General features: G+C 38.7%; 2 protein-coding genes and 1 long non-coding RNA gene across 3 annotated transcripts; all 3 read right to left on the bottom strand.

Annotated features, from left to right (window-relative positions):
* Window positions 1-33,261: 33,261 nt before the first annotated feature.
* Window positions 33,262-50,016, bottom strand: LOC150080156 (uncharacterized). The gene is made up of 4 exons (XR_016547410.1): window positions 49,947-50,016; window positions 36,072-36,309; window positions 33,496-33,530; window positions 33,262-33,308 (listed from the first exon to the last, which is right to left on the bottom strand). It is a non-coding gene; the product is annotated as an uncharacterized LOC150080156 (long non-coding RNA).
* A 28,862-nt stretch (window positions 50,017-78,878) lies between these two features.
* On the bottom strand, window positions 78,879-210,129 carry ND-49 (NADH dehydrogenase (ubiquinone) 49 kDa subunit). Its single transcript, XM_090381795.1, has 12 exons — window positions 210,018-210,129; window positions 197,476-197,582; window positions 165,777-165,886; window positions 158,268-158,469; window positions 156,675-156,787; window positions 154,241-154,479; window positions 131,619-131,738; window positions 119,332-119,461; window positions 118,917-119,016; window positions 95,645-95,724; window positions 86,700-86,757; window positions 78,879-79,085 (listed from the first exon to the last, which is right to left on the bottom strand). The coding sequence occupies exons 1-12, from the start codon at window positions 210,116-210,118 to the stop codon at window positions 79,048-79,050; spliced, it is 1,398 nt and encodes a 465-aa protein (XP_090237921.1). The 5' UTR covers window positions 210,119-210,129; the 3' UTR covers window positions 78,879-79,047.
* Window positions 210,130-253,056: 42,927 nt separating this feature from the next.
* LOC150080154 (uncharacterized) lies at window positions 253,057-287,490 on the bottom strand. The gene is made up of 2 exons (XM_090381461.1): window positions 287,453-287,490; window positions 253,057-254,513 (listed from the first exon to the last, which is right to left on the bottom strand). The coding sequence occupies exon 2, from the start codon at window positions 254,510-254,512 to the stop codon at window positions 253,130-253,132; it is 1,383 nt and encodes a 460-aa protein (XP_090237587.1). The 5' UTR covers window position 254,513; window positions 287,453-287,490; the 3' UTR covers window positions 253,057-253,129.
* Window positions 287,491-288,358: the final 868 nt, after the last annotated feature.

Raw genomic sequence — 288,358 nt, 5'->3', positions numbered from 1 at the left:
GGCTATCTGCGGTAAGCAGCGCCACTCCTCTACTTCTGGGACGTTATACATGTTAACATACCCTATTGATTAACCCTTCCAAAAGGGTGTTATTCTACATTCATTAAAGTTAGGCAGATGAAACGTAACTATGAGCTACCCTTGTATTAATCAATCCGTACGATATTTCTGCACTTATCTATAGAATAAGTACTGAATTCACTACATGTATCCCAAACGAATCCCCTTTAACCATTATCTATCTTTAGCTACAGACCTTTGCATTACCTAATGGTACACAATGCCGTTAAGACTTACTTCTGGTGAGCTAAATTCCTCAGCTAATACAAGGATTGGTCTTTGACTTTCTGCTCTACATCGGGGTCCACCATCAGACTGAGATCGCTCTTCCTGAGCTCCGGAACTGCTATCATTTATCAGGGATACTATTCGCTTCGCCGATCATTCCTGGGCGTCATATCTTTCTTCGATGTGCCAGATCATTCAGTAGAAGTCTCTCCCTCTTACTTTATTTATCTCTGTAGGCTGCAGAGCGGTCCGGTGTTCTTCCATAAGCATTATCTCTCTCCGTCTTCCTCCTAAATACATCTCTCTGCGTACTTCTGTGTTTCATCTCGAGCAGGTTCCCTTTACAGTAACCTAAACTATACTTCACTTAAACTTTCAAAACTTAGTTCTCTCACTATATTTGGTTCTCCTGATGGATCACTTCCTGGGACTGTTTTCCGAGCCTACCTAAAAAAAATTTTCATCACACCCTTTCATCACGCTCGAGAGAGTAGAGCTCACGCGCTCTACTCTCTCGAGCTTGGAGTCATTGCAGCTCTAAACAAGCCAGGCGCACCGAGGTTTCTATGATAAAAGCTGACCTCACCAACTGTGACTACCCACCCCCGTGTGTTGGACAAGCACAAGAACTTCCAACTCGCCGGAGGCTCTTCTTCCCTCATGAGAGCGACACGGTATTTACAGCTTATATACCATATTCCTCGTGCGCCTCAAACCAGATTTCTAGGATCTTACGCGAGTACCGCGTGAAGTGCTTACAACTTCCTGGTAAAAGTTTGCAATCTCTGGTCTCGAGAGTAAAAACATCCATCGCCCCTCTGTTACGCAGCTGTATTGTATACCAGATCACTTGCCACGATTCTGGGAGATCTTATGTGGGGGAAAGCTCGAGACGACTCCAGGACCGCCTCGAGAAACTTGATGGATCCGTCCGCCTAGGCGACTCTGCAATCGCAAAGCATTTCTGGTCAACCCAACTTGACCTCGATCCAGCCTCGACAGTGAGGTTATCAACCAATGTCGACACGACAATCGTCGCCTATGGTTACATTCCCTAAACTTTTCTAGCTGTCACAAAGTTTTACATCGCAATAGAGGTACAAGACTACACCCAAATGTAGAGTACGTACTGTTAAACCACAACAAATGCTGGCAGTCATCCCACATACGCGCCGGGTACCAACAACAAACAACTGATCTGACAGAGTAAGTGATTGAACTCTCTCACGTTCATGTGCACGCTCTCCAGCAGTCTGAGCCCACACTGCTTATTGAGTTTAATTCATTCCTAAAATTTCATGTTATGTTTACATTTCTGTGTGTATGTACTTTGCTTAGGACGGGGTGCGCTACCCCAAAAGCTTCTTTTTACCGAATTAAAATTAATTTAGTTACCGTACCCCCTAGTTCTGCTGTATTCTTCTTTTGCTTAATTAAGTTTTATAATATCAGTTTTCAAAACTTTCCACTGTCCAGTAAAAACATTATGGCCACCCGAGTGTTTTAGCAATCGGATGTTCCTCATCTGCGGGTGATTCACGTATGGCGGACACAACTGGTAAATGTGACCCTGCCTGTTGATTGTATGCCGTCCATACGAACTATTTGATAGAATCGACTCTGACAGATTTCGAAAAATGGATGATTGTCGTGGGTAACGGTGGAATGCTGGCAATATTTCATTTATTCCATCTTTTGTGCGCTGTCTCAGGAACATCAGATGAACTCCATCTCGGTACACGGTGATGAATTCAAAACTTTGTAAAATCCGAAGAATGTTATATTTGGGCATGGTTATTTGCCATCAGGAAGACGACCACCGGAGAGATTTCCCGTGCCGGTTACACCACGAGGAGGTGTGCGATAACTAAGCGTGACTCGGTACGGACCCGAAATATCCTGTGCCGAGTACCCAAGCGACTTTCGGAAAATCAAAATAAAATTAATTGAACTTAGTGTGTAGTTACTCTATCAGATCATACCGAGAAATTTATGAAAGGCCACCAAAGACAATGACTTATTTGAAAGTTTAAACATTGGAAGCCGCGAAGCATCAAGCGACTCCTTTAGCATCATCATTGCAGTGTTGGTTTATGCTACAGACAACTTGATGATGGTACACCATTGAGGTAAATCAGTCATAATACCATATGCAACAGATTCAATTGAGGAAAGAGAATCCTTTTTACAAGCAGTGTGAGGTCATCGGCGTATACCAGTTTAAAGCAATTATGAACAGTTCTAACGAGCTACTCATCCTGTACAAAGTTCCAGACGAGTGACCCTAACACCGAACCATCTGGAGAGCTATGATCAACAGGCGTAATGATGGAGTTTGAGCCTAAGAGAACAGTAACATATCGTGTTCAAAGCAGTTTTTAGTTAGATTATATCAAGACACCTGACAATATGCATCAAGCATCTTCTCCACTGGTAATATTACAGAAAGTGCAAACCTTCTGTGTTAAAACTATTATTAGAAAACCTTTTATATTAGGACTGTGTGTGGACTATTATATTTAGGCCACCCGGATGTTTTAAATTCACATGCCGTGCTAGGTGTCTTATGTCTGTTAATTGCGTGTGTTCAATGATCGATTTGTCTGTTTCGCTGGACGAAAAACCCCACATTCTTGCTGTAAAAAACCTTGGTATCTACGCCTGTGACTGAGTAATTCGGCGATGGACAGAAAAAAGCCCATTAACAGGCCACTAGGCCTAATATTAACTGGGAAGGAAGGAAGAAGAAGAAAAAGAAAATTCTCCCAACCTCCACTGGCCGCCGAACTCATCCCATCTCATCTCAATTGAGATCGTTTGGGACCTTCTGGAAAAGGATATTCGATGCCGCGACCGTGGGAACACAGAAGACCTTTTGGAGTCCATGCAGAGATGAGTGAGGGATTTGTAATGGTGGCTGCGAGAATTATTAAGCGTGCGTTGTTAATGCAAAGAAAGCTGCGTGTGTATGTTTTTTCTTCTTGGGAATAAATGTGGAGTGATATATATTACTGGAAAGTAGAATTTAGGCAGGTTTCAATACTCCACGCATTATTAAAATTAATAATATTTACTAAAGTGAATAGGGCCAGAAATGAAGTAATGAAAATCTCGAGGATATTTCTGCGTGTAAAGTAATATTTAATAAATTGTGTTTAATATAAAAGGAACAACCCTGAATAAAATTTAAGACATTTTGTCACATGTCAATAAGTAATTCGGTATTAATTACTTTTAACATCCTTAGATGCTAATGCGCCAATAAAACCAAACCAAACCAAACCAAACTTTTAACACGATCAGCCACGTATGTTAAATGTCGACAAAAAAAAAAAAAATAAGTTGTACTTAACAAATTAATGTTCTTTATGTTATAAATAATAATAATAATAATAATTTATTTGTTTTTTTGTTACACTTTTTTCGGAGATAACAGCAAAAAGAGAGGGAGAACATATAAGCCTTTTAGGGGGTGGCTTTTTAGGGGGTGTTTCCTTAAAAAAAAACGATGATTATACAAATACACAATTGAAAATATACAGTTCTGAAATTGTACAGGAAATGTTCAACGGGAAAGTCATAAATAAATAGGAGTTTTTGTACATTTTGTACTGGATGGTTTATGCCTTCGTGGTGCCTACTGAATCTCACAGAAAACCGGACTCAAGGAAACTCCTTTTGTTATCGCAATTTGTATTATTTCAGTTTGTATAATTTAATCTTTATACTTCCGGCGAGGTTGGTCATAAGCAGCGAATAAGTCAGCGAATAAATCAGCAATGTTGACTGAAAACGAAATTATTTTTCTCTTAAAAGACCCTGTCATTATTAGGGAAAATCTCACCAAACACGGGGGGAGGGGGGTTTCCCCTGCCGAAGACTTCATCGGCAAGGCCTTCATTGGTAGAAAAAATCTTTGTCTCCGCGCTGTGCAAGATGCTGTTAACACTCCTCAGTTTAATATTCACTAAAATCTACCATTTCCACACTCCGCGGTTATGACAAGTTGTGTCTGTTCCTGCGTGTGGACCAAGGTCTTTTTCTGTTTTTTTGTGCTGACTCCTTTATTTATGGGCGAGACCTATTCAGGTTCCTCTCTGTTCGGTAGGATTAATATGCTGGAGCAATTCTTTTTAGCATTTGAAAGTACGCAATTGCAAGAACGCATTTTCTTGTCTTTTTTGTAATTTTAGACGCATCAAACGCTTATTCCATGTTACGCCAGCTTGTATTGTGTTTACATAAGTGTGTACACGCACAGATTTTTATATTGTGCGCCCTGAAAATCCTGGAATACTTGTTCTTACTTCTCCACCCGTCATCGCCTAACAACAGCCTTGACAGATGACTTAAGAAATTCCTCCAATCAGAGACAAGGAACGACGGCCTATAGAAACGAATGAATGTGACAAAACCACTGTAATGTCAGAGGGAACATTTTCTTTCTTCTCTTACCTCCCCTGTTTTCTTTGTGTTTTTCTCTTTTTAGGCGATTTTGTATATGAGCGTAAAGCGCCTGTCGCTTTCACGATGTCCGTCCGTTTGTCCGTCTGTCTGTCCACACGTAAGAATTGAACTCTAGTGGACGGAATTTCATAAAATTGTAAAATTACCGAGATTTATCGGTAATTATTGTTGTCGAGAATTATCGAAACTAGAGATCGGCCAATGCCCCTTGACATCTAAACACTGCGCGCGCTCTATTATCTCGAGCTTGGAGACATTCCAGCTCGGAGGAAGCCAGGCGCACCGAGATTTCCAGAATAAAAGCTCACCTAGTGAATTGTGGGTACCCAACCCATTTATTAGACAAGTGCTTCCTACAAGCACGACAACTTGCGACACATCTGAGGCCATCGTCCACCGTGATGGTACACCAACTGCCTATATTCCTTACTATCCGGCACATCGGATCAGATTTCTAAGATCCTACGCATGAAATGCGTGCAACTCCCTGGTAGGAACTTACGTCCTCTGCTCTCGAATGTAAAAAAATTCCCATCGCCCCTCTCTTACGTAGTGGAATAGTCTACCGCGCAACATGCCACGCTATGAAAACCCTTCAGATGTCCTGGGGACTATCGAGATAACGAAACAGGAGCTCATAGGTGCCATCAATTCCCTTCCCATAACAGCCACTGTTGGGGAGGATGGAATTCCGCAATTTATGGTCAAATGCTTGAGCACATTCATCATAGATCCTCTTCTCTCGATCTACAACAAATGCCTCACTGAACATTATTTTCCAACCAAGTGGAATAAGTACGGAGTGTACCCCATCCCTAGAAACCAATTATTTTCCAAGCACGTCAGCCAGTTTAGACCCATCTTCGTTGCATTCCTATTTGCTAAAAAAAACTCTCGATAAGGCTCTGCTACCGACAGTTACTCATCAAATCCTCAAGACGAAACCACCTGAAATTCACTACGCCATCCCAGGAAAATCATCAATCACTAACTGTCAGCCACCACAGAACGCATCCTCCCAGCATTCGAACAAAGAGCTGAGCTGGCAACCATATATCTCGACATAACAGTAGCCTTTGATGCAGTGTCCATCCCGGCCTTGCTCCTTCTACTTAAGTAGAAATTTCATATTCGAGGTGATTTGTTGTGCTCTTTGTAATCTCTGCTCTGTCCCAGAATACTTATTTTACATTGGGAACAACACACCCTATCCTGTGATATTACTGCTGGAGTACCGCTGGGCGGTGTCCTATCTGCTGGACTGTTCACGTCTATCATCGTGTCCATTGCCTCTATGAACGGTCTCTTCTGCTATGCTGATGATGTCAAACTGCTGACGCAAATTAACACTGGCGACAACCCTCAGCAATAGGATGAATTCCCAACTTAAGGATCTTGAATCGCAGCTGGCGGGCTTCAATCTAAAAATCAATCCACGGAAGTCCGCTCAGGTTATATTCTCCCTTAAATCCGTGCCAACTCTACTCAACGTGTCATTCGGAGGGGTATCAAACATACCCTCGCGCAAACACACACCTTGGTGTTCTGTTTGATCAAAAGATGTCCTTTGTCAACCAGATCGACAAAATCAACACATTTTCTCGTCTACGGTGGATATCAAAGCAGCAGCCGCGTCCGACATCCCTTCACTGTTAGAAAGCTCACCACAACTGGTTTGCACTCACTGACAGGTTTCTCCCCAAGCAGATGCTCGCCACCTTGAACTGTGTGGACGCAGATTTTGACAGGCTAATAAGTAACAAGAAGGACAGATACAACTTGACCAAAGCCCTTTAACCCTGAACTTCTAAAAGTGGATTGTGATGCACCTCTCCCCATGTTGAAATCTGTCATCACAAGAGCCTTGCTGAACCATTGTCAATTTTTTTTTTTGTAACCTGTCTTGTATTTGTAAAAACGGTATATTATTCTGTTTTTCTCAATCTACTTCATGTGAACCCCTGGTGCTCGTGGCCGTGATGAGATAATTTGCTGTTACTCTGTACTTCACAATAAACATTTATTTGATTGCGGCAGTTGCTATATAGGGGAGAACTCAAGACGCCTTCAGGACCGCATCGCAGAGCATAATAGATGGATTCGCCTAGGTGACACCAATCACTTCGCAATCGTGGAACATTTCTGGTCAAATCATCATAACCTTAACCCGATACGCGATTGTGAGGTGATCAACCAATCCCGACACTACTGTCACCGCCTTCGGATAGAACCGTTAAATATATCGAGCTGTCCAAAAGCCTCAAATCGCTCCAAGGCTGCATACAAGGTTACACCCTATCTTCGAATCAACAGTTTTGAAATTCTACAAACGCTCGCAGCAATCCCACACACGTCTGCGCACCAACAATGAGTGCCGATCACGTGAATCACGTTTGCGCAATCTCGCGGTCATGTGCGCGTTCTCGAAGTCATCTAATCACGCGCAGCTCATTTAGCATTTATTTTATTCCACTCTAACGTCTATGTTTTGTTAGTATGCGTTTATTTCACTTGCTGAAGAAGGCGTTCGTCACCCTGAAATCGACTTGTATTCATCTTAACTTACTTATTAAAATCCAACTAAAGTCTCCACTGGATGCGTCATATTATTCTCTTAAATCATGAAATCCAGTGCCACAGACCATCCTCTTTTATACGTTTAACAATATTTACGATGTTAATTTCAATTAATCATTTTCTCAATCTCTATTTAAAAAATTTGGACTGAGTAGAGTCGATATACATAAAAAGAGAAACAAGTCCATTCATTGGCTAAATTGTTCCACCGAATACCGTCCTGAATCTCACACAGGTGAACCACGTTCTACTTGGCACTAACCGAAATCTTCTGTTAAAAAACATTTTTAGGAATACACATAACAACAAAAAACCTTAAAATTAAGGTGATTTACAAATAAAAGTGGTAAATTATCTCTGTCTAGGGTACAGACCCCTCTGTCAAGGTGACTTCACAGGGGAACATAGAATGGACAGAGGACAATGATATGACTGCCAGCCTCCATCTCCGCGCAAAAGAAAAGGCCAGAAGAAACGTAGCTCAATTTAATTAGTCTAGACCTTAGGCCGCGCTCCATCCGAAAGGAAGAGGGATACAAATTGAATTGGTGCGAGGGTCTAATCCCGTAATTCACAGAAGAGACTGAGAGCGAGAATATGAACGTCTCTCTGCAATTCTCAGAGCTGTTCCAGCAAGTTTGCCATGCATTTAGAACCAAACCATACATTGTTCTCCAGTCTACTGAAGCCACTGCCTCACCGGGCCCCACCCAATCTGAGCACGACCGAACACCTAACACCAACGCAGGGTTACCCCGTGCGAGGTCACACATAAGTCCAGTACGAATGACCAACAGGTCAGCAGGTAATTTACCTGAAAAAACCTGTATTGCATTTATAGGTTCGGTGCGACAAACACGGGTTACACCCAAAACAGCGAATGTCTGGGCCGAAAGAAGATGTTTCTGTATTATTCAGTTTTAAGCCTTCATAAACCAATCTCTGGTGGCATGCGCGATTATGAGGAATAAAATACTTTTGTGGAATAGATTTAAACGACGTCCCTTAATTCCCCCTTTCGCCCTGCTAACCCTCCGAAGCTTGGCCTAAATTTACTTATGAATGGGTAATGCCCACACATCACTTCTTCTACAGCTACTAACGTAGTTTCAATGCATCGTTTAAATTATATCTCATATTGTGAATACCTTCACAACGAGTTGCCGTGGTATTGCACTATCCCGAATAAGTAATGCTTCACCTGTGGAGAAGACTAATGTGGAGTTATAATTCATAACTGTGTTTTTACTATTGCAACAGCCGGGGTATCTGCCCACCCACCGATAAGAAACCAATACGCTTCGAAACCGTTCCGCCTGGAGAGGGGTTTTGAAGGGGCCCTCGTTACCCCGATTAGGTAAAAACCGTCTACTCTAATGGGAAAGGGTTGCCGATCAAGTAGGTTTATGAGTGGTTTAGTTCAGTGAATGAGTGCGAGGAGTAACTGTCCCTTTCCTCTTTGGACTGAGTTTCTTCCTCTCCCTCTCCTACCATCACTTTGCAAAGTGGAATAGGGACAGCATGTGGATAACACAGTGATTTATCCCACACTATTTTCCAAAGGTTGCCCACTGGGTGGTGGTATCCGCCAGGAATAAGTAACAGTAGTCTTCTCCTATGGTGATGCGTTACTTATTCCAGGTGGTGCACATTACCATGGCAACTCGTTACGAAGGTAATCACAATATGAGATATAATGCATTACACACATTTCTCGCCTTTCTGCAGAGTTTTTGTAACATCACAGTGTACCACGGCGGAGTTGAACTAGCGTTTGGGGGCCTCCTTACATAAGATACTATATGTGTCTACATGTCTACATGTCTACATAGGAACTGTTTCCCCATCGATGGAGAGGTGTCCGGATATTAACTGAAGGCCAATGTATGTCTGTCTCTGAAATAATGCAGACATCTTCCGCCTTGAGGTGGGATCACGGTATCCATTTGGCGACCTCATGGACTGTGCCCATGATATTTACTCCCCTTTCTCTGGGGGGTGACTATCTCCACAGTACGCCACTATTTACACCGAGGGTAAAAGGCCCGGGTTCGAATCCCATCAATGGCGCGAGGAACTTTAATGGCCTTTTTTTTTTCAGACAGCGGTTGAGTAATGTACCAGCAGATTCGGGGAGTGGTGATGTGTTCACCTATTAGTGCAATTATAGCCAACTTAGCCATGCAAGAATTTGAAGATAGGATGTTGGGGAGCTCTAGTCCTCCCCCATTACGTGCAGGGAAGAGATATGTTGTTGACACGTTCACGGTGATACAAAGAAAACACGATATAGAAATACTCGAGTGGTTGAATAGCGATTTGTCTTATATTCAGTTTACTTCGGAGGTTGACCAGGGGGGGTCACTTCCGTTCTTAGACGTGTGTGTATACAGAGAAGGGCGTCACTTGAAAACTAAGGTTTACAGAAAACCTGTATTGAGGGCCAATACACACACTTCAAAACAGCTCACGCCAGTTGCCACAAAAGCAGTGTGGTTTAGGCCTTATTGGAAAGGGTGGGGTCCCACTGCTCCTCGTCTGAAGAGAGAGGCGACGAGATTAAGCGGGTTACAGTGGACCCGAGTGGACAGGAGTGGGAGTGCAGTAGCACACGCTCTTTGAGTAGACTGGGGTTCAAGCCCCTGAATACGGTCGATCTGCCAACCCGCACTGGACCAGCGTGGCAGATTATGGTCCATTTCCCTCACCATGAATTGTTGAGGAGGCTTCCATCCTGCAGTGGGTTGATAATGGCTGCACTTTACCTTTACCTTTTTACCGGACCTGGTTCCACCACACACATCCCCTACTATCCGGGCATTTCGGACCCCATTTCCCGTATCTTGCGCTCGTGTAACATACGCTGTGTGCAGCTGCCAGGTCGGAGATTGCACACAGTAGGGAGTCCGCAACTAAACATCCTATTGCGAGTAATGCCACCAGTGGGGTCGTATGTATATGAAATTGAGTGTCCTGATTGTGAGGGGTATTATGTGGGGGCAACAAAACGTAGACTTTCGGATCGCCTGGTGGAACACAATAGAGCCCTTAAGACTGCAAATGACATTACGGAGGTTCGGCTGTAGCGGAACATGCCTGGGAAACTGGGCATGGCATTACTGCTGAAGAAGCCGTGCTCGTGGATAAGGCACATGGCTTTTGTAACCGGAAATGGCTGCAGAGTCTAAGAATATGTTCGTCCGAGCGCTACAGTCATAATAGGGATAAGGGCTGTCGCATTCACCCACTCTTTGAAGCCCTTATCCTACGAAGAGACGAACGGTTTAGAGTGGCCCATCCATTTTCCGGTTCCAATGCAGGAGAAGTGAACCATGCGCGAACCTGCTGAGATGTGTGGTACATATAGATTGACGGTCATCCTGCAACCACTGTAGCTGACGAAAGCTCCTGTATTAGAGAGAGAGAGAGAGAGAGAGAGAGAGAGAGAGAGATAATCTTTATTACCCTTCACGGCCATAAAGCCAGGGGCTTACAGTTTCCCAAACTTCCGGGAGAATTGAACAATTATTTACAAAAAGGTAATTTTACAAAGAAAACATATTATAATACAAAGGAGAGAACTCCTTATGAGAGTTAAATCTGATTGAGCTGGCTTAACATCGAGATAAGAGCACCAGCTCAATCAGACAGGGACAGATGCAAGGTATACATCAGTCATTGCTGATTAGTCCTACTAGACATAATTTGTTTCCGGTAAGTCCGGTCAGCAGCGAATTTGTTCAGGTCGGCGGCCAGTGCCTGGGTTTGCTTGAGCATCTGCTGAGGAAGGAACCTGTCCGAGAGATGGAGTCGTGCTGAATGCGAGTAGAGCTCGGGATTGGCCCTGAGGGCAGCAGGGGGGATCCTCCAGCCACAGGTATCCCAGAATGAAGGTGTTGCCATTATGCCTGTTAACATCTTGACTGTTGCTAGGAGGCGTTGGTCGTCAACTAAGGTGGGAAGCCGTGGAATTCCGAGAGAGTTGGCAAGCTGTGTGGTACGAATCAGAGCTGGAAGGTTGTGCTTCCTGTTGGCCCACTTTAGGAGCCAGAATTCTGTGGCAAAGAGTGGTTTCTTTATTGACGGTGCCGCTGACGCCCAAATTTCAGCAGCATAGAGTAAAGGTGGAAAGATAACTGTTCTTATGTACCTCACGGTTATCTTTTTATCTGTGATATGAAGGAGATGTTGTTTTGCTATCCACCGGAGTCTTGAAGCACGTGTGAGGAGCATATCCATGTGGGCGTTGAATCGAAGTTTTGGGTCGAATACAACGCCCAGATCACGATGGCTGGACACAATTGGGATGAGGGTGTTGCCGACCGAAGGCTGGAGAGAAGAAGGAGTTTGCTTCAATGAATACACCATGAATTCGGACTTAGCAGGATTGATCTTGATTCCAAACTGGCAGAGGTAAGATGTGACTGTGGTGAGAGTGTTGTTAATTTCCACTTTTACCAGATCTAGGTCTTGACCGGGGATGATGGGAGTGAGTATCTTGATATCGTCCGCATAGCTCTGTAGATATCGAGAATGTGCAACCAGTGGGAAGATAATGGATGAAAACAGAAGGCCCGAAAGGACCCCTCCTTGTGGGACTCCTGCGGTGACGGATCTAGTAAGGGTGCGATCTCCTGTATGAAGCTTTATAACTCTGTTATTCAGAAGAGAGGAGAGAAAGCATAATATGTGGTTTTATGTATATTATATGTGTATTAGTGGTTTTAAACAACTATTATCGCTTTTAATTTTATATATTTTATTGTATTTTATCCTTTCTATACGACATTTAATTTATTTTGTTTGAATATTTTAACATATAGTTATACAATCAGTACGCATGTATTTTATTTTATCACAATATAGACGTTTTGCAGATTCCAGTCATTGTTATTTAGAAGCATTACAAGAGTGTAACATAGAGGAGTGTACACAGTGAGCAAGCAGTTGACCATAGCGGAGACCACCGATACGTTGTTCCACACGCGCCAGGGGTCCAAGTTCCTGCCAGTGAAATATGCCCCGCACCATACAACCGCCTGTACCGGCCTGCACTTTGGATACCATGCATGATGGATCAAGAGCCTGATGTACACGACCGTCTACGGTGTGCAGTAAATAACGTGACCCATCCGACCAGCACACCTTCTAACGTCCAACTGGCATGCTCTTTGCACCAGGCGAGTCTTTTACACTGATCAACCTTGGTTACGAAAGAATGCCCTAGAGGTCGTCTCCTGGTATAGCTCATACGTGAGAGCGTGCGAAGCATGGTCACTTCAACACTGCTGCGTCTGTTCGCCTGTACGAGTCGTCGTACCCGCCCTCTAACATCAACCTTTCGCTGACCTTTGTCATCGGGTCGTTATTTCACCATTTTGATGCCAGTCCTGGTACACTTTAATTATGGTGCCTCTCGAACACCCCACAGTTCAGCGGTTTGGGAAATTGTGGCACCAGCTCGTCGAGCACTCACAATCTGTCCTTTGTCAAAGTCCGATAAATCTTTTCTTTTACCCATCACGCTCGGAATTTTACTACCTACTGGGTCACTGCACTTACACCTTATCTATGCTACGTAAGTCGACGAACTCCGCACTCTCGTACCTTACGTGGTCAACGAGTCGCATTCAGTTTTCATAGGGGTGGTCATAATTCAGCGCTCACTCAGTGTAGATTACAGTCATATAGGTTCAATCGTCAATGACACATTCAGTTGAGTATGGATTACATTACAAATTATGTCAATAGAAAATTGCTAACCAGGATTTTCGAATAAACTCTATTTTGACAGAACACTGCTGGATGTTGTACCTGAACACTCCCGAGAAAGGGTACCAAATGAAATCATCTCACAACATTTTTAAATTTTACATATTTTTTCACGAGAGTGCGTTGTATTATTTTAACGACGTGTTTAATGAAACAGAACAAAAGTGTATTTGGTTTAAAACTGATAAAATGTAACTGTAACAACTGTCGTGTGTTTTAACGAAATCATCTCAATTAAATGCTCTGATATTATTATTATTATTAAATCCGTTTATTAAAAATAGCAAGTGTTTGCTTTCACCCCTTATACACAGCCGACCGGCTAGAAGGGTGTACAAAAGCAAAAATTACAATTATTTACAGTATTTACAATATAAGAAGAGTGTACAAAAATGCACGAATACAATTATTTACAATATTTACACAAGTGCGTATATTTACAATATTGTTTACAAATTCACTCATTGTCAAAATTATAGTTGAAGTAAGCTGTGCGCTTCTGAGATGCTCTTCACTCTGTACTGCTTACTTTCGGAGAATTTCACAGGGTCTATTGTCAATGAATTGAAAAGGTTCACTGCGTTGTTTGGGAAGAAATTCTTCAGAGAGCACAGGTTGGACAGTGTAGAATGCAACGGTAGGTAGGGACTGTCATTACTGCGTCCAGCACGTGGAGTAGAGATAAGTCCTCGAAGACTGGGGGCGTCAATCACGCCGGTAAGCATCTGAGAAAGAAGAAGAATATTCCTGGATGCAATGTGAACTCTCCAGGGAGTCATATTTAAGTTGATATATAAAACAGCCCTGGAGATGGTGAAAGCATTGCCCGTGACCCTGTTCATCCATCGCATTACCCAGTACTCGACTGCGAGGAATCTATTTATATACGACGTTGGGGCAGAAGACCAGATGGGTGATGCATACAGTGCGATTGGTTGTAGGCACTGCTGGACGTATCCACCGACTACATCGACGTGGAATAACCCCGTCAGCTCTAATCACCAGTCCTATTACAAAAGGTACACGTGCTAGAATAAATAAAACAGGGGAAATATTTGAAATCGGCTCGCAAAACTAGGGATTGAAAAAAGTTCCAGTTTGTGACCGGTGACATTCACCTGCTAATCTAATCCGGTACATTCTCGTTGATACACGATTAAGGGATGCAGAACACCGTCCGACCGTTGGTTGGTGCGTAAATCGTTGTAAGCTGAAGAGAGAAATTTCCTGAACAGGCCGATGAAAATAACTTCAACCCAGTTTTCTCGATCAAACTGGATGGAAGCGAACTAAAAAACAAAACCAGAAAACCGGCAAAAAAAAAATAATAAATAAATAAATAAAAAATTTGTTTTGTTGAGCAGTGATACTGAAGTCCAAATTTAATCCTGTTTATTCTTCTCGATAAATAATTAAGAGACACATAACCCATATGAGTGATGATATGACAGTAAATGAGTAACTGGTTGAGTATGAAAAGGGTAGAATTTGTAGAATCAACATTTCAAAGAACTCAACCACCGATTTCGATTCGTGGAACGAAATTCAAACAAAAGGGAGTGAAAATTCTCTGAGTGGTTGTTGAAACTGGAAAGGAGGAAGGTTAGTGTGAAGTTCCTAAAGTAAGTAGTAAGACCACAAACACAGTTATCTTTTCTTGTTTCAGGATTTATTCAATACTGAATAATACAAATATAGATATATATTATTATAATTCCTCAATAAATAAATATAATAATCATCATAAATAATAATCAATAAATAATAATAAATAATAATCATATAATCAATAATAATAATATTAATAAATAATAATAATAATAACAATTAGCAGAAATATTTTCGACAGTAGCGATCAATGACGCTCACTATCAGACTAAACTGTAGTTTAAGAGCTATTCTGCCTTCATCTGCACAATGGCAGCAACAGGACATATTCTCTACGATTTCGGATGTGAAAATTCTCCTTTGCAGGTTGAAATAAACACATCCATCTCTGATCAGTAAAGGTAGCAAAGAGCATATTCCCCCACACGTCTGTTTGCACCAGTAGCAGTTCAATTCCACATTCCTCGTCATCTGCAGCGAGTAACAGGTTCTTTAAGGCGTTCGTTGAGGTAGCAAAGGATGCCATCGTCTCCAGAGTAGCAGATTCCCACGCATATGTATTAGCAGCAGTAGCAGTTCAATTCCACTTTCTCTCATCATATGCAGCAAGTAACAGGTTTCTTGAGGTAGCAAAGGACGCCATCATCTCCAGAGTAGCAGATTCCCACGCATATGTATTAGCAGCAGTAGTAGTAGCAGTTCAATTCCACATTCTCTCACCATTGCAGCAAGTAACACGTTCGTTGAGGCTTTCGTTGAGGTAGCAAAGGATGCCATCTTCTCCAGAGTAACAGATTCCCACGCACATGTATTAGCAGCAATAGCAGTTCAATTCCACATTCTCTCACTATTGCAGCAAGTAACAGGTTCGCTGAGGTAGCAAAGGATGCTATCATCTCCAGAGTAACAGATTCTCACGCACATGTATTAGCAGCAGTAGCAGTTCAATTCCACATTCTCTCACCATTGCAGCAAGTAACAGGTTCGTTGAGGCTTTCGTTGAGGTAGCAAAGGATGCCATCTTCTCCAGAGTAACAGATTCTCACGCACATGTATTAGCAGCAGTAGCAGTTCAATTCCACATTCTCTCACCATTGCAGCAAGTAACAGGTTCGTTGAGGCTTTCGTTGAGGTAGCAAAGGATGCCCATCTCCAGAGTAACAGCCATAGATCGTTTCGACCAATGACTCTCACTATCAGACGAAACTCTAGTTTAACAGCTATTCTGTCTTCATCTGCACAATGACAGCAGCAGTATATTCTGTACGATTTCGGTTGGGAAAATTCTCCTTTTCAGGTTGAAATAAACACATCCATCCGTGATCAGTAAAGGTTGCAAACAGCAGATTCCTAGGCACATGTATTTGAAGCAGTAGCAGTTCAATTCCACATTCTCTCATCATGGGCAGCAAGTAATAGATTCATTGAGGCCTTCGTTGAGGTAGCAAAGAATTCATTGAGGTATCCGTGAAGGTAAATATAAATGATTAGCAATGAGATAATGAAAAAAATAAGAACAATAGTCCATTGAAACATACTGTATCTTGAGAATTTTGAAACAGATATATAGTTCTGCACCTTTTTGTCTGAAAAAAGTTAAGAGCACGCACGAAAGATGCTCCATTGTATAAATATAATTTGGATAAGCGTGCTCAACGCCGAAATCAGGAATGTCAAACCACACTATTTGAACATGTTCAGAATTCTCTGAGACATAAATCTTAGCCAGAATTTGGCACCACACTTTTTCTTCTTTTCCTTTATTTTAAGCTCTTCTGCGAAGCGTTCCGCAGCTTTATACAGAGTTCGTACAACCCGATGATTCTCAGCTATTTCTTCAAGGAATGTGATGTTTTCATCATCGTATCTGTAATGGAAATTAGCACGATTAAGTTCGTTTGAATTTAATAAACAAAAACAAGAAAATACATTAGGGACAGACGCTTAATAATTTATAGTGAAATGCCTCGTCATAAATAGCAAGGGTGGTGCCAACAGGTACCAACACCAATTCCATTCCTTCTTTCTTTTCATTTCTGTTATCTCCTCCCTGTATATTTAATGCCCATGTGTGCTGAGTTGTTTGATACGTCTTTGGGCACAGGCGAATCTTAATGTAATTTGCACACAGTATCTTGAATTGAGAAATATTTTTAATCTCGAATAAAAAAAATAAATGCCCAGCAGTGTTTTTTTTTTTTTTTTTTTTTTGAAAAGATTCGCCCATACTAGTTGCACGATGTGCAATATTCGTCATAATATTGTTTTGAGAATTCTTTTTTCATCTAAAGGTAGAATAATAGATGGTTCTTCGCTAATTTCCTGATACATAAGGCTTTATGACGTTATCCAACTTATTAATGCACACTATCTCTTCAGTACCATCTACGTACTACGCTAATAAAGAGAACCCCCAGTTAAAAGTTCTCTTCTGACGGTCCACCGGGTCTGAGTCATGCAGTATATTTTTTAAGGATTCATTCCTGTACGTGAGTGCAGTTGAGAGGGCAGGGAACAAAATTTATTCTGAAATCTTTAAGCAAGATCCTTAGCAATGCAAATCGCAGATGGAAAACCGCCTGATTTTAGTTGGCAGTGGAAATAAACGCAAACGTACCACGAAGTTTTGTTATTTGATTCTGCAATTCGTACAGCAGTTGCTTTCAGTGAAATACTGCAGATGTTAGAGCAGCAGCAGCTGATTACTACTGTACCTGAACACCTCTCGCTCTTATCGCCCCCCTCTAAAACCCGTACTACTCAGGTACTCAGGTGTCATGACTGCTGTTGATATCATCCGTTGCTGCGTGCAAATTTGACAATAGAGAAGACAAAGCTTGGTTACCTCAGCCGGGTGAAGTAATGTATAAAGTTTTACAAAGATTTAAAAAGCTATGGATATTTAGAAGATGTGTAATGCGCACTCCTTGCTATTTTTAATCTCTATGTAGTTGAAATAATAACTAAATAACTATGAAGTAATAACTAAAACAGATTTGAAAGAGGTGTTCCTTTTTTAGTGTTATTCTCTTTGGATTACGATTAAAATGTAACTTCTTTAAAATCTCCTTGTAATAATTTCCTGAATTTGATTTTAAAAGCTCAAAGTAAACGAATTTAGTCAATACTTACCCAATGAGATGCGACAGATCGATGTCATCTCTATTCAGCCTTATAAGTCTGAAGTCTGAATCGACAGAAAGAACTTCATCTTGTTCTAGCCCAAAGTCCCCGTTGTTAATATAAATTTCTTCAATAATGCTTGAACTTTCTGTAATTGCAGACTGAGTTTCATCCTCATCTCGGTTGTAACCAGAGGTTCCTGGGATTTCTTCCCAAGCTACATCCCCAGAAACAGCTTTATCAGATAACTGAGTCGGATCCTGTGTAATAGCGGAAACTTCCGTTTCAGACCCGTTCTTGTCCGGTGTTTTTGATGAGATTTCGCTCTCCACAGAAGGAGACGTTTCCAGTACTTCAATGTAGGATCCGTCGCTGTTGCTCAGGTCATCATCTGACAGAGTGTATGAACCTCCAATACGATGGAAATCGGCAGTAACCACGAAAGTAGTTTCAGGTTTAACTGGAACGGTAACGGAGTACTCCACTTTGTCGAATCTACATACACAGTCCTTCCCTTCGCTGTCTCCGTGTTCGTCGAACTCAAATTCTGATGATTTTTGTACATCTGCATGTAAGCAGCCACAAGCCCCTGTAAAAGACATTGAAGAAATATGTTTGGTAAAGAACAGTTTTAAGTTGGGCAGTTAAAGAACAAACATCGATTGTTAAGAAGGGTCAATCAGTAAAACTCCTCGCAATTTAACTGCTAAAAAGTATTCTTGTTAATGAAAGGAAATGCGAGTAAATAAAGTAACAAATCAATTCCGACAAACAGGATTCAATATGAATAGTTACTTTGTACCAAATACTTACTCTGAAATAATTTTCTCGTGATTCCCATTTTTCTCTTTTTTTGTTGATCCTCTTGTCTTTGACAATTTGATTCCTAATTTTGAATTGCTGAAAACTATTCCGTTTTAAACCAGTTCAAATTAAATGTATAAGATGCCCTTCCTCGCAATTTTTGAGTGACAATCTCAATTTGTCGCAGAGTAAATAAATGAAAGAATTATTATTATTTAAACCGTAAGGAACGATTCAGTTTATTTTTATTTTTTTAAAAAAGTACTTTTCGTTTCTTTATTAGAATGATCCAATCATCTTTGCGTCATAAGAAATTATTGAAGAGAAATATAAGTAAAACGAAAACCATTCAAGGAGTTTCCGCGTAACCCACCTTTTGGGGTTATTCTTTTATTGTGGCGACAGAGTGGAGGACAGTATCGAGAACCTTCATCAACTTGTATTATCTTAAGAAAGATTTTGATATGCTCGCGCTAGTCCGAGTTGCTGTAATCTCGGTGCTGCTCCTCCCACTTAAAGTTTGAACCACTTAAATAACGCTAGGAATTCGATTAGGTCTTTTTAGCATTGTAGTAGAGTTCGTTTCTCTCAGGTGATGGTAACATTGGTTTCTTTCTCGAGAAATATCGGGTCCTTCGTTCAGAAATATACATTCCACCACAGAACACACGCCATGTGCAGATACATATTATATTCGGTGCAATATGGCTCTAAATTGCTTATGCGTGTAGGCTCTTCAAAAAATAACGGACAGTAAAGTAAATTTATTTTTTAATAAATTAATTATTAAGTTCATCAATTATATCATTAATAAACTCAGCTTCGCAAAAGTTGGAGGACGACGATTACAAACTTTATATATATTCAAGGGCGTCAGGATAAAGCGTTGTGTAGTTTGAAATGGGGCGATTCCTCCACAAAAAGCGTATAATCCGACTAAAAAGATTCAAATGTAAGCTGGGAAAACCGTTTAAGGCACATTTGCAGAAATCCATTCCTAAACTGCGGGTTTAATTGGACAGCGAAAAACTAAACGCGGATTATTGTGAAGAGTGAATGTGGGAACCCTCTCGAAATTCAACTGCTAAAAAGTATTATTTTAAACGAAAGAAAGAAGATTAACTAAACCAACAATTCATTTTGGGCCACTGAATGGAATATCAATATTTATTCAGAGAAAATACTTACTTTGAAGAAATGCTTTAATTTTTCCCATTATCTCCTGTTGTTCTAAAACAGATTTTATTATTTCTGGCACCTTTCACTTCCTAATATTTGATTCTGAAAACTATTCGATCTTCTTAAGGTAGTCTTAACACGTTCAGTTGAGCTGTGAGAGTGAGAAAGAGCGATTGTTGGCAGAGATGAACAAATGAAAGGATTCAGGAATTGTTGTTACCAAACCCTAAACAACAATTCAATTCATTTGGATTGTAGTCGTAATAGTACGTTACGTCATCATTATTGGAATGGGCCAATCATGTTTGTTTCACCAGAAAAAAAAAAAATAATAATAAATAATATGAAAAAAAAAATAAGTGAGATTTAATGACATAAAAATACCTGAAAATAAAATCATTGAGTGATATTCTGCTTAAATCCCCCTGTGGCGTTGATTTCGTTTGTGGGGAAAGGGTTTCCATTGACAGCCTTGCTCTTAAATCGCCAATTCACACGATGTGCTAACAGAAACAAGAAACGTTTACTGCCCCTTCATCCACCTCGCGGTGTGTGCAGTTTTCTAAAGCTTATTTAATTTTGTATGGGGAGATCCAACGCCCTGATGTCAGCTGCATAAGCGATAATTCGGACCAAACACTTTGGGTGTGGTGTACGGCTATTTTTTAATTTCCCTCTCCGATGAATTCTGTTAAAACGACACCCGTCTTCATTTGTGCATAAAGACAGTTCTCGCTTTACGAGTTCCCGGGTTTACGAGTTTCTTTCCCCAAGTATCAAGAAAATCGAAAATATGAACGATAACTGCAAAAAATGAATGTTAAACATTCATAAATACCGCATTGCAACCCACGTGCATAGGCCCACCTTTACGATATAAATCCGTTCCAGAGACACCATCGTATCGTTAAAATGTCATTCTTAAGGTCGTCAGCGTGGTTTCTACGTTGTGTTAGTTACCAATTCAAATCATTAAGCAGTAACTCCAGAGTAAATTATCGACTGTGTGATACCACACTGACAGAGATAGAGAGTAAAAAGGACCTGGGGGTATTTGTGCAAGCAGATATGAAGTTCTCTGAGCAGTGCAGACGGGGTACAAGAGTAGCTGATGGTGTCTGTCAATGATATACAGGAATTTTTCTAGCAGGGATAAGGAGGTGATTATCCCCTTGTATAAGGCAATGGTCAGGCCACACCTAGAGTACTGTATACAGGTCTGGAGGCCTCATTTCAAGAAGGATGTAGAGCTGCTGGAACGAGTACAGAGAAGGGCAACGAGATTAGTGAATGGAACAAAGGGGTGCTCTTACGAAGAAAGGTTTAAGTTCTGCAAATTACAGTGTCTGGACAAGACACCTGCGAGGTGATCTGACTGAGTTGTATAAATCCTTGAATGGTTTGAGCATGCTCAATGCTGATGGGATTCTTCCTCTTGCTCAGAATAATCACCCGAGAGGGCATAAATTCAAATTGAGGAAAGAGTTGTAGAATAGATGTATGGAAGTTTGCCTTTAGCCAGTGGGTGGGTGATCGTTGGAACAAACTCCCATATGTCGTTGTGGAAGTTGATAGCTGAAATAGATTCAAGGCAGAACTAGACAAACATTTGGAGGGTTGGATGCGGGAAATGAGAAGGGTGTTTGTGTGTGTGTTTTTTTTTTTTTTTTCGCTGGTGCTTTGTAAGCTTGCTTTCTTGCATCAAATGCCTGTACTAATGCTAATGCTAATGTTGTCTACTGTTATCCTGAAATACGGCCGCCAGGTGGCGCCTAGCAGTATACCGTGCGTGTTTAGCGCTCTTAATCAAAAGTAACTTAAGTGAATTATATTAAATGCTCGACCATTCAAGTGATCCAGTAACCATGGATGGACGCTAGCTTGTAGTTATCCTTGTACTGTATAGCATAATTTGCAGTTAGTGGACACTAGCTTCGCTAACCAATAACATTTTTCCCTTCGCTCTCTCTCCGTTTCATGTCACCTCCCTGCCTGAAGCAATACTCTACAGCAGGAGGTCCAGTTCACAATTGGAGAAAGCTTTGTTTCGCTGCAGTGACTAACAGGCTTAGTTTTGTGCGACTACCAAACACGTAGTCTTCACGTCCAGTTATTTTGTTTATTATGGAAGAGGCGACTAGTTTTAAAAATGCAAATATCTGCAGATTTTGCAAAAAAGAAACCAACGAAGAAAACAAAGGTGCATACATCAAATGTTCCGAATGCAAATTCCAAATTTGCCAGAGCTGCTCAAGTATTTCTTATATAAGCCTGAAAAAATAATCAAGCGCAGTCCGCACAAATTTCATTGCATGCTGCTGCCGAAAAAAGCCGGCTAATGGGCAAGGGAGCTCTTCCCACTCAGCCGTGGATTCCCCTCCCAAACTGCTGCTTGACTCCCACTTGACGCCGCCTTGCCCACTGCAAAGTAATAGAAGGCGGCATGTCAGTAACAGCCAGGTGTATTCCATCGAGCTTGATAAACGAAGCTATGCTGAAGCTGTTACTAACCTAGGAGAGCATACTAATAATCCCTTGACAAGACAGAGAAACAGCAGCCCTTGTGCTACTCAACCGGACCAGTCCTTCACGGGTGAACTGGACTTTATAATGTCCACACCAGTGGCTGCTTCCATCCTGGAGTCCCTTGCTAATGCTCCACCTGCATTAACTCCAGTTTTTCACCTCCCACCCGCAACACCAGCTCACTCGACTACTACAGCTATCTCTTCTAGCTTAAACCCTGCGTGTCCAGTCCTGCGTGTGCCGTCTGCTGCAAATGAATCCTTGGACAGATATGTGCAGGCCTCCCCTGCTACTCCAGCTCGCCCTCTCCCAGCTCCCACTACAGACAAAAATACTGTGTTGGATCAGGTCTCGGTACTACGAACCAAGCTGGAAAATATAATGAAAGACAACAACAATCGGATCACTACGGCCGTCAGAGGAGACATAGTAATCCTTTGGAACAAACTATAAGCCATCGTAATGAACGAAAACCTCCAACAAGAAAAGGCGAAAGCTAAGCTTGAAGCTTTCATGGAAGGGAGAGAAAACAAATGCTACAGCGCCCTCTCTCTCTTACTCTGCTGCGATGAGGACACCCACCTTTCCCTCTCCCTCGGCAGATGTAGCACAAACAAAAAAGAAACCACCTGTCCAGAAGCCAAATTCGATCATCCTAAGACCGAAGGAGAGTGAACCAGCAACCACCAGTCAGAAAATTAAAACTAAAGTAATGGAATCAGTGAAAGACGACTTCAAGACAAAACGAATCAAGTCAATAAGGAAGATAAGAAGTACGGGAATAGCGATAGAAACTGAGACGAGAGAAGAAATACAAAGTATAATAGGGAATCCTAAAATCGCGACTTTAGGCTTAACTTCAGAGCTGCCAAAGAGAAGGGGGCCAACTGCCATTATTTTTGACGTTGGAAAGAATATTACCCCCCAACAACTAACAGAGGAGATCTATACAAGGAACCTTCGGGATCGGCTCCCCGACCAAAACCCGCAAAGGTCAGTAATTCCAAAATATGCGACCAAGCCTAAAGACAGAAACGCCAATAACTGGATTGTGGAGTTCTCCCCGGAGGCCTGGCGAGCGATAAAAACCCAAACGAGAATATACATCGAGTGGAGCTGTCACCGCTTCAGGGAACATGTGATCGTTCCCAAATGCTTTAAATGCTGCAGGTTCGGCCACACTTCCCACACCTGTGTTCAAACAACAAAATGCGGCCACTGCTCCGACAAAGGGCACAACTTTAATAGCTGCCCAAACATGTCCAAAGAACCCTTCTGTGCGAAATGCAAGGCAGCGAAAATGAATAGCAATCATTCCATAAGAGATCCTAAGTGCCCGTCGTATACAAAAGCCAAGAGTATGTACCAGAGTAGGACCGATTATGGGAACTAGGCCAAAACAGTTCAATACCACGGAAATCAAATCTTTCAGCACAATGCACAGCGGGCCAGAGCAGTGGCTGACCAGCTCAGAGTGAAGGCCGACGAGGAAAATGCCGATATAATTATTGTGCAAGAGCCATATTCCAACGCTAAACGGGTAAATGGGTACCCTTTGACTAGACCATTCAGTGTGATGAAGATACTCCCTGGGCTGCGGTGCTCATCAGGAATCCTAATATAACAGCCACCAAAAGTAACGCAGTTAGGTACGACCTGGGCGGCTTGCGCCCACTTAATCACACCCATAGGATCCTTCTATGTGGTCTCCTTATATTGTAGACCGGGGGTAGAAATCACTTTTGCCATAAACTACCTTCAACACCTCTTGGATGTCCTTCCAAACCAGAAAATCATCGTCGGAGCAGATGTCAATTGCCGCTCGCCTGCCTGACATAGTGCAACCGAAGATAGAAGAGGAACAAATAATGGCCAGCTCTTGGAAAACTTCCTTTCGGGGTCACCCCTAGCCATACTCAACCAGCCGCACCAACTCGCCACCTTTTGCAATACGCTGTGGGAGGCAACGATTGATATCTCACTTGCAATCACCAACATGGCCGCCCACGTCTCCGACTGGAGGGTGGAAAACTGGACAACCTCCGATCACCGTGTCATCACGCTGAAAATCTCTAGGACACTAACCAGAACTCCGATCCCAAGACAACTGGACAATAGATATGAAATAAACAAGGCAGACTGGAATCTGTTTGCTGAGAAGCTCCTCACAGCAGTAAATGATGGACAGCAGGACCTGTGCTGAAAGAGGATCCGGACCTCCTTCAACGAAAGATTACAGAACTCATCACCAAAATCAGCAAGAAAGATAGCAATTAAGAAGAAAATTCAATCGGGATCTGCAGTCACTGTGGAAGGAGGTCATCATACGCAGGAAAGAATTTCAAAGAACCCGGTGCTCTTGGCCAGAAGCTGAAGTAGTCATGAGACAGCGCTACAAGGCTACCAGAAACCTATGTACGGACTCGATCAGAAGAAGCAAACGAAACTCCTGGGAGCAACTCGTCTCAAACATGGGAAACACAGACCCCTGGGGGTGGTATATAAAGTTACCACCAACAAACTCCCCAGGGGGGAAATCCTTACTACTACCAGAACACCGCAGGGACTGCTTACAACATCGTGGGAGCAGTCGATTGAAAACATCTTCAACTCCATCTTCAAGGAGCAGGTTTACCCACAGTCCCAAGTACAACGCAGGCTTTGTAAAGAAGACTATGACTACGCCGCTGAGAACCAGGAACAGCCGTTCACTCAGGAAGAGCTTCAGAGCGCAGCTGCGCAGATAAAAACTAGGAAATGCCCGGGCAAGGATATGCTTGAACCGGAAATCATAAAGCGTGTTGTGGATTTAACACCAGGACTCCTACTTCGACTCTATAACTGTTGTCTGAAACAGGGGTACTTCCCCAAGGACTGGAAAATTGCCAATACTAAATTAATCCTAAAACATTCTAACAGAAACCCAACTCTTCCGACCTCTTATCGGCCCATTGCTTTGCTGTCGGTCTTGAGCAAGCTCTATGGAAGACTTTTATACAAGCGGATTCAATAGTACTACTCCACAGCAAACCTCGAAGCAGCAAACCAATATGGCTTCAGGCCGGTACTGTCAACAATCGAAGCCATCAGGAACCTTATAAATACTGCCAATGCATGCCAAAGTATATATTTTCTGGTGATCGCTGTGGATTTTGCTAGGGCGTTCGACTCCCTCTGGTGGCCAAGCGTTCTTGGCAGACTCCGCAAAGCACATGCTCCCATAAACTTTTACAATACTATCAAAGCATACCTGTCCCAATGGAGAATTGAAGTCATAGCACCCTTCCAAGGAATAACAAGAAATATCCATAGAGGATGCCCGCAGGGGTCCCTTCTTGGCCCCCTGCTTTGGAATATAGTCTTCGACGACTTCCTTGACACCAACTTGGGGGAAGTAAAGTGTCAAGCCTTCGCAGATGACCTTGCACTTATGGTGGCGGTAGACTCCAGGGCCCAACTGGAGATACAGGCAAACCATGCCCTAGAATTCTTACGCCAATGGGCAGAAGAAAACTTCCTACAAATTGAATCGACAAAAACAACGTCGATCCTTCTCAAAGGATCATTAAATATCAGAAGACCTCCGCAAATTAAAATAAAAGGAAAAACGATAAAGCTTACCACCCAAATGAAATATCTAGGTGTCACCCTTGACAACAATCTCTCCTTCCAACCTCACCTCAAGCAACTAAGAATAAAAATTAGAAACTACTCTGCACTGGTCGCCCGTGTTACAAGGCGTGACTGGGGCCTGAAAAAGCGAACACTCTCTCTCTACTATAAGGCTACATTTATACCAGCAATTTCATATGCTGCTCCAATATGGTTCCACAAGACAGCCATGGCCGTAAATAAAAGAATTATTGATTCAATCCAGAAATCAATCCTTCTAACGATAACCCGCGCCTGCAGGACTGTCAGTACGCACGCGCTCCAGGTGCCGGTGTGGGTTCTCCCGCTGGAGATTGTCAGGTGTGGCCTGTCATGCTACCTATCTAAAGGGATGCCCATCACATTCATGGGGTACACCATCGAACCTACAAATGACAGAAAGACTGAAAAGACCCGATTATTGGGGCATCTGAAGAAGAATGGCAAACCCGCTGGGCAAACAGCACCAAAGGAGAAGTTACAAGGAAATTTATTCCAGACATACACAAAGTTTATCCTAAATCACCGCCTTGGCTCCACCCAGGACTGCACTCCACTTACCTCCTGACGGGTCACGGACCTTTCAATGAAAAACTTGCAGCCTTTCGGCTTGTGGAGGACCCACATTGTACATGTGGGGAACGCGAGAGCTGGCAACATTTGATGCACCAATGCCCATTGTATGACGACCTGCGTGGAATCCTAATCACCAGATTAACTTATTTACCTCAGGACCGGGAACACCATCTCCTGGACAGCTTCGATGAATATAGTGCGCTCCCCAAATTTGCACGAGACTTATTTGCAAGAAGGAGGAGAACACAAATTGCAATCAATGATGCACGCCGTTATCCCAGGGCTCCCTGCACATGAGCATCCAAACTGAACCAGACTTTGACCGTTATGGTGAGACCTCACTCTCTCCCAGAATTGAACATCCATTGCAAATCATAGACAATCCGTCACCATCCATGCGGACTCTACAAGACAATGATCTCTCTGGATGGGACTCTTTCTCGCATGTGCGACGCAACGACTGGACATGACCACAGCAGCTCTGCTGCAGCACGCCACCTGGCGTTTTGAACTGGGCACCCTTGCCCAGTTCACTTTTAAAACCCCATCCCTAGGCAGGGAGGGGGAAGGGATGGGTCTCTGTCTCATCCCCTCCCCTGCCTCTCCCTTCTTCCCCTGGTAGGGTTTGCTCCACTGACACTCCTGGGATCGCCTTCTCTTTCGTTCCCATACTTCTACCTGTTCCCCCAATCTTCAGTCTTCCCCCACTCTACCTTTACAGACCGTGAATGTCCCAACTGCAAGCTGCTAAACTTCAATGTAAAAAATTAACCTAAGTTTCATTTAAAACCTATCTCGGCCTTATCTAAACCTCTAGCGTCTACCCCATTTTTTTTTTTTTAACATAGGCCCTAGCCACTGAAATCTCAGGAAATTAGGTGGCAGGGCCTGCCAGAGTAAATAATTGTAATACTGGTGTACCTGGTCTGCTTCCAAGGGGCCGAGTGTGGGCAACGTTGGGCCTCAGTAGGAGTCCAGCAGCTAAATGACCAGATGAACAACGGTACACGACCATACACAAGTACAATATCCATACACTTTTAAATCTCTGGCCTCAACAGTGTTCCGTTTCACATGACAGTGTATACTACGCGGAGATGGAGGAAACCCCTGGTGCCGTTTGACACGAATACACTTTACACTTTACTGTTATACTGTCTGTGTGCTTTTGCGGCTGACTTACAGCTACCTGCTCCCTGCGATTGTCTTCATGGCACTGGTGAATACCATTTTTATTTCCTTAAATTGGATTTTCCCCGTTGGAAATGAACTATTATTGTATTTTGGGTGTTATAATGTTATTTGTTTTTATATTTTGTACAATTTTTGTTTTGTTATATTTTTCTTCATTGTTATATACTTTAAGTAGGTGCTTGCCTGTTGTTTACGTTAAAATAAATAAATAAATGAATTTAAGGTACTTTCCTAGTTGTGTGAGGCTGTTGTTAATTGCATATTCTATACATTGCACTTTAACAGAAGGTTTTATTGTGGTTGAAATGTTTAAATCGTCAGCGAAAAACATCATGTCGCTACTATTGTTCTCTAGAAGGACAATGTTGGCAGTAAAGAAAAGGTCCGAAATAAAACGTCCCCTTGCGGTAGTCATGTATTGATGTTTCTTTGATAGGTCCGGCCACCCACAGTTAATGTAATAGACCTGCTGGCCAGTAGCGACGTCAGGAACTTCTGGAGTTCGCCTTTAATCTTATAGAAGGATTGAAGATATGTTGAGTCCCGAAATACTGATACTGTCGAAAGCCACTTCCAAGTCCAGGTGGATTACAACTTCTTCAGATATTTCTTCGAATGCAGTGATGATATGGTTGGTTGCCATTTGTAGGCTACTGGTCGTTGATCTGTCGTCCAGTGCGTAATGTATCTGAGCAGGTTTCTGAGGTAGAATGTGAGCAGTCAGTATTGTGAGTCTCGTTTTCTCTAGCAGTTTCAGGGGGCATGAAGACTGAGACATTGGCCTTAAATCCTTTGCTGTAGTCAGGGTATTGACCTTCACGAACACAACAAATCTTAACAAGCATTGAATTTATTCGGGTGGTAGGTTCATTTTTCCCCTGGTGAAAAAATAACCTCTGTCGATCTGTTGCGCCCAAGATTGTAGGGAAAGGTTTACATTGTTCGGCCCTCGGACGAAAATGAGCAGTTTTGTATTATCATTGTCAAATGTACACTCTTTTCTGCAAAGATTTTCAGTTACTGAATTCGGGTCTTAGGGGCCATGGTAGCGTCTACTATGGCTACGGGCTGCCGAAATAACAAAATGGCCAGCTTGGGCACAACCGCGAACCGAAGACTGCTTAAATGAATCGGGATAATCGACATTACCTTCAAATTCCACTGTAATTTCCAAGAAAGAGCTCATAAAACGAAAAAATCCAATGAGATTTCCTTTCGGCGTAAAAAAGAATCACCTAATTTTGAAAGCAAAAGAACTGTGGCTTTTCTTCTGGATTGAGATTCAAAAGAGGGACTGCCCAGTAGCAACCATAAAAATGAAAAACTTTTCTATTCGTAAAAGAAAATGTATTTATTTTCTATTCATACACAATTCATAAACTTTAATAACCGAAATCAGTTCCTATACAGTGTTTAATGTTGTTAGCAATTTTTAGGACAAATCCGCTAATGCCCTACAAGTAATTGCTGGGCATCTACCTTTGGATTATTATATTATCTACAGAGCATGATGCTACCATCTTAAGAAGGGAATTCCATTCACTTATTTAAATTTATTAAGTGATTTTGCAGATCAAAGTGTTGTTACAAAAAAAGATGTGAAAAAACTTGTATCCTTGTCGCAAGACCTTTGGAATACCAGCGAAACTCTATTTATCCCTAATGTTCAATTTATGTTTAACAGCAATAAATTGTTTAAGTTTGGATTGGTGACGAATTTCAAGTGTTCGTGTGGTGCTGGGGAAATGTCGCATCATATCTTGTACGATTGCTATTTATATTCAAAATACAATCGCAATTTAAGGCAGATCATACCAGAATTAAGTGCTGTTAATGAACATAAACTTTTAACCAATTATGTATATTTTAGTGCCCTACAGGAATTCGTTGCAAGGTTTTTAGTAAACGAAGGCATTTATATACCTTGGTAAATTATAAATGAACTATTATACTCTAAACTCTTCTTTTTTTTTTTGACTCCTGGAACTGACATGAGGTTTTTTTGTTTTGTTTTGTTTTGTTTGCATTAGCGGGTTGGGTTGATGGTGCAGAATTTGCCACTCCTGTTGGTTCGACGGATTTTTTATTATTAATATTATTATAATTATTTTATTTTTTATTATTTGTTTTTATGTGTGTATTTAGCAGCAACCTGGCAGAATAACCGCTAGCCCGACAGGTTGCAATGAATATTAATAATAAAAATAATCGAAGTGAATCAAGAATAATAAAAGTGAGTATCAACTATTAATTAGTGCAATTTATGTATAGCGAAAAGGAAAGGCTTATGCCAAAATTAAGGCGAATAAGAGGAGGAATAAGGATAGCAATGGACCTCAATCTTCCTCGAATTGCTCTAATAGATTTTGAGGTATAAAAATTTAGAGTAAGCAATCTGAAAACAAAAGCATAGAAACAGCATATTATATAGATACTTCGGATTTACCGGGAGCGTAACTGTCCAACCTTTTAGTAAGGATCCTGGTATTGTATTAAAGAATGTAGTGATATTTGAAGTAAATTAGAATTTTTTTAGAATAATCCTCTGCCAGTTTGCTGCTAAATTTAATGTATATTACCTTATTATATTAGAACATTGAAACTATATTGAAATTATATTCTCAGTATATTTGGTATATTTGAACCTAGACAAATTGGTCTAGGTTCAAATACACCAAATATACCCCCGACATTGTAATACCGTGAAGGGATATTGTATGATTTTCTCCATAATAAACATTATTTATTTCACAAATTATCATTTCTTCCCTTTTCGCACTGCTACCAACAGTCTTTCGGAGAAGATATCCACTACACATGCTCTTGTTTAACTTTTAACTGAGGTCTGTGGTCAGAGGCGGATTTAACGGCGGGCGCACCGGACGTGCGCCCTGGGACTCGACTTCTGAAGGGCCCACGCAAAACCCCAACAAATTAGTTGAACATATTAGTTCAACTAATAGTTGAACATAGTTTAACTATTAGTTCAAAACTTTGTGATTATTATTATGCTATTATTAATTATATTATACATATATTATATTCAAATTTTATTGGAAATAAAACATTAATAGTACATAATATTTTTTATTTATTTTAAAAAATGGTTAATGTGTATTTTTATTTTCCCTGTCTCTTTTTTTTAAGGGGCCCAATATTTTCTTCTGCGCCCGGGGCCTCAACCGACCTTAATCCGCTCCTGTTTGTGGTAATAGCATATGCGATTATCAACATAGTTGCTATGATGACCAACACGTCTTTGAACAATGCATCATTGGGTTGTGAACAACGGAATGGAATAATTTTATTTTCAGTTCAGAGTTTCCAAAGATAAAGTAAAGATTTCTTTTCTTGGACTTCTAATTTGGGGTAACGCAAATAAAGATCTGTTAAGTCACCTGATTTTAAAACACGTTGGATCCATTACTGTTGTGGTACCTACCAATTTAAATCCGTCTTATTTATTTGTTTTAACACCAAAAAATACTTTGTCAGTAATGTCTTCATGGGGTCCGTTGTAACCTTGAAAATGGGGACATTTGAAATACGTTACACTTTGCAACGATTGCCTCCAAAATGAAGTTCACGGGAGCCCATGAATCATTTCATTGCACTGAAATTGCGTTATAGTGAAAATTGTTAACAAGAACCGTTGATTTTTGTTCAAATAAATGTTGCCGCACTTTTCTTAGCCATAGAAAGAGCAATATATAAATAGGAGCGCGAATGCGTCACCTTACAGGTGGAGAAACATAAAATGGGGAATTCCAACTAATCTGATATGCTATTACGAGGTTGTCAAAAAAAAGACTTAAAGAATAATTTTCGCATATTACATTTAGCGTTTAGTAAATCTTTGATACAGTCCAACACAAACACCTTTTGCATAAGCTGAAACGATATTCTACAGATAGGAAGGTACCATGGTGGCTAAAAGGTTGGTTAAATCATTATAAATTAAAGAGCAGCTATAAATGGCTATTTATTAACACGATGTTCAAATACCAATCAGCTTCAAGATAGCAGTACATTATTATCATACGATAAAAAACACAAGTCAAATTTAAGTTTATAAAATATGTATTTCAATTTCGGTAAGAAAGAGAAAAATTTTAACCAAAAAAATGATTAGTCTTCACACTCTTCGTTCTCCATTATGTTACCTAGGAAGAAAGACGAACAATTAATATCAGTATGTACCGATCACAGAATGAAAACAGACAGAAAGTTTAATTAGCTTTATGATTACATTAACCCTCTTAGATTTTATTGGAGTACAATTACTAGTCAAGATTTTTAAAGCTTGGATAATTAAGTCTAAAATATGAATTTAAAATATCAGTTTAGAAACAATACACTGCCCAGTCAAAATATTATGACCACGCCCGTGTTTTAGCAACCAGCCGTTACTCCCCACCTGATGGCACGCGTGTTGCTCTGAGAACCGGTAAATGTGATACTGCACTTTTGTCGCATACAGTCCATACGAAATAATTCATCGACATGAGTAAGGGATGTCATCTGACGGACTTCGAAAAATGGATAATTGTTGGGTACCCGTTGAAGGGTGTCGGTATTACGGAAACTGCAAATCTTGTGGACTGTTCTCGGAGCGCTATTTTAACGTATTCCCAGAATGTACGAGCTTCAGTCACCATACCAATGACGGCGCCCATGCCTAATCGATGGCCGTGGTGAATGTAGGTCATCCTGCCTTGTCATGCCGTTATATGGAAAGAGGTGGAACAACTGAACGTAGAATTTACCAAGAGACCACCAGCGCTGTTTCCAAGACCACTATCCAACGAGCTCTTCTCCGTATGAGCCTGTTGAGTAGGCTCCCACAAGTCAAGTACCCATTCTTACAGCCACCGGTCGCCAACGGCTCTTAAGGTTTACATCTGAAATGGCGTCATTGGACCATGGACGACTGGAAAAAAAGTTGCCTTTTCGAATGAATCACGTTTCCTGTTACGCCATGTGGACAGTAAACGGAGGATACGGCGAAAAACTTCATAGAGGAGCCACTCCAATATCCCGCTTCAACAGAAACAGGCACGTGGTGCTAGTGTTTTTGTATGGGGGTTATTTTCCTGGGAATCTTTTGGAGTCCTCATACTCAAAGACCACACGATAAAAGCTACCTGTCCATTGTGTCAGATCAACACTTCATGGTAATTGTCTTCCTGGATGGCACAAAACTAGATGCATAACAATAATAAAGTGATAAATGTCCAATTAAGATATTTAAAACTGTGGCCACTGTCAAGAATCCCCCATTAGAAGTGGATTTGTGTCCATTTCTAATCATACGCAATCCTCAAAGGTTATAACGTTCTAAATATAAAAGCAATGTAAAGTTTTCTAAGCATTCAATTGGATCTTTTGAATTTTTATTTTAAATTTTAATTAATAATTATTTTTAATTTAAATTATTAAATATTTCTGTAATTGATGCTGAAAAGATAATTTAAGATGTGATCTAGGGAGTATGCAATTGCCTTACCGTATTTCTTTTATGGCGCAGGTGTTGTAGTTGTTTTCTAGATAAAAGTAAATAGAAAAGAAAATTATTATTAGTAAAAATCAAAATTACATAATAAAGTTGTTTTTTTAAATATAGAAATATTATTTAAATGTAGTTTGCTTTGAATTTCATAACATACGTATAATCAGTTTTATTTCTGTACTAAGAAGGATTCCTATTAATGTATTCAAGAATCACTTTACCTTAGTTCCTTGTCTTTGTTTTCCACCTCTTTTTGCTGAAAAATTGAACAAGAAATAAGGACAATAATCATAAAATTATTTTTTAAAATTACTACAAGAATTTAATGTATTCTCTAGAGTAATAAAGCGCAATAGATTCAAAGGGAATGAGCTCTTTGGAAGAGTGCTGATATGCTACTTATACATGTATTTTATAATACTATTATCAGCGTTTAGTGAAGTCTATACAGTATACTACAGAACCCGACCCTATACTATGATCACGAGCTAGTTGTGTCAGTGTTGTAATGCCGTTGCCTTGAATAACTGCTTCAGCAAGGCTACGTATGGAATCATCAAAAGTGATACGAGGAACTTTGTGCAGTTCCTGTATCTAAATTGCCCTAAGTTCCAAAATTGTGCTCACCAATACGCCATTGCAGTTCATCCTACAGATACTGAATGAGTGTTATGGTCCGGTGATTGGAATGATCAGGGCAGATGATCGAATTCTTCTTCGTATTCCTAAAAAGACTATTTCACTCATCTGGCGCAGAGGACGGTTGCAGTATCATTTTGAAAGTACCCTGGCCACAGGGGACAAACATGCAATATTGCCAGATATACTTGATACCTAATGATATCATCATGAAATCAAGAATAAAAGAAGAGGCTTTCAGCCCTAAACTCTTTTTATAATATTTTATTGAAAACATGTTAGACCCACAAAAATTTGAAGAAAACTTAAAAGCAGCAATTAATGAGATGTGTGACATTGGTGTTCTCCATAAAATATATTATGTTTTTATTTCCATGCATGGCGAACGACCAAAATATGCTTAAAGAATTTTAACCAGAAAATATCTTAAAATTAGATAAGGATATCTTTTTCATTTTCAAACCTTCTTCCCAAAAAAGCATCTCTCATAAGTTTAAAAGGTGTTAATTTAAATTATCAGCCTTTCCCTTCCCCCCCCCCCCCAAAGAGCATTGAAGATGTTTTTGTAAGAACCCATTTCTTACACTCATCCTAGGGAAATAAATATTATAACATAAGAAAAAAAAATATATATATATATTAAGTAATATTATTTATATAGGACGATTTTCAGCTTAGATTGCAATCGCCCTGTACTGTACAGTTAAGTAGGGGAAAGATTATCGTAACAACGGGGTGGAACTGGACGGAGCACAAAAGTACAATGGGAGCACCGCAAAAGGCAGCTCAAGTCACGATAAACAGAAAGTGGGCAACCCTTTGGAAGAAAAGAACAAGGGAACCGACTGCCCCTTGTGGAGAGGAAGAATTTTAAAGACTAAGAGGGAGAAGGAACACTTGATGTAGCATACACCGTGTGGAAATGGCTAGCCGCTGGATGAAACAGACCGAATCTTTGAGCACTTAATAATTTCAAGGAGCAGTAGAGAAAAAACTGAGTGGACTAAAAGGGGTAAGTGCATCGGAATGATCACATAGAGATATCTAGAAATTTCTATGCGTCCGGAAGTTCATCGAAGCTTCTAGAAATTTCGAGAAGCCGGAAGTTCCCTCAGGAAAGGAAGGGCCAAGAAAACGGAAGAAGTGGGGAAGAGCGAATGAGGAATGAATCAGATGATGAAGAACGAACTATGATCGGACCAGAATAGAAGGGGTGGCTGGCACAAAAAGGAGATGCAACACAAGGAAGGGGGAGTTTTGAAGTTTTTTGAGGGAGTTGTGGGAAAGTTTTGAAGAAGGTGGGAGTTCTTGAATACGAGAGAGTTGGGCGAATCGGTGGAATGTGGTAGTGGGAATTGAAGCAGTTTGTCGCAAAGACAATTCATTAGGCAAATCCTGGGAGAGGTCAGCCGCAACGTGGAAGTGGGAAGGAAATACCCAATGAAAGATGGAAACATATATGCTGGAGCTGAGTGAAAAGGATTAAAAGGTCTCGGTATAGAGAGATAAGGAAGAGATACCCCTGGAGAAATAGAGGTAGGGAGAGAAAGAGACTGATGAGGACCCTGTATAGTCTGGCTTCTTGATAGAGCAATAAGGAGAGACTTGATAAGGTATAAGGTATAAGGTATGTTAGTGTCTAACGGCTCCTGGGATTTCTCCCATCTCCGCGGGTGTACATTGTATCGGGGCCAGAGATTTGAAGTGTGTGGGGGTCATGTGCTGTATATTGTGTTGTGCCCTTTGTTCCTCCGGTCTATTAGCCGCCGAGCCCCTAGTGGGACCCGACGTTGATAATTCTATTATGCACCCCAGTATCGTCGAGCTGATCAGACGCCCAAAGCGGGCCGGAGCAACTGATTAATACCCCGACTAGGAATCGCAGTGCCGTTTGGAGAGATGAGTGAGTTCCTGAAGGAAGGCGAATTCCTGTAGATGAGGAGACATACACGAACTACTATTCCCCCAGAATCTGTAATCTTCTGTGCGGTACACCAGTCAGGTGCTAATGTGGAAGGGGGTGAATTGGGGGTGAAGAGGTGGGTCTGAAAGCTAAAGAGATTTATTAATTGATCAATCGCCAAGAATATATAAGATAAAAATACAAAAAACAAATAAACATAAAAATAAACCCCCCCCCACATTTTATCACTCTTACTTCCATCTTGTATCCTTCCAGTTTCACTGCCTGTCGGAACTTCTTCGGCATCAGGGTTTCCTCCTGATGGAGAGCCACCTGTACCTCTACAGTTCTTTGCTTCAAAAGGAGTACGATTTGAAAGAGACCTCTTCACGATGTCTCCCAAGGGACTGGCCGATACATCCTCTTTCATTTCCAGCGTTATCAGTAATATCATTGCAATGGTCAAGAAGCAAAATAAATGTGGCTGCATGATCTGCAAATATAAGACAAAAAAGAAACATAAAAATCGAAATTTTCTTTAAATGCACCCGTTGTTTTAATGTATTTTGGAAAAGGGAAACAAATATATACAAAAATCAGCCAGTTTATTAAACGATAAGAGTATCAGTGATTGATGATGGTAGCAATTCCTTTCTGCCTAGAAGACCGGATCTTGATGTTCAGGAATCATAATCGAATCCGCAGGACTGGAGATATTCTATTATTATTATTTTTTTTTTATATTACTGTAGTTGTGCCAGGATTCGAACCCTGTCAATGAGCGAATAACTTTTTTTCGCTATGTGACTCTTAGTCATTATTTTAAGCAAATAGATAGTTGATGCTGAGAACCAGATGACTGAAGCGTACAGCGAGGACAATCTATTTCTGTAAGGAATTATAAGTTGCGATTCAAGTAATGCTAGTAATTTCCTGATTTATTGACTGCCACGTTTTGTAAATTCTACTGTAACCCAGCACAGTAAAAATGATTGAACTGTATGAGGGTCCTGTCCTATTTATCCCTTTTAACTTTCATTGTCAGCTTGAATAGAGTGGTGTTTTTTTTGTATGGTGACCCGAAAGGTATTGGAACATATAGTACTTCAGTACTGTGTATGAACTGAAGGGCGGGAAGACAAAAATAAGGAGGCTTAAAAGTAATGACTCTTAATTCATATCTTCACCCCTAGATCGCGCACAAAATTACAACTAAGTCCTAGATGTTGCCAGATAATTTCTAGTTCATACGATCCCAGTAGCGTTTCTGTATGGTTTTTCGCTTACGATTTAAATGAAAGCATCTTTCAATATGAGGTTCAATCAACGTGCTGTTATATATTTGACCTGTGCAAATTCATCGACGATTACTAGCCGTGCACCTCTTGTGGTAATCGCGTTTCCTGACCTTTGGTCATCTACGCTATATACACTATCAGTGTCTGATTTCTTAGCTTCAGATGTCTATTTGAAAAAATGCAAGTATTAATGCTGAGTTTCCATCCCAGCCTCCGGGAGGCAGGTCTCTACTATCTATGACTCGTTTACAAGTTCTGTGCTAAAACGTGCTGTACTAAAAACCATATTGTGCATTGAACACCGTACAAATATATCCTATTTACAAATAAAGAAAGTAATAAATATATTTACAACACTCACTCTGTATATCATAAAAACAACGCAAACAATAAATCAACTTCTCATAAAAGTTTTCCTTCACACACAAACCATATATATATATATATATATGAAGAAATCCCATAAAATTTCAATAATTCTCATTCTACACACAGACTCAAACTCAAACAACTAACGTCGGCCGGATTCAAGGCCATTCATGTTATACTGCTCTTGATATGACACATAGTAATAATGAAATGCAGTTGAAAGGTTAATGATTTAAGCAGGACAATTAAATTTACAAGAATATACTTACGTATTTACAAGGAAGTATAAAAGCTGTTTCAATTATGCATATATATCATATTACACTGAATGACCACCTACCTAATATTATGTTGGGCCACCCTTCGCATGGATAGCAGCCTCTAATCGCGTAGGCATTGACCTCCACAAGATATCCGAAGACGTCCGTAGTGATCTGCAGCCACGTTGTCTGGAGGCTTTCCACATTGTCGGAATAGATCAAGGCTGTGTGTCCATAATTTATTATTATTATTATTATTATTGTTGTTGCTCTTATATTATTTCTCCCTGATTGGAGGGTTCCACTCCGTGACGGGTACTGCTACCAAGTACACAGGGTGGTTGTAATGTCTGGTATTACTGTTGGTCGAGGAAATCTCTGACTATTGTACAGGTGTTTAGGATTGCGACTTTCTGGAGTTCCTTGGAGGCGTTCTCTGAGAAACCTATTGCTGCTAGGCAGAGTCTTTGGTACCATACCGGTGGTTGACACGATGATCGGGATGGTCGATACTTTTTGCATACGCCACATCTCATTGACTTCATGTCTCAGGTTCGTATACTTCCTAATTTTTTTCTCATGGGTTTTCTGCACATTGCTAGTGTTCGGCACCGCTATGTCAATCAGGTCGGTAGTCTTTTCCATCTTGTCCACAAGGGTTATGTCCGGTCTGTTGTGCGGGATGGTCTTATCCTTTATTATGGCCCGATCCCAGTACAACTTGTGGGTTCAGGTCTCTAGTACTACTTGGGGTTCGTGCCTGTAGTATGATACACTTTCTTTCCTCAACTGGTATTTCCTCGCTAGCTTCTGATGTATTATCCTGGCTACCTGGTTGTGTCTATGAGTGTATTCAGTCTGGGTGATCACCTTGAACCCCGCGGTGATATGTTGGATCGTTTCTGACGCCAGGTGGCATCGTCGACATGTGTCATCTGACATTCCGGGCTCCTTTCCGATGTATTTTCTTTATAGTTTCTGGTGTTGATTACCTGGTCTTGGATGGCCAACATGAATCCTTCAGTCTCGCTCGGGGAAGAGCGTCCCGCTTGTGAGCCATGCATTGGAAACAATGGTGTCGATGTGATCTTGATGGAGGTCATTGTAGTGTCTGCGATGGAGTGTCTTATTTGCCCATCTTTGTAACTTCGTTTCTTGTACTGTCTGGGCGGAAGGGGTTTCCTCGCTTAGGTAGAGTGGGGTATACCACTTATCTATCTTCCTTATGGCCTGTTCTCGAAGTAATCCTTCAGGTTAACTATCGCTGTTTTCTGTTGCTCTATCGAGTCTATCACGCCCCTTCCTCCCTCTTTCCGAGCTATCCTTAGTCTCTCCACTGCTGATTTCGGGTGGTGTTGGCGACTCTTGGTCATCATTGTCCTTATCTTTCACATGATAGCTTCTAGCTCGATGTTAGTCCAATCTATGACCCTGAATGTGTATTTTAGTACCGGAGCTGCATAGATGTTTATGGCTTGAACTGTGTTCCCTCAGTTCAATTTTGCTTTCAGCAGGCTTCTGAGTCTCTGATGATATTTTTCGGTCAGGCACTTCTTGATTTCCTTCTGGTCTAACTGCTCAGCCTGCATCATCCCTAGGTATTTGTAGGTCAGCAGCTGGTAAAGAGCCAACTAATTTTCGCTGGTGCAGTGTGTGAGTCTTTCATTTTTCTAGACAAAATTCCATCAGGATGTCCTTGCTGAATTCTTCGGTGATCCAGAGTAGTTACTGGTGTTGCTTCTCGGTTGCCGCGTAGAGCTTGATGTCATCCATGTACATCAGGTGGGTGAGGGTGTACAGGTTCTATTATTATTATTATTATTATTATTATTATTATTTCCACATCGGTGGACACCATTGGAACAACCTGGTTCGTCTAGATGGGTGTACATTATGCAAATTCCAGTTGATTATATCAAAGGCGGATATTGTTGGAATATCAGAGACGTGGTGTCACACAGATATTAGGAATGCAGAGTTGGAATTTGGGGAGTACAATGTGTACAGGAAGGATACACATGATATGAAGGGAGGAGATGTTATTCTGTTAATTAAGAAAAACATAAAATCAAAAAGAAATGCATCCAGTTTATATAGATGAACAATGCAGTGTCGAGTCAGTTTGGTGTGACATAAGCGCTGGGAAAGGAAAAACGAGAGTAGGTGTGTGTTATAGGCCTAATTACTCTAATGAGTATAATGGGCAATTGTGCAGAGAAATAAAGTGGGCCAGTAAATCAGAATGTCTTATAATGGGGAATTTTAACTTCCCAGATATTGAATGGAACTTGAGGTTGGTCACTCCCACACTAGTAAGACTTTTGTGGATTTATTGGATGATTGTTTTCTGCAGGGTAATACTATTGATCTAGTTATCAGTAGTGATCATTTGCAGATAAATGAACCACTAGGTGGCAGTAATCACAGTGTACTGATGTGGGATTTACTTAAAGACATAATTACCATCAGGGGTAAAGGAAAGGGTTTTTGCTTCGGTAAAGGTGAGTACAGTGGTCTCAGACAGTTTTTAAATTCTGTACAGTGGGATCAACTAACAATGTTACCAACAACAAATTCTAAGTGGGAAGCATTCAAGGAATTAATCGTGGAAGCTACTAAAAGTTTCATACCTATTAAGAAATATTGTACAAAGTTTAGGCCTAAATGGTTGTCAAATGAACTAATGAGACTCGTAACAGAGGAGAAAAATGCATGGGATGCATATAAATTATCAAGCGACACAGAAGCCTATGGCAGATATAAGTTATATCTGTAATCAGGTCACAAAGGAGGTTAGGCAGGCGAAGGCAGATTACGAGAAATCCTTGGCAAAAGATGCTAAGAAAAACAGCAAGGATTTCTTTACTTATATAAACTCTAAAACGAAGGGGATGAATCTGATTGGTCCACTTGATATCGATGGTTCGACTGTTGATGATCCCGCTCAGATAGCACGCAAACTGAATGAGTATTTTGCATCGACATTCAAACATTCGACATTCACATCACACATTCACAAAGAGATGTTGGATGACACATTCACAAATGCCAGAAGGTTATCAAATTGTAGCAGGGTGCTTAATGATTTTGTAATAACTGAGAGTAAAGTGGAGGAGAAATAGTTGAAGTTAAACATAAGAAAGGCACCTGGGGTGGATAGGATCTATCCAGTTATATTATTAAAGGAGGCAGGAAAGGAAGTAAGCAAACCCTTAGCCATAATTATGAGAGCATCCTTGGACTCAAGGAAGGTCCTCACGGACTGGAGATGTGCAAATGTATCCCCAATTCACAAACGGGGATCGAAGGATGACACGAGTAATTACAGACCAGTTAGTTTAACTTCTGTTCCGCGTAAAATAATGGAGTCATTGGTTAAAGATGCATTGCAGGATCATCTAAACAAGACTGCAGCAATAATTCAGACACATCATGGGTTTGTTAAGGGAAAGTCTTGTCTGACAAATTTGATAGGATATTATGATGTGGTTACAAAGGAACTGGATGCAAAAAGTAATTTTGATATCATATATTTGGATTTTCAGGAAAGCTTTTGACACTGTTGCGCATGAAAGACTATTGTACAAATTAGAGCAGTGTGGCATTCGAGGCAAATTGCTGCTATCGATAAAGGGATGGTTGAGGGGGAGAAGACAGAGAGTGGTAATCAATGGACGCTGCTCTTCGTGGACTGATGTTGTTAGTGAAGTCCCACAGGGGTCGATGTTGGGTCCACTGTTGTTTTATATATATTTTCAATGATATCGGTAAAGATATATCAGGCTTAGTGTCGAATTTGCAGATGATACAAAGATTGGCAGGGTTGTTAAGGACACTACTGACAGTATGCTGCTGCAACAGGATCTAGAAAAGTTCAGCAGATGGGCTGAGAAGTGACAACTGAAGTTTAACCTTGAGAAATGCAAAGTACTGCATATGGATAGAAGTAACCCCAGAGAAACGTACCAACTGTGTGGTACTACACTTAAGGTGGTAGAAAATGAAAAAGACCTGGGAGTAATTGTGCAGTCCGATATGAAGTTTTCTGAGCAATGCAGACAGGCTGGCAGAGCAGGTCATGGGGTTTTGTCAAATATATATAGGAATTTTGCTTGCAGGGAAAATGAGGTGTTTGTCCCTCTGTATATGGCAATGGTCAGGCCACGTCTTGAGTACTGCATAGAGGTCTGGAGGCCTCATTTTAGGAAGGATGTAGATTTACTTGAGCGTGTACAGAGAAGGGCAACAAGATTGGTGAGGGGAATGAAGGGATCCTCTTACCAAGAGAGGATTAAGTTCTGCAAATTGGAGTGGCTGGAGACTAGGCACCTGCGAGGTGATCTTAGTGAAGTGTATATGGACTTGAATGGGTTGAGCTCGCTGAATTCTAACCTAGGACCACTGTTGTTTTTAATTTTCATAAACGACATTGATGAAGGGATAGAGGGCGTGATGTCTAAATTTGCAGATGATGTTAAAATTGGTAGAGTAGTTAATGATCACTGTCAAGCTGAGCTTCTTCAGAGAGACCTAGATAGACTTCAAGAATGGTCAGAAAAATGGCAGCTGTGCTTTAATCCAACAAAGTGTAAGGTATTACACCTGGGAAACAGTAATCCCAAAATAACTTATTCACTTGGTGGAGTTCAACTAAACCCAGTACTGGAGGAAAGGGACTTGGGTGTTACGATACGGTCGGACATGAAATTCTCTGAGCATTGTAAACAGGTTGCAAGGAAGGCCCATGGTGTCCTATCGATGATCTATCGAACTTTTGCAAGTAGAGATAGGGACGTGATAATCCCATTATATAAGGCCTATGTTAGACCACACTTGGAATACTGTGTTCAAGTATGGAGACCGCACCTAAAGAAAGACATCGAGCTTCTTGAAAGGGTGCAAAGAAGGGTAACTCGCCTGGTGAGATCGGCAAAAGGGCGTCCTTATGAAGAAAGACTTCGAATATGTGGGTTGCAGAGTTTGGAAACTAGACACCTTAGAGGAGATTTGATTGAGGTGTTTAAGGCTCTGAGAGGCATCAGTAAACTGAATGAGGACAAAATTTTCAAGATTATAAATGATGCTAGAACTAGGGGACATAAATTCAAGTTACGCGGGGAAATGTTTAGATTGGACTGCAGGAAGTTTTATTTTAGCCAGCGAGTTATAAATTACTGGAATAAGTACCAAATACGGAGGATGCGGAAAGGTTAAGGAATGACCACCGCATATCCTGGAGCAATATGGCCTTAGTTGCTAATGCTCCTAAAAAAAAAAAACCAAACAAACAAACTGGAATAAGTTGCCTTCATGGGTGGTAGAGGCCGACAGTTTGGGGAAATTCAAAGGTCATCTGGATAGTACTTTCGGGTAAGGGAAGCGCATAGGATGATAGGATTAATTTCCTTTTTATTTAATTTTTAATTTCATTTTATTATTTTTATTTCTTTATTAATTATTATTATTTATTTATTTAATTTTTGTTTTTATCATTGTTTTGTTCGGATTTTTTTTTTTTTTTTTTGGCTGGTGCAGCATAAGCCATAGGCTTTCTTGCACCATACGGCCGTTACTAATACTAATACTAATACTAATAAGAAGAATTCTGATGGTTTTCTTCCACTTGTTCAGATTACGAACTTAAGGAGGCATAAATTAAAATTAAGGAAAGACAGAGGTAGAATAGATGTGCGGAAATTTGCCTTTAGCCAGCGGGTGGTTAATTGCCGGAACAAACTTCCATGTGTCATTGTGGAAGTTGATAGGTTGAATAAATTTAAGGAGGAACTGGAAAAACATTTAGAGAGAATTGTTTTTTTTTTTTGACTAATGTTGCATAAGCTCATACACTTGCTTTCTTGCATCACATGTCACTACTACTACTACTACTATTGGAATTGCAAGAGATCAAAACATATTGAAAATAAAAATCAATAAATAAAATAATAATAAAATAAATAAATAACAAACAATAAAAAACACAACGGTTAATCTAGGGAAGCCTTTGTAGGGAATTCTTTTCACATAATACTTATTGTTCGTGTTTCTATAGTTCTTTCACTACGTTCTGTCTATAGCGCTTCGAGCTGCAGAAAGATGAGGCATCGATTCCCAGGGTGTTATATATTCCAAACGTATTCATTGGAAACACTGACCTAAGGTACTGCACGTTTTCTAGAGAAGATTGTAGACAAGGTGTTGAACTGCAATGTGTTCGTTCTGAGGTCCGAGGGTTTGCAGAAACATTCCAGATCTTGCGAATCCATTTGGCTGCACAGAAGTTGTGCCAAGGTGTGCAGTTTCTTCTCTTTGACGATGGTTTCCCAGGGTTTCATGCCAAGGTTTGCATAGAGCACGCTCCTAGAGATGGTGAAAGGGTAGCCCATCTCCCTGTTTAGCCATCTCAGGAGCCAATATTCTATCTCCAGAAATCTCTTTAGTTGAGTAGAGGAGACTCCTGACTAGAGTACCGAAGCGTAGAGCGGTACGGGAGTTAAATTTCTTCGGACGTATTCCAAAGGGAACTCGCGAGGGCTAAGACCGAACAACTCCTGACACATTGCCCAGAGCCCCGCAAGAGTTTTTAGCCTGGCCACCTTGAGGTGGTCTTTGAAAGTAAGCCCGTCATCCCACTTCAATCCCCAAATCCGTGTGGGAGTGAACCTTTTTAATGGCGGTCCCATTTATTGTGAGCATAATTTCATTAATAATCCTCCTTTTTTGTGAAGGCCATCTGAGCTGCTTTCTGAGGATTCAGTTTAAGTCCCGGACGTCCTAAATAATCCTGGACTTCAAACAGTATGAAAATCAGATACTATCTGATTTTCCTAGGCGACTGCCTCAGCTTATACGTCTGAGTGTGCAGCGCATCGTCATTTGGGACATCGCTCTTGCATTCCCAATATTATATTGCCATAACTATTGCATAGTGGCCTGCCGTTGAGTCCTTATAACGGGACGAATTTTTATTAGCCTTTTTCACAATATGGCTCAGTTAGTCGATCTCAGGCGAGAGTAGCATGGTTCTTTCTCCCGAAAACTCTGGTTTTTCGTCCAGCAAACAGAAAATCGACCACAGAACACTCAATTTAGAGACAACATACACGGAGCAATATGGCCTTAGTTGCTGATGCTCCTAAAAACCAATTACAACAACAACGTTGAACCCATACAACGCGATGCACCCTTCGCTGATCGAGAACATCCACCTTGCGTAATCCTTTACAGTTCTGTCGGTGGAAGGTCGTTTGACACCATTCTTTGTACACCTTAACCACAGTGGCCCATGAGCAACCCACAAGCCATGCCGCCAAATTATTTCCGATATGGAAGCACCCGTTGTAGAGCTCCCATAATCATACCCTTTTGAAACTACGCGATATCTTTACTACGTCCCACAATTGCTACTTTATCACTTTGACTTGCATGATCAGATGTAAATTATCATTGCTCTAACGTACGAAGCTGCTCAGCTTTTTATACTGCGAGCTTTGCGGCATAATGCATTACGGATGGGATCATACTTCAATGATCATGAGTGCATATATAAAAGCTATTTACGTGAATAACAGAAAACATACATTTTGCTGTGATTCGGAACAACAGAGTTTTAATTAAAACAATTAAATTAACCACACATTTTCTAGTCACCAGGGCGATATCCTGGCTTAAAGAAGTCTACGAATCGTCTGAGTGAATCCCTTAAGGTTTGCAGACAGGTCCACCTTGAGTCCATTAACACAGGATGCTGATCACAGCAGAAAACTGTACTGATGGATGTCGAGTTGGGATCTGTGAATATAGAAGGTGAGCTGCTTCTTGTGCCAGATGCTGGAATGTGAAGAGAGACTGAAGGAGGTCAGGTGCGAGATTCATCCGGCGAAATGTTTTTGTTGGAGCCTTGCCAATTTCAAGCGGCTGTAATCCAAAGTGACTGCAAAGCTGTTTGTGAAATATTCTCTGAGAAAACATTGGCCCTATTTTTGAACTTGTTCCAGTTGATGTTTTAGGTGACTATTGTACGGATTCTAGAGTGGTGACACGAATTCAGTGATAAGCAGTACAAGGATATTGATAGAAGAACCAAGAAACGCGGATCCCTATACATGTATCTCTGCGTCTTATTAAACCCGACTTGTTTCCTTGCTTGGCGAATTATATTACTGATGCGATGATCATACTTGCAGAGTTTAAAAATGAAAGCCCTAGATCTCTGACCTCTGAAAGCATTACAATATCTGAGCTCTCAATCGTACGGAGGTGATTGGAAAACTTTTAGTCCAATTCAACAAAGGCTTTCGTGAAAGACGATATTGCCAATCTTCTGTGTGAGCACAGAAATTTTCAGGTATGTAACTATACTCTTCTCCTTTACAGAGGGCGTTGAAATGCTGGATGAAGATAGCAACTGTTGAGACAATCCTGCACCGTACAGTCATCGAGTACCTTCATTTAAAGGGAATGTCACGGAAAGATATTCAAAAAACTATTTATTAGGGTTACACGAAAAGTTATTTCACATACCCATGTGTATTGTGTCGTAAATTGCGTGTGTTCTATGGTCGATTTGTCTGCTTTGTTGGACGAAAAACCCCATGTCCCGGAAAAAAACTTTGCTGTCTACGCCTAACTCAGCCACGAAATGGAAAAAGGCCATTAAAGTTCCTCGCGTCATCGACGGAATTTGAACCCGGACCTTTTCCATCCGGTGTGGGGAGGACGATGATGATACCACTGTGCTACTCGCGCAGACATACGACGAGACAGCGTTGAAGATGCACCCCGCAGTGGGAGGCCTGTTACCGTGTCGCCACCTGCAAATGTGGATTCCATTCATGACCCGATCATGCAAAACCCCAGAATAACATTGATGCATTGAGGTAACATTCAACATCTCCCATGAACGAGCTCACGACATTGTAGTGAATGTTTTAGGAATAAAGATTTCTTCAAGGTGGATCCGTAAAGCATTGATTGCAGATCAGAAGAGGTAAAGAGTGAATTGTTGTCATGAGATTGTGCAACATTTTGAAGTTCAGTTTTTGACACTCTTGAATCTGAAGATGTGCTAGAAATTGGACGAAATAGTCAACTTTCATCAAGACAATGCACCAGTGCACACAGCGTTTGTGACTCAAGCAGCACTGCATGACTATGACTTCGAACTACTACAGCATCCGTCCTATTCACGAATTTGGCTCCTCCATCGGACTATTTTCTATTTTCTCAAAAAGGAGTTGAAAAAACAGAAATTCGACAGTGACAATGGTGTGATAGATGCAGTCAACAACTGGTTTGAATAAAAATCTGAATTTTATTTGAGCGGGTTACGAAAGTTAGGGGATCATGTCAGAAATATGAATCGGCTGCAAAGTACCAAAGAATTGTTAGTAAAAGTGAAACTTTCTGCTTTAAGAACAATAATAATTTGGTATGCTGTTGACAGGAAAAATATACCTTCTCTAACAGATATGTAAGTTATATATGGAATTATTAGTGAATTGTAAATATATGATTTGTATAATGTATGTACAGAATCATTAATGTGTAAATACTGTATATATTAAACATAAAATTTGTATATAATATTTCGGGACGAGATTACGTGTTCAGTATATGCAACCCACTGCACGTAGTATCTCATATCCTGATATGTACTTAGCACCCTCCTCGCACTTTGCCGTCCCCGGGTGGTTTATGTCAACTAGGGACTATGTTGAAAAATAAATCGGTTTCCACAACTTTACAGCACTCCTCTGAGAGGCTAGAAACTTGTAAACCTCTCTTCGTATACTTGAAGGCGAAGTGGTCCTTCTTTCTAGGACCAACGAATGAGAAGATGTAGCATTTTCTGCATCTTCTCATTCGTTGCTAGCGTTTATTGTAAGACCACTGTCAATGGCCCAACAAGCAAAGGAATTAAGAGCTTTTTGAAGGTAATTAACATCAGAAATATTGTTTACAAGCCTGAAAATTTTAACAACTTCTGCGTAGATCGAAAGTTTAACTTCACTGTTGTCAGTTCGTAGCACACGCTTCTTGATTAGACTGGGGTACGAGTCCGTGACCACCAAATACGGAGGATGCGGAAAGGTCAGGGAATGACCACCGCATATCCCCTGAGCAATATGGCCTTAGTTGCTAATGCTCTTTAAAAAAACCAAAAAAAAAAACAAACAAATAGCAAATATTGTCAGTTGCGTTGGTAAGGTCGTTCATAAAGATATTATAGAGAAAGGAACCAAGGAAAGAACCTTGTAGGACCCAACTTTGAGGAGAAAAGGACTTCCTTGGACGATGACAAGTTACTCCTTTTCCTGAGGTAACTTGTGATCCATGAGTGCAGAGGCTCGCGCATTCCATAGTGTGCAAGTTTGGCATCAAACTGGCACACTATGGAATGCGCACACAAACTTGCAGGTGACGCGTAACTCGATCAAAGGCTTTGGCAAGGTCCACGTAAACAATGTCAACATGATTGTCACTCTCAACTAGTTCAATGACAAAGTTCCAGAGACAGCTGAGGGGTTTGATCCTAAATATACGTGATATGAATTCAGTGTATGTGTGTGTGTGTGAGATGTAAACGGGTACAAAAAGTTGAAAGATGTAGGTGAAAGTTAGTATCGAAAATTTAAGGTGATTATGGGACAGTAGAGCTCCAACTTTTGAGGATTATTGTTCTTGGGAATGGGATGATGTAAGCTTATTTAAAAAGATTTGAATAAGTGTTTGATTTAAGAGATAGATTAATGATGCTCGTTATAATTACAAAGTTAGGATGATGGAGTACAGTAAGTCGTTTGGTTTCTTAATTTATACAAAGTTCGACAGTTTAACGAAAACCAGATACCAGAACGAAAAAAGAAAAAATCTTCCCTGAATATTTTTAAAAGTATTCGATGACCAATAAACTTGCAGATTTTTGGAATAAAAATAAAATATACATTGAAGCCACTTTATTAGCTACATCAACCTAATTCTACAAAAGCCCTCAGAACAGCCTGCATTCGTTATGGTGTGGGCTGAAAGGTGTCGAAGGTCCCTTACAGGGATAAGGGACCATGCCTACCCCGCTTTACACAGTTCTTGAAAATCAGATGGTTATAGATTCGGAGGAGTTCGTTTCACCTTATCCCAAAGGAGCTTAACTAGACATATCTATAGATTGAGGAAGTCACCGTAGTAGTCTGAATCTGATCTCTTGTTTCATGGTACCATTTCTGTCTTTGCGACGTGGCGTACTGTCCTGTTTAATGAAACCATTCGTAGATGGATACACTGCAGGCATGAAGGGATGCACGTCGTCCGAAATAATTTACAGATAACTGGTATCAAGGTCTGCTGAACGCATAACTGGTGTGTATGGGAGAAAAAAATTCATGCTACTGTCGCTTAAGAGCGACTAATTCTGCCATGTTATGAAAAAAAAAAAAAAAAAAAAAAAATTCCTCACAGAAGAGACCCAGGCCTTTTCCACCAAGTGATGGAGGCGATGATTATAACTACTTGTTAGGCATCGACTGACTTAACTTCATTTGTGCTTTCGAAGTATATCAATGGATAATTACTACCTGCAATGTCTTCCACATGGTTTTATCAAAATATTAATTTTGAGAAAACTGCACGAACTTATGGTGACCGCGTCGCGAACTGTGGTCACCTACTAATTGCCTTTGGCAGCTATGCACTTGCCAGATCACTTACGGGTCATATTTCTTTTTTTTTTCAATGGGTTATGTTTCGTAGGGGCATATTTCTTTTTCAATGCCTTCAGTACCGTCAAATTCGGCTGTTTGTACGTTGCGTGTGCACAGTATGGTCAGTTTAGCTAAGTTTTCAGGAGGAAATAAAGAATACAGGACAGTATTTAGCAATCAAGTGGGCTCTAACCACGGCCAATTTAAAGGCATGTATTACTGTATCCTCGCGTTCGATCAATCGGTTACGGGGTCTAGTTATTGTTCGTTTTCAAGTTGTAGGTGCATTTTAAATGTCTTCGCTAGGTGCAGTAAAAGAAAAAAAAAAAATGGAAAAAGACTGGAGTGACTTTGCGAAGAGCTTCTACTCGGCAAAACAGGCAAACAAATGTTTAAAACGCAAAAATATCACATACACGGAAAGTTACTATTATCAAAAAACGATAGAGTTATACTATCAGTTATGAAATCTGTTAAAGCAAAACAGAATAAAATGTAACTTACGAAGTAACTGAATCTAATACTTCAGATCAAACGTATGTACATCTATGGGAACTTGCAAAAGTATGTAGAATATGTCAGAAAAAGATGCTGTTTTATATATATATGAAATGATGAATAGTGATTTCCTGAATAAATGAAGATGAAAAAATTTCCCAACTGATGTGTTTGTTCAGATTATGTTATGACGTAGCTCAGGTGATAGTGAAAGAGTCACGTGAATGTCTGAAAAGGTTTCTCTGTAAGTATAATCACTCTTCACTGTAAGAGGCCATCTTAATATTAATAGGCTCGTACGTGTACATTGCGCACGCATTCTCGCGTATGTATGTATATTCTCTGCGTTATACGTGCATAGCCTTGAATTTCAGAGAATATTGGAGTGAGAGTAAATTCCTTCCTGGTTAGAACAGCTTTTGTTTACTTTTTTCCTATTTAGCTTTCTATTTCTATTCTATAGATAAGAATCGGCATTTTTAAAAATTCTATCGATTTTTTTGTGCATTTGAAAGATTCGAAGAAATACCAAAATTTATTGTACGCAATGCACGCGTTTAAAACAAAAGATTTTTGTATTTGCAGCAAATTATTATTTGTTTAAAAATAATAATAATAAAAATCTACGTTTGGAAGATGGATTTCCTCCACTTGCATGAGTCGTTTAAATATTAGCATGTTACAAAAAGGGAGCTGAGGATGTAGTAATTTCTGCGAAAGGGGAGCTTCTTTGTGAACAAAGGATTCTATTCAATTGTATTCTCCTAAAGGATAAATTTTAAAGTTCTTAGAAATTCATTATTGAAGCTCTACATTTCTATTCACCAAAAGAGCATGTACAGTTTTCCTTTCCGAGCCTAGATTAATCTGACCAAAAAGTATATTATATATCTAATAGCAATGGCGGATTATGATTATTAAAGTGTTAGCCACGTCCCCAAGAGGATGGAGAAGAAATTTCGGCCATTGTTCAGGCCAATTCACACGAACAACAACAATAAAAAATTTTAAAACATATTTTTTACGTCATTCTATTTATAAAATTAGCCGGGAATCTCTTTAAATATTATTCATAAACATATCAACATTGCCAGCGGTTAATAGAAACATCTCAGTAATTATTCATACCGTATCAGTTTTTTTGTTCTTCATTTCAGAAGTACTGTAATTATATTATCGAGAAGTCAACACAGGAGGATAATGTGTTCTCAGCACACGGATTGTAACCATAATGGAGAGAAATTCTATAGGCGGTTTAAGCCAACACTTCGTTGATGAGGAGTGGAATTGGAATTGTAGTGTGCATGCGTCGCAGAATAGCTAATGAATGACCTTGATCCCCTTAGGAAATTCTCTAAACTGTAACAGTAATACCCAGTTTGTCCTTTTAAGCGCATACAATATCCTGCTGCGTGGTTCTTCTAATTGCTTCCGAACTAACCGCTCATAAAAGCCAGTGTAAGCTTATCTGAAATCTATAACAATGGCTGTGTTGGGCAGTCCTGTAATTTAAACGAGGATATAAGAAAACCATAAGAAGGAAATGTAGGTGGAAGTATGAATGGACATCCTGGATTTCTGCGAAAAATATTTCACATCAATACCAACGAGCCTGACGAAGAGAAACGGTGACGTCTAGAAACGTTACCAAACTGTTTAAGTGTTTCTGTTGAGATGCATTCAATTCAACAGCAATCTTTTCAATAAAACAACTTAAGCTCTTACGTAGTAAATGGGTGTCGCTTAAAAAATGTTGAATTATTATTTAAAAAATTACAAATTTAATAAATTTTTCAATCTATTGTTAAAAGATCATTTGAATTGTGCTTGTATTACACAATTAGCGTAATATAAGCACAATTCAAAATACTAAATACATTCTCAAAACTTAAGGTTAAAGTTCGCCTCCTGTCAGGGGAAGCAATACCACTATAGAAGCGCGCCATACTACTGCCGGGTTAAGAATTAATTTGTCTAGTCTGTCACATAGTTTTTATATAGTCTGAATTTCTTATGGGAAGGTTCAGCTGAAGTTAAATTTTCTGCTCAAGTAAGATGGCTGTTCATCCACTATATCCCCCCCCCCCCAGTTAGAAAACCAAATCATCCCCCAATTTAAAAGAAATATAGGAGATATTTCAATCACTGGACATGCGGAAGAGGATCAGAAAATTGACTCCAACAGTGCCTTCACTGGATTTACTGATCGTCTCATATTCAGGTATTCATGTTATTACCTCCGAGGTAACAGCTTGAATACCTGGTAAGCCACTTTTTTAATGCAACCTGGGAACTCTTTGATCATGCTTCATATATTTCATTCTTTTTTCAAACTATATATGTACTCAGTTGATTATGAAGTTCTGTTTGAAGTAGTTTTTGTAAAATAATAAGAGGAGTTTCCTTCAATATAGTACGTAGAACACATTTGTATGATACTCTCCAGAAATTAAAACGAAAAAATCGAAAACTTACATTAGAGTAAAAAATAAATAATTAAAAACCAATTTAACACAATTCAAATCAATTTAACACAATTAAAAACTTAACGCAATTAAAAATTAAAAAGAATCTAACGAAAATATTCAAAACGATTTTCCTTCCTGAAGCTGACAATGCTTTTCGACCGTATGTCGTGATCACAGGAATGAAAATTATCGAATAGGGTTAAATCTGAAACTTAAATAGTGATTATTTGTCTTCGCGCATGCGCGTAAAGGTCCACGCATCGGAGATCAAATATGGCCGCCGAACATTAACAGAATTCTCGTGTAATTTAATTTCTACGGTTTCTGCAATTAATAGTCGCGTATAATTACGTTGAACATGTAGTATTTTGGCCTCGTTAAATAAAAAAGTATGTTTTTCATTAATGGCATGAAAGGCTAATGCTGAAGCTGCTGAACGAGAAGCACAAACTGAGGCTTCACGTTGATTTACACGAATATTCAGAGAAAATCGCGTCGAACCTTGGTAAGACGAGTCGCAATCACTGCAAGAAATCTTGTATACCAATCATTAATTTGTGTTGCGAACGCGGAGAGAACCAAGCGATTGTTCAGTATAGTGTGTAATTTCCCTATTGGTCTGGCCACATTTTTAAATTCGGTATCTTTAAAGAATCTGTTAAGCTGTTTGTGCCACTGTTCAACATATGGGACAGAAATAAAGTATTTTTTGATATTACTATTGTTGGTTGGTGTAGTATTTTATATCTTATCCTTAGCCTGTACCCTAATTCGGTGTATTGTGGCAAGGGGTAATCCCTGTTTAAGAATCTGCTGGTTAATATTTGTATTTCTGAGTCCAAAGCAGATTCCGTCGTTGAATATTTGTAGGCATTTAGAAATTGATTAAAGATAATCGATCTTTTGTTGGTGAACTGGTGATAGCTATTATAATGTAGAAGCATGCCGGTGTTTGTAGGTTTTCGACAGATGCTAAATTGGATTTTATTCAGGTCCCGAGTAAGCGTGAAATTTAGAAAGTTTAATGACTTTGTATCCGTATCCTCCCTTTCCAATGTAAATTTCAGTCTAGAATGAATATTATTAAACTAATGTAAAATGTCTTGGATGGTACTACTATCAGTAATAACTAGACATCGTCTAAATACCTCCCATCGTATGTGATACGGAGTCGAAAAGGTGTCAAATGTATATGCTCAATCGTTGAGAGATAGATCTCTGACATTAAGCCGCACAAGCTCAAACCCATTGACATTCCAAAAATTTGTTTGTACACCGTGTCTCGAAAGGTGATATAGTGGGCCTCAACTAACAGATTAATTAAGTGAAAATTTCCTTAATAGGTAGTTTCGTATAACTAATCGGTGTCGAGTTTTTATTTAACATATCTCAAATAATATCTAATGTGTATTCAACGTTTACATTCGTATATAACGAGGTAACATCTAGAGAGAATAAATTATTATTGTCGCCAAGTCTACAGCCTTTAAGATTATTAAATAATGTATCGTAGTTCTTAATCCCAAATTGTATTACCTGTCTAAAGGGTTTTATAATGTTATATACATGTGTGGCTAAAGATGAAAATGCCGAGTTCCTGTAGGAAACAACAGGCTGAATAAGAAATCCAGTCTTGTGTAATTTTACGTGACCGAAAAGTGCAGGAATATTGTATGTTCTGGCCTTCAATTCCTTTAACTGGGCCATAGTAATGTAGTCGTTTTGTCGATACGTTTTATTGTATTGATTGACAAAATTGGTAAACAGTGCCGGGTCTACTTCAAGATAATTCGTAAACAGTGCCGGGTCTACTACCACACTTCAAGATGTGGGACCAACTGATGATGTTACTAACAGCAAATTCAAAATGGGAAGCATTCAAAGAACTTATCTTGGAAGCCACTAGGCTTTACATACCAACTAAGAAATATTGTTCAAGGTTTAGGCCTAAATGGATGTCAGATGAACTAATGAGACATATGACAGAGAAGGAAAATGCATGGGATACATACAAATTAACATGTGCCACAGAAGCCTATGATAGATATAAGTTGATCTGTAACCAAGTTACAAAAGTGGTTAGGCACGCAAAGGCACATTACGAGAAATCTTTGGCAAAGGATGCAAAGAAAAACAGCAAAGAGTTCTTTACTTATGTAAACTCTAGAAGGAAGGAAGGGGATGAATCAGATTGGTCCACTTGATATCGATGGTTCAACTGTTGATGATCCTGATCAGGTAGCTAACAAGCTAAATGAATATTTTGCATCGACATTCACACACGAGGAGATATTCAGCGAGGGGAATGCCAGAGGTGTTTTCAACTCTGGCAGTAAGTTAGATAATCTTGTAATAACTGAGAGGAAAGTGGAGGAGAAATTGTTGAAGATAAACACAAGAAAGGCACCCTGGGGTGGATGGGATTTATCCAGTTATATTAAAGGAAGCAGCAAAGGAAGTAAGCAAACACTTAGCCATAATTATGAGAGCTTCCTTGGACTCAGGGGAGGTACCCATAGACAGGATATGTGCAAATGTGACTCCAATTCACAAAGGAGGATCAAAGACTGACACAAGTAATTATAGACCTGTGAGTTTAACCTCTGTTCCAGGAAAATTAATGGAGGCACTGGTTAAAGAAGCACTGTAGAACCATCTAGACAAGACTTCATTATAGCTGAAACACGGCATGGGTTTGTTAAGGGAAAGTCTTGACTGACCAATTTGATTGGATACTATGATGCAGTCACAAAAGAACTGGATGCAGGGAATAACTTTGATATTATAAATTTGGATCTTAGAAAGGCTTTTGATACTGTTGCACATGGAAGACTGCTGCACAAATTGGAGCAGTGTGGCATTGGAGGCAAATTGCTGCTTTGGATAAAGGAGTGGTTGAGGAGGAGAAGACAGAGAGTGGTAATCAATGGACACTACTCATCGTGGACTAATGTTATTAGTGGAGTCCCTCAGGGTTCAGGGTTTGGTTCATTATTGTTTTCTGTATTTATAAATGATATTGATGATGGTATATCAAGCTTAATGTCCAAGTTTGCAGACGATACAAAGGTTGGCAGGGTTGTTAAGGACACTAATGACGCTGTGCTGCTGCAACAGGATCTGGAAAGGTTGAGCAGATGGGCTGAGAGGTGGCAAATGAAGTTTAACATTGGCAGATGTAAAGTACTACATATGGGAAACAGCAACCCCCAGAGCAACGTATCAGCTCTGTGATACTACCCTGACAGTGGTAGAGAATGAAATGGACCTGGGGGTAATTGTGCAGGCAGATATGAATTTCTCTGAGCAGTGTAGATGGGCTGCAAGAGTAGCTCATAGTGTCTTATCAATGATATACAGGAATTTTTCTAGCAGGGATAAGGAGGTGATTATTCCCTTGTATAAGGCAATGGTCAGGCCACACCTTGAGTACTGTATACAGGTCTGGAGGCCTCATTTCAAGAAGGATGTAGAGCTGCTGGAACGAGTACAGAGAAGGGCAACAAGGTTAGTGAATGGAACAAAGGGTTTCTCTTACGAAGGAAGGTTTAAGTTTTGCAAATTACAGTGTCTGGAGACTAGGCACCAGCGAGGTGATCTGATAGAGGTATATAAAGCCTTGAATGGTTTGAACATGCTCAATGCTGATGGGATTCTCCCTCTTGCTCAGAATAATCACCTGAGAGGGCATAAGTTCAAATTGAGGAAGGACTGATGTAGGATAGATGTCCGGAAGTTTGCCTTTAGCCAGCGGGTGGTTGGTTGGTGGAACAGACTTCCATCCCTTGTTGTGGAAGTTGATAGCCTAAATAAATTTAAGGCTCAGCTGGACAGGTATTTCGAACGAACGGAGGGATGAAGTGGAAGGTTATTTTATTTATTTATTTTTTTGCTGATGCTGCATAAGCTTGCTTTCTTGCATCATATGCCTCTACTAATGCTAAAGCTAAAAATCCAGTTAGCAGCTTTGAACACGTATGGCTCCCACTAGCCTCGTTACCAGATTATAACAAGCACATAAAGCAATTTACATTGGAGAGGGTAAACAAGCAGAATTTGGATATGAACCACAAAAAATCTGAACGGCAGAGATTCGATTGTACTCCATGAAATACAGCATGGTGTGAAATTTCAGCTTGTGCTATCAGACTAAATTTTCTCAATCCTAGGGCAAAAATTCGCTGTTATGTACATCTCGTTGATGAAAAATCTCTTTCATTCTTCCAAGACACGAATATCATTTTTTTTTTTTTTTTTTTTTTTTTTTCAGCACACACTTGATTTTCAAAAAGCTGAAGAACAGACATTTCTAAGCAGGAGGGTTTTTGGGCCCAAACAGAAAGCTTTATGAAAAAAAGCAAGGGCTTTCCAAAAATACAGGGGATTTCTGTAAAATCTACACTGCAATAAAAACTAAATTCCATTGGCAAAATACAGTTTATTAGCATTAGTAGAGGCATATGATGCAAGAAAACAAGCTTATACAGCATCAGCCAAAAATAAGAAAAAACCATCCCACTTCACTGATCAATTCGTCCGAAATGTTTGTCTAGTTCTGACTTGAATTTATTTAAGCTATCAACTTCCACAACAAAAGAGATAAGTTTGTTCCAGCAATCAATTACCCGCTGTCTAAAGGAAATTTTCAGCACATCTATTCTGTAACTGTCTTTCGTCGGTCTGAATCTATAACCCTCAGGGGGTATAGATTCAAACTGAGGAAAAACAGTTGAATCTGAGCAAGAGGAAGAATCCCATCAACATTAAGCCTGCTCAATCCATTCAAGGCCTTATACACTTCAATCAGATCGCCCAGCTGGTGCCTAGTCTCCAAAAGCTGCAATTTGCAGAACTTAAGCTTTCCTTCATAAGAACACACCTTTGTTCCCTTCATCAACCTTGTTGCCCTTCTCTGCACTTGATCCAGCAACTCTACATCCTTCCTCAAATGATGCTTCCAGATCTGTTCGCAGTACTCAAGGTGTGGCCTAACCATTGCCTTATACAAGGGGATAATCACCTCCTCATCCCTGCTCGCAAGATTCCTGTATATCATTGACAAGACCCCATGACCTATCTGACTGCATCACTTTTATTTCTCAAAGAGACCATACCAGGTCTCTTTCATTCACCAGTATAAGTTCAAATTAACACCACCCAGTTGGTACATTTCTCCACGGTTACTGCTATCCATATGCAGTACTTTGCATTTGTCAATGTTAAACTTCAGTTGCCACTTCTCAGCCAATCTGCCCAGCTTTTCCATATCCTGTTGCAGCAGCATACTCTCATTACCAACCCTGCCAACTTTTGTATAATCTGCAAACTTTGACGTTAAACTTCATATAGCTTCATCAACGTTAGTCCACATACAGCAGTATCCATTGATAAACATTGTCTTCTCCCACTCAACCATCTTTTTATCCATTGTAGCAACTTGCCTTCAATGCCATACTACTCCAATTCGTATATTAGTCTTTCATTTGCAACAGTATCAAAAAGATTTTCTGAAATCCGCATATACGACATCAAAATTATTTTTTGTATCCAATTCCTTTGTGACCACATCGTAGTATCCAATCAAATTGGTTATAAAAGACTTTCTCTTAACAAACCCATGCTGTGTCTGAATTATTACTGCTGTCTTGTCTAGATGATCCTGCAATGCTTCTTTAACCAGTGACTCCATTATTTTTCCTGGAACAGAAGTCAAACTAACAGGTTTGTAATTACTTGTGTCACCCCATTTGTTAACTGGAGAAACATTCGACATTTCCAGTCTGCGGGAACTTCCCTTGAGTCCAAGGATGCTCTCAAAATTATGGCTAAGGGTTTGCTTAGTTCCTTTGCCGCCGCCTTTAATAACTGGACAGATCCCATCTACCCGAGGTGCCTCTCTTACGATTAACTTCAACAATTTCTCCTCTACTTTGCTCTCAGTTATTACAAAATCATTTACCTCCCTCTCAGAGTTTGATAAACATCTGGTCCTCTCCTCCTTGAATAACTCCTCACGTGTGAATGTATATGCAAAATACCCATTTAGTTCGGCAGCTATCTGAGAATGATCATCTACAGTCAAACCATTGATATCAAGTGGACCAATCTAGTTCATTCCCTTCCTTTTAGATTTTATATAAATAAAGAAGTCTTTGCTGTTTTTTTTTTTTTTTGCATCTTTACCAAATATTTCTCATTATCTTCCTTCGCTTGCTTAACGTCCTTTGTGACTTGATTACAGACTAGCTTGTATTTACCATAGGCTTATGTGTCGCCTGACAATTTATGTGCATCCCATGCATTTTTCTTCTCTGCCATGAGTCTCATTAATTTATCTGACATCCATTTGGGTCTAAATCTGGGACAGCATTTTTTAGTTGGAACAAAAACCCTAGTCGCCTCCAAAATTATTTCCTTCTTCCCATTTAGAATTTGCTGTTGGTAACATCATCAGTTAGTCCCACTGTCTCAGACCACTGTAGTCGCCTTTGCGAAAGCAAAACCCTTCCCTTTACCCCCAATGGTAGTTACATTTTTATGTACCTCCCACGTCAGTAAACTGTGATCACTTTTGTGGATTTATTTTATGATTGTTTTCTACAGCAGCATGTTAGAGAGGTAATAAGAAGGAGTAACAGTCTTGACTGATTATCAGCAGTGATCACAGTGTGCTTACATGTTTCATGATTCTCAGCAGTTCATGTAAATACATGATCTGACTACATGAACTTGTGGGTTGATCACTCGCACACTAGCAAAGCTTTTGTGGATTTATTGGATGACTGTTTTCTACAGCAGCATGTTAGAGAGGCAACAAGAGGGAGTAACAGTCTTGATCTGATTATCAGCAGTGTTTGTTCATGCATTAAGAATTTACAGAAAAATAAACCATTAAGTGGCAGTCAGATCATGTAAATACACGATCCCATGTATTTACATGTTTCATGACTCCCGGCAGTTCCTGAACTCCCCAGCAACTTGATTTCCGGGCTCCTGCTCATTCCAATAAAAGCAGTGCAAGAATCATTTCCACCTCTGCCTGCGGCTACTGTTAATATATTAGTCTGTAAATCCCCCAAAGCTAGCAGATTTCTGACCCACTTAACATTGCCTTCATAACATCAGCAAATATTCTTGCACCCTTTCTATTTAAGTGTATTCCAATCCTGAAGAAGTAATCTCTCCTGTTAACTCGCAGAGACCACGCTAAGAAAATTTCTACCCCATGAGCCTTGCATAATCTCTCCAGGGCCCAACTGATTGACAAGGCTCTCGTTACATACTCCCTCTTATCACGTCTGGGCAGGATTGGAGACACTTTAAAATTTAACCTTAACTCGCGACTTTTTTTTCAACATTGACCTGTACTTGCTAAGTAAATCCGCAGATCTCTTACTTCCTAAGGTTATTACTGTCAACATGTATGATATCACAACTTGTGACCTTAAAAGATGATATCTGTTCTACACCATCAATTTTTGCCCATGGCAGGCATACCCTGGTCCTATTCCACCTATCCTTTTTGCACAATATCTTTTCCATTTTCCTGACAATTGAGTCACCGACAATAACTAGCTCCTGTGGTACCAGCACATTCTTCCCTGAAGATTACCGCTGTGTTGCCTGGTGCAGAAGTGTGAGCTCTGGCATTGAGTTGGGCACCTGAGAGCTTGATGGGCCCTCATTTTAATTCCTTCGAGGACATATACCCGACTCTTCAAGCTCTCATTGATGCCCATCAGGACGCTGAGTTGGTGCCTAATTTCTTTACATTCTCTGTACCTAGCACACACACACACACACACACACACACACACACAAAGACAACCTCCATGGCTAGATCATGTCCTGTTCGAGAGAGATCCACAAACGTGTCACATTTTGCATATTTTTTTAGACTGTGATGCATTCAAGAATCGTCCCCTTCGGTTCTCTCCCGAACCACAACACTTTCGCTACTTTGCAGTTCTAGTCTGGGGCATGATTTCCGTTTAAATACAATTTAATTGACAAAATTTAAAAGGATTTATAAATTTAAATGATGAACTGCCAGTACTATACTAAGCTAACATATTGCTACTAGTGCTACGTATTACGCTATATAGTTACACGGTTATACCTTACGCTATCAAGTTCGAGATAGACTTTGTTACTCAGTATCGATACTACAACACTGGCGGCAAGTTTCGAATGGTACAAGTTTTACCGATACTAAGTAATAACCTACAAAATTTCTCTAAGTTCAAAATAAACTAAGTATCATAACTAGGAATATAAATCTACATCTAGAAAATAAATTAATATGCCAATTAAGTCAATAAAATTGTAAGAATTTTAGAAAAACCTCTCTATTAGCTGGGCCTTAAAAACTTCACCCGCACGAAGCTAATCTCGTTCCCAAAAAAGTGCAACAGTATCTTTCTTGCAGCAATAAAAATCAGTTGATGTTTAATGGAATATCCAAATGTTATAAGCTTTTTTTCTATCAAACAGACATTATATCAAAATACAGCCATACGATTATTTACAAATTTGATGAGCTTGAAGTGCTAGTCAAGACATCAAAGGCAGATATTGTTGGGATATCAGACGTGGTATCACACAGATATAAGCAGTGCAGAATTGGAATTTGGGGAATGCAATGTGTACAGGAGGGATAGATAGGGCAGGAAGAGCTATGCTGTTAGTTAAGAAATACGCAAAATCTATTCAATTGATGTTGGTGGACAATGCAGTGCTGAGTCTGTTTGGTGTGAAATAAGCACTGGTATAGGAAAAATGATTAGGTGTGTGTCATATGCCTAATGAATCTGATGAGTATAATGAGCAATTGTGCAGAGAAATAAGAGTGGGCCATCATATGCCTCTACTAATGCTAAATCAGAATGTCTTATAATGGGGAATTTTAACTTTCCAGATATTGACTGGAATTTGTTGGTTGGTCACTTGCACACTAGCAAGACTTGTGGATTTATTGGATGACTGTTTTCTACAGCAACATGTTGAAGAGGTAACCAAATGGAGTAATACTCTTGATCTGATTATCAGCAGTAATTATTCATGCATTAAGAATTTGCAGATAAAGGAAACACTGGGTGACAGTGATCACAATGTACTGTTGTGGGAATTACTTAAAGATGTATCTACCATCAAAGCTAAAGGGAAGAGCTTTTGCTTTCGTAAAGGTAACTACAATGATCTCAGACAGCTTTTAAATCCTGTACAGTGGTACCAACTGATGATGTTACCAACACTGAATTCTAAATGGGAAGCCTTCAGGAACTTAATTTTAGAGGCTACTAGGCTTTTCATTTCAACTAAGAAATACTGTTCAAGGTTTAGGCCTAAATGGATATCAGATGAATTAATGAGGCTCGTGGCAGAGAAGAATGTATGGGATGCACATATAACGTATTAGGTGACACAGAAGCCTATATGTATAAACTAGTCTGTAATCAAGCCACAAAGGAGGTTAGGCAGGTTATGAGAAATCTTTGGCCAAGGATGCAAAGAAACACAGCAAAGAGTTCTTTACTTATGTAAACACTAGAAGGAAAGGGATGAAACAGATTGCACCACTGAAAATAGATGGGTTGACTATTGATGATCACGCTCAGGTAGTTGACAAACTAAATGAGTATTTCGCATCTATATTCACACATGAGGAGAGTGTCAGAAGTTTATCAAACACTAAGAAGGGGCTAAATGATTTTGTAATAACTGAGAGCAAAGTGGAGGAGAAATTGTTGAAGTTAAACATAAGCAAGGCACCTGGGGTGGACGGGATCTATCCAGTTATATTAAAGGAGACAGCAAAGGAAGTAAGCAAACCGTTCGCCATAATTATGAGTGCTTCTTTTAACTCAGGGGAGGTCCCCATGAATTGGAGTTGTGCAAATGTATCACCAATTCACAAAGGGAGTTCAAAAGGTGACAAAAGTAACTACAGATCTGTTAGTTTAACATGTGTTCCGAGGAAAATAATGGAATCACTGGTTAAAGACGCATTGCAGGATTATCCAGACAAGAGTGCAGTAATAGTTAAGACACAGAATGGGTTTGTTAAAGGGAGGTCTTCTCTGACCAATTTGATTGAATATTATGTGGTCACAAAGGAACTGAATGCCAAAAATAATTTTGATATCATATACTGGGATTTCAGGAAAGCTTTGATACTGTTGCACATGGAAGACTGCTGTACAAATTGGAGAGGTATGGCATTAAGGTTAAGTTGCTACAATGGATAAAGGGATGATTGAGTGGGAGATGACAGAGAGTGGTAATCAATGGACACTGCTCTTCGTGGACAAATACTGTTAGTGGAGTTCAGCAGGGTTCGGTGTTGGGCCCATTATTGTTTTCTATATTTATCAATGATATTGATAAAGGTATATCAGGTTTAATGTCCAAGTCTGCAGATGATACAAAGGTTGGCAGGGTTGTTAACGACAGTATGCTACTCCTACTGAATCTAGATAAGCAGGAAAAATGGGCTGAGAAGTGGCAACTGAAGTTTAACATTGACAAATGCCAAGTACTGTCTATGGGTAGCGATAACCGAAGAGAAACATACCAACTCTGTGGTACTACACTCAGGGAAGTGGAAAAGACCTGGGATAACTGTGCAGTCAAATATGAAGTTCGCTGAGCAGTGCAGACGGGATGCCAAGGCAGGTCATGGAGCCTTGTCAATGATATATAGGAATTTTGCTAGCAGTAACAGGGAGGTAATTATTTCGTTATACAAGGCAATGGTCAAGGCCACACCTAGAGTACTGTGTACAGGTCTAGAGGCCTCATTTTAGGAAGTTTTTTTTTTTTTTTTTTGTAGTTGTTGGCGCATCGGCTTCTGCGGCCGTAATGCACCTCCCAAGGTTTTTGCAGTACTTTGATCCAAGCCCAAGGCAGGATTCGAACCCGCGACCTTTGGGTTGCCAGGATTTTAGGAAGCATGTAGAGTTGCTATAACAATTACAAAGAAGAGCAACAAGATTGGTGAGTGGAACAAATTGTTGCTCTTACCAAGAAAGGCTTAAGTTCTGCACATTGCAGCATCTGGAGTAGAGACTTGCGAGGTGTATAAGGCCTTGAATGGGTTGAGCAAGCTGAATGCTGATGGGGTTCTTCCTCTTGCTCAGACTAATAACCTGATGGGGCACAGTTTCAAATTGAGAAAAAATAGTTGTAGAAAGATCTGCAGAAATTTGCCTTTAGCCTATGGGTAGTTGGAGGAACAGGCTTCCATTTATTGTGGAAGCTAATAGCCTAAATAAATTTAAAGCTGAGCTGTACAGGTATTTGGAACGAATGGAGGGTTGAAATGAGAGCTTTTTTTTTTTCTTTTTGGCTGATTCTGCATAAGCTTGCTTTCTTGCATCGTATACCTCTACTAATGCTAATAGAAAAAAGCTTATTAATAAACATTTGGATATTCCATTAAACATCAATTGATTTTGATTGCTACAAGAATGCAGTTTTTTCTTCTTCAACAATCAGTTTCTTGCTGTCTCAATATCAGGAATCATTTTGTTAACACTGCTGCTGCACGATCAGCTCAACTCATAGGAAGATGCATATAAACATTTGGCACATATGACAGCATCATCACCATAAAATGCAAAATCTATTATTGCATCTCTTTTTATGCATATATTGCTTTTTTTTTCAGATTTTACAATATATGAAAAATCTTGCAAATAGTTCTGAAATTAATTTTATGTCATATTTCTTTGGTATCTTACCAAAAGACACTGTTAATTAGCTTCTTGCTACACAAGTACTTTGAAGTTATTGCATATAACAGAGAACAATGCTATTTTTGCATGTTTCTATTTTCCAATGTAGACTACAACACACCTGATGGCCAATTCATTAATGAAAAGAAGCAGAAACTTGTAAAATTTAAAAAAAATTCCAATAATTATTTTTTTGTCAAAAAAAAAAACTGAGTTTTTGCAAAAAAGAAGTAGAAATGCTGTTACCAACTATATTATAACAGTGAGATGGGACAGTCAAATCAAATCAAGTAAAAAGGACTGATTCTCTGTTATAAATCCAAGGAGTTGACAGCTGTGAGCATAACATTTTTCAAAAGAATGAGGCTCAACTGCATACAGTGAATGCTGTGCTGGATGGATGGTATCAGTGAGCAATTTTATAAATTTATTTCTTGGATGTTTCAGGTATGAATGGTCCTGCTATTCTATTTATAAGATTTTCTTAAGGTAGCTGAAACTATCCACAATCAGTTCAAAAACGAAAAGTAAGAAATTTTAGCAGCCGTGAACAGAATCATTGAAGAAGCTCTGATTAGTGTAACTGAACATTTCCAAAGATAACTACAAAATGTTTAAGACGATAATGATGCTGTGTATACTTGGGAGGCTTTGGTTGTGTAACCAAGCCATTCCTTGTTACCTGTTTAACATGTTTGCTTCCACCTATATTTGTGAGAGAGCATTCAATGTGCTGTAATTTTCATACTATTTGAAATGACATTCCAAAATCTTCAACAACATGAAAATTCATAATGGTTAAAAAGTAAAAAAGTCTGGAATTCATAGCTAAAAATGAACACTAACTTTTGGGTTCAACTGTACATCAGAACAGAGTTCAAAATTTTATCAAAAGTATTCCATATACATAAACCAGCCTCAACACGATCAAAAAACAAATAAAAATATTGTACCAAGCTATAAACACAAAACAGAAGCACCATTGCTAATAGCTCAGCGTGTTTACAGAATCGAACAGTTAATTTTGTGTGCATTTACTTTCACACCAATCATATATTGAACACTTCAGAATGACTGCCAATATGTATTACACTACAGACTTCAGTGCTTGAATGCATATTTGCAAATTGGCACATCACTTGTAGTGCTGTTGATGCTTATATGCTTCAGCAAACATGTTAATACTATACTACAGATTGGTTCCGTGTTTTCAAAAGTTTACTGTTTCAGAATTAAAAAGTAAATGAAAAAAAATTCCTGAAGGATTCCATGAACAGTTAGCATTAGCAAAGGCATATGATCCATGAAAGCAAGCTTATACAGCATCAGCGGAAAAAGAAAATTTTCTCATTTCATCCATCCACGTGCTCCAAATATGTCTAGTTCTGCCTCAAATCTATTCAAGCTATCAACTTCTGCAACAATATGGAAGTTTGTTCCAGCAATCAACCACCCACTGTCAAAAGGCAAACTTCTGAACATCTATCCTGCAACTGTCTTTCCTCAATTGGAATTACGCAATTATTCGGAGCAATAGGGAGAATCCCATCAGCATTGAGCATGCTCAAATCATTCAAGGCCTTACACCTCAATCAGATCACTTTGCAGGTGCCTAGTCTTCAGACACTGTAATTTGCAAAACTTAAGCCTTTCTTTGTAAGAGCAACCCTTTGTTCAATTCACTAATCTTACTGCCCTTCTCGGTACTCGTTCCAGCAGCTCTACATCCTTCTTAAAATGAATCCTCCTTATCCCTGCTAGAAAAATTCCTGTATATCATTGACAATAAACCATGAGCTACTCTTGCAGACCATCTGCAATACTCAGAAAACTTCATATCTGACTGCACAATTACCCCCAGGTACTTTTCATTCTCTACCACCGTTAGTGCAGAAGCATACAATTGATATGTTACTCTGGAGTTACTGCTTCCCATATGCAGTACTTTATATTTGTCAACGTTAGACTTCAGTTGCTACCTCTCAGCCCATCTGCTCAACTTTTCTAGATCCTGTTGCAGTACAGTATTGTCAGTGTTATTACCAACCCTGCCAACCTTCGTATCATCTGCAAATTTATACATTAAGCCTGATATACCATCATCAATATCATAAATAAATACAGAAAACAGCATTGGACCCAACACTGAACACATTAATCCACAAAGAGCAGTGTCCACTGATTACCACTCTGTCTTCTCCCACTCAACCATCCCTTTAGTCATAGCAGCAATTTGCTTCCAATGCCACACCACTCCAATTCGTGCAGCAGTCTTACATATGCAACAGTATCAAAGGCCTTTCTAAGGTTCAAATATATGATATCAAAATTATTCCTTGCATCCAGTTCCTTTGAACTGGATGCAAGTTCCAGTTCCAGTTCCAAGGACTAATAGATTAACAGTAGCCACTGGCAGAGGTGAAAGTGATTCTTGCACTGCTTCTATTGGAATGAGCCGCAGCCTGGAAAATAAGATGCAGGATATTTCAGAGACTGCTGGGAATCATTGGGGTACAAGTAAACACATGGGTTGTGTTAGGGTAGCTAAGAAAAAGAACAGGTGCATGTATACTTGTGTGTACACCAATGCTAGGAGTTTAGTAAATAAATTTGATGAATTTGAGGTATTGCTCAAAACATCAAAGGCAGATATTGTGGGGATTTCAGAGACGTGGTGTCACACAGATATAAGAAATGCAGAACTGGAATTTGGGGAGTACAATGTGTACAGAAAGGATAGACAGGATAGGAAGGGAGGAGGGGTTATGCTATTAATTAAGAAACACATAAAATCCAAGGAAGTGAAGCCAGTCGACATCGCTGGACAGTGCAGTGTCGAGTCAGTTTGGTGTGACATAAGCATTGGGAGATCAAAATTGAGAGTAGGAGTGTGCTATAGGCCTAATGACTCTGATGAGTATAATAAGAAACTGTTCGGAGAAATAGAGTGGGCCAGTAAATCAGAGAGTCTTATAATGGGGGATTTTAATTTCCCAGATATTGACTGGAATTTGGGGGCTGGTCACTCACACAGTAGCAAGGCTTTTGTGGATTTATTGGATGATTGTTTTCTACATCAGCATGTTCGGGAGGCAACTAGAGGGAGTAATACTCTTGATTGATTATCAGTAGTGATTCTTCATGCATTAAGAATCTGCAGATAAATGAACCACTTGGTGGCAGTGATCACAGTGTGCTGAAGTGGGAGTTACTCAAAGAGGTAACTACCATTAGGGGTAAAGGGAAGGGGTATTGCTTTCGTAAAGGCGACTACAATGGACTGAGACAGTATTTAAATACTATACAGTGGGATCAACTGATGATATTGCCAACAGCAAATTCAAAATGGGAAGCATTCAAAGAACTTATCGTGGAAGCTACTAGGCTTTACATACCAACTAAGAAATATTGTTCAAGGTTTAGGCCTAAATGGTTGTCAGATGAACTAATGAGGCATATGGCAGAGAAGAAAAATGCATGGGATACATACAAATTAACACGTGACACGGATGCCTATGATAGATACAAGTTGATCTGTAACCAAGTTACAAAGGAGGTTAGGCAGGCGAAGGCAGATTACGAGAGATCCTTGGCAAGGGATGCGAAGAAAAACAGCAAAGAGTTCTTTACTTATGTAAACTCTAGAAGGAAGGGGATGAATCAGATTGGTCCACTTGAGATCGATGGGTCAACTGTTGATGACCCTGCTCGGGTAGCTAACAAACTAAATGAATATTTTGCATCGACATTCACACATGAGGAGTTATTCAGCGAGGGGAATGCCAGAGGTGTATTCAACTCTAGCAGTAAGCTAGAGAATCTTGTAATAACTGAGAGCAAAGTGGAGGAGAAATTGTTGAAGATAAACACAAGAAAGGCACCTGGGGTGGATGGGATCTATCCAGTTATATTAAAGGAGGCAGCAAAGGAGGTAAGCAAACCCTTAGCCATAATTATGAGAGCTTCCTTGGACTCAGGGGAGGTACCCACAGACTGCAGATGTGCAAATGTGACCCCAATTCACAAAGGGGGATCAAAGGCTGACACAAGTAATTATAGACCTGTGAGTTTAACTTCTGTTCCCGGAAAATTAATGGAGGCACTGGTGAAAGAAGCACTGCAGGATCATCTAGACAAGACTTCAGTTATAGCTAGGACACAGCATGGTTTTGTTAAGGGGAAGTCTTGCCTGACCAATTTGATTGGATACTATGATGCAGTCACAAAAGAACTGGATGCTGGGAATAACTTTGATATTATATACTTGGATCTTAGAAAGGCTTTTGATACTGTTGCACATGGAAGACTGCTGCACAAATTGGAGCAGTGTGGCATTGGAGGCAAGTTGCTGCTATGGATAAAGGGGTGGTTGAGGGGGAGAAGACAGAGAGTGGTAATCAATGACACTGGACACGCATCGTGACTAATGTTATTAGTGGAGTCCCTCAGGGTTCAGTATTGGGGCCTTTATTGTTTTCTGTATTTATAAATGATATTGATGATGGTATATCAGGCTTAATGTCCAAGTTTGCAGACGATACGAAGGTTGGCAGGGTTGTCAAGGACACTACTGACACTATGCTGCTGCAACAGGATTTGGAAAGGTTGAGCAGATGGGCTTCGAGGTGGCAAATGAAGTTTAACATTGACAAATGTAAAGTACTACATATGGGAAACAGCAACCCCAGAGCAACGTATCAACTCTGTGGTACTACACTGACAGTGGTAGAGAATGAAAGGGACCTGGGGGTGGTGGTGCAGGCAGATATGAAGTTCTCTGAGCAGTGCAGACGAGCTGCAAGAGTAGCTCATGGTGTATTGTCAATGATATATAGGAATTTTTCTAGCAGGGATAAGGAGGTGATTATTCCTTGTATAAGGCAATGGTCAGGCCACACCTAGAGTACTGTATACAGGCCTGGAGGCCTCATTTCAGGAAGGATGTAGAGCTGCTGGAACGAGTACAGAGAAGGGCAACTAGATTGGTGAATGGGACAAAGGGGTTCTCTTACGAAGAAAGGCTTAAGTTTTGCAAATTACAGTGTCTGGAAACTAGGCACCAGCGGGGTGATCTGATAGAGGTGTACAAAGCCTTGAATGGTTTGAGCATGCTCAATGCTGATGGGATTCTCCTCTAGCTCAGAAAAATCACCTGAGAGGGCATAAATTCAAATTGAGGAAAGACAGATGTAGGATAGATGTGCGGAAATTTGCCTTTAGCCAGCGGGTGGTTGGTGGGTGGAACAGACTTCCATCCCTTGTCGTGGAAGTTGACAGCCTAAATAAGTTTAAGGCTCAGCTGGACAGGTATTTCGAACGAACAGAGGGGTGAAGTGGAAGTGGTTATTTTATTTATTTATGTTACTTTTTTTTTTTTTTTTTTTTTGGTTGATGCTGCATAAGCTTGCTTTCTTGCATCAAATGCCTCTACTAATGCTAATGCTAATGCTAATGCTAATGCTTTGTGATCACAAAGTATCCAATCAAATTGGCAAGAGAAGACGTCTCATTAACAATCCGTGCTGTGTGCGAGCTATAACTGAAGTCTTGTCTAGATGATCCTGCACTGCTTCTTTAACCAATGCCTCATTAATTTCCCGGAACAGAAGTTAAACTAACAGATCTGTAATTACTTGTGTCGCCCTTTGATCCTCCTTTGTGTATTGGGGTCACATTTGCACATCTCCAGTCCATGGGAACCTCCACTGAGTCCAAGGAAGCTCTCATAATTATAGATAAGGGTTTGCTTACTTCCTTTGCTGCCTCCTTTAATATAAATCGAAAAATCCCATCCACCACAGGTGCCTTTCTTATCTTTATCTTCAACAATTTCTCGTACACTTTGCTCTCAGCTATTACAAAATTATCTAGCTCACTGCCAAGGTCTAATACGCCTCTAGCATTCCTCTCCCTGAATAACTCCTCATGTGTGAATGTAGATGCAAAATACTCATTTAGTTTGTTAGCTACCTGAGCAGACTCATCAACAGTTGAACCATCAATAGCAAGTTAACCAATATGATTCATTCCCTTGCTTCTAGAGTTTATGTAAGTAAAGAACTCTTTGCTGTTTTTCTTTGAATCCTTTGCTAAAGATTTCTCGTAACCTGCCTTTGCCTGCCTAACTTCCTTTGTGACTTGGTTACAGACCAGCTTATATATTCTGGTTTACCTGTTAATTTATATGTATCCCATGTATTTTTCTTCTCTGCAACATGTCTCATTAGTTCATCTGACATCCATTTAAGCTTAAAGCTTGAACAATATTTCTTAGTTGGTATGAAAAGCCTGTTGGCTTCCAGGATTAATTCTTCGAACTTCCATTTTGAATTTACTGTTGGTAACATCATCAGTTGGTCCTACCTTGTAGAATTTAACTGTCTCAGACCACCACATTCACCTTTACGAAAGCAAAAACAATTCTCTTTACCCCTGATGGTAGTTACGTCTGAGTAAATCCCACTTCCGCACACTGTGATCACTGCCACCTTGTAGTTCCTTTACCTGCAGATTCTTAATGCATGAAAAATCATTACTAATAATCAGATCAAGGGTATTACTCCCTCTAGTTGCCTTCCAAACATGTTGCTGTAGAAAACAATCATTCAATAAATTCACAAAAGCCTTGCTAGTTTGTGAGTGGCCAACCCACAAATTCCCGTCAATATCTGGGAAATTAAAATCCTCCATTATAAACACATATACTGGCCCACTATTTCTCTGTACAGTTGTTTATTATACTCATGAGATTCATTAGGCCTATAACACACTCCTACTTTCAATTTTGATCTCCCAATGCTTATGTCACACCAAACTGACTCAACACTGCTCTGTCCACTTATGTTTAGGGTTGAATTATTATTAGGGTTGAATTTGAAAGTGTCTGCAATTCTGCCCAGACACGATAGGAGGGAGTATATGATGAGAGCCTTGTCGATCAATTCGCCCCTGGAAAGACTGTGCAAGGCTCAAGGGGTAGAATTTTTTTCAGCCTGGACTGTACTTGTTAACAGGAGAGATTGCTTCTACAGGGATGGGATACACTTAAATAGAAAGGGTGCAAGAATATTTGCTGATGCTATCGAGGCAGTGTTAGGTGGGTCGGAAAACTGCTAGCTTGGGGGGAGACAAAGACCAATAGATTGACAGTAGCCACTGGCAGAGGTGAAAGAGATTCTTGCACTGCTTCTATTAGAATGAGCAGAAGCCTGAAAAACAAGATGCATGGTATTTCAGAGACTGCTGGGAGCCATTGCGGTACAAGTAAACACATGGGTTGTGTTAGGGTAGCTAAGAATAGAAACAGGTGCAGGTATACTTGTGTGTACACCAATGCTAGGAGTTTAGTAAATAAATTTGATGAATTTGAGGTATTGCTCAAACATCAAAGGCAGATATTGTTGGGATATCAGAGACGTTGTGTCACACAGATATAGGATGCAGAACTGCAATTTGGGGAGTACAACGTCTACAGAAAGGATAGACAGGATAGGAAGGGGGGAGGGGTTATGCTATTAGTTAAGAAACACATAAAAACCAAGGAAGTGAAGCCAGTCGACATCGCTGGACAGTGCAGTGTTGAGTCAGTTTGGTGTGGCATAAGCATTGGGAGATCAAAATTGAGAGTAGGAGTGTGCTATAGGCCTAATGACTCTGATGAGTATAATAAGGAACTGTACAGGGAAATAGAGTGGGCCAGTAAATCAGAGAGTCTTATAATGGGAGATTTTAATTTCCAGATATTGACTGGAATTTGGGGCTGGTTACTCACGCACTAGCAGGGCTTTTGTGGATTTATTGGATGATTGTTTTCTACATCAGCATGTTCGGGAGGCAACTAGAGGGAGTAATACTCTTGATTTGATTATCAGCAGTGATTCTTCTTGCATTAAGAATCTGCAGATAAATGAACCACTAGGTGGCAGTGATCACGTGCTGAAGTGGGATTTACTCAAAGAGGTAACTACCATTAGGGGTAAAGGGAAGGGTTATTGCTTCCGTAAAGGCGACTACGATGGACTGAGACAGTATTTAAATTCTATACAGTGGGACCAACTGATGATGTTACCAACAGCAAATTCAAAATGGAAGCATTCAAAGAACTTATCTTGGAAGCTACTAGGCTTTACATACCAACTAAGAAATATTTTTCAAGGTTTAGGCTAAAATGGATGTCAGATGAACTAATGAGGCATATGGCAGAGAAGAAAAATGCATGGGATACTTACAAATTAACACATGACACAGAAGCCTATGATAGATACAAGTTGATATGCAACCAAGTTACAAAGCAGGTTAGGCAGGCGAAGGCAGATTACAAGAAATCCTTGGCAAGGGATGCAAACAAAAACAGCAAAGAGTTCTTTACTTATGTAAACTCTAGAAGGAAGGGGATGAATCAGATTGGTCCACTTGATATTGATGGGTCAACTGTTGATGATCCTGCTCAGGTAGCTAACAAACTAAATGAATATTTTGCATCGACATTCACACATGAGGAGTTATTCAGCAAGGGGAATGCCAGAGGCGTATTCAACTCTAGCAGAAAGCTACAGAATCTTGAAATAGCTGGAGTAAAGTGGAGGAGAAACTGTTGAAGATAAACACAAGAAAGGCACCCGGGGTGGATGGGATCTATCCAGTTATATTAAAGGAGGCAGCAAAGGAAGTAAGCAAACCCTTAGCCATAATTATGGGAGCTTCCTTGGAATCAGGGGAGGTACCCATAGACTGGAAATGTGCAAATGGGACCCCAATTCACAAAGGAGGATCAAAGGCTGACACAAGTAATTATAGACCTGTGAGCTTAACTTCTGTTCCAGGAAAAAAAATGGAGGCACTGGTTAAAAAAGCACTGCAGGATCATTTAGACAAGACTTCAGTTATAGCTCAGACACAGCATGGTTTTGTTAAGGGGAAGTCTTGCCTGACCAACTTGATTGGATACTATGATGCAGTCACAAAAGAACTGGATGCAGGGAATAACTTTGATATTATATACTTGGATCTTAGAAAGGCTTTTGATACTGTTGCACATGGAAGACTGCTACACAAATTGGAGCAGTGTGACACTGGAGGCAAATTGCTGCTATGGATAAAGGGGTGGTTGAGGGGGAGAAGACAGAGACTGGTAATCAATGGACACTGCTCATCGTGGACTAATGTTATTAGTGGAGTCCCTCAGGGCTCAGTGTTGGGTCCATTATTGTTTTCTGTATTTATAAATGATATTGATGATGGTATATCAAGCTTAATGTCCAAGTTTGCAGACGATACAAAGGTTGGCAGGGTTGTCAAGGAGACTACTGACACTATGCTGCTTCAACAGGATCTGGAAAGGTTGAGCAGATGGGCTGAGAGGTGGCAAATGAAGTTTAACATTGACAAATGTAAAGTACTACACATGGTAAACAGCAACCCCAGAGCAACGTATCAACTCTGTGGTACTACACTGACAGTGGTAGAGAATGAAAGGGACTTGGGGGTGGTTGTGCAGGCAGATATAAAGTTCTCTGAGCAGTGCAGATGGGCTGCAAGAGTAGCTCATGGAGTATTGTCAATGATATACAGGAATTTTTCCAGCAGGGATAAGGAGGTGATTATTCCCTTGTATAAGGCAATGGTCAGGCCACACCTAGAGTACTGTATACAGGTCTGGAGGCCTCATTTCAAGAAGGATGTAGAGCTGCTGGAACGAGTACAGAGAAGGGCAACAAGATTAGTGAATGGAACAAAGGGGTGCTCTTACGAAGAAAGGCTTAAGTTTTGCAAATTACAGTGTCTGGAGACTAGGCACCAGCGAGGTGATCTGATAGAGGTGTATAAAGCCTTGAATGGTTTAAGCATGCTCAATGCTGATGGGATTCTTCCTCTAGCTCAGAAAAATCACCTGAGAGGGCATAAATTCAAATTGAGGGAAGACAGATGTAGGATAGACGTGCGGAAATTTGCCTTTAGCCAGCGGGTGGTTGGTTGGTGGAACAGACTTCCATCCCTTGTAGTGGAGGTTGATAGCCTAAATAAGTTTAAGGCTCAGCTGGACAGGTATTTTGAACGAACAGAGGGGTGAAGTGGAAGTGGGTTTTTTTTTTTTTTTTTTTTTTTGGCTGATGCTGCATAAGCTTGCTTTCTTGCATCAAATGCCTCTACTAATGCTAATGCTAATGTTGACTGGCTGTACTTCCTTGGATTTTGTTTTTTGCCTAAATAGCATAACCCCGCTCTCTTCCTATCATTCCTGTACACATTGTACACCCCAATTTCCATTTCTGCATTCCTTATATCTGTGCGACAACATGTCTCTGATATCCCAACAATATCTGCCTTTGTTTTGTCCAACACCATCAAATTTATTTACCAAACTCCCAGCATTGGTATACATGCACCTGTTCATATTCTTAGCTACCTAACACAGCCCGTGTATTTACTTGTTCTGCAATGACTTCCAGCAGTCTCTGAAATCCCCTGCACCTTGTTTGCTCATTCCAACAGAAGCAGTGCAAGAATCAGTTTTACCTCTTCTAGTGGCTACTGTTAATCTATTAATCTGTGTATCCCCCAAGCTAGCAGTTTTCCAACCCACCTAACACTGCCTCGATAGCATCAGCAAATATTCTTGCACCCTTTCTATTTAAGTGTATCCCATCCCTGTAGAAGCAGTATCTACTTTCAACAAGCACAGACCAGGCTCTCCTCTTATACTCCCTCCTATCGTGTCTGGGCCAAATTGCAGACACTGTCAAATTCAATCCTAACTCACGGCTTTTTTCCAACATTGATCCGTACTTGTTAAGTAATTCTGCTGGTCTGCTACTCTAAACATCATTAGTGACAATGTGTATAACATCACCTTTTCTGTTCTACAATGTCAACTTTTGTCCCTGGCAGACATACCCTGGTCCCATTCTACCTATCCTTTTGCACAATATATTCAGTTTCCCTGACAATCGAGTCACTGAAGACAACTAGTTCCTATGGGACAAGCACATTCTGCCTTGGGGGTTACCACTGTGTTGCGTGATGTTCAAGTGCAAGGTCTGGCACTGATGTGGGCAATGGAGAGCTTGATGGGCCCCTCAATTTAAATTCTTCAAGGTTATCTACTCTATCCTTCAAGCTCTCATATAGGCCCATAACAATGCTGAGTTGGCACCTGATTTCCTCACACACCTTACATCATGCACACACAAAGACATTCTCCTCGGCAATATCATTGCTACTTTGGTTTTGCTGCTCTCATCTGAGTCACGATTTTGATTCAATTTCAATTAAAATTTCAATACAAAAATATAACACAACTTATATCCCAATGGAGTTATAACATCATTACAAGTAACCCCTGCTTAAAGCTGATAATTCCTTCCAGAAAAACAGTGCCCTAAGTGAATCAGCGTTAAGCGAGTGCCATATCCTGTAATGTAACAAATGTATTTGAGTCGCAGTCTATACCACTGCGACTCACAAATAAATGTTAGTGAAGATGCCAAATGTCGATCAAAATATTTAATATTAAAAATCTGTACATATGAAATATTCTCCTTTTCATACTTATAAAATTACGTGGTAACTACATTACGTATCAAAATTAAACTTAAAATGCCAATTAAAATTGTGAATCTATTAATTCGATGGCCCTGGGCTGTCGAGTTCAATTGTTGATTTTGGGTTGCACGTTGGCCCTTTTCCCAGTAAACTAAAAGGGGTTTTACTTTAAAATCCCCCACAGTGTTACCACTTAATAATAAAGTCAACCGAGCCTTCGCCACTTTGAAGCCTGGCATGTTTAGATTCTTTTTTGAAATTTTCGACTAATTGATCTGTACTTATGGCTTCTCCTTGAATTTTAAATCTATTACACCAGCTCTTACTAGCTTTAAATGGTTTCACATTTTTTTTTTTTTTTTTTAGGTGAGATTTCTTCGTATCATCATATAGGTTAATTGTTTTTTATTTAATAATATTTAACTTAATGGAATTGTGCGTTAGATATTATCTTCAATAAAATCATTTAGAAGTCTCTTCATTTCAATCATAATAGCCGTCTTAGCCATAACCAATTTAGTTGCTTGCAGCAGGAAAGTCTTTCCTACTGTTAAAATTAATCCTTTATTTTTTATAATTGTTCTTACAGTTGAATCTGCCAGTCCTAAATGATTGCACACATCCACTTTCGTTGAAAGGAATCGATTTGCTTCAAAACGTATAATTTCATTTTCAAATTCAGTCTTTCTTACCTTAGTAGGCTTTGTACTGCATCCAGACATTGTTGCTTTTTAATTCTTATCCGCCATTATTCATCTTCAAAAATGTAACTGCGTTCCATTAATTATTATACAATGTTCAAGTAAACTGTCTGTTACCTAACGCTGTACTGAGTGATGACTAGACTTCGGATAAATGCATATAACGCAAATATTGCAAGCAATATATACTTGATCATTTTTTAAAATGTTGATCTCAGAACTACGTAACAAACCACCGTACCGCAATTAAATTAGCGTGGAAGAAAATTTCACTGAGCATGGGAAAACTTTGCAAGTCTGTGTGGGAAGCTTTTTAATACTGTTTTGCTATTCATTTTCAAGCTAACAACTACAGATATGTTTTCATTAAACATACCAAAAAATTAATCTGTATGCTGGTAAAAAAGTGTTATAGTGAGTTGTGACAGCGTTAGAGTGAGATATTAGTTATAATATAAGAACAGAGTTATAGCGAATCAGCAGAGAGCAAACCGCACTATAACGAAGACTGCTGTATAACAGTTTGCATCTGATGAACAAATTCTTTGTTTTAAAAGGTGGATAACAATGCTGTTGTTGTTGTTGTTATTTGGTTTTTAGGAGCATTAGCAACTAAGGCCATATTGCTCCGGGATATGCGGTGGTCATTCCCTGAATGACCTTTCCGCATCCTCCGTATTTGGTGGTGACGGGCTCGAACCCCGGTCTAATCAAGAAGCGTGTGCTACGCACTGCTGCTCCTTCCCACCTGGCTACGGAGGCGCCGATAACAATGCATATTTGTGGAAAAATATATGTATAATAAATTGTAAATACAGTCGATTCCGGTTTTTTGGGACACATCAGGACTATTGTAGCAACTTACCCTTAATACCATTCAGCTCCAATTTGTACAGTAGCCTTCCTTGGGCAACAGTGTCAAAAGCTTTCCTGAAATCCAAGTACAGTCGATTCCGGTTATTTGGGACATATCGGGACTAGTGCATTTTGGCCCGATTAAGCGGCTGCCCCAATTATCTGAAGTTTCACGTAAATAGTTAAAAATACAATGTACCCCCTCTTTACAATTAGTTCAACTGTACAATCAAATCACATTACGACGAAGTAAATAATAAAGTACCATTCATTATACGATGTGCAGTAAGTGCCGGTCATTGTGATCACGTTTGTGAATTGAATTTTAATTCTATTAAACAGCAATTCTAATTAGCGAAAATAGGAGGAATATTACCCACAGGCTATAAAAGTAAAGATATATTAAGCACAAATTTACCCTTTATTACCTTACCAATTAAAAAATTAAATGATACGTGAAATTTGGAAGAATATACGTGATAATCGGAATAATTAATATGTACATACAAACCAGTTGACATTTCTGTTCGCTGACATTTGTGGGTGGGGGTTAAAATTTAAAGCAGTAAAAAGATAAGCAATCAATAACAAAAAACATGGCGCACACAAATTGCAATAACACAATACGCGAAAGTGGGAACGGAGTAACGAGTTACAAAGCTTTAAAAATAGGAATGAAGAGAAGATTCTGAAAATTATTTTTTTTTTATATGATTGAAGATTCCATGGAAGTATAAACACATTTTACCATAATAACCCACAGAATTCCGGCTGTCAGTATTATTGCAAATTCAATAAGAATTTGCAATAATACTGACATGTACTATCTGTTTATGATAGCTTGCACTAACAGAAAAGCCCAATAAACAGGTGACTGCTAATTGTTTTTATTGTTTTAGGTTGTAACCTCCAGAAATCCGACCAAACTATGTGGTGCGGTCAGAGACAATCGTAGGGTAATCTCCAGTGCTGCAGTCTTCTGCCCCGATTAAACAGCATTTTGTCCCAATTAAGCGAAGTAAACTCTGGCTATTTTCTCGACTGGGTTCTGGTTTTTAAGATTTGTCCCAAATAAACGGCTGCCCCGATTAACCGGTGGCCCAAATAACCAGAATCCACTGTATATTGGTATTAATTTACAAATATGTCTAAATATGCTTTTAATAATTAAATTAAATATCTTTAATTAAAAGTATAATTCTTAATACCTTATTAAATAATATGCCTTAAATACTTAATTAAATATGCCTTTATCCAAGCTTAGAATTTTATACTCAGAATTCAACCTTAAAATTCTAGACAACTTTTTAGTAATTCACAGGTTGACTTATACACTAGAATATATGGTATATTACTGTTCTTTAGAAAATCAAGGTTTACAAATGTATTTTAAGGCCAAAAAAAGTTGAAAAGCACTACATTACAGTATGATAAACCTGAATTATACTTGGAAAATACAAAATGTTTTATGTATCTGTTGTAGCACACATTTGTAACTGTGATTTAATAGTTAATTTGAATTTGAATGTCACTAATTCAGTAAAAATAAACTGCAGCATTTTAATTTAGAGTTGAGTGGGAGATAAGGTAGGCAGCATGGCTAAGAAGTCTAACCCAGCACAATTAAGATTATAATAATTATAAAGCATTCAAAGAAAATTTAATTTATTTCCTAAATTTACAAATATTTGTACAAGTATTTGTGGAACTCTCTTCTGGGAACTGAACCAGTTGACCAACCACACTAATAAATAAAATTCATAATTTTTTTTGATGAAAAATCCCAGATGGCTAGATTTATACATAGTTAGCGATCAATTTCACCAAATACTACATCCAAGGTTCCTAAAGTAAAATAAAGAAATACCTTGATTACATAAATGTTACAATGAATGAAAAAGAAAAAAAACTAACAATACATGAATCACAAAATGAACATGTGTTATTCTTTGTTGAATATATACTGGTCATTTGATCAGAATTAATGTGACCATTTAAGCAGATTTACATAATACAGGCATCTTACTCTAGTAACTGTCTACATTTACTACAATTAAATTCTTCAGCACTTTTACAAAGTAACCTTAACAGTGGACACATTGTGCAGGCAGTATGATGAATACTATTTTTGCTACAAACTTAAGTAAACACAGCATGTGCATAAATAAATATAATGAACACAGCTGACTAGGACTGGATATGTTTTATTTATATTAGCCATCTTTTCCATAAGAGGAATGACTTTATGTGTGTCAACTTCAGTACTGAATGGACCACAATAAAAAAGAGAAGTAGGAATTTTCAGAAAAGCAAAATTCTCAGTCTTATCTATGTGCATCCCTACTCTTAATGAAATGGTTATGAGATATGTCTATACAAATAAGGAAAGAAAAAAAAATAATAAAATAATCCCACACCAGTTTTTAAATATTCCACCTTGTCTGTCAAACTGTTTTTATTAAAAACCAATCAATTTTTGTTTTCCTATTTTTTCACTATTGGCATTCCAATTTCATCAAGTAGTCAAAATTTAAAGAAAAAGAAATAGAAAAAAATTATGCTCAGATAATCCACAAATATAAGCAACATAGAATATACCACAAAATATAGAAATTTTGAAATTTCACATGCATAACAATTTTAAAAACTATAAAATGGAAGAGACCTCACATTTGTATGATGTATTTTTTTTAAACATTTTCACATATGTGTTAAGTACCTTGTCTTCAACATGTGCTGTCCATCTGTGTGTAACAACTCAACTCTCAGTGGGCAAATTTTCATGAAATTTTATGCTTAAACCTTTTAGAAAGATTTATCAAAATATCCCAAATCGCATTACAATTGGACAAAGAAATTCAGCATTTTTTCCCATATGCATCACAATGGCTATCAATATACTGTAAATTGCAGCTGATATTATTATTAAGCATTTGCACAGAAAATAAATGAATTTTTGAGGTGCTTTTTTTGTTATCAGTTTACTAAGTATACAAATCATGAATTATTATTATATTTTAATAGTAAAAAAAGTTGAGTATTATGTTGTGATGCATGTGCAGTAAGCAGAATAAATTTCTTTTATATTGGTTAATTATATGGTAATTAATTGGTAACAAATAGTTATTTATTTTAATCTTCTATTAATCATATAAAAATAAAAAATTCAGTTAATTTAAGAAATATAAATGGAATGCAATGCATATGTCACCTAACTTTATTTTTTCGGTAAAATAACTGTTGTTTCATAGAAAAGAACATGTAAAATGACAGTATTTTTAAATATTCAAACTTTTTTATTAAAATATTTAATTATAAAGCGTATTATTTGGTCCTTGAGGTTGTCACAGACATTCTCTCAGATATGCCAGACAAGCTGTTCTTGCTACCTGGGAGTCTAAAATGCTGATGGAACTGATATTCGGGTGACACTCAAGTCAAAGTGGACCCAATTTCGGCGAAGTCCGGACGGTCTATGACAGCCAAATCCTCTGCTTGCACCTTCACGATGGTGGGACTGTTAGTAATCCTGGGTATAACCTTCATGCACAAGTACATGGTGGGTGACCACCCAGGTGTGAACCAACGTAAGCTTGTTTGTTATTTGGTTTTTAGGAGCATTAGCAACTAAGGCCATATTGCTCCGGGGATATGCGGTGGTCATTCCCTGACCTCTCCGCATCTTCCGTATTTGGTGGTGACGGGCTCGAACCCCGGTCTAATCAAGAAGCGTGTGCTACGCACTACTGCTCCTTCCCACCTGGCTAGGGAGACGCCAACCAACGTAAGCAGGGGTCGAGGTGTGGCGCCCACACCACATGGAGGAACGCTGCCCCTCTATGTTACCAGGCAGTACTAGGTGGTAGATGACTCATCAACCGGTGAAATACCACCACTTTGCTTATTGGAGGCTTGAAGTGGTGGAACCCATGTTTAGTCTCTAGAGCTAAGTTCCGGCCAACCCTTCCCTATCTCTTCCATCATGCAGTATGATTGATGATTTTTGAGGTTATGATGAATGTCGTGGCGAGATCCAATATTCCTTACATTTCAAGGGTACAGCTCTAAAACGGTGTTCGCAGGCCGGCCGCTAGTTAGTACACCGGACTGAACCTATTGGTAACTCTCTAGGAAGCTTCTGGATCAGCTAGTGTATAATCTTGCTACCTCTACTCTGCCAGATAGTGACTGGAGGGAGTCCGAGTAGTGTGTATGCGGGGAGCATTGTCGAGGCCACGTTATGTCAAGGATCTGGGTATATTCTTACCACATGTACACCATATCCAAAAATTTCATTACTTCATACAGCATGTCCCACCCACTTTTTCTTACTATTGAATACACCATGAATTGTCAAAATAATAGAGCAAGCATATCTGCGAAAAGATCTAAACCTCCCAAGGACTTCCTAATTCATTTCACAAATATACATGGTCTCAATTCTAATCTCAACGATGTCCATTTCCACTTGCAGTCTGCCAAACCCCATGTACTTTTTCTGACTGAATCTCAGTTATCAGTTGATTCAACTACTGCTCATCTCAGATGTCCAAATTATTTGCTGTATGATTCCTTTCGCCTCAAAGGTGGTACTTGTGCATATGTCCGTTCTGATATTCCCTGTCAGAGACTTGGCAATTTGGAATCTCCTCTCTTTGATCTTCTCTGGCTTAAAATCTCTCTACCTCATTGTGTAAAATTCATCTGTTGTCTCTACCGTTCTCCCAACTCCACTAATCACTTGGAGCTCTTTGACTTCCTCTCTTTGCAACTTGACTTTCTCCAGTCCAACTTTCCTAACAGCGAGGTAATTTTCCTTGGTGATTTTAACGTTCACAACTCCAGCTGGCTTCCGTTTTCTAGTCACACCGACCCAGCAGGTCGAGATGCTGAGGCTTTTGCAATTACTAATGACCTAGCACAGATTGTTCATTTACCTACAAGAATACTGGACAATCCTAATCATACAGCCAATACGCTTGATCTTTTTCTCACAAACAACCCTTCTAAGTACAAGGTTGAAGTGAGAGGTCCTTTAGGCACTTCAGATCACAACTTGGTGATTGCCTCCTCTCCAATGGAACCTTTATCTCAAGGCTATTCCCAACCTCGTATTGTTTGGCATTACAAGAATGCAAAATGGGATGACCTGCGAAACTTCTTTTCTTCTTTACCTTGGTCTGATTACTGCTTCAAAGCTTCTGATGTCAACGTTTGCTCAGATCGTGTCAGTGAAATTATTCTTGCAGGAATGGAATCCTTTATCCCACACTCCATTTTAAAATCTCGTCCATTATCTAAACCTTGGTTTTCCAATAAATGTGCTAAGGCTGTCCAAGAGAAGAACGTCGCATATCGTAATTGGATCGTTTCCAATTCTTCAGTTTCATTTTCTGCCTACACCAAAGCTCGCAACAATTGTAAAGCAGTTATTAATCAGTCCAAACTAGAGTTTGAACAGGCTAAGAGTAGAAAACTTGCTTCTTGCCCTAATGGTAGCCGAGCATTCTGGTCTCTTGCCAAAGCTATTGGCCGCAACTTTTGCCCATCTCTGCTCCCACCTCTGTCCAAACCAGATGGTTCTGTTGTCACTTCAGCCAAGGATAAAGCTGACCTGCTAGCATCCCATTTTTCTTTGAGCTCATGTATTAATGATCTTGGTAAAACACCTCCCACCATTCCTAACACGCTCCATTCAATGCCTCCTGTGGTCTACCGTCAAAAGGATATCAGAAGGATTTTGATGAACCTTGATGCTAAGAAAGCTCCAGGTCCTGATGGTATTTCTCCACTTGTTCTCAAAACCTGTGCTCCTGAACTTACTCCTATTCTTTGCTGCCTTTTTTCACTTTCTTATTCCAAAGGTGTTTTTCCTTCTGCTTGGAAATTTGCTCATATCCAGCCAGTTCCTAAAAAGGGTGACAAATCCCTCCCATCCAATTACCGTCCCATTGCAATTACTTCTACTCTTTCTAAAGTAATGGAGAAATCAATTAACCGCCAACTCTTAAACTACCTAGAAACCTTCCGTCTGATCAACGATCGCCAGTATGGATTCCGTCAGTGTCGATCCACTAGTGATATTCTGGCTTATGTTACCCATTTATGGACTAATTCAATGGAAAGGTTCGGTGAAACACAAGTAGTTGCTCTTGACATCTCAAAGGCTTTTGATCGTGTTTGGCATAAAGGTCTTCTAAACAAGCTTCCATCTTATGGTTTGCCAACTGTTTTTAGTAATTGGTTATCCAGTTTTCTCTGATCGCTCACTGAGGGTGATGGTAGATGGCTCTCTGTCTTCTAACTTCTCCACTAATGCTGGTGTCCCCCAAGGTTCAGTTCTTTCCCCCACTCTTTTCCTCTTGTATATCAATGACCTTCTTCCATTGACTGGAAATCCTATCCATAGTTTTGCCGATGATAGCACATTGCATTCAACTTTCCATTTTGAGAAACCTTGTCCAGCTCAATCAGCTTCAAGTTCTTGAAAATCTGCTGCCAATTCCTTAAATGCCGATCTTCAGGTAATTCTCCAGTGGGGCAAAGACAACTTAGTTGATTTCAACCGTTCTAAAACTCAATCTTGTCTTATATCTCGCAAAAAGGATTCTTCTGCTCCTATGCTTATCTTTAGTGACACTCCGATTTCTAGGCAAAATGATATATCTCTTTTGGGGATTACCCTGACTTCTAATCTCTCTTGGCACAAGCACATTACAAATATTGCTTCCTCTGCATCTAAAAAACTTGGTTTTCTCTTTCGCTCTCGGCGTTACTTTTCTCCCAAACAGCTGCTCACTCTGTATAAATCGCAAATCCGCCCTGCCATGGAATATTGTTCCCACATCTGGGGTGGGGCCCCCAAAACCTCTCTCAGGCTTCTTGATTCCATTCAGAAGAGGGCAGTTAGGTTAATTAATGATTCATCTCTAACAGAGTCTCTCCACTCGCTTTCTCATAGACACACTGTTTCTGCTGCATGCCTCTTCTACAGATACTTCCATGGGCACTGTTCTTCTGAATTGGCTTCTATAATTCCCGCTCTCTCTTTCAAAACAGTCCAAACACGTGCCGCTACCAGCCAACATCCATTTACTGTCCAACTTCAAACTCACAGAACCAACTTTTCATGTTCCTCATTTATTCATTCAACTGCTGTTTTCTGGAACAACCTTCCTTCATACGTATTTCCTGAAAATTACAATCTACAGAAGTTCAAGTCCAATATCAACAATATCTTCTTTCGTCTTCTCAACCTCCAACCCAAGCACGGTACTAAGTACTACAGGTTATAATACCTCTCATGTTTGGGGTTCTCATAAAAAAAAAAAAAAAAAAAATCCACTGGTACACTCAAGCAAAAATTTTTTTTTCCAAAAATAAAAAAGAAAAGTTGAGCACTTGTCAGGTGCAGGGTTACAACGGGGGCACAAGCGCTGACAAGTTAACTGTATTATTGTTATTTATTGTTTTTTATAAAATTATGTAATTATTATAATAACACCGCTGTGCATGATTTTCAATGTGTATAAACTAATAGCTGCTTTTAACTGTTTTTTAAGCTGATTTCAGAAATGTTCTTTTTTTTTTTTTTCTCTATCATGTACTGTTTTTGCACAAATCACTTAAGTTGATGTCAACGGTTTGAGCATGCTCAATGCTGATGGGATTCTTCCTCTTGCTGAGAATAATCACCTAAGAGGGCATAAATTCAAATTGAGGAAAGACAGTTGCAGAATAGATGTGTGGAAGTTTGCCTTTAGCCAGTGGGTGGTTGATTGCTGGAACAAATTTCCATAAGTCACTGTAGAAGTCGACAGCTTAAATAGATTCAAGGCAGAACTAGACAAACATTTGGAGCGAGTGGATGGGTGAAATGAGAAGGGTATGCATGTGTGTGTGTGTGTGTGTGTTTTTTTTTTGGCTGATGCTATATAAGCTTACTTTCTTGCATCATGTGCCTTGCTAATGCTAAAAATGCTAATGCTAATATCTCAAAGGTGTGTTGCTCCACAATGGAAATAAATGGGTTAATTCCAGTAGCTCACTCTGTGCATAGAAGCTTATGAGAACTTGAAGTTGTTGACAAATATTAAGTATGAAGAACATGGTTCGTTGTTCTGTGCTGACTCAAAAGTGACAGGCATGTTCCTTGGATAGCAATCTAGCTACACAAAAATGCCTTGCTTTTTGTGTGAATGGGGCAGTCGTGCAAAGAGTAAGCAATGGGATGTCAACGTCTAGCGAAAGAGGTCAGTTTGTTACCTGGATCAAAGAACATAGTTCATAAACCACTATTAGACTCCAAAACTGTCCTCTTTCCACCTTTGCACATCAAACTGGGTTTGATGAAACAGTTTGTAAAAGCTTTACCACAGGAAGTTCCCTGCTTCAACTGCCTTTATACTAAATTCCCATTGATCACCCATGAGAACATAAACAAGATATATTTTGTTGGACCTCAAATTTGCAAAGAGATGAGGGACTGAGATTTTGACAGCACTATGAATAAAAGAGAAAAAACAGGCATGAATTAGCTTCAGGTCTGTTGCTGAGAACTTATTAGGGAACAACAAGGATCCAGACTACAAAAAAATATGTTGGAAAACTTCAAGGTCGGTTGCAACATGTTTGTCAAGGTACACTTTTAGACTCCCACAGACTACATCCCTGAAAATCTAGGCAGTGTTAGTGAAGAACAGGGCGAGAGGTTTCACCAAGTCATTAAAGACATGGAGATGAAGCATTAGGGGATGTGGAATGTCAACACGATGGCCGACTATTGCTGGATACTGAAGAGGAACTATAAAATAGAAGGATCTGCAAGAAAATCAAAAGAAACAAAAATTTAACCCATTGTAGATCAGTTTTTAAAATGAGAGGCGAGTGTTTAGGAAACTTTTTACCACACTGCTTTTTTAATAGTGTTTTCAACATTTATTTAAATATAAAAGTCTGGTAAAAGTAGCATTTTGATATAATTTCAGTGCACAAATTTTGCCAAAATTAATAAAAATTTGTGAAAAATCAATTTCTTTTTCGTGATTTTGGAAGAAACATGACATGGCAGAAACAAAGTCATTTTTGAAATCTGCATTAGAATATGATTCAGAAAAAATATTTTCTCAGAAAACAGTGATTTTTTTAAAATGTAGAGTAGTATAATTATATGATTAATTATATTCATCTAGTGACATTTAAGTATTCCTAAATGTCATTAGATGAATATAATTGTTATCGTTAAGCAAAACTTTTCTATCATTTGCTAGGATTATAATTAATAATACAGAAGCATGCTTTTTATCATATAAAGTTTAAGATATGTTAGAAAATGGCAGATATCTTATGAAAAGATACACAGAACAAAAAATAAAATTTCCTATGAAATCTTCACATAAAATGTTTAAAAATACATTAAAATCATTAATACATATACACTATATAAAGAACTGGGCTTACCAATAATGGCTACTATATCAGCCAGCATATGTTTTCTTCCTATATGATCTAGACCAGCCTATAAAATAGTATGAAAGAATCAATTTTTTTTTTTTTTGTACCCTAAACAAAGAAGATTATAATTCTGTTTTTAAATGGACAGAAATTTATATTTAGGAAAAATTTAATTTATTATATATTTAACTAAATAATTGGTTTCTCGTTTGCTTTTTATAGGGTTTTATAGATGCATCGGCAACTTAGGTCATATAGTGCCAAATACAATGTGTCTGTAAATTGAATGTGTTCTTGGTTGATCTGCTGTTTGCTGGATGAAAAACAAGTTTCTGGGAAAAAAAAAAATGTTCTTGCCTGAGACAATCTAATTAGCCATGTTGTAAAAAAGACCCATAAAAATTAAATAAAAGGATATTAATACCAAAAATGCATTGCAATCTGACTGTGACAGCAAAAATTCATTTCTGTACTAACTTAGTCTTTATGATTTTAGCTACCTTGGTACATAAGGGTGATAAACACAGTGAAAGAAAGCTAGGATTCTGCTGCACCAGTCCAAAAAAAAAAAAAAACACAAAAAAAAAGAAGTCTGCTTCTCACAGATACCAATCCAGTAACAACACTAAGAGGAAACACAAAACACTACATCTACAAGTCAACACTATTTTTGTCTCAGTATTTTGATTTGGTAAGTTGTCAAAGATTTGATTTATTTAGATAGTTACTCCAATAACAGAATTTTGAAGTGCAAGACAATGGTAAATATACAAAATAGTAATGCTCATTTTTTTATTTTTTATAAAAACCCCAACGCAAAAGGCATTAGAACTTAGGTATTTAGTACACGGAGAAGGCTGAAGGTTGACAAAATGAAAGAAGATACTTGTTGAATTTCTATAAATTGTAACTTTCAGAAAATATGCATATGAAGGGAGATTGTTCGAGAAAATGGAGGTTGAAGGAATAAATGAGGAAGAAGAAAAGTTGGTTCTGTGAGTTTGAAGTTAGACAGCAGTAAGATGCAAACTGGTTGCAACATGTGTGTGAATACTGGTTCAGAAGAGATAGGAGAAATTACAGAACCTAATTCTGAAGAACAGTGCACATGGAAGTATCTATAGAAGAGGCATGCAGCAGAAACAGAACATCTATGACACAGAGAGCGAAGAGACTTTCTAAGAGATTGGTCATTAATTAACCTAACTGCCCTGTTTTGAATGCAGTCTAGAAGCCTAAGAGAGGTTATGGGGGACAATGCCCCAAATGTGGCAACAATGAGGATTTGAAATTTTTATAGAGTGAGCAGCTGTTTAGAAGAAAAATAACATTGACAGCAAAAGTGAAAACCAGATTTTTATATGCAGAGGAAGCTATATTTGTGATTTGCTTAGGCCAAGAGGGATTAGAAGTCAGGATAATAAAGATCTGTGATAAAGATCTATGATAAACCATAATAAAGATATGTGACCTTGTCTAGAAATCTGAGTGTCACTGATAAGCATAAGAGCAGAGGGAGCCTTTTTGTGAAATATAAAACAGAAAGTTCAAGAAGGATTAAAAATAACTAAGTTATCTTTGCCTCAATGGAGAATTACTTGGAGATAGGCATTTAAGGAACTGGCAGAGTGTATTTGAGAAGTTGAAGATGTTTGTGCAGAACAAGGTTTCTCAAACTAGAATGTGGTGTGCAATGTGCTTTGATCAGCAAAACTATGGATAGGATTTTCAGTCAAGAGAAAAAGGTCAATATACAAGAGGAAAAGAGTGGGAAAAAGAACTGAACCTTGCAGAACATCAGCATTGGTGGAGAAGTTAGAAGACAGAGCACCATCTACTATCACCCACAGTGAGTGGTCAGACAGAAAACTGGATACCCAATAACAAAAGCAATTGGCAAACTATAAAATGGAAGTTTATTTAGAAGGCCTTTATATACCAAGCATGTCAAGAGGAATTTGAGTTTCACCAAACTTTTCCATTGAATTTGTCCATAGATGGGTAACATAAGCCAGTATATCACCAGTGATGAAATCCACACTGGTGATCATTGATCAAATGGTAGATATCTAGATAGTTTAGGAGTTGGCAGTTAATGGATTTCTCCACTACTTTAGAAAGAGTAGAAGTGCAATGGGATGTTAATTGGATGGGAAGTATTAGTCATCCTTTTTAGAAACTAGCTGGATTTGAGAAAATTTCCAAGCAGATGGAAAAACACCAGTGGAATAAGACAGTGTCAAAAGGCAACACACAACAGGATTAAGCTTAGAAGCACAGATTTTGAGAACAAGTGGAGAAATACCATCAGGATCTTGTGCTTTTTTGGCATCAAGATTGTTCAAAATTCTTCTGACATCCTTTTGACAGAAGACCACAGGAAGCACTAAATGGAGTGTACTAGGAATTGTAGGAGGCAGTTTACCAAGATCATTAATTCAAGAGTTAGAAGAAAAGAAGGATTCTAGCAGGTTGGCTTTATGTTTAGCTGAGGTGGCAATAGAATCATGAAGTTTTAACAGAACTGGGAACAAACATTGGCAAAAGTTTGGTCAATATCTCCGGCAAGAGAGCAGAATGCTTGACTACTGTTTGGACAAGCAAGTTTTCTACTCTTAGCTTGTTCAAAATCTAGTTTGGACTGATTAATAACTGCTTTACAATTGTTGTGAGCTTTGGTGTAGGAAGAAAAACCAGGATTGATTTTTTGATTTGGTAGTTGTTGGCGCATAGGCTTCTGTGGCCATATTGCACCTCCCAAGGTTTTTGCAGTACTTTGATCCAAGCCCGAGGCGGGAATCGAACCCACGACCTTTGGGTTGCCGGGCAGGTACTTTACCCACTCGGCTAACCCGGTCGGCGAAAAACCAGGAGATTCGGATGCAAGCCAACTGCAATATGCAACATTCTTATCTTGAAGAGCCAACAAATTTTAAGGTGGAGTGTGGAATAAAGGATTTCATCCATACAAGAATAATTTCACTGACACAATTTGAGAAAACAATGACATCATAAGATTTAAAACAGTCATCAAACCAAAGAAAAGAAGAACAGAAATATAGTTAGGGAAGGATGCTACGTGGCTGTTTTCCATTAAGGTGGTTATTATATTAATACCACTCTTATACCATGTGAAATTAATAATATAGTTTCTTAGGCTGTTTGCCTAAATTACTATACATCAAAGTGATGTTTCAGGTATCTTACCATAACCATCAGCAGCCATGCTGTTGGGGGGGGGGGGGACAGAAAATAGAAAGAGTTTTACAAATTTGAATATTTTGGAATATTACAGTTACAATTACCAGTAGTAACTGCAATATTGGTGATTATAATTGTAAAATTGGTAATTATAATTGTAAATTTAAAAATTGTAACGGAAATATTCTAAAATATTCAAATTTTTAACCCTTTCTATTTTCTGTTCCCCTAACAGCATGGTTTGATGATGGGTATCAGTAAAATACCTGAAACGTCACCTTAATGTACAGTAATTTAAGCAAACAGCCTAATAAACTATAATATTAACCTTAAATTTCAAAATATATAAGAGCAATAAAGCTCAACCCTTCCTATTTAAATACTATTTGTAAAATATAGAGATCAACTCATACCTTTTTATAGGAAGTTCTTCAGTCCGACGCTCACATCAAATTTATTCAATTAATACATTATGTAAAAGGACTAAATTTATAACACACTATTATGGTTTAAAATTGTTAATATATAGGGGTTTCTTAAAAATAATCCTGTATTCATTTTCCATTATCTACTCACTGCCAAAAGGAAGAGCAAAGCAAAGCCAATGCACATCAACCCAACCAAAACTAAACCAACCAGCAATAATGGACTGGAAACTGAAGATAATTGTCAACTTTACTAAAATATTTTGGACTAATTTTCTTTATAAGGGAGACTAAGTTATTTCGGTAAGGTCCATACTCACAAGAAGTAAAGTGACAAGAAGTAAAGGTCACTTTACTTCTTGTGAGCACGGACCATACGGAAATAACTTAGTCACTTAGTCCCTTATAAAGAAGTTTAGTCTAAAATATTTTAGTAAATTTGACAATTTTCTTCAGTTTCCAGTCTGTCATTGCTGGTTGGTTTAGTTTTAGGTGGGTTGATGTGCATCAGCTTTGCTTTGCTCTTCCTTTTGGCAGTAAAAGTAGACAATGAAAATTGAATACAGGATTATTTTTAAGAAACCCCTATATATTAACAGTTTTAAACCATAATATCGTGTTATAAATTTAGTCCTTTTACATAATGTATTAATTGGATCAATTTGATGTGAGCTTCAGGCTGAAGAGCTTCCTATAAAAAGGTATGAGTCGATCTCTATATTTTACTAATAACCTTAAAGAATATAACTGTTACATTATCATACTGTTTTGCATTTTTGTAATGCCAAAGAACACAAAGTTGAGAATGGCAAGGAGAGAAAGGCTTCACTGGAGAAGAGACCATCACCAAGTTGTCATGTGAGGTGCCTAAAGGACCACTCACCTTAACTGCCTAATTGGAAGGGTTGCTCATGAGAAAAAGATCAAGAGTGTAGGCTGTTTGTTTGTTATTTGGTTTTTAGGAGCATTAGCAACTAAGGTCATTCCCTGACCTTTCCGCATCCTCCGTATTTGGTGGTCACGGGCTCGAACCCCGGTCTAATCAAGAAGAATGTGCTACGCACTGCTGCTCCTGCCCACGGAGGCGCCAGTGTGGGCTGTGTGGTTGGGATTGTCTGGTATTCTGGTAGGTATTTGGTGATTAGTAATTAGTCACAGTAAATTAGTAGTTTCAAAAGCTTCAGCATCTTGACTAGCTAGGTCCATATGACTAGAATTAGAGAATTTGTGGCATTGTGAACATTCAAATCAACAAAGAAAATTATCTCACTGTTAGGAAAATTCAATTGTAGAAATTTGAGTTTCAAAGAAAGGAAGTCAGTGTTCCAAGTGATTAGTGGAGTTGGGAGAATGATAGAGGCAACAGATGATTGACGGAATGGAGTAGAGAAATAATTTTAAGCCAGAGAAAATTAAAAAGAGGAAATTCGAAATTACTACACCTCCAACATGGAATACATAGCAGACACATGCACGAGTACCACCCTTGAAGTGAAAGCATTTGTACAGCGAATAATTAGGACAACTGAAATGATATGTGGTTGAATCAATGATTAAATTGGGATTCTCTTTGAAAAAGTAAGTGAGGCTTGGCAGACTGTAAGTGGAAATGGAAATTGGAACAGAGACCATGTACATTTTTGAAATGAGCACAGAACTATTTGGAAGGATTAGATCTTTTCGCATATAAGTTTGTTCTATTAATTTGACTATTCATGATGTACCAGTAGCAAAGAATAGGAGGGGAGAGACATGTATGAAGTAATGAAATTTTTGGATATGGCATATCAACAACAAGAATATACCCAGCTCTTGAAATAATGTGGCCTCAACAATGCCCTTGTATGCACACTACTTGGACTCCCTCAGTTCACTATCAGGAAGATTGTGCACCAGCTAATGTGGATGCCCCTAGGAAGCATCCACATCAGGTTCAGTGATGTACTATGTTCTTATCTTGAACGGCCTTAACACATTTACTGAAAAATCAAAATTAGGATAATGGATAAGATTTTAGGGTGGAATGCAGAATATAAGATTTTATCCATAAAAGAATAATTTCAGTGACACTTACATTGGGGTCAGAAAATTTAAAACAGTAGTCCAACCATGCAGATCATCCATTTCGCATATTTGTAATGACGAATAACACAAGGGTGAGAATGGACATGAGAGAGAGGGAGAGGATCCATTGGTTGTGAGCTGAAGTGCCTTGATGACCACTAACATTTTACCGTATACTTAGAATGGTTGAATAAACAGACTGAAAGTGTTAGGTGTGTGTTTAGGAGATTGTCTGGTATTATAATAGGTAAGTAAACAAGTTGTGCCAAGTCCTCAATAACTGAAAAATCCTCAGCATCTTGATCAGCTAGGTCCATATAACTAAAAACCTGAAGCTAACTGGAGTTGTGAACATTAAATTCATCAAAAAAATGATGTTGCTGTTAGAAAAGTTGGACAGGAGAAAGGTGGGTTTCAAAGAAAGCAGAGTTCTGGGTAGTAGCTGAGTTGGGAAAATGACAGAGGCAACAGATGAATTTGACAGAATATGGTTGAGAGACTTAAGCCAGAGGAGATCCAAAAAAAGAATATTCCAACTATGAAGAGTCCAAAAAGGAATAAAAATTGAAGAAATTAATCATATCAACTTAATTTAGCAAAAATTTTATTTTTCACTTTTTAGGTACAAACTGCAAATGTTCAAACTGATTTACAGTAACTCTTGCTTAGTAAAGTTACTGTAGAGTAGGTAGGATTAGTCTGTCCAGTTTCAAAGTATTTATAATCTAGGCAGAAAACTATACACATCTGTGTCATTGTCCTATCTAATGCCCTGGCTATACTCATTGCATGGCATCAGCACCCATTGTTTTGTGATACATTTTGAGTTGAAAACTATTGGTTTAGATGATGAAAAGAACCAAGAGAGAAATTAAAGTGAGCAGCTGTTATACAAGTCGACCTCATATCTAAAGGACTAAGCCTGAAAAACTAGCAAAACAAAATTTAATCCATAAAAATCATCAAAGCAACTTAAGATAAACTTCTCAAAGGTTGTATAAATATTATTTTAAATGAGGGTTATAACATATATTCTCAATTCAGTAACACAGTTAGGGAGCTCTTAAAAAAACAACTAAGCGAGCAACATCACAAATGATTGACTTCTGCTAATCCCATAGCGTTCATCAATGGCAAAATGGTGCCATTTTTAGAATGAAGGGCAAAATACTATCTGAACAAATATATTTAGTTCCAGTAGAGTGACCGAATAATACCCTAAGTCCCATTAGGGAGAAGGGGATAGTTTCGGCTAACTGTGGTTGGCACTTATAATAAACACATATGAACATTTTTGTTTCAGGGTTCATATGCATATGAAAAATGTTCATATGCATATGAACATTTTTGTTTCAGGGTGAAGTTTAGAGAATAAAGTAAAAGTAGTAGTAATAGTGGCATGTGATGCAAGAAAGCAAGCATATGAGCTTATACAGCATCAGCCACAAAAAAAAAAAAAAAAAAAAAATTACATAACAATTCCCTCTAAATGTTTGTCCAGTTCCTCCATAAATTTATTTAACCTATCAACTTCCACAACAGATGGAAGTTTGTTCCAGCAATTAATCACTCGCTGGCTAAAGGCAAATTTCTGCACATCTATTCTATATCTGTCTTTCCTCAATTTGAATTTATGCCCCCTTAGGTTCATAATCTGAACAAGTGGAAGAATCCCATCAAAATTCAGCATGCTCAACCCATTCATCCAGCCTTATACACCTCAATAAGATCACCAAACAGGTGCCTGGTTTCTAACTGCTGCAATTTGCAGAACTTAAGCCTCTCTTGGTAAGAGGATCCCTTCATTCCCCTCACCAATCTTGTTGCCCTTCACTGTACACGCTCAAGCAAATCTACATCCTTCCTAAAATGAGGCCTCCTGACCTGTACGCAGTACTCAAGGTGTGGCCTGATTATTGCCTTATACAGAGGGACAATCACCTCCTTTCCCATGCTAGCAAAATTCCTGTATATCGTTGACAAAACCCCATGACCTGGCCTGGCAGCCTGTCTGCATTGCTCAGAAAACTTCATATCTGACTGCACAATTACTCCCAGGTCTTTTTCATTTTCTACCCACCTAAGTGTAGTACCACACAGTTGGTACATTCCTCTGGGATTACTTCTACCCAAATGCAGTACTTTGAATTTAATGTTAAACTTCAGTTGCCACTTCTCAGCCCATCTTCTCAAATTTTCTAGATCCTGTTGCAGTAGCACACTGCCATTACTGTCATTAACAACCCCACAAACCTTTGTATCATCTGCAAAATTCGACACTAAGACTGATATACCTTCATCAATATCATTGATAAATATACAAAACAACAGTGGACCCAACACCTAACCCTGTGGGACTCCACTAATAACATTAGTCCAAGAAGAGCAGCACCGATTGATTACCACCCTCTGTCTTCTCGCACTTAACCATCCTTTTATCCATTGTAGCAACTTACCCTTAATACCATTCTACTCCAATTTGTACAGTAGTCTTCCATGCGCAACAGTGTCAAAAGTAATCAACATATTAGCAATTAAACTATCATAAAATGAACAGGGAAAATAATTAATTGAAAATTTTTTTATAGTTTTACTTAATACATATATTTTATTACACTTATTCAGTTTATTTGAAGCTGTTTTCTGAGCATGCTCAGAAAAGCATGCTTTTTTTTTCCTGTTTCTTTCTTTTGCATTACAGGAATTTTAACTTATAAATGGATTGTGTTTCAAAAGTTTATTCATAAGTTGGTTATTCTAAAACTTTGGAAGATTACATCCCATATAAACAATAAATGCCAGTTAGGTTCCCAGGCTTTAAATTACAGTCTGTTCACACCATATTAAATCTTAGTATTTTAGTATTTCAAAAGTTTGTTCATAAGTTGGTTATTAGTATTAGCATTAGTAGAGGCATACGATACAAGAAAGCAAGCTTATGCAGCATCAGCCAAAAAAAATAAAAAAAAAAACCCGCTCCCATTTCAACCCTCCGTTCATTCCAAATACCTGTCCAGCTCAGCCTTAAATTTATTTAGGCTATCAACTTCCAACAACAAAATATTCTAACCTTTTAGAATAAAAGGTTATTCTAAACCTTTGGAAGATCACATCCCATATAAAAACAATAAATGCCAGTTAGTTAGGTTCCCAGGCTTTAAATTAGTCTGTTCAACACCATACTAAATCTTAGTATGGTGTAAGTCACAAAATAAAGAAATAAAAGTCCATATCAACAAAGAGAAAATACAATAAACTTACCAAATGAGCAAACCCTGGAGCTTTAATTTTGCATCGATAAGGCCTAGTGCTTCCATCGGACACTAAATAAACCCCAAATTCTCCCTATTAAAAAATAATAATAATAAAAATTTTAGATGAATTAGATTATAAAATTTATCTCAATGCATCCTATGTTTTATCACTCATTTAATGAGACTTAAAATTACACTTAAAATGACTAGAGTGATTTTAAAAAACCAAACAAAGAATTTTCACAATACAATACACTATTTTTGATTTACTGTCTTAAGTTACAATCAACAACAGAAGCTTAAACAGCAAAGAAGTGTAATTAGGAGAACCAGGTTGACATGACATCATAATAGCAGTTATCACAGACACTAAGACAGAATATAATAGGTATTCTATTATAATATTATAATTAACCAGCAGAGTTCTGAGTGAAAAATTTAAGATGAAAGTTGGGTGATGAAATTTCTCTGTACATACAGTTCACTAAAGGTTAAAAAAAAGAGGGAGTTAAATAATATCTCAGAAAGTGCAGCAGAAACTAATGACAAAGAAAGAATAATCTTGGTGTGAGATTTAAATAGCAAGGTAGGAAGTAAAAATTACCTTTATAGAGATAACTTAGATAAAGTTAGAAAAAAAAAAAAAAAAAGGTTAATCTAACAATAATGGTAAAAGGCTACTAGAAAATCTGTGTAAACTATAAACTCAAATTAGAAGCACAGTATTTCAGCTTACATAGATACATTAAACCAAGGAAACATAAGAAAGGGCAAGAAAAATCCAATAGAGTTCATCAATGGCAAAATGGTGCCATTTTTAGAATGAAGGGCAAAATAATATCTGAAAAAATGTATTTAGTACCTGAGACTATGAGAGCTTGAATTTAGTCCCCAGGCATCTATGAGAGCTTGAAATGTAGGGTAAATGCCTTTGAAAAAATTAATGAGGGCCCATCAAGCTCTCAGCTGCCGAGCTCACTCTTCTGCATCAGTCAACACAGAGGCAATCTCCAAGGCAGTAGGGTGACCGAACAATACCCTAGTCCCATTAGGGAGAAGGGGATAGTTTCAGCTAACTGTGGTTGGCACTTATAAACACACATGAACATTTTTGTTTCAGAGTGAAGTTTAGAGAATAAAGTAAAAGTAATCTACATATTAGCATTTAAACTATCATGAAATGAACAGGGAAAGCACTATTCCTCAATTACCTGACTATACCATTATAGAAAAGGATTATAAACAACTAGTACTGAATATACAAGAGTATACAGAGGATTTGAGATTGCAAGTGGCTTTCATCTTCTATTGAGTAAATTAAAAATGTAATCAGTGCCAAAGGTATAAAAAGTCTTAAAATGGAAAATATATCAAAAAGCTCTCAGATTTTGGAATTATTAACTATAAAAACGTTTTTTTACCAAAATTTAATATATAATTCCTGACGCTAATACAACTTTAGATTAAGAACGACAAAAGTTTAAAAGAATTTTAGTGAAAGCTGCAAAAAAATTTATGTGAAGACAGGAAATTCAGAATTCCATGTTGCTTCTTTAACTACAGAGGGATTATAAAACAGCATCTAGAGGAAGAATTCAAAAAAACATGACTCTTTCAAATATCTCTGAAACTGCCAGTGAAACTGGTTTTTCTAGTGTGACATGTCAATCAATTTTAACACAAGATTTGAGAATGTTTATGTCAAGTTTATGAGAATGTTTATGTCAAGTCGCATCCTCACTGATTATCACACAGAATGGCAAGTTCTCATATATCAAGGTCTTTGTCAACATGCTACTACTGACCTATACTTTGCTTCTTCCATTATTTCTAGTGATGAATCATGATATGCCTATAAAAAAAAAAAAAAAAGGCCAGCCCTCTTAGTGGAGAATCAGTTCTTCTCCCACGCCCAAAAATGCAACAAAGTCTTGATCAAAGATCATACTTATTCTATTTTTGACTTACAAGACGTTGTTCATTCTGGATAATTTCCTCAGTCGTTTTCAAATCTGTGTTCTTTATAAAGAACACAGATTTGAAAACGACTGAGGAAATTATCCAGAATGTAATACAGGAATTATTAGCAACTCAAAAAGCCTACTAGAATGCTTAAAGTAGCAGCAAAAGTACTGAAATCAATGTATACAGTGTCAAGGAGACTTCTCTGAAGAGGATCCATCAAATGGTCAGTAAGCTTCATCATTTTCCAAATTCTCAAACTTTCTGATTGCACCTCACATTACTCACTGAAATTGAATAAGAAATGTAAGAAGAATTCACTGGAAAAACAAACAAAGGTTAGTAAGGAGTGATATAAAAAATTAAATCTTGCAAATTTTGTGTTCACATATTGACAACACAAATCATAATCACTGATTATTGATGTGATGCTGTTTTTAGTAGTAGTAGCAAGGGCAAATTGAGAGCAAAGAGAGGGCACTGTGGTCGCAGAAGAGAACAGTCTGGATTTTTGGCTGCTGTAAATGGATAAGTATTTTAGATAGTTTTACTGTATTCTTTGTTAATTAACATACTACATTGTGTTTTACAAAGATATTAAATGGGTTCAGCAGCATTCGTTAGCTTCTTATTTTGAATTTAACTAGGGATTTTTGGAAGTTATAACTCCCGTTGTTCGGGCCAATATTGTTGAACCAGCCGCCATATTTTAATCGATAAAAAATAACGTAATGTATAACGTAAAACTAGATAAAGTAATACGAAGCACTGTATTAGGAATCTGTTAGCTTAGTATAGTATTATCAATTAATCACAAATATTTATTAAATCTTATTAAATTTCATTGTTAATTAAACTGTATTTAAATGGAAATCATGCCCCAGACTAGAGCTGTGAAGCAAAGATCACAGACTAGCGAGAGAGCTGTGACTCAGGGGAAAAACTAAGGAGGTGATTCTCCAACACATCAGTCTCATAAAAAATGTACAAAATGTGAAACGTTTGCTGAACTTTCTAAAATAGGACATGATCTAGCCAAGGAGGATGTCTTTGTGTGTGTGCATGCCTAGAGTGTCAACAAATTAGGCTTCAACTCAGCATTCTGATGAGCATTTATGAGAGCTTGAAGCTCTCATAAGAGCTTCTCTATGAGAGCTTAATATGAGGGGCCCATCAACCTCTCAACTGCTGAGCTCAATCCGGTGCATCAGGCAACACAGAGGCAATTTCCAATGTTTTGGTCCCACAGGAACTATTTATTGTTGGTGACTCTATTGTCAGGGAGATAGGGAATATATTATGCAAGAAGAATAAGGTGGAACAGGACTATTTCACAGGATACACTTAAATAGAGAGGGTGCAAGAATATTTGCTGATGCTATCGAGGCAGTGTTAAGTGGGTCGGAAAACAGATAGCTTGGAAGGATACACAGACTAAAAGGTTAACAGTGGCCGCAGGCAGAGGCAAAAGTGATTCTTGCACTGCTTCTATTAGAATGAGCAGCAGCATGGTAAGCAAGGCAATGGAGATTTCAATGACTGTTGGGAGTCATAGTGGAACAAATAAATAGATGGGCTGTGTTAGAGTAACTAAAAGTACAGGAACAGGTGAATGTACAGTTGCATGTACAACAATGCTAGGAGTATAGTTAATAAATTTGATGAGCTTGAAGTGCTAGTCACGACATCAAAGGCAGATATCATTGGGATATCAGAGACGTGGTGTCACACAGAAATAAGCAGTACAGAATTGGAATTTTGGGAGTACAATGAGTACAGAAAGGATAGACAGGAAGGAAGGGAGGAGGGGTTATGCTGTTAATTAAGAAACAGCAAATCTAAGGAAGTACATCCAATTGATTTTGGTGCACAATGCAATGTTGAGTCTGTTTGGTGTGACATAAGCACCAGGAAAGGAAAAATGAGAGTAGGTGGGTGGGTGTGTGTGTGTGTTAGAGGCCTAATGAATCTGATGAGTATAATGAGCAATTGTGGGCCAATAAATCAGAATGTCTTATAATGGGGGATTTTAACTTTCCAGATATTGACTGGAATTTGTGGGTTGGTCATTCGCACGTTAGCAAGACGTTTTTGGATTTATTGGATGGCTGTTTTCTACAGCAGCACATTCGAGAGGCAACCAGAGGGACTAATACTCTTCATCTAATTATCAGCAGTGATTATTCATGAATGAAGAATTTGCAGATAAGGTAACCACTGAGTGATACTGATCACAATGTACTGATATGGGAATTATTAAAGATGTAACTACCAACAAGGCTAATGGGAAGGACTTTTGCTTTCGTAAAGTTGACTAGTGGGGTCTCAGGGAGTTTTTAAATTCTGTATAGTGGGATCAACTGATGACGTTACCAATGTTGAATTCTAAATGGGAAGCCTTCAGGGACTTAATTTTGGAGGAGACTAGGCTATTCATTCCAACTAAGAAATAGTGTTCAAGGTTCAAGCCTAAATGGATGGCACATGAATTAGACAAGTGGTAGAGAAGAAAAATGTATGGGATGCATATAAATTATCAGGTTACACAGAAGCCTATGGCAGACATAAGCTTGTCTGTAATCAAGTCGCAAAGGAGGTTAGGCAGGCGAAGGCAGATTACGAGAAATCTTTGGCAAAGGATGCAAAAAAAAAGAGCAAAGAGTTCTTTACTTATGTAAACCCTAGAAGGAAAGGCATGAATCAGATTGGACCACTTAACATAGATGGGTTGACTATTGATGATCATGCTCAGGTAGCTGATAAACTGAATGAGTATTTTGCATCTACATTCTTTTAGCATTAGCATAGGCATTTGATGCAAGAAAGCAAGCTTACGCAGCATCAGCCAAAAAAAAAATAAAGTAAAATAAATAAATAAAAAATAACCACTTCCACTTCACCCCCATGTTCGTTCGAAATACCTGTCCAGCTGAGCCTTAAACTTATTTAGGCTATCAACTTCCACGACAAGGGATGGAAGTCTGTTCCACCTACCAACCACCCGCTGGTAAAGGCAAATTTGCGCGCATCTACCCTACATCTGTCTTTCCTCAATCTGAATTTATGCCCTCTCAGGTGATTATTCTGAACAAGAGGAAGAATCCCATCAGCATTGAGCATGCTCAAACCATTCAAGGCTTTGTACACCTCTATCAGATCACCTCGCTGGTGCCTAGTCTCCAGACACTGTAATTTGCAAAACTTAAGCCTTTCTTCGTAAGAGCAACCCTTTGTTCCATTCACTAATCTTGTTGCCCTTCTCTGTACTCATTCCAGAAGCTCTACATCCTTCTTGAAATGAGGCCTCCAGACCTCTATACAGTTCTCAAGGTGTGGCCTGACCAATGCCTTATACAAGGGAATAATCACATCCCTGTCCCTGCTAGAAAAATTCCTGTATATCATTGACAAGACACAATGAGCTACTCTTGCAGCTCGTCTGCACTGCTCAGAGAACTTCATATCTGCCTGCACAATTACCCCCAGATCCTTTTCATTCTCTACCATTGTCAGCGTAGTACCACAGAGTTGATACGTTGATCTGGGGTTACTGTTTCCCATATGTAGTACTTTACATTTGTCAATGTTGAACTTCATTTGCCACCTCTCAGCCCATCTGCTCAACCTTTCCAGATCCTGTTGCAGCAGCATAGTATCAGTAGTGTCCTTAACAACCCTGCCAACCTTGGTATCGTCTGCAAACTTGGACATTAAGCCTGATACACCATCATCAATATCATTTATAAATACAGAAAGCAACAAAGGACCCAACACTGAACCCTGAGGAACTCCACTAATAACATTAGTCCACGTTGAGCAGTGTCCATTGATTACCACTCTCTGTCTTCTGCCACTCAACCATCCCTTTATCCATAGCAGCAATTTGCCTCCAATGCCACACTTCTCCAATTTGTGCAGCAGTCTTCCATGCGCAACAGTATCAAAAGCCTTTCTAAGATCCAAATATATAATATCAAAGTTATTCCCTGCATCCAGTTCTTTTGGGACTACATCATAGTATCCAATCAAATTGGTCAGACAAGACCTGCCCTTAACAAAACCATGCTGTGTCTCAGCTATAACTGAATTCTTGTCCAGATGATCCTGCAGTGCTTTTTTAACCAGTGCCTCCATTATTTTCCTGGAACTGAAGTTAAACTAACAGGTCTATAATTACTTGTGTCAGCCTTTGATCCTCCTTTGTGAATTGGGGTTACACTGCACATCTCCAGTCTATGGGTACCTCCCCTGAGTCCAAAGAAGCTCTCATAATTATGGCTAGGGGTTTGCTTACTTCCTTTGCTGCCTCATTTAATATAACTGGATAGATCCCATCCACACCGGGTGCCTTTTTTATGTTTATCCTCAACAATTTCTCCTCCACTTTCCTCTCAGTTATTAGAAAATAATCTAGCTCACTGCCAATGTTTACTTCACCTACGACATTCCCCTTCCTGAATAACTCCTCATGTGTGAATGTAGATGCAAAATAGTCGTTTAGATTGTTAGCCACCTGAGCTGGATCCTCAACTGTTGAACCATCAACATCCAGTGGACCAATCTGATTCATCCCTTTCCTTCTTGAGTTTAAATAGGTAAAGTACTCTTTTCTGTTTTTCTTTGCGTCCTTTACCAAGGATTTCTCATAATCTGCCTTTGCCTGCCTAATCTCCTTTGTGACTTGGTTACAGACCAACTTATATCTGTCACAGGCTTCCATGTCACCCATTAATTTGTATGTATCCGATGCATTTTTCTTCTCTGCCATATGTCTCATTAGTTCATCTGACAACCATTTAGGCCTGAACCTTGAACAATATTTCTTGGTTGGTATGTAAAGCCTGGTAGCTTCCAAGATTAGTTCCTTGAATGCTTCCCATTTTGAATTTGCTGTTGGTAACATCATCAGTTGTTCCCACTGTATAGAATTTAAATACTGTCTCAGACCATCATAGTTGCCTGTACGAAAGCAAAAACCCTTCCCTTTACCTCTGATGGTAGTTACCTCCTTGAGTAAATCCAACTTCAGCACACTGTGATCACTGCCACCCAGTGGTTCCTTTATCTGCAGATTCCTAATGCATGAAGAATCACTAGTGATAATCAGATCAAGAGTATTACTCCCTCTAGTTGCCTCCCGATCATGCTGGTGTAGAAAACAATCATCCAATAATCCACAAAAGCCCTGCTAGTGCGTGAATAACCAGCCCCCAAATTCCAGTCAATATCTGGGAAATTAAAATCTCCCATTATAAGACTCTCTGATTTACTGGCCCACTCTATTTCCCTGTACAGTATCTTATTATACTCATCAGAGTCATTAGGCCTATAGCACACTCCTACTCTCAATTTTGATTTACCTATGCTTATATCACACCAAACTGACTCGACATTGCCCTGTCCATCAATGTCGACTGGCTTCACTTCCTTGGATTTTATGTGTTTTGTTGCCCTTCTCTGTGCTCGTTCCAGCAGCTCTACATCCTTCTTGAAATAAGGCCTCCAGACCTGTATACAGTACTCTAGGTGTGGCCTGACCATTGAGTTATACAAGGGAATAATCACCTCCTTATCACTGCTAGAAAAATTCCTATATATCATTGACAATACACCATGGGCTACTCTTGCAGCCTGTCTGCACTGCTTAGAGAACTTCATATCTGCCTGCACAACCACCTCCAGGTCCCCTTCATTCTCTACCACTGTCAGTGTAGTACCACAGAGATGATACATTGCTCTGGGGTTGCTGTTTCCCATATGTAGTACTTTACATTTGTCAATGTTAAACTTCATTTGCCATCTCTCAGCCCATCTGCTCAACCTTTCCAGATCCTGTTGTAGCAGCATAGTGTCAGTAGTGTCCTTGACAACCCTGCCAACCTTCATATCGTCTGCAAACTTGGACATTAAGCTTGATATACCATCATCAATATCATTTATAAATACAGAAAACAATAAAGGACCCAACACTGAACCCTGAGGGACTCCATTAATAACATTAGTCCACGATGAGCAGTGTCCATTGATTACCACTCTCTGTCTTCTCCTCCTCAACCACTCCTTTATCCAAAGCAGCAATTTGCCTCCAATGCCACGCTGCTCCAATTTGTGCAGCAGTCTTCCATGTGCAACAGTATCAAAAGCCTTTCTAAGATCCAAGTATATAATATCAAAGTTATTCCCTGCATCCAGTTCTTTTGTGACTGCATCATAGTATCCAATCAAATTGGTCAGGCAAGACTTCCCCTTAACAAAACCATGCTGTGTCTGAGCTATAACCGAAGTCTTGTCTAAATGATCCTGCAGTGCTTCTTTAACCAGTGCCTCCATTAATTTTCTGGGAACAGAAGTTAAACTAACAGGTCTATAATTACTTGTGTCAGCCTTTGATCCTCCCTTGTGAATTGGGGTCACATTTGCACATCTCCAGTCCATGGGTACCTCCCCTGAGTCCAAGGAAGCTCTCATAATTAGGGCTAAGGGTTTGCTTACTTCCTTTGCTGCCTCCTTTAATATAACTGGATAGATCCCATCCACCCCAGGTGTCTTTCTTGTGTTTATCTTCAACAATTTTTCCTCCACTTTACTCTCAGTTATTACAAGATTCTCTAGCTTACTGCTAGAATTGAATACACCTCTGGCATTCCCCTCGCTGAATAACTCCTCATGTGTGAATGTCGATGCAAAATATTCATTTAGTTTGTTAGCTACCTGAGCAGGGTCATCAACAGTTGACCCATCGATATCAAGTGGACCAATCTGATTTATCCCCTTCCTTCTAGAGTTTACATAAGTAAAGAACTCTTTGCATCCCTTGCCAAGGATCTCTCGTAATCTGCCTTCGCCTGCCTAACCTCCTTTGTAACTTGGTTACAGATCAACTTGTATCTATCATAGGCTTCCATGTCACCCATTAATTTATATGTATCCCATGCATTTTTCTTCTGCGCCATATGTCTCATTAGTTCATCTGACATCCGTTTAGGCCTAAACCTTGAATAATATTTCTTAGTTGGTATGTAAAGCCTAGTAGCTTCCAAGATAAGTTCTTTGAATGCTTCCCATTTTGAATTTGCTGTTGGTAACATCATCAGTTGATCCCACTGTATAGAATTTAAATACTGTCTCAGTCCATAGTAGTCGCCTTTACGAAAGCAATACCCCTTCCCTTTACCACTAATGGTAGTTACCTCATTGAATAACTCCCACTTCAGAACACTGTGATCACTGCCACCTAGTGGTTCATTTATCTGCAGATTCTTAATGCATGAAGAATCACTACTGATAATCAAATCAAGAGTATTACTCCCTCCAGTTGCCTCCCGAACATGCTGATGTAGAAAACAATCATCCAATAAATCCACAAAAGCCTTGCTAGTGTGTGAGTGACTAGCCCCAAAATTCCAGTCAATATCTGGGAAATTAAAATCCCCCATTATAAGACGCTCTGATTTACTGGCTCACTATTTCTCTGTACAGTTTCTTATACTCATCAGAGTCATTAGGCCTATAGCACACTCCTACTCTCAATTTTGATCTCCCAATGCTTATGTCACACCAAACTGACTCGACACTGCACTGTCCAGCGATGTCGACCGGTTTCACTTCGTTGGATTTTATGTGTTTCTTAACTAATAGCATAACCCCTCCTCCCTTCCTATCCTGTCTATCCTTTCTGTAGACATTGTACTCCCCAAATTCCAGTTCTGCATTCCTTATATCTGTGTGACACCACGTCTCTGAAATCCCAACAATATCTGCCTTTGATGTTTTGAGCAATACCTCAAATTCATCAAATTTATTTACTAAACTCCTAGCATTGGTGTACACGCAAGTATACATGCACCTGCTCTTCCTCTTAGCCACCCTAACACAACCCACGTGTTTACTTGTAGCCCCATGATTCCCAGCTGTCTCTGAAATATCCTGCATCTTATTTTCCAGGCTGCTGCTCATTCCAATAGAAGCAGTGCAAGAATCACTTTCTCCTCTGCCAGTGGCTACTGTTAATCTATTAGTCCTTGTATCCCCCCCAATCTAGCAGTTTTCCGACCCACCTAACACTGCCTCGATAGCATCAGTAAACATTCTTGCACCCTTTCTATTTAAGTGTATCCCATCCCTGTAGAAGCAGTCTCGCCTGTTAACAAGTACAGCCCAGGCTGAAAAAAATTCTACCCCTTGAGCCCTGCACAATCTTTCCAGGGCCGAATTGATCGACAGGGCTCTCATCATATACTCCCTCCTATCGTGTCTGGGCAGAATTGCAGACACTTTCAAATTCAACCCTAATTCACGGCTTTTTTTCATCAGTGTTTTTTTTTCATCACTGTACTTGTTAAGTAATTCCGCCGGTCTCCTACTCTTAATATCATTAGTGCCAACGTGTACAACTATATCACCTTTTGTGCCCTTAAAAGATGATATCCGCTCTAAAACGTCATCAACCTTTGCCTCTGGCAGACATACCCTGGTCCTGTTCCACCTATCCTTTTTACAAAGCATGTTTCCCGTTTCGCTGACAATAGAGTCACCAACAACTACTAGTTCCTTTGGGACCAGCGCATTCTGCCTTGGGGGTTGCCCCTGTGTTGTGCGATGACCAAGTGCAAGCTCTGGCATTGGTGTGGGCAGCTGAGAGCTTGATGGGCCCCTCACTTGTAATCCTTCGAGGGCATCCACCCTGTCCTTCAAGCTCTCATATAGGCCCATAACAATGCTGAGTTGTCGCCTGATTTCCTTACACTCCTTGCATCGCGCACATACAAAGACATCCCCCATGGCAGTATCATCTCCCATACCTGACTGCTCCGCAAACATCAAGCAAATAGTACATCTTAAAAGGCTGTGATTCAGAGGGCAACTGCCCCTCTCAGTTCTCCCCTGAGCCACAGCATTCCCATTAGCGTGAGCCTTTTGCTTTGCTGCTCTGGTTTGAGTCATGATTTCGATTTACTTTCAATAAAATTTCAATTTCAGTACAAAATTAAATCCTAAACTTGTATCCCAACACAGTTATAACGCTATATTTATGTTTCAGTAACGAGTGTTATCTACGAAATCTACGAAATATTTATGTTTCAGTAACGAGTGTTATCTACGAAATATTTTTGTTTCAGTAACGAGTGCTATCTACGAAATCCCTTTATACAGCTTCCGTATCAAGTTATGTATTAATTATTTATTTTTACTAATTATTTACGTTACGTAACCTAAGTGGTTATATGTATAGTTAAAAGTACAATTTAATTGCCAATGAAGTTCGACAAGATTAATAGATTTTACTGATTAATTTTCCCGTAACAATGGCGGCTATTTACGAACGGTAAACACTAGGATTTGATACCCTTTCCGATATTAAGTAATACCTACAAAATCTCTATCTAAGTTACTTTAAACTTAAGTACCGTAAATAGGAATATAAAGCTACTCTAGAAAATAAGTTAATATGTCAATTTAAACTAATAAAGCAGAAAATAAATCAGAAAAAAACTTCTCTGTTCCAAGAGCGGCAGAAAGGCACGTCCACACCGGCAACTCTTGTCCTCAGACCTTCAAACTCTCGACCTCAGACCTTTAATTCACACATGAGTTATTCAGGGAGGGGAATACCAGAGGTGTATTAAATTCTGACAGTAAGTTAGATAATCTTGTAATAACTGAGAGTAAAGTGGAGGAAAAATTGTTGAAGATAAACATAAGAAAGGCTCCTGGGGTGGATGGAATCTATTCAGTTATATTAAAGGAGACAGCAATGGAAGTAAGCAAACCCTTAGCCATAATTAGGACTGCTTCCTTGGACTCAGGGAAGGTCCCCATGGACTGGAGGTGTGTGAATGTATCACCAATTCACAAAGGGGATTCAAAAGGTGACAAGTAATTATAGACCTGTTAGTTTAACTTGTGTTGCGGGGAAAATAATGGAGTCACTGGTTAAAGAATGCTGCTATGGATAAAGGGGTGGTTGAGGGGGAGAAGACAGAGAGTGGTAATCAATGGACACTGCTCATTGTGGACTAATGTTATTAGTGGAGTCCCTCAGGGCTCAGTGTTGGGTCCATTATTGTTTTCTGTATTTATAAGTGATACTGATGATGGTATATCAAGCTTAATGTCCAAGTTTGCAGACGATACAAAGGTTGGCAGGGCTGTCAAGGACACTACTGACACTATGCTGCTGCAACAGGATCTGGAAAGGTTGAGCAGATGGGCTGAGAGGTGGCAAATGTAGTTAGTTAGTTAGTTAGTTATTTGGTTTTTAGTAGCATTAGCAACTAAGGCCATATTGCTCCGGGATATGCGGTGGTCATTCCCTGGACCTTTCCACATCCTCCGTATTTGGTGGTGACGGGCTTGAAGCCCGGTCTAATCAAGAAGCATGTGCTACGCACTGCTGCTCCTTCCCAACTGGCTACGGAGGCGCCCTGCAAATGAAGTTTAACATTGACAAATGTAAAGTACTACACATGGGAAACAGCAACCCCAGAGCAACATATCAACTCTGTGGTACTACACTGACAGTGGTAGAGAATGAAAGGGACTTGGGGTGGTTGTGCAGGCAGATATGAAGTTCTCTGAGCAGTGCAGACGGGCTGCAAGAGTAGCTCATGGAGTATTGTCAATGATATACAGGAATTTTTCCAGCAGGGATAAGGAGGTGATTATTCCCTTGTATAAGTCAATGGTCAGGCCACACCTAGAGTACTGTATACAGGTCTGGAGGCCTCATTTCAAGAAGGATGTAGAGCTGCTGGAACGAGTACAGAGAAGGGCAACAAGATTAGTGAATGGAACAAAGGGGTGCTCTTACGAAGAAAGGCTTAAGTTTTTAAATTACAGTGTCTGGAGACGAGGCACCAGAGAGGTGATCTGATAGAGGTGTATAAAACCTTGAATGGTTTGAGCATGCTCAATGCTGATGGGATTCTTCCTCTAGCTCAGAATAATCACCTGAGAGGGCATAAATTCAAATTGAGGAAAGACAGATGTAGGATAGACGTGCGGAAATTTGCCTTTAGCCAGCGGGTGGTTGGTTGGTGGAACAGACTTCCATCCCTTGTAGTGGAGGTTGATAGCCTAAATAAGTTTAAGGCTCAGCTGGACAGGTATTTTGAACGAACAGAGGGGTGAAGTGGAAGTGGGTTTTTTTTTTTTTTTTTTGGCTGATGCTGCATAAGCTTGCTTTCTTGCATCAAATGCCTCTACTAATGCTAATGCTAAAGAAACATTGCAGGATCATCTAGACGAGACTGCGGTAATAGTTAAGAAACAGCATGGGTTTGTTAAAGGGAGGTCTTGTCTGACCAATTTAATTGGATACTATGATGTTGACACAAAGGAACTGAATGTCAAAAATAACTTTGATATCATATACTTGGATTTCGGGAAAGCTTTTGATACTGTTGCACATGGAAGGCTACTGTACAAATTGGAGCAGTATGGTATTAAGGGAAAGTTACTACAATGGATATAAGGATGGTTGAGTGCGAGAAGACAGAGAGTGGTAATCGATGGACACTGCTCTTCTTGGACTAATGTTATTAGTGGAGTTCCCCAGGGTTCAGTGTTAGGGCCATTGTTGTTTTCTATATTTATCAATGATATTGACGAAGGTATATCAGGATTAATGTGCAGGTTTGCAGATGATACAAAGGTTGGCAGGGTTGTTAACGACAGTAAAGATAGTATGCTACTCCTTCTGGATATAGATATGTTGGGGAAATGGGCTGAGAAGTGGCAACTGAAGTTTAACATTGTATGACAAATGCAAAGTACTGCATATGGGTAGCAATAACCCAAGAGAAATGTACCAACTGTGTGGTACTACACTCAGGGAAGTGGAAAGTGAAAAAGGCCTGGGGGTAATTGTGCAGTCAAATATGAAGTTTGCTGAGTAGGGAAATGGGTTGCCAGGGTAGGTCATGGAATCTTGTCAATGATATATAGGAACTCCCCGATTTACGTCATACTTGCAAGTTTTTGCTGGCCGGTGCAAACTTAAAAAAAAATTGTGGAAACTTATTTTGCATTCCGAAGAATAAATGGAGGTATCGTTCAAATATCGTAATTTGAATGAACCTAATAACAGTTTTTTTTTTCCCCTCTTGTAATTTCGTTAAAAGTCCTTTGAATTTGAAATTTCACTATATTACTAAGCTATTTATCTTTTTAAAAGGTCACATTTATAATGAAAATTGCACTATGCTTTCATCATTATCATATGTTTTGTTATAACAATCAATTTTGAACCCTTTTGTGATATTTTTAAAAAACACATTTCTGGAGGTCACTACCATGAAACAACAAAAACAATTTGCACTTCCCGGTTTACTGGGTTTTTCTGTTAGTACATCTAATTATAAATGAGTAGCAAACTCGATCTTATTGCATTTGGAATAATCCCGATAACTGCAATTGTGTGGGTTTTTACACTGTTATAGTGAAACGTGTTCCCTTCACTGAAATCTTCAATCATATAAAAAACAAATTTCCAGAATTCTCTTCATTCCTATGCGACCAACAAAAAGTGTAAGTGCTGCCAGGAAACGAAATGAAGATGATTAAGAAGTACAAAGCAGGACAAAGTTCGTCATTTATTTCAGGGAATTAGGTCTCGCTGCTTCAACAAAGCAGCGAGACCTAATTCCCTGAGACCTAATTCAACAAAAGCTGTTCTTTTATGCAGTACACGTATAAAAGAACATGTCAAAGGATCAATGCACTTAAGATCAACAGTGATCACAAAACAGCGTTCAGGTGCTATATCGAAGATGGAACAGCTGTTAATAATATGGATGGAAAATCAGATTCAGAAGCAACTGCCCCTGAGTCAAATGACCATTCAAGCAAAAGCAACAAGTATTTATAATGATATTAAGAATAAATACGGTGAACCCCAAACCCAAGTTCGTGGCAACCAAATGGGGAGCGGGTTAATAGGTTCACGCATCGTGCTGGTTTCCACAATGTTAAAGTATGCAGTGAAGTAGCCAGTGCCGATTCTGCAGCTGCAGAGAAATTTTGTGATGTGTTGAAAAAAATTATTGATGAAGATGGCTATTCAATGCAGCAAATTTTTAACTTTGATGAGACTGCTCTGTATTGGAAAAAAATGTCGGATCGAACATACATTGCCAAAGAGGAAAATACAATGCCACTTTTCAAGGCGCCAAAAGATAGGGCCGCGCTCTTGCTTGGGGCTAATGCAGCGGGAGATTACAGATTAAAACCACTACTTGCTGCTTGTGTACCATTCTGGAAATCCTCGTGCATTTAAGGGCATTAATAAAGCCACCCTAGCCGTGCATTTCTGATTGAACCAGAGAGCTTGGATAACAATATCTCTCTTTGAGGATTGGTTTAAATGCTGCTTTATTCCCAAGGTTGAAAAATATTGTAAAGACAATGATGTTCCTTTCAAGATTTTGCTTCTATTAGATATTACCCCTGGACATCCTCTCATCTAGATGATTTCAATTTGAATGTGAAAGTCATATTTCTACCGCCAAACACAACTTCACTCATGCAACCTACGGATCAGGGTGTTATTTCGAATTTAAAAGCACACTATTTACGCACAATATTTGCTCAGACATTGTCTGCAGTAGACAATGAGAAAAATTTTACATTAAGAGACTTTTGGAAATCTTACAATATTTACTATGCCATCTTAAACATTAATAAGGCCTGGGCGGAAATTACTAAAAGTTTCTTAAATGGCACATGGAAGAAATTATGCCCACAGAAAATATGTAAAGGTTGCACAGCTACTTCAGTTGGAGGTTGATGCTAAAGACAGAGTTAACAGAGGAAAAAAAGAAGGAATTATCTAACAAAGAACTTATTGACTTGCAGGCAGCGATAGTGAAAGAAGAAAATGCTGACGAAACTCAAGTTGAACCAAATGTTAGCCGAGATACTTCATCACCAGAGAGATGGCAATGGCATTTCGTGAAATTGCATCAGCAATGGTGGGGTCTGAGAAGGTGGATCCTGACAGCAAACGATTCATAAAAGTTAACAGAAATGAATGATATACTTGCAGCCGACTTGATATACTTGAGCAGCCGACCCATTCTAAAAATCTCCACAGCTCTCAACCTCCACAGCGGTGTATTTATCAGTTGAAGACGTCAATTCTGGCAACAATGCTTGAGAAGTAAAACTTACTGACATTATGCCTGTCTCTTCTTTTTTTTTTGTAATTTTATAATTTAAAATTTTTTTTAAATTGCACACTTTTGTAATTTTTACTGCACATGACATAAAAAATTTAATAAATACAATAAATAATTCTATTTACATGTTTATCGAGCATTTCTTTTTTGATTCAATCAATTCAGTGAGCACAGCTGCGAGTGCTGCACAAGCATGAGTAAAATTCCCTGACTTATATAGCATTTTGCAAAAATGCAATGTTGGACCTGTACACAGTACCTAGGGTACTGTGTACAGGTCTGAAGGCCTCATTTTAGGAAGGATGTAGAGTTGCTAGAACGAGTACAAAAGGGCAACAAGATTTGTGAGGGGAACAAAGGGGTGCTCTTACCAAGAAAGGCTTGAGTTCTACAAATTGCAATGCCTGGAGAGTAGGCACCTGCAAGGTGATCTGACTGAGGTGCATAAGGTGTTGCATGGTTTGGGCAAGCTGAATGCTGATGGGATTCTTCACTTGCTCAGATTATGAACCTAAGGGGACATAAATTCAAATTGAGGAAAGACAGTTGCAGAACAGATGTGTGGAAATTTGCCTTTAGCCAGTAGGTTAACATGTTAACCTACTGGCTAAAGTTGATTGGTGGAACAGACTTCCATCTTTTATTGTGGAAGTTGATAGCATAAATAAATTTAAGGCTGTGCTGGCCAGGCATTTGGAACAATTGGAGGGGTGAAATGGGAGCTTTTTTTTTTTTTTTTTTTTGGCTGATGCTGCATTTCTTGCATCGCATGCCTCTACTGATGCTAATAAATGATGCAAAAAAAGCAAGTTTATAGGATCAGCCAAAAATAAAATAAAAAATTTGCTGATCTGTACACTCTAAAAATTTGTCTTGTTCTTCTTGAATTTATTCAACCCATCCACTTTCACAACAGATGGAAGCCTGTTCCAACATTCAACCACCTGCTGGTTGAAAGCAAACCTCCACACATCTACCCTATAGCCATACTTCCTCAAATTGAATTCATGCCCCCTCATGTGTGCAGCCTCAGCAAATGGAAGCATACCATTAACATTCAGCTTATGCAATCCATTTAAGACTTTAAACACCTCAATTTAGAAACAGTAAAACTATTAAAAATTTTTAAAAAATTTATGTATAAAAAATTTGTGTAATATTGAATTTTAATTCATATAAATAATAAATCAACTTTTAATTCCCATTAAACAGTTCATTACAGAGACATCTCTATGAACATAAGGCCTTGAATGGATTGAGCAGGCTCAATGCTGATGGGATTCTTCCTCTTGCTCAGATTACAAGCCTGAGGGAGCATATATTCAAACTGAGGAAAGACAGTTGTAGAATAGATGTTGTTGTTGTTGTGATGGGGGTTTAATGGCGCACGAGCTGCTGGGGCTATAGTGCGCCTATTCATAGGAAAATGCTAAAATTCAAATTTCTGATAGAATCAATTTATGATTTATTACAGTGATGGTTTAGAATTTATCATACAATCCAATTTTTTTCAAAAACGAAAAGAATTCGTTGATGTTTGCATCGTCACCTATAATATTTTTTAATGTCTTCGGTTCCGGAAGATTTTTTAGGGAAAGGAGGATGGATATTCTGTCCTGATCGTAGTGAGGGCAGTCAATGAGAATGTGTTTGACTGATAAGTGCGAGGAACAGTGTGGACAATGAGGAGGACCCTCTCCTGTAAGTAGGTGAAGGTGTGTCAGATATGTATGTCCTATCCGCGCTCGTGCAAGCACTACTTCTTCTCTGCGTACTGTTTTGGTGCTAGAGCGCCAAAGTTGTGGATCCTGTTTCAACTGATAAAGTTTATTATTGCTTTGGGTGTGCCATAGCTCTCTCCACAGTGCAAGACATGTTGCTTGTATGATATTATTATAGTCATAGATTGGAATAGGAGCATGGGTTAAATCATAAGTTGATGGATTTTTGGCAGTTTTGTCAGCCAGTTCATTCCCTTTTATCCCCGAATGGGCTGGGATCCAACAAAAGGTCACTGATTGATGACGTTCTTCAATTTTTAATAAGAGGCTTCTGATTTGGTTTAAAATAGGATGAACCTTGTAAGAAAAGTTTTGTATTGCTGTAATTGAGCTTAGAGAGTCAGTATATACAATATATTTTAGAGATGGGTAGCGATTCAGGTTTTCTAAAGCTAACTTTATTGCATGAAGTTCTGCAGAGAAGCTGCTATACTCAGGTGGAAGGGAAGCAGAAATGATTGTAGAGGGAAATACTGCTGCGGCTCCAGCGGCTGAATGTGATTTGGAGCCATCAGTATATATTGGCAATAAATTAGCATATTTCTGAATATGGCTTGCATGGAGTTGTTTCACGTTGAGTGACGGTAGAAGATTCTTTCCCCATTTTTGAAGATAAGTATCACAAGTTAATTGTGGAGGAGGTGTCCAAGGTGGGTGAGGGCATTTCACTACATCTAGCCTGTTGACATTAGGAATATTCCAATTCTGTGTTACTTCAATTAGGCGTAAGCCTGCCGGTCTTATTTTACTGGGTTTATTTCTATAAAGGTTTTGCAGTGGTGGATTAAAGAGATATGGCCCAATAGGATGCTGACAGCAACTTTGTATTCGGGCTGCATACTTAAGAAGTAGTGCTTTCCTGCGGAGACAAAGAGGGGGCTCATGTGCTTCAATGTATAAACTGTGGGTAGGAGATGTTCTGAATGCGCCAAGGGCAATCCGCAATGCACTATGCTGTATAGGGTCCAACCAGCGTAGTGTACTCTTTCGAGCAGAATCGTAGATTGGAGCACCATAATCCAAACGGGATCTGATCAATGCTCTATATAATAGAAGCAAAGATGTACGGTCTGCTCCCCAAGACATTGCAGATAAAGCTCTGAGTATGTTCAGTTTTTTGAGGCAGGAAGTACGCAGCGATTTAATGTGATCTAAGAAATTTAATTTTCTGTCAAGGATTAATCCCAAGAATCTGATATTGTTGGACACTGGAATGGTAAAATTTGACATCTGAAGTTCAGGATCTGCATGCATTTTTCGTTGATTACAAAAGTGGATTGCAACAGTTTTCTGCTGAGATAGACGATAGCCATTGAGTCCTGCCCACCTTTGGACCTTATTCAAGGATAACTGTAGTTGCCGCTCAATGGATCTCATATTCTGAGAATGGCAAGATATGGAGAGGTCATCCGCATAAAGATAGGTCTCAACTGTATTTGGAAGTTCCTTTGTGATAGAATCAATTTTAAGGGCAAAGAGGGTTGCACTCAATACTGAACCTTGTGGCACTCCCTCTTCCTGTAAGAATGTCATAGAAAGCGAGTTGTGGTATCGAACTTGGAACGAACGAGTCTGGAGAAAGTTCCTGATGAAAATAGGAAGGTTGCCTCGTAGACCAAGGGCATGGAGGTCGCTGAGAATGCCATGACGCCAGGTAGTGTCAAATGCCTTCTCTATGTCTATGGACACCAAAACGAGATGTTCATTTTTTACGAAGGCATTGCGAATTGCAGACTCTGCCTTGATCATGAGATCTAAGGAGGACCTGTTCTTACGAAAGCCATGCTGATTATTACTCATTAGATGTTGTGCTTCGATGGCCCATGCAAGTCGATTATGAATAATTTTTTCAAGTAATTTTCCGAGGCAACTGGAGAGGGAAATTGGTCGGTAATTGTATGGAATTGTAGGGTCTTTTCCAGGTTTCAAAAAGGCAAGGACTGTGGCATGATGCCAAGAGCTGGGATAAATGTTTTCCATAAATATCCGGTTATAATAGACCAGCAGTATTTGTAAATTTCTGTCACCAAGGTTTTGTAACATAATGTAAGAGATTCCATCTGGTCCAGCGGCACTGTTGCGTGTTGTTTTAATGACATGTATAAGTTCATGATATTGAAGAGGCTGATTATATGGAAAGAAAACTGAGGTTCGAAAGTTGATGGCTCGTTGTTCAGTCTTGGTCTTTATTTTCTGGAAATCCGGAGAGTAATTTGATGCCGCAGAAACTTCGGCAAAAGTTTTTGCCAAGGCATTTGCAATGTCTTGAGGAGCAGATAGTTCTTGCCCATTCCATGAAAGAATTGGTGAAGGGGTGGTTGGAAATTTTCCGGAAATCTGCCTGATTTTCTTCCATATTATCCTGGAGTTAGTGTTCCTGTTTATGGTAGATGCAAACCGAATCCAAGAATTTTTCTTTGCTTCTCTTTGAGTGCGACGTGCTTTCGCTCTTAGTTTCTTGTAATTGATAAGATTATCTGTGGTTGGGGATCTACGGAATAAATTCCATGCTTTATTTTTTAACTTCTTAGCTATTGTGCATTCTTGATTCCACCAATAGTTAAGGTGCCGTCGGGATTGGGGATTCGACAATGGAATTGAACTTTTAGCTGCAGATATTATATGTGAAGTAATATACTCTGTGGCTTCATCTATTGACTGTGTTCGTATATATTGTTCATCCAGGGTGACTACTGATTGAAATTTGACCCAGTTGGCTTGAGAGAACTTCCATTTCCTGCAGGGTTTGACTGTTGGTGGCTGTGCAGTGAGCAGATCACAAATAATCGGAAAATGATCACTGCTTAAGGGGTCATCTAAAACAGACCATTCTATGATTGGAAACAGATTCGGGGAACATATTGATAGATCAATTGCAGAAATTTGTCCAGTTGGTAATTGTATGTGAGTGGGTGCGCCAGTATTAAGAACAGTAAGGTTTTGCTTGTCTAGAAAAGTTTCAATTAGGCGGCCATGTGTATCTAATTTTGTTGATCCCCATAAGGGATGGTGGCTATTGAAATCACCCAACATACAGACAGGGGGTGGTAATTGCATTAGCAGGTTTTCCAGATCTTGGTAAGAGAAGGTATGACTTGGTGGGAGATAGACTGATGCTAGTGTTAACGCAATCTGAGTTATTAAGCGTACGGCTACAACTTCAATTGTAGTTTGCAAAACAATTTGCTTGGTAGGGATCTTTGAGCTGACCAAGATGGCCACGCCCCCACGGGCAGCATTTGAATTATTACGATCGTGCCGATAGATGGCATAGTTCTTTATGTTGGTGGAAATTTGCGGAGTTAGATAGGTTTCCTGTACACAGAAACCAACTGGAGAATAGCGGTTAATTAAGACTTGAATATCGTTAAGGTTGCTACGAAATCCTCTACAATTCCATTGTAGAATGTAAGGCATTATTGATGTTTAGTAGAAGAAGCTGCTTCTGACTGTTTTTTTGATGTGACTGTCTTGTGATGTTCAGGCTTTGGTTTGTCTTTTTTTGGGAATAATGGTCGACCGGTGTCCATTTCTTCTTCCGCATATATTTCTAAGATCGGTTCTTCTTGTCTGGATGATTCAATAGTATCCATAGATGTTTCTTGGATATTCTTTTTTAAATTTGAGTTACGATTATTCGATATAGAAGAAATCACTGGGGGAGGAGAAGGAGATGTAGCTGGTACTGTAAGTGCAGTATTACTTGCCTGGTTCAACTGTTTCGGGACATTGGACTGTTGCTGAGAGAGAACAGTCCGAGCCCAGTCAGAGATTGAGGTGGTTGAAGGGACGGTAACATCAGTTTGGGTGGCTACTGATTGATATTTTTGCGCAATATTGGCGTACGTACGTTTATTTATAGTGGGAGTGAGTAATTTCCGTGCTTCTTGAAAGCTTACTTTATTTTCTATCTTATATTTTACGATTTGCTTTTCGGTTTTCCATTTGTCACATGTCCTTGAGTAGGCAGGATGGTTTCCTTTACAGTTGGGACAAGTCATTTCTTTTGCCAAGCAGTCACTTTGGGTGTGGTCAGCGGACCCACAATTAGGACAAACCTGGTTTCCTCTGCACGCCGTTTGAGAGTGGCCATACTTCTGGCACTTAAAACATCTCAATGGGTTAGGAATATATGGTCTAATGCGGCAGAGTAAGTAGCCTGCTTTTATCGATGATGGTAGGTTTGGCGTGTTAAAAGTTAGAATAATATTCCTTGTAGGTGTGAGTATATTTTCTCTTTTCACCATAATTCTTTTCACAGCAATGACACTTTGATCTTGAAGCTCTTGTGTTATCTCCTCCTCCGTGACATTCAATAGATCCCAGCTGGATATAACGCCCTTAGATGTATTTAGGGTAGCATGGGGAGAAACTTTTACTGGAATTCCAGCAAAGCTTGTAAGTTTTAGCAGTTTCTCTGAATGTTTACAATTTACTGTTTCCAATAGAAGGTCACCTGATTGTAGCCTCTTGACTGTCTTAGGAGATCCTGCCAGACTTTCCAGGTGTTTCTGGATAAGGAACGGAGAGAGCTTACTCAGAGGTTGATCTGCAAGAGAGTGCATTATAAGGAATGTAGGATAAATTGTCGCTGAGGAAGTGGTTTTCAACCTTTTGGGTTGCGACATGTTATGGTCAATGTCTATCTCTGGCCGAGAGCTTGTCGGCTCTAGAGGCGGAAACGTATTTTGGTCCATGCTTGCTCCTTTTGGCCCTTGGCAGATTAGCTTTTCTGCCAAGATTTCCGGCCCCGCCACGGGGAGGCAGGAGCAGTGCCCGGTGTGACCAAGCGTAAAGTAGTAAGTGTTAGTAAAAGATACAAGAAAAATAAAGAAAGGTAACTTTTCTTTCTCGCTCTGTACAAGTACTTTTGTAACAGTAGCTGATTTTAAATAAATAAATTTAAGGGCAGGAACTTAATATAACTCTAAATCGCTTTTGAATAATCACACTTTAATCACAGAGAAAACGCTCGATCACAATCGCTTGGCACCCGGGGCCTGTAGAATAGATGTGCAGAAGTTTGCCTTTAGCCAGCAGGTAGTTGATTGCTGGAACAAACTTCCATCAGTTGTTGTGGAAGTTGATAGCTTAAATAAATTCAAGGCAGAATTAGACAAACATTTGGAGTGAAATGGGAAGGGTGTTTTTTTTGCTGATGCTGTATAAGCTTGCTTTCTTGCATCATGTGCCTCTATTAATGCTAATTCATCGACATCTTATGTTTGTTAGGACAAAAATTTTAACTTTTGTAATGGAGTACTATTACTCTTTCTCCTTTATAGAGAGCTTGTTAGCATTTTGGGTAAAAATTACTAAAAAATGAATTATTTAATGAGATAAAAAGAATTTAAACTACTTGCTTTAGGAGCCTCAATAGCTGTGTAAGTTGCACCTGGAGGAACTTGAAAACCTTGGGTATAAAGCTTGAAGTGATGAATCAAAGCCTCCATAGATGTCTAGTAAACAAAAAAAAAAAATCATCAAAGACAAAAACATTTTGAATATCTCTAACAAAATCATATAAATGTATCTAACTAAAAATACAGCTATACTACATAAATTTTAATAACAGGAAATTTGTTATTAAAGAAACGAAACAGGATATTAAATTTCACATTCTCTACACTTTTGTTTTAAATTTCATTCTAATGCTTTTGCCTTAAATGAATGTATGTACACATACACAAAAAATTAAACTGAATTGACACAGTATGGAGTCTCAAATAAATAATTACATGCACAATTTGTTTTAACTATAAACAAAATCAAACCTTCATTTCTTGACGCTTTGGTGGAACAATTTTGTTATCATCTACTTTAATCTCTCCAGCTGGCATGTTGTTTAAACACTGATAAATTATGCGCATACTTTGTCTCATCTCCTCGACTCGACAGAGATATCTAAAATATTAAACTTTTATGTTAGAATTTTTTTTAAATGTTCTGGAGTATAACAATATAAGTCTAGTTTTATATTTTCTTTTCAGTAAATCAACTCTTTACATTAACTGTCAAAGACTCTCAATGTCCCAATATTTAGCTGTTAATTGCTACTACTAATAGATTTTCACCCAATTCAAACTTTGATTTTCTGCCACTTGAGAACAGTAAGCAATTAAAATGATCCTCTCACCTATAGCTCATCAGTATCTACAAAATATTAAATTAAAAGCTCAAGTAACAAATGGGTGAAAATTCAACAATAATAATGCTAAAGAGGGTACAAAAACATAGTAGTAGTAGTATATTTTTAATAGTTTTTAAAATTAAGTGGTATATTCCTCTGAGATTTTCTACAATCACTTTTAACAGCATCAATTTAAAACTTACTAAGATACTTACTATTACTAAGATATATAGTGCAGCCAAATATGAAGTTCGCTGAGCAGTGCAGATGGGGTGCCAGGGCAGGTCATGGAGTTAATTATATATCTTGTCAATGATATATAGGAATTTTGCTAGCAGGGACAGGGAGGTGGATAATCCCGTTACACAAGGCAATGGTCAGGCCACACTTAGAGTACTGTGTACAGGTCTGGAGGTCTCATTTTAGGCAGGATGTAGAGTTGCTAGAACAAGTACAAAGAAGGGCAACAAGATTGGTTAGGGGAACAAAGGGATGCTCTTACCAAGAAAGGCTTAAGTTCTGCAAATTGCAGTGCCTGGAGAGTAGGCACCTGCGAGGTGATCTGACTGAGGTGCATAAGGCGTTGAATGGTTTGAGCAAGCTGAATGCTGATGGAATTCTTCTGCTTGCTCAGATTATGAACCTAAGGGGACATAAATTCAAATTGAGGAAAGACAGCTGTAGAATAGATGTGTGGAAATTTGCCTTTAGCCAGTGGGAAATTTGCCTTTAGCCAGCAATTAATTGCTGAAACAAACTTCCATACCTGTCGTGGAAGTTGATTGCTTAAATAAATTCAAGAAGGAACTAGACTGTGGATTCGTTAAAGGAAGATTTTGTTTGACAAATCTAATTGACTACTACAATGTCGTAAGAAAGGAATTGGATGCAAAAAATAATTTTGATATTATATACTTAGAATTCAGCAAAGTTTTTGATACTGTTCCCATGAAAAACTACTATACAGTGTGGCAGTAGATGCAAGTTATTTCTATGGATAAAGGGATTGTTGAATGGTAGAAGGCAAAGAGTGGTTATTAATGGGCACTACTTTTCATATACTAATGTTATTGGCAGGATTCTTCAGGATTGAATACTGGGCTTTTTGTTTTGAATATTTATTAATGATATTGATGAAGACAAGTTTAAGATCCAAGTTTGCAGTGATACAAAAGTTTTTGTCAAGGTAGTTAATGCCAAAAATCTTGGTATGATACTGCAACAAAACCTAGAAAAATAGCCAGATGGGCTGTGAAGTGGCAACTGAGGTTTAACATTGAAAAATGCAAGGTACTGCTTATGGGACACAGTAATCTCAGAATAACATATTTATTGGGTGGCACTGCATTCAAGGTAATGGAAAAAGATCTAGGAGCAATATGTATGCATGTATGCAAATATGTATGTGTATGTGGACAGAGCTGGAAAAGGAATTAGAAAATGTGAATTGGAATATCATCGGTTTAGCTGAAACAAGAAGAAGAAATGAATCACTTATAAGTTTATCAAGTGGAAATCTGCTGTACACCAATGGAAACAGTGAAAGGAGTGAAGGTGGAGTTGGGTTTCTGGTCCATAAAGATTTTAAAAACAACATTTTGGAATTCAAAAGTACATCACCAAGGGTGTCAAGACTAATACTCAAGATTTCTAAGAGGTACAAGCTAAAGATTATAATGATTTATGCACCAACATCGAGCCATGATGATTAAGAGGTGGAAGAAATGTACACTGAAATTGAGTCTTCTAGATGAGCAGAAAACCCACTACACTATTATTATGGGGGACTTCAATGCTAAGGTTGGAAAAAGGCAAAACAGCGCAGAAAGAGGAACTATAGGAAATTTTGGAATTGGTGAAAGAAATAAAAGAGGTGAAAGACTTGTGGAATTTGCAGAATCTCAAGGAATGTCAGTAATGAACACTTTTTTCAAGAAAAGGGTGAACAGAAAGTGGACATGGAAGAGTCCAAATGGATTAACTAATGAAATCGACTTCATCCTCACTAACAGAAGATATATTGTGAATGATGTTACCGTCCTGAATAAGGTAAATGTTGGAAGTGATCACAGAATGGTAAGATGTACACTTGATATAGATGTAGGAAAGGAAAGGAAAAAACTGACTTGGGTAAATAATACAAAGGTCTTTGAAATAACAGAGGAGGAGAAAAAGCAGTATGTACTGGAACTTAAGAACAAGTTTGAGCTTCTGCAGACTGCTCAGGACCAAGATATCGACGAGGAATATTACAACTTTCTGAAAGTGATAAAGCCCAAGAAACCTATAGGCAAACAGAAATCCAAAGAAGAAAAAATTAGTCAAGAAACACTTGTCATGATGAACCAAAGACGACAAATGAAGAAGAAAAACACTGACAGGGAGAAAATTGAGTATACTGAGTTATGCAAAGCCATTAGAAAGAGACTCAGAGAGGACATAAGAAGATTTAACACAAGAAAAGTAGAACAAGCATTAAGGGAAAACAAAGGATTTAAATCAGCAGCCATGAGCAGGAACACAGAAAGACAAATGATACTGAAACTGAAGAATAGCGACGGTGTACTTATAAACAGCAGAGAAGGCATAATTCAAATAGCAGAAGACTACTATAGAGAATTATACAAGGAGCGAGGGAATGATACCAGCAGTGGGGAAGCTGGATTGCAAAGTAGCAACACATACGACATACCCGATATTCTTCCTGATGAGGTAGAACATGCATTGAAGAAAATGAAGAATCGGAAAGCCCCGGGGGAAGATGAAGTTACTGTAGAGTTGTTAAAATTGGGAGGAAGAGACATAACACAAAAACTGGCAAGGCTCTTCACAAAGTGCATTAGAAAAGGTGTGATGCCTATGCAGTGGAATAATGCAATCACATAGTTTTGCTGCATAAGAAAGGAGATAAATCAGAAATTGCAAATTATAGACCAATTAGCTTGTTATCCCATATCTACAAGTTGTTCACAAGGGTCATTACTAACAGATTAGAAAGAATACTTGATGAGAATCAACCGAAAGAGCAAGCTGGCTTTAGGACAGGATTCTCAACTATGGATCACCTTCACGTAATATCACAGCTAATGGAGAAAGCAAATGAATATAAAACACCATTATGCCTGGCATTCGTGGATTATGAAAAGGCATTTGACTCCATACAGCATAAGGCAATGTTTTGGGCACTGGAAAGACAAGGCATAGATACTCCATATATTATGATTTTGAAGAAAATATATGAGAGTGCTACATCCTTTATTAGACTAGACAAAGACAGTAGCAAATTTAAAATTGAGAAAGGAGTTCGACAAGGAGACACAATATCTCCGAAGCTGTTTACTGCTGCCCTTGAGGAAGCTTTCAGAAGATTAGACTGGTCGCAGAAAGGAGTCAATGTGAATGGAGAGTACCTAAACCATTTACGATTTGCAGATGACATTGTGGTCATAAGCCACGATCCCAAAGAATTAGAGGAAAATCTTAATCAGTTATGCACAGTTAGTAAGGATTTTGGACTAAGATGAATATGGCTAAAACAAAAGTAATGATGAACAAGTATGCCACGGAAGGGGAAATAATGATTGAAGGAGCAGTAATTGAAAAGGTGGAGTCATATACTTATCTGGGACAAGTTATTAGCTGTAATAATGATAAATGGCTGGAAGTCAAGAGAAGAATAAATTTTGGATGGATAGCATTCAGGAAATATAGTCACATACTGAAGAGCAATATCCCAGTTTGTCTGAAACGTAAAATAATGAACTAATGTATAATCCCCACCATGACTTATGGAAGTGAAACTTGGGCACTCACCAAAAGAATCGAAGAGAAGCTAAGAACTACACAGCGAAGAATGGAACGAATTATATTGGGAATCAGACAGTTAGATAAGAAGAGAAACACATGGATTAGGCAGCAAACTCAAGTAAAGGACATTCTTATCAAAACTAAAGAACTAAAATGGTCTTGGGCAGGACACATAGCTCGAAGACATGATGACAGATGGACTAAGAAAATAACAGAATGGTACCCAAGAGGAGCTAGAAGAAAACCTGGAAGACAAAGGCGGAGATGGATAGATGAAATTCATGAGTTTTTGAGTAGTAAATGGATGGCCAGTGTTCAAAACAGAAGGAACTGGAAAGTTGCTGGAGAGGCCTTCATCCTGCAGTGGATTGAAAATGGCTGATGATGATGATGTGGACAGATGGATAAAGGGATTGTTGAGTGGCAGAAGGCAGTTTACCTCTTGAAAATTAAAGTTCCCCACTAAATTGGGTAAGCTAAATGCTGATGGCATCCTTCCTCTTGCTCAGATATCATATATGAAGGGACAAATTTAAACTGAGAAAGGATGCTTGCAACATAGCTGTACAGAAAGAAAGAAGCTAGATGACTGTTGGAACAAACTTCAATCTGATGTTATGGAAGTGAGTAGTCTGAATAATTTTAAGGAACAATTAGACAAATTCTGAGGGGGAATGGAGATGTAATGTTTTTATGGTATGCTGTATAAGCTTGCTTTCTTGTATCATTTGCTATTACTAATAATACACTATCATCCAACAAATGGTTCTGAAAAAGAAAGTATCAAGTATGACTGAGAAAGGCTTACTAACATCAATAACTCAAAATTATTGGAGACACTTTCTACAAGTTTTTGGTATGTGGACACTGGAATCTTGCTCCACTCCTCACTACACACTAGCAAGACTTTTGTAGATTTCTTGGATGACTGTTTTCTACAGCAGCATGTCGGAGAGGCAACAAGTGGCAGCAATATTCTAAATCTGGTTATCAGCAGTGATTCTTCATGCATTAAGAATCTGCAGGTAAAACAAGTGGCAGCAATCACAGTGTACTAATGTGGAATTTAATTAAAGACATAACTACTGTTAAGGGTAAAGGTCTTTGCTTTCATAAAGGTCACTACAGTGGTCTCAGACAGTTTTAAATTCTATGCAGTGAGACCAACTGATAATGTTACCAACAGTAAATTCTAAATGGGAAACATTCAGGGAAGTAATCATAGAAGCTAGGAGGTTTTTCATACTAACACAGAAATACTGTTCAAGGCTAAATGAACTATTGAGACAAGTAGCAGAGAAGAAAAGCACATGGGATACATATAAATGATCAGGTGATACAAAAGCCTAGGATATATATAAATTAGTCCGTAATAAAATCACAAAGGGGTTAAGCAAGCTAAGATTATGAGAAGTCTCTGCAAAAGCAGCAAAGACTTCTATGCTTATATTAACAGAAGAAAGAGGTTGAGTCACATTGGATCACTTAATGTCAATGAGTTAACTGTTGATGACCCTGCTAAGGTTGCTGACAAACTGAATAGGTATTTTGCATCTAGATTCATATATGAGCAATTCTTTAGGGGAGGTGGATACCAGAAGTTTTGAAGTTTATCAGTTTGAGAACGAGGGTAGCCTGTGAGGATACAGCTTATTGCCGCTCCTGGAATAGAAGTTTTTCTGATTTATTTTCTGTTTGATTAGCTTAAATTGGCATATTAACTTATTTTCTAGAGTAGCTTTATATTTCTAGTTATGATACTTAGTTTAAAGTTTAACTTAGATAAAGATTTTGTAGGTATTACTTAGTATCGGTAAGGGTATCAAATCCACGTGATACAAGTTGCAGTTCCATTGAACGAGTGGTTTTTTAGCCATATTTAGCCGATTTATTAACCAATTGTTATATCAAATTTTTTTTATAAGTAGCTTATAGACCTAGTCAGCATCCTTAGTTTATACTGAATTGAGACAGCGAGATTTGGAAGTTAATCAATACTTAAGTGTCTGTAGAAGTACCGTTCGTGAAGTTTAACAAGATTAATTGATTTACTGATTAATTGACAATATTATATTACGCACTATACTAAGCTTATGCTATCGAGTTCGGGATATGTTGTATCGTGTACAATGGCGGTAATTTACGAACGGTATCAAGTATTAATATGTATTAATTATTTATGTTACGTTTGTAATTTAACTATATATATATATATATAACAACTTAAATTACAAACGTAACATAAATAATTAATACATAACTTGATAAGGAAGTTATATAAAGGGAACTCATAGATAACACTCATAGATTGAGTATTACAGCTCTGATTCATACTATCTAATAAAGGGAACTCATAGATAACACTCGATACTGAAAAATAAATATAGCGTTATAACTGTGTTGGGATACAAGTTTAGGGTTTTAATTTTGTACTGAAATTTAAATTTTATTGAAATTAAATCGAAATCATGACAGACCAGAGCAGCAAAGCAAAAGGCTCAAGCTAATGGGAGTTCTGCGGCTGAATCACAGCCTTTTAAAATGTACTGCTTGCAATCGGGTATGGGACATGATACTGCCATGGGGTATGTCTTTGTGTGTGCACGATGTAAGGAGTGTAAGGAAATCAGGCGACAACTCGGTGTTATGGGCCTATATGAGAGCTTGAAGGACAGGGTGGATGCCCTCGAAGGATATAAACTGAGGGGCCCATCAAGCTCTCAGCTACCCACATCAATGCCAGAGCTTGCACTTGGTCATCATGCAAAACAGCGGCAACGCCAAGGCAGAATGCGCTGGTCCCACAGGAACTAGTAGTTGTTGGTGACTATTGTCAGGAAAACGTGGAACATGCTTTGTAAAAAGGATAGGTGGAACAGGACCAGGGTATGTCTGCCAGGGGCAAAGGTTGATGACGTTGCAGAGCAGATATCATCTTTTAAGGGCACAAAAGGTGATATAGTTGTACACATTGGCACTAATGATATTAACAGTAGAAGACTGGCAGAATTACTTAACAAGTACAGGTTACCGTTGAAAAAAAGCAGTGAAGTAGGGTTGAATTTGTGTCTGCAATTCTGTCCAGACATGATAGGAGGGAGTATATGATGAGAGCCCTGTCGATCAATTCGACCCTGGAAAGATTGTGCAAGGCACAAGGGGTAGATTTTTTTTCAGCCTGGTCTGTACTTGTTAACAGGAGAGACTGCTTCTATAGGGATGGGATACACTTAAATAGAAAGGGTGCAAGAATATTTGCTGATGCTGTCAAGGCAGTGTTAGGTGGGTTGGAAAACTGCTAGATTGGGGGGGGATACAAGGACTAATAGATTAACAGTAGCCACTGGCAGAGAAGAAAGTGATTCTTGCACTGCTTCTATTGAAATTAGCAGCAGCTGGAAAACAAGATACAGAATATTTCAGAGACTGCTGGGAGTCATCGCGGAACAAGTAAACACATGGGTTGTGTTAGGGCAGCTAAGATTAAGAAGAGGTGCATGTACACCAATGCTAGGAGTTTGGTAAATAAATTTGATGAATTTGAGGTACTGCTGAAAACATCAAAGGCAGATATTGTTCGGATATCAGAGATGTGGTGTCGCACAAATATAAGGAATGCAGAACTGGAATTTGGGGAATACAATGTGTATAGAAAGGATAGACAGGACAGGAGGGGAGGAGGGGTTATGCTATTAGTTAAGAAACACATCAAATCCAAGGAAGTGAAGCCGGTCAGCATCGATGGACAGGGCAGTGTCGAGTCAGTTTGGTGTGACATAAGCAAAGGAGAATCAAAATTGAGAGTAGGAGTGTGCTATAGGCCTAATGACTCTAATGAGTATAATAAGATACTGTACAGGGAAATAGAGGGGGCCAGTAAATCAGAGTCTTATAATGGGGATTTTAATTTCCCAGATATTGACTGGAATTTGTGGGTTGGTCACTCACACACTAGCAAGGCTTTTGTGGATTTATTGGATTATTGTTTTCTACATGAGCATGTTCGGGAGGCAACTAGAGGGAGCAATACTCTTGATCTGATTATCAGTAGTGATTCTTCATGCATTAAGAATCTGCAGATAAAGGAACCACTAGGTGGCAGTGATCACAGTGTGCTGAAGTGGGATTTACTCAAGGAGGTAACTACCATCAGAGGTAAAGGGAAGGGTTTTTGCTTTCGTAAAGGCAACTATGATGGTCTGAGACAGTATTTAAATTCTATAAAGTGGGATCAACTGATGATGTTACCAACAGCAAATTCAAAATGGAAAGCATTCAAAGAACTAATCTTGGAAGCTACCAGGCTTTACATATCAAGGAATATTGTTCAAGGTTCAGGCCTAAATGGATGTCAGATGGACTAATGAGACATATGGCAGAAAAGAAAAATGCATGGATTACATACAAATTAATGGGTGACATAGAAGCCTATGATAGATAAGTTGGTCTGTAACCAAGTCACAGAGGAGATTAGGCAGGCAAAGGCAGATTATGAGAAATCCTTGCGAAAGGATGCAAAGAAAAACAGATAAGAGTCCTTCACCTATTTAAACTCAAGGAGGAAAGGGATGAATCAGATTGGTCCACTGGATATTGATGGTTCAACAGTTGAGGATCCTGCTCAGGTGGCTAACAAACTAAACTAGTATTTTGCATCTACATTCACACATGAGGAGTTATTCAGTAAGGGGAATGTTGTAGGTGAAGTAAACACTGGCAGTGAGCTAGATGATTTTGTAATAACTGAGAGGAAAGTGGAGGAGAAATTGTTGAGGATAAACATAAAAAAAGCACCCAGGGTGGATGGGATCTATCCAGTTATATTAAAGGAGGCAGCAAAGGAAGTAAGCAAACCCCTAGCCATAATTATGAGAGCTTCTTTGGACTCAGGGGAGGTACCCATAGACTGGAGATGTGCAAATGTATCCCCAATTCACAAAGGAGGATCAAAGGCTGACACAAGTAATTATAGACCTGTTAGTTTAACTTCTGTTCCAGGAAAATTAAGGATGCACTATTTAAAGAAGCACTGCAGGATCATCTAGACAAGAATATTCAGTTATAGCTCAGACACAGCATGGTTTTGTTAAGGGAAGATCTTGCCTGACCAATTTGATTGGATACTATGAAGTAGTCACAAAAAAACTGGATGCAGGGAATAACTTTGATATTATATTTTTGGATCTTAGAAAGGCTTTTGATACTGTTGCATATGAAGACTGCTGCACAAATTGGGGCAGTGTGGCATTGGAGGCAAATTGCTGCTATGGATAAAGGGATAGTTGAGTGGCAGAAGGCAGAGTGGTAATCAATGGACACTGCTCAACATGGACTAATGTTATTAGTGGAGTTCCTCAGGGTCCATTGTTGGGTCCACTGTTGTTTTCTGTATTTATAAATAATACTGGTGATGGTATATCAAGCTTAATGTCCAAGTTTGCAGATGATACAAAGGTTGGCAGGGTTGTTAAGGACACTACTGATGCTATACTGCTGCAACAGGATCTGGAAAGGTTGAGCAGATGGGCTGAGAGGTGGCAAATGAAGTTTAACATTGACAAATGTAAGTTACTACATATGGGAAACAGTAACCCCAGAGCAACGTATCAACTCTGCGGTACTACACTGACAGTGGTAGAGAATGAAAAGAACCTGGGGGTAATTGTGCAGGTAGATATGAAGTTCTCTGAGCAGTGCAGACGAGCTGCAAGAGTAGCTAATGGTGTCTTGTCAATGATATACAGGAATTTTTCCAGCAGGGATAAGGAGGTGATTATTCCCTTGTATAAGGCAATGGTCAGGCCACACCTAGAGTACTGTATACAGGTCTGGAGGCCTCATTTCAAGGACTTAGAGCTGCTGGAACGAGTACAGAGAAGGGCAACAAGATTAGTGAATGTAACAAAGGGTTACATTCACTAATCTTGTTGAATGCAAGAAAGCAAGCTTATTCAGCATATGCCTCTACTAATGCTAATGCTAAAATCTAACAGGTTGCTAAATGATTTTGTGATAATCGACAGGAAAGTGGAAGAGAAATTATTACAGCTGAACATAAAAAGGTGCCTGCTTTGGATGCAATCTATCATTATATTAAGGGAAGCAGCAAAGGAGGTAGGCAAACCCTTAGCCATAATTATGAGAGAATCCTTGGATTCAGGGGAGATCCCTATGGAGATGTGTAAATGTATCCCCGATTCAGAAAGGGAGATTAAAAGGTGACATGAATAATCACAGACTTGTTAGCTTAATATTTGCTCCAGGTAATATAATGAAGTCACTGGTTAAAGAAGTAATGCAAAGCAAGACTGTCTGGGCAAGAATGCAATTATACTGCCGCCACAGCAAGGATTTGTTAAGGGACAGTCTTGTCTAACCAATCCAATAGGTTACTATAATGCTGTGATCAAGGAACTGGATGCAAAAAATAATTTTGATAAAATATACAGGTGATCCCCACTTCATGCCGACAATTCATTCCGGAAAAAGAGTGCTAAGTGAGTCATTAGTAAGTGAGCACCATATTCCCTTAAGATAACATATGTATTTTGTCAGTGCAGTGTATGCCATAGGATATTTCCTAATCAATAAAAAATGGTAATGAAAAGATGCAGAAATGTTGGTCAAAATATTTAATATTCAAAAAATTTTTTGTGCCTCACTTTATGAAGTGATGTAGATCTGGAATGAGTGCAGAGAAGGGCAACCAGATTAGTGAAGGGTAAAAAAAAAAGGGTGCTCTTGCCTAGAAAGGCTTCAGTTTTGCAAACTGCAAAACTGGAGACTCACACCTGTGGAGTGATCTGATTGAGGTTTTAAAGCTTTGAATGGATTGAGTAAGCTATATTAATGGAATTCTTCCTCTTGCTTAGACTACACACATAAGTGGACAAATTTAATTTTCATTGAATCATTGATATTTATTTATGAATTTATTCAATTTTCATTGAATCTTTTGTTGTGGAAGTGGATGGTTTGTATAAATTCAAGAACTAGACCAATTCTTAGAGGGTATGGATTGGGTGAAGCGTATAGTTTTTTTTTTTTTTTTTTGCAGAGGCTATATAAGCTTGCTTTCTTGCATCATTTTCCACTACTATTACTAAAAAATGCATGCTATCACACCACCTTCTGTGCTGGTGTATGCCAATTGGAACAAAATTGCAATTGAGCAAACACCACACCCATCTCATCTGATGGGCTTGTCTGATGCTTGACTGTGTAGTGTGAGCTATGTTGTAACACTCTGTGCTTCATCTGTCCACCAGAGCTGGCAATGCCATGTAATACAGGGAGGGGTGGGAACAACTCTCAGATTTGCTAATGATCAGAACCAGTCTATGCTGCTTCAAAAGAATTTGGACAAACTACAAGTATTGTCTGAAAAATGCAGTAAAATTTAATGCTATCAAATGTACAGCACTACACTTGTGAAACACAATCCAGGATTAAAGGATGTTCAGGATAAGAAAGATTGGGAATTATTAGGCAGAAAGCCATTAAGTTCAACAGGCAATGTAAAGAGGCAGTAAGAAGGGCATGTGATTTTATGATTTATCCAAATTTTACAAGTAGAGAGGAGGTCACTATCTCTCTTCATAACACAATGGTGTAACCACAGTTGGAATATTGCATCCGGGTCTGGAAGCCACATCTTTAGATGTGGCTTCCAGACCTGGAGAAGGTGCAAAAAAGAGCAACTATATTGGTGAAGAGCATCATCCATTATATTCTATGCCTTATCCCAATAAAGAACAGCTTAGAAGATGTGGCCTGCACAACTTAGCAACTTGCCATCTTAGAGAGAATTTAACTGAAATGTATAAGGCCCTTGGCAGATTAGTAATATGAATGAGAGGAACATACTCACTGGTGAATGGGACTAAACTAAAACACAAAACCATAAAATCTCAGGGAATAAAGTAGATTAGATCCTTTGAAGTTTATCTCCACACAGCTCACTGTGGAATGATGGAACAGAGTTTGGCAAAATTCAAATTGGCTAAAAAATTGCTTTTTGACAATGGAAATGTTTTTTTTTTTTTTGCAGATGCAGAATAATAAGTTTACTTTCTTGTCTCATTATGCTATTTTAATACTACTTCATTTTAATACATGACTTACCTATCATAACAGTCACCTTTCGTGCCAACAGGAACATCAAATTCAAATTCCTCATATCCATCATAAGGTTGAGTCTTCCTAAGATCCCATTTGATTCCAGAACCCCTTAGCATAACGCCACTGTAAAAGTCAATTTTATATCATAATTGAAAATATTTTAAAATAAATGACTAATTTTTATTCCACTCCTGAAATCCCAATGGCATTTTTCCATTTTATCATAAAGCTATTCTTCTATTAGAAGGCAAAATGCACAAGGCATAATTTCTTATGGGTTTAGGTAATTAACTATATAATATCAGTGTAGATACACCATAGTTTAACCATAAATTTGAACTATGTATGTAGTGTAAAGGCATCATTATTGTATCTCATATCATGGGTGCCTTCACAATGAGATAGCTGCAATTGCACTACTTCGAATAAATAAAGCTTCTCTAGTAGAGAAGACTACCGATATTTTCAGTGGATATCACCACCCATGGATAAACTATAGTGTATCTACACCAATATTATATAGTTAATTACCTAAACCCATAAGAAATTATGCCTTGTGCGTTTCATCTTCTAATATATTATTATTTATTCACCAGTTTGCATTTCTCATATTGTGGAAATAACTTTGCAACTGTGATGGCATGTTGCATTACCAGGGTACCTACCTGCCCATCCACCGATGAAGCCAACTAGCTTCGAAACAACCTGCCCACCCACTGATGAGTGAGCCAGCAAGCTCCGAAACGTGTCTGCGAGAAGAGGCTTGTTTGTGATTTGTTTCATTCAGATGTGTTCTACTCGTTCTGTAGGTTGAGGAAAGTGTCCAATCGTATCAAGAGGTTAGCGGTGGTCCTTCTGGTTGAGGTAACCCCCTTGAGGGGAACCGCCTTTAGAAGGGTAATAAGTGACTGTTTTTCTTTTGTTTTATATTTCTTTGAAAGTATTTTCAAGGTATTTTCTTTTTTCGTTTTGCTGGTGTCAGGCAGGACACGAGATTTGTATTTATTCATTTTCCTTGAGGAACGGAGACTAATTATGGCACAGTTCTTTTTTCGAGAAAGGACAGTGAAGTTTCAGACTACAGATGTTTGCCCAATTAGAGAGGTAATGCAGGGAGTGACTTAGGTTGTTTTGGTTCATGAGATAAAAGGATTAACTCCATTACTGAGGCAGAAATATCAGTTGGTCTTGAAAACAATAGAGGCAAGAGAAAAGGTTTTGAAAGGGTTTTCTATTAGAAATGTCATGATCAAACCTGTGCAAATTGGGAACATACACAAAGTGGTTACTAATGACAGATTTCCAGTAGAAATGTCCAGAAGAAAAAAGTGGAAAATACAGTACAAAATGTACATAAGTGGGAGGGGGGGGAGAAATAATCAGTAAAACTAAAAGAGCAAAATGGGATACAGAGAAAATTCAAGAAGAGACCAAAACAAAACAAATAGAGGAGGAACGGGGTATCAATTTTGTCAGGCGGTAGGAAAGACTGCAAAACACTTTCGGCGTCAGATTTGGATTCAGATGATACAAACAAGGTAATACGAAGGAATAGAATGGTTAAATGTAGTAGGAAACACAAAAGAATACAGAAAACATAGGCGAAGCTTGGTGGAAATTGTTAAAACTAGAGGAAAAACAGTTTTTCTTTGGTATGAAAATGAGGAGGGTGAAGTAATAAATAAGTTCGCTTGGGGAGATTTCATTATTTCCAATATTAGAAATAAGACGGTTGGAGATCTCATCGTGTTGTTCACTAACAACAAGTTAAAATTAAATGCTGAACATAGGAATATCTTAGCAGAAGTTCTACTAAAGTTCTGCTCATAATGTCCAGAATAACATTTATGTCGTTAAATGTATAGGGTCTGAGAGTGGTTAACAAACAAAGGATGATAGGGCAAATTATGATGAACATCGGTGTGAAAATTTGGTTTCTACAAGAAACCCACTTCACAAGCTTAGAAAATATTGTTCAAGGTTTAGGCCAAAATGGATGTCAGATGAACTAATGAGGCATATGGCAGAGAAGAAAAATGCATGGGATACTTACAAATTAACACATGACACAGAAGCCTATGATAGATACAAGTTGATATGCAACCAAGTTCCAAAGGAGGTTAGGCAGGCGAAGGCAGATTACGAGAAATCCTTGGCAAGGGATGCAAAGAAAAACAGCAAAGAGTTCTTTACTTATGTAAACTCTAGAAGGAAGGGGATGAATCAGATTGGTCCACTTGATATTGATGGGTCAACTGCTGATGATCCTGCTCAGGTAGCTAACAAACTAAATGAATATTTTGCATTTATGAGGAGTTATTCAGCAAGGGGAATGCCAGAGGTGTATTCAACTCTAGTAGTAAGCTACAGAATCTTGAAATAACTGGGAGTAAAGTGGAGGAGAAACTGTTGAAGATAAACACAAGAAAGGCACCCGGGGTGGATGGGATCTATCCAGTTATATTAAAGGAGGCAGCAAAGGAAGTAAGCAAACCCTTAGCCATAATTATGAGAGCTTCCTTGGACTCAGGGGAGGTACCCATAGACTGGAAATGTGCAAATGTGACCCCAATTCACAAAGGAGGATCAAAGGCTGACACAAGTAATTATAGACCTGTGAGCTTAACTTCTGTTCCAGGAAAATTAATGGAGGCACTGGTTAAAGAAGCACTGCAGGATCATTTAGACAAGACTTCAGTTATAGCTCAGACACAGCATGGTTTTGTTAAGGGGAAGTCTTGCCTGACCAACTTGATTGGATACTATGATGCAGTCACAAAAGAACTGGATGCAGGGAATAACTTTGATATTATATACTTGGATCTTAGAAAGGCTTTTGATACTGTTGCACATGGAAGACTGCTACACAAATTGGAGCAGTGTGACATTGGAGGCAAATTGCTGCTATGGATAAAGGGGTGGTTAAGGGGGAGAAGACAGAGAGTGGTAATCAATGGACACTGCTCATCGTGGACTAATGTTATTAGTGGAGTCCCTCAGGGCTCAGTGTTGGGTCCATTATTGTTTTCTGTATTTATAAATGATATTGATGACGGTATATCAAGCTTAATGTCCAAGTTTGCAGATGATACAAAGGTTGGCAGGGTTGTGAAGGACACTACTGACACTATGCTGCTGCAACAGGATCTGGAAAGGTTGAGCAGATGGGCTGAGAGGTGGCAAATGAAGTTTAACATTGACAAATGTAAAGTACTACACATGGGAAACAGCAACCCCAGAGCAACGTATCAACTCTGTGGTACTACACTGACAGTGGTAGAGAATGAAAGGGACTTGGGGGTGGTTGTGCAGGCAGATATGAAGTTCTCTGAGCAGTGCAGACAGGCTGCAAGAGTAGCTCATGGAGTATTGTCAATGATATACAGGAATTTTTCCAGCAGGGATAAGGAGGTGATTATTCCATTGTATAAGGCAATGGTCAGGCCACACCTAGAGTACTGTATACAGGTCTGGAGGCCTCATTTCAAGAAGGATGTAGAGCTGCTGGAACGAGTACAGAGAAGGGCAACAAGATTAGTGAATGGAACAAAGGGGTGCTCTTACGAAGAAAGGCTTAAGTTTTTAAATTACAGTGTCTGGAGACGAGGCACCAGAGAGGTGATCTGATAGAGGTGTATAAAACCTTGAATGGTTTGAGCATGCTCAATGCTGATGGGATTCTTCCTCTAGCTCAGAAAAATCACCTGAGAGGGCATAAATTCAAATTGAGGAAAGACAGATGTAGGATAGACGTGCGGAAATTTGCCTTTAGCCAGCGGGTGGTTGGTTGGTGGAACAGACTTCCATCCCTTGTGGTGGAGGTTGATAGCCTAAATAAGTTTAAGGCTCAGCTGGACAGGTATTTTGAATGAACAGAGGGGTGAAGTGGAAGCGGGTTTTTTTTTTTTTTTTTTTTTTGGCTGATGCTGCATAAGCTTGCTTTCTTGCATCAAATGCCTCTACTAATGCTAATGTCCAGCAGTTTCAAAACAGATACCGGTTGTTGGGATTTTGGAGCTTTGGGACGAATCGATCAGCAGGGGTGGGAATAGTAGTGGTTGCTCCAATTTTAGGGACTACATGACTGGTGGGTAGGGATACTGAAGGTCGGGTTGTGGCAGTAGGTTGGAGGTTATGCAGGGCGTACAATTTGACTAATCTGTGTCTATAGTCCAAATTCCACTTTAGAAGGGAAAAGTCTGTTTCGGGACTGGGCAACTATTTGAAGGGGTGCAGTGTGTTGTAATGGCAGGGGACTGGAACTGCATTCCTGACTCCATAACGGAAGGTTCAGGGGAGGTTCCCACGGACTGGAGATGTGCAAATGTGTCCCCAATTCACAAAGGTGGATCGAAGGGTGACACGAGTAATTACAGACCAGTTAGTTTAACTTCTGTTCCGGGTAAAATAATGGAGTCACTGGTTAAAGATGCATTGCAGGATCATCTAGACAAGACTGCAGCAATAATTCAAACACAGCATGGGTTTGTTAAGGGAAAGTCTTGTCTGACAAATTTGATTGGTTATTATGATGTGGTCACAAAGGAACTGGATGCAAAAAATAATTTTAATATCATTTATTTGGATTTCAGGAAAGCTTTTGACACTGTTGCGCATGGAAGACTACTGTACAAATTGGAGCAGAATGGTATTAAGGGTAAGTTGCTACAATGGATAAAAGGATGGTTAAGTGGGAGAAGACAGAGGGTGGTAATCAATGGGTGCTGCTCTTCATGGACTAATGTTATTAGTGGAGTCCCACAGGGTTCGGTGTTGGGTCCACTGTTGTTTTGTGTATTTATCAATGATATTGATGAAGGTATATCAGGCTTAATGTCGAAGTTTGCAGATGACACAAAGGTTGGCAGGGTTGTTAATGACAGTAATGGCAGTGTGCTACTGCAACAGGATCTAGATAATTTGGGCAGATGGGCTAAGAAGTGGCAACTGAAGTTCAACCTTGACAAATGCAAAGTACTGCATATGGGTAGAAGTAACCCCAGAGAAACGTACCAACTGTGTGGTACTACACTTAAGGTGGTAGAAAATGAAAAAGACCTGGGAGTAATTGTGCAGTCAGATATGAAGTTTTCTGAGCAATGCAGACAGGCTGCTAGGGCAGGTCATGGGGTTTTGTCAATGATATATAGGAATTTTGCTAGCAGGGAAAAGGAGGTGATTGTCCCTCTGTATAAGGCAATGGTCAGGCCACGCCTTGAGTACTGCGTACAGGTCTGGAGGCCTCATTTTAGGAAGGATGTAGATTTGCTTGAGCGTGTACAGAGAAGAGCAACACGATTGGTGAGGGGAATGAAGGGATTCTCTTACCAAGAGAGGCTTAAGTTCTGCAAATTGCAGTGGCTGGAGACTAGGCACCTGCGCGGTGACCTGATTGAGGTCTATAAGGCCTTGAATGGGTTGAGCACGCTGAATTCTGATGGGATCCTTCCACTTGTTCAGATTACGAACCTACGGGGACATAAGTTCAAATTAAGAAAGGACAGATGTAGAATAGATGTGCGGAAATTTGCCTTTAGCCAGCGGGTGGTTAATTGCTGGAACAAACTTCCATCTGTCGTTGTGGAAGTTGATAGGTTAAATAAATTTAAGGAGGAACTGGACAGGCATTTGGAGGGAATGGTGTGATGATTTTTTTTTTTTTTTATTATTTTTTTTTTTTATTTTTTATTTTTTTTGGCTGATGCTGCATAAGCTCCTACACTTGCTTTCTTGCATCATGTGCCACTACTACTACTACTACTACTACTACTACTACGGACAAAATTTTGGGTGGGGGTAATTAATCAAAGTTTGTACAAAATGGGACTTGGTAGACATCTGGAGAGAAAGAAATCCGGGGAAATGAGTGGCCACCAGAATAGCTAATAATGTAGGAACTAGAATAGATCATATTTATGCAAGACAGTTGAAGGATAAGATATAGAGTGAAAGATCTCTTACAAGAAAAAATGATTTACCAACGGTGCAGGGACGAAAGGGCAACAACAGAAGTATAAGCGGTTATTGACGGTATAATATTGGAAGAAGAGAAAGAAAAGGTGCTTGTTGTTGTTGTTGTTGGTTATTTGATTTTTAGGAGCATTAGCAACTAAGGCCATATTGCTCCGGGATATGCGGTGGTCATTCCCTGACCTTTCCGCATCCTCCGTATTTGGTGGTGACGGGCTCGAACCCCGGTCTAATCAAGAAGCGTGTGCTACGCACTGCTGCTCCTTCCCACCTGGCTACGGAGGCGCCTAAGAAAAGGTGCAAAAAATACAGCTTAAATTTAGGGATGCTGATAGTCCTTCAGCTGCCTTTTACCAAAAAGACTATGGCTAAATAATCTAACCAAAACGGTTCAGGAAATTAAAGAAGATGACAACACATATTCAACAACGCTCGCTATTATGAATTGTTTTGTAAATTACTATGAAAAAGAGCTTGCTTTGCAAAAAAAGAAAGAGATGACCCCATTTGGAAGAATTGGACAATTCACACCCTGGCAAAAAGCATTACAGGACAGGGAAATAATTATGGGGGATCTAACTGTGGCTCTAAAATCATGTAAATTACAACACGTGCAGGGACTGGATGATTTGGGGGTTGAATTTTATAAGAAATTTTGGAACTTGTTAGAGCCTATTCTTCTAGCTGTCTTTTAGCAAATTTTTTCAGGAAGAGGTTGTACCCGAAGGCTTTTTAAATGTCTATACTACTTTCATTCTGAAGCATGGAAAATTGATAACTGCAGACCTATAACGTTGGCTAATTGTGACTACAAAATATTTGCAAAGATTTTGACAGCTAAGTTAAAAACACAACGTAACCCAGGTAGTTAGAAGTACACAGTGCTATGGTTTACTGGGAAGATGGATAGAATATAACCTTTGACTATTAAAGGATATATTAGAATATCGTAAACGAAAGAGTTACAATTTAGTGTTAGCAATTGACCTAGAAAAGGCTTTTGATAGATTCAACCACAACTACCTTTTCTCCATAATTGAGGATAAGAACATAGGATCTTAGTTGTTTACAGTCCTGAGAAAGCTATATACACTTAGTAGCACAAGACTTTTGATAAATATAAAAATTTCGAAAAACATTAAAATTGATAGGGGAGTAAAGCAAGGATGTTCGCCTAGTCCTTTCTTACTTACGCTAGCACTGGAACCACTACTGGGAAGAATAGATAGAACTGAGGCCATTCAGGGGATACCATTGCCAAAGCCAGCAGGGCAGTGTAAATGTATAGTGTATGCGGATAATGTTACCACCACTCTAAGTAAGAGTTATGCGGTGGAAGAATTTATGTCACTCATTAGATCTTTTGGTAAGAAGTTGGGGTTAAACATAAACAAAGATAAAACTAGGATCAAATTGTTAGGGGAATGGGTACATCAGCCTTTAGCACAACGAGAAGTGGAATCAGATAAATCGATTCAAATATTAGGAGGTCTGTTTAGAGAGAGTCACATGCTACCTGTAGGAGGGCTCACCACAAAAATATGGGAAAGTTTAAAAGAATGGGAAGCAGGACAATTTTCTTTTGAGAACAAATCCATCATTGTTAGAACCATAATTCTTCCTATAAACTTATACACTGCGTTTATAACAGGAATCACGGCTAGGACAATGCAACGATTTTACGTTCCAACATTTCAGTTTTTATGGGGAGGAAAACGGCAAGAGATAGCACAGAAATTTTTATTTTTACCTTGGGAATGGGGGAGGAATAAGTATTCCGATAATTAATTTGAGGTGTAGCTGTAAGAGACTGCTGGACATGGCTAATATGGTGCAATTTAACCATTTAGTAGCGGTACTGATAAAATATTTTACAGGATTTAATACAGCCTTAATTAAAGGCGGCAATTATCTGGAGACAAAAGCAGAGACAATTCCTATATATTACAAAAAAATTTGTGATATGTGCACGCAATTAAGGGAGAAAGATATAGATCCCTTTAAGAGTGGTTTAAAATGACTCTACTGGACACTGCTTAACTTAGAAAATCCAGAAAAGCCAAATTTAGGAAACCATAATGCACAGTTGTTTTTTAAAAAATTTAAAAATTGGTGGAAACTACCCATCGCATATTGACTTTTCATGGAGGGTTGGTTACAGAAATATACCAGTGAACGATATCACGTATAGATTTAGTCAGACAGGTAAGAGATTATGTGAATTTTGTACCGAAATTGAAACAGTGTACCATTTATTTTATTACCGTCAATTTGCGCAGGAAGTCTGGAAGAGAATTTGTAGGTTTTTGAGAATAAGACAGTTCACGCTGGAGGAGGTAATTTACTTGCAATTCAAACATCCCTTGGGCAAGAAAAAAATGTTCACGATATTTTTAATTACAGAGGCTAAACATCATGTGTGGAAGCTTCAAAAACGGAAAAGGTTTGGGACCGTTAGAGGATGTCTCTGGGACTTGAAACAAACTGTCTGCTTCCATGCAATGGTTTTTACAGTTGGAAAAAGGCATTTAGGTCTGATAAGTTCCTGAAAAGGTGGGGAGAGCCACCTCTTCTGTACAATTTGGTTGGAGATGAAGTTCATCAAAAATACTGGTTTTAGTTATTAAAAAAAAAAAAAAAGCACCTGGTTTTTTTTCCATTCATTACACAAAATTCAGTAATTTTGATAAAAATCTAAATCTCATAGGCTCTCATATTCTTATTAAAACAGTTCTGTTCAAAATCTGAATTAAGATTTTCCATGACATAGGTTTGATAGATCTAGTCCAAAGGTTTTTTTTTTTTTCACATTAAATTCACAACTAGCTTTGAAACAATCGTCTGGGTGCTGGTATCCACTGAAAATAAAAAACAGCAGTCTTCTCTACTAGAGAAGCGTTATTTATTCGAAGTAGTGCAATACCAGCTATCTCGTTGTGAAGGCACCCACAATATGAGATACAATTAAACTGATGCCTTTATGATGCCTTTACACTACACACACAGTTCAAATTTATGAGTAAACTATGGTGTATGTACACCAATATTATATAGCTATTCTTCTATTATTACAAGTAATATTAATAATGCTAAAATGGAAAATGCCAATGGAATTTCTCAACTATATCTCAAAGCTGTTCTTCACGGTTAACTCTTATTCTATATATTCCTTTTATGATGCTCTACTGCTATTTTTCCAGGACTATTCAACTTCCTTGAAGGTAATAAAGCAATAAATAATAAATTAATAGCTGTCCTTGAAACTGCCAATGATATTCAGTATGAATTCCATTGCTGTATTGATCCCATATCTCATCATTTTTAGAAAAATGGGAATCCCAAAAAACCAAATTTTGCTATTTTAGAATTTATTAAATTTATAAATAGAATGTTTCAATTTTCTTAAATATCTTGTACAGCTTTGATACCAAAAGAATAGTCTGCCAATAGCAAGTTTCCAGTGCTTCTCCAAAACACATGTATTACATTACATTTTTTAAATCCTAGTTTCCTCCATGTGTACATTCTGGCAAATTAAGATGGTGCAAAAGCAGTGAAAAGCTAGCTAGCTTATTGCTTATAGGAAACATTGGCACATTTGTGTCATAAATTAAAACTGAACTGTTAGTTGAATTTCATTTAAAGTTATCAGTAGTCTGTAGTAGTTACTAAAAAATTTGCTAGAGAACAATAAGAAGTCACAGCACTTTACAAAATCATGAGTTCCCCCCCCCATGTTCCTGTCAATAAGCAAAATGGCATAAGATGCATCTCACAATCAAGCAGAGGGTTAATTTTTGAAACTCACTGGGCACCTGCAGGAAATGCAATATTTCATTTATTCCAGTAGTTTGAAGGTCATATAAAGGAAAAAATTACCTCATGCAGTCAGGTTTTGTCTTCCAGAAAATGTTAAAGCCCTCTGAGTTTCAATGCAGATAGGAAAGTCAACAAGAAAAGCAGCTTGCAAATTTGCTATATCTAAGTTCTGTTCAATGAATGCTTCAACTGTATCGGAAAATGTTCCCATCCAGGGATGACAGTGTTACAAAAAGTTTCCAAAAATGATAAGCAGAGAATACAATTCACCATACAGAGAAGGAAAAAGTGTTATGCAACACCTGGTTTCAGATGAAGCTTATTTTTATTTGGGAAGACTGAACAAGAAGAATATACACTACAGTGCCACTTTATTAGGCACACCCCTGATGTGCACACAAATGATTTGTCCCACAATGTTACAAGTCACATGACCACAGTGGATATAAATGCAGCAGAACAACCTTTCTAGTATCAATTAAGCATACAAACTGTAGCTGAAATGGGGAAAAGGAGCGATATAACGGACTTCGAACGTGGCATGATAGTAGGTTCAAGACGTGCTGGACAAAGCATCTCTGAAACGGCAGTTCTGAACTTTTCACGCACCACAGTCTCAATGGTGTATTGAGAATGGTGCAATGAACAGAAAACATACTCTCAACGGCACTCCTGCAGAAGAAAATCGCTTGTTGATGAGACAGGTCAGAGGAAGATGGCTAGAATTGTGCAAGCAAACAGACGGGCCACAATGTCGCACATCATGTCACAATACAACCTTGGTGCACAGAACAAAATTTCGCAATGGACCACTAGTCACACTTTGTCACAAATGGGCTACAACAGTCGACGGCCACATTGCATACCTTTGTTATCAATGAAGAACAAGAGAGCACGCCTCCTGTGGGCACAGCACACTATCGAGGTTTGGAAAATAGTTGCTTGGTCTGACAAGTTGAAGTTCCTGGTGCATCATGTTGATGGAAGGCTCAGAATTTGGCAAAAACAACATGAATCCATGGACCCATTGTCTGACGACTACTGTGCAAGGTGGTGGGGCAGTGTTATGGTTTGGAGAATGTTTTCTTGGCACACGTTGGGTCCATTGATACCCATATATTCACGTCTGAATGCCACATAGTACCTAAACATCATTGCTGACCAAGTGCATCCGTTCATGTTGACAGTTTATCCTCAGTCAAATGGTTACTTCCAGCAGGATAATGCGCTGGTGCACAGAGCCCAAATCACTATGGAATGGTTCCAGGAACATGACAATGACTTTTCTTTGCTGCAATGGCCCGCTCAGTACCTAGATCTCAATCCTATTGAACATCTTTGGGATGAGCTGGAAAGTGCTGTTCGCTGCAGTCCTACACCTCCGTCGAATCTCAAGGAACTGCGTGACACACTCATGTCTGCATGGTAATCCATTCCTGCACAAAGTTTTCAGGTTCTTGTTCAATCCATGCATGGATGAATTCAGGCTGTTTTGAGGGCTAAAGGAGGCTCAACACGCTACTAGGTAGGTGTACCTAATAAAGTGGCAGCACAGTGTATGATTTTCTACGACAGGAACTTATTATGCAGACAGGAAAGCAGCCACAAGAAAAGTAACCATGGAAGGAAAGCAAATGTGTGGCTAGCCCCTGCCAAGTCATGGTTTAACTGGACCCTTTTTCAATGAAGCTGTTCTGAAGCACAGGCAGTACATGCATATGCTTCATACTGGCTTTCTACTGCAGCTCATTGCAATCAGGTTCCTGTGGCTGCCCAGTGGTTTATATGGTGCCACACATCACATACCGCTAAAGTCAAATTAGTTTTTTTTGTGCACTATTTTTGGCCCTTGCATATTGCCACACCATTATCCTGATTGTCATAACTACAGACATTTTGGCCACCTCTGAATCCATATGATTTTCCTTGTGAGGTTTCTTGAGACAGTTGTTCCACAAGAAACTTGCTACACTCGTGGACTTGAGAAACATGGATGTTCAGCTGTCTGGATGTTGGCTCATTAAGATTAAGTGTGCACGAGTAAATGGAAAATCTCTAAGTAGTTAAATAAGTGTAAGAAAGGTATTGAAAGTCTTGAGGATTCTCCTTGACCAGGTACAGCACACTAGATCACAGAGGCAGTGGAAGAACTCATGAGGGAACTGTTGCATTACTATTGAAAAAATTGTCATGAAATTAACGAAGACATATCATTGCATCAGCACAAAAATTGGTGTATGCCTTCAAAAATGTGCATGTCAAAATGGAAAATATAGTGAACATGTGATAAAATAAGAATGACCAAAATCTGAGCATCTTAGGAAATATTTTAATGTGTCAACATTTCAGCACTATCACATAGAAGACACTGCCATAATTATCATCTTATATTTATAACATATGTTTCCTTAAGTAGTTAACGTTAATTCATTTTAATTATTTATACATATATTATTGACTATTTAAGGAATTTTTACACTAAACTCTTCAAATTAAAACAAAATCACAAAAGATTCTGAGAAAAGGTCTTGTACGGTTGAAAGTCTTGGAGAATATGACCATAAACTTACCAACCTATAACTATAATACAGTGGTACCTTGGATTGCGAGTAACATGGTCTGCGAGTGTTTTGCAAGACGAACAAAAATTTTTAATAAATTTTAACTTGATAAACAAGCGAGGTCTTGCAATACGAGTACAGTCAGTCCTCGTATAACACGTGTTTACACTACACGAATTCGATCATACATGATTTATAAATAGGGGAACGATATCTTATATAACACGAACTGAATTCGCTTATGCACGATTCGCCTTTGTGTTTACAAGAAATGGCAGTCGAATGCAGAATCACCCCAACTGAACGCAACACGATAGGAATGAAGAGAAGATTCTGAAAATGTATTTATGTTTTTTATATCAGTGAAGGGGAAACACATTTCACCATAATAATGTAAAAACCAACACAATTCCAGCTATTGGTATAATCGCAAATGCAATTAGATCGAGTTTACTACCAGTTTATAACAGATTCCACTAGCAGAAAGGCAACTGGAAATTGTTTTTATTGTTTTATGGTAGTAACCCCTAGAAATGTGCTTTAGGAAAATGTGAGGTGTTAATAGTGTATCTCTGCATTTATGGTGTTGTTTATTCAGTTGCTACACACGCGCAGCTTTGTTTATGTGTATCAAGGGTGCCTCCTCATTTTGTAATTGTGCTTTATTTCCTAAAAATTGTCTGCCGAGCGTCACGTGATCACGTGCTGCTCGGGATTGTGGTTAATCGTCTCACATGCTCGGTCTCAGTCGGCATATCTCATTCATATACAGTCAACATTGTAGTGAACATTCGTGCTAGCGTTGTGACCACGTATATGTGCGTAAAGCATTTTTTTTTTGTGTTCAAATTTAGTGACTGTTATTTATTAACTGTGCACTACGAAAATGGCCCCAATGAAGAAAAGGGTTGAAAAGGAAGGCGGTAAGGAGGAGATGATTATGGTAGAAGTTAAGAAGGAAATCATCGAGAAGCACGAACAAGGTATGAAAGTGGCCACCATCACAAGATTTTATAAGAAGTCTACGTCAACAATTTTAACAATATTAAAGAAGAAAGAAGAACTAAGGGGACTGGATGTAGCAAAAGGAGTCACAAGAATATCAAAGCAACGGCCACGTATTCTGGAAGATGTAGAAAAGTTGCTTTTGGTGTGGATAAACGAGAAGCAACTAGTGGGTGATACTGTGACCGAGAACTTGATCTGTGAGAAGGGAAAGGCCTTGTACGCCGACCTCGTAAGTAAACAGCCAGGTACGTCTACAGAAAACAAAGAAGGCTTCAAGGCGAGCAGGGGATGGTTTGATAACTTTAAGAGGAGAAGTGGCATCCATAGTGTTGTGAGGCACGGAGAGGCTGCGAGTTCGGACGCTAAGGCAGCTGGGGCGTTCGTTGCTGAGTTCCAGAAGCTCATGGTTTCCGAGTGTTACCTGCCGCAGCAAGTTTTAGACAACTTTTTTGGAAAAAGATGCCAAAGAGGACCTACATTACAGCAGAAGAGAATGCAATGCTCGGTCACAAGCCCGTGAAAGACCGTCTCACCCTCTTGCTGTGTGCTAATGCAAGCGGTAATTTCAAAGTCAAGCTCCTGCTCGTGTATCATTCTGAGAATCCATGAGCCTTCAAGAAATGCAAGGTGCAGAAGAGCCAGTTAACCGTTATGTGGAGGTCCAACAGCAAGGCTTGGGTCACTCGTATCTTGTTCGTTGAGTGGATCAATGAGGTCTTCAGTTATGCAGTGAAGAAATACCTTTTAGAAAAAAAAACTGCCACTCAAAGTCTTGCTGGTTATGGATAATTCTCCTGCTCATCCTCCAGACCTTGAGAACGACTTACTGGAAGAATTCGAATTCATTAAGGTCCAGTTCCTTCCTCCCAACACTACTCCATTACTCCAGCCCATGGATCAGCAGGTCATTTCGAACTTTAAAAAGCTTTACATCAAGGCGCTATTTCAGCGATGCTTCGAGGTGACCGAAGGAACTAACCTTACCCTCCGAGAGTTTTGGAAAAATCATTTCCACATCGTAAACTGCCTCAAAATCATCGATAAAGCCTGGGATGGGGTCACCAAGAGAACCCTCAATTCTGCTTGGAGAAAACTGTGGTCTGATTGCGTTGAGGGGTTTGCTCATGAACAGGAGCTGCCAGTTGTCGATGAAATTGTGTCCTTGGGGACAACCATGGGACTGGAGGTGAATAAGGATGACATTCAAGAGCTGGTGGAGGAACATGGCAGGAGTTTACCACCGACGAACTGATGGATCTGCATCGCGAGCAACAGCAAGAGGTTATGGAGGAGATCTCATCTGAGGAGGAGGAGAAAAAAATGGAGACATCCCTCTCTTCAAATGAGATTAGGGAGGTGTGTAAAATGTGGGAAACAGTGCAAAAATTTTGTAGAAAAGCACCACCCGAGTAAGGCTGTGGCAGTGCGAGCGATGAATCTGCTTAACGACAATGCAATGTCATATTTCCGTGAAATCCTCAAAAGGAGGCAAAAGCAAGTGTCATTGGAGAGGTTCCTTGTTAAAGTCGCACAAAAAGAAAAAGTCAACAGATAGTAGTAATTCCGTTAGTGACAGTGAAAGTCGTCCTACCCAATAATTAATAAATTCGATTGCTTTTAAAAATATAAAAAAGGTATGTATGTATTTTGTATTAATCATTTTTACAGTATATGAGTATTTGTGAGTTTTGGAACAAATCATCTGGGTTTCCATTATTTCTTATGGGGAAATTCGCTTTGATATACGAGTGCTTTGGATTACGAGCACGTTTCCGGAACGAATTATGCTCGCAAACCAAGGTACCACTGTAAATGATATTCACTACACTAAATGAGAACTTACTCACCACATCAAGTTGCTAGTGGTTTCGTATCAACATAAAAGAAATTAATAACACAAAACTTGACATAAACATGCACACAAAAAATTATATTATATTTAAAAAAATCTAAAACAACTCTCATGATTCAGACTTTCAGAATAAATGATATATATATGACCATATTTGCCAACTCATAGAACTCAATAATTGGAAAATCTTTAATAATACAGATTAGCTAATTGGATATACAGACATTTTAATTGCTGCTACCTGCTTGTAGTATTTAAGGTTGATAAAATTGAATCCATGTCAGAAAATTGATATTCTTATTATTTATACACTCTTTAATGGAGGACACATACACAATACACAAACTACCTCAATTTAATAAAGCCACATTTAATAGCATAATGAAATGCTGAAGCAAAAGCATGTAAGTGAAATGTTTTTGAATTGGAACATTTCTAAATTTAAATTTTAAATAAAGGACCTATGTGCATATATGTAATTACAGTGATGAATGAAATAATAATTATAATGATCTAAGAACTTTCTTAGATCATTACACACACACACACACACACACACACACACACACACACACACACACACACACACACACACACACACACACACACACACAAAAAGGTCTTTCAAAGGAAAACAGCAAAAGTTCATACACATTTATCTGATTCACTGTAGAAAGGGTGGTGTAAGGACAGGCATTATCATGCTGCATTAACCTCTTCTCTCTAGAAAATGTTCCAAAATCATTCATTTATGATTCAGAATACAATGAGAAACACTTTCCTTGCTGATTATTGGGTAATGACTTTAGTCAAGGTGAGCCTATATGCCACTCTGAACCTGTACATTTGTTTTCAGGTGTATAATAAAACACTTCTTAAAATACCATGTGTTTTAAGCGGGTGCCACCTTTGTACTTATACCATCAGAAACATGGAACACACACACATTAAGTTGCCGTTCCCTCAACTGTGGTGTTAAATACTGATGAATCCACTGAAACAATACTATGCAACTCCTCACTAACAATAGTATCCACTGAACCAATACTAATCTTGCACAGCATGGCAATTTCTTCAATAGTACTGCAACAGTTTCCTCATATGAGTTCTTCCACTGCCTCTGTGATCTAGTGTGCTGTTCCTGGTCAAGGAGAATCCTCAACACTTTCAATACCTTTCTTACACTTATTTAACTACTCATCATAGATTTCCCATTTACTCGTGCACACTTAATCTTAATAAGCCAACATTCTGCAATAATTTTGAGCAGGATTTATTCCTTCTGCAATCATAAACCAGATTAAAGATCACATCTCTACCTTGGTGCATGCTGTAAGTGTACAGCCATCTGAAAATTAACTGTTTCCACAGGTGCCACATGGGCAACACTCAGTGTTGCCAACAGGCTTCAATCAACACAAGATATATTTATCAATTTTTTATTAATATGCATTTTATATTTATTTTGCAGGTTTCATTTGATATGTATGTATATACACACCATATATATATATATTATTGTCTCTCAGGAAAGAATAAGTATCACAGTTTGTATAAAAATCAATCACCATTAAGTATCATTATTGTTAATTCAACTGCTTACAAACACAAAAACAAAATATTAACTCAATAATTTAATTTAAATGAACAATTTTTGGGAATTACATGGCAAAGAAGACTTTACAAGAAAAATAAATAACACTTTCTTCACCTAAATGAAATGGAAACATTTATTTTTTCCATAATATTGTCTGACGACCAATATATGTTTAGAGAAAACTACTCATAGAAAAGGAATCAGTCCTCAGGCAGAGTGCATGTTTTGAAAAATATTTTTAAACTGAAATAATTAAGGGAATCAACCCTTACAACTGAACAAGTCATAAAATACTTGCTAACACTGCTACTGTCCAAGTCAGAGAAACTGAAAGCATATAGATCCTTTTAGTGATATCTTCTGTGGTAGAAGTGAGGAGAGCTGTCTGATAGTGGGTTGAAAGTAAACAAAATATGACATATATGCATATTTGTGTATTTGACAGCAGGGGGAGACTAAAATCCCAATTAAAAGTAAACTTGCCAGAAATCTAGCAAATAGTAGTAGTGGCATGTGATGCAAGAAAGCAAGTGTATGAGCTTATGCAGCATCATCCAAAAAATATATATATATAACACCATTCCCTCCAAATGGCCTGTCCAGTTCCTCCTTAAATTTATTTAACCTATCAACTTCCACGACAGATGGAAGTTTGTTCCAGCAATTAACCACCCGCTGGCTAAAGGCAAATTTCCGCACATCTATTCTACATCTGTCTTTTCTTAATTTGAATTTATGGCCCCTTAGGTTCGTAATCTGAACAAGTGGAAGGATCCCATCAGAATTCAGCGTGCTCAATCCTTTCAAGGCCTTATACACGTAAATCAGATCACCGCGCAGGTGCATAGTCTAAAGCCACTGCAATTTGCAGAACTTAAGCCTATCTTGGTAAGAGGATCCATTCATTCCCCTCACCAATCTTGTTGCCCTTCTCTGTACACACTCAAGCAAATCGACATCCTTCCTAAAATGAGGCCTCCAGACCTGTACGTGGTATTCAAGGCGTGGCCTCACCATTGCCTTATACAGAGGGACAATCACCTTTTCCCTGCTAGCAATATTCCTATATATCATTGACAAAACCCCATGACCTGGCCTGGCAGCCTGTCTGCATTGCTCAGAAAACTTCATATATGACTGCACAATTACTCCAAGGTCTTTTTCATTCGTATCACCTTAAGTGTAGTACCACACAGTTGGTATGTTTCTCTGATATTACTTCTACCCATTTGCAGTACTTTGCATTTTTCGATGTTAAACTTCAGTTGCCACTTCTCAGCCCATCTACCTAAATTTTCTAGATTCTGTTGCAGTAACAGACTGCCATTACTGTCATTAACAACCCTGCAACCTTTCTATCATCTGCAAGCTTTGATACTAAGCCTTATATACCTTCATCAATATCATTGATAAATATAAAAAACAACAGAGGACCCAACACCAAATTCTGTGGGACCCCACTAAAAAATTAGTCCACGAAGAGCAGCACCCATTAATTACCACCCTCTGTCTTCTCCCACTCAACCATCCATTTATCCATTTTGGCAACTTACCCTTAATACCATTCTGCTCCAATTTGTACAATAGTCTTCCATGCGCAACAGTGTCAAAAGCTTTCCAGAAATCCAAATACATGATATCAAAATTCTTTTTTGCATCCAGTTCCTTTGTAACCACATCATAATATCCTATCAAATTTGTCAGACAACTTTCCCTTAACAAACCCATGCCGTGTCGGAATTATTGCTGCAGTTTTGTCTAGATGATCCTGCAATGCATCTTTAACCAGTGATTCCATTATTTTACCCGGAACAGAAGTTAATCTAACTGGTCTGTAATTACTTGTGTAGGCGCCTCCGTAGCCAGGTGGGAAGGAGCAGCAGTGCATAACATACGCTTCTTGATTAGACCAGGGTTCGATCCCGTCACCACCAAATACGGAGTATGCGGAAAGGTCAGGGAATGACCACCGCATATTACCGGAGCAATATGGCCTTAGTTGCTAATGCAACTAAAAAAAAAAAAAAACAAATAACCAAAATTACTCGTGTCACCCTTCGATCCCCCTTTGTGAATTGGGGATACATTTGCTCATCTCCAGTCTGTGGGGGCCTCCCCTGAGTCCATGGATGCTCTCATAATTATGGATAAAGGGTTTGCTTAGTTGCTTTGCCACCTCCTTTAATATAACTGGTTAGATCCCATTCACCCAAGGTGCCTTTCTTATGTTTAACTTCAACAATTTCTCCTCCACTTTGCTCTCAGTTATTACAAAATCATTAAGCACCCTGCTACAATTTGATAACCTCCTGCCATTTTCAAACCTTAATAACTCCTCATGTGTGAAAGTAGATGCAAAGTACTCATTCAGTTTGTTTGCTATCTGAGCAGGATCATCAACAGTCGAACCATCAATATCAAGTGAAGAAATCTTTCGCTTGATATTGATGGTTCGCTTGATATTGATGATTATATAAGTAAAGAAATCCTTGCTGTTTTTCTTAGCATCTTTTGCCCAAGATTTCTTGTAATCTGCCTTCGCCTGCCTAACTTCCTTTGTGATCTGATTACAGACTAGCTTATATCTGCCATAGGCTTCTGAGTCGCTTGATAATTTATATGCATCCCATGCATTTTTTTTTTCTGTCACGAGTCTCATTAGTTCATTTGATAACCATTTAGGCCTAAACCTTGAAGAATATTTCTAAATAGGTATGAAACTTTTAGTAGCATCCATAAATAATTCCTTGAATGCTTCCCACTTAGAATTTACTGTTGGTAACATCGTCAGTTGATCCCACTGTACAGAATTTAAAAACTGTCTGAGACCACTGTACTCACCTTTACGGAAGCAAAAACCTTTCCTTTACCCCTGATGGTAATTATATCTTTAAGTAAATCCCACATCAGTACACTGTGATCACTGCCACCTTGTGTTCCTTTATCTGCAAATTCTTAATACACGAATGATCACTGCTGATAACCAGATCAAGAGTATTACCCTCTCTGGTTGCCTCTCGAACATGCTGCTGCAGAAAACAATCATCCAATAAATCAACAAAAGTCTTCCTAGTGTGTGAGTGACCAACCCACAAGTTCCAGTCAATATCTGGGAATTTAAAATCCCCCATTGAGATATTCTGATTTACTAGCCCACTATTTCTCTGTACAATTGTTCATTGTACTCATTTGAGTCATTAGGCCTATAACACACTCCTACTCTTATTTTTGCATTCACAGTGCTTATGTCACACCAAACCGACTCAACAGTGTACTGTTCATCAATATCAACTGGATGCACTTCTTTTGATTTTATGTTTTTCTTAATTAACAGCATAACACCTCCTCCCTTCCTATCCTGTCTATCCTTTCTATACACATTGTACTCCCCAAATTCCAATTCTGCATTCCTAATATCAATGTGACACCACGTCTCTGATATCCCAACAATATCTGCCTTTGATGTCTTGACCAACACCTCAAATTCATCAAATTTATTTACTATACTTGCAGCATTGGTATACATGCACCTATTCCTATTCACCCTAACACATCCCATATACCCACCTGTTTCACTATGACTGCCATCAGTCCCTGAAACCCCCAGCACCCCTTGCTCCAGGTCGCTACTTATTCTAATAGAAGTTGTGCAAGAATCACCTTCACCTCTGCCTGCGACTACTTTTAACCTTTGAGTCAGTGAATCCCCCCAATCTAGCAGTTTTCCGACCCACCTAACACTGCCTCGATAGCATCAGCAAATATTCTTGCATCCTTTCTATTTAAGTGTATCCCATCCCTGTAGAAGCAGTCTCTCCTGTTAACAAGCACAGACCACACTGAAAAAAATTCAACCCTTGCACATTCCCTCCAGGGGCGAATTGATTGACAAAAGGCACTCATCATGTACTCTCTCCTATCGTGTCTGGGCAGAATTGCAGACACTTTCAAATTTAACCCTAATTCACAACATTTTTGCAACATTGACCTGTATTTGTTAAGTAAATCTGCAGGTCTCCTACTCTTAATGTCATTGATGCCAATGTGTACAACAATATCACCTTTTCTGCCCTTAAAAGATGATATATGGTTTACAACGTCATCAACTTTTAGCCCTGGCAGACATACCCTGGTCCAGTTCCATCTATCCTTTTTACACAATATATTTCCCGTCTCCCTGACAATAGAGTCACCAACAATAACTAGTTCCTTTGGGACCAGTGCATTCTGCCTTGGAGATTGCCGCTGTGTTGCCTGATGCCCAGGAGTGAGCTCTGGCGTTGAGTTGGGCAGCTGAGAGCTTGACGGGCCCCTCATATTAATTTTTTCGAAGGCATCTACCCTACACCTCAAGCTCTCATAGACGCCCAGTAGAATGGTGAGTTGATGCCTAATTTCTACACTCTCTGCATCTGGCACACACAAAGACATCCTACTTGGCTAGATCATGTTCTGTTCCAGAGAGTTCGGCAAACAATTCGCAAGATGCACATTTTTTTAGGCTGTGATGCGTTGGAGAATTGCCCCCCTCAGTTCTCCCCCGAGTCACAGCACTCCTGCCACTTTGTGCAGTTGCATGATATTTTAAATTAATAAGATCAATAAATTTAATTAATTAACTGTCAATACTACGCTTTCTAATAGAATCCTAAATGCAGTGATGCGTATTACGCTATATAATTATACGTTAGAACTGCCTAGTTACCACAATTAAAAATTTCTGAATTCCCTACTACTCTATACAAAAACAATGACAAATACATGTGAATACCAAATATCTTCCAGGAAAACTGGAAAAGTTGGCAGATATGCAATACTATACCTTCTTCAGATGTATCTGGGAGAAGTAGTAGCACAGCTAAGAGCTTTGATTAATAGTTATAATTATAATGAAGACAATTAATACTAAAAGAACTATGTTAGATTTTGTTTAAATAAAATGTAAATGCTCAAGGCATAATTAATATATTATGAGTTTAAAATACACTATAGAATATCGGTGTAAATACACCATAGCGAACTCAATGAAAAACAACCTAAGTAGTGTAAAGGCATTGATTTAATTGTATCTCATATTGTGACTACCTTCAACAATGAGTTACCATGTATTGCACTACCTCAAATAAGTAACGTTTCACTAATAAAGAAGACTATTGTTACTTATTCTCAGTGGGCATCCCCACCCAGACGGCGGGAGCCATTTCAAGGCTTATTGGTTTATCCTCAGTGGATGGGCAGATAGTGCAATACATGTAACGCATTGTGAAGGTAGTCACAATATGAGATACAGTTAAATTGATGTCTTTACGCTAACGTAGTTTTTCATTATGAGTTCACTATTGTGTATTTACACCAAAATTTTACAGTTAAATTTTGTAGAAAAATATTTTAAAGAATTTTTAGATTTATTTAAAAACTTTGTTATGAACAATTTGGATCTACTTCTAGGAATACATCAGATAAGGTTGGGAGGGGGGGGGGAAAGACCATCTACTCATTTATTCTGAAACTAATAATACAGAACCTATGTTCCAAAAAAAAAAAATAATAATAATAATAAAATAAATATATAATAATAAAAATACTGTTCCTAATTTTTTTGTTTCTGGTTCAAATGATTTCAGCAATACTCACTGTTTCTAATTTATTGAATACTAAATAAGTACTTGAGATTCTACTATTTCAATAAGAAAATGAAGTCGACAATAAAAACATACTATACAAAGAATCAAAACCTTTTAACCACAAGTTACACTTTTCAAGCAAGCAGCATCATAAACTCAGTTTTTAATTATATAAATTAATAGAAAATTAAAACCTGAATCCCAAATTAAGTGCATCCTCTGCAGATACTATTCCAATATCAATAGTTCTTTCTTTCCATATACGGTTATTTGTGAGCAAATCTTCCATTTCATCAATACGCTGTCCATACTTATTTAGCCAATCATATATATCATCCAATAAACCAATGGGCAAATCTAAGGCTACTCCTCCAGGACGGATATAAGCTGCATGCATTCTTGCTCCTGATACTCTTTCATAAAACTCCATCAACTAAATATCAAAAAGAATCAAATAAATATAGTAAACTGTAAATTCTGATAACTATTTAACCACTAAAATGATAATTTTAAAATTCATTACATATGCTACAATTTAAAGTGAATTCTTAATCCAAAATATTCTCTAAGTAATTAAGCACTCCCTGTAAATACAAGAATCCATCACTCCCCAACAACAGGTTTGACATAATGTTCTTTTATATTTGTGTACCAAAATTTTATTATTCATGGGGTCTTTGGGGTTTTTTTTTTTTTTTTTTCTTTTTTTTTTACGAATATGCAAGTTCAGCCCAGTTTCCTTAAACAAAAGAACACAACAATTATTGGTTCCAGCTTAAACAGATCACACAGACAGATCTATTAAATAAGGTGTACGTTAAGTGCTAAAGCAGATAAGGCTATGAGGTGTAGATAAATTGTGTCTATAATTGTATGAATTTTTCTGTCAGTTTGCTGAATAGGTTGCTGGGAGAAAACACCCATGAACCTTCATTTGAGACTGCCCAAATCAGCCACTTTCGAGAAAAAAAAAATGAAAATTCTTTATACTACTGACTGAATTTAAAAATTATGGCCTTTTTAATCTAGTGTAGGAGAAGAGTGATTACAACCACCATACTACCCATGAAAGACTAGTACTAGTGGATGATGCTAGATTTAGGTAGTCTGGGGGACTTTGGTGCACAGATTTTAGAGGCCCTTAAAATAAGGCCACATGAGCCTTGGACAAACAGCGACTGCACTGTTCCAAGGTCACCTGCAGCCTTGGGTACTCTGGATCAACCAGGCTGCTACACCTTGGTAAATCTACTTGCTTGTGCATACGGAAGAGGAAGAGGATTTGTTTATGTTCTACCCTCTCAATGATGCACTTGTCAGTTGATTTTTTTTTTTTTTTTTTTTTTGATTTGGTAGTTGTTGGCGCATCGGCTTCTGTGGCCATATTGCACCTCCCAAGGTTTTTGCAGTACTTTGATCCAAGCCCGAGGCGGGAATCGAACCCGCGACCTTTGGGTTGCCGGGCAGGTACTTTACCCACTCGGCTAGCCCGGTCGGCCGCACTTGTCAGTACCATACATACACCAGGAGACATTGAACAACCCTCAGGCATATTCAATAATGCAGTTCCATTTTGCTACAATTCACCGTATTCCCGATAAGATCCCAAAATGCAGTGGTTTTAAATCTTAAATTAATTTTATATTATAATATGAAGTATTTACTTCGGAAAAAGAAGACACAGATCCAACACATAAGGTGGTTTAATGTATTTATTTACTATTTATTAAATGTGTTAAATTATGATAATCCAATTCAGGGCAGTTGTAGAGAAAAGACCTAATATTTCCTAACATTATGCAGTGATAGCACTCAAGATAAAAAAATAAATAAAACCTGAAGTGCTGCTTTGTTGTTGTTGTTTTGGTTTTTAGGAGCATTAGCAACTAAGGTCATACTGCTCCAGGATATGCGGTGGTCTTTCCTTGACGTTTCCGCATCCTCCATATTTGGTGGTGATGGACTCGAACCCCGGTCTAATCAAGAAGCGTGTGCTACGCATGAAGTGCTGCTTTGTGCATGCATGTGTGAGTGCATCCACATGTATTCGAGAGTATTATCTCTGATGGAAATTGCATAAAAAAAAACAAGAGACAAATGCAACTGCATAAAGACAAGTTCTTGTCTATTTATGCAATTATTTCTTCCTTTTGTGATTTTACACAGAGCTGTTTAACATAACAAAGTTATACTGATGACAAGTTAAGCTTGAATTTATGTTATTTATACCTAATGTAATTTTTAGTTACTTCATGCAAATCAGTTTTCTTCTCTACAATAGAGTGATAGCATTTTGTTCGTTGTTGTTAGTATTAATAATATCATTTTGTTTCTGTTGTTGTTATTATTATTTGGTTTTTAGGAGCATTAGCAACTAAGGCCATATTGCTCCGGGGATATGCGGTGGTCAATCTCTGACCTTTCCGCATCCTCCATATTCGGTGGTCACGAGTTCAAACCCTGGTCTAATCAAGAAGCGTGTGCTACGCACTGCTGCTCCTGCCCACCTGGCTATGGAGGCACCACATTTTGTTTCTATTCTTAGTAACAAAGATATCATTTTGTTTGCTGCTATTGACTTATCTTATTTGATAGCTCACATCAAATCAAGTCTACCAGAGATCTTACCTTTTCTCTTTCTTCAAATAACCAAAAAAATGGTGTCATTGCTCCAATATCTAAAGCATGCGTTCCTACTGCCATGATATGATTTAATATTCTAGTAAGTTCACCAAACAACACTGCAAAAGACAAAAGTTAAACAATTTTTTTTTGTTCATCATAATATATGAAGAAATGTTACCTAAATTGTTCATTTAATAATTTAGTGATAAATTACTACAGCGACAACACACACAGACAGACAGACAGACACACACACACACACACACACAATTGGAAACAATTTATGAAAAACTTTCCGAACATTATACTGGTACTTCACACAGGACTTCTGATACTGAAAGGAGTTAACAAATATTCAGCACAGGCATATCACAAAAATGAATAGGAATGATGAATGACCAAATTATACTTGTATTAATAAACAGTGAATGTACAAATTAATTCACTTTCTAATGAAAGTGAATTAATTTGTACTGACTATTGTTCATTGATGTGGATGGAAGGATGCCTAAATGGGCTTTAGCAACTTGGGCCAGTTTTAATGCTTAATCACTCAACATGTTTAACCTATCAGAGGCAGAATGTTTCCAAACGTTGTCATGTCATGGATTAATTTTATACGGATATGTTATATAATGCAACTCCACCACCAGTCCCAAACCTGTACTTATGGCTAGGAACCATAATATGAAAAACAAACATCGATATAGAAACCTTACCTCAGATACTGATCAGAGTCTGAAAGTGTAGGTGGTGGAATGGAGCTAGCAGAAGGAGAGGAAACAAAAAAAAAATGCCATGGAGGGAGCTGGAAGAGAGAGAGAGAGAGAGAGAGAGAGAGAGAGAGAGAGAGAGAGAGAGAGAGAGAGAGAGATACTGCAAGCAGAGTCCCAGAGATATAGCTAATGGAAACCCTATGTTCTCACTGACATGAAGAGTAATGGATGTACCAGATACACAAAATGGTAAAAGGAAAAAGCATTAAATAAGCTATATAAAAATCAATGTGTGTAAGAATAACTTAAAATATCCGTGTGTTGTGATTTTATTTTATACATCAATCGATATAAATGTATCTGTTTCGGATATACAATCACAGAAGAAAATTAAATTTATATTTTGTCAAAAAGGAAGAATATTAATATTTAAATGGTTGTGCAATTAAAATGTTGATTTGAAGGGAAGAATTAAATTGTGATTTGAAGACAATGAAAATGAACATCCAACAATTTGGTAATGGCCATATTTATGTTAGCATTCTCATTAATGTTGCATATATATGTATAAAAGGGTTAAAAATAAATCTTTAAATGCTGAAATAGAAGAATACTTAGTTGATTTTATTATGTAAAATGTATGTACATTTTAAACATATATCTTTACAGTATTTGTATAACTAGACTAATACACTGTATTTAAACATAGTGAGAGAGAGTATAATAATAAGGCCCGAAAAATAATAAATCCTAAAAATAAATACATGAAAAAATTATATGGTAAGAGAAAATGAAAGGGTATATTTAAAGCAAGTAACAAAAGGTTCCTTATGTTAGCATAAATACTTTAATAAATAACATTAAAATACAAGATAATTACCTCTTATGTATTTGGCACGTCGAGGAATCTCAATATTTAACAGCTTTTCTATGGCCAGAGAAAAGCACTGCTCATTGCACATCATTGAAACATAATCCAAACGATCAAAATATGGCAAAGCTTGTAAGTATGTTTTATATTCTATCAATTTTTCAGTGCCTCTATGGAGAAGTCCAATATGAGGATCAGCCCGACATACTGTCTAAAGATATTTTCACAAAAAAACAAAATTATGACAAATGATGATTAAAATAATAAATCATTTTAAATAGAAAATATAAGAATTTACTATAAATATAGAATAACACCTAGCTAGATTTTAATTAAGTGTGTAAAATGTGCTATTTTTAAAAGTGGGGGGGGGGTCAAAATCTTCTTGTAAACAAAACAATCAGTGCAAGATACCAACCATGCATTGTAAATTTGGCTGAACTGCTAGGAATAAAATCCAGTTATAAATAATACACTTATACAAGTACACCAAGGTTGCTATAATACAGGAGTAACATCTTACTAAAAGAACTGATGCACAACCACCAAGAAATCAGCCAACCTTCAACAGTTGACTTCTACAGCACACTGGTAAAAGTTTCATTCATGTGATTCCATCTATTTATCATATACTATTATTATTAATCACTTGATCACAGATTCCCTGGAAGGCTTGTCATTATTGCATGTTTCCAGATGGTGTACTCACTAAGTCTTGTATTAAAAAATATTGCCTCTGAAGCAGGCCTGGATAGGACTGTCAAGAAAATAAATACTGTGGAAGATAAATTTAGTTTGGATTAAATTAAAAACCCTATGTAATAAAGACAAGAAAAGAAAGAGCATTTATTCTGTATTTGAAAACAAACCTCTCAATGCACACCTACATGGATAATGAAGAGTTTTTCTGTTATATTAGCCATACAATTTGTTGAAGAATTCTTCTTCTTCTAGAGACTGAGAAATAAAATTTTATGCAATAAGAGTTGTGTTTTTTTGTTTTTTAAACTGTAATGGATCTATATGAACTATATCAATCTCTAGACAGTTATGGATTTATAAATTTTTTCATACTGGTGTACTCACATGAATTATTGTAGAATAGAAACATTCTTACCTTTTATGTGTTAAATATTTTCAATATATATGTATGTATGTACAGTATATGTGTATACAATAATATAAAATACACATTTAAGAGCATAAACAATTTTAATAATTTTTTTAAATAAATGGCTTTTTTGTATAAGGCACAGTGAGTTAAATTAAATTAATGTAATAGTACAAGCGTAAATGAATTACACCTAATAGCATAGAAAAGATAGAAAGAAAGAATATATAAATAAATAAATGGTCATAAACCAAGGTACATATCTTATCTAGAAGCCACAATGTGACTGTGGTTTATAGAAGCACAAAGTATTACAATTAGTCAGAAAGTTTAGTGCAAGTTCAGCAAAATTTCTTACAAATCATTTTATTTTAAATTTTGTAACATTTTCTATATCTAAACTGAATGGCAGTGACTTCGATACTTTGTAAATGGAGTGGAAGAAAGAAAGAAACTGTTATTATAAACAACATTGAAATACTATAATGTATTTACAGTATCCAAACGGTCCACATGCAGGCAGAAAAAGCAACTGAGTAAGCTGTGTTGATTAACAATGATGAATAATAATTAGCATCCCTAGTTTTTTTTACATGAATGCTACTAATTAAATTTATAATTTTAAATTATGACCTCTGGGTAGTTTGGGGATTCCACTGTTTTGATATATAAAAATGTCATATATCAATTAAAAAAAATAAAATAAAATAATAAACTGAAAGGTAAGAGTAATGCTATTCAAAGAGGATATTTTTAATTCACACTACCAAACAGGATAGCTTAGTGTCAAGATTTTTATACATACTATACAAATGGTGTAATGAAAAATTCAATGTGCAATATTTGATACTGCACATTGGAAATAAGAGCAGCTTCCATAGCTGAGTGTAGTAGCACACACTCCTTGAGTAGACTGGGGTTCAATCCCGACTGCTAAACATGGTCGATCTGCCAACCAGCACTAGACCAGTGTGGCAGATTATGGTGCTTCCCTCAACATGAATCAGTGAAGAGGCTTCCATCCTGCAGTGGATTGGTAATGACTGCAGTTTACTTTTTTTTTTTTACTTCTTATTGAAAATAAACAAATTTTTGATGTAGTTTTTGAAGTGCTTGTATTAATATGACCTGGTTGCTACAAATATGTGCATGTCTGGTACACTCTGCTGAAATAATACTCCTGTGGATTTTTTGTGAAATATTAGATCCCAGGTGACGAGGTGTGCAATTTTGAATTTAAATATATTTATTTTATCATAAAGTTTTACTCTGACTTTTTCATTTGCATCTTTTGTTGAAATTTCTAAATCTAAGAAGATTAAGCAGAATGTGTTGTTGCCAGTTTTCTTCAGTGTGAGTTCTTTAGGACACATTTCTTTTTACATTTTGTCAAACTCGCAATGAAAAACAGCCAGGTTGTCAACAAAACAAAATGCAGTTAATTCTGTCATTTTGTTTTTGTAACTGCGGAAGTAGTGTAAGAATAAATTTGCAATAGCAGAAGTAGTTCTTGTGCCCATTGGTAGTCCTTTAGTCTGATTGTATATTCCTCCCCCCTGTGCCTATATAATTGTAAAAGACACACAATTTGCATAAGGTGTTCACAGAATATTATTTTGGAATAATATACCAACCAGGTTATATTAATACAAGCCTTGCTGACCAGGCTAGCCAGGTGGGTAAAGTGCGGGCCTGGCAACCCAAAGGCCTCAGGTTCGATTCCTGCCTCAGGCTTGAATATCACGATGTTGCCACACTATCCAGTTGGATCTCACAGCCACGATACAAGAAGGAAGCAGGAAAAAACTAGTTCCTTCATGTATTGCTCACGTCATACGATAAAAAATACAAGCATTTAAAAAAACTATATCAAAAATTAATGAAAAACAATATTCCTCCAAATTACATTAGATTTTATATGAAAAGTGGTTCTTGACAAAATAAATGCTTCTTTCAGCTACAATATCACTTTAAAAAATGTAATATATCCATATACTGTACAACGTAATTTTTGTTTATATCACTTGTATATAGCGTACATAAAAATCACTCAGCCATCCATATTGTTCTACTTGGTGCCGTAAACTAAAAACACCCTCTCTTCAAATAGCAATTTTATATACCTTTAACTTTGTTTTAACTTTATTTTATATATTATTTCATTTTATTTATTATTATTATTATTTTTTAATTACAGTATGTAACATTTTGTACATCTACATTTATTTTTATATATCAAAAATATCAAAACTGCCGAATCTCCAAACTATCCAGGGGTCACTTATAATTTAAAATGGTAAATTTAATCAATAGCATTAGGGTAAAAAACTAGGGAACACTAATTATTATTCATAATAGTTAATCAACACAGCTTACTCATTCTTTTTTTCTGCCTACATGTGGACTGTCTGGATACCATAATAACACAGTTTCTTTCTTCCACTCCATTTACAAAGTATCAAAGCCACTGCCATTCAGTTTAAATGTACAAAATTTAAAATAAATAAATTTTGTAAGAAATTTTTCCAAACGTGCATTAAACTGCTTGGCTAATCAAAATACCTTGTGCTTCCATAAACCATGGTTATGTTGTGGCTTCTTGATAAGATAATATGTACCTTGGTTTACGATCATTTTTTATTTATACATTCTTTCTATCTTTTCTATGCTATTAGTTGTAATTAATTTAACTCCATACTATTATATTAATTTTTACTTAACTCACTGTGCCTTATACAAAAAAAGTCATTTATTTATTAATTAATTAAAATTATTTACACCCTAAAGTGCATTTTATATAATTGTACTAGCACTGTCAGCTACAGTTTGTTAGTGCTTGTCGGAGTGCAGGCTCCCATACATTCTATGCATTCGCTGTATTTTCTAAACCATTCCACATGTTAGTTGTACTTCTGTTTTCCCAATTTCGTAAAATTTGTAAAAAGCCCTCCTGGGCCCATGGTTCTTTAAACTGAGGCAGATGCACTGGTGTCTCTTTTCACCCTCCTGAACTCAAATTCTAATAATTCTAAACATTCTTACACTACTACAATGGCTAAGATGGTAATTTCTATATGTGTATACAGTATATGTATGTATGTATTGTATATGCCAGCTGCAATCTATTTAGCAAGTGTAAATTTCCTTTTATCTCTCAAGCATGAATGTGTGTATGACCATTAAGTTGCACAAGTCAATACAAGTGAATGTAAATGATTCCAATGTTCATCACTACACTTGTCTGGTACTGTTAGTTTATTAAATGAAACTGGAATGGAAGTGAGTTAAAAAAAGTGAAAAACTTCGTATATTATATCTGGAAAATGGAAACTAATATGGTAATTCTAAGTTTGTTTAAATGTTACAGAACAGTCAAGAAGAGTTGTGGCCTTTCTTGAAACTAATTTTGTTATAAAAAATTGTTTTTTTTAAAGATATAAAAAATGGAAGTATTCTGTTGGTTTAGTTGTTTGGTTTTTAAGAGCATTTAGCAACTAAGGCCATATTGCTCCGGGAATATGCGGTGGTCACTCCCTGACCTTTCCGCATCCTCCGTATTTGGTGGTGACGGGCTCGAACCCTGGTCTAATCAAAAAGCATGTGCTACGCACTGCTGCTCCTTCCCACCTGGCTACGGAGGTGCAAGAAAGTATTCTGTGTTTTAGCAAGTACTATTATTGCTAGAATGGTGAACTTTGGAAAAAACATTCAGATAATAAAAGGAAGTTAACATTGCAAAGATATTTGTTGAAAAGTAATGTGTAATTTATTTTTTTTGGGGGGATTTGTTTCTTTGCATTTTTAAATGCTTTACTATTAATGTATTTTTTAGTGTTGAAATAGTTATAGTGTCCACTCAGCTTTTAGAGTTAAGATAAAAAGTCAGCCTTAACTTAGATGCTTGCTAGCAATGTGCATGTCGAGATGTTTTTTGTGCTTTTTCATGTAGCAAATTTCTCAGAATATAATTTATTGACCTTTCTAATTTCAAATATCTTATCATTTATTTAACTTATGTTCTATTAAGTATATCAGTCAACAATCCACAGAAACGAAAGGTTTCTGGATCTGTGCATAAGATAAAAGGAAATCCACAGAGTTCAGGTTATAATCTCAACTTTGGAAATAATGCGCTCTCTCTCTCTCTTCTGGATTGTTCAAATGATGGGGAAGGAGCACAGTGGAAAGAACCTGTGTATTGAAATATCATGCATCTTAGATCCTGTAATTTAGTAAACTGTTCATACCTGAAGAGACTGTAAACAAAAACAATATACCAATGTAGAGCAGCACAATATTTTACATATAGCTCAGAAAGCACACAGGCATCATAACTTCAATTTTCGTTCAACAAAAGAGTTTCATAGTATAATGTCCATCTGTGTACCAGTGCACCCCATTATATTAGGCATATGCCGTAATATATTTTTTTTGTAGATCAAAATATACTGCTGTCTAGCATACACGAGTGAATCCTTTCATATGTCTCACTAGAACGTTTCCTTTATTGCTAAGAAAAAGATTGATAAAACCCTACTTCTTTCTAAATACCTCCAACCTTTCAAGAAATACGGAATCAGTAATATCCCCGATGGCACTGAAGACAATGAACCCTTTGAAAAAAGTGGAAAGCTCAGATCATAACACAGATAATGATGAGTATTCTACACCGAGTTTTTCAGATTCTACAATAAGTAAATTTGTATTATGCTGATTTTCATTTAGTAAGCATTTCTGTTTCGGGTATATATAGTCGAAGCTTTATATATCTGATCAATGAGTCCCTCTTCAATTCGTGCATATCCTGAAATATTCAATGAATGAGAAAAATGAGAAATCAGACTGTTATATCGGAAGAATGAGAAAAATGGTTGTTATATCGGAAGGAAGTTATAGCGATCATTCATAAAATCAGTAACAAAACAAGTAAAAGCATCAAAATTTAGATAATGCTACTAATACAATATAGTATAATTTTATTTATAATATGTACTACAGTATCAAACAAGAAAATTATGATTGTAGAGCACAGTAAGTTTACAATTAATCTGTAAATCTCACTACAGAGGTTACACGCCTATCAAGGCCTAACAGAAGAATTGTTTCATACTTTAAAAATAATCTGTCAAAACATGCTGTTTCAATGGTAGCCCATATTTTAAAAGAGAATTATGAAGATGCATGATAGTTATTTAACTTCTGCAGTTGGACTGCACTTGAAAATCATCATCATCATCAGCCATTTTCAATTCGCTGCAGGATGAAGGCTTCTCCAGCAACTTTGCAGTTCCTTCTGTTTTGAGCACTGGCCATCCATTTACTACCCACAAACTCATGAATTTCATATATCCATCTACGCCTTTGTCTTCTAGGTTTTCTTCTAGCTCCTCTTAGGTACCATTCTGTTATTTTCTTAGTCCATTTGTCATCATGTCTTTGAGCTATGTGTCCTGCCCAAGGCCATTTTAGTTCTTTAGTTTTGATACGAATGTCCTTTACTTGAGTTTGCTGCCTAATCCATATGTTTCTGTTCTTATCTAACAGTCTGATTCCCAATATAATTTGTTCCGTTCTTCGCTGTGTAGTTCTGAAAATATCAATGTACAAGTAATAATCCTTTACGAGTATCTTTCACTGAAACTTCTTGCTCAACCACAGTAAGTTCCTCATCTTCATCACTACAAATTTCAGAAGATTCCATTATGTCTGTAATGAGTCCCTCTTCATTCGTGCATATCCTGAAATATTCAATGTTCACATTCACTTCTGTGAAATCTTCAAAACTTAAGTAATGCAAGATTAGGTGATGATGCACACACTCAAACATTTCTTCCCTATTATCGGACTGTTCTTCACAATTAAGATGAAGCATGCAAATCTTCCCACACTGCATCATTCAAGGTGGTAAATCCAGCATGTTTGAAGCAGTTGACAATCACTTTTCCATAAACTTGCTGAAACAAAGTACATTGCCTGTAGGATGTCGATTTTGCATTGATTTTTGCTTTCAAGACATGCACAATTTTGTTTAATAACATTCTTTAGTTTTTCTTAAAACAATTTTCCTTCCATTTGTTTGTGGTGTCAATGTCCATGGCAGTATTTTCTCCACAGCTTTTTTGAAAGACAGGTTTTGACAAGTCTGAAGGACATTATATCGATCAGCTATACTATTATAGCTGATCGTTATAAATGTATGCAACTAAAATGGTTCCACAAATAAAAAGTCACCTTGTAGTTGGCCTAGATTCAAATGTACCTTTCCCTTTAATTTTTTTTTTTTTTTTAAATGCAACAAACTAGTTTTTAAAATTAACTTATAAAATTATTTTAACTCTTATTTTCTGCATAAAACTGAGCATAGCTATATATATAAAAATAATATAATGTAAAATAAGTTAGCATACCTCTCCATCCAATTCTAATACTAATCGCAATACACCATGTGCAGCTGGATGCTGGGGCCCAAAATTTATAACAATATTTCGTATATGCCTTTCAACTGGTCCTGACTCATCTAAAAGTAATACAAAATATTTATTTTTTTCAAATATTATGTGCATATTATGTCTAAGTAAATAATGTTACAATACTTTTAACACAATTTATAGTAATAGAGCTTATGATGTATGAGCTTATGTAGCATCAGCCAAAAAAAAAAAATCACAACCATTCCCTCTAAAAGTTTGTTCAGTTGCTCCTTAAATTTATTTAAACTATCAACTTCCACAACAGATGGCAGCTTGTTCCAGCAATTAACCACCAGCTGGCTAAAGGCAAACTTCTGCTCATCTAATCTACAACTGTCTTTCCTCAGGAATTTATACCCCCTTAGGTTCATAATCTGAGCAAGCAGAAGAATCCCATCAGAATTCAAGCCATTCAAGATCTTATACACCTCTATCTGATCACCTTGCAGGTGCCTAGTCTCCAGCCGCTGCAATTTGCAGAACTTAAGCCTCTCCTGGTAAGAGGACCCCTCCATTCCCCTCATCAATCTTGTCACTCTTCTCTGTACACATTCAAGCAAATCTACATCCTTACTAAAATGAGGCCTCCAGACCTGTACACAGTATTTAAAGCATGGCCTGACCATTGCCTTATACAAAGGGATAATCACCTCCTTTTCCCTGCTAGCAAAATTCCTGTATATCATTGACAACACCCCATGACTTGCTCTGGCAGCCTCTCTGCATAGCTCAGAAAACTTCATATCTGACTGCACAATTACTCCCAGGTCTTTTTCATTTTCTACCACCCTAAGTGTCGTACCACATTCCTCTGGTGCTACTTCTACCCATATGCAGTACTTTACATTTGTCAATGTTAAACTTTAGTTGCCACTTCTCAGCCCATCTGTCAAAAAAATTTTCTACATCCTGTTGCAGTAGCGCACTGCAATTACTGTCATTAACAACCCTGCCAACCTTTGTATCATCTGCAAACTTCGACACTAAGCCTGATATTATACCTACATCAATATCATTGATAAATATACAAAACAGTGGGCCCAACACCGAACCCTGTGGGACTCCACTAATAATGTTCGTCCACAAAGAGCAACAACCACTGATTACCACTCTCTATCTTCTCCCACTCAACCACCCTTTTATCCATTGTAGCAACTTACCCTTAATACCATTCAGCTCCAATTTGTACAGTAGCCTTCCTTGGGCAACAGTGTCAAAAGCTTTCCCGAAATTCAAGTACAGTTGATTCCGGTCATTTGGGACACATTGGGACTAGTGCATTTTGGCCCGATTAAGCGGCTGCCCCAATTATCCGAAGTTTCACGTAAATAGTTAAAAATACAATGTACCCCCCCCTTTACAATTAGTTCACTGTACAATCAAATCACGTTACGACAAACTCACCATAGTAAAGTACCGTTCACTATACGATGTGCAGTAAGTGCCGGTCATTGTGATCACGTTTGTGAATTGAATTTTAATTCTATTAAACAGCATTTCTAATTAGCGAAAATAGGAGGAATATTACCCACAGGCTATAAAAGTAAAGTTATATTAAGCACAAATTTACCATTTATTACCTCACCACAATTAAAAAATTAAATGATACGTGAAATTCGGAAGAATATATGTGATAATTGGAATAATTAATAAGTACTGTAATATGTACATACTAACTAAACTAGTTGATATTTCTGTTCACTGACATTTGTGGGTGGGGGTTAAAATTTAAAACAGTAATAAGCTATCAATAACAAAAAACACGGCACACACAAATTGTAAGTAACACAATACGTGCAAGTGGGAACGGAGTAACGAGTTACAAAGCTTTAAAAATAGGAATGAAGAGAAGGTTCTGAAATTTTTTTTACATATGAATGATGATTCCATGGAAGTGTAAACGCATTTTACCATAATAACCCACAGAATTCCAGCTGTCAGTATTATCGTAAATTCAATAAGATCAAGTTTATTATCCGTTTATGATAGATTGCACTAACAGAAAAGCCCAATAAACATTTGACTGCTAATTGTTTTATGGTTGTGACCTCTAGAAATCCGACCGAACTACATCGTACGGTCGGAGATAATCGTAGGGTAATCTCTAGTGCTGCGGTCTTCTGCCCCGATTAAACAGCATTTTGTCCCAATTAAGCGAGAAGTAACCCTGGCTATTTTCTCGATTGGGTTCCGATTTTTAAGATTTGTCCCAAATAAATGGCTGCCCCAATTAACCAGTGGCCCAAATAACTGGAATCCACTGTATATATAGTGGCCCAAATAACTGGAATCCTCAAAGAGGTAACTACCATTAGGGGTAAAGGAAAGGGTTATTGCTTCCGTAAAGGCGACTACGATGGACTGAGACAGTATTTAAATTCTATACAGTGGGACCAACTGATGATGTTACCAACAGCAAATTCAAAATGGGAAGCATTCAAAGAACTTATCTTGGAAGCTACTAGGCTTTACATACCAACTAAGAAATATTGTTCAAGGTTTAGGCCAAAATGGATGTCAGATGAACTAATGAGGCATATGGCAGAGAAGAAAATGCATGGGATACTTACAAATTAACACATGACACAGAAGCCTATGATAGATACAAGTTGATTTTTTTTTTTTTTTTTTGATTTGGTAGTTGTTGGCGCATCGGCTTCTGTGGCCATATTGCACCTCCCAAGGTTTTTGCAGTGCTTTGATCCAAGCCCGAGGCGGGAATCGAACCCGCGACCTTTGGGCTACCGGGCAGGTACTTTACCACTCGGCTAGCCCGGTCGGCTATACAAGTTGATATGCAACCAAGTTACAAAGGAGGTTAGGCAGGCGAAGGAAGATTACGAGAAATCCTTGGCAAGGGATGCAAAGAAAAACAGCAAAGAGTTCTTTACTTATGTAAACTCTAGAAGGAAGGGATGAATCAGATTGGTCCACTTGATATTGATGGGTCAACTGTTGATGATCCTGCTCAGGTAGCTAACAAACTAAATGAATATTTTGCATCGACATTCACACATGAGGAGTTATTCAGCAAGGGGAATGCCAGAGGTGTATTCAACTCTAGTAGTAAGCTACAGAATCTTGAAATAACTGGGAGTAAAGTGGAGGAGAAACTGTTGAAGATAAACACAAGAAAGGCACCCGGGGTGGATGGGATCTATCCAGTTATATTAAAGGAGGCAGCAAAGGAAGTAAGCAAACCCTTAGCCATAATTATGAGAGCTTCCTTGGACTCAGGGAGGTACCCATAGACTGGAAATGTGCAAATGTGACCCCAATTCACAAAGGAGGATCAAAGGCTGACACAAGTAATTATAGACCTGTGAGCTTAACTTCTGTTCCAGGAAAATTAATGGAGGCACTGGTTAAAGAAGCACTGCAGGATCATTTAGACAAGACTTCAGTTATAGCTCAGACACAGCATGGTTTTGTTAAGGGGAAGTCTTGCCTGACCAACTTGATTGGATACTATGATGCAGTCACAAAAGAACTGGATGCAGGGAATAACTTTGATATTATATACTTGATCTTAGAAAGGCTTTTGATACTGTTGCACATGGAAGACTGCTACACAAATTGGAGCAGTGTGACATTGGAGGCAAATTGCTGCTATGGATAAAGGGTGGTTGAGGGGGAGAGAGACAGAGTGGTAATCAATGGACACTGCTCATCGTGGACTAATGTTATTAGTGGAATCCCTCAGGGCTCAGTGTTGGGTCCATTATTGTTTTCTGTATTTATAATAAATGATATTGATGATGGTATATCAAGCTTAATGTCCAAGTTTGCAGACGATACAAAGGTTGGCAGGGTTGTCAAGGACACTACTGACACTATGCTGCTGCAACAGGATCTGGAAAGGTTGAGCAGATGGGCTGAGAGGTGGCAAATGAAGTTTAACATTGACAAATGTAAAGTACTACACATGGGAAACAGCAACCCCAGAGCAACGTATCAACTCTGTGGTACTACACTGACAGTGGTAGAGAATGAAAGGGACTTGGGGGTGGTTGTGCAGGCAGATATGAAGTTCTCTGAGCAGTGCAGACGGGCTGCAAGAGTAGCTCATGGAGTATTGTCAATGATATACAGGAATTTTTCCAGCAGGGATAAGGAGGTGATTATTCAATTGTATAACGCAATGGTCAGGCCACACCTAGAGTACTGTATACAGGTCTGGAGGCCTCATTTCAAGAAGGATGTAGAGCTGCTGGAACGAGTACAGAGAAGGGCAACAAGATTAGTGAATGGAACAAAGGGGTGCTCTTACGAAGAAAGGCTTAGGTTTTGCAAATTACAGTGTCTGGAGACTAGGCACCAGCGAGTTGATCTGATAGAGGTGTATAAAGCCTTGAATGGTTTAAGCATGCTCAATGCTGATGGGATTCTTCCTCTAGCTCAGAAAAATCACCTGAGAGGGCATAAATTCAAATTGAGGAAAGACAGATGTAGGATAGACGTGCGGAAATTTGCCTTTAGCCAGCGGTTGGTTGGTTGGTGGAACAGACTTCCATCCCTTGTGGTGGAGGTTGATAGCCTAAATAAGTTTAAGGCTCAGCTGGACAGGTATTTTGAATGAATAGAGGGGTGAAGTGGAAGTGGGTTTTTTTTTTTTTGGCTGATGCTGCATAAGCTTGCTTTCTTGCATCAAATGCCTCTACTAATGCTAATGCTAATATGATATCAAAATTATTTTTCATCCAGTTCCTTTGTAGCCACATCATAGTATCCAATCAAATTTGTCAGACAAAACTTTCCCTTAACAAAGCCATGTCATGTCTGAATGCATGTCATGCCTGCAATGCATCTTTAACCAGTGACTCCATTATTTTATCTGGAACAGAAGTTAAAATAACTGGTCTGATATTATTCGTGCCACCCTTCGATTCCCTTTTTTTTTGGGGATACATACACATATGACAATTTTTAACACAAGTTATTATTAGCATATTCTGACCACTTTAACAGACGTTATTATGAGAATATTATGATGCCTGTAACAGGTTTATATTATTTAAACAACTTAGTAATTCAAAAATTCTATATGAAATTAAATTCTTGCTAGTTTTGTAAAAAAACGTACCTGACCACTTAAACATACTGAATTATTTTCATAATTCAATTATTTTTAAACAATTAGGCACATTTTTTGATTATATGCTATAATTAAATTACATAAATATATGAATGATCCATGCATGGATTTAGCATCAAAGCTTGCTTTCATTCTTTTGTCCTGTTACAAGGTTCGCCTATCTTTAGGCAGGTCTTTCAATACTATTTCCATCTATTGTAATTATACCTTACCTGGATGTAGTTATTCCTGAAAAATCTCAGATAAGAGAATTCCTGACTTAAAATTTTAAATTATAATATTTCTTAATATCCTATATAATATTTTATTTTTATTTGATTTAAAATCAACCCATTGATTTAAATTCAAAATGAGGACACATATCCTCTACAAGAGAAAACCACAATAAGTTAGCATTTGTTCAATTTTATGAATATTAGCAGGTCTCGATTGCACACGTTGTCTGTGCAAGTGCAACATGTATCAAGTTGTAAGACAATACGATCCCATAATGTTTTTTATACGATGCATTCACATACACGAAAAATTCCTTGTCCCCATTCTTTGCTCTCTTAGCCAATGCTTTCTCATATGCAGCCTTGACCTCACTGATCTGATTTCGAACAGGCTAACAGTAGAAAACTCGCTTCTTATCCAAATGATAGTCAAGCATTCTGGTCTTCTGACAAAGCTACTGACTGCAACTTTCGCCCATTTCTATTCTCACCTCTGTTAAAACCCAATGGTTCTTTTGCCACCTCACCTAAACATAAAGTCAACCTGTTAGTATCCTACTTGTTCTAGCTCTTGAATTGATGATCTTGGTAAACCACCTCTTACCATTCCCAGTACACTCCATTCAACGTCTCCTGTTATCCTCCGTCAAAAGGATGTCAGAAGGATTTTGAACACTCTCGATGTTAAGAGAGCTCCAGGTCCTGATGATATTTCTCCACTTGTTCTAAAAACCTGTGCTCCAGAACTTACTGCTGAGCCATGTCGCTTTTTTTCACTTTATTACAAACATGTTTTCCCTTTTTTTGGAAATTTGCACATATCCAGCCAGTTCCTAAAAAAGATAAATCCCTCACATCCAATATCGTCTCATTGCACTTATTTCTACTCTTTCTAAGGTAATGGAGAAATCAATTAACTGCCAACTCTCAAACTATCTAGAAACCTTGACGTAGAGCAGATATCATCTTTTAAGGGCACAAAAGTTGATATAGTTGTACATGTTGGCACTAATGATATTAAGAGTAGGAGACCGGCGGAAATACTTAACAAGTACAGGTCACTGTTGAAAAAAGCTGTGAATTAGGGTTGAATTTGTAAGTGTCTGCAATTCTGCCCAGACACTATAGGAGGGAGTTTATGATGAGAGTTCTGTCGATCAATTCGGCCCTGGAAGGATTGTGCAAGGCTCAAGGGGTAGAATTTTTTTTCAGCCTGGTCTGTACTTGTTAACAGGAGAGACTGCTTCTACAGGGATGGGATACACTTAAATAGAAAGGGTGCAAGAATGTTTGCTGATGCTATCGAGGCAGTGTTAGGTGGGTCGGAAAACTGCTAGATTGGGGGGATACAAGGACTAATAGATTAACAGTAGCCACTGGCAGAAGTGAAAGTGATTCTTGCACTGCTTCTATTGGAATGAGCCGCAGCCTGGAAAATAAGATGCAGGATAGTTCAGAGACTGCTGGGAATCATTGGGGTACAAATAAACACATAGCTAAGAAAAAGAACAGGTGCATGTATACTTGCGTGTACACCAATGCTAGGAGTTTAGTAAATAAATTTGATGAATTTGAGGTATTGCTCAAAACATCAAAGGCAGATATTGTGGGGATTTCAGAGACGCGGTGTCACACAGATATAAGGAATGCAGAACTGGAATTTGGGGATTACAATGTCTACAGAAAGGATAGGCAGGGTAGGAAGGGAGGAGGGGTTATGCCATTAGTTAAGAAATACATAAAATCCAAGGAAGTGAAGCCAGTTGACATTGCTGGACAGTGCAGTGTCGAGACAGTTTGGTGTGATGTAAGCATTGGGAGATCAAAATTGAGAGTAGGAGTGTGCTATAGGCCTAATGACTCTGATGAGTATAATAAGAAACTGTACGGGGAAATAGAGTGGGCCAGTAAATCAGAGAGTCTTATAATGGAGGATTTTAATTTCCCAGATATTGACTGGATTTTGGGGGCTGGTCACTCACACACTAGCAAGGCCTTTGTGGATTTATTGGATGATTGTTTTCTACATCAGCATATTCGGGAGGCAACTGGAGGGAGTAATACTCTTGATTTGATTATCAGTAGTGATTCTTCATGCATTACGAATCTGCAGGTAAATGAACTACTAGGTGGCAGTGATCACAGTGTGCTGAAGTGGGATTTACTCAAAGAGGTAACTACCATTAGGGGTAAAGGGAAAGATTATTGCTTTCGTAAAGGAGACTATGATGGACTGAGACAGTATTTAAATTCTATACAGTGGGACCAACTGATGATGTTACCAACAGCAAATTCAAAATGGGAAGCATTCAAAGAACTTATCTTGGAAGCTACTAGGCTTTACATACCAACTAAGAAATATTGTTCAAGGTTTAGGCCTAAGTGGATGTCAGATGAACTAATGAGACATATGGCAGAGAAGAAAAATGCATGAGATACATACAAATTAACACGTGACACAGAAGTTGTTTGTTATTTGGTTTTTAGGAGCATTAGCAACTAAGGCCATATTGCTCCGGGATATGCAGTGGTCATTCCCTGACCTTTCCGCATCCTCCATATTTGGTGGTGACGGGCTCGAACCCCGGTCTAATCAAGAAGCGTGTGCTACGCGCTGCTGCTCCTTCCCACCTGGCTACGGAGGCGCCTACGTGACACAGAAGCCTATGATAGATACAAGGCGAAGGCAGATTATGAGAAATGTTTGGCAAGGGATGAAAAGAAAAACAGCAAAGAGTTCCTTACTTATGTAAACTCTAGAACAAAGAGGATGAATCGGATTGGTCCACTTGATATCGATGGGTCAACTCTTGATGATCCTGCTCAGGTAGCTAACAAACTGAATGAATATTTTGCATCGACATTCACACATGAGGAGTTATTCAGCGAGGGGAATGCCAGAGGTGTATTCAACTCTGGCAGTAAGCTAGAGAATCTTGTAATAACTGAGAGTAAAGTGGAGGAGAAATTGTTGAAGGTAAATACAAGAAAGGCACCTGGGGTGGATGGGATCTATCCAGTTATATTAAAGGAGGCAGCAAAGGAAGTAAGCAAACCCTTAGCCATAATTATGAAAGCTTCCTTGGACACAGGGGAAGTACCCATGGACTGGAGATGTGCGAATGTGACCCCAATTCACAAAGGAGGATCAAAAGGCGACACAAATAATTATAGACCTGTTAGTTTAACTTCTGTTCCTGAAAAATTAATGGAGGCACTTGTTAAAGAAACACTGCAGGATCATCTGGACAAGACTTCAGTCATAGCTTAGACACAGCATGGTTTTGTTAAGGGGAAGTCTTGCCTGACCAATTTGATTGGATACTATGATGCAGTCACAAAAGAACTGGATGCAGGGAATAACTTTGATATTATATACTTGGATCTTAGAAAGGCTTTTGATACTGTTGCACATGGAAGACTGCTGCACAAATTGGAGCAGTGTGGCATTGGAGGCAAATTGCTGCTATGGATAAAGGGGTGGTTAAGGGGGAGAAGACAGAGAGTGGTAATCAATGGACACTGCTCATCGTGGACTAATGTTATTAGTGGAGTCCCTCAGGTATTTCAAGTATTGGGACCATTATTGTTTTCTGTATTTATAAATGATATTGATGATGGTATGTCAAGCTTAATGTCCAAGTTTGCAGACGATACAAAGGTTGGCAGGGTTGTCAAGGACACTACTGACACTATGTTACTGCAACAGGATCTGGAAAGGTTGAGCAGATGGTCTGAGAGGTGGCAAATGAAGTTTAACATTGACAAATGTAAAGTACTACATATGGGAAACAGCAACCCCAGAGCAGATATGAAGTTTTCTGAGCAGTGCAGACAGGTTGCAAGAGTAGCTCATGGTGTATTGTCGATGATATATAGGAATTTTTCTAGCAGGAGGTTTTTTTTTTTTTTTTTTTTTGGTAGTTGTTGGCGCATAGGCTTCTGTGGCCATAATGCACCTCCCAAGGTTTTTGCAGTACTTTGTTCCAAGCCCGAGGCGGGAATCGAACCTGCGACCTTTGGGTTGCCAGGCTGGCACTTTACCCACCCGGCTAGCCCGGTCGGCAGGATAAGGAGGTGATTATTCCCTTGTATAAGGCAATGGTCAGGCCACATCTAGAGTACTGTATACAGGTCTGCAGGCCTCATTTCAAGAAGGATGTAGAGATGCTGGAACAAGTACAGAGAAGGGCAACAAGATTAGTGAATGGAACAAAGGGGTGCTCTTACGAAGAAAGGTTTAAGTTTTGCAAATTACAGTGTCTGGAGATTAGGCACCGGCGAGGTGATCTGATAGAGGTGTATAAAGCCTTGAATGGTTTGAGCATGCTCAATGTGGATGGAATTCTTCCTCTTGCTCAGAATAATCACCTGAGAGGGCATGAATTCAAATTGAGAAAAGACAGATGTAGGATAGACGTGAGGAAATTTGCCTTTAGCCAGCGGGTGGTTGGTTGGCGGAATAGACTTCCATCCCTTGTCGTGGAAGTTGATAGCCTAAATAAGTTTAAGGCTCAGCTGGACAGGTATTTCGAATGAACAGAGGGGTGAAGTGGAAGTGGTTATTTTTTTATTTATTTCTTTTATTTATTTTTTTTGGCTGATGCTGCATAAGCTTGCTTTCTTGTATCAAATGCCTCTACTAATGCTAATGCTAACCTATCTCATCAACGATCACCAGTGTGGATTCCATTAGTATCGATCCACTGGTGATATTCTGGCTTTATGTTACCCATCTAGGGATAAATTCAATGGAAAAGTTTGGTGAAACTCAAGCAATTGCTCATGACATTTCAAAGGCTTTTGATCATGCTTGATATAAAGGCCTTCTAAATAAGCTCACCTTATGGTTTGCCAACTGCATCATGTAATTGGGTATCCAGATTTCTCTGATACTACTCAATGCAAGTGATGGTAAATGGCTCTGTCTTCTAACTTCTCCACTAATGCTGGTGTTCCCCAAGGTTCAGTTTTTTTTTTCCTCTTGTATATTAATAACCTACTTCCATTGACTGGATTTCCTATCCATATTTTTGCTAATGATAACACATCACATTCCACCATCCAGTTTGAGAAACCTTGCCTTGCTCAAACAGCTTCAACTTCTCAAATATCCAATACCAATTCCTTAAATGGTGATAAATCTCCAGTCGTGCAAAGATAACTTAGTTAATTTCAATCCTAAAACTCAATCCAGTATTATACCTTGTAAAAAGTATTCTTCTACTACTATGCTTATCTTTGATGGCAGCACAATTTCTAGGCAAGGATATATCTTTATTGGGGATTACCCTGAGTTCTAATCTCTTTTGCCATAAGCACATTACAAATATTGCTTCCTCTGCATCTAAAAAACTGGATTTTCTCTTTCCCTCTTGGCATTTCTTTTCTTTTAAACAGCTATGCACTCTGTATAAATTTGAAATCCTCCCGACCCTGGAATGCTTTTGCCACATATGGGGCAATTCTCCCATAACCCCTCTTAGGCTCCTAGACTCGATTCAATAGAGGGCAGTTAGGTTAATTAATGTTGAATCTCTTATAAAGTCTCTTCACTCACTGTCTCATTGACATTCTATTTCTGCCACATGCTTCCTCTATAGATACTTCCATGTGCACTGTTCTGAATTAATTTCTATAATTTCCCCCTCTCTCTTTCAAACCAGTATGCAAACGTGTCACAACCAGTTAGCATCCTTTTGCTGTCCAACTTCAAACTCACAGAACCAACTTTTCTTCTTCATTTATTCATTTAACTTCCGTTTTCTGGAACAACCTTCCTTCACACATTTCCTGAAAATTGCAATCTACAAAAATTCAAGTGTAACATCAACAAGTATCTTCTTTCATCTTCTCAACCTTCAATAAATGCATGGTACTAAGTACTATAAGTTTGCATTAGCATTAGTTGAGGCATATGATGCAAGAAAGCAAGCTGATGCAGCATCAGCCAATAAAATAAAAAACCTTCCCATTTCACCATCCAGTCACTCTAAATGTTTGTCTAGTTCATCCTTAAAGGTATTTAAGCCACCAACTTTCACAACAGATGGCAGTTCCAGCAATCAACTGCCTGCTCATCTATTCTACAACTGTCTTTCCTCAGTTTGAATCTATGCCCCCACAGGTTCTTAATCTGAGCAAGTGGAAGTATCTTATCAGCACTGAGCCTGCTCAAACCATTCCAGACCTTATACACCTCAATCAGATCACCTTGCAGGTGCCTAGTCTCCAGATGCTGCAAACTGCAGGACTTAAGCCACTCTTGGTAAGAGCACCCCTTTGTTCCTCTCACCAATCTTGTTGCCCTTCTCTGTACTCATTCTAGCAACTCTACTGCATACAGGTCTGGAGGCCTCATAAAATGAGGCCTCCAGACCTGTATGCAGTACTCAAGGTGTGGCCCGACCATTGCCTTATACAAGGGGATAATCACCTCCTTGCCTCTACTAGCAAAATTCCTATATATCATTGACAAAACTCCATGACCCACTCTGGTAGCACATCTGCACTGCTCAGAGAACTTCATATCTGACTACACAATTACCCCAGGTCTTTTTCATTCACCTCCTTGAGTGCAGTACCACACAGTTGGTACTTTTCTCTCGGGTTACCTCTACCCATATGCAGTACTTTGCATTTGTCAAGGTTAAACTTCAGTTGCCACTTCTTAGCCCATCTGCCCAAATATTCTAGATCCTGTTGCAGTAGCACACTGCCATTACTGTCATTAACAACACTGCCAACCTTTGTATCATTTGCAAACTTGGACATTAAGCCTGATATACCTTCATCGATATCACTGATAAATACACAAAACAGCAATGGGCCCAGCACCGAACCCTGGGGGACTCCATTAATAACATTAGTCCATGTAGAGCAGTGTCCATTTACCATTCTTTGCCATCTCCCACTCAACCATCCCTTTATCAATTGCAGCAACTTGCCTTTAATGCCATATCACTCCAATCTGTTCAGCAGTCTTCCATGTACAACAGTATCAAAAGCTTTCCTGAAATCCAAGTATATTATATCAAAATTATTTTTTGCATCCAGTTCCTTTGTGACCACATCATAGTATCCAATCAAACTGACCAGACAAGACTTTCCCTTAACAAACTTGTCTAGGTGATCTGCAGTCTTGTCTAGGTGATCCTGTTCTAATACTTCTCATGCTTAGGCTTTTATAAAAAAAAAAAAAAAATGGAAATGCTAAAATCTCATTCCACTCCTGTAATACTGCAGCTAGTTCCCTGATGAACTTGAACCTCTTCTTTTGGCTTTCAATTGGTCTTCCAAAGATGTCCAACTGGATTGAGATCTAGGCTCTGAGCTAGAAATGGCAGATTCAGTAAGTATTCTCCTCATGCCACTGTTTTACTGGTTTGATAGTGCCTTGTCACATTGTGATTCAATGCTGATAAAGACAGTGCACATGTCCAAAGAAATGGCACAACGAAGATAAAACAAAAATGTCCAGAATGTCACACAACAGGCACTAGCATTCGTGATTTCATGACAATCAGTGGACCAAGTCCCATACCATCATATTGGTACCACTGAACTTCATTACTGATAACAAACAATCTGAGCAAAACTATTATTTGGACATATGCAACATCCAGAGACATTCACACAAACCATGTAGTGTGATTCCTCAGCTCAAATCACATTTTGCCACTGTTATAATATCCAATGTTTCTGTATTCTGATCCAGAATAGACAGTGATGAGCACTGCTGGGATACAGCTTCAGATTATCAGCAACTGCATGAGTATTGTAACCCATTCTATGAAATGTTTTTCTGATGACTGTTGGACCTATATTAAATTCAGTTCTGTCAACTGCCTCTTAAATCAGCTCATTAAGCAAGAAAAACTGCAATGAAGCACTCAACAGTTGCGTAAAACTGCTGCCAAATAATTATAATGCCTTTTTAAATTGCAAACAAAAATCAAAATTTGATTAAGGCATTCCCATTTTCCTAACCTAACAAGAGTATCAAATTAAATCCTTTTACCACTACAGAATACATTGCTAGAGATTTCAGGTAAACTGTGTGAGATGTAGGCTGATATTAGCTCTATATGGCTCGCAGCATAGCTCCCAATTCACAGAGATAATGTGAACACTGGCTGAAAATTGTAAGGAAGACAAAAATACTCATTATTATTATTAGCCATATGGTGCAAGGAAGCCCTAGGCTTATGCTGCACCAGCCAAAAAAAAAAAATTCCAGAGTTACCCTGAGAGAGAGAGAGAGAGAGAGAGAGAGAGAGAAGAATGATGACATCCAGTTTAGGACCCTGGGTTTGCCACACCCATACTCACCAGATGTGAGCCCATTTATGAATCAAAAACTACCTAAGACATTCTGCTGTTGTGGATTCCAGTAGTAATATGCAGACTGCATTGGGAGCCAGCTCCTTCAGCAAACTTGGAATCCTGGACTTCAATAAAGAGTGTGATGAAAAGTATTACTATCATTTTTATTAGATACCAAAGTGTACCAACAAAAGCATTGATTCTTAACAGTCTCATATTAGCACAGCTCCCATTTTAATTACCAATCCTTAAACAGGAGCAGTGAGTTTTTTACTTCTATTGGTAAACTTTGCATCCAAGAACTTTATATTTAGATATAGAGTTCATTTTTTTTTTTTTATTACTTTTGCATGATAACAGTTTCAAAAAGGTTTCTAAAAGCTACTTAGTGAACTACACTCTCCTTTCAATGTACAATAAGAGTACTCATTCCCAACGAAGTGTATCATGATTTTTTCTTTACTGTTTTTTTTTAATTTATAAATTTCCACTTGGCTGTCAATCATAAAAACCATCAACCATCATCAGTCACACAACCAACTGCATGAAATCTGCTGCAAAGTTTTCTAGAGCAGAAGGATCACTTTCCTCACTAACCTATCTTAATGGAACTGTTACAACAGAGTAAGTTAGGAAAATTGTTGAAGTTAAACATAAAAAAGGCACATGGGGTGGACAGAAGCTATTCAGTTAAATTAAAGGTGGCAGCAAAGGAAGTAATTGGAAAAGTTAATTTTATTTCTACTTTACAGCTAAAAGAATTACCTTCTGTGTAGCAATCGCCACATCACAAAACAATCAGGTGCTGATGATCATAGTTTGCTATGCATGCTGGCAAGTGAAGTGCCAAGCATCATTTAAGCACAGTCCTCAAAATTCCTGGCTGTGGTTGTCAATTTTCAGCATCTCTTGAGAGAACTCTCTCACACATTCAAGTAATGGGAGAAAATGACTGTTTTGGTTTCATTCACAACTTTACAAATGGCATTTAACATTCTGCAAAATTTTGCACTCTGCTACTAGTTGCCAGCTTTCTTTCCAGATACCATTTTACAGAATTCCAGAGAGGTAGTAGTAGTAGTAGTAGTGGCATGTGATGCCACTACTACCTCTCTGGAATTCTGTAGCAGCATCAGCCATAAAAAAAAAAAATCACACCATTCCCTCCAAATGCCTGTCCAGTTCCTCCTTAAATTTATTTAACCTATCTACTTCCACAACGACAGATGGAAGTTTGTTCCAGCAATTAACCACCCGCTGGCTAAAAACAAATTTCCACACATCTATTCTACATCTGTCTTTTAATTTGAATTTATGCCCCCTTAGGTTCGTAATCTGAACAATTGGAAGGATCCCATCAGAATTCAGCATGCTCAACCCATTCATGACCTTATACACCTCAATCAGATCACCACGCATGTGCCTAGTCTCCAGCCACTGCAATTTGCAGAACTTAGGCCTCTCTTGGTAAGAGGATCTCTTCATTCCCCTCACCAATTTTGTTGCCCTTCTCTGTACATATTCAAGCAAATTTACATCCTTCCTAAAATGAGGCCTCCAGACCTAAATGCAGTACACAAGGTGTGGCCTGAACATCGCCTTATACAGAGGGACAATCACCTCCTTTTCCCTGCTAGCAATATTCCTATATATCATTGACAAAACCCCATGACCTGCCCTGGCAGCCTGTCTGCATTGCTCAGAAAACTTCATATCTGACTGCACAATTACTCCCAGGTCTTTTTCATTTCCTACCATCTTAAGTGTAGTACCACACAGTTGGTACGTTTCTCTGGGGTTACTTTTACCCATGTGCAGTACTTTGCATTTGTCAAGGTTAAATTTCAGTTGCCACTTCTTAGGCCATCTGCCCAAATTATCTAGATCTTCTTGCAGTAGCACACTGCCATTACTGTCATTAACAACCCTGCCAACCTTTGTATCATCTGCAAAATTCGACACTAAGCCTGATATATCTTCATCAATATCATTGATAAATATACAAAACAACAGCGGACCCAACACTGAACCCTGTGGGACTCCAATAATAACATTAGTCCATGAAGAGCAGCACCCATTGATTACCACCCTCTATCTTCTCCCACTCAACCATCTTTTATCCATTGTAGCAACTTACCCTTAATATCATTCTGCTCCATTTTGTACAATAGTCTTCCATGTGAAACAGTGTCAAAAGCTTCCCTGAAATCCAAATAAATGATATTAAAATTATTTTTTGCATCCAGTTCCTTTGTAACCACATCATAATATCCTATCAAATTTGTCAGACAAGAATTTCCCTTAACAAACCCATGCTGTGCCGGAATTATTGCTGCAGTCTTGTCTAGATGATCCTGCAATGCATCTTTAACCAGTGACTCCATTATTTTACCCGGAACAGAAGTTAAACTAACTGGTCTGTAATTACTCATGTCACCCTTTGATCTCCCTTTGTGAATTGGGGATACATTTGCACATCTCCAGTCTTTGGGGACCTCCCCTGAGTCCAAGGATGCTCTCATAATTAAGGCTAAGGGTTTGCTTACTTCTTTTGCCGCCTCCTTTAATATAACTGGATAGATCCATCCACCCAAGGTGTCTTTCTTATTTTTAACTTCAACAATTTCTCCTCCACTTTGCTCTCAGTTATTACAAAATCATTAAGCACCCTGCTACAATTTGATAACCTTCTGCCATTTTAAAACCTTAATAACTCCTCATGTGTGAATGTAGATGCAAAATACTCATTCAGTTTGTTTGCTATCTGAGCAGGATCATCAACAGTTTAACCATCGATGTAAAGTGGACCAATCAGATTCATCCCCTTCCTTTTAGAGTTTATATAAGTAAAGAAATCTTTGCTGTTTTTCTTAGCATCTTTTGCCAAAGATATCTCATAATCTGCCTTCGCCTGCCTAACCTCCTTTGTGACCTGATTACAGACTAGCTTATATCTGCCATAGGCTTCTGAGTCGCTTGATAATTTATATGCATCCCATGCATTTTTCTTCTCTGTCACGAGTCTCATTAGTTCATTTGATAACCATTTAGGCCTAAACCTTGAACAATATTTCTTAATAGGTATGAAACTTTGGACAAGATTTTGCAGCTCTGGCAAATGCTAAGTTTTTATTTATATTTAGCTCTTTTATTGTCTTAATTGTTATATTAAATTATTTTCTATAAGTAGCTTTATAGTCCTAGTCAAGCTCCTTGGTATTTTGAATTTAGATAGCAACTTTGAAAGGTAATACTTAAGTGTCCATAGATTTCACCGTTCGTAACGTGTAGCCATTATTATAAGATACAGAATAGCATAACGTATATTCCGAACTGGACAGCATAAGATTTAACGTAAAACTAGATAGCGAAATACACGGGACTGTATCAGAAATCTGTTAGCCTAGTAGAATATTATCAATAAATCCACAAAATTTATTAATCTTATTAAATTTTACTTAAACAGAATCATGACCCAGACTAGAGCAGCAAAGCAACATGCACAGATTAGCAGGAGTGATATGGCTAATTGTAGAACCAAAGGGGGTGATTCTCCAAAGCATCACAGTCTGAAAAAATGTGCTAACTGTGAAATGTCTGCTGAATTTTCTAAAACAGGATATGATCTAGCCAAGGAGGATGACTGTGTGTGTGCTAGATGACTAGCGTGTCAAGAAATTAGGCACCAACTCAGTGTTCTGATGGGCATCTTTGAGAGTTGAGGTTTAGAGTAAATGCCCTCAAAGAAATTAAGAGTGACCCATAAAGCTGTTAGCTGTGAGCTCAACACCACAGCTCACTCCTGTGCATCAGGCAACACAGAGGCAATCTCCAAAGCAGAATGCGCTGGTCCCACAGGAGCCAGTTATCGGTGGTAAGGGCACAAAAGGTGATGTTGTATACAATAGCAATAATGGCATTTAGAGATTAGCATTACCAAGGGGCACATAAAGAAAGCAAGCTTATATAGCATCAGACAAAAAAAAAAAAAAAACCACATACACACACCATCATTTCACCCATCCACTCGCTCGAAATGTTTGTCTAGTTCTGCCTTGAAACTGCTTAAGCTATCAACTTCTACAATGACAGATGTAAATTTGTTCCAGCAATCAACCACCCGTTGGCAAAAGGCAAACTTCCACACATCTATTCTACAACTGTCTTTCCTCAATTTGAATTTATGCCTTCTCAGGTGATTATTCTGAGCAAGAGGAAGAATCCCATCAACATTGAGCATGCTCAAACCATTCAGGGCTTTATACACCTCAGTCAGATCATCTCGCAAGTGCAGTCTCCAGACACTGTAAATTGCAAAACTTGTCTTTCTTCGTAAGAGCAACCCTTTGTTTCATTCACTAATCATGTTGCCCTTCTCTGTACTTGTTCCAACAGTTCTACATCCTTCTTAAAATGAGGCCTCCAGACTTGTATACAATACTCAAAGTCTGACCTAACCACTGCCTTATACAAGAGGATAATCACTTCCTTATTCCTACTAGAAAAATACCTGTATATCATTGACAAGACACCATGAGCTACTCTTCCAGACCATCTGCACTGCTCAGAAAACTTCATATCTGCCTGCACAATTACCCCCAGGTCCTTTTCACTCTCTACCATTGACAGTGGTAGAGAGAGTAACACACAGTTGATATGTTACTCTGGAGTTACTGCATCCCATATGCAGTGCATTAAATTTGTCAATGTAAAACTTCAGTTGCCACATCTCAGCCCATCTACTCAACTTTTCTAGATCCTGTTGCAGCAGTGTAGCATCATTAGTGTCAATATGGTATATAGGCAGAATGCGCTGGTCCCACAGGAACTAGTAGTTGTTGGTGACTCTATTGTCAGGGAAACGGGGAACATACTTTGTAAAAAGGATAGGTGGAATAGGACCAGGGTATGTCTGCCAGGGGCAAAGGTTGATGACGTTGTAGAGCGGATATCATCTTTTAAGGGCACAAAAGGTGATATAGTTGTACACGTTGGCACTAATGATATTAAGAGTAGGAGACCGGCGGAATTACTTAGCAAGTACAGGTCACTGTTGAAAAAAAGCCGTGAATTAGGGTTGAACTTGAAAGTGTCTGCAATTCTGCCCAGACACAATAGGAGGGAGTATATGATGAGAGCCTTGTCGATCAATTCGGCCCTGGAGGGATTGTGCAAGGCTCAAGGGGTAGAATTTTTTTCAGCCTGGACTGTACTTGTTAACAGGAGAGATTGCTTCTACAGGGATGGGATACACTTAAATAGAAAGGGTGCAAGAATTTTTGCTGATGCTGTCAAGGCAGTGTTAGGTGGGTCGGAAAACTGCTAGTTGGGGGGGATACAAGGACTAATAGATTAACAGTAGCCAGTGGCAGAGGTGGAAGTGATTCTTGCACTGCTTCTATTGAAATGAGCAGAAGTCTGAAAAACAAGATGCAGGATATTTCAGAGACTGCTGGTAGTCATTGCGGTACAAGTAAACACATGGGTTGTGTTAGGGTAGCTAAGAATAGAAACAGGTGCATGTATACCTGCGTGTACACCAATGCTAGGAGTTTGGTAAATAAATTTGATGAATTTGAGGTATTGCTCAAAACATCAAAGGCAGATATTGTTGGGATATCAGAGACGTGGTGTCACACAGATATAAGTAATGCGGAACTGGAATTTGGGGAATACAATGTGTATAGAAAGGATAGACAGGACAGGAGGGGAGGAGGGGTTATGCTATTAATTAAGAAACACAAAGTCCAAGGAAGTGAAGCCAGTCGACATCAATGGACAGGGCAGTGTCGAGTCAGTTTGGTGTGACATAAGCATAGGGAAATCAAAATTGAGAGTAGGAGTGTGCTATAGGCCTAATGACTCTGTTGAGTATAATAAGATATTGTACAGGGAAATAGAGTGGGCCAGTAAATCAGAGAGTCTTATAATGGGGGACTTTAATTTCCCAGATATTGACTGGAATTTGTGGGTTGGTCACTCGCACACTAGCAAGGCTTTTGTGAATTTATTGGATGATTGTTTTCTACATCAGCATGTTCGTGAGGCAACAAGAGGGAGCAATACTCTTGATCTGATTATCAGTAGTGATTCTTCATGCATTAAGAATCTGCAGATAAATGAACCACTAGGTGGCAGTGATCACAGTGTGTTGAAGTGGGATTTACTCAAGGAGGTAACTACCATCAGAGGTAAAGGGAAGGGTTTTTGTTTTCGTAAAGGCGACTATGATGGTCTGAGACAGTATTTAAATTCTATACAGTGGGACCAACTGATGATGTTACCAACAGCAAACTCAAAATGGGAAGCATTCAAGGAACTAATCTTGGAGGCTACCAGGCTTTACATACCAACTAAGAAATATTGTTCAAGGTTTAGGCCTAAATGGTTGTCAGATGAACTAATGAGACATGTGGCAGAGAAGAAAAATGCATGGGATACATACAAATTAATGGGTGACATGGAAGCCTATGATAGATATAGGTTGGTCTGTAACCAAGTCACAAAGGAGATTAGGCAGGCAAAGGCAGACTATGAAAAATCCTTGGCAAAGGATGCAAAGAAAAACAGAAAAGAGTTCTTTACATACTTGAACTCGAAAAGGAAAGGGATCAATCAGATTGGTCCACTGGATATTGATGGTTCAACAGTTGAGGATCCTGCTCAGGTGGCTAACAATCTAAACGAGTATTTTGCATCTACATTCACGCATGAGGAGTTATTCAGGAAGGAGAATGATGTAGGTAAAGTAAACATTGGCAGTGAGCTGGATGATTTTGTAATAACTGAGAAGAAAGTGGAGGAGAGATTGTTGAAGATAAACACAAGAAAGGCACCCGGGGTGGATGGGATCTATCCAGTTATATTAAAGGAGGCAGCAAAGGAAGTATGCAAACCCCTAGCCATAATTATGAGAGCTTCTTTGGACTCAGGGGAGGTACCCATAGACTGGAGATGTGCAAATGTAACCCCAATTCACAAAGGAGAATCAAAGGCTGACACAAGTAATTATAGACCTGTTAGTTTAACTTCTGTTCCAGGTAAATTAATGGAGGCACTGGTTAAAGAAGCACTGCAGGATCATCTAGACAAGAATTCAGTTATAGCTCAGACGCAGCATGGTTTTGTTAAGGGCAGGTCTTGCCTGACCAATTTGATTGGATACTATGATGTAGTCACAAAAGAACTGGATGCAGGGAATAACTTTGATATTATATATTTGGATCTTAGAAAGGCTTTTGATACTGTTGCACATGGAAGACTGCTGCACAAATTGGAGCAGTGTGGCATTGGAGGCAAATTGCTGCTATGGATAAGGGGATGGTTGAGTGGCAGAAGACAGAGAGTGGTAATCAATGGACACTGCTCAACGTGGACTAATGTTATTAGTGGAGTTCCTCAAGGTTCAGTGTTGGGTCCATTGTTGTTTTCGGTGTTTATGAATGATATTGATGATGGGATATCAAGTTTAATGTCCAAGTTTGCAGATGATACAAAGGTTGGCAGGGTCGTTAAGGACAATACTGACGCTATGCTGCTGCAACAGGATCTGGAAAGGTTGAACAGATGGGCTGAGAGGTGGCAAATGAGGTTTAACATCGACAAATGTAAAGTGCTGCATATGGGAAACAGTAACCCCAGAGCAACGTATCAACTCTGCGGTACTACACTGACAGTGGTGGAGAATGAAAAGGACCTGGGGGTAATTGTGCAGGCAGATATGAAGTTCTCTGAGCAGTGCAGACGAGCTGCAAGAGTAGCTCATGGTGTCTTGTCAATGATATACAGGAATTTTTCTAGCAGGGATAAGGAGGTGATTATTCCCTTGTATAAGGCAATGGTAAGGCCACATCTTGAGTACTGTATACAGGTCTGGAGGCCTCATTTCAAGAAGGATGTAGAGCTGCTGGAACGGGTACAGAGAAGGGCAACAAGATTAGTAAATGGAACAAAGGGTTGCTCTTACGAAGAAAGGCTTAAGTTTTGCAAATTACAGAGTTTGGAGACTAGGCACCGGCGAGGTGATCTGATAGAGGTGTATAAGGCTTTGAATGGTTTGAGCATGCTCAATGCCAATGGGATTCTTCATCTTTCTCAGAATAATCACCTCAGAGGGCATAAATTCAAATTGAGGAAGGACGGATGTCGGATAGATGTGCGGAAATTTGCCTTTGGCCAGAGGGTGGTTGGTTGGTGGAACCGACTTCCATCACTTGTTGTTGAAGTTGATAGCCTAAACAAATTTAAAGCTCAACTGGACAGGTATTTCGAACGAACGGAGGGGTGAAATGGGAGTGGGTTTTTTTTTTTTTTTTTGGCTGATGCTGAATAAGCTTGCTTTCTTGCATCATATGCCTCTGCTAATGCTAATAATGCTAATGCTAATTAACAACCCTGCTAACCTTCATACATCTGCAAACTTGGACATTAAGCATGATATACCATCACTGTACTCACCTTTGCTTCCGTAAAGGTGAGTACAGTGATCTCAGACAGTTTTTAAACTCTGTACAGTGGGATCAACTGACGATGTTACCAACAATAAATTCTAAGTGGGAAGCATTCAAGGAATTAATTGTGGATGCTACTAAAAGTTTCATACCTATTAAGAAATATTGTTCAAGGTTGAGGCCTAAAGGGCTATCAAATGAACTAAGGAGACTGGTAACAGAGAAGAAAAATGCATGGGATGCATATAAATTATCAAGCAACTCAGAAGCCTATGGCAGATATAAGCTAGTCTGTAATCAGGTCACAAAGGAGGTTAGGCAGGCGAAGGCAGATTACGAGAAATTCTTGGCAAAAGATGCTAAGAAAACAGCAAGGGTTTCTTTACTTATATAAACTCTAAAAGGAAGGGGATGAATCTGATTGGTCCACTTGACATCAATAGTTCGACTGTTGATGATCCTGCTCAGATAGCAAACAAATTGAATGAGTATTTTGCATCTACACTTACACGTGAGGAATTAATTAAGGTTTGAAAATGGCAGAAGGTTATCAAATCGTAGCAGGGTGCTTAATGATTTTGTAATAACTGAGAGCAAAGTGGAGGAGAAATTGTTGAAGTTAAACATAAGAAAAGCACCTGGGGTGGATGGGATCTATCCAGTTATATTAAAGGAGGCGGCAAAGCAACTAAGCAAACGCTTAGCCATAATTATGAGAGCATCCTTGGACTCAGGGGAGATTCCCAGGGACTGGAGATGTGCAAATGTATCCCCAATTCACAAAGGGGGGATCGAAGGGTGACAAGAATAATTACAGACTAGTTAGTTTAACTTCTGTTCCTGTAAAATAATGGAGTCACTGGTTAAAGATGCATTGCAGGATCATCTAGACAAAACTGCAGCAATAATTCAAACAGCATGGGTTTGTTAAGGGAAAGTCTTGTCTGACAAATTTGATAAGATATTATGATGTGGTTACAAAGGAACTGGATGCAAAAAAGAATTTTGATATCATATATTCAGATTTCAGGAAAGCTTTTGACACTGTTGCCCATGGAAGACTATTGTACAAATTGGAGCAGAATGGTATTAAGGGTAAGTTACTACAATGGATAAAAGGATGGGTGAGTGGGAGAAGACAGAGGGTGGTAATTAATTGATGCTGCTCTTTGTGGACTAATGTTATTAGTGGAGTCCCACAGGATTCGGTATTGGGTCCACTGTTGTTTTGTATATTTATCAATGATATTGATGAAAGTATATCGGGCTTAATGTCGAAGTTTGCAGATGATACAAAGGTTGGCAGGGTTGTTAATGACAGTAATGTCAGTATGCTACTGCAACTGGATCTAGATAACTTGGGCAGATGGGCTAAGAAGTGTCAACTGAAGTTTAACCTTGACAAATGCAAGCTACTGAATATGAGTAGAAGTAACCCTAGAGAAACATACCAACTGTGTGGTACTACACTTAAGGTGGTAGAAAATGAAAAAGACCTGGGAGTAATTGTGCAGTCAGATATGAAGTTTTCTGAGCAATGCAGACAGGCTGCCAGGGCAGGTCATGGGGTTTTGTCAATGATATATAGGAATTTTCCTAGCAGGGTAAACGAGGTGATTGTCCCTCTGTATAAGGCAATGGTCAAGCCATGCCTTGAGTACTGCGTACAGGTCTCGAGGCCTGATTTTAGGAAGGATGTCGATTTGCTTGAGCGTGTACAGAGAAGAGCAACAAGATTAGTGAGGGGAATGAAGGGATCCTCTTACCAAGATAGGCTTAAATTCTGCAAATTGCAGTGGCTGGAGACTAGGCACCTGCACGGTGATCTGATTGAGGTGTATAAGGCCTTGAATGGGTTGCGTACAGGTCTCGAGGCCTCATTTTAGGAAGGATGTCGATTTGCTTGAGCGTGTACAGAGAAGAGCAACAAGATTAGTGAGGGGAATGAAGGGATCCTCTTACCAAGATAGGCTTAAATTCTGCAAATTGCAGTGGCTGGAGACTAGGCACCTGCACAGTGATCTGATTGAGGTGTATAAGGCCTTGAATGGGTTGAACACGCTGAATTCTGATGGGATCCTTCCACTTGTTCAGATTATGAACCTAAGGGGGTACAGACCAGCTTATATTATGTTCTGGGTTACCTGTTAATTTATATCTATCCCATTCATTTTTCTTCTCTGTCATATGTCTCATTAGTTCATCTGACATCCATTTAGGCCTAAACCTTGAACATAATGTAGAATAGATGTGCGGAAATTTGCCTTTAGCCAGCGGGTGGTTAATTTCTCGAACAAACTTCCTTCTTCGTCTTGGAAGTTGATAGGTTGAATAAATTTAAGGAGGAACTGGACAGGCATTTGGAGGGAATGTTGTAATTTTTTTTTTTTTGGCTGATGCTGCATAAGCTCATAACAATTGCTTTCTTGCATCACATGCCACCACTGCTACTACTACTAATATCATTAATGACTACAGAAAACAACAATGGACCCAACAATGGACTTTGGGGGACTCCACTAATAACATTAGTCCACAAAGAGCAGTGTCCATTGATTACCACTCTGTCTTCTCCCACTCAACCATCCATTTACGCATAGCAGCAATTCGCCTCCAATACCACACTGCTCCAATTTGTGCAGCAGTCTTCCACGTGCAACAGTATCAAAAGTCTTTTTAATATTCAAATATATGATATCAAAATTATTATTTGCATCCAGTTCCTTTGTGACTACATCATAGTATCCAATCAAATTGGTTAGACAAGACTTCCCCTTAAAAAACCAATGCTGTGTCCAAGCCTTAACTAAAGTCTTGTCATCCTGCAATTCTTCTTTAACCAGTGCCTCCATTAATTTCCCTGGAACAGAAGTTAAACTAACAGGTCTGTAATTACCTTGTCTCCCTTTGATCCTCCTTTGTGGATTGTGGTCACATTTGCATATTTCCAGTCCATGTGAACCTCCCCTGAATCCAAGGAAACTCATAATTAAGGCTACTTCTTTTGCTTACTTTCTTTGCTGCCTCCTTTAATATAAATTGAAAAATCCCATCCACCCCAGGTGCCTTTCTTATGTGTATCTTCAACAACTTCTTCTCCACTTTACTCTCAGTTATTACAAGATTAATTAGCTTACTGCCAGAGATTAATACACCTCTGGCATTCCCCTCCCTGTATAACTCATGTGTGAATGTACATGCAAAATATTCATTTAGTTTGTTAGCTACCTGAGCAGGAACATCAACTGTGAACGACTGATAGCAAGTGGACCAATGTGATTAATCCACTTCCTTCTAGAGTTTACAAAAGTAAAGAACTCTGTGCTGTTTTTCTTTGCATCCTTTGCCAAAGATGTCTCATAATCTGTTTCTGCCTGCCTAACCTCCTTTGTGACTTGGTTACAGACCAGCTTATATCTATCATAGGCTTCTGGGTTACCTGTTAATTTATATCTATCCCATTCATTTTTCTTCTCTGTCATATGTCTCATTAGTTCATCTGACATCCATTTAGGCCTAAACCTTGAACAATATTTTTTAGTTGGTATGAAAAGCCTAGTATCTTCCAAGATTATTTCTTTGAATGCTTCCCATTTTGAATTTGATTTTGGTAACATTATCAGTTGGTCCCACCATATTGAATTTAAATACCCTCTCAGACCTCCGTAGTCACCTTTACGAAAGTAAAAACCCTTGCCTTTACCCCTGCTGGTAGTTACTCTGAGTAAATCCCACTTCGGCACACTGTGATCACTGCCACTTAGTGGCTCCCTTCTCTGCAGATTCTTAATCCATGAAGAATCACTATTGATAATCAGATAAGAGTATTACTCCCTCTAGTTGCCTACCGAACATGCTGCTCTAGAAAACAATCATCCAACAAATCCACAAAAGCCTTGTTAGTGTGTGAGTGACAAAACCACAAATTCCAGTCAATCTCTGGGAAATTAATATTCCTCATTATAAGACACTCTGATTTACTAGCCCATTCTATTTCTCTGCACAACTGCTCATTATACTCATCAGATTCATTAGGCCTATAACACACACCTATTCATTTTTTCTATGCCAGCGCTTATTTCACAACAAACAGACTCAACAAGGGATTGTCCACCAACATCAACTGGATGCACTTCCTTAGATTTTGTGTTTCTTAATTAACAGCATAGCTCCTCCTCTCTTCCTATCCTGTCTATCCTTTTTTGTACACATTGTGCTTCCAAAATTCCAATTCTGCACTGCTTATGTCTGTGTGACACCCACATCTCTAATTTCCCAACAATATCTGTTTTTGATGTCTTGATTAGCACTTCAAGATCTGCAGATTTACTTAACAAATACAGGCAATGTTGAAAAAAAGTTGTCAGTTTGGGTTAAATTTGAAAGTGTTTGAAATTCTGCCCAGCCGCGATAGGAGGTTATTGTTATTTTGGTTTTTAGGAGCATCAGCAATTAAGGCCATATTGTTCCGGGGATATGCGGTGGTCACTCCCTGACCTTTCCGCATCCTCCGTATTTGGTGGTGATGGGCTCGAACCCCGGTCTAATCAAGAAGTGTGTGCTACGCACTGCTGCTCCTTCCCACCTGGCTACAGAGGCGCCTTCGCGATAGGAGGGAGTATATGATGAGAGCCTTAGCAATCAATTCAGCTCTGGAGAAGAATTTTTTTTCAGCATGGTCTGTGCTTACTAACAGGAAAGACTGCTTCTACAGGGATGGGATACACTTAAATAGAAACAGTGCAAGAATATTTAATGCCATCAAGGCAGTGATAGGTGGGTTTGAAAATTGTTAGCATGGGATGATTCACAGACTAAAAGATTAACAGTAGCCACAGGCAGAGGCAAAAGTGATTCTTGTATTACTTTTATCATAATGAGCAGCAGCCTAGAGAGCAGGTTGCTGGGGATTTCAAGAGCTGCTGGGAGACATCATTAGAAAAAGTAAATGCATGGGCTGTGTTCGGGTAAGTAAGAATAAAAACAGGTGCATGTATATTGCATGTGCACCAATGCTAGGAGTATAGTAAATAAATCTGATGAATTTGAAGCGCTGATCAAGACATAAAAGGCAGATATATTTGGGATATCAGAGACATGGTGTCACACAGATATAAGCAGTGCAGAATTGGAATTTGGGGAGTACAATGTGTACAAAAAGGATAGACAGGGTAGGAAGGGAGGAGGAGGTTATGCTGTTAGTTAAGAAACACAAACTCTAAGGAAGTGCATCCAGTTGAAATGGGTAGACAGTGCAATGCTGAGTCTGTTTGGTGTGACAAACACTGGGACAGGGTAAATGAGAGGAGGAGTGTGTTATAGGGCCTAATGACTCTGAAGAGTACAACAAAGAATTGTGCAGAGAAATACAGTGAGCCAGTAAATCAGAATGTCTTTTAATGGGGGATTTTAACTTTCCAGATTTTGACTGGAACTTGTGTGTTGGTCACATGCATGCTAGCAAGACTTTTGTGGATTTATTGGAGGACTGTTTTCTATAGCAATATATTTGGGGAGCAACCAGAAGGAGTAATACTCTTGATCTAATTATCAGCAGTGACTATTCATGCATTAAGAATTTGCATATAAAGGAACCACTGGATGATAGTGATCACAATGTACTGATATGGGAATTACTTAAAGATGTAACTACCATCAAGGGTATAGGGAAGGGTTTTTGTTTAGGAGACTACAGTGGTCTCAGACAGTTTTTAAATTCTATACGGTGAGATAAACTGATGATAAGTTAAAACCAGCGAATTCTAAATGGGAAGGCTTCAAAGAATTAACCTTTTCATACCAACTAAGAAATACTGTTCAAGATTTAGACCTAAATGGATGTCAGAAGAACTAATGAGGCTAGTGGCAGAGAAGAAAAATGCGTGGGATGCATGTAAATTATCAGTGACAAAGAAACCTATGGCAGATATAAGCTATTCTGTAATCAAGTCACAAAGGAGGTTAGGCAAGCGAAGGCTGATTACGAGAAATCCTTGGCAAAGGATGCAAAGAAAAACAACAAAGACTTCTTTACTTATGTAAACTCTAAAAGGAAGGGGATGAATCAGATTGGTCCACTTAATGTTGATAGTTCGACTGTTGATGATCCTGTTCAGATAGCTGACAAACTGTATGAGTATTTTGCATCTACAATTCACACGTAAGGAATTCTGTAAGGAATGGGAGGACAGAAGTTTATTAAACTCTAACAGGGAGCTCAATGATTTTGTAATAACAGAGAGCAAAATGGAGGAGAAATTATTGAACTTAAACAAAAAATGCACCTGGGGCAGATTCTATCCAGTTATACTGAAGGAGGCAGCGAGGGAAGAAAGCAAACCCTTAGCCATAATTATGAGAGCATCCTTAAATTCAGGGGAAGTCCCACGGATTGGAGATGTGCAAATGTATCCTCAATTCACAAAGGGGGCTCAACGGGTGACACAAATAATTATAGACCAATTAGTTAAACTTTTGTTCCAGGAGAAATAATGGAGTCACTAGTTAAAGATGTGATGCGGGTTCATCTAGTCAAGACTGCAATAATAGTTCAGACACAGCATGGGTTTGTTAAGGGGAAGTCTTGTCTGACCAATTTGATTTGATATTATGATGCAGTCACAAAGGAACTGGATGCAAAAAAAATAAATCATATACCGTATTTCCCCATGTATAAGATGCACCTTTTTTTGAAAAATTTGGGCTCTAAAAACTGGGTACGTCTTATACTTGCATTTCCCGCTTTTTCGCACTTGTTGTCTTTGCGCTCATTGTTTCACACTTGTTACCAGTATATTAAGTTACATTTTGCCACGTTCTGCCCAGAAATGGCTCAGAAAAGATTTTCGTATAGTGCTGAATTCAAGTTAAAGGTGATCCAGTTTTCAAAAGTGAATGGAAATCGTGCTGCTTAACCTAAGTTTGGTCCTCCTCCAACTGAGAAAACAATCTGAGACTGGCTATGGAAAAAAGAAACCCTACTGAAAGCGCCACGGCAGAAGAAGGCCATGAGAGGCAAGTCAGCAAAATGGCCTGATTTAGAGAGGGAACTGAAGATATGGATTGTAGAGCAAAGTGCAAATGGAATTCCAGTGTCCACAAAGATGGTTCAGCATGAAGCAAGAAGAATTGCTGATGAAAAAGAAGTTACTGATTTCAAAGGAGGACACAATTGGTGCTTCAGGTTCATGAAACGGAATGGACTAAGCATGCGTACACGCACCAGACTTGCCCAAAAGATGCCTGAAAGCTATGAGCAGAAGGTCCTTGAATTTCATCGTTTTGTCAGTCAATGTCGTAAGACATCAGTTTGGGTTGGGACAGATTGCAAATATGGACGAAGTCTCCCTTCAATTTGATGTCCCAAGTAACAGAACTGTTGATAAGAAGGGGGTGAAAACTGTAACTGTGAAGACAAGTGGATGTGAAAAGAGCCATTATACAGTTGTTCTAGCTTGTTGTGCCGACGGAACCAAGCTGCCTCCTGTGCTGATTTTCAAATGCAAAACAATGCCAAAAGAAGACATTCCTCGAGGAGTGATTGTCCACGTTCATGACAAGGATTGGATGGATCAGGATGGGATGAATATCTGGTTTGAGAAAGTTTGGAGCAGGAGACTAGGTGAGCTCTTACACAAACCTGCCCTATTGGTGCTTGATCAGTTCAGGGCACACATAACAAAAAACACAAAGAAGATTGCTGAAGAGCAAAAAACAAAACTTGCCATCATACCTGGAGGCTTGACATCCCAGCTCCAACCACTTGATGTCAGCAATAACAAACCCTTTAAAGCTGCCATGAGAGACAAATGGAACCAATGGATGAAGCCTTCTGGGGACAATTTGACAACAGCAGGAAGGGTGAAGAAACCAACTGTAGGAGAAGTTTGTAACTGGGTGAAAAGATCCTGGGATAATATCAAGATTGAGATCGTTGTCAAGTCATTTGAGAAGTGTGGCATTTCAAATACCATAGATGGAACTGAAGACGAGGCAATATATGAAGACAGTGAGTCGTCATCACACACAGATGAGGACAAGCTAATGGATGGGAGTTTTGACAGTGATGAGGAGTTGTATGAATTTTATGATAAATAAAACTTGAGTTCAATAACTTTATGTAATACATTTTTTTTCAATTTTCGGGCCCCAAAATTAAGGTGTGTCTTATACATGGGGAAATACGGTAGTTGGATTTAAGGAAAGCTTTTGATACTGTTGCACATGGAAGATTGATGTACAAATTGGAGCGGTATGACATTAAGGGCAAGTTGCTGCAATGGATAAAGGGATGTGTGAGTAGGAGATGGCAGAGAATGATAATAAATGGACAATGCTCTTTGTGGACTAATGTTATTAGTGGAATATCCTAGGGTTCGGTGCTGGGCCCATTGCAATTTTGTGTATTTATTAATGATATCGATAAAGGTTATCAGGCTTAATGTCCAAGTTTGTAGATGATACAAAGGTTGGCAGGGTTGTTAATAATAGTAAAGATGTTATTCTACTGCAACAGAATCTAGAAAAGTTAAGTAGATGGGCTGAGAAGTGGCAACTGAAGTTTAACATTGACAAATGCAAAGTACTACTTATGGGTAGCAGTAACTCAGAGAAATGTACCAAATGTGTGGTACTACACTCAGGGAGGTGGAGAATGAAAAAGACCTGTGGGGTAATTGTGCAGTCAGATATGAAGTTCTCTGAGCAGTGCAAATGTGCTGCCAGAGCAGGTCATGGAGTATTGTCAATAATATATAGGAATTTTGCTAGCAGAGAGAAGGAGGTGATTATCCCCTTGTATAAGGCAATGGTCAAGCCACACCTTGAGTACTACGTACAGGTCTGGAGCCTCATTTTATGAATGATTTAGAATTGCTAGAACGAGTACTGAGAAGGGCAACAAGATTGGTGAGAGGAACAAAGGAGTGCTCTTACCAAGAGAGAATTCTGCAAGTTGCAGCATCTGGAGACTAGGCACCTGCAAGGTGATCTGATTGAGGTGTATAAGGTCTTGAATGGTTTGAGCAGGCTCAATGCTGATGGGATACTTCTGCTTGCTAAGATTAAGAATCTGAGGGGGGGGGGGCATAGATTCAAATTGAGGACAGTTGTAGAATAGGTGTGCAGAAGTTTGTCTTTAGCCAGCGGGTAGTTGATTACTGGAACATGAACTAGACAAACATTTTGAATGACTGGATGGATGAAATGGGAAGGGGTTTTTTTTGGTTGATGCCGTATAAGCTTGCTTTCTTTATCATATGCCTCAAGTAATGCTAATAAAAGGACTTCAACTTAATTAACAAAGTTATATCTCTGATACTACATAAACCAAGTTATTTAAAGGCAATTACTTTTTAATAAGGCAACATTTATTTACAGAAGTCTGCTAATTTATAAATTTATTTGATTTGTAATAACCTTCATTTTTTGTGCAGTTGTAAGTCCCATTTATTCTTTAATACTACATATAACAATCATAAAAACCTGCTAACTGATTACATTTCAATGTGAAAAAAAAAAAAAAAAGCACTTTAGGGAAAATAAAAACTTACCAAGCCAAGGCTTCAGCTCAAATTTAACTTTCCCGCCATCAGGAAGTAAGTATGGAGTGTCAAACTCTTTAAAAAACTCAAGATCAGGATACCATGTTTTACTGCCTCTGTGAATATAATAATTTTTTCTCATTAAACAGAATATGAAAACTTACTTTTTCAGACTTTTACAACATAAGTATCTTAATACTTTCTAAGCATGGTAGACAACGTAACATTTGTTTTTCATGTCTGAATGGATTTATCATAATGAAAACAAAATGGTGAGGAATTGCAATTTAAAAATGTATTGAAATGTTTCATAGACTCAAAATGAATCATTCTCTCTGAATAGCGCATATAATTTCAGATTAGAAGGTCAAATTAAAATAACATATGGCTCAGCAAATCTGAATATTTTCTTTCTTTGTACTTATTTCTGGATGTTAATGGTCAAGTGGTCCACATGCAGGTACAGAATTTATATCATAATATTTCTATTATAATCATATAACATATTTTATACTAGTTAAATAATAACAAGTATAAAACTACAGGCACTCCCCGACTTAAGGGTTGCATTCCACACAACTCTGCGCAAGTCGAGTTTTACATAAGTCGGAATTTCTCTAAATGCTTATGCAGCACTTACAACTATGCTTGCTGAATTTGATTAAAGCAAAAAATAAATGTTTGAGGAACATATAAACAGAATTATTTATTCAATTTTTTTTTTTACTCTCATGCATAGGAAAAATTACAAAGTGTGCAATTTAGAAAAATATCAACAAAGTCATTCAAAACATACTTATAACAGAACATATGAGAACAATGAAAGGGTAGCGCTCCATATAAAAATTACCTGTTATAGCGATATATGACTTAGTTATACAGAGAAAATTTCAAATTCCAAGGTCTTGGAACGAATTACCAAAAAAACAATGTGTTATTGTGTTCACACTGCAATGTTTTCACAATACCTCCATTTATTCCTACAGGATGCAAAATGCATTTTCCACGATTTTTTTAAGTTTACACCAGCTGGCAAAAACTTACATAAAGTCGAATTTACGGAAGTCGAGGGAGTGCCTGTATAAGCAATTACAGTTATAATTGCAACAGAAAATTCAATTATTCTATACTCATAACACTAGCTACAGTTCAAATACATTGTAAACTAATAATGAATAAATTGATATGGAGTGTGATAACATACTCTATGACCAAAAGTAATTTAAAAAAAGTGTGCAAAGTCACCCATGCACACATATTGGCTCAGACATACCAAAATAAATCTTATAAGTCTGCTTGTGAAGTAGCAGTATGTTAAAAGCTAATAAGGACTGTGGATCAGAACTTCTTTTCTTTAATGAAAGCACCAAACCAAAAGATATTAGAATCTATAGTACACCAATTCCTCAACTTACGTAAGTGTTGTGTTCTGCGGAACTCTATATTAAGTCGTATTTTACATAAGTCGGAATTTCCCCCATGCTTGTGCAGTACAAGCAACTGTACTCACTGAATTGATTCAATCAAAAAGAAATGTTCAATGAACATGTAAATAGAATTATTTATTATATTTATTCAATTTTTTATCTCAAGCACAGGGAAAGGTTACAAAAGCATGCAATTTAAAAATTATAAAATTACAAAAAAAAGAGGAGACAGGTCAGCACGTTTTACCTTTCGAGCACTGTTGCCAGAATCAACATCTCCAGCTGATAAGCATGCCACTACAGAGGTTGAGGGCTGTGGAAATTTAGAAGGGGTTTTTTCTAACACATCACAAAATTTCTCTGCAGTTGCAGAATCAGCACTGGCACTTTCACTGCATACTTTAATGTTTTGGAAACCAGCACGATGCTTGAACCTATTAAACCACCCACTGCTTGCCACGAACTTGGATTGGGGTTAGACATAAGTAAAGTAAAGTAAAGTGCAGCCATTATCAACCCACTGCAGGATGGAAGCCTCCTCAACAATTCATGCTGAGGGAAATGGACCATAATCTGCCACTCTGGTCCAGTGCGGGTTGGCAGATCGACCGTATTCAGCAGTCAGGGGCTTGAACCACAGTCTATTCAAAGAGCGTGTGCTACTGCACTCCCGCTCCTGCCCACTCGGCTACGGAGGCCACGGGGTTAGACATACTTATCCTTAATATCTTCATAAATACTTGTTGCTTTTGCTTGAATGGCCATTGCACTCAGGGGCACTTGCTTCTGAATCTGATTTTCCATCTTTGGTATAACACCTGAACACTGTTTTGTGATCACAGTTGATCCTAAATGCATTAGCATTAAGTAGAGGCATTTGATGCAAGAAAGCAAGCTTATGCAACATCAGCCAAAAAAAAAAAAAAAACACTTCCACTTCACCCCTCTGTTCGTTCAAATTATCTGTCCAGCTGAGCCTTAAACTTATTTAGGTTATCAACTTCCATGACAAGGGATGGAAGTCTGTTCCACCAACCAACCACCCACTGGCTAAAGGCAAATTTCCGCACGTCTATCCTACATCTGTCTTTCCTCAATTTGAATTTATACCCTCTCAGGTGATTATTCTGAGCGAGAGGAAGAATCCCATCAGCATTGAGCATGCTCAAACCATTCAAGGCTTTATACACCTCTATCAGATCACCTCGCTGGTGCCTAGTCTCCAGACACTGTAATTCGCAAAACTTAAGCCTTTCTTCGTAAGAGCACCCTTTTGTTCCATTCACTAATCTTGTTGCCCTTCTCTGTACTCGCTCCAGCAGCTCTACATCCTTCTTGAAATGAGGCCTCCAGGCCTGTATACAGTACTCTAGGTGTGGCCTGAACATTGCCTTATACAAGGGAATAATCATCTCCTTATCCCTGCTAGAAAAATTTCTATATATCATCGACAATACACCATGAGCTACTCTTGCAGCCCGTCTGCACTGCTCAGATAACTTCATATTTGCCTGCACAACCACCCCCAGGTCCCTTTCATTCTCTACCACTGTCAGTGTAGTACCACAGAGTTGATACGTTGCTCTGGGGTTGCTGTTTCCCATGTGTAGTACTTTACATTTGTCAATGTTAAACTTCATTTGCCACCTCTCAGCCCATCTGCTCAACCTTTCCAGATCCTGTTGCAGCAGCATAGTGTCAGTAGTGTCCTTGACAACCCTGCCTACCTTTGTATTGTCTGCAAACTTCGACATTAAGCTTGATATATCCTCATCAATATCATTTATGAATACAGAAAACAATAATGGACCCAACACTGAGCCCTGAGGGACTCCACTAATAACATTAGTCCACGACGAGCAGTGTCCATTGATTACCACTCTGTCTTCTCCCCCTCAGCCACCCCTTTATCCACAGCAGCAATTTGCCTCCAATGCCACACTGCTCCAATTTGTGCAGCAGTGTTCCATGTACAACAGTATCAAAAGCCTTTCTAAGATCCAAGTATATAATATCAAAGTTATTCCCTGCATCCAGTTCCTTTGTGACTGCATCATAGTATCCAATCAAATTGGTCAGGCAAGACTTCCCCTTAACAAAACCATGCTGTGTCCGAGCTATAGCTGAAGTCTTGTCTAAATGATCCTGCAGTGCTTCTTTAATGCGTTTATCCTTTAACCTGTTCTTTCATATGTGTACTGTCTTTTAAAATAGTATTCACTGTTGAAGCAGTGAAACCTAATTCCTTTGCAATAGATGACAAACTTTGTCCTGCTTCGTACTTCTCAATTAATCATCTTCATTTTTAAATAAATTTTGTTTTGTTTCGTTACCTAGCACTTGCACTTTTTGTTGGTCCCTTTCCCTTCATCACTGTAATAAGTAAATAGGAATGAAGAGAATTTGTTTTTTATATGATTGCAGATTTCAGTGAAGGGGAACTCATTTCATCATAATATCCATAGAATTCCAGTTATCAGTATTACCACAAATGCAATAAGATGGAGTTTACTACCCATTTAAAATAGATTGCACTAACAGAAAAGCCCAATAAACCGGAAAGTGAAAATTGTTTTTATTGTTTTATGGTTGTGACCTCCAGAAATGTGTTTTAGAAAAATATCACAAAGGTGTTCAAAATTGATTCTTATAACGGAACATATGATAACGATGAAAGTGTAGAGCAATTTCCATTATAAAAATGACCTTTTAGAGATATAAATAGCTTAGTTATATAGCGAAATTTTCAACTTTCAAGGACTTGGGGAACGAATTACAAAAAAAACCAGTGTTATTGGGTTCACATTACAATATTTTCACAATACCTCCATTTAGCCCTACAGATGCAAAAATACGTTTCCATATATTTTTCAGTTTGCACCAGCCAGCAAAAACTTATGTAAAGTCGAATTCGTGTAAGTCGAGTATTACTTAAGTTGGGCAGTTCCTGTACTTGATACTATGCATGACATAAATGTTGAGATGTAAGAAGATACTGTAGAAATTAGACTTGGATTTCTGTAAACCGTAATTTTGGTTCTCACTTTGAAGTAGGACAGTAAATGAATGCTGACTGGTTGCAACAGGTGTTCTGCCTGGGTTGAGAGAGAGAGAGAGAGAGGATGGGATTAGATATGCCAATTCAGAACAGTGCCATTGGAAGTATCTTTAGTAAAGTCATGCAGTGGGAACAGACTATAAGTCAGAGACTGGAGAGACTCTGTAAGAGATGGGCCATTAATTAACCTGACTGCCACCTTTTTGAGTCTTTTTTTTTTTTTATGAAAACCACAAACACGAGAGGTATTAGAACCCATAGTACTTAGTACCATGCTTGGGCTGAAGGTTGGAAAGACGAAAGAAGATATTTGTTAACATTTGACTTGAACTTCTGTAGACTGTGATTTTCAGGAAATATGTTGTTCCAGAAAACAGCAGTTGAACGAATAAACGAGGAACATGAAAAGCTGGTTCTGTGAGTTTGACGTTGGACAGTAAATGGATGTTGGCTGGTGGCAGCATATGTTTGGACTGTTTTGAAAGAGAGAGAGCGGAAACTATAGAAGCCAATTCAGAAGAACAGTGCCCATGGAAGTATCTGTAGAAAAGGCATGCTGCAGAAACAGTACATCTATGAGAAAGCGAGTGGAGAGACTCTGTTAGAAATAAGTCATTAATTAACCTAACTGCCCTCTTCTGAATGGAATCTAGAAGCCTGAGAGAAGTTTTGGGGGCACTGCCACAGATGTGGGAACAATATTCCATGGTAGGGCAGATTTGTACAGAGTGAACAGCTGTTTGGAAGAAAAGTAATGCCGAGAGCAAAAGAGAAAACCAAGTTTTTTAGATGCAGAAGAAGCAATATTTGTAATGTGCTTGTGCCAAGAGAGAGAGATTAGAAGTCAGGGTAGAAATCTAGAAGCCTGAAAGAGGTTTTTGGTCCCCCAAACCAGATGTAGGAATAATATTCCAGGGCGATTTCGAATTTGTACAGAGTGAGTAGCTGTTTAGAAGTAAAATAATGCCAAGAGTGAAGACAAAACCTAGTTTTTTATATGCAGAGGTAGTAATATGCCAAAACTTATGCCAAAACGGATTATATATAAGTCAGGGTAATCCCTAAGAGAGATATGTGAACTTGTCTAAAAATCTAAGTGTCAAGGATAAGATAGGAGCAACAGACTTCTCATTGTAAGCTATAAGGACAGCACTGAGTTTTAGAAGGATTGAAATTAAGTTATCTTTGCTCCACTAGTGAATTACCTGGACAACAGCATTTATGGAATTGTGGTGGATATTCAAGAACATGAAGCTGTTTGCACAGGGCAAGGTTTCTCAAACTGAAAGGGAGAATGCAATGGGCTATCATCAGCAAAACTAGAGTTATGATTTTCAGTCATTAATACACAAGAGGGAAAGAATATGAGAAAGACTGAACATTAGGTAACACCAGCATTAGTAGAAAAGTTTGAAGACAGAGAACTATCTACCATCACACATAGCAAACAGTCAGAGAGAAAATTGGAACCAATTACAAATAACAGTTGGCAAAACAAAAGATAGAAACCATGACTGTTCATGATGCATTTAGTAGATAAACTAAAATTAGAGTGGGCATGTTGTATGGAGTAATGAAATTCTTGGATATGGTGTATACACAGCAAGAATATACCCAGTTCCTTGACAATGTGGCTTCAAACATGACCCCTGCATCTACAATACTGGGATGCCTCCAGTCACCATCTGGCAGAATGGAGGCAGCAAGATGATGTATTAGCTGGTCTGGATGCTGCCAAGAGAGTTACCAATATGTCAGGTCTAGTAGACTATCCAGTGGCCAGCCTGAAAACACCATTTCAGAGCTATGTGTGCTTAAAGGCAAGGAAGACTGGATCTCATCATGATGTCCATCATAACCTTAATGTCAATCATACTACATGATGGAAGGGATGGGAGTCTGCCAGAGCTTTGCTCTGGGGAATAAACATAGGGTTCACCACTTCAAGGATCCAACAGGCAACATAGTATTGCACTGGTTTGTCAGAATCATCTATCTGAGTGACCACCTCCATTATAGCTGCAGAGTTTTAGAACTTACAACTGGGGGAAGGATATAGCCAGGACTACTAGAGTCCCACCATTGTGAAGGTGGAAAAGAGGATTAGGTTGTTGCAGAACAACCAACCTTCTTAAATTCAGTCCACTTGACTCATGAGTGTCACTTGAATAGCAGTTCCATCAGCATTTTAGACAATAGCAAGCCTTAGCTTGTCATATTGCAAAGAATGTCTGTGACAAGCCATGAGGACCTACGAATATTCAGTGTGGGATACCAATTGGATGGCACATTAATAATAATATTTCTGTGTGTGCGTGCGTGTGTGTGTGTGTGTGTGCAACTGTAACTCATCTAAACTTCCCAAAATTCACTACAGCAGATGTTATTCAAAGAAGATGACACTTCAATGGAAAAAAAAAAGTCTATATTGCCTTCCAAAGTAATGGAATGTCTGATGAAATGTGAATAAAGTAGCTTGTGCTTCATGCATTTCATTCAAAAAACATCACCATGACTCAAAAAAATGTTTTTTTGAGTGACCAAGGAACTGGATACAAAAAATATTTTTAATATTGTGTACTTGGATTTCAGGAAGGCATTTGATACTATTGCACATAAAAGATTGATACATAAACTGGAGCAATGTGGCATTCAGAGCAAGTTACTACAATGGATAAAAGGATCTCTTCATGAACTAGTTATCAGTGGAATCTCAAAAGGTTCTATGATGGGCCCATTGTTTCTTTCTATATTTATTAATGATATTGATGAAGGTATATCAGGGTTAATCTCTAGGTGTGCAGATGATACAAAGGTTGGTAGAGTGGTTAATGACAGTAATGATGGTAAGCTACTGCAACGAGGTTTAGAAATTGGGGGGGATACAAGGACTAATAGATTAACAGTAGCCACTGGCAGAGGTGAAAGTGATTCTCGCACTGCTTCTATTGGAATGAGCCACAGCCTGGAAAATAAGATGCAGGATATTTCAGAGACTGCTGGGAATCACTGGGGTACAAGTAAACACATGGGTTGTGTTAGGGTAGCTAAGAAAAAGAACATGTGCGTGTACACCAATGCTAGGAGTTTAGTAAATAAATTTGATGTATTGCTCAAAACATCAAAGGTAGATATCATGGGGATTTCAGAGATGTGGTGTTGCACAGATATAAGGAATGCAGAACTGGAATTTGGGGAGTACAATGTCTACAGAAAGGACAGACAGGATAGGAAGGGAGCAGGGGTTATGCTATTAGTTAAGAAATACATAAAATCCAGGGAAGTGAAGCCAGTCGACATTGCTGGACAGTGCAGTGTCGAGTCAGTTTGGTGTGACATAAGCATTGGGAGATCAAAATTGAGAGTAGGAGTGTGTTATAGGCCTAATGACTCTGATGAGTATAATAAAAAACTGTACAGGGAAATAGAGTGGGGCAGTAAATCAGAGTCTTATAATGGGGGATTTTAATTTCCCAGATATTGATTGGAATTTTGGGGCTGGTCACTCACACACTAGCAAGGCTTTTGTGGATTTATTGGATGATTGTTTTCTACATCAGCATGTTCGGGAGGCAACTAGAGGAAGTAATACTCTCGATTTGATTATCAGTAGTGATTCTTCGTGCATTAAGAATCTGCAGATAAATGAACCACTAGGTAGCAGTGATCACAGTGTTCTGAAGTGGGATTTACTCAAAGAGGTAACTACCATTAGGGGTAAAGGGAAGGGGTATTGCTTTTGTAAAGGCGACTACAATGGGCTGAGACAGTATTTCAATTCTATACAATGGGATCAACTGATCATGTTACCAACAGCAAATTCAAAATGGGAAGCATTCAAAGAACTTATCTTGGAAGCTACTAGGCTTTACACACCAACTAAGAAATATTGTTCAAGGTTTAGGCCTAAATGGATGTCAGATGAACTAATGAGGCATATGGCAGAGAAGAAAAATGCATGGGATACATACAAATTAACACGTGACACAGAAGCCGATGATAGATACAAGTTGATCTGTAACCAAGTTACAAAGGAGGTTACACAGGCGAAGGCAGATTACGAGAAATCCTTGGCAAGGGATGCGAAGAAAAACAGCAAAGAGTTCTTTACATATGTAAACTCTAGAAGGAAGGGAATGAATCAGATTGGTCCCCTTGATATCGATGGGTCAACTGTTGATGATCCTGCTCAGGTAGCTAACAAACTAAATGAATATTTTGCATCGACATTCACACATGAGGAGTTATTCAGCGAGGGGAATGCCAGAGGTGTATTCAACTCTGGCAGTAAGCTAGAGAATCTTTAATAACTGAGAGTAAAGTGGAGGAGAAATTGTTGAAGATAAACACAAGAAAGGCATCTGGGGTGGATGGGATCTATCCAGTTATATTAAAGGAGGCAGCAAAGGAAGTAAGCAAACCCTTAGCCATAATTATGAGAGCTTCCTTGGACTCAGGGGAGGTACCCATGGACTGGAGATGTGCAAATGTAACCCCAATTCACAAAGGAGGATCAAAGGCTGACCCAAGTAATTATAGACCTGTGAGTTTAACTTCTGTTCCCGGAAAATTAATGGAGGCACTGGTTAAAGAAGCACTGCAGGATCATCTAGACAAGACCTCAGTTATAGCTCGGACACAGCATGGTTTTGTTAAGGGGAAGTCTTGCCTGACCAACTTGATTGGATACTATGATGCAGTCACAAAAGAACTGGATGCCGGGAATAACTTTGATATTATATACTTGGATCTTAGAAAGGCTTTTGATACTGTTGCACATGGAAGACTGCTGCACAAATTGGAGCAGTGTGGCATTGGAGGCAAATTGCTGCTTTGGATAAAAGAGTGATTGAGGAGGAGAAGACAGAGAGTGGTAATCAATGGACACTGCTCATCGTGGACTAATGTTATTAGTGGAGTCCCTCAGGGTTCAGTATTGGGTCCTTTATTGTTTTCTGTATTTATAAATGATATTGATGATGGTATATCAAGCTTAATGTCCAAGTTTGCAGACGATACGAAGGTTGGCAGGGTTGTCAAGGACACTACTGACACTATGCTGCTGCAACAGGACCTGGAAAGGTTGAGCAGATGGGCTGAGAGGTGGCAAATGAAGTTTAACATTGACAAATGTAAAGTACTACATATGGGAAACAGCAATCCCACAGCAACGTATCAACTCTGTGGTACTACTGACAGTGGTAGAGAATGAAAGGGACCTGGGGGGTGGTTGTGCAGGCAGATATGAAGTTCTCTGAGCAGTGCAGATGGGCTGCAAGAGTAGCTCATGGTGTATTGTCGATGATATATAGGAATTTTTCTAGCAGGGAAAAGGAGGTGATTATTCCCTTGTATAAGGCAATGTTCAGGCCACACCTAGAGTACTGTATACAGGCCTGGAGGCCTCATTTCAAGAAGGATGTAGAGCTGCTGGAACGAGTACAGAGAAGGGCAACAAGATTAGTGAATGGAACAAAGGGGTGCTCTTACGAAGAAAGGCTTAAATTTTGCGAATTACAGTGTCTGGAGACTAGGCACCAGCGAGGTGATCTGATAGAGGTGTACAAAACCTTGAATGGTTTGAGCATGCTCAATGCTGATGGGATTCTTGATTCTTCCTCTTGCTCAGAATAATCACCTGAGAGGGCATAAATTCAAATTGAGGAAAGACAGATGTAGGATAGGTGTGCGGAAATTTGCCTTTAGCCAGCGGGTGGTTGGTAGGTGAAACAGACTGCCATCCCTTGTCGTGGAAGTTGATAGCCTAAATAAGTTTAAGGCTCAGCTGGACAGGTATTTCGAACAAACAGAGGGGTGAAGTGGAAGTGGTTATTTTTTATTTATTTTATTTTTTTTTTTTGGCTGATGCTGCATAAGCTTGCTTTCTTGCATCAAATGCCTCTACTAATGCTAATGCTCATGCTATATTGATTTAAAAATATATATATACAGTCATTAATATACGAATAATTCACAGGTACTTTTTTTAGCTTTACAATTTTAGACAAGGCTATGGTGACCAGATCTTCTGATGACCAAAGCTGGTCACTTGGCTATAATGACCCATGTTATAATGATGTTTCCCTTTTGTAAATAAAAAAATTGTAAAAAAAAAAGGGCAAAAATTAATACTTTTTTTCCAAATGCCTGTCCAGTTTCTCCTTAAATTTATTCAACCTATCAACTTCCACAACGACAGATGGAAGTTTGTTCCAGCAATTAACCACCCGCTGGCTAAAGGCAAATTTCCGCACATCTATTCTACATCTGTCTTTTCTTAATTTGAATTTATGCCCCCTTAGGTTCGTAATCTGAACAAGTGGAAGGATCCCATCAGAATTCAGTGTCTAATTGAAGCACTGGTTCCTGGTAAGTACAACAAGCATTCCACTATGTTTTAAATTTTCATGAGCACTTCATTTTTTGAAAAATGCAAATATATGCCCTTTGCTTCAATGTGATTTTATGTTAAATGAAATTTTGTGATTGAAGGGGGAATGATATGAACTTCAGTACAGAGCAGAAAATTCAAATTAGTGTATGAAAGTGTGACTATTGTGATTTGGAGTGGGCAGCTAAATTATCACCATTTAGCAAAGGTTCAGATGATTCAGGGTTCAGTGTTGGGTCCGTTGTTGTTTTCGGTGTTTATGAATGATATTGATGATGGAATATCAAGTTTAATGTCCGAGTTTGCAGATGATACAAAGGTTGGCAGGGTTGTTAAGGACACCACTGACGCTATGCTGCTGCAACAGGATCTGGAAAGGTTGAACAGATGGGCTGAGAGGTGGCATATGAAGTTTAACATTGACAAATGTAAAGTACTACATATGGGAAACAGTAACCCCAGAGCAACGTATCAACTCTGCGGTACTACACTGACAGTGGTGGAGAATGAAAAGGACCTGGGGGTAATTGTGCAGGCAGATATGAAGTTCTCTGAGCAGTGCAGACGAGCTGCAAGAGTAGCTCATGGTGTCTTGTCAATGATATACAGGAATTTTTCTAGCAGGGATAAGGAGGTGATTATTCCCTTGTATAAGGCAATGGTTAGGCCACATCTTGAGTACTGTATACAGGTCTGGAGGCCTCATTTCAAGAAGGATGTAGAGCTGCTGGAACGCGTACAGAGAAGGGCAACAAGATTAGTGAATGGAACAAACGGTTGCTCTTACGAAAAAAGGCTTAAGTTTTGCAAATTACAGAGTCTGGAGACTAGGCACCGGCGAGGTGATCTGATAGAGGTGTATCAGGTTTTGAATGGTTTGAGCATGCTCAATGCCAATGGGATTCTTCATCTTGCTCAGAATAATCAGCTCAGAGGGCATAAATTCAAATTGAGGAAGGACGGAAGTCGGATAGATGTGCGGAAATTTGCCTTTGGCCAGCGGGTGGTTGGTTGGTGGAACCGACTTCCATCACTTGTTGTTGAAGTTGATAGCCTAAATAAGTTTAAGGCTCAGCTGGGCAGGTATTTTGAACGAACAGAGGGGTGAAGTGGAAGTGGGTTTTTTTTTTTTTTTGGTTTGGCTGATGCTACATAAGCTTGCTTTCTTGCATCAAATGCCTCTACTAATGCTAATGCTAAATGCTAAAGTGGAGCCGTGAGTGGAGCAGCAAAAGGCCAGCTGAGATAACTGCTAGTACTTAAATTAAATAGTCAATGTGATGGGCCACAATAATACTATAGGTCGACAGTGAACAGCAAAAGTTCAAACAGAAAGCAAAACCTGATTCCCAGGGCAGCAAAAGGCAAAGATAGGACCGGCACACTTCGGGTAAAGTTCATGGAATTCTAGCGAAAAACCTATAGGCTATGCAACCCGATTGTGAAAGTGGGTTCATTCTCATCTGATTATGCCAAAGTTTTTCGGAATCCGAATACTAAAATAGAAAATAAATACTGGTAAACAACCAATATTTACTTTCCTCCAAGACAAGCTGCAATAAGAAAAGGAAGAATGGCTACTGGTGTCAAAAATAACCGATTACTATTACGAAGTAGAATTATCACATCTTTTATGAGTGTAGTACACCACTACATTTTTTACAACCATTACTACCTGACAAATAAAAGTGCTCCTCCAGGAAGAATGTGCGACCTTGCCGCAGAACAAGTAGAAGCTACAAGTCTCTTCGCAGCAAACCCAAGAGCAGACGCCATGTTCACATATTTAAAGCTCCATCTATGGACGTTTATTTTCTTATGAAATTTAAGCTTCCCATGACCCAAAATTTTATTTAACGTTTTTGTATTATGTACTTAACACTGAAGCCATTTTAACATGGTTTTAGGTGAATTAGATATCTCCAGGTGACAACGAAGTTTTTCCCCTCGTGAGTTCAGATGATTATTATACATTTCAGTACACATGTACTGAAATGTGTATATTACGTATGTGTACAATACTATTGCTAAATACTGTATTACGCAGCATTTAGTAATAGTATTGCAGTACTTCTGTTGTACAGAAAATAGCATAGTATTAGTGTGGTAATATTGTACTATCGAATTAAAACTACAACACTATGCTTCACTAATGTAATCACTGAGGTGTAGTGCTGCGTTTTAATTTCATTTTTTTTTTATCCAAAATTATATCTCAGAATAAAGCCCTGCAGCATATGGCAGAGACTGAGAATGTCTGGAATCGTGTGGAGGACATGAAGGATAAATTTAATCATCTAAGTGGTACCAGAAATTTCCACAAAACTAGTGAATGTCCCTATGATAAGAATGGACACTGCTAAATCAGTCTTGAGTGTTATGTAGGTATCTTTGTTGTTGTTGTTGTTGGGCTCTAGCAGCATCAGCAACTAAGGCCATATTTCTCCGTGTATATTGTCTGTAAATTGCGCGTGTTCTGAGATCGATCCTCTCCTGAGACCGACTAACATAAACAAATGTAATGTACAGCATATAGGTAGTAGTAACCCGAGGGCGATATACCAACTGTACGGTACTACACTCAGGGTAGTGGAGAATGAAAAAGACCCTGGGGGGGAAGTTGTGCAGTCCAGTCACATATGAAGTTTTCTGAGCATTGCAGACAAGCTGCCAGAGCAGCTCATGGGGTTTTGTCAATGATATACAGGAATTTTACTAGCCGCGATAAGGAGGTGATTATCCCATTGTATAAGGTAATGGTCAGTCCGCATCTTGAGTACTGCATACAGATCTGAAGACCTCATTTTGGGAAGGATGGAGAGCTGCTGAACAAGTACAGAGAAGGGCAACGATATTAGTGAGGGGAAACAAAGGGATCCACCTCACTAAAAAAGCTTTCAGGTCCGCAAATTGCAGTGTCTGGAGACAAGGCACCTCTGAGGTGATCTGATTGAGGTGTTTAACGCTTTTATTGGATTGAGCAAGCTAAATGCTGAAGTGATTCTTCTTCCTCTTTCTTAGATTACATACTTGAGCGGTCATAAATTCAAATTGAGAAAGGATAATTGCAGAACAGATAGGCAGAAGTTTGCTTTCAGTTAATGGGTTGATTGCTGGAACAAGCTTCAGTCCATTGTTGTGGAGGTGGACAGTTTGAACAAATTCAAGGAAGAACTAGATGGATAAGTGATTCTATTGGACTCGGTGGATATGTGAAATGGATTTTTTGCCGTTGATTCTCTGTAAGCTTGCTTTCTTGCATTATTTGCTGTTACTAGCACTAATACTAATACTAATACAATGGACACTGCTCATCGTGGACTAATGTTATTAGTGGAGTCCCTCAGGGCTCAGTGTTGGGTCCATTATTGTTTTCTGTATTTATAAATGATATTGACGATGGTATATCAAGCTTAATGTCCAAGTTTGCAGATGATACAAAGGTTGGCAGGGTTGTCAAGGACACTACTGACACTATGCTGCTGCAACAGGATCTGGAAAGGTTGAGCAGATGGGCTGAGAGGTGGCAAATGAAGTTTAACATTGACAAATGTAAAGTACTACACATGGGAAACAGCAACCCCAGAGCAACGTATCAACTCTGTGGTACTACACTGACAGTGGTAGAGAATGAAAGGGACTTGGGGGTGATTGTGCAGGCAAATATGAAGTTATCTGAGCAGTGCAGACGGGCTGCAAGAGTAGCTCATGGAGTATTGTCAATGATATACAGGAATTTTTCCAGCAGGGATAAGGAGGTGATTATTCCATTGTATAAGGCAATGGTCAGGCCACACCTAGAGTACTGTATACAGGTCTGGAGGCCTAATTTCAAGAAGGATGTAGAGCTGCTGGAACGAGTACAGAGAAGGGCAACAAGATTAGTGAATGGAACAAAGGGGGTGCTCTTACGAAGAAAGGCTTAAGTTTTGCAAATTACAGTGTCTGGAGACTAGGCACCAGCGAGGTGATCTGATAGAGGTGTATAAAGCCTTGAATGGTTTAAGCATGCGCAATGCTGATGGGATTCTTCCTCTAGCTCAGAAAAATCACCTGAGAGGGCATAAATTCAAATTGAGGAAAGACAGATGTAGGATAGACGTGCGGAAATTTGCCTTTAGCCAGCGGGTGGTTGGTTGGTGGAACAGACTGCCATCCCTTGTGGTGGAGGTTGATAGCCTAAATAAGTTTAAGGCTCAGCTGGACAGGTATTTTGAACGAACAGGGGGTGAAGTGGAAGTGGGTTTTTTTTTTTTTTTTTTTTTGGCTGATGCTGCATAAGCTTGCTTTCTTGCATCAAATGCCTCTACTAATGCTAATGCTAATGCTAATGCTAATCTCTCTAAGTTTCATATTCAGCTTTCTGACGTTGACACTGGAAAATACAGCCCTTTGAATAGATTCACCATCACTGCAAACAAGCTTAACATTTTGTTGATCTTCACGTATTCTTTACAATATTGATAAAATGGTTAAGTAATTCATTATTACCAATGTAGCTGGTTCACTTTTATTATCCGTTTGTAGGTACGTTAGCATATATGCAAAAAGCGTCTATTATCTTCATACGTCGCTTCATCCTTCTGCCTTTTTTTCCCATAATGTGGCTAAGTTAGTCGGTCTCAGGAGAGGCAGCATAGGTTTTTCTCTCGGAAACATGGGTTTTTCATCCAGCAAACAGGCAATCGCTCATAGAACACAAGGCCACAGTCTACAGGGTTATTACCAACACACTCCCTAGGAGGGGGGGAGGTAGTGACTACCACACAAACCCCACAAGGTCAAATGACAACAACTTGGGAACAATCGGTGGACAACATCTTGAATGCCATATTCAAGGAACCAGCAGTCCCAACTCTACAGGAACAAAATCATCTCTGTCAAGAAAACCAGAACTACAATACACAAATCATGGAGCCCCCCCCCCCTTCACCATGGAGGAGCTCAGTACGGCTGCTGCTGCCCGGATAAGAAAGAGAAAATATCCCAGCCTAGACATGATAGTACCCGATATACTTAAAAAAGTAATAGAATATACACCACAACTACTATTCACCCTGTTCAACAGATGCCTAGAGGTAGGGAAATTCCCAACAAAATAGAAAACGGCCAACATCAAACTTATCATCAACAGTCTGACTAATAAATCAGAGTTCCCGAAATCCTATAGGCCCATCGCACTTCTTTCAGTAGTTAGCAAATTATTTGAAAAGCTACTGCACAAACGAATCCTCCAACACTACGAAGCAGCTGGCCTCCTAGCTGGGAATCAGTTTGGATTTAAACCGGGATCCTCCACAACAGAAGCCCTCAGAAACCTAATTAACAAGGTCAAAGAATGTGACAACAAATATTTCCTCGCAATGTCGATTGACTTTGCCGGGGCGTTCGACTCACTCTGGTGACCGAGCGTCTTGGGCAGACTCAGGGAAGCTAAAGCAATATCCTGAAAAAGGCTTCTGAGGTTGGGAAAATTCATATTTTAGTATTAAATCAGCTCACACCAACCATAAGAATAAGTATTTACTGTAACTAAATTATTTATTTACATATTAAAATAAAATAAATATTTACAAAAACTGCTATTATATTAAATATACATGTAAAAACATTAAAACTATGATAAAATCCTTGAGATAAAATACACTAAAATAAACCGGATTAAAAGCGATAAAAACGATAAAAATCTCTGGAGCTTTCGGAAGCTTGTGCTCCCTTCCTCAGCAGTAACAAAACTTCCTGCAGCACGTCCATATATATAACAGGCTCACGGTACTTATACACGTGGTGCAGTCGGCGCATGGTCTGAACTGGAATGTTTCCAGTTCAGACCATGCGCCGACTGCACCACGTGTATAGGTACCGTGAGCCTGTTATATACAGGGTGTTTCAATTAAACGTTTCAGAACTTAGCATTAGCATTAGCATTAGTAGAGGCATTTGATGCAAGAAAGCAAGCTTATGCAGCATCAGCCAAAAAAAAAAAAAAAAAAAAAAAGTAACATAAATAAATAAAAATAACCACTTCCACTTCACCCCTCTGTTCGTTCGAAATACCTGTCCAGCTGAGCCTTAAACTTATTTAGGCTATCAACTTCCACGACAAGGGATGGAAGTCTGTTCCACCCACCAACCACCCGCTGGCTAAAGGCAAATTTCCGCACATCTATCCTACATCTGTCTTTCCTCAATTTGAATTTATGCCCTCTCAGGTGATTTTTCTGAGCAAGAGGAAGAATCCCATCAGCATTGAGCATGCTCAAACCATTCAAGGCTTTGTACACCTCTATCAGATCACCCCGCTGGTGCCTAGTTTCCAGACACTGTAATTTGCAAAACTTAAGCCTTTCTTCGTAAGAGAACCCCTTTGTCCCATTCACCAATCTAGTTGCCCTTCTCTGTACTCGTTCCAGCAGCTCTACATCCTTCCTGAAATGAGGCCTCCAGGCCTGTATACAGTACTCTAGGTGTGGCCTGACCATTGCCTTATACAAGGGAATAATCACCTCCTTATCCCTGCTAGAAAAATTCCTATATATCATTGACAATACACCATGAGCTACTCTTGCAGCTCGTCTGCACTGCTCAGAGAACTTCATATCTGCCTGCACCACCACCCCCAGGTCCCTTTCATTCTCTACCACTGTCAGTGTAGTACCACAGAGTTGATACGTTGCTCTGGGTTTGCTGTTTCCCATATGTAGTACTTTACATTTGTCAATGTTAAACTTCATTTGCCACCTCGAAGCCCATCTGCTCAACCTTTCCAATCCTGTTGCAGCAGCATAGTGTCAGTAGTGTCCTTGACAACCCTGCCAAACTTCGTATCGTCTGCAAACTTGGACATTAAGCCTGATATACCATCATCAATATCATTTATAAATACAGAAAACAATAAAGGCCCCAATACTGAACCCTGAGGGACTCCACTAATAACATTAGTCCACGATGAGCAGTGTCCATTGATTACCACTCTCTGTCTTCTCCCCCTCAACCACCCCTTTATCCATAGCAGCAACTTGCCTCCAATGCCACACTGCCTCCATTTTGTGCAGCAGTCTTCCATGTGCAACAGTATCAAAAGCCTTTCTAAGATCCAAGTATATAATATCAAAGTTATTCCCTGCATCCAGTTCTTTTGTGACTGCATCATAGTATCCAATCAAATTGGTCAGGCAAAGACTTCCCCTTAACAAACCATGCTGTGTCCTAGCTATAACTGAAGTCTTGTCTAGATGATCCTGCAGTGCTTCTTTCACCAGTGCCTCCATTAATTTTCCGGGAACAGAAGTTAAACTCACAGGTCTATAATTACTTGTGTCAGCCTTTGATCCCCCTTTGTGAATTGGGGTCACATTTGCACATCTCCAGTCAATGGGTACCTCCCCTGAGTCCAAGGAAGCTCTCATAATTATGGCTAAGGGTTTGCTTACCTCCTTTGCTGCCTCCTTTAATATAACTGGATAAATCCCATCCACCCCAGGTGCCTTTCTTGTGTTTATCTTCAACAATTTCTCCTCCACTTTGCTCTCAGTTATTACAAGATTCTCTAGCTTACTGCTAGAGTTGAATACACCTCTGGCATTCCCCTCGCTGAATAACTCCTCATGTGTGAATGTCGATGCAAAATATTCATTTAGTTTGTTAGCTACCCGAGCAGGGTCATCAACAGTTGACCCATCGATATCAAGTGGACCAATCTGATTCATCCCCTTCCTTCTAGAGTTTACATAAGTAAAGAACTCTTTGCTGTTTTTCTTCGCATCCCTTGCCAAGGATCTCTCGTAATCTGCCTTCGCCTGCCTAACCTCCTTTGTAACTTGGTTACAGATCAACTTGTATCTATCATAGGCGTCCGTGTCACGTGTTAATTTGTATGTATCCCATGCATTTTTCTTCTCTGCCATATGCCTCATTAGTTCATCTGACAACCATTTAGGCCTAAACCTTGAACAATATTTCTTAGTTGGTATGTAAAGCCTAGTAGCTTCCACGATAAGTTCTTTGAATGCTTCCCATTTTGAATTTGCTGTTGGCAATATCATCAGTTGATCCCACTGTATAGAATTCAAATACTGTCTCAGTCCATTGTAGTCGCCTTTACGAAAGCAATACCCCTTCCCTTTACCCCTAATGGTAGTTACCTCTTTGAGTAACTCCCACTTCAGCACACTGTGATCACTGCCACCAAGTGGTTCATTTATCTGCAGATTCGTAATGCATGAAGAATCACTATTGATAATCAAATCAAGAGTATCACTCCCTCTAGTTGCCTCCCGAACATGCTGATGTAGAAAACAATCATCCAATAAATCCACAAAAGCCTTGCTACTGTTTGAGTGACCAGCCCCCAAATTCCAGTCAATATCTGGGAAATTAAAATCCCCCATTATAAGACTCTCTGATTTACTGGCCCACTCTATTTCTCCGAACAGTTTCTTATTATACTCATCAGAGTCATTAGGCCTATAGCACACTCCTACTCTCAATTTTGATCTCCCCAATGCTTATGTCACACCAAACTGACTCGACACTGCACTGTCCAGCGATGTCGACTGGCTTCACTTCCTTGGATTTTATGTTTTTTTAACTAATAGCATAACCCCTCCTCCTTCCTATCCTGTCTATCCTTTCTGTAGACATTGTACTCCCCAAATTCCAGTTCTGCATTTCTTATATCTGTGTGACACCACGTCTCTGAAATCCCCACAATATCTGCCTTTGATGTTTTGAGCAATACCTCAAATTCATCAAATTTATTTACTAAACTCCTAGCATTGGTGTACACACAAGTATACATGCACCTGTTCTTTTTCTTAGCTACCCTAACACAACCCATGTGTTTAAGGGGGGTAGGGTACATCCTGACAACTCGAAATCATATAGCAATGTGGGGTCGGAAATGCTTTCCTGAAGCGGTGTTGTACACAGAAGCACCATAAAGAAAAGAGACCGTAAGTTGAGAAATCGTTTTAATAATACATGAAAAGAAGCAAAAGGTACATGGATTAAAGTAAGTGTTCGAAGTTTCTTCCACGGACTACAATGCACGCCTCACATCTCCGACGCATGGACATCCGAACATTCTGGAATACTCCAGGCGAATTTCGAATTTCTTCGCCAGCTACTGCGATTCTTTCAACCAGCTCCTCAGCATTGTCAACAGGGGTGTCATAAACTAGCGATTTCATATGACCCCAGAAATAAAAATCAAGACATGATAGGGTCGGGTGACAACTTTTGAGAGATGAACAGATTTCTGCATCGACGCAACAGACAATGTGGTTCCAACACGATGGAGCCCCTGCCCATTATAGCGGAGATGTTCGTAACTACCTGGATGTCACATTTGGTCAACAGTGGATCGGACGTGGTGGTCCCGTGCGTTGGCCTGCTCGGTCACCCGGCCTATCATGTCTTGATTTTTATTTCTGGGGTCATATGAAATCGCTAGTTTATGACACCCCTGTTGACAATGCTGAGGAGCTGGTTGCAAGAATCGCAGTAGCTGCCGAAGAAATTCGAAATTCGCCCTGGAGTATTCCAGAATGTTCGGATGTCCATGCGTCGGAGATGTGAGGCGTGCATTGTAGCCCGTGGAAGAAACTTCGAACACTTACTTTAATCCATGTACCTTTTGCTTCTTTTCATGTATTATTAAAACGATTTCTCACTTACGGTCTCTTTTCTTTATGGTGCTTCTGTGTACAACATCGCTTCAGGAAAGCATTTCCGACCCCACATTGCTATATGATTTCGAGTTGTCAGGATGTACCCTACCCCTCTTAGAAGTTCTGAAACGTTTAACTGAAACACCCTGTATATGGACGTGCTGCAGGAAGTTTTGTTACTGCTGAGGAAGGAGCGCAAGCTTCCGAAAGCTCCAGAGATTTTTATCGTTTTTATCGCTTTTAATCCGGTTTATTTTAGTGTATTTTATCTCAAGGATTTTATCATAGTTTTAATGTTTTTACATGTATATTTAATATAATAGCAGTTTTTGTAAATATTTATTTTATTTTTAATATGTAAATAAATAATTTAGTTACAGTAAATACTTATTCTTATGGTTGGTGTGAGCTGATTTAATACTAAAATATGAAGCTAAAGCATCAACCTCTAAAAAGTCATAGAACCCTATCTCTCACAAAGAAAAATTGAGATAAACACTCCATACAAAAAGATCGCAAGAACAGTACACAGAGGATGTCCACAGGGATCTGTATTGGGCCCACTCCTCTGGAACTTAGTATTTGATGAGTTCTTGAGAATGGACATAGGCGCAGTGGGGGTGCAGGCCTTCGCAGGTGACCTGATTTTGACAGTGCAAGCAAACTCCAGAGCCCAATTGGAAATCCTAGCTAATTAGGCCCTGCAGATACTCCAACAGTGGGCCAAGAAGAATTTCTTAACAATTTCACCTACAAAAAAAAAATTACTATATTAGGGTTACCCGTAAATGATTTCATTAACCCCTATTCGTGTCTGTAAATTGCGTGTGTTCTCTAGTCGATTTACCTGTTTTGCTGGACGAAAAAATCCCAGTTTCTGAGGGAAAAAAACCTTGCTATCTACGGCTGAGACCGACTAACCCAGCCACGGAGTGAAAAAAGCCCACTTAAGTTCTTCGCGTCATCGACGGGATTCGAACCCGGGCCTTTTCCACCCGGTGTGGGGTGGACGGTGACGATACCACTGTGCTACCCACGCAGACACAATTTCACCTACAAAGGCATTGTTGGCGCTGCTCGAAGGAACCCTGCAACTGAGACGACCACCCCAGATTAAGATTGATGGGACAACTATAAAGTTCGCTAGTCAACTAAAATACCTGGGTGTCATACTAGACAATAACTTATCCTTCCAACCACATCTCAAATTCCTAAGACAAAAGATCAGAAACTACTCTGCCATGGTAGATAGGGTTACAAGGCGAGACTGGGGTCTCAAAAAGCGTACCCTAGCCTTATACTACAAGACAACCTTCTTCCCAATAATTACATACCCTTCAGCAATCTGGTATGACAAAACTGCCTTGGTCGTAAATAAGAGAACCCTAGATGCAATTCAACGCACCATCCTCCTCACTTCCGCCCACGCCTGCAGAACGGTGAGTAACCCAGCGCTTCAGGTGATAGCAACAGTACTTCCACTTGATCTTGAAATCGCAAGAACAGGACTCCTCTACTACTTATCTAAGGGAATAACCACCACTTTCCTGGAATTTACAATAGACCCAACAAACAACCATAAGGCAGAAAAGATCCGGCTTCAGTCTCACCTGCTGCAGGTGTGGCAGGACAGATGGGCAGAAACAACCAAAGGAGCAATCACCCACAAATTCTTGCCGGAACTTGAAAAAATCTATCCAAAATCGCCTACTTGGTTCTTTCCGGGTTTGCAAACAACATACTTGCTAATTGGACACGGCCCCTTTAACGCAAAGTTAATGGACTTCGCCCTTGTAGAGGACCCATGCTGTACATGTGGAGAGATTGAAACTGGGAACACCTTATGTACGACTGTCTGCAATACGAGGATCTCAGGTGCATTCTAATCACGAGTATAAGATACCTCCCCAGAGGGCAAGAGTTTCACCTACTGGATTCAGAGGAGGAATACAGAGTCCGAACCAACTTCGCTCAAGAACTCTTCTCAAGAAGAAGAACGCTAAATGCAATACACTAGAAGTGAAAGACGACCAGCCAGATAACAAATCAAAACACCCTTTCAGAAACACCCCGGAATGATAATTATGTGGAAGCTACTAGCTGTCTACCAAGAAACCCTGCCTATGTACCAACAATATGAGACCTAAGTGAAACTGACAAATATACTAAATGAAGATAGAGAACCAAAAACAAAGACATTCAACTTGGACGGGACCCTGTCCCACGAGTGACTCTAATACCGGACGTGATCTTATGACTACACTACGACTAGTGTAGCCTCACTGCCATGTAGCCAAATGGCGATCTCTACCAGCTCCCTTGCCTGGTACCTTTTATCCTATCCCTAGCAGAGGAGAGGAGGAGATGGCCTTTCTGTTTCCTCACTCCCTCAACTACCACCCCATATGTTTCGCCTGTGAGGCATGGGCATGCCTTACTGACCACCTGTGGTTGCCTTCCCTATCGACCCCATACTTCTGTCTTTTACCCCAGTCTTCAGCCTCTTCCCCCTACTCTGATTAATACGCCACCGTAAACCCCACACAACTAATCAAAATTAACGATTTCTAAACTGAAAACTGAACCATATTAACCTCTCCTGGCTTTTTCTAAACTTAAGTGCCAACGTTTTTTTTTTTTTTTTTTTTTTTTTAAGGTCCTAGCCACCGAAATCTCAGGAAATTAGGTGGCAAGACCTGCCAGAGTATATATAAACTACTGGGTTCCAGGTCTGCCTCCACGCGGCGTAAGTGAGGTAACGTTGGGCCCCAGTTGGGGTTTAACAGCTAAACGACCAGAAGAACAACGGTACACGACACTAAACGATCCAAGACCCACACACTTTTAAATCTCTGGCATTTACAGCGTACTGTAACACACCACAATGTAAACTACGCGGAGATGGAGGAAACTCCTGGTGCCGCTTGACCCTAAACACACTTACACTTACATTAGTAGAGGCATGTGATGCAAGAAAGCAAGCTTATGCAGCATCAGCCAAAAAAAAAAAATAATAATAAAATAAAAAACATTCCACTTCACCCCTCCGTTCGTTCTAAATACCTGTCCAGCTGAGCCTTAAATTTATTTAGACTATCAGCTTCCACAACAAGGGATGGAAGTCTGTTCCACCAATCAACCAACCACCCGCTGCCTAAAGGCAAACTTCCGGACATCTAACCTACATCCGTCCGTCCTTCCTCAATTTGAACTTATGCCCTCTCAGGTGATTATTCTGAGCAAGAGGAAGAATCCCATCAGCATTGAGCATGCTCAAACCATTCAAGGCTTTATACACCTCTATCAGATCACCTCGCCGGTGCCTAGTCTCCAGACACTGCAATTTGCAAAACTTAAGCCTTTCTTCGTAAGAGCAACCCTTTGTTCCATTCACTAACCTTGTTGCCCTTCTCTGTACTCGTTCCAGCAGCTCTACATCCTTCTTGAAATGAGGCCTCCAGACCTGTATACAGCACTCAAGATGTGGCCTGACCAGTGCCTTATACAAGGGAATAATCACCTCCTTAACCCTGCTAGAATAAGGAGGTGATTATTCCCTTGTATAAGGCAATGGTCAGGCCACACCTTCAGTGCTGTATACAGGTCTGGAGGCCTCATTTCAAGAAGGATGTAGAGCTGCTGGAACGAGTACAGAGAAGGGCAACAAGGTTAGTGAATGGAACAAACGGTTGCTTACACGTACTTAGAACACAAGGCCGCCGTAGCCTAGTGGTCAGGCGCGTGGGTGTGTAAGTACATGTACCTTGAGTGACCGGGGTTCAAGCAGGTGAGTGCCGAATACGGTGCTGTTTCTTGTATTCCGTGTATTTTGTGAACTCTTCTGACCGTTTGGTAGTTCCGGAGTATAAATAGAAAATTTATTATTATTAAATTTACAGATAGTTTGCAGGAGGAATATAGCCTTAGTTGCTGACGCTCCTAAAACCCTACTAATACAACAACTATCCTTGTGCATATAATAGTATTAGTATTAGTATTAGTAACGGCCGCATGGTGCAAGAAAGCCTATGGCTTATGCTGCACCAGCCAAAAAAAAAAAAAAAAAAAAAAAAAATCCGAACAAAACAATGATAAAAACAAAAAAATAAATAAATAAAATAAATAACTAAATAATAATAATTAATAAATAAATAAATAAAATAAAAAGGAAATTAAACCTATCATTCTATGCGCTTCCCTTACCCGAAAGTACTATCCAGACGACCTTTGAATTTCCCCAAACTGTCGGCCTCTACCACCCATGAAGGCACTTATTCCAGTAATTTATAACTCGCTGGCTAAAATAAAACTTCCTGCAGTCCAATCTAATAACTACAAGTAAGCTCTTAATGGAAGCATTTTCATAAAATTTTTATATTTAGCCATTTTAAACAGTTTCGTTGAGCTTTCTCAAAATGAATTAAAATCGTATCCACAGAAATTCGACAATTGTTATTTCTTTATTTATTCGTTCTCATGATCTACCTCGATTCCTTGTAGGTGGATTTCATGATATTTTATGTTTGGCCCTTTTGAAAAAAAATTCGTGTTCTCAAATTTCATTAAAGTCGTGACTAACGATGACATCCTTCAATTATTATGTAGCTGAAGCACTGGATACATGGCCTTCGTGGGTAACATAGCTGGTATTGTTGTCGTTGTTGCAGAAGAGCTTTTGACGCATCAGCAACTTAGGCCATATTACGCCGTATATAGTATGTCAGTAAATTGCGTGGTTGTTTTTTTGTCAATTTTCTGTTTTGCTGTACTAAAACTGGAGTTTCTGTCAAATCCCACTGCCCTCGCCTCCGCACAGTGTGAGAAGGACAGCGATTCCACCAACTGTGCCACTCACGAGATCGACAGCTAGTATAAACACTGTCCACCCCACACCATTTAAGTCGGTCTCAAGCGTAGATAGCAAAGTTTTTTCCACTAAAAACTGGGGGGTTTTTTTCGTTCAGGAAAACAGGCAAAAAGACAAGAGAACACAGGCAATTTAGAGACATAATACATATACGGGTATATGTAAGAAATTACCGGTGACCCTAATATAATAATTTGAATTTGAATTTGTTCTCAACGTGGCTAAGTTATTCGGTTTCCTGAGAGGTCAGTATGGTTTTTGATCCCGGGACTCGGGTTTTCCGTCCAGCAAATAGCAAATGCTCCACAGATGAACCTAAAACCCTAAAACAACCAACCATCTGGAGATATGTTTCTCGACATTCTCTAATTGGAGGAATTAATGGGGAATATTGTGGATGGACAGAAACGAAATTATTTCTGTTTTCCCATAAAAGTCTTTGCTTTTTTGCTAGAAATCATGAATTATCCAATTGCTAAGAAGCCTATTTGCTAACATCCCTCATTCGTCGAGCATGCGTCTGTACGAGCCAGCGAGTGGTTTTTGCGCTCTGCAATTTAATTCCAATTTCAGTAGTTTTTAAGTTAACAAATGTAGATGAAGTACACATCGCCAATATGCTTATTGAGTTATTGATCTACTTACGAAGCTTTCATCCTACTACGTACATCTTGTAAATTTTTATTTATGACTTTCCATAATCATATTGTGGGGGGGGGGGTTTCCCTTTTTTTAAAATTTTTTTGATTTTAGACCTTCACCCTACTGAAGTCACAAGCAGCCCACAAAACGCAATTCTTACTACAATTCACAGAAAACTCTAGATTGTAGGGTTTTTAAAGCGGGTGTTAGCAGAACATTAAAGACATTTTTTTTTTTAAAAATTCAAACTTTTAATGAACATTATACACATTTACAAAAAATAACAAATTACATACAAGCATACTAATTTTCATATACACAGAGTAATCACTGAATTATGACCACACCTATGAAAACTGAATGCGACCCGTTGACCACGTGAAGTACGAGAGTGCGCAGTTAGTCGACCTATGTAGCATAGATAAGGTTTCAGTGGTTCAGGAGGTAGTAAAATTCCGAGCGTGATGGGTAAAAGGAAGGATTTATCGGACTTTGATAAAGGATAGATTGTGGGTGCTCTACAAGCTGGTGCCTCGATTTCCCAAGCGGCTCAACAGGTGGGTTGTTCAAGACCCGCGTAGTTAAAGTGTACCAGGACTGGCGTCAAAATGGTCAAACAACCACCCGAAGGCAAAACTGCAAAAGTCAGCGAAAGGTTGATGTTAGAGGTGAGCGCCGGTCCGACGACTCGTACAGGCGAACAGGCGCAGCACTGTTGAAGAGTTGACTACCCAATACAACACGGGACAAGCCGGAACAATATTTGGCATATCCATGCGTCGCACGCTCGCACGTATGGACTATACCAGCAGAGGACCCCTACGGCATCCTCTCCTAACCAAGGTTCATCGGCGTAAAAGACTCGCCTGGTGCAAAGAGCATGCAAGTTGGACGTTAGAAGACTGGAAGAAAGTGTGCTGGTCGGATGAGTCACTTTATTTACTCCACACCATGGATGGTCGTATACGGATTTGGCGTCAACCATACGAGGCTCTTGATCCATCATGCATGGTATCAACAGTGGAGACCGGTAGAGGCAGTTGTATGGTAGGGCATGTTTCACTTGCAGGAACTTGGAACCCTGGTGCACCCCAGGAGCACACATCTGGTGAGTATGTGCTTGACACACCCAGGGTCCTGAGTTGGATATCATCATTGTTCTCTCTCTCTCTCTCTCTCTCTCTCTCTCTCTCTCTCTCTCTCTCTCTCTCTCTCTCTCTCTCTCTCAGAGTAACTCGGGAATTTTTTTTGGCTAGTGTGCAGCATAAGCCTCACGCTTCCTTGCACCATAGGGCTAATAATAATAATAATAATGTGGAACAACATATCAGTGGTCTCCGCTATCGTCAACTCCTTGCTGACAGTGCACACCCTGCTATGTTACACTTTTTCCCGAATGACGATGGTGTCTTCCAAGATGACAATGCGCCAAGCAATTGGGCACTTGTTGTGCAGGAATAGTTTGAGGAACACAGTTCTGACTTCCAGCATATCGATTGGCCTCCAACCCCCCCCCCCCCAATATCAATCCAAAAGAGCACTTGTGGGACACTATGGAAAGGCATATCAGGCGTCTGGATACATACCTCTCGAACGCTTTCGACATCTTGTTGAATCAATGCCACGTCGGATAGGTGCTGTACTGAGGGCAAAAGGAGGACCTACGAAGTATTAGGCAGGTGGTCATAATTCAGGGATCACTCAGTGTATATGAACCATACTAGTACAATACACTATCTCTCCCTCATAATAATCGAACTCTAATTCTCAAGGCAGTTTCCTTTCCGTTACAAATTATCAACAACACTTTGTACCAGTTGTGTCTTATTATGAATCATCAATGATTCATAATAAGTAACCTAATCATTCCTTTCCATTACCAATTTTTGTCACTGACATCTGTAAAACTCATTTTATTTTTACTTTTGTTACCCTCATTATTTTTTTCTAACTTTTAACACATGAAATGTTTTACAACAGGTATCCTCTTACATCAATAATATTCACTATAGATCATCCATTCTACCTTAGTTACTCTCTAGTTATCATCTTAGTCATCCCCTTTACTCTAGAGGTTTCTCAATAATAAAATTTCTTTTTCTCCACACCTCATCTGTTATGTTATCATGTGTTGGCACCTGGTTTAAATTAATGATATAGGTTAACATATCCTCAGAGTACTACCCCCAATGAGTATATTTTCTTTACTAATTCCTTTATACTATTTTTCTCCCTTTATTTACCCCTGTACCAATCATTCGTTATTCATGATCATTGACATTTATTAAAATTTACAGTATCTCAACTTTAGTAACTAACTTGCCTAATACAACCGGAATTTTTCTTGGAAAGGATTTTCACTCCATTCCTTACACAGTTTAGATTTTGAGTCCTTCAGTTCGAGATTAGAAAAAAAAAGAACAGACTTATGTTCCGAATTGGTCGCTGATTCCACATTCCTTGCGCTCAGCCTTCCTTTTGGCTGACAGGCTTACGTTCACTTCTTGATCACTCTGATTCTTCTTTGTGGCAGACAGGCTTACTCTCCTTTCTTGATCACTCTGATTTTTCTTCGTGGCGGACAGGCTTACGCTCCTTTACTGGGCAATCTGATTTTTCTTCGTGGCGGACAGACTTTTACTCTCCTTTCTTGGGCACTCTGATTTTCCTTCGTGGCGGACAGGCTTTTACTCTCCTTTCTTGGGCACTCTGATTTTCCTTCGTGGCGGACATGCTTACGTTTTTCTTGGGCACTCTGGTTTTTCTTCAGGGCAGGCAGGCTTACGCTCCTTCCGTTCCAGTGGCCTACATTACTAAGCTCTCCTATATAACTCTGTCCCACGCACTTACAAAAAAGCACCACACTCCACCCTCTTCCACGTTTCTCTACAAAAACTCTTTCTTTCTTTTTTTTTTTTTTTCTTCTTCATCTTGCTTCCACAATCGAACTCTAACGCTCTCACTTCCACTACCTCTACAAAAACTCTTTCTCCCTCTCTTCTCTGTTTAATTTTTCATTCATTTCTATTTGCTAAAACAGCCAACCACAACCTCTCCCTTGTGCACAAACCCTTCTGTAATTTTCATATTTTTCTTTCACACGGCAGTATGGCTCTTTCATGTTTGTCGGTCACCTCCAAAACACCTAGTTTTGTGTTCACACTTTCTCTGCTAAATATGGCTAACTTACTCAAATATCAGTCATCCTGATGCAGTTTTCTTTTGATGCGAACACTGGACGTCCTCTCATTTCCTGGTTACTTCCTAACGGTGGCTTAAATCAAAGGGGACGCTTCATAACCCAGTTCTACGGTCCTATTGTCCTTAGTAATCCCTTTCTCGTCCCTTCGCAAATGGTACCCCCGCCCCAGTCTTGGATGTTGTCCCTATTTGCTCTCTTATATTATTTGAGATTTCTTATTTCCATTTAGCCGCTATTTTAACATATACGTCTATAACTTCCCCATCCCAAAATCCAGTGTTTCTCCAACCCTTTACCTTTATTACATTCAAACTAAATAGTCAGTATCTTTGTACAATATTGTACAATATCTACAATATCACTGAAAAACGAGTGCGAACTGCTGGAACTCGCTGTAATGTCTGCCTTTGTCCACTAACAATATTCCCGATCACTGAAAAGCTTACAGTCTGATCAGCACAGCATTAAGATGGAAAGTGCACCTGTTCCTATCACCTATCAAGTTAATATCAGTTGTCCCCCCCGTTGAACCTGCTCGCTGCACAATTCAACTTCGCAAAAAGTTCGCAACCCCTAGTCTGAAGCCAATTCACAGTAAGACATCCATGTAGACTCCGCTGCAAATCCCTGTCTATTGAATATCTCCACCATGAGAAGAAACGGAAACCTCTAAATTCGACACGGAAATGTCCCATTCTGTCACGTGACTGGTGATGTTATCCTCTGTACGGATAACAGTGCCTGTCTTGAATATTCTGTCTTGTCACCGTCCTTCAGGAAGAAATTATCCATGGCAGCCCCGCTGAAATTCAAGGATCGCGCTGCAGGAAGTCACATTCATCAAAGCACAAGGACAACCTGAAATCCTCTTACAACAAAAACAGAACTCACCATGCACAGTCCAAAGCGCTAAGCAGAAAACTCCCAACGATATAGAAATTACAGAAGCTGCGCCACTACTAGGCAATACTCAACACTACGCCAGACCACAAGAAAACGCGGTCTGGCGTACAGTTGAGTATTGTTGGTCTGTGATGTTGAATAGCGTTGATCTGTTGGCACCACACCAGGCCATCAGAATCTGTCCGCATCGGATGGAAGTGCCGACGCATCTTCAGCAATCCCTCAAACAATTTATATTATGCAAAGATCTGAAAGCAGTCAAACCACACCTGAGGAGAGATTCAAGATCTGAAACCGAATTCGAAACCGTTCGATTGTCTCACTCGTATCCTTTTCGGCTGGAAGCGACAATTAAAGAGGATGTCAACACTTTCCGCTCGCCTGCTGCCCCTAGAATTTCCAATTCGTTTGTAGAAGCTGTTTATAGGTATAAGATCCAGTTGTCTGTCTGCCGATAACTATTTTTCTGCAAGACAGACGACATCGAACCCAACTAGAAATAGAAGACCTAGAGGGAGTGAAGCTTATTTTTCAGGTTGCGTACATTCTGCATAAACCAAAGAAACTTTCCTTCATGTGATCCTTGTGTTTCTATGTTTATATATCATGACTGGTCTACCGTATGCAGTAGATCATGTTGTATGTGCTATGTTTGTATATCCTGAGTGGATGTACTGTATGCAGTAGACCCAGTCAAGATATACAAGCATAGCACAAAAGGCTCACATCAGGGCTCCCACTCACAAATTTTAAAAAAACTTAGATTGCAACTTAAATAAACCCAAAAAAACCTAGTTTTCATCATATAGTATAGCAACACAAATAAGATAAAACTTACCATGCAAAAATATCTTTTATTTAATTGTAATCAGAATTTTCATCCCATTCAGTTCCCTCCACATTTATTTTTTGAAGTTCTTTCATTTTTTTCAAACGTTCTTCGTATCTTTTATGACAAGTTCCTTGTATGACTTCTTTTACCAATTCTGATTTAGGTTTCCATGTATAGCAATTTTGATTAGATCTATTTATCGCCTGTTTTGCCATTAGTCGATTTTTCACAGTTTCTGGTTTAAGGGAGTTTGTGGCTTTTGTTTTTATATGGTTTACTTGGGAGAAGATTCTTTCTACTCTTGCTGAAGAGTGAGGTGAAATAGCTAGACTGGTCATAAAGTTAGATAAAATCTCATATTTAGAATTATTAAAGCCATCTTTTACATTACGTAACAGATACCATAACTCAGGGATGGTTTTGTAAGAGAAATCTAAATCTTGATTTAAACGAAATGATCTCCATTCATCATCTAGAAGATCTATTTTGTCTTCAGAAACAAGGTGAGGGAACTGCATTGCTAAATGGAAAATTGAGGATGGTGAATTGGCACGATCATGTATCACTGCTGGGTCAAGAACATTGAGACTGGCGATAATTCCATCATCATTTAGAGGAAATCTTTTTCTGATTTCCATACAAAGTTCAACAAGAAATTTTAAACAATCACTTTTAAACCTGCTTTCACTGTCACCAAGTGGTGTTGAATTTAATAAGGCCATACAACGGCCTCCCAAATATATTTTATTCAGAGGCTTATGATTTATTGCATTGCTTGGATCAATTTCAACCACCTTGCACGAAGTAATGACTTCTTCTTTTGTGAAAAAACTAAGAATATTTTTATACTCAGTTGAAACCATTGAATGAAGTAAGTGCAATCTGAAATGCTCTTAGTTGTTGCTAATGCTCCTAAAAACTCAATAACAATAACTGAAATGCTCCGATTGAAATTCAATATTCAGGCAGTTTATTTTCTCCAATACATATCCTAAAAACAACAACATATGCTTAGTTCCTTTGGTGATCATAGTATTGTAAATATTTCCTGCACCATCGATTTTGTCAAGTTTTTGATTGAGACTGAAAATAAAGAACTAACGCATCCCACTGCTCAATAATAATTTTTATTACATTGCCACGGGATAACCAACGTGTTTGTGCTAATTTGGGGATTTTATGCTTAGCAGTATCTACAACATCTTGAATCATTTTGAACTCGTTTAATCTTTTACTACTACGGGAAAAATAACAAGAGATATCTTTTATAAATATTTCTAGATATGATGGTAGTACCTTGACTGAATGACTAGCACATAATGCAAAAGAATGGCAAACACATCCCATTATAAATACTGATGGTACATACTTTTTTAGCAATGACTGGAACCCACTCTTAGTACCCATCATAGTGGCACAATTATCACTTCCAAAGCCAACGAGATTACTTATTTGAATGTTTTTTTCTATGAAAAGATCTTTTACAGCTTGATAAAGCCCTTCTGAAGTACCATTTTCGACACAAACAGTGTCAAGTAACACATCTACAACATCAAGTTTTTGAATATCAAAATATCTAACAACAACAGCTAGAACTTGCGATAAAGATAAATCTGTACTTTCATCTATTATCATTGAAAACTTGTTGTTTCTGGATATGTTAGAAATGTATATATTTTCATGATAGGCTATGCCATCTTGTATAAGATAAGAGACTTTAGTCGCCTTCATCTGAACTTGTTTTGCAATATTGCTATCATGAAATTCTTTCTTACATGCTTCTATAAGGTGATCACATTGCGCAAATGGAATATTATGCTCAGAAATGAGTGCAGCAATTGTTAACTCTGCCTTTGCTACTTCTTCATTCCCCGTAGGTTTACATTTTGTGAAGAACGTGTCTAACGTTGAACTTGTCTTAGCAATATTTGCACTTTTTTTATGTTTAACTGTATTTTTATGCACTAGTAACATCGATTTATTGGCATTCTTTAATTTCATTTCACAACAAATACAGTAAGACGCACCTTTTTCATTACTGTCTTCTTTCAACCAATCCTTTAATTCCGGATCTTCTAACCATTCATTTCTAAAATTTTGAGTATACCACCGTTTACTCACCTTTCTCTGTGGGGAACAAGTTTCAGACATTGTGGGCAATTTGTGGGTATGGCTAATTAGCAGTTATCTTATTTAAAATGTTCTATAAGATAAAAAATAAATCACTAATCCATTAACATAAAATAGAAATAGTCACTACAATTTAAATTTATTATATCACTGTATGTAGTACACGCATAAATGTAAAAATCACACCAAATAACGCAATAATACCACGAACGATCACGAAAGACTGTGCAGTAAAGACTGCCTTCCGCCTGCTCAGTAGGCTGTGCATACATGTTAGTAACACGAACATGTATGAACATGTAAGCGTAATTTCATAGTGTAGAACCCTGCGAAAACTTTGAAATCCTTTTACATTTGTAGTATTTTGTACAAGCACTTGAGATATTACAAATTATGATCAGTATTGTTAGAATATAAAATTAAGAAAATTGTAAACTGTTATTAAATGTATTAAATTTTATTGTATTTACAAGAAATAAAAATAAATTTTGACTTAAAATTAAAAATTACCAAAAAAACCCAGATAATGAGATATTTTTGTGAAAAAAACCTATCAACCCAGATGACAATCAAAAAACCCAGATCTGGGTGGAAAAACCCAGGAGTGGGAGCCCTGGCTCACATAAACCACTTATTTGGTTTATGCAGAATACACGCAGCCTGAAAAATAAGTTTTATTCCCTCCTGACCCTCCTATATTTCTTACATCTGTATAGATTTGTTGTAAATATGCATTTGTAAACCCCGAGCACCACCGGTTGTTGTTATTTGGTATTTAGGAGCATTAGCAACTAAGGCCATATTGCTCCGAGGATATGCGGTGGCCATTCCCTGACCTCCCGTATTTGGTGGTCACGGGCTCGAACCCCTATCTAATCAAAAAGCGTGTGCTTCGTACTGCTGCTTCTGCCCACATGACTACGGAGGCGCCAGCACCACCGGCATGACGGTATTAATTGTATGTATCTTGTGCTGCAATTAAAGATTTTGTTCTGTGCAGTTTATTGTCTTACCTATTTACTCTTATTACCTGTTAGCGTTTAAAAAATGCATAAATGGACCTGTTGTGCATTATTTTTTCAATTTAAAATAAAATTCCTAACACTTTAATCTCATTAGATGCTCATGCAATGTCCTTTACAAAACACTGCACTCAGTATTGAAAAAGACTACATTAAAAATAACAATAAATAATTTAAATTGTGGCATATTTTGTGAACATCCTGTTTTGGAAAAAAACGAGAACGGTATTTATGTCCTTGCATACTGGCTTCTAAACTTTATTATGAATTTATTTAGTTTGATATGCAATCCAGTACATAAACGTATATTCAAGATTTTTAACGTATTAAACGTATATATTCAGAATTTTTATGAACCGTTTATTTTTATTAGCCCACAGTTTCTATATTCTAGATTATTTTATATTTTAAAAAGGGGCTATTTTATTTTGTTGGTATTTATAAGATACGCTGATGTGAAAGTCGTACAAGATAAGATTTAAAATACAATCCTTTTGTCGTAATTTAATTTTTACTGGGAGTCATATATAATTAGCAGATGCTTAGTTTAATGGCAGTGTTCAAAAATAACTAACTGAGCTAAAAAAATGACTTAAATTAATGAACTAAATAATATTCGGCAACCATCGCGGTATCACACGCCATAATAATTCTAATTTTATTCTTTTTAATTGCTCATTAGGATGAGGTTTCTTCTGTGGATCTGTTCATTGACCGCAGTAATTAATAAACATTTACAATATGCTAATTAACGTTCCGTGCATCTCGCTTATTAGAAACTGAAATCGTTATTTCTTAGGTGGATGATATTACAGCAACAGTTAATTGCTAATTAGGATCATGTTCTTTCTATGGTCTCTCTTCACTATAATCAATATACTATAAGTATTAATAGTGTTAATTCCCCTATAATAATTCATCTAATTTTTTTCTTAAATTTTTTTAAACTACTTACTTCCACAACAACAGACGGATGTTTGTACAAAAGTTAACCACTTTCTGGTTCAAAGCAAATTTTCGTATATCTATCCTGCAGCCATTCTTTTTCAATTTATGTCTCCTCTTGTGTGTTACCCTAGAAAGAGTAAATGTCATCAGTATTTAATGGACTCGATCCATTTTCAACCTTACAACTTCAGTCAGAACTGCTCATAGATGAGTTTCCAAGCTCTGCAATTTGCAGAACTGAAGTCGTTTGCAGTAGCGGTACCCTTTTGTGCTTTTGAATAATCTTGTTGCTCTTCTCTGTACCAATTTCAATAGCTCAGCATGCTCCCTAAAATGAGGTTTCCAGACCTGTATGCTGCCTGCCCATTGCCTTATACAGTATAACGGGACAATGCCTCCTCCATTCTGTTGATAAAATTCTTGTATATCATTGGTAGAACCTCATGAGCTGTCCTAATAGCCTGTCTACTCAGCTCAGAGAATTTCATTTCAGACTGTACAATTAACCCTCGGTTTCTTTCGTTTTCCACAACACCACTTTGAATGTGGCAACCCAATTAATATGTTATTCTGAGATCACTGCTGTCCATATGCAATACTTTGCAGTTATCAATGGAAAACCTCAGTTACTACTTCTCAGTTGTCTGTCTAATAATTCTTCTAGATCTTGTTGCAGTAGTGCGCTCTGATTCTAATCATTAATAAAGGCGTACTACTGAAACAACACCTAGAAAAATTGGATATATCGGCAGAAAAGCGGTAACTAAGGTACCAATTAATGAGGTAACAACAAATATCATTAATGAGATTTAACATAGTATTAGTAGCCATATTGTGAAGAAAGCTACAGGGTTTTGCTGCAGTACAAAAAATTAATAAATAAAACAAAACAAGGACAATCTAGGTAAGAGGTCTATATGCAAAGGTCTTTTAATTTCCTTATTCAGTGAGTTTAAGAGCACCTTTCTCTACAACAAATGTTTGATAAATCATCGACACCTGCCTACGCTGTTCAGAAAGCTCCATGTCCAACTGTATTGTCACTTCCAAATCCCTTTCTGCCTCTGCTATTTTTAATTTAGTCTCACTAAGTGCACAAGGTTGCTTTTCCCCAGGTGTAAGACCATGCATTTTCTACATTAAAACATAATTACAACTTTTCTGCCCATCTTTGAAGCCTATCCAAGTCGTTTTCAGAGGATGCTGCGGCATTCCTTCATTTACCATTCTCCTAATCTTTACATCATACGCAAATTTTGACATCACACCCTTAATCACTTCGTCGATGTCATTTATGAAAATCAGAAACAACAATGCCTCACAACCGAACCTTGGGGTCATTGCTTCTAATATTTGGCCAATCAGAGAAGTAACCATCAGTTACCTTCTACTTCCTGCTCTGCAGCCACCCTGAAATCCATCGTAGAAACTAAACCGTGTTTCAATATATTCAGGTCCTACAGTTATTTCTCACAACAGCTGGAGCCTTATTTGCATTTTGGCTCGAAAGTTTTTCTAATAAACAATTGTCTGTAATTTTAATAACGCTAATTCACGTAGCTCAGCCTCACTAACAATGCCTCTCCTCACTATGAATGGAATGTTCTTTTGCCAGTAATGATCGATGCGAAGTGATTGTTCAATTCATCACCAACGTCAGGTAGGATTTCTTCCAAAATTTTTTCCACTTATAAAATGCAAAAGTCCGATTTGATTTTCTTTCTTATTCGTTGTATTCACATAAAGGAAGGCACTCTGATAACAGCAGAGCTGGTGGCATTTCTGCATGTGGCAAACTTTTTCCTCTGGGCCGCACTTTCGAAATGAAACTTTTCTCCCCCCCCCACGCAGAATTTTTTATCAATAAGAAATACCTTAAAAGAATCAACTCCTAGCAGTGCTTTATTCATAAATATAGAACACAACTACTTTATAATAAGATCATGAGACATCCAGTATAAATCATGTTTTTATGTAGCTGCATTGTATAAAACAATGCAGCTACATGAAAACATGATTCATTCACGAAATATACAAATTCGATTAGAGATGTGAGCTTGTTTTTGTCGGGTAATCTGATTTAAATTAAGTCTAATTTGAGACAAACAAACTCTCATCTCCTCATCGACACAAATAAGCCTTCTCTTTTCTGGTCTTTGATATTTGTCAGAGCTGAAAATCCCTGTTCACAACAGCATATCGTGGAGAACTATAGAAGAATGGATAATACTCTTGAAGAGATGCTTGGATACTGTTTTTGGTTGTATATACAAAAAGAGTCGTGGCGTACTCCTGTGTTTCAATTTCAAGGTGCGATCACTGGAAATGCAGGCCATTTCCTCCTCCTCCTCGTCGCCTAATATCAGATCTGAACAGTTGGAATTCGCAAAGGGATCCCTGACCCAGTTGAAGTTTTCTGTAGACAACGATGGGCAGTATTGATCAATCTTTTCTACCAGTGTTGTGAGGTGTTCCTGTATGAGGCCGTAAAATTCATTGCTCGCTTTAAAATTTTTTACCAATGGAAATATTTCGAGATTATGTTGCATCACTCTTCCGAGCCATAGCTGAAGCTTTTTTTTAATGCAGTTAGTTTGTCTGTAGTCATGGGGACATTGTCATTGCGGCCTTGCATAGTGGCGTTGAGCACATTCAACCTTTATAATGCTTTATAAGCTTACTTCGTTTTTGTCACTACTAACAATAATATTAACAGATAATGCTGGCATTTCTTGAAATAGTAAATGATAATACTGGCATGAAATAGTGAATGATGCAAGAAATGCCAGTAATACTGGCATTTCTTGCATCATTTACTATTTCATGTTCACGTAAATCAAGTCACTTCAATTTTTCGTTTCGCCCATTCTCGCGGCCTCATGGGTAGTACAGTTGGTAAAATCATTGTGCTCTCCACACCGGTTGGAAAGGATCTGCATTCGAATCCCGTTAGTGATGCGAGGAATTTTTACAGGCTGTTTCACAACGTGGCTGAATTAGGCGGCCTCAAGCGAGTGCAGCACAGTTTTCTTTTTACCGAAAACTCTGGTTTGTCGTCCATCAAACAGTAAATCGATCATAGAACGCTGCAATTTATGGGTATATTATATACACGCAATATGGCCTAAGTTGCTGATGTGACTAAAACCCTAAAACAAAACACGTCCATTCTTACATGAATTGTACGCACAAGACATACGTTCACATCTGCCCACCTGCTTTTCATCCCATTGTACGACCACATGATGCTGAATGAGAACCCCATTTCATGCAAAGGGTAGATATACCTAATAAAGTGGCATAGGTATATTTTTATCTATTTAGGTAGGATTTAACAAAAGTAATTATTGACTCTTAATCAAGAGTGATATTAATATGCAACTAGATCTCATTTTAATTTTGTTCCTTCCCATTCCAGATCACAAGGTGAATTAAATCGAATTTTAAATTAGTTAATGTACGCGGTGCGTTACATTTCAGGTGGGTTTAATTTTTTTTTTTTTTTTTTTTTTTACAATTACAAAGTAAATTACGAAATTTTTTTTCGTTTTCGTTGATTAACTGAAATCAAGGTAAATACAGTTAGTGGTGTATTCGGTCCGGAACGCAGTGGAACGACTTTCCGGTACATTTTCTAAACGTCATAATAGAAAATTATTAAATTTATACACCTAATATTATGAAACAATGGCATAATCAAAGGGGAAGGAGAAATATCTATTTTACCCATTGCTAAAAAATATATATATATTAATAGTAATCTTTAAAATTAAAATATTTCTTTAAAAATTTATTTAAAAATAAAAATATAAATTTCGCAATGAAACTTGAACGTTTCTTACTAAAGTACAATGTGTTAGTTAAAGAGATCCAGTGAATGAGATATACTATGATGCGTGCGAACGTGCATTTTGATTCGCCTTGTGCTGAACGCTAGAACTAGTTGTTCTATGAACCGTGAGTCTGAAGTCTGATTCAGTTACTGTACAGTCGATGTGGGGTTATCATATAATCTTCTGGAGTACGAGCGTTCCGGTACTATTTTTTTTAGCAATGCACCTCTTTACGGCTCCGGCAAATAGAGAAGTTTTTTTTAAATATTTTTGCTGATTTATTGACTTCAATTAGCATATTAATTTATTTTCTTGAAGTAGCTTTATATTCCTAGTACGATACTTAGTTTAATTTTTAGCTTCGATAGAGATTTTGTATGTTATTACTTAGTTTCAGTAAGGGTATCCAATCCAAGTGTTTTGCAAGTTTTTGCAGCTCCAGCGAACCCGAAGTTTTTAACTCTATTTACCAGCTTTATTGGCTTAATTGTTATATTAAATTATTTTCTATAAGTAGATTATAAACCTAGTCAAGATCCTTGGTTTATTCTGAATTTAGATAGCGAGATTTTGGAAGTTAATTAATGCAACGTTATATCCCGTACTAGATAGCGTTAGCTTAGTATAGTATATACTGTTATCGATTAATCAGTAAAATTTATTAATCTAGTTAAACTTCATTATCAATTAAATTGTACTTCTTTAACTAAATGCATATAACGACTTAGATTTTATAAACGTAACATTATTAATTAATACATAACTTGATACGGAAGTTGTAAAACGAAACTCGGAGATAATACTCGATACTGAAAAACATATATATATATATATATATATATAGTCATTCCGGTTATTTGGGACACATCGGGACTAGTGCATTTTGGCCCGATTAAGCGGCTGCCCCAATTATCCGAAATTTCACGTAGTTAAAAATACAATGCCCTTCCCCCCTTTTTATACAATTGGTTCACTGTACAATCAAATCCCGTTACGACGAACACAACATAGTAAAGTACCGTTCACTATACGATGTGCAGTAAGCGCGGGTCATTGGGATCATGTTTGTGAAATGAATTTTAATTCTATTAAACAACGATTTTAATTAGCGAAAATAGAAGGAATATTATCCACAGGCTATAAAAGTAAAGATATATTAAGAAAAAAATCAACCTTTATTACCTTACCAATTAAAAAATATGCGAAAATCGGAATAATTAATACGTACTGTAATATGAGAGGGCTTAGGAGAACAGGTATCCTGTGTGTTATCAGACACTCAGCCTAAAACACTGATGGATCCAATATCTCTATTACAGAGACTTCTCTATTAGGAGAAGTCCTGTTGGCCTGCCTCCCTAAAATCCACTCATGCACACCTTCGCGATGGTAATCCCTGTTACGTCACTTAGGTGGCAACGAACGTGTAAAGTGGTTCTCTTCAAGACGCCTGGTCAGCGTGAAGAGGAAAAGACCAAACCCTCCAGCATATGACAGCACGATAAAACAAATGGCCCTAAATCTCCAGTGGCTTTCACTCTCCCTCTTACGGCAGCGAGAGGATCAGAGTGGAAGCAGAGGGTGCTAAGAATCTTTAGGTAAGACCAGGCTGCCATGCACGGAAACCGAACTTGGCCTGTTATAACGTAAGATCACTCATTGGTGAAGAGAGGATATGAGAGCTGGAAAACGAATTAGAAAATGTGAATTGGAATATCATCGGTTTGGCTGAAACAAGAAGAAGAAATGAATCACTTATAAGTTTATCAAGTGGAAATCTGCTGTAGACCAATGGAAACAGTGAAAGGAGTGAAGGTGGAGTTGGGTTTCTGGTCCATAAAGATTTTAAAAACAACGTTTTGGAATTCAAAAGTACATCACCAAGGGTGTCAAGACTAATACTCAAGATTTCTAAGAGGTACAAGCTGAAGATTATAATGATTAATGCACCAACATCGAGCCATGATGATGAAGAGGTTGAAGAAATGTACACCGAAATTGAGAGTCTTCTAGATGAGCAGAAAACCCACTACACTATTATTATGGCGGACTTCAATGCTAAGGTTGGAAAAAGACAAAACAGCGCAGAAAGAGGAACTATAGGAAATTTTGGAATTGGTGAAAGAAATAAAAGAGGTGAAAGACTTGTGGAATTTGCAGAATCTCAAGGACTGTCAGTAATGAACACTTTTTTTTCAAGAAAAGGGTGAACAGAAAGTGGACATGGAAGAGTCCAAATGGATTAACAACTAATGAAATCGACTTCATCCTCACTAACAGAAGATATATTGTGAATGATGTTACCGTCCTGAATAAGGTAAATGTTGGAAGTGATCACAGAATGGTAAGATGTACACTTGATATAGATGTAGGAAAGGAAAGCGAAAAAATGACTCGAGTAAATAATACAAAGGTCTTTGAGATAACAGAAGAGGAGAAAAAGCAGTATGTACTGGAACTTAAGAACAAGTTTGAGCTTCTGCAGACTGCTCAGGACCAAGATATCGACGAGGAATACTACAACTTTCTGAAAGTGATAAAGCTCAAGAAACCTATAGAGAAAAAGAAATCCAAAGAAGAAAAAATTAGTCAAGAAACACTTGTCATGATGAACTGAAGACGACAAATGAAGAGGAAGAAAAACATTGACAGGGAGAAAATTGAGTATATTGAGTTATGCAAAGCCATTAGAAAGAGACTCAGAGAGGACATAAGAAGATCTAACACAAGAAAAATAGAACAAGCATTAGGGGAAAACAAAGGACTTAAATCAGCAGCCACGAGCAGTAATACAGAAATACAAATGATACTGAAACTGAAGAATAGCGATGGTGTACTTATAAACAGCAGAGAAGGTATTATTCAAATAGCACAAGACTACTATAGAGAATTGTACAAGGAGCGAGGGAATGATGCCAGCAGTGGGTAAGATGGATTGCAAAGTAGCAACACATACGACATACCCGATATTCTTCCTGATGAGGTAGAACATGCATTGTCTTCAATGCATGTTCTACCTCATCAAATGAAGAATCAGAAAGCCCCGGGGGAAGATGAAGTTACTGTAGAGCTGTTAAAATTGGGAGGAAGAGAAATAACACAAAAACTGGCAAGGCTCTCCGCAAAGTGCATTAGAAAAGGTGTGACGCCTAAGCAGTGGAATAATGCAATCATAGTTTTGCTGCATAAGAAAGGAGATAAATCAAAAATTGGAAATTATAGACTAATTAGCTTGTTATCCCACATCTACAAGTTGTTCACAAGGGTCATTACTAACAGATTAGAAGGAATACTTGATGACAATCAACCGAAAGAGCAAGCTGGCTTTAGGACAGGATTCTCAACTATGGATAACCTTCACGTAATATCACAGCTAATGGAGAAAGCAAATGAATATAAAACACCGTTATGCCTGGAATTTGTGGATTATGAAAAGGCATTTGACTCCATACAGCATAAGGCAATGTTTCGGGCACTGGAAAGACAAGGCATAGATACTCCATATATTATGATTTTGAAGAAAATATATGAGAGTGTTACCTCCTTTATTAGACTAGACAAAGACAGTAGGAAATTTAAAATCGAGAAAGGAGTTCGACAAGGAAACACAATATCTCCGAAGCTATTTACTGCTGCCCTTGAGGTAGCTTTCAGAAGATTAGACTGGTCGCAGAAAGGAGTCAATGTGAATGGAAAGTACCTAAACCATTTACGATTTGCAGATGACATTGTGGTCATAAGCCACGATCCCTAAGAATTAGATGAAAATCTTAATCAGTTATGCACAGTTAGTAAGGATTTTGGAATAAAGATGAATAGGGCTAAAACAAAAGTAATGATGAACAAGTATGCCACAGAAAGGGAAATAATGATTGAAGGAGCAGTAATTGAAAAGATGGAGTCATATACTTATTTGGGACATGTCATTAGCTGTAATAATGATAAATGGCTGGAAGTCAAGAGAAGAATAAATTTTGGATGGATAGCATTCAGTGTCACATACTGAAGAGCAATATCCCAGTTTGTCTGAAACGTAAAATAATGAATCAATGTATACTCCCCACCATGACTTATGGAAGTGAAACTTGGGCACTCACCAAAAGAATGGAAGAGAAGCTGAGAACTACACAGCGAAGAATGGAACGAATTATATTGGGTATCAGACTGTTAGATAAGAAGAGAAACACATGGATTAGGCAGCAAACTCAAGTAAAGGACATTCTTATCAAACCTAAAGAACTAAAATGGTCTTGGGCAGGACACATAGCTCGAAGACATGATAACAGATGGACGAAGAAAATAACAGAATGGTACCCAAGAGGAGCTAGAAGAAAACCTGGAAGACAAAGGCGGAGATGGATAGATGAAATTCATGAGTTTTTGGACAGTAAATGGATGGCCAGTGCTCAAAACAGAAGGAACTGGAAAGTTGCTGGAGAGGCCTTCATCCTGCAGTGGATTGAAAATGGCTGATGATGATGATGATGACTATAATATGTACATACGAACTAGTTGACATTTTTGTTTACTGACATTTGTCGGTGGGGGTTAAAATTTAAAACAGTGAAAAGAAAAGCAATCAATAACAAAGAACACGGCGCACACAAAGTAACACAATACGCGCAAGTGAGAACCGAATAACGAGTTACAAAGCTTTAAAAATACGAATGAAAGAGAAGATCTGAAAATTAATTTTTTTATATGACTGGAGATTTCATGGAAATGTAAACACATTTCACCATAATAACCCACAGAATTCTAGCTGTCGGTATCATCGCAAATTCAGTAAGATCGAGTTTACTGTCCGTTTATGACAGATTTCACTAACAGAAAGGCCCAATAAACAGGTGACTGCTAATTGTTTTTATTATTTTATGGTAGTGACCTCCAGAATTTCGACCGAACCAGGTGGTACCGTCAGAGACAATCGTAGGGTAATATCCAGTGCTGCGGTCTCCTGCCCCGATAAAACGGCATGCTGTCCCAATTAAGCGAAGTAAACCCTGGCTATTTTCTCGATTGGTTTCTGTTTTTTAAGATTTTCCCCAAATAAACGACTGCCCCGGTTAACCGGTGGCCCAAATAACTGGAATCCACTTTATATATAGTGTGATAACTGCATTGGGATATAATTTTTTACTGAAATTGAATCGAAATCATGACTCAGACCAGAGCAGCAAAGCAAAAGGCTCAAGCTAATGAGAGTGCTGTGGCTCAAGTAAGAACTGAGAGTGGGGGGGGGGGGGAGTTGCCCTCTGAATCACAGCCTTTTAAAATGCATTTCTTTATTGATGTTTGTGGAGCAATCAGGTATGGGACATGATATTGTCAAGGGGAATTGTCTTTTTGTGTGCGCGCGATGTAAGGAGTGTGAAGAAATCAGGCGACAAGACAGCGTTGTTATGGGCCTATATGAGAGCTTGAAGGACAGGGTGGATGCCCTCGAAGGATCTAAATTGAGGGGCCCATCAAGCTCTCAGTTGCCCACATCAACGCCAGAGCTTGCACTTGATCATCACACAACACAGCGGCAACCCCTAAGGCAGAATACCCAGGTCCCACAGGAACTAGTAGTTGTTGGTGACTCTATTGTTCGGGAAACATGGTATGCAAAAGGATAGGTGGAACAGGACCAGGGTATGTCTGTCAGCGGCCAAGGTTGATGACGTTGCAGAGCAGATATCATCTTTTAAGGGCACAAAAGGTGATATTGTTGTACACCTTGGCACAAATGATATTAAGAGTAGGAGATAGGTAGAATTACTTAACAAGTGCAGGTTACTATTGAAACAAAACCGTGAATTAGGGTTGAATTTGAAAGTGTCTGCAATTCTGCCCAGACACGATAGGAGGGAGTATATGGTGAGAGTCTCGTCGATCATTTCAGCCCTGGAGAGATTGTGTAAGGCTCAAGGGGTAGAATTTTTCTCAGCCTAGTCTATGTTTGTTAACAGGAGAGACTGCTTCTACAGAGTGGGATACAGAGGCGGATTTAACGGCGGGCGCACCGGGCCCCGACTTCTGAAGGGCCCACGCAAAACCCCAACTTTATACTCAAACCCCAACAAATTAGTTGAACATATTAGTTCAATTAATAGTTGAACTAATATGTTCAACTATTAGTTCAAAACTTTGTGATTATTATTATGCTATTATTAATTATATTATACATATGTTATATTCAAATTTTATTGGAAATAAAACATTAATAGTACATAATATTTTTTTATTTATTTAAAAAAATTGTTAACATGTATTTTTATTTTCTCTGTCTCTCTCTTTTTTTTAAGGGGCTCAATATTTTCTTCTGCGCCCGGGGTCTCAACCGACCTTAATCCGCTCCTGGTGGGATACATTTAAATAGAAAGGGTGCAAGAATATTTACTGATCCTATTGAGGCAGTGTTAGGTGGATCGGAAAATTGCTAGCTTGGGAGGAAACACGGACTAATAGATTAACAGTAGCCACTGGCAGAGGTGAAAGTGATTCTTGCACTGTTTCTATTGGAATAAGCAGCACCCTGGAAAACAAGATGCAGTGATTTCTCAGACTGTTGGGAGTCATTGCGGTACAAGGAAACACATGTTAGGGTAGCTAAGAATAGGAATAGGGGCATGTATACTTGCGTGTACATCAATGCTAGGAGTTTGGTAAATAAATTTGATGAATTTGAGGTTTTGTCAAAACAACAAAGGCAGATATTGCTGGGATGTCAGAGTCGTGGTGTCACACAGATATAAGGAATGCAGAACTGGAATTTGGAGAGTACAATGTGTACAGGAAGGACAGACAGGATAGGAAGGGAGGATGGGTTATGCTAGTAGTTAAGAAACATAAAATTCAAGGAAGTGCAGCCAGTCGACTTTGCTAGGCATTGCAATGTCAAGTCAGTTTGGGGTGACATAAGCACTGGGAAATCAAAACTGAGAGTAGGAGTGTGTTATAGACCTAATGACTCTGATGAGTATAATAAAAAAAAACTGTACAGGGACATAGAGTAGGACAGTAAATCAGAGGGTCATATAATGGGGGATTTTAATTTCCCGGATATTGACTGAAATTTGGGGGCTGGTCACTCTCACACTAGCAAGGCTTTTGTGGATTTATTGGATGATTGTTTTCTACATCAGCATGTTCGGGAGGCAACTAGACTGAGTAATACTCTTGATCTGATTATCAGTAGTGATTCTTCATGCATTAAGAATCTGCAGATAAAGGAACCATTAGGTGTCAGTGTCCAACCTCTCTACGGCAATGGCAACCCTTTTTCCATGAGAAGTCAATTCACAGATTTAGACCATGCTACCGCGTACGGCAGTGTTTCTCAATCTTTTTACTCTCGTGGCACATTTTCCAAAGAAGAAAAATTTCGCGGCACACCTACGTAGTCATAGAAGAAGAAATTTCTAAATTTCGCGGCACACTTGGAAAATTTTGCGGCACACTAATGTGACGCGGCACACCCTTTGAGAAACACTGGCGTACGGGGTAGCCGACGCGTCAAGCTCTACAGTCCGGGAACTTGATGGGAAATGTGCTACGAGGACAATCAATATCCTACAGCTAAACATTAATGGAACACAGAGGAAAAGAGACGAACTACAGAGTCTTTTACTTGAAAATGATGTTCACATTGCCTGTCTTCAGGAGACATGGCTGAACGACAAAATACAGCTCAACATTAAAGGTTACACTCGATTCGAAAGAATAGAGAAAATAAACGTGGAAGTGGATTAGCGTTCCTAATTAAAGACTCTGCTGTCAAGTATAAAGTTATCAGTGCAGGGCAAGATACTGGCAACACAGAAGTCCAGGCTCTAGAGATCATCTCTCCAGAGCGCTCCTTCATCTTGGCCAATGTGTATCATCCTGATAACTCCTCTATCAGCCCCAATTCATTCAATGAAATAAGCAACATCCCAATAGACTCTGTTATTATGGTAGGAGACTTTAATGCAAAAAGTCCCACTTGGGGATCACCTGTCCTGGATGAAAAGGGACAGCAGGTAGAAGATATCCTAATTGATCTAGGTCTGATCATATTAAATAACAAGCAAAATACCTACTTATCAAGAACTACTGGCACGGAATCTGCCCTTGATCTCACAGCAGTCAGCTATCATATCTCAAGCCTTTGCAGCTGGAGAATCTTGAATAGTGCCATGAGTGATCATCGCCCCATTATAACCACACTTAAATTTCAAGTGGAGGAAGTTGACCAGAAAAAGAGATCATGGAACTTCAGAAAAGCAGATTGGACAGGTTTTACACAGTTACTGGACAAACTATGCTTAAATGAGCCTCGAACTGAATGTCTGGAAGAAAAGACTTCAAACCTTACAAAGAACATCACAATTGCGGCCAAGAGGTTCATACCCAGAGGTAAAAGGAAAAAACAGTGGGTCCCTTATTGGAAAGATCTCAACATTGATTCTTTGATTAAAGAAAGGGACCATTTAAACGAACTAGTAAAGACCAACAACACAAGCCTAAACAGAAACAGGCTTGCCGAAGCTACAAGAAAGGTAGAGGAAGAGATAGCAAAGGGTAAGAGTAAAAAATGGGCAGAATTTTGCAACAGCTTAGACCCAAGGAAAGATGCAAAGTATTGGAAAGTCGTCGGAGCCCTAAATAAATGCTCTTCTAGTACAACAGATCAGAATTCAAACATCATTAACTCTTCTGGTTCTGATGCAGATACAAACAAAGCGGCAGCAAATATGCTAGCAACACACTACTCCAACATCAGTAAATTATCCTTCAATAGGGAAGACAAGAAATTGAATAGAAGAGTTAGAAGACTTCTGACAGAGGCAAGAGGATACAAAAATGATGATATCTTTACTCAGGTTATAACTTGCCAAGAGCTTAAGACAGCGATCAGGAACATTGATGCAAGAAAATCTCCAGGCAGTGATCTAATTTTTGGGGAGATGGTCAAGCACTTTGGAGAAACCGCTACAAAATGCTTACTTGAAATAATAAACATAACTTGGCAAAAGGGAAAACTCCCCAAGGCATGGAAAACCTCAATCATTGTCCCCTTACTTAAGCCGGGGAAATCGCCCACCAAGTGTAAACATTACAGACCCATTGCACTCACTAGTATTCTCTGCAAAATCACGGAACGTATAATACATTCTAGAATTATGAATGAACTCACAAAAACGAAAATATTAAATTTCTACCAAACAGCTTACAAGAAACAACATGCCACAGAAGATCAACTCTTTTATCTATGTCAGTCAATCATAGACGGCTTGCAAGAAAACCCTTCAAAAAAGACTATTGCTGTCTTCCTCGACATGACATCGGCTTTTGACACAGTCTGGAGAAAGAAATTAATTGAAATAGCATACAAACATGGTATAAAGGGTAACGCCCTAATATGGATTGCAGACTTTCTAAGAGACAGAAAGATCAGAGTAAGATATAATGGGGCCTACTCCAGGGACAGAAGAACATGGCAGGGAGTCCCGCAAGGCTCTGTTCTCAGTCCCCTGCTCTTCCTGCTATACACTAATAACGTCCATCAACATACAGACGAAGACACCAAGATTGCATGCTATGCAGATGACATAGCAATATGGCATACCAGCAGAGACATGGCAAAATCAGAAATATCCATAAACAGATCACTAAAAGGAATTGTGGACTGGGCAAGAGAACTGAAATTACAGATAAATCCCCATAAAACTAACCACACAGTTTTTACCACAGACAGAAGCCGCAGAAAGAACTTTAACCCAGCTATCGCTATAGACGGCGTGCCCACTTCAAAAATGGATAACCCAAAATATCTGGGTATAACCCTCGACACAGAACTACGTTTCACCAAACACATTGAAAACAGCTCCAACAGAGCACTGAAGAAGTTAAACATCCTAAAAAGCTTATGTGGTACGAACTGGGGAGCAAATCCGAAAACACTTAAAACAACTTATACTTCACTTATCAGGGCTATTTTGGAATATGCAGCACCAATATGGGCGCATGCTTCTGAGTCTGCACTTGGAAAACTGGACAGGATCCAAGCAAGAGCAGCCAAAATAATCATCGGGGCTGTTTCGTCTACGAACAACACCAAAGCAGAGCGGGAATGCGGCCTTCAGACACTCAATCAAAGAAGAAGATATCACACAATTAAATTCACTAATAAGGCTAACAGCAGAGACATTGATCATATCTCCCGTAGGACCTTTATAAATTGGAACTGCAGGTCAAGACTCAAAAGGTCATCTACCATGAAATACGATAAGGAAATCAGAGGAAGTCTTGATCTTGAACTCACAAAATATGACATACTTCAAGAGCCTACCTTACCATCTTGCATCCCCCAAAATACCACAATAAATTTGGATCTCGTGGAACACTGTACAAAAAAAGAAATCGAGACCATTGTCAAAGCTATAGGAATCAAAACAATTGAGACTTATTCGAGGCGTGACTTAGTACAGATGTATACCGATGGATCCTCGGACGAGACTATCCTCAAGGGCGGAGCAGGCATACACACCACCCTGAAAAATACTACAAAAATGCAACAAAGCATAGGTGCAGGCAGCATCGCCTCTAACTTTACATGTGAGCTAAGGGCAATCCTTGAGGCCCTAAATAGTTATATTTCACTAAGAGACATAGACAGAGCCAGAGGGCTTGTAATCTTCTGCGACTCAAGAGCGGCCCTGCTGGCAATAAAACATGGACGCACAGGACTCACACAGGACATTCACCGACATTTGGAGACAGTTCATCAATTGGGAAAGAGCTGCACACTACAGTGGATGCCTGCGCATGTGGGTATAGAAGGAAATGAGGCGGCCGATAAACTGGCAAAAGAGGCAAGAAACTTAAATCACAACACCTCAAAAACCATAACTCTAGATGATGCTAATGCCATCGCCAGACACAGACTCAGACAGAAACATATAGAAACTGATCACCAAATCTGCGAGATTAATGCAAATAGGAACATCACTAAGACCATTGCCAGACTGAGAACCCGACACATGGCAGGTATGAAAATTAGTGCGGATGGTACCAGAACTTATAAACTTTGCAGAAACTGTCCGAAAGAACAGCTTACTCCGGAACACATCTTCAGCTGTCCTGCAATTCAGGCGACTTTGCAAAGCATGGACGAATCCCCTTTTCAGGGAGAACTTTATAACGAAAAGATCGTGGACTTAGCTAAAGCAGTGATATCAGCGCATGGTTCAATTTGACTTCAAATGGACACGACACCAACCAACCAGGTGTCAGTGATCACAATGTGCTGAACTGGGATTTACTCAAAGAAGTAACTACCATCAAGGGTAAAGGGAAGGGTTTTTGCTTTCGTAAAGGCGACTACCGAGGTCTGAGACAGTGGTTAAATTCTATACGGTGGGACCAACTGATGATGTTACCAACAGAAAATTCAAATGGGAAGCATTTAAAGAATTAATTTTTGACGCTACTAGGCTTTACATACCAACTATGAAATATTGTTCAAGGTTTAGGCCTAAATGGATGTCAGATGAACTAATGAGACATGTGGCAGAGACGAAAAATGCATGGGATTCATACAAATTAATGGATGACATGGAAACCTATGACAGATATAAGTTGTAACCAAATTACAAAGGAGGTTAGGCAAGCAAAGGCAGATTATAAGAAATATTTGGCAAAGGATGCAAAGAAAAACAGGAAAGATTTCTTTACCTGTGTAAACTCTAGAAGGAAAGGGATGAATCAGATTGGTCCACTTGCTATCAATCGTTCAACTGTTGATGATCCTGCTCTGGTGGCTAACAAACTAAACGAGTATTTTGCATCTACATTCACACATGAGGAGTTATTCAGGGAGGAGAATGCCAGAGGTGAACTAAACTCTGGCACTGAGCTAGATGATTTTGTAATAACTGAGAGGAAAATGGGGGAGAAATTGTTGACGACAAACATAAGAAAGACACCTGGTGTGGATGGTATCTATCCAGTTATAATAAAGAAGGCAGCAAAGGAAGTAAGCAAACCCTTAGCCATAACTATGAGAGCTTCCTTAGACTCAGGGGAGGTACCCACGGACTGGAGTTGTGCAAATGTCACTTCAATTCAAAAGGATGATGAATGGGCGACACAAGTAATTATAAACCTGTGAGTTTAACTTCTATTCCAGGAAAATTAATGGAGGCACTGGTTAAAGAAGCACTGCAGGATCATCGAGACAAGACTTCAGTTACAGCTCGGACACAGCATGGGTTTGTTAAGAGGAAGTCTTCTCTGACAAATTTGATTGAATACTCTGATGTAGTCACAAAGGAACTGGATGCAAAGAATAATTTTTAATATCATATATTTGGATCTTAGAAAGGCCTTTGGTACTGTTGCACATGGAAGACTGCAGCACAAATTGGAGCAGTGTGGCATTGGAGGCAAATTGCTGCTATGGATAAAGGGATGGTTGAGTGGGAGAAGACAGAGAGTGGTAATCAATGGACACTGCTCTTCGTGGACTAATGTTATTAGTGGAGTCCCTCAGGGTTAAGTGTTGGGTCCATTGTTGTTTTCTGTATTTATAAATGATATTGATGATGGTATATCAGGCTTAATGACCTAGTTTGCAGAGGATACGAAGGTTGGCAGGATTGTTGTTGACACTAATAACAATTGACAGTAAAATGACAGTACGCTGCTGCAATAGGATCTAGAAAAGTTGAGCGGATGGGCTAAGAGGTGGTAAATGAGGTTTAACATTAACAAATGGAGTATGGAAAGCAGTAATCTCAGAGTGATGTGTCAATTCTGTGGTAATACACTGACAGTGGTAGAGAATGAAAAGGACCCGAGATAATTGTGCAGGCAGATGTGAAGTTTTCTGAGCAGTGCAGACGGTCTGCATGAGTAGCTCATGGTGTCTTGTACAAGTAGCTCATGATATACAGAAATTTTTCTAGAAGGGATAAGGAGATGATTATCTCCTTGTATAAGGCGATGGTCAGACCACCCACATCCTGTGTACTGTATACAGGTCTGGAGGTCTCATTTTAAGAAGGATGTAGAGCTGTTGGAACGAGTACAGAGATGGGCAACAAGATTAGTGAATGGAACAAAGGGTTGCTCTTACGAAGAAAGGCTTAAGTTTTGCAGATTACAGTGTTTGGAGACTAGGCACATGCGAAGTGATCTGATTGAGGTCTATAAAGCCTTGAATGGTTTGAGCATGCTCGATGCTGATGGGATTCTTCCTCTTGCTCAGAATAATCACCTGAGGGCATACATTCAAATTGAAGAAAGACAGTTGTAGGATAGATGTACCGGAAGTTTACCTTTAGCCAGCGTATAGCTTATTGGTAGAACAGACCTCCATCTTTTGTTGTGGAAGTTGATAGACTAAATAAATTTAAGGCTGAGCTGGACAGGTATTTGGAACGAACGAAGGGATGAAGTCGGCGCGTTTTTCTTTTTTTTTTTTTTTTTCTGGCTGATGCTGCATAAGCTTGCTTTCTTGCACCTTATGCCTCTACTAATGTTAATGCTAATGAATATACTTATCTCCTTATCAATTAATTACTACGATTAGAAAAGAGACAATAATTGCTGGATTTCTATTGATCCCATTTTAATGAAATCTGGAGTGGTTCGACAAATGAAGTCCAAACATAAAATTTCATGAAAATCCGTCCAACGTGAGTCGAGTTGGACATGGTGAAGACAATAGGTATATATATATATATATATATATATATATATATATCTTATTGCCATAACTAACATTTTAATGGTATTTTTATATATGTTTATAATTTATTGCTTATGTCATGGCATAGATTAATTTTTCCAGGTCACGTTGGGTACCCGCCATGGTTTATGGTTTACCTGATAAGCTAGAATATCATATTTTACCTTTAAAAAAACTCTTACCATTATTAACTTAACTCATATATATATATGCAAACACGCCTAAAAATTGTAAACTTAATTATAAAGTGCACACACTGGTCAAATGATATACGAATCTTTATTCAATATCGAATCGGGCCGCCTTTGTTTCGAATAACAGCAAGTGTGCGGCGCGGAATGAATTCTATAAGGTGCGTTTTGGTTTAAAATTGTAGCCATTTTCCAGGTAAATATCGTGTAGCTGTGACAGAGTTGAAGAAAGATGACTTCGTTGCCGAAAGCTGTCTCCAGCATGTCCCACACATTCTGAATTGGAATTAAATCAGGTGAATGTGGGGGCCAGGTAAGTTGGTAGAAATTCGGGTCACGTTCTCTGAATTATTCCTGCACGATGCGCTATTCCATTGTCATCCATAAAGTGACCATCACCTCAGGGACAAAAGTATAATACTGCAGGCTGCAACAGATCTCATACAAAATGCAGGTATTCCCTGGAGGACATTCGTCATTCCACTACTATTAACGGACCTATTCCGTGCCAACAAAACATTCCCCATATCATCATACCACCTGCAGATGCTTGAGTTGTCATAAGAAGGCAAGTAGGATCCATCGCTTCGTGAGGTTGAGTGCAAAACAAAGTATCGTGATTCATCTGACCACATGACTTTCTTCCACTGTCCAATCACAACGTGCCCGGCACCACTGCAGGAGAATTTTTGTGTTTTTTCTCTAAAACACCTGGCTTCTGAATAGGCAGGCAGCTGCCAGTACCTAATTTCTTCCCGATGGCACCGGTTGAAATAGGGCAGTTCTGGATTTGGTTGAATTCAGATGTAATTTGCTGCCCTTGGATGTCCTATTTTACGGTACAGTCCTCCTTAGAGTAACATCAGCATGACTCTTGAAGTATTGTTTTTCTGCCACATTTACGCCTTTGGGATGTGGAAGAACCACTTGCTTTCCAGTCATTAGAAACCTTTGAGATGGATGCTTTTGAGAAACTACTTATGTCTTTTGTTTCTTGAACTGTAGCTCCTGCTAAACGTGCTCCCACGATAAGACCCTTTTCAAAGTGTGATGGATCACGCGTTTTCCCGTTCTGACGTCAGATAACTGAAGTCGAACAGCCAGTGCAATTTCTATACTTAACAAGGCAACACGTCACTGTTTTCTTTGGATCTATTTGCATTTCTTCTGTAAATTAATCCTCCAAATAATCCATTTCCGAGAACAATGCAGACTCAATTATTTTTCAAAAGTCATTAGATAATAGCTGTTATTTCCTAGTTTTCATTAAACAATACATTTTCTCCCATAATTTGCGTGACAGAGAAATAACCCCATGTATTATATTCAGAGGTATATATAAAGTTTTTAGACTAGATTGTCTGATAATGTTCAGTGCATTGATATTAATGGATGCACATTGTGTTAAAGGCAACTTGAGCTATACCGTGGTGGTTTTCGGCACTTCCCTGCCAGTTATGAATAGTTTAAAGGCATTATCAGTTAAAACTATTATGAATCACCCAAGACGCCATGGGTGATTCGGGAGAATCACCAGAATCTCCTGAAATTTGTCAGGAGAATTAATAAAGTGCTCTTATGAGCACGGATCCAAAATCATTTTCTTTCTGAGCTTAGCACTTTTCGAAGCATTCCAGTAATCTTCCATTTATTTATTTTATTTTATTATATTTATTTAAAAATTCAGAATAATTATATACTGAGCTGCAGAGTCGTCAAAACCTTGTGTTTTTCTTTTATTTTTGTGAATCATCCTCCCAAAAAATTAAAGAGGAAAACAATTGATTTAGGCCTGCAGGCCGCTGAATATAATTCAACTTCGTAAGCTGTTAGATTCATAAGAGCTCTTTTTTTTACCTTTTTTACCAATTATTAATTTCTTAAATTTGGCAGGACACTTCTGATTGACTTATATCTCCACCTCTTTCTAAATTTGATTTGTTTTCCCTCTTATTTGGAAACAAGCTTATATTTATAACTGTTGTTTCTAAAAGATAATGTCCGCGATAGCTCAGGAACACTTTTTGGGTTTAAGACGAAAGTTGATGGGTATTAAGAGGTATCGCTACTTCTTTCGTAATGACATGATTTTTATATAAAAAAAAATCTTTAAGTAAATTGTGAACAATGAATTTAAACTGCTCATTTCAATAGGTATTGAAGGCTTCTTTTACGGTAATCTTCCACTTATTTCTTCTAAAATGATACTTTCGAGGTGCAACTGCACTCTATACGAGTAATGACGTGTACAGGGTGCAGTTGCACCTATAAATAGAAAGATTTAGTCTTCGCTGAATGAGCTATTTCAGAACTAACCAGAAAGTACACTAATACAGATTCCTTGGCTGATATGGTAAATGAGCCATGGATTTTGAATTAAGGGTTTTTTTTTTTTTTGGTTTTTTTTTATTAAGACAAATTTTGCTACGAAAGAGTCTGACGTTTTTGTGTTATATAATCAGGACGTAAAATAATTGTTTTTATTAATTCGTGTGTTTTTGACTGACTGCTAATAAAATAATTTAATATATCACCGGAATGGCATACTGATCTATTCTATAATTCTTTTTATAGAAATTGTGAACAGAGAATGTTATTTCACTTCTTTATTTTTCATATTCACAAACAACTGCTATTATACTTGACACGACATCTAGATTTGAGTTCTGGCATTTCTGGTTATTTGCTATTAAGTAGAACACAAAGTGTTAAAAAACAACCACAAATTATAACTCTTATTCTTTGATCCCAGGTTGCTTGAAATTTACAAACTGAAGACTAGATGAACTTCGAATATTATGGGGGCATGTTTAAAACCATCCATCATCACCAATACGGACCAAACAAATGTGGTATACTCCACTGTTGTTTATGAGGCTCCCAGGACTGCTGACTAGGAGCACGCATAATTTTTTCACTGATTGTGTTTCCACTGCTTAGGGACTTGCGACTTTGTTTCAATTTATCTATGATGGGTCTTCCGCCTGGTCCCCAGCCATTGGAAAAAAATACATTTCTCTTTTTTTCATCATTTGCAAATGCATTTTTCTTCTGAATGCGTAATTTCTCGTTGTCCGATGCGTAGAAGAAATGCTTTGGAGATGGATTATCAAAGTGATCTACGTTTTTATCAACAGTATGCGAATCTGAATCCCCCAAAGTAGTCTTCTTTCTTCCCGGCCGCCAGTTTGTTGAATCAAACAAAGAAATATAACCATTTGGAGTATCATTGTGATTTATCCTCTCCTTCTTTCGACTGTTTTGGTCTTTATTTTTTGTAGATTCAGCATAACCTCCAGGTTTCCATCCCTGTGAGACAAACACGTTTCGTTTCAGGACAGGATATGTCTTTAGATTACCAAATGTCTTTGTCCCATGAGTCAGATCTTCCTCCCAATCCAAGGGTACGATCATTTCATCACCAATTGGTAGAGAATCCTTCAAAGACATCAATTCAGCATTCATTGGGGTGTTTGTATTGATGCCTTCTGTTAGATAATCGTAGAAAGCATCGTAAAAAGAATTGCTTGAGTAACTTTGATGACTTGGGACATCATGCGGTTGAAAAAGAGAGAGAGCTCTCCAGTCTTTTATGCTCGTAGGACGTGGAGGTGGACTACTATTTCTTAAAGTTCCATAAGTATATTGAGAGCTGGGAAGTAAGTATATATTATTTCCTTCTCTAATATGACTAACATAAGGAATGGGCAAATTTCCAATTACACTATCGTGAGTGTTGCTGTTAGCTAAAACGAGGTCGTATGGCACCTCTAATTTACCAGGGACGATAAATTCTCCCATGTGAGGTGAATATTGTAAGAGTGGAAGTTTATGCCATAACAGATTCGACTCGGTGTCGGGCTGCAAGGCAGAAAAGTCTACTTGAACAAGCTTGGGTGGAATATCTTCTTGATTATAAGAGATAAGACCTGGAGTAGATGCGCGAAGAGCGGAAAGATCAATAGTAATAAGATTTCTATCGTTTTCCTCTTCCGAATTTCTCTGAAGACTTGCTCGTCCTTTGTTACCAGAATTTCTACTTTCTCCAATCGCAGATCGTTTCTGAACGTCTCTGACTCGTAGTTTCATGTTCCTTCCTTCACTTGTGAGATGCGCTGAAGTAGGATCCGTGTCACTCTCAGAAAGTACATGGCTGATGAGGATCAAATTCAAAGCAAGAGAGCAACAGCACTGCCACACGAACTGCATACTGCAATAAAAAAATTAGTTTAGAAGAAATGAAGTTTCAAAAATCATAACTTGTCTATGTATTTATAATTTTTCAAATTTAAATACAAATGACTTTCAATCAATTCAATCCTTGTGTGACTGAATGACGTGCATGAAAGAACATGCACGTCATTCTTTATTCGCACGTACTTTATTCGCACGTACCTCAATCGGATACATATAAATTTGGTGATATTAATACACTTCTCATTTCCACTATTCAGTTTAACTTGTTTTGAAATCATTCCTTAAAATTCAATAAAACCTTTAAATATTGATTTAGTTTTAAATTTTTAGGACGAATTCTGCCTCTTTTGTTGAATTTCCGAACTTCACACACTAATTTGCACAATATATACAATCGACCCTCTTAAATATAGCAACCTCTTGACCTAATCCTTGTCGGAAAATTCTATTTAAAAAAAGTCACTGAAATTATTGCATTTCCCTTCTGCAACTTGTACGTAGTACAAGTTGCAGAAGGGAACACGTACTACGTGTTCGTTACTGCGTACAAGTTGCAGAAGGGGAATGCAATAGTCTATCTGCCTTATGGACTGGTAGAGTGCTGCTGTGTTTTTCTGGAAATAAATCCTCAGGTTAGCTATCGCTATTTTCTGTTGCTGGATGAGGTCTATTAGGCCCCTTCTTCCATATTTCCGCACTATTGTTAGTCTCTACACGACTGACTTCGGGTACTGTTGTCTGCTTTTGGTCACCATTATCCTTGTTTTTCTCACGATATCCTCCATCTCGGTGTTAGTCCGATCTAGGATCCCAAAGGAGTACGTTAGCACTGGGATTGCATAGGTGTTAAAAGCTTTAACTCTGTTCCCTCCGTGGTGGGAACACAGTTAATGTTGTTAAAATTGATGTTGTTGTTGAAGTTGATGTTGAAGGATTTTGGGAGCGTCAAACATTTAAACCATCTACCCGTATAAAAAAAAATATATATATATATATATATATTTTTTTTTTTTAAACGACAAATACTACAAAGTAATAGTAAATAAGAAGAGGTTTCTGTTCATTAGTGCCAGTTTCGGACCTGTAAGAACGCATACTAATCTTCACTATTTAAGGCTGATGACGTAGGATGTCTTCGAGATTTCTCTTCAGTACGCCTTGTCACACATCAATTTCTGGAAAGCAGAGTCTAACTGGTGTTGATAAATGACAAATTATGATAAGTTGTTGTTTTTGGGTTTTGGGCGCATCAGTGACTAAGGCCATATTGCTCCGTGTATACTGTTTGTAAATTGTCTGTGTTCTCGTCGATTTTCTGTTTGCTGGACGAAAAATCCGAGTTTCGGGAAGGAAAAACCATGCTACTCTTTCCTCAGCACCGAATAACTCATCCACGTTGTGAAAAAGGATCATAAAAATTGCTCACGTCATCGACGGGGCTTAAACTCAGGTCTTTCACACCCCGTGTGGCGAAGATGGAGATTCTACCAACAGAGCTACCCAGGAAAGCGATTGTGATAAGGGTGGAATTTGCATAGCAAGGGAGAAGTCTGTGTTTATTTTTTATTATTATTATTATTATCATCAGTTTATTTCTCTTAGGAGAACACCCGGTTACAGCCACAGGCTAGAGGGTGAACATACATATACAACTATGTTACAAAACATACATCTATGTTACAGTTATAAAATACATGAAATACATAATATCTGATTTATAATTATCTGGAATATAGCATATTTGAGTTATTAATTACCCGCAAAGGCTTTTACTACCGTAAACTGGTAAGAAACATAATACCATGACAATCGAAGCATACATTCTGCTTAAACAGACACAAGTGGGAGTTTCACCGTATTTACATAAACACAAATATTTACAGCCAAGCAACGTACAGCATATGAAACAACAGGAATGACCGCGATACAGTAAAATAAAAAATTTGAAAGTTCAAATTTCCAGCAGTCATCTTCTTCTGTGGGATTAGAGTTGTGTAGGTAGGACAATCCTGACATCTATTTCTTGATGAGGTCGGGTTTCCTAAAGCCCAGTGGCTTGTGTCTGGCCGAACAAGGTGCTGAAACTGTATCCTTACATCTGTATTTGCAAGTAAGAGTTTCTGAGAACTTCCTTTATGTAGGATTTGCAATTGCAGAACTTTTCAGGATTGACATTGAGGTTGTTGAATAGCTGGATGGTGTTTGCTGGAAAGAATCTTCCGAGGCTATCTAACTGCGTAAATGCCGATTTCAGTTGTGGTTTCTTATCTGCAACTCTTCTTGGTTTTTCGCCGGGTATTTTTATCCACTCTCGGGCTTTCGGTGCGTCCAGTCGTCCCGTTAAAAGCTGAGCGAGGGTCATTATGTTCCTTGACGTGATTATTTGTCTCCAGGGTGTGACCTTTAAATTGGAGTATAGTATAGCTCTTGAGATGGTAAAAGGCTTAGCTGAAATTCTGTTCAGCCATCTCAAGAGCCAGTATTCGAGTCCTAGAAAGGCTTTGATCCTGCATTCGGCAGCTGAAGACCAGATTTGTGCCGCGTATAGGGGAATAGGAGTAACACATCTGCTGATGTATTGCTTCATCAGACCGGGGTCTCTAATACCGGTGAGCTCCTGCCTGGTTGCCCAAAGCGCCGCGTATGTTTTGTTACGGATGTATGCGAAGTGCGGGCGGAAGGTCAGGCCTTCGTCCCACTTGAGACCAAGATCAATGTGTGACTGTGCCTTTTGGATGAGGATGCCGTTCACAAATATTGCCATTTTGTTTGGCTTTATTTTATTTGTGAAAGTCATTTGTGCCGTCTTTTTTTCGTTCAACTGCAGTCCGATACAATCTAGATACTCTTGAAGTTCTTTTATTTTAGTATTAGCCACTTGGTTGTGGTAGTCAGCTGATTTCTGATCTCCTGAGGTAATAAAAAATTTTATATCATCGGCGTATGTGATGAAGTGCTTCTTGTTCTGGGCTAAGAAGGGTTCGAGGGCTATGGCAAAAAGTGTGGCAGACAATACTCCTCCTTGAGGGACACCTTTATCAACCTCATACGTTGCGCACATATTTTCGTTTGTCACCGCAATTTGTCTGCGCCGAAGAGTGCTCTTTAATAAATGGAGGGCATTTCCTGTAATGTGAAAGTAGTCCCGCAGAATGACTATGAGAGCTGGGATGAATATGTTATCATACGCGGATGCCACATCTAAATAGTCTACGTCCACCTGCTGCTTACTGTTTAGTGCTTGCTGGATCCTTAGCAGTGTCCCCATGAGGTTGGTGATGGTCGATCTCTGCGGAAGTACTGAGTGCAGGTGTTCTGGCCTGTGCTTAAAGCAATGCTCGATAATGGTGTGCAGGTATTTGTTGTTGCCAATGATAGTATGAAACTAGGGGTGGATAGGGGCGGGATTCTCCAGGCACAGGTACTCTAGACTCTCAATCCGGCGACTTTTCTGGTGACAATCTTATACCGAATATTGTCGTCGTCCTTGAACTAAGGACGGGAGTCTCCTCATCACAGTTATCATCAGCATTAGTAGAGGCATGTGATGCAGGAAAGCAAAATTATACAGCATTAGCCAAAAAAAAAAAAAAAAAAAAAACGCCCTTCCCATTTCACCCATCCAATCGCTCTAAACGTTTGTCCAGTTCTTCCTTGAATTTAGCTAAACTATCAACTTCCACAACGACAGATGGAACAAACTTCCAGCAATAAACTACCCGCTGGCTAAAGGCAAGTTTCCGCACATCTATTCTACAACTGTCTTTCCTCAATTTCAATTTGTGCCCCTTTGGGTTCGTAATCTGAGTAAGAGGAAGAATCCCATCAGCATTCAGCCTGCTCAAACCATTCAACGCCTTATGCACCTCAATCAGATTACCTCGCAGGTGCCTAATCTCCAGCCACTACAATTTGCAAAGCTTAAGCCTTTCTTGGTAAGATCACTCCTTCGTACCCCTCACCAATCTTATTGCCCTTCTCTGTACTTGTTCTAGCAATTCTACATACTTCCTAAAGTTAGGTCTCCAGACCTGTACGCAGTACTCAAGGCGTGTCCTGACCATTGCCTTATACAAAGGAAAAATCACCTGCTTTTACCTACTAGCAAAATTCCTGTATATCATTGACAATACCCCATGACCTGCTCTGTCAGCTTGTGTGCACTGCTCAGAAAACTTCATATCTGACTGCAAAATTACCCGCAGGTCTTTTTCATTCTTTACCACCCTGAGTGTAATCCCAGACATTTGGTACGTTTCATTCTCCACTACCCTGAGTGTAGTACCACCCAGTTGATATGTTACTCTGGGGTTACTGCTACCCATATGCTATACTTTACATTGGCAATGTTAAACTTCAGTTACCACTTCTTAGCCCATCTGCCTAACTTCTCCAGATCCTGGTGCAGTAGTATACAGTCATTACACTGCCATTAACAACCCTGCCAATCTTTCTATCTTCTAAAAATTTGGACATTAAGCCTGATATTACTTCACCAATATCATTGATAAATATACAAACCAACAAGGGGCCCAACGCCGAATCTTGGGGAACTCCAGTAATAACATTAGTCCACGAAAAACAGTGTCCACTGATTACCACTCTCTGTCTTCTTCTACACGTCCACCCTTTTATCCATTGTGCAACTTGCCCTTAATGCCATACTGCTCCGATTTGCAGAGTAGTGTTCCATGTGCAATAGTATCAAAAGCTTTCTGAAATCCAAGTACTGTATATGATATCAAAATTATTTTTCGCATCCAGTTTCTTTGTGACCAAATCATAGTATCCAATCAAAATTGTACCGACAAGACTTCCCCCTTCCCTAAGAAACCCATGCTGTATCTGAATTCTTGTGTAGATGATCCTGCAACGCTTCTTTAACCAGTAGCTCCATTATTTCCTCCGGAACAGAAGTTAAAATAGCAGGTCTGTAATTATTTATGTTACCCTGCGATCCTATTTTGTGAATTTGGGATATATTTGCACTTCTCCAATTCTTGGGGACCTCCGCTTCATCCAAGGATGCTCTCATAATAATGACTTAGGGTTTGCTTACTTCCTTTGCTGTCTCCCTTAATATAACGAGATGAATCCCAGCCATTCCAGATGCCTCTCTTATGTTTAACTTCAACAATTTCTCCTCAACTTTCCTCGCAGTTATTTCAGAATCATTTAGTTCTCTGGTACAGTTTGATACACTTTTGGCAGTAACCTCCCTAAATAACACTTCATGTGTGAATGTAGATGCAAAATACTCGTTTAGTTTGTCAGCTATCTGAGCAGGATCATAAACAGTCGAATCATCGATATCAGGTGGACCAATCTGATTCATCGCCTTCGTCCTTGAGGTCTTATAAATAAAGAAGTCTTTGTTGTTTTTCTTTGCATCCTTTGCCAAAGATTTCTCGTAACCTGCCTTCGTTTGTCTAACCTCCTTTGTGACTTAGCTTATATCTATCTACCAGAGGCTTCTGTGTTGCCTGATAATTTATATGCATCTCATGCTTTTTTCTTCTCTGCCACAAGTCTCATTAGTTCATGTTGCATCCATTTAGGCTTAAACCTTGAACAGTATTTCTTAGCTGGTATGAAGATCCTAGTTGCTTTCAAGATATTTCCTTGAATTCCATTTAGAATTTGCTGTTGGTTACATCATCAGTTGGTCCCACTACATAGAATTTAAAAACTGTCTGGACTACTGTAGTAACCTTTACAAAAGCAAAAACCCTTTCCTCATTTCACCTATCCATCCAGTCGGATGGTTTGTCTAGTTCTTCATTGAATTTATTCAAACCACCACTTCCACAACAACGGACGGAAGTTTGTTTCAAAAATCAGCTACCATTTAGCCGAAAGGAAACTCCCGCATATCTATTCCACAATTGTCCTTCCTCAATCTGAATTTGTGTCCCCTCATGTACATAGTCTCGAAAAGAGGAGGATCCTCTCAGTGTTTTGCTTGTTCAAGCCTTTCAAAGCTTTAAACAGTTTAATAAGATTACCTCGTAGGTGGGTGCCTAGTCTCCACACGGTGAAATTTGTAGAAATGAAGCCCTTCTTGGTAAGAGCACCCCTTTGTTCTCCTCGCCAGTTTCGTTACCCTTCTCTGTATCCTCTTCAGTAGATCTCTACGCTTCCTAAAATGAGGCCTCTAGACCAGTATGAAGTACTCAAGACGAATGTAGCCTGACCAGTGCCTTATATATCAGTCCCTATCCCTACTAGCAAAATGCTTATATATTATTGACAAAATGTCATGAGCTGTTCTGGCTCAAAAAAATTCATATACGGTTGCACAATTAACCTCAGCTCCTTGTCATCTTCCATTACTTTGAATGTATTACCACAGTTGGTACGTTAATCTGGAGTTAGTACTACCCATATGCATTACCTTGCATTTGTCAATGTTAAACTTCAATTAACATTTCTCAGACCAGCTACCTAATTTTTTTAGATCTTGTTGCAGCAACATACCTTCATTACTGCCAATAAACACCCTTCCGAGCTTTGTATAATCTGTAAACGTAGACAATAATCCTGATATACCTTCATCATTGTCATTAATAAATACAGAAAACAACGATAGGCCCAGCACCGAATCCTGGGAGACTCCGCTAATAACATCAGTCCACGAAGAGCATTATTCATTGGTAACCGTTTTCTGTCTTTCCCCCACTAACCATCCTTTTATTCAGAGTAGTGAAAAAAAAGGTAAGGTGCAGCCATTATCAACCCACTGCAGATGAAAGCCTCCTCAACAATTCATGGTGAGGGAAATGGACCATAATCTGCCACGCTGGTCCAGTGCGGGTTGGCAAATCGACCGTATTCAGCAGTCAGGGGCTTGAACCCCGGTCTACTCAAAGAGCGTATGCTACTGCACTCTCGCTCCTGACCACTCGGCTACGGAGGCCCTTAATGCCACACCACTCCAATTTGTGCAGCAGTCTTTTATGTATCAAAACAGTATCAAAAGCTGAAAATCAAATATGTAATATCAAAAATTATTTTTTGCTTTTAGTTTTTCTTTGTCACCGCATCATAGTATCCAGTAAAATTGATCAGACAAGATCTCCCCTTAACGAAATATGCTATGATTTGTTAGATAAAAAAACTGTAGATACACAACTGTATGCTATTTTTTAAATGACGGGCATATACTATATGTCGATATTAACTGCTCTCAAGCATTTACTTATAACCATGGTTATATTATGTTTGTAGAAAAGTGTGCTCGAGAGCCGATTTGCTTGTTGCGTGGCTGAAAAATGAAGAATAATTCCGGGGGAACCATATTTCCTTCGCCTATCGGCTGAAGGTGGCTTCGATTGAAAAGAACTTGAGAAAATCCTCAATTTCTCATCCCTCGCGGTTAGCACACTGTTCTCCACACGGCAGATTGAAAATGCCTGGATAAGAATCCCGTCAATGACGCGAGGAATTTTTATGGTCTAATTCTACGATATGGCTTAGTCGGTCGGTCACAGTATATACATTAGATATCTGACTACAGACTGAAGACATCAGTAGGGATCTGCAGCTATCCTGCAAGGCATAGATGACGGTTGCGTGTCCATACACCTCACTTCCAGTTCTAAAAAGTTCTACAGGTGTTCGATTGGATTGAGGTCATGCGAAATTGTAGGCCGATCAAGATGGGTGATATCTTCACTGTATTCTTCGAACCACTTGGGTACAGTGAGGGTCCAATGACATGGCGCATTATCGTCTTGGAAGATCCCGTTTTTGCCCGGAAAAAATGTAATATGACAGTATTAGTATTAGTATTAGTATTAGTAATGGCCGCATGGTGCAAGAAAGCCTATGGCTTAAGCTGCACCGGCCAAAAAAAAAAAAAATAATAAATAAATAAACGAATAAAACAATGATAAAAAATAAAATAAAATAAAATAAAATAAAATAAATAAATAATAATAATTAGTAAAAGGAAAGAAAATTAAACCTATCATCATCCTATGCGCTTCCCTGACCCGAAGGTACTATCCAGATGACCTTTGAATTTCCCCAAACTGTCAGCCTCTACCACCCATGTAGGCAACTTATCCCAGTAATTTATAACTCGCTGGCTAAAATAAAACTTCCTGCAGTCCAATCTAAAATTTCCCCCCTTAACTTTAATTTATGTCCCCTAGTTCTAGCATTATTTATAACCTTGAAAATTCCGTCCTCATTCATTTTACTGATGCCTCTCACAGCCTTAAACAACTCAATCAAATCTCCTCTAAGGTGTCTAGTTTCCAAACTATGCAACCCACATATTCGAAGTCTTTCTTCATACGGACACCCTTTTGCCGATCTCACCAGGCCAGTTACTCGTCTTTGCACCCTTTCAAGAAGCTCGATGTCTTTCTTTAGGTGCGGTCTCCATACTTGAACACAGTATTCCAAGTGTGGTCTAACATAAGCCTTATATAATGGGATTATCACGTCCCTATCTCTACTTGCAAAAGTTCGATAGATCATCGATAGGATACCATGGGCCTTCCTTGCAACTTGTTTACAATGCTCAGAGAATTTCATGTCTGACCGTATCGTAACACCCAAATCCCTCTCCTCCAGTACTGGGTTTAGTTGAACTCCACCAAGTGAATAAGTTATTCACGGGATTACTGTACCCCAGGTATAATACCTTACACTTTGTTGGATTAAAGCATAGCTGCCATTTTTCTGACCATTCCTGAAGTCTATCTAGGTCTCTCTGAAGAAGCTCAGCTTGACAGTGATCATTAACTACTCTGCCAATTTTAACATCATCTGCAAATTTAGACATCCCTCTATCCCTTCATCGATGTCGTTTATGAAAATTAAAAACAACAGTGGTCCTAATACTGATCCTTGGGGAACCCCACTTCTTACATCAACCCAATCTGAGGAATAGTCATTTATCACAACCCTCTGCCTCCTGCCCTGAAGCCATCCTGCTATCCATCTAAGGATTTTCCCAGTGATTCCAACCTGTTCCAGCTTATAAAGCAACCACTCATGTGGGACTGAGTCAAAAGCTTTGCTGAAATCTAAATAAACAATGTCGAAATTATTCCTTAAATCCAGCTCGTGAGTGACCCTTTCAAAATAACGAACCAGATTTGTTAAATATGATTTTCCCTGTACAAAACCATGCTGAGTATCCTTGAGAATTTCAGTTCAATCCAAATGATCCTGAATTCCACCCTTGATCATTGCCTCCATGATTTTTCCTACCACTGAAGTCAGACTGACAGGTCGATAATTTCCCACTTCACTTTTAGAGCCACCTTATGTATTAGAGATACATTGGCATTTTTCCAATCCAAGGAAATCTACCCAGAGTATAGTGATGCTCGCATAATTAGCCTCAATGGTTCAATGCACTCACTTGTCGCTTCCCTTAAGATTATAGGGTATATTCCCTCAACTGCAGGAGCCTTACTGGCCTGTAGGCTCGAAAGTTTTTCCATTAAATAATCTCGCGAAATTTCAATATCATTAATTACATATTTTTTAACTTCGCTCCCACAATTTCTCATTGCCACAAAAGGTTTTTCATTTGTAAATATCGATGCAAAATAACCGTTGAGTTCATCTGCAACGGCAGCTGGTGTATTTAATACTGTCCCCTTTCCCTTACGTAAAGGTCCGACAGGGTGCACATGGTTTCCTAAGAGGTGCCAGTGAAATATTGGTACATATGCACTAGGAGTCTTAGTTTCTGCCAGCAAAACTTGCCTCATATTCAGTAACCACTGCCTCCTGCCCGGATAGTGACACCATGCATGATGGATCATGGACTCGTGTAGCATACGCCACACTTGAACGCATCCGTCGGCGTGTTACACCAGGTATTTGGATACGCCCGACCAAAACAGTCGTTTCCAATCCTCTAGTGTCCAATCAGCGCGTTGTGGACACTACTGCATTCGCAGTCGACAATGATGAATGGTGAGGAGAGGGTGTCGCTTGGAATGTCTACTGTGGAAACCCAGTCTGAGCGTGTTGCGCATCGTAATTTTGGACAGTGTACTTGCATTCCGAATACTGTATTGCGATAACTGCTGCACAGTAACCTGCAGTTCAGCAAGTTCAACGCGCGGCGCCCTTCTCTCACCATCAACGTCCACATTGCGTAATTCTTTACAGTACTGCGGAAGGTCGTTAGCCCCGTTCGACACCATTTTGGGTACCACTTAACCACAATGGGCTGTGAGCAACCAACAAGACGTGCCATTTCCGATATGGAAACTTCCGATTCACGAACTCCCACAATTATGCTGTTTTGAAACTCCATGATAGCTTTACTACATTCCATAATTGCTAATTTATCACTTTGTCTTGCATGACCAGATGCACATTACCACTAGTCTAGTGTACAAAACAATTCGGCTTTTTATACTGCAAGCTATACGGCATAGTTCATTACTGATGGGGTGGTCACTATTCAGTGGTCAGAGAGTGTATATGCCTTTACTTTATATCTTAAATTGTTGGTTCAACTTTTGTTTCTATTATATACACACCCGCCAAAATGTGTGGAATTTCAGCGTATTGTAACATTGTTCGTTAATTTTCTTTGAAATTAGCATGCCAATGTTAGGTTTAAAATAAAATAAAAAAAAACACACTGCAAAGTGTTTTAAGATTTTTTTTTATTAAGCATTGAAAATACAGCAAAACAAATACTGAAATGATTAATATTAACAACTATACTGATTTTGCATAAAAATATCCTCCAGGTTATATTACCACTGCTGACGTGGCATTCTGGAGATTAATTTTATAAATTGTCTTTACTAACATTATTCCAAAAATATTCAAAGTTTCCCATAAAATTTGGAAAAATGAGCAGGTTTAATGGATTTGGCCCTCTAGACGACTACTCTATTCGGTTTAATTCAGACGATTAGGGTGGCCAAACCATAATTTTCAATACCTCCTCCTCTTGTTAGTTGCTAGAAAGCTTCTGCACAGCTCAAAACTGTGTTTCGGACACTGTCTTGTTGTAATATAAAATTTCTACCACAGAGTAGAAGTTCAGAGGTTGTTGCATTGTGTTCAAGAATGTTTTTATTGCCTTCTCTTCTTACATTTCTTCAATTCTGACGAGGTCACCCACTCCAGAAAAACAAAAGCAGCCTTAGATCATGATGAACTGCCACCATGTTTGATTGTAGGCACTAAACAATGTGGCAAGATTTTTTCTTCAATTGATCGTCTCACATACACTCTATGATCGTATCCAAAATTTTCAAATTTCGATTCATCCGTCCGCAATACGATTTTCCACCTTTCAATTGTCCAATGTTAGCTTTTATCCCAATAAGGGTTTTAATAATGGTTTTCGGACCGGTACACGACAACGAGTTCCTGTTTGTTTAAGACGATTTAGAACGGATGCAGACACGGGAATTTCTCTGTTCCTATTGAACTCAGCTCGGATTTCATGTGCAGTAAGTCTTCAATTACGTCTATAAATGAGTATTATGGTCTTATCTTGTTCTTCCATTGCTATGGTCGCTCGTCCTGATCGTGCTTTGTCCCCTTTATATTGATAATTTCCTTGAATCGTCGAATAGTAGTTTGTACACGTTTAAATGAAACACCTAGTTTTAGTTAGTATTTACTAAAACTAGGCACTAAATGTCAATACTTCTCATGGGAGAGCTTTCTTTATACAGAGTTATAACAGCACTTTCTTTTTCAACGCTCGATTAAAAAAACCATGCTACCCTCTCCTGAGACCGACTAACTCAGCCACATTGTGAAAAAGGCCCATACAAATTCCTCATATCATCGACGGGACTCTAATTCGGGTATTTTTTACCCGGTGTTGGGTGGACAGCGATTCTACTAACTGTGCTACCCACGAGGGCATGTTATCTATTATCTAGGCTTGATATCCATACTTACATTAGATATATGCAATATCCTCTGAAAAAGATCAAAATTCCCCTAATGTTGAAGAAATCAATGAAACGTAGGCTTTCATGCGTAGGTATTATCACACTTTAACGCAAATGGTTCCTTTCCATAGAATTTGCAGAATATGTAGATATTAAATACCAAACAGTTCCCCAAAATGTCAAGGTAAGATGCCATTGAATGTTTTTCGGCACTGCAGTGGAGTGTTTTTCACCTAATACAAACTAAGAAAGCAGCATCTCCTACTCCATACATACTCCAATATTTCCTTCTCCAAATTTCTTCGGTGGGATGATGCACTGTGATCTGTGGCGTTCTCCAAGAATATTCTAAACCCAAACTCGATTGCAAGAACTGAAGATTTTTCACAATAGATGGCTGGTGCATTCACTTATATAAAAGGGCAATCTTTCTGCATGGGTCCAGCCACGTGCCGTTGGGATCCAATGGTAAAGGATCCACAAAATAGACTTCTTATTTGTTTTACCTGTATTCTTATCGATTGGACGTCACTGGTTCTCGGAGACGTACTTATTGGATAAAATGGCTCTGCTTATGACTGTGAACATTTTGGAGGCCTGATATCAGGTTTAATAAGGGAGATGCAACCTTTTTTTTCAAGAACAGCCAAACTTTATCGGTTAATATGCCTGTCTAGGAATCGTCCTAAAAAGAAAAGAAAAAGTTTTTCCGCAAAAATTTCCTTTTTTTTTTTTTTTCTTCTTTGAATCTGTGAGTAAGTCTAATTAGGGGAAGTTCCAACCATGAATATCGAGGAAATATTTCTTAATATCTTCCCAGTCCATCTGACAGGGCTTCCGTTATTCAACCGTATTTGTCAAACTTTTGAAATGGCATCGTTGATATATTCGATAGTCCTGTGATGTGTATGGTTTTAATAAATAAATAAATAAATTTTCTGTTTATACTCCGGGACGACCAAACGGTCAGAGGAGTTCACAAGATAGACAGATTACAAGAAACAGCACCGTATTCAGTAGTCACGGGCTTGAACCCCGGTCACTCTTTTTGTTGTGGATGTACATCATATAAGTAGGACAGTCCACGATTGGAGCTGGCAATATAAAAATAGAAGTGAAGAACATGAAAAGAAGTAGGGGAACCCTAGTCTGTAATAATATCTGCATTCGACATCGTGTAACTTCTGTAGTATTTTGTTGTGAAGTGCTGCTTAAAGACTGCATTACTATTACCTATAAATAGGCATACATTTTAACTGGAAACACTTTAGATCAGTCTAGCAGACCTAATATTTTGTCAACGAAGTCGATACATAAATTTTAGAAAGTTAATTTGTAATTTTAATTTGTAACATTTAAGAATGTTAAGTTTTTAAATTTTACAATGTTAATTTGTAAAATTTTAGAAGGTTCATTTGTATTTATTAAATACAAAAAATAATAATAGCACATTCTGAATTTTTTTTATATATATCTTTAGTTCATTGAAAGGAACTGTCCATAAAACCTTCTGTTTAAATCATAAGTTAAATATTTGCTATATTCTTCTGATTGACTCCTTAATACATTACCATTTGTGGCAGGCAAGAATATTATTTCCCGAAGGTATTTTTGGCGTATTCAGATATAAATAAATAAATAAAATTAAACTCTGATACGAAATATATAGGTAGCTCTGATATATTATTAAGGTGGGTTTTTCTCCAAATCCTACATAGCGGAAATTTTCTTTCGGAGGAAGATGATGACTGCTTGTCACAACCAACCTTTCTATTCTATTTAGCACATCACTCCTAGCTTCACGCACTGGCACGTGAACCAAGTTCAATGCACGGTTTACTGAACATAACAAGAAATTCTCGAGGGTCCATACAGCCACAAACATTATATATTCAAAATATCGAGATGCATCTGAAAACATGTAAACACATTTAAATGTGAAGAGGAACTGCTCTGCTTCGTGTAGCTATAGCCATTAGAAATTTCGTGATTAATCCCAAGTAACTGCAGTCCTTTAAAATAAAAGATATGTATTTTAAATGCTTTTTAAACTTTTGGAAATAGGAAATTAAAATTCATCTCTTCAGTTTCCTGAAAACTGAAGAAATGAAACCAAGATGATTCACTCATTCAAGATACAAATAAAAATCACTGTCCTACTTCTCATTATTCCTGTATGTGCCTTGTATTCTTATATAATTTGCGCACATTATGTCCCTTGTTAAACTTTCTGGAATCTGTGAATCCATTGACTCATACAAAAGTGTTGCTAGGATTCAAACAAATAATTTTTATTCCAGTGGCTTGTGAAATATCCTGGTTAAGAATCTATCCTCACAAATGTATCACGAGCCACGAAGAAATTTGCATCGTAGAAGTATAATACATTTTCAAATTTAATAAAAATTAATCCTCGCAGGTTGCACAGTGGTTATAATCACCGCCCTTCCCACGTCGTGTAAAAAAGGTCTGTGTTCGAATCTCATCAATGACGCGAGGAATTCTTACGGGCTTTTTCACAGTGGTTGAGTTACTTGGTCTCAGACGAGGACAACAAAGTATTTTCTCCCGAAATCCCGAATTTTTTCGTCCGGCAAAACAAGAAGACTGACCAGAGAGCACACCCAATTTACCGACATAATACACATAAGTGGATGAGTGTGTCTCCTCGGCCAAACCTAATCTGAAATGTATATTTATTAAATACAAAAATTAAAGGAGGTAACATGAGTAGGAAATTGAATATATTCGAAAGGTGAAACAATTATGCCGCGTTAAGTAATCAGCTGGTTAACTTACTATGGTAATGCATCCATACATTTCTCTATATTAATGCACTCGTGGATAGCACAGTTGGTAGGATCGCCGTCCTCCCCACACCAGGTGGGAAAGACCTGAATTCGAATTTTTATGGATCTTTTTCACAACGTGATTGAGTTAGTCGGTCTCTGGCGAGGCTAGCAAGGTTTTTCTACGGGAAACTCGGGTTTTTCGTTCAGCAAAACAGAAAATCGACCACAGAACACAATTTACAGAAAATATACACGGAGCAACATGGCCTTAGCTGCCGATGCTCCTAAAACCCAACAACAACAACCCTAAACATTAACTTACTATGGTAATGCCTCCATACATTTCCCTATACTAATAAACCAAATAGAATATATGCGGGTATCGCTCAACTCTGACTTGGAATACCTTGGAATATTTGACTTGGATTTGGAATATGACTTGAAATATCTTTACTGGAAAAAGTTTAGAAAATAATTCATTAAATATAGGAATAGTGCAAACTCGTAATTAGAGGAATATTGTTTTGGAACTTATACAACTCAAAAATGTTTTTATCTAAGAGCACTGACCGTATTGGTCATATTCACTAATCATACTGGTTTTCTTTGCAACCAATATGATCAGTGAAGTTAAGTTCAGATCAGCTATATTTTAAGACACAATTAGGTGTTTGATCTCTCGAAAGAGTACCAAGCTGGCCGTGAAGGGTATATAGCAGCTGTATTATTTTCTCTACATAAAATTGATATTCACTTAATTGTTAGAAGACTTATCAACATTCTATGCATTTCATTTTGGAAAAAAATTACCATCGAAATTACCTGCGGAAAGGAGTAGACTCACCTATATAAAATTCATGAATATATCGGAAAAGTTGCAGGACTGAGTTATTATTAGGAAGGTGCAACATCCCTGTATATTAAGACGCTCCAAAATTCAAATAAAATAAAACCATGAAATAAAAACAAGAGTATAATAAAGTGACGTGCACTTCTAGTAGTGCAAGCACACTACTACTCATCCAAGGAAACACACCCCCACTACCACCATAGCAAGACTCAAAAGCACTGCATTTTAAATCAGCACTTGTGAACTTTAAAAGGCATTGCTTCAGTGAAAAGGGATGTCTTTGAACATCGGGATGTCTCACGATACAGGTAGCAATATTACACCATCATAAGAATTTACCCTAATTGTAGCATTTGCTTGTGTCGTGGTAAATGAATGTTTCTTTTTTATAATAGTTCTACAGACAGAAGTCAGCCACAGCCCATATATAACTTACTCCTATCCTAATGGGTATCGAACCCACATCTTTCCCGTTTGGAAGAACAATGGCCCTGGCCATTGTACTAAAGGAGAGGGTCTTTATTTTTTATGGCCACCATTCATGCGAAATGCATGAATATTATAGCCTCCTACCCCCAGTTCACCCAAATCCGAGGTACCCGAATCCGTAATATGCGATTTATATCTAGTTTTCTGATTTTCTCAAGCTCATCTTGCTTTTCTCGACATGTAGTACCATCTACTCCTCTCGCTATGCTTCCAGAGCTTTCTGATGTACCCGCAGATAGCTATGTGTTCTCCTGCTCTTCTCTGTGAATGATTTAAGAGGAAAAAAACTGAACTATATGTGGTACATGCAATACCCGATTTTGTCAGTGTTCATTTCTTGAGGAGTTTTCTTAGTTGTCCATAATTCATTGATTTTATTTTTCGTTTCATTTTATTCAAGGATTTCCGTAACCTATGTACTAGCTGGGTTGCAATCAAATTACAGTCACTAGTAATACGTTTGGTAGAAAGGTGTCCAAATACACCACAAACTCACTTAATATAAAAATGAATGGAGCCTCTGATAATAAACTATAATTAAAGCTCTTTTTTAGAAAATATTTCGATATTCCTTTTCGTTATGTAATGATTACTTTAAAAAAGTATGGATTCTTTAAGTTTAATTTCGTGTAATTTGTGAACCAATAATAATAAACTTATATTCATTTTCTTTAATTATGAATAATGAAATAAAAATTTAATTTATGAATTTTGATAGTACAGTATCTATTATATGCCAGTTTATTCAGGCAATTTTTCATTTTTCTAAGATGGCGCTTTGTTATGCAAGATTCGTCTGCCGTAGTTTTCGTTTTATATCTTTCGAAACTGAAAAAAAAAAAAAAAAGAAAGAAAAGAACGTTGATGACTTTTTTACTTTAAATCAAATGTTTCTAGTTTTTTCGGAACAACGGTTTACAATGGATTAAAACTGAAAGAAGCTTAACACGATTCACTATTTTCTGAGCAGTCAGTATGTTATGAAACCAGAAACAAAAAAAAAAAAAAAAAAGGAAGCTTGCATAAGCTGATTTTTTCTTTCGCTTTTTTGTTCCCAATCTCTTTCGTGTTTTTATTATTATTTTTTATTTTTCCATCAAGCAGCTCGCAAACAGGAGTAATCGGAGCCCCAAAGAGAGAGAGAGAGAGAGAGAGAGAGTGTGTGTGTGTGTTCATTAAAATTAATTAGCGCAAAAATAAAATATCGTCAAAGTGAAATTGAAGTCAAAATTAGTTTTCACAAAAAAAAATAATAAATAATAAATAAATATATATATAAAAACCTAGAGATTTGGTGTAGTATCAAATAAAGCTAGTTTAATGACATTTAATGAGTATATGTTTGAAAAACACACTTTAGATACGTTTATAACAAAGTTTAACACCTGCAAGGAAGAAATAATATTGTCTTTCAAATAAAAAATAAAATTGTTTTTCAAAAAATAAACAACCAGTTTCTTCGCGCCTAAGTATTGAATGTTTTTTTTAGAAATTAGTGACGGATAGATGTTTATATTCAATGTCTAACGAAAAAACATGTTAATTAGTCCTCTGGAAATTTTGCCAATAAAATTCTTCCGTTTGAAGTTTATTATAAAAGGGAAAAAAAAAACGTTCAGGATATTGGATTAACACATTTTAAGGCCTGTGCAGATAATTAATGAGATTTTGATATATAACTGCGGATATACAGGGTGTCTCAAAAATATTGGTACAAACGTTTAGGGGCGGTAGGTAACATCTAAAGGAATGTGAATCGCATAGGAACCCATAACCGGAAATGTCACAGGAAAGTAGTAGCAGAGGAACAAGAAGCAGAAATGACACAAGACAGTAATTAGTGGCAAACATTTATTTGACATAATATTAACAATGGAGTACGAGATGGATGTATTTCATGATGTTACAACAGATGCTCGAAGGTTCCACCATGAGACGCGATGCATGCGTGACACCGACCAGCATGGATTGGCGGATACGGTCGAACACACTTAGAGTTTCTTTGACAGTAGCAGCAGCGCAGACGAGTCTCGCCACGAGATATATTTCCGTCTCCACAGGCGATTCATACACGATAGATTTGAGGCCACCCCCCACAGAAAGAAATCAAGGCTCGATAAATCAGGTGAGCGTGGGGGCCGGGCAACGGGTTCACCACGGCCAATCCATCCACGCCCAAAACGCCTGTTCCAATGGTCACGAACACACCTTCCATAATGGGCAGGCGCCCCGTCATGTTGAAACCAAATGTTGCGTCTCACATTTGCTGGAACATCGTCAAGTAACCCTGGTAGAACTTGTTCAAGAAAGATCCGATATTTAGAGGAGTTAATGCGGGATGGTAACAGGTATGGGCCGACTAAGCAGTCACCGACCATACCTGCCCACACGTTTATTGCGAAGCGATGTTGTGCCGCATGGGGGCGCACACCGTGTGGGTTGTCGTGAGCCCACACATGAGCATTGTGCTGATTGAATAAGTCTTCCCGAGTGAAATAAGCCTCATCCGTGAACAAAACATAGGCTGGAAAATTCAAGTCTTGAACACTTTCTTGTATAGGCGCACTATAGCCATAGCAGCTAATGCGCCAATAAACAACCATACCACACACACACACACACACACACACACACTTTCTTGTAGAAACCACTGCGCAAAAGCCACATGTGCAGGATGATCTTGGGAGAGCAGTAACTGAACCCTTTGGAGATGAAAGGGGTGTAAGAAATCGTCGTGCCAGACACGCTGTACACTGCAACGAGACACTCCTACGACAGAGGCAACAGCACGTGTGCTGGTAGTAGGAATATTCTGGACGGCATTCAAGACACTTTCTTCCATGGCGGGAGTTCGCGTCGAACGTGGTCTGCCCGCACTACTCCTATTACCTCTAAATGACCCATAATCGCACAAATTTTGATGCACACGCGCAAGCAAACGGTGGTCCGGTACATGTTTTTCTGGGAAGCGTTCTCCATAAATTCGTTGAGCGGCTCGTCCATTGTCCTCTGCTAATCCATACACTAGGTGCATATTTCCCAGCTCACAGTTCGTATATCGATGCATGCTCTTCGTACGGCGACTACTGCTTGAATGAGTAAACCAGAAATTTTCTCTCTCGCGAACTGATAAACAGCGCCGTCTACCGACTTACGGTGACGTTTTCGGTTATGGGTTCCTATATGATTCACATTCCGTTAGATATTGTCTACTTCCCCCTAAACGTTTGTACCAATATTTTTGAGACACCCTATAGAATTTATGAGTTGAGTTGTTATTGTTGTTATTGGGTTTCAGGAGCATCGGCCACTAAGGCCATGTTGCTCAGTGTATATTGCTTGTAAATTGCGTGTGTTCTAAGGTCGATTTTCTGTTCGTTGGATGAAAAACCCGAGTTTCCGGGAAAAAAAACATGATACACTCGCCTGAGCCCGACCATCGAGTTAAAGAATTACTTCGGGAATACCGGACTGATTATAAAGCATCATTAATACAGACATCATAAGATTACTTATCACCTCCCCCATGCAGGGCCAATTACAGTGCTATGATTAACTGTCCACCTCACCGATAGGAGAACAGTATCGATCTTGTTGGTGATTACGTTGCATAGCAGATAGTTAGTGGTTGTGGTACACCCTCCTCCAGTCTTCGTAGTAGCACAGTGGCTGTAATCATCCCCTTCCAACCAGGGTCGCATCCCGTAAATGGCCCAAGGATTCTTTTCACTCTGCTAAAAATAAACAGAAAAAAATTAGTTGGTCTCAGGAAAGGATAGAAGGTTTTTTTCCCCCAGAAATTCGTGCTTTTTCATCCAGCAAAACAGACAAATCAACCAGAGAACACACGCAATTTATGGACTTAATCCACAATGGGCTTATACGTTTGCTCATGGGTGGTCCTAACATGACACCTTCTTATAACGCTATCTTTGCTATTAATTCATACCACAGGAGTCCCAAAATTATCAGAGAAAGAATTTGTAAAGCTTTACAAATTTTAAAGCCTATAATTAAAATTATTTTCGTTCAAATTGAAATAAGGGCTACTTGTATCAGAAACTCACTAGATAACATTATATTTGCATTACAACTCAACTGGAGATATCTCATTTTGTTCTTTTGCACATGCGAAACGAATACATAGCCTTCGAATTAGCAGAGCCTTCGGTAAACACTACACAATTTATGAAAGCTGAATAGGAACATAGAATTGTATTTATGGGCAACTAAGAAACGAATGTTAATTAAATAAAATATTACACAGATGCAATCCTGGTAATTACCAGCTAGTGCTGTAGGCGAACCTGTACTAACAAAATAATTCTAAGCAACTTCCTTTGATATGGCATTACTGGTATCTTCTGTGATGAAGTAGCCTAATCTGTTTTAAAATTTTGCCATTCGGGAGATGCTCGCGAAGACATTCAGAGATGATGAAAGTTTTAGATGCGGATGCATTAAAATTTATGAATACATTAAAGAAGGAAGTGAAATCGCTTTCGTTCCCTTCTTACGAATAACACGTACAGTCAACGATCAATTATCCTCCAGTGGATCATTTGGTTTGCTGGTTAACAGCGCAACAAGCAGGAGTAGTACTCTAACAAATACAATTTCTGTGGAGTTTTCAACCGAATTCTTTTCTGTTGACTGTGTTTTTCGCTTTATTTTTACTTCTTACTTTCTCTTTATTTTTCCTTTTGAATTTTATGGTATGTGTTTATTGACTACTAAGAACATCGTATACAACAGTAAATATAATATTAATCGTAATTCAGTAAATGTTTCATGTATGGTACCTGTACCTTCTCATATTGTCTAGTCCCCAGTATGGAATAATCGCAGTATCTCATGCGCTTAGTGAGAGAAATCGATAGATGACAGTAACAGTATGCCGAGAGCACTCTAACAACTGTGTTTATGTTGAAGTCCACTGGGCACTTTCATCACGCTGTGTCGGTAGCCGTCTTTTGCTTGGGAACAATCATTTTGACTCGATCCATCCAATTGCAGAAAAGCAAGTAATTCATTGCTGTTGAACATTAAAATCAGTGACTTAATTTGACCATAAGCGTAGTGAAAGATAATTTTTTCTACTTGTCAGTAGCGTAATTGGTTTTCCATTTAACTATTATTTTAACTAGTTTGTTGGGAAGAGTGTTTTAACAAGTACAAGTGTTTCCAATATAGACTACATAGATTTATTTTATGTCGGGAACACTTACAGAATACAGACATCATAAGATTGCTTATCACCTCGCCCAAATACAGTGCTATGATTAATTGTCCACCTCACCGATAGGAGAATGGTATCGATGTTGTTGGTGATTACGTTGCATACGAGATTTGAAACATACAGGACAGAGGGCCCCCCTTCTTCAGTCATGTCAAGAAGGACCAGGCAGGCCTTCTTGACATGACTTGGTTTGATATGACTTGATTCATTTAATTAACTCATATTAATTAATTAAAAACAATTTTAAAAGTTTTAAGATGTAGCCTTCGAAGATAGCATAGTTGGTATAATCAGGAGAAGACCTCAGGAAATGACGCAAAGAATTTCGTTGTGCCTTTTTCACAACGTGGCTGAGTTAGTCGGTCTCAGGCGAGGGTAGCATGGTTTTACTCTGCGAAAGTCGGAGTTTTCGTCCAGAAACAGCAAATCGACCACAGAACACATTTAATTTACAGATATATCATTAGATAGTATGAACCAGAGCTGTAATGCTCAATACGTTCTATGTTGATATCAATATTTGTAAAATAATAAGAGAAGTTTACCTCAATATAGTACGTAGAACACTTCCTTATGATATTCTCCGGAAATTAAAATGAAAAAATCAAAAAACGTACATTAGAGTAACAAATAATTTAAAATCAATTTAACACAATAAAACTCAATTTAACGCAATTAAAAATAAGAAAATTAATTAAAAGAATTTAACAAAAAAAAATTGCAAAAAGATTTTCCTTCACTGAAGTTGACAACGCTTTTCGGCCGTATGTCGTGATCACAGGAATGAAAATTATCGAATATGGGTGAGTATGAAACTTAATTCATACTCACCCATATTCGAAAAATGCGCGTAAAAGTCCACGAATCGGAGATGAGATATGGCCGACGAACATTAACAGAATTTTCGTGTAATTTAATTTCTACAGTTTCTGCAATTAATAGTCGCGTATGGACACTAAGTATTTTGGCCTCCCTTTCCAATGTAAATAAAAAAGTATGTTTTCATTAACGGCATGAAAGGCTAATTCTGACGCTGCTGAACGAGAAGCACGAACTGAGGCTGCATGTTAATTAACACGAATATTCAAAGGAAACCGCGTCGAACCCTGGTAAGACGAGTCGCAATCAACGCAAGAAATGTTGCATACCAGGTCATTAACATTAATTTGTGTTGAGAACGAGGAAATGACTGAGCGCTTGTTCAGTATAGTGTGTAATTTCCGTATTGGCCTGGCCACAATTTTAAATTCGGTATCTTTAAAGAATCTGTTAAGTGTTTGTACCACTGTTCAACATATGGGACAGAAATAAAGTATTTTTTGATATTAATATTGTTGGTTGGTGTAGTATTTTGTATCCTATCCTTAGCTTGTACGCTAATTCGGTTTATTGTAGCAAGGGGATAACCCCTGTTTAAGAATCTGCTGGTTAATATTTGTATTTCTGAGTCAAAGCAGATTCTGTCGTTGAATATTTATATTTTTTGAATATTTTTTTATTTTGTGCCATAATAGCTCTTTGGTAAAGCTACTTTCCGTCAAAAAACATAAAACTGTTATTTTAGGGTTACCCGAGAACAAACTCATCCACCCATGTGTATTATATTCATAAACTACGTGTGTTGCCTAATCGATTTGCGAGTTCTGCTGGAGGAAAAATCCAATTTTCCGGGAGAAAAACCTCATTGTCCTAGTCTGAGACCGAATAGAAGAATCGAAGACCAGACACGGAGTGAAAAGAGCCCATAAAAGTTCAAGTCGTTGAAGGGATTCGAACTCAAGATTTTTCCACTCTGGTGTGGGTGGGACTGTGATTATAATCACAGTGCCGCCCTCAAGGACAACCGTGGTTATGGAAATGCATCATTTGGAATGTCTTATTAGAGCCATCCAAAAATTTTCTCATCTGCCCATGTGTATTATGTTCATAATTGCATATATTCTCTGATCAATTTGCCTGTTTTGCAGACGAAGACCTCTGAGAACGACTAACTCAACACGGATTGAAAAAAAAAAAAAAATGCCCATAAGAGTTCCTCGCATTCTTGACGGGATTCGAACGCGGACCATTTCAGCGTGGAAGAGGGAGTTCGGTGATTACAACAACTGTACTACGAGCGCAGATTCATTTGGATGGCTGCTTCTTTAATTTCATCAAGTGTTGCAACTGTTTCCGAATGGTTTCTATTGAAATACCAGCATCTTGATTACCAGACACAATAGCATAATTTCCTAATTCCGATATTTCAGCAAATTCTCCAGCAACTGCATCACGGATTAGACGTACTCACACATTTATCGTTCGGCCGAATTGCTGAATATTTTTCCAAATGTATGTTGTTTGTTTTGTTTTCCTGCAAAACAAATAAGATTATTAGAGATCAGTGCGCTGCCTTTTTCTGGATGAAAACCCTGCGTTTGCGGGAGAAAAATCATACAATCCGTACTTCCCACCAATTAACTCGAACACAGTGAAGAAATTAAAAAAAATTCTCCTCTTTTGACTAGTCGAGCCTAGGCCGTTTCCAAACATTGTTGGAACAGACACAGACACAATACACATGAGTATATGAAGTAACTTTCCGGTGACCCTAATAAATAGTTTATAGAAACAGTTTCAGGAGACAGACGATTAAAAGAAGAGCTGAGCAAGATTGCCTGAAGAAAACTATGATGTCCTGTTTTCAACTGTCTCTTGAGGTTGCTGCAGCACAGGTGAAAACGTTTCCAACCGGACTGTGTTAAGAAGGCTCATTTCAAGTGAACCCTACGCAAGGAAGCAAGTGGTTTGTATCCCATTAATCCCAAACCGTTGCAGAGCTCGTCGGAACTGGCGCCATGAACATGTATGTGACTTGGAGCCCTGATAAATAGAGTACAGTTCTGTTCTCTGATGAGTCCCGTTTTAACCTAAAAACAAATTCTAGACGTTATTTCATCAAAAGATAATGAGGAATGCAGATTGTTCCTCTAACATCAGAGAAAGGGATTGTTACGGTTGAGACGGTGTTCTCGTGTTGGGCGGAATGATGATCAACGCCCTCACCACTCTTCAAGGTACCAAGAACATCCTTGAACCCTATGTGGGACTTTTTAGGGGTGCAGTTGCCCCAGATTTTATTTTCATGCACGACCACGCCACTGCACATAGAGCTCAAGGAGGAATATCTTGAAACTGAAGATATCTAATGACTGTCAAGGCCGGCACCATCAACTGACTTAAATCCGATCGAACATGTGTGGGACACCCTTGGGCGTCGCATTGCACGCCGACAGTCAACTCCTCGGTCAATTGGTGCGCTAGGGTCTGCGCTGGTGGAATGGATTTCTAGACACCCTTATGTCGAGTATAGTTCACCGTTCTCAGGTTTGTTTAGCCTTTGGAAGATATCATACGTCGTAATTATGTCATGTGATCATATTTTTGAGCATCTTTATTGACTTCTGTAATGTGACCTTTTTTGATAATTCTTATAAACCCCCTATAAATGTTCCTTATACCTGTCCGAAGTTTCTTGCTGTCTCCTCATTCCGTCATTATTCTAATGTACACCACCACACCAAATTTTGTCCCGCTTCATTGCAAGCTGCACGAGTTACACCACGTTTTCTATGTGTTCTGTTAATTTTGTCAAGCAGTGTATAAATGGCTGCCTAAAAGAAACTTTTCAAAAAATTACTGCGCATCCAGTCTATCATAGATTTCCACACTTTCACAAAATCATAAAGAGGAAATCATCAACCCCCAACCTTGTGGATACGCTATCAAGAAAACAGAATTCTTTAAATAGCAAAGCTCAAAATTGATGTCATGTTCTTAGATTTAAAACTTGCGTGCGACAGAAATGAAACAACTTCAAGAACTGTTCCCTTAAAAAGCCACTTCAGCATTAATTTAAATTTCATCCAGATGTCGGAATCAATGCTACAATACGAACAACCAATAATTTGATATCAAGAATATCCGCAGAGACATACCTTCAAGAGAGAATGCCGCAGTGAGGGGTGTTGTAACCAGCACTATTTGCAGCATTGTTAGAGACCTTCCTACAAGCTAAACCAGATTTCGTGTAGTGCGCAAACCACTTAAAGTACCGAATAAGTCAAAAGATGCAACAACACGAAATACGCAAAAGAAATCGAAGCTTTCGAAGAACATTTAAAATTTGTTGGATTCATTTATAACCGAAATAAATTGGCACAAACAAGAAACAAAGAAACGATTACTGCATCATCGCATGACTGAAATTGTAACGTAGCCTAAAAAAACCAACACAAGTATCTCTGAAGAATGTGTGATAAGAGATCAACATTTAAGAGGCACTTAATCATGCAATGTTTTTCATGAATATTTTCATGAACAGGAATTCATCAAAGAGAGAAATTGAAAACTACTTGTACAGTACACCCAAAACTGTTGGGCTAGTATTGCCTCGTACGCATTGTAATATGGAATCAGATCCCTCGATCTATTAAAAAAATTACTTGACCAAGTAAGCCTAATACTCCAAAAAAAAAAAACTCAACCAAACTGTTATTAGGCCACCCGAATATTTAAATTCATCTGCCGTGCTGTGTGTCTTTTGTCTGTTAATTGCGTGTGTTCTGTGGTCGATTTGTCTGTTTTTCTGGATGAAAAACGCCAGTTTCTGGGGTTAAGGCCTTAAACACCTCTGTCAGTTCACCTCAATGCCCCTAGTCTCCAGATGCTGCAATCTGCAGAACTGGAGGCTTTCTAGGTAAGAGCACCGTTTGTTCTCTTCACCAACCCGTTTGCTCTTCGCTACACCCGTTCTAACAGATCTATATCCTTCCTACAGTGAGACCTCCACACCTGTATACAAATACAAGATGTAGCCTAATCCTGGCCATGTGCAAAGGGATAATCACCACCTTATACCAGCTAGCAAAGTTTCTGTATATCATTGACAAAACTCCATGAGCTGCCTTGGTAGCATGTCTGCACCGCTCAGAGAATTTCATATCTAACTGCACAATTACCTCCACCCAATAAAAATTACCTCGAACCAATTACCTCTTTTTCATTTTCCATTACTCTGAGTGTAGTACTACATAGTTGATAAAATGCTCTGGGATTACTGCTACCCATATGATTGCATTTGTCGATGTAGCATCAGCTAAAAAGAAACTATACACATCACCCATCCATTGTTCCCAAGAATTTATCTAGTTCCGCTTGAATTTATTGAAACAATCTCTGGGATTACTACTACCCATATAGAGTACCATTCATTTGTCAATGTTAAACTTCAACTGACATTTCTCAGCCCAACGATCAATTTTCCTAGATCTTGTTGCGGTAGCTCACCCTGATTATTGTCGTTTGCCTCCCTACCAACCTTTGCATTATCTGTAAACTTAGACATTAAATCTAATATACCTTCATCAATATCATAAATAAATATTGAAAACAGCAATGGGCCCAGCAATTAACCCTAAGAGAATCTACCCATAACATTTCTCCAAGAAGAGCTGTGCCCATTGATAATCACTCTCTATCTTCTTCAACTTAACCATATTTTGTCCAAAGTAGTAACTTTCCCTTAATGCCACATTGCTGCAGGTTTTATTTTATGTGTAACAGTATCAAAAGCCTTCCTGAGATCCAAGTATATAGCATCAAAATTATTTTTTACATCCAGTTCCTTGGTCACCGTATCATATTAACCTATCGGATTTGTTAGAGAAGACTGCCCCTTAACAAATCCATGCTGTGACTGCAGTATAATTGCATCCCTATCCAGATGGTTACTTCTTAATTGCATCCCTGTCCAGATGGTCCTGCATTACTTCTTTAACCAGTGACTTCATTACTTTCCCTGGAGCAGACGTTAAGCTAACAAGTCGTAATTACTCATTTCACTTTTTAATCCACATTTCTGAATTGGGGATACATTCGCTTATTTTTACTAAATAGGGACCTCCCTTGAATCCAAAGATGCTCTCATTATTATTATAATTAAGGATTTGCTTACCTGCTTTCTTGCTTCCTTTAATATAATGTGATATATCCAGTTCACCCCGGGATCCTTTTTATGTTTAACTTCAACAAATTCTCATAAAGTTTCCTCTCAGTTTAACAAAATCATTTAGTTCCCTTTAAGAATTTGATAAATTTTGGCAACCTTTCCCTAAAGAAATCTTTGTTTGAATGTAGATGCAAAATACCTATTCAGTTATTCAGCGACTAGAGCAGGATCATCAACATTAAGTGGATCAATCTGTTTCAACCCCTTTCTTCTATTGTCAATATAAGCAACGAAGTCTTTGCTGCTTTTCTTTTCATTCTTTCTCAGAGACTTCTCGTAATCTGTCTTAGGCAAGCTAAGGCAGATTGCGAGGCTTTACTGCAGACTAGTTTATAACTATCATCGGTTTCTGTATCAACCCTGATAATTTATATGCATCAAATGAACTTTTATTCTCTGTCACGTGCCTCAATAGTTCATCTGACATCCGTTTAGGTATAAGGCTGAAGCAGTACTTCTTATTTGGTACGAAAAGCCTAGTAGCTTCTACGGTTACTTTCCTCAATGCCTCCCATTTAGAATTTGCTGTTGGTACCATCATCAGTTGGTCCCGCTGTATAGAATTTAGAAACTGTCTGAGGCCACTCTAGTCACTCTTACGAAAGGAAACACCCCTTCCTCTACCCTTGATGGTAGTTATATCTTTAAGTAAATTCCACATCAGTACGCTGTCATCACTCTTACCGAGTGGGTCTTTTACCGGCATATTTTTTATGCATGAAGAATCGATGCTAATATACAGATCAAGAATATTGCTTCCTCTTTTTCTTCTCTAACATGTATGAGTAAATAACCCACACGTTCTAGTCAATATCTGGAAAGTTAAACTCCCCCATTATAAGACATTCTGATTTACTGAACCACTTTTGAACCATTTACTGAACCACAAAACAGCTCTACAGCTCTGTTTTACTCATCATAGTGATTCGGCCTATTACACTCTTTTACTGTCATTTTCATTTTACCAGTGCTTATGTCACGCCAAACACTCAGCATTCCACTGGCCACTCATGTCGACCGGATGCACTGCCCTAGATTTAATATGCTTCTGAACTAATAGCACAATCCCTTCCCCTTTCTCTCATGTACGTCCTTTCTGTACACATTTACTCCCCGTGATCAAACTCTGCATCCATTATGCGTGAGTGACACCATGTCTCCGATATCCGTACAATGTCTAAATTTGATGACTCGAATAGCACCTGAAATTCATCAATAGATTTATAAGGCTCCTAGCACTAGCGGATATGCAAGTATATCTCTGCCTGTTTTTACTCTTATTTACCCTAACACCGTTCATACTTGTTCCATGGGTACCGATAGACGCCCTTAAAAATCACGACACCTTACTTTCCAGGCTGCTGACTGTGTCAATAGAAGAAATGTAAGATTCATATTTACCATTGCCTGCAGCTCTAGTAAATCTATTAATCTGGTTTCCCCCCCATGGTAGCAGTTTTCTGACTCACTAACGCTACCTTGATAGCATCAGCAAATATCATTGCGCTCCCTCTATGACCTTGCACAGTCTCCCCACGCTGAATTGATTGACAGAGCTTTCAACATAGACTCCCTCCTATCATGTATGGGCTGAATTGCAGACACTTTGAGATTTAATCCTAACGCGATTTTTCATATGATTGCCCTGTACGTATTAAGTACAGGACAATCATGTGAAATGTGTACAGGGCAATCATTCTACTCTTAATATCATTAGTGCCTATCGTGTACAACGATGTCACCTTTCGTGCCTTTGTTCCTGGCAGATATACCCTGGTCCTATTCCACCTATTCCTTTTTGCAGAATATATTTCCTTTTTTCTGACAACAGATTCACCAACAATAACTATCTTCTGTGTGACCAGCGCATTTTGCCTCTCAAATTGCCGCTGTGTTGACTGATGCACAAGTGTAGGTTCTGACGTTGAGTTAGGCAGCTGAGAACTTGGTGAGCCCCCATTTTAATTCCTTCGTGGGCATTCTCCCTATTCTTCAAGCTCTCATAAACGCCCATCAATTCTCATTGGCTGTATCATGTCCCGTTCTAAATGGATCTGCAAACACCACACAAGCAGCACATTTACGAGGTCGTATTTCGTAGGAGAACCGCCCCCCTACAGTTATCTCCCGAGCTACAGCACTCCCGCTACTTGAGGAGCCCACTGCGTTGGTGTTCTGGTATGAGGCATGGTTTCCGTTTAAATGCAATTTAATTCGAGCATACTACAATAAACTTATATATACCTAAACGCAATAATACATATTTGGCTATCAAGTTTATGTTGTTCGTGTGTATTACGCTATACTGTTATTCGTAGAGTTAAAATTACTTATTGCTTTCCTAGAAATAGAATTTCTTGGCTAAAAACAAAAATATAACACGCCAACCTCAGTGTTTGGAACCTTCGAGCTACTCATTTACCACAATTAAAACTGTACAGTTCCATTACCATGCACTACACTGCTAGTTACGTGATACAACATTCGCTCCAAATCACCGAAAAACTCTTCGAATATTAAGTCTTAAGTTACATAATCTCTAGCAAAATTTAAAAATTAGCTAATGAGCATGACTATTAAACTATTTATTGAACACAATTTAATATGTTAAGTTAAAAAAGGCAAAATATTCCAAAAATTTTATCCTTTTCCAAAAGCGCAAAATTCTTCGCTTCAAATCCCTTTAGCCCTCCCCTTTAGAATATCCTAGGACACCGTTCCCGAATGCTAAGTTTGTATAAACGAGAAGAAGTTCATCTTATTTCCGATCATTGGGAAATATGTTCTATCACAGTCAATATTTCGAAGATATTGACAATTTTCAAATCACTGAATGTGCCTGTTAAGATTGTTACTAAATATAATACAACTCTTATACTACGTGAAATTAAAAATATAGTTTATTAAGCTGTTCGCTTGAACTGCTATACATTAAGGTAACGTTTCAGGTATCTTACCGATACCCATCATCAGATCGTGCTTTTGGGGGAACAAAAATAGAAAGGATTAGAATTTTGAATACAATTACCAATATTACAATTATCAATATTACGATTACAATTACCAATATTATGAATTATGTATATTACAATTACAATTACGATTTGCAAATAAACATTTCTAAGTTTGGATTATTGTTATAACAGAACCAGATATTAAATTAGATAAATACAAAGAGATTAAATTTAATTCTTACCTGCAAGAGGAGTCTGCCAGCAGGTAAGAATTTAATCCCTTTGTATTTACCTAATTTAATATCTGATTGTGACAATAATCCAAACTTAGAAATGTTTATTTGCAAATCGTAATTGTAATATTCATAATATCGGTAATTGTAATAGTAATATTGATAGTTGTAATTGTAACATTGGTAATTGTATTAAATTTGTAACCCTTTCTAATTTTGTTCCCCCAACAGGACGGTCTGATGATGGGTATCGGTAAGATACCTGAAACGTTGTTACCTTAATGTATAGTAGTTTAGGCGAAGGAATTATTCACATATATAAATGCAAAGAAGAGAAGGATAGACCAGATGACTTATGTAATGGAAGCGGGACAGCATTAGATACCCCAGCTGAAGTTGCAGGCGAACTCAACAGTTATTTTGCATCGATATTTACAGAAGAAAAACCCTTTGTGTCAATTAGAAATTTTGAGAGTGAAGTTGAAAAAAAATTTAATTAATGATGTTGAAATTTCACATGTTTATTTAATGAAAAACCTTTTGAGCCTACAGGTCAGTAAGGCTCCTGGGGTCGATAGCATATACCCTATAATCGTAGGGTAGGCGGCAAGTGAGTTCATTGAACCGTTGAGGATAATTATGAGAGCATCATTGGACTCGGGAGTGAAGGTAATTTCCCACTTCGCTCTTAGAGTGAAGTAGTAGGAAAAATCATGTAGACAATGATCAAGGGCGGAATTCGGGATTATTTAGACAGAGATAGAATTCTGGAGGATACTCAGCATTGTTTTGTAAAGGGAAAATCATGTTTAACTAATCTGGTTAGCTATTTTAATAGGGTTACTCAAGAGCTGGACTTAGGGAATAATTTCGACGTTGCTTATTTGGATTTCAGCAAAGTATTTGACTCATTCCCACATGGGCGGTTATTTTATAAGCTGGAACAGGTAGGAATCACAGGGAAAATCCTTAGAGGGATAGCTGGATGGCTTCAGGGCAGAAGGCAGAGGGTTGTGATAAATGGTTATTTCTCAGATTGGGTTGATGTAATAAGTGGGATTCCACAAGGATCAGTATTAGGACCACTGTTGTTTTTGATTTTCATAAATGACATCGACGAAGCATAGAGGGCGCGTGATGTCTAATTTTGCAGATGATGTAAAGATTGGTAGAGTATTTAATGATCACCGCCGCTTCTTCAGAGTGACGTAAATAGACTTCAGGGAAGATCAGAAAAATAGCAACTATGCTTTAATCCAACAGAGTGTAAGGTATTGCACTTGGGGAACAGTAACCCAAAAATAATAAAAGCTGAAGAAAGGCATTGTGCTTGTTGAAAGGGTCCAAAGACGGGTAACTCGCCTGGTGAGATCTCGGCAAAAGGGCGTCCATGTGAGAAAAGACTTCGAATATGTGGGTTGCAGAGCTTGGAAACTAGGCATCTTAGAGAGACTTGATTGAGGTGTTTAAGGCCCTGAGAGGATGAAAATTTCACGGTTATAAATGATTCTATAACTAGGGACCATAGATTCAAGTTACGGGGGGTTTAGACTGGATTACAGGAACTTTTATTCTAGACAGCGAGTTATAAATTACTGGAATAAGTTACCTACATGGGTAGTAGAGGCTGTCAGTTTGGGGAAACCTAGGAGGGAAACGCATAAGTTGTCTATTTACTTTTTTCTTATTAATTATTATTATTTTTTTAAATTTTCTTCTTGTTATTATTTTATTCTTATTCTTATTATTTTATTTTATTTTTTTATTTTTTTGGCTGGTGCAGCATAAGCCATAGGCTTCCTTGCACCATGTGGACATTGCTAATTCTAATACTAATAGCTTAATAAACAAAATTATTATTTATCGTGGTATAAAAGTGGTATTTAGTAATAATCTTAATGGAAAACAACCACGTAACGTCCTTCCCTAACTACATGTGTATGAATGTGCCTAATGAACCTCTAACCGTGTTGCTTCGAAATCTTTCTTTTCTCCTGTTGTCCTTCCCCTTAACGTAAAATTATTGTCCCTTCCTTGTTTTGTCTCTAATTCAGAATTACATCCGTCAACACATTTTTGGGTCATCTTATACATCTTCATCAATCACGTTACCGGATCCAACAGAAGAGGAAAATAAAAGTGCTGCCTAACACAAGTTAGATAAAGACCAATGGACGATTTCGTAAACAACCATTCTTCATACGAACTGTAGAAATAAATTGTCTAGACAAATAAATATTAAAAACAATATGAAAAAAAAATGAAACAGAAAATTAGTGTATTTTCGAGTGTCTGTTATCACACTATAAATATTAAAGTTCTAAACTACTAAGATCAGTAATTGAAAGAAACTGAAACCAATCAAAGTACTGGTTTTTGGCTAAATAAAGAAAACCATATTTAAAGAAGAATATTGAGGGAAATTTGTAGAATAAACGTTGCCTACCTGACTGCACAGCTTCGGTGAGGATGTTGTTACCCAACAGAAGAGGAAAATGAAACCGCTGCGGTGGGGAGTGCAAGTTTATATACCGCTGTTGGAGGCAGTAGTCCAGCAGTGCTAGTTCTCCGACAGCCAATACCGTCGAAAGGTGTCCGTGGCGACTTCCTACAGTTGCTTTTCTCTGAGTATGTGTGCGGTTGTATTTGCCTGCGGTTTCTTGTTGTGTCTCTTTTCAAAGCGACGAAGTAATTAATTTCATTAGAGTCTCTTAACGAATTAAATTTTAAAGAACAAAGGTAAATCAGGAACTCCTTCTTTGAATACTTATGCAACGTGCGGAGTTTTCTGGTTAATTCACTACAGCTTACTTTCGCAACATCATTTACTTAACTTTCCTTCGAAGTCTTGGCAGAAAAACTTTTCAACAGAATGGACCCACACACACACACACATTACGTTGTGTCTGCGTATTTTGGATCAACAACACAGGCTGTTAAAGAAGTTAAAGCAGAGCAGATCAAACTTCCAATAATTGATTTTCCTAATCTCTAAAAACACCTCATTCTTTACATTTATTCCATGTGTTTTTTGCCACCGTTAAATAATTTACCTTTTCAACGCAATACATATACTATATTGCCAAACGTAACGGGACATTTGTATGTTTAAAATAACCAGCAGACGTTGCAGTTCTTCCCAAAGTGTTCAAAAAGGTGTTAAGGTCCTTTTCTTGCAGCTGCCATAAAAATTCCTCGCGTCATTGACGGGGTTCAAATACAGGCTTTTTTCCACCCGGTGTGGAAGGACTGTGATTGAATTCACAGTGCTACACGCTAGAGCAAGCACAACGGCACGAATAGATTGGCAAAATATCATCCCATTATGACTCACTGTTGGAAGTCCCTAAGT

This window comes from Mastigoproctus giganteus, chromosome 9 (assembly GCF_048544385.1).
Source record: "Mastigoproctus giganteus isolate SK-2022 chromosome 9, ASM4854438v1, whole genome shotgun sequence".
Lineage (NCBI taxonomy): Eukaryota > Metazoa > Arthropoda > Arachnida > Uropygi > Thelyphonidae > Mastigoproctus > Mastigoproctus giganteus.
Note: the sequence above shows the minus strand (reverse complement) of the source record. Positions and strands in the feature narration are given on the sequence as shown.

Coding starts and splice junctions, on each gene's coding strand:
- ND-49 (XM_090381795.1), bottom strand. CDS start 210,118: ATGGCGTCTGCTCTTGGGTTTGCTGCGAAGAGACTTGTAGCTTCTACT. Junction 95,725..118,916: donor TATTGAGGCTCCTAAAGCAA/GTAGTTTAAATT, acceptor TTTAATAGGGAG/AATTTGGGGTTTATTTAGTG. Junction 86,758..95,644: donor CTCCAGGGTTTGCTCATTTG/GTAAGTTTATTG, acceptor ACTATTTTATAG/GCTGGTCTAGATCATATAGG.
- LOC150080154 (XM_090381461.1), bottom strand. CDS start 254,512: ATGCAGTTCGTGTGGCAGTGCTGTTGCTCTCTTGCTTTGAATTTGATC.